This window comes from Petromyzon marinus, chromosome 12, assembly GCF_048934315.1.
Source record: "Petromyzon marinus isolate PM22_M1 ecotype Great Lakes invasive population chromosome 12, UKy_Petmar_22M1.pri1.0, whole genome shotgun sequence".
Lineage (NCBI taxonomy): Eukaryota > Metazoa > Chordata > Hyperoartia > Petromyzontiformes > Petromyzontidae > Petromyzon > Petromyzon marinus.
The window spans coordinates 5,656,845-5,945,202 of NC_133678.1; the positions used below are offsets into that span (position 1 = coordinate 5,656,845).

At 43.6% G+C, this 288,358-nt stretch overlaps 4 protein-coding genes and 3 non-coding genes across 14 annotated transcripts; 1 reads left to right on the plus strand and 6 right to left on the minus strand.

The window, feature by feature from the left end:
* Positions 1–254: 254 nt before the first annotated feature.
* LOC116941639 (syndecan-4-like) lies at positions 255–104,327 on the minus strand. Of its 2 annotated transcripts, none has more exons than XM_032952924.2 (5): positions 104,048–104,327; positions 10,532–10,649; positions 5,710–5,822; positions 1,153–1,339; positions 255–569 (listed from the first exon to the last, which is right to left on the minus strand). In XM_032952924.2, the coding sequence occupies exons 1-5, from the start codon at positions 104,117–104,119 to the stop codon at positions 400–402; spliced, it is 660 nt and encodes a 219-aa protein (XP_032808815.2). In that variant the 5' UTR covers positions 104,120–104,327; the 3' UTR covers positions 255–399. The 2 variants fall into 2 exon arrangements, with proteins under 2 accessions (XP_032808815.2, XP_032808816.2); XM_032952925.2 differs by lacking the exon at positions 104,048–104,327 and adding an exon at positions 58,250–58,400.
* A 5,702-nt stretch (positions 104,328–110,029) lies between these two features.
* Positions 110,030–130,815, minus strand: LOC116941638 (pumilio homolog 2-like). 6 transcript variants are annotated; one of them, XM_032952923.2, is made up of 22 exons: positions 130,655–130,815; positions 129,970–130,118; positions 125,861–125,929; positions 125,481–125,586; positions 124,842–125,026; positions 124,562–124,728; positions 124,112–124,391; positions 123,669–123,795; positions 123,226–123,342; positions 122,583–122,728; positions 122,330–122,468; positions 121,901–122,044; positions 121,401–121,682; positions 120,753–120,980; positions 120,082–120,355; positions 119,729–119,858; positions 118,254–118,382; positions 117,831–117,968; positions 115,266–115,391; positions 113,010–113,131; positions 112,585–112,777; positions 110,030–112,259 (listed from the first exon to the last, which is right to left on the minus strand). In XM_032952923.2, exons 1-22 carry the CDS (start codon positions 130,713–130,715, stop codon positions 112,128–112,130), a joined length of 3,444 nt encoding a protein of 1,147 aa, XP_032808814.2. In that variant the 5' UTR covers positions 130,716–130,815; the 3' UTR covers positions 110,030–112,127. The 6 variants fall into 6 exon arrangements, with proteins under 6 accessions (XP_032808814.2, XP_032808809.2, XP_032808808.2 ...); XM_032952918.2 differs by having other exon boundaries at positions 122,583–122,725; positions 129,853–130,118; XM_032952917.2 differs by having other exon boundaries at positions 129,853–130,118.
* On the minus strand, positions 118,517–118,610 carry LOC116941793 (small nucleolar RNA SNORD103/SNORD85). The gene has a single exon (XR_004402722.1). It is a non-coding gene; the product is annotated as a small nucleolar RNA SNORD103/SNORD85 (small nucleolar RNA).
* Positions 121,074–121,167, minus strand: LOC116941795 (small nucleolar RNA SNORD103/SNORD85). Its single transcript, XR_004402724.1, has one exon. It is a non-coding gene; the product is annotated as a small nucleolar RNA SNORD103/SNORD85 (small nucleolar RNA).
* On the minus strand, positions 122,912–123,006 carry LOC116941794 (small nucleolar RNA SNORD103/SNORD85). Its single transcript, XR_004402723.1, has one exon. It is a non-coding gene; the product is annotated as a small nucleolar RNA SNORD103/SNORD85 (small nucleolar RNA).
* Positions 130,816–213,568: 82,753 nt separating the features above from the next.
* On the plus strand, positions 213,569–217,767 carry LOC116941636 (neuropeptides B/W receptor type 1). The gene is made up of 2 exons (XM_032952916.2): positions 213,569–214,675; positions 215,462–217,767. Exon 2 carries the CDS (start codon positions 216,342–216,344, stop codon positions 217,335–217,337), a length of 996 nt encoding a protein of 331 aa, XP_032808807.1. The 5' UTR covers positions 213,569–214,675; positions 215,462–216,341; the 3' UTR covers positions 217,338–217,767.
* A 9,654-nt stretch (positions 217,768–227,421) lies between these two features.
* Positions 227,422–285,792, minus strand: LOC116941635 (delta-type opioid receptor). Of its 2 annotated transcripts, none has more exons than XM_076066543.1 (4): positions 285,207–285,792; positions 283,899–284,242; positions 231,082–231,434; positions 227,422–228,055 (listed from the first exon to the last, which is right to left on the minus strand). In XM_076066543.1, exons 2-4 carry the CDS (start codon positions 284,216–284,218, stop codon positions 227,523–227,525), a joined length of 1,206 nt encoding a protein of 401 aa, XP_075922658.1. In that variant the 5' UTR covers positions 284,219–284,242; positions 285,207–285,792; the 3' UTR covers positions 227,422–227,522. The 2 variants fall into 2 exon arrangements, with proteins under 2 accessions (XP_075922658.1, XP_075922657.1); XM_076066542.1 differs by lacking the exon at positions 285,207–285,792 and adding an exon at positions 284,950–285,200 and having other exon boundaries at positions 283,899–284,244.
* Positions 285,793–288,358: the final 2,566 nt, after the last annotated feature.

The following is a 288,358-nucleotide window of genomic DNA, read 5'->3' on the forward strand; positions in this document are numbered from 1 at the left end:
TAACTTTCGACGCACAGTATTTGTTTTTATTCCACCATATGTTTTTTTTTTATCTCTGTTCCCACTGCAGACGATCTTTAAGGTCGAGTGTCAGGTCAACTGCTCAAAAGCTGAGGGATCTAGCATAAGGAAGCGATGGTAATGGTGTGGTAGCATCACGAACAGTGGCCAAGATGTCTTCTTGACCAAGCCAAACGTATGTTTACACATACTGTAGATGCAAAGGGTAAATATCAAATCACTCACGTACGCTAAATTCCACTTTACCGCTGTTCAATTTAATTAAATAAGTTAATGGTTCCATGGCTGGGCTGGCCCTGCTGGGCAGGCGTTGGTGCATGTCGTGCATTGCTTGGGGTTGGGGAGGGGCTGGTGGCCCTCACTGCTGGGCCCAAGGAATTACATGGGGCCCTCATCGTTGGGGGCCTTTTGGTATGCCAGGTTGGTCTTGTAGGGCAGCGGTCCGGCCACCGAGAAGCTGCCGGCCTCCTTCTTCCGCATGCGGTACACCAGGAAGAGGATGAGGAAGACGGCGAAGAGGAGCCCCACTGCACCTCCAGCGATGATGGCTGCAAGGTACGCACGCGCACTCAGTTATTGTTATTCACAAGGTATTATCATATGATGCATTACGCGCGCACACACACGTACGTACGATGCTGCCATGGCAAAACAGTTAGCGCGCTGGGCTTGCAACGCAGAAGCCGTTGGTTCGATCTCCCGGTGCGGCAGTTGAAACAATGGCCATGTTTCAATTCTCCCGCCAACCCCACCGTCTCTCGTGGGTGCCACGGTGGCGAGACGTTAACGACCTCGCTTGATATGCAGGAGGTGGTGGGTTCAATCCCGACGCTGATGCATATATATTTGGAGTTTGTATATTCTCCCCGTGGTCACGTGGATTTTTCTCTGGTGCTCTGATTTTTCCCACCACATTTAGAAACGTGAGGTAATTTACATCTCACCACTAACAAGGCCCTTTGTCCAATTTTTTGTTAAAATATATTTTACCCGGAGAAAACACTGCAGCAATATGGAAGTATTTTAATAAGCGTAAGAAAGGAAGCATGTTGAAATTTAATCCGTTTAATGGGACGAGCAGATGGAGCTGGCGAGCAGAGCGAAGGCATGCGGCAGCAGCTGGCTCCTCACCAGCCAGGACTTCCGTGCGGTCCAGGAGGCTCGCGCCGTGAGTCTTGTGAGCAGAAACGTCGTAGGGGGAGCTGCCCTCTGGTGACAGGCCACGCTGGATCCAGGGGTCAGAGGGCGTGTCCGTCCCGGTCTCTCCAGCGGAGCCGCTCTCCTCAGGGTAGTCTTCGGCCGACTCCCCGACCAGCAGCTGCAAGGTGGCAGAGGGCGCGGAGAATGTGAAGAGCCACGGTCGCTTGGTGCACAGGAGGAGCTGGAGGGTGCACACTTGCCTCAAACGACTCAGAACCCTGTGAACTCCGGGGTGACATTTCTCACACTCAGATGGTGCCGTTTTCTATTTTTTTATGGGGACAAATACAGTGTTGCATTGACCTAATTACAGTCTGGTGAATTGAATTGGGTCAATGAGAGGGTGCCACGGTGGCGAGATGGTATACAAGAGGTCGTGGGTTCGATCCCGTTCATGATGATGCCTGTATACTTAAGAGTTTGCATGTTCTCCTTGTGGTCGTGTGGATTTTCCTCCGGGTCCTCCGGTTTTTCCCTCCACATTTAGAACCAACATGGGTTTAGAGTATTTGGCTGCTATACATTCCCACGTGATAAGCCACTTCGTTGAGCTATCAGTTGTGGCCAGGTCACTTCTGAAAAAGAGCTAGATAGCTCAGTGGGCCTTACCTGGTAAAATAAAAATAGTTCAGCTTAGAATTGATGAACCTATCTTAAGGTGAGATGATCTTTCCGTGAAATGTAGTCCATGTTTATTTATAATGACGCCAATAAAAATTCTGAGTGCGTTGCCTTCTTAGCCACTTATGCTTTGTGGCCTTTTTTGCAATTCGTACACTCTGCTGTAGGTGCATTTTTTTGTGGCAACGAAATAACCTTTCATAAACCCTGTTCAATAGTGTAATGGAAGAACATCTCTCATGGCTGACTGCAGGGAGATAATGATGGTCGTTGGCGTAAATCTATCAAGAGGCCAGTGTGCCACCGGGGAGAGCGAGAATCATTCCAGGAAGCGAGTGACAATTCATTCCCCCCAGCGAAGGGATTTTCTGAATTGTTACGATTCAGTTGCGATTCGATTACAGAATCTGATACGAATGTTTCAGGACGAGTTTTTATCGGCATAATACCGAATTAACTTTCATTCATCATTATACCCCATATGATATATATTACAGTTAGTCACAACATAAACAGTGGACTGTTGGAGTGAAATAAAATAACTAGCATAGGTTGAACACATAATTTACTTGTGTATGTGCTACAAATGCCGCACCTCAAATTAGCATGGTTGGCTATGTACGGTGCGAAAGAAGTTCAACATACATACATGAATACAGTATTATATCTCAGAAAAAAAGATGGAAAACATTGATTATTTTAGCAATGACTGTTTGTGATTGTCCAGAATATAAGATGCACTTTGTTTTTTTTTTGGAATTGACATAGGGAGGTGTGAATGCATGCCTAAGCAATTTTATATTAAACCATTTTCATAAAATCATGATGAAGGCCCATGCTCTGCTCGCTTCTCGGGGCCACAATATTGCAATATAATTCTGCGTTAAATGCATAATCCTGAAATGACTGGACACATATTAATGTTCGGCTGCTCATCAGCGATTTTAATATCCTCCACAGTCAATTAAGGGCAACAACAAAGCTGCCTGCCCTATGGAAATAGTGAGATTGATCGGAACACTTTCTGATGATATTATTGCCAAGCAACAGCTCCAGGCTTCTCAATGAATAATAAACAATGATTCATTTTCCGGAGGAGCCTCAAAGCGCAAGCGGTTTCTTTTACGTTCACAAAACAGCATGGCAAATATTGCAAAAACACAGCTTTGACTCGCACACACACTCACACACACAATCGCACTTCGCAAACCCAGAGGCCACAATCTTAAGATGGCCAACTTGGCTCCTGAGCACCAGTTACATCGCGTCGGCCATCATCCGTACAGGGTGCACGGAACATCTCGTGTGCTGGGAGTTAACTGGCCATTTGGGAAATGCTCTCTGGGTTCATGATAGTGCAATACTATTACAACCCCTTGCGAATTGCATCATGGCGTACCTAGGCGTTGTAAAGGCGAACCCCGCTGGCAGAAATTGCAACGTCTGGAGTGCTGATAAATTGCTTACAAGAACTGGCTACGAAGTAAAACTGCCGAGGGATTTATTGGTGTAGTTCCACAGCAGCGCGCTGTAAATCTACCCAAAATGCTTCACGCGTTGTTAAACAGTGCTTTTAAAAGATCCCGTCACTCAGCCAATGCATAATTTTATTATATTATTTCAATACATTGCATGCATTTTTTGGAGTAGCGCTGTATTAATAATTTGAATGTATAAAGCATTGAACGGCAATAATAGTGTCTCTTAAAAGTAGTCATGGTGCAATTTGGATATCTTCTAGAAGCATTAGAGGTACAGAGAGCAGACCCAATGATTTACAAACATTGATAGCGATCAAATTCAGCCTGACCTCACCGTTTCACACAATACGAATGCAGCCGTTGTTCATGCTCTCGTCAAATTAATGATTCATTGTTATTTTGACAAAAAAAAATACTTTTTTGGGGGGGCTCAATGTGATTTGAAAATGTTTAATATAATTTCACAGAAGTACTATAAATCTTAACAGTCTATCACGATGGACGGAATTATCAAGGGTTAAAACGCCTCTAATTTTATTTTCTCACGATTGTAATAAAACTAAAATTTATACCCTCATTTGAACCAAAATGTAATTTATTTACTTTTGCAGTACCCCCTCCTCCCCTTATATTTCAATTGCATTCATATTGCCATTTTCACTTGGCCTTCGTTTGTTTTCTTCATATGTTTACTTTTTGGAAGCAAATTAATAATCAGAATATAATAGGATTCATAAAACCTGTGCTATTGTACAATATTTTGGTATTTTATTGTACTTCACACTGGAATTTGGCCTCACTGTATCGAATCATTATTTTGACCCACATCTTCATTGAAAAAAGCCTCCCGTCTCTGTGGGTTTCTACATGCTTAAAAATAGACGCAGTAAATCCTGATCATTTGTGTAGGCCCAGATGTACAATTATTTTTCGTGGCAGTATGAGACTGGGTACATTCGAAGGATTATGTAAATTGCCATGTCAGTCTAATACCTACGGAATTTGTAGTTTCGCTTATTTGTCTGCTTTACGCCATACACCATGACTGGAAAAAGAGCCTCCACTATAGAGAGGTCAAGGAAACGGCTCTCGAGGGCATTTGGCCTACTCTTCCAATGCAGGCCAAATATCTTGGAAGAAGTGTGAGTACCCACACTTTACCCCACTGCATGTGACCCGCTAATCGACAAATGCCCATTGTTCCAATGCTAAACGGGGAGATATACATGCACCGGTGAGTTCTGGATTGCCAACCAGTCCAGTCGTCATTGCGCTAACCTTTGCACCAGGGCATAATCCTGACAATGATAGTGGATTAATTCTCAGCATACAGAGTGTATCGCAGAGCCAGTTAAAAGAAAAAAAAAGCGTCCTTGCAGGCAAGGGGCAGTAGAAACTGCACGGTGGACGTCGATTCAGTGGCACATTTACGAGAGTGGATAGAACCCTCTCTCTCTCTCTCGCACGCGCCTCGTAATCAGATGTGAAATGGGAAGTGGCCTGTGCGGTGTGGTGGAAGTCTGGGAGACTGTACCTCTGGTTTAAGGCTGGCATTATAATACATTAGGGACAATGCGATCACTACCAGAGCTCAACACTGCCTAAACGCACACGTAGTGGGTTGAGGACAACTTCCCCCTCGACAGTTGGAATCTGAATGGCCAGATTTTAAAATCAGTGATTCCGGGGGCTTAATTTTTGATTAAATATTCTCCGGGGGTCCCACAAACCCCAACCTTCTGGACTCCCCCTTGACCCTCCATCCTCCCACCCCCACGATACCCCCCCCCCCAAAACAGCTGGGTGGTAGGGGGGAAGTCCCTCCAGCTGAAATTAATCCCGTGTGGTTTCTTAACTCACAGCGAACAATATAACTGTTATATATATATTTTTTATAAACATGCGTTTATATATTACAACCGAAGCAACGAACTTAAAATTGTTTATTTGCCCGCTCATTTTCTGTCAAAAAGTAAACAAACATTCCAAATGTCTTGCCGGTTCTGAATAAATCAGACAAAACGATGATCCATAGGACTAAATAAATAACCCCTGCCTCACCCCAGTGCACAAACAACAGCCTCCCCCCCCCCACCCCCAAGTTCATAGCCCACGGCCACCCACAGGTTCAAAAGCACGGCACGTTTAATACAAGGACGATCGCATTTAACGGTCGGCGGTCAGTTTCCATAAACTTGGACACGAGGGAGACTCCAAGCAGTGCCACCACGCGGACACGTGCACATGGCATTGGTGGCTCAGAGAAGTTGAACATTAAAAATGGATAAACTAAAAGGAGGGGTGCATGTGCCCTTATCATTTTCCATTCTAAAATAAGCACAAGGGGGGGGGGGGGCAGAGATCAGACTGCTGTCACTCAAGGTACCTTTACTCTGTCCTGCGTCGTTGTTGGCAAAACCCTGGTCGGGTTGGTCACCATCTTCTCGCCCTTGTGAGGTGTGTGCACGTTCCAGCCCTGGTCTTGCTCAGATAAATCACCTGGGTAAGGGTCCGGCGTGTACAAAAGATGTATTCAACAGATGTATTCAGATAATTCAAGACACAGCTCATACAAGCGTCAACGTGGGCACGTACCACCCGCCCATCATCATCATCATCATAAGCCATGACCAGTCCACTGCTGGATGAAGGTCTCCCCAAGCCGGCACCACCTCGCAGGATTCTGCCCAGTGATTAGTCCTCGCGTGCACACAAGCTGAATTCATAAGTTGCACTCGACTGCAGTGCTAAATCGTATGTCCTACGTCACACATGAGCCCTGATCAATTGACCGCCGAGACCCAGTATGGTATTTGTGCATGGTGTAACTGTCATTTTCACATTTCCGACTTTTTCAAATGTACAGCTGTAACCAGTGGGACGCATATGCTATCATCAGGGCATTTGGTTTTACAGTGAGGGAAAAAAGTATTTGATCCCCTGCTGATTTTGTACGTTTTCCCACTGACAAAAAAATGATCAGTCTATAATTTTAATGGTGGGTTTATTTGAACAGTGAGAGACATAATAATAACAAAAAAATCGAGAAAAACGCATGTCAAAAATGTTATAAATTGATTTGCATTTTAATGAGGGCAATAAGTATTTGACCCCTCTGCAAAACATGACTTAGTACTTGGTGGCAAAAACCCTTGTTGGCAATCACAGAGGTCAGACGTTTCTTGTAGTTGGCCACCAGGTTTGCACACATCTCAGGAGGGATTTTGTCCCACTCCTCTTTGCAGATCTTCTCCAAGTCATTAAGGTTTTGAGGCTGACGTTTGGCAACTCGAACCTTCAGCTCCCTCCACAGATTTTCTATGGGATTAAGGTCTGGAGACTGGCTAGGCCACTCCAGGACCTTAATGTGCTTCTTCTTCAGCCACTCCTTTGTTCCCTTGGCCGTGTGTTTTTGGTCATTGTCATGCTGGAATACCTATCCATGACCCATTTTCAATACCCTGGCTGAGGGAAGGAGGTTCTCACCCAAGATTTGACGGTACATGGCCCCGTCCATCGTCCCTTTGATGTGCTGAAGTTGTCCTGTCCCCTTCGCAGAAAAACACCCCCAAAGCATAATGTTTCCACCTCCATGTTTGACGGTGGGGATAGTGTTCTTGGGGTCATAGGCAGCATTCCTCCTCCTCCAAACACGGCGAGTTGAGTTGATGCCAAAGAGCTCCATTTTGGTCTCATCTGACCACAACACTTTCACCCAGTTGTCCTCTGAATCATTCAGATGTTCATTGGCAAACTTCAGACGGGCATGTACATGTGCTTTCTTGAGCAGGGGGACCTTGCGGGCGCTGCAGGATTTCAGTCTTTCACGGCGTAGTGTGTTACCAATTGTTTTCTTGGTGACTATGGTCCCAGCTGCCTTGAGATCATTGACATGATCCTCCCGTGTAGTTCTGGGCTGATTCCTCACCGTTCTCATGATCATTGCAACTCCACAAGGTGAGATCTTGGAGAGTTTGGAATCTGATTGATTGCTTTTGTGGACAGGTGTCTTTTATACAGGTAACAAGCTGAGATTAGTAGCACTCCCTTTAAGAGTGTGCTCCTAATCTCAGCTCGTTAGCTGTATAATAGACACCTGGGAACCAGAAATCTTTCTGATTGAGAGGGGGTCAAATACTTATTTCCCTCATTAAAATGCAAATCAATTTATAACATTTTTGACGTGCGTTTTTCTGGATTTTTTTGTTGTTATTCTGTCTCTCACTGTTCAAACAAACCTACCATTAAAATTATAGACTGATCATTTCTTTGTCAGTGGGCAAACGTACAAAATCAGCAGGGGATCAAATACTTGTTTCCCTCACTGTACGCATGCCGTTGAAAAATAACATTTAACACTTTGAAAAGTAAATTCTTCCCTGTGTTCATTCACCTCTTTACAACATTGTCTTTTAATTTATTTGTCAAGTCTTCGTTAATCTAGGAGCATTTCTTCCGACTCATGAAATGTAACCAGAATTTAATCCGGCATGTACTCACCGATGCACGTTTATGTTCCAAAATACCTTACATGATACGTTAATATGTCAACATAGTAGTAAAAAAATAATAATCAATGCGATTATTTACGTAAATCTTTTATAGAGCGAGCAAGTGATTACTATTGTTATATTTGTGACCGTTTACACAGCAAAGGACCTCTGATTAGGACGGTTGACTACGTACAGTGCCGAAAGAAGTTCAAAATACATGCATACAATGCATCACCGAGTGTTCAAGACTTTTTTTAGGCGTGTCTTGACAAGTTGTCCCAGTAGGAGGCGATGTCACTACGTATATAATCCAAGTGAGTCACTGACAGGTAATGTTTCAGCATTGGGACGTTTAGTCAATAACATTTCGGGAATCTAACCCAAGCTCTTTTTACTGTGAGGCACAAGTAAACTAAACTATTTATAACAAAAAAAAACTATTTTTAATTTTACCAGGTGAGACCCACTACGCTATATAGCTCTTTTTCAGAAGCGACCTGGCCACAAATGATCACAGAATTAAGTGGCTCATCATGTGGAAATGCATAGAAGTAGCCAAATGCTCTAAACGTGCGATGTTGCTTCTAAATGCGGAGGCGAAAACCGGAGGACCCGGAGGAAAATCCACGTGACCACGGGCAGAACATGCAAACTCCAAATATGCAGGGATCAGGGTCGGAATCGAACCCAAGACGTCCTGTATACCCGGCGAGGTAGTTAACATCTCGACACCGTGGCGGCCAAGTGTTACCACTGTGTCAACATGATGCCTTAGGCCATAAATATTGAACCTTGAGTACTTCATTCTCGGTTTTACTTAATTATTTTTTCATCACAGAAATGGGCATGCCTTTGGGCTCTTAAAACCTTTAATTGTTTTTATTGCTAGCAAAAAAAGAAAAAACAACACTGCACGCTTTTAAATATAAATCACCAACCGCAAGGTCTGCCTAGTCAGCAAACAATAGTGTGCCGATGTAAAATGTAGAAATTCCAATCATTCATAATGGTCATTAGCAGTAAATCCTCAAGCTTGGTAAGCTTGCTCAGAATTAATGGAGATTCATAAATGTTATCGAAAAACCGCATCTGCCCGGATGCTTTTTTCGCCAAGCAAATCGACTGGCGTCTGCACATTCATGAGAAACTGCTACGAAACAACATTATTCTGAGTCATGACTTCTGCCTTATATTGCCCATTATCAATGCAATTTGGATCATCGTTACATAGATCTCCGTTGTGCCCTTTGGCGTAAACACTGGTCCAGGGTTGCGCATTGCATTCCTTTTGAGAAATGAGGCCAAAGGCTCCCGCGTCCGCGAAACACTGCGACACAAATTTCCAGTAAGAGGTTAGTCAGCGTTTCTGCATCTCCAAGCTATAATTGCTGCACGCAGACATATTTTGGGGGATTTTTTTGTTTGTTACTGTGCGTACTTATCTCGAGGGGAAAACTACGCAGTGGAAAAAAAATACTGCCGGCTTGCCTTTGTGCTGAGTTGAAATGTGCACTACTGCGTTTCGGTACCGAAAAAATATATATCTATAATAATGATGCGCTTGTTCTTTCATTTAAAGGCCCTTAAAAAGCTCTTGCACAGTGCATATTTATTGTTGTTAAACCACGTCTGGTTATGGATTGGTAAAGTAAACACTGGGAAATATACGAGTGTGTATATGAAGAAAAATACTATACACGCTGTCAGACAATACAATTTGAAGCGGACTCTACTGGATGATAATGGTTAAACTTTGCCCCTATTTAAAATGGCACTTCGCAATTTGCGTCCTGTTTGTTTACAATGTTTGCTCAAAAACTTTGTATGCAGAAAAATTATTTCTTTTAAATAATGGGGTTCCCCCCCCGCCCCCCCCCCCCCATATATGTATGTATTAGCCGTTAACAAATCATTTGAAGATTCATGTACCAGGCGTGGCAGTTCAGAATTTTCTGAAAGACAAATTTGGCTCTTTCCACGCAGGCATTCGTGGCAGGCAAGGTCACTCATGGCAACGTTCGCGACCCGTATACGGGAATTGCACCTCTGTTCGTGCTGAAACGGACATCGTTTTAACTCGGACACACGATGATATGTGGCCACGCGATCGGACAGACGGATAATCTCGGAGGCCCCACATTAGGATGCTGCCATGGTGTGATCGTTTAGGACACTGGAATTCGAATCTAGAGGTCGGCCGCATTGATCCAACCTCCCGGTGGGTCGGCCTTTGTTGAACCAGCGGGTTTTAGTGGGTTCACTGCAAGTAGTCCATCGGCAGGTCGTGTGCGTTGGGGTAAGGTGTGTGTTACTCCCAGCTCTTCCAAGACATCTGGTCAGCGTGGAAGAATGCGCCAAAATAACCGCTAGCGGGGACCCTTCCGCCAGCAGTAGGCAAGAGCAAGCGATTGCAAGCGCTGCCCCTTTACCTTTTATCAGTGCTCTTTAACTACTATTCAGAAGAGACTTTCACCGATAAGACATCATCAGAGTGAGGGCCGCCACACCGCCTGCAACGGGTGTTGTCACGTGTTGCGTACTGTCGGAGACCGCACGTCAGGGACCGCACTAAAGGCCACCAGGGGCTGCCAGTGGCCCGTGGGCCTTGCAATGAAGAACACCGTTTTACATGTATGCGTGTGTGCTGAACTTCTTTCGCACCGTACGTAGCCAACCGCGCTAACCGGAAGCACACCAGGGTGAGGCTCTCCTCACCTGAGCCGGAGTAGAGCTCGCCTTCGTCTCCTCCCTCGTCGTCCGTGCTGAAGCCCGAGCCGGAGAAATCGTATTCGTCCAACAGATCCTCGTAGAACTTCTCCGTCGAGGGCATCGCCTGCGGGAACAACGAGCGCGGTCAACGCGACGGGAAACGTGGGGGGGGGTCGCCACCAATCGCGCGGCTTTCCCCCCCCCCCCCAAACATCGGGCCACCTTGAAGCAGCTGCTGTCCTCGGAAATATTCTGTGACGCTTCCGGAACGTTGAAAAGGCACCGGTGTTTTTTGTCGGTTGCGTAATAATAATGCAGCACTCACGACGGCGCGTTTCAGATGTAGTTCTCACCCCTTCCGGCATTGTGACATATTCTGCTTTCCGTTATGTTTTTTTTTTAAACCTTAGAAAGTAGCGACCATATGTGGACATCACCTGTGTAAGTTACAGCTGGGATGATATAAGTCGTTTTTCAATCTATTAAATCAGTGTCATTTTTTATCGACTTGATTCCGTTGTGGTCGGTTACTCGGGACCCCTTTAAAAGTCGCAGCCTCCCCAACACACCCCCTGCTTCCTGAGGGCTGGAAACCTCCTACAAGCCACACCAAGCACCACACGGTGGACAATGCAAATTACGTCACCGACGCGTCCGTAACCTCCCGTCCAGTGGCACACGTGAAAAGCCGGGCAAGACAAATATCAACTGAATTCCAAAACAGTCATCGGTTACTTAAACGATCAGACATCCCAGCTCGAGTGTCATTTATCCCTGCTGCACCCCTCGGGGCCCAGGCTCCTTCACAGCGGCGATGCAATTCTGCCAAACAGCCATTACTCCAGCGTATAATGCGGCACACAATACAACGCATTGTATTCAATTGTATTCAATTACGAAGGCTCTCGCAGTTGCACCACACGGCTCTCCGATGCGTATCTGGGTCCTCCAGTTTCCGCTCGTACGCACGCACGGTCAGCTTTCTCCCAGCACCCCGGTTTCCTCCCAGACGAAGCAAAAACAACCAGAGCCACGCTACGTCGAGAGCGCCGGTGCCAATCCGTGTCAAGAATGGACAACAACCACTTAGCAGCGGGCAGAGGCTCCGCAACAACGTGGAACAAACCGTTTGGACATCAGGCCTAACATCGTGTGGCAGGACAAACCTAAAACACATCGGGAGAACCGTATCATAGTAAATCAACAATTTAAGTGTACGACGTTTTCAAAGAGTAGTAAGTCATAGTTATTTCCTGCTAAACCCTGTGACCAGCACTGAGTCAGTGTTGCAAATTGCACCCCATTTGCGTAGGTTAGGAGGGAGTCATCGCAGAGGACAATCGCTGTTAATTGCCACAGAGTGTGGCACTTATTTTAGCGACCCGTGGGGGAATTAATGACACGGCGAGATGATCCCCAACTGGGTTTCCCACTCACAGCCTTCTGAGTAACAGCCCGGGCATTCTGAACGTGGCGTCACCGAAAGCCCAAGATTCATAGTCACCGTTGGAGCGGAATTAAAAGCCATTCGAGTAATATGAATGTTAGAACGTTATGTAAAAAATATATATTGTACTGCAGAAATATGGACATGATTTAGAAGTACGAAAACGAGACATCAATTAACACGCACACCCCAAATGCCACCTTATAAAAAGTAAGCATTATGTACAACATATATTTATTAATTATGATTGCACACATCTCGTGAAAAATTTCATAACTCTTAGAAACAAAGCTTGCAACGAATGCTAGCTTTAAAAGCCCTCTCTGTTAAAACAACACACTGGAAACATTAGCAGCTACGTTATAAATACAGTGCCACATAGATATTCCACCCAAGGGTAACTTTTCAAAAGCTTAAGGAATACTTTGATGTTTCGTCGGCATGGAAATACAACAAAAAAACCCCATCTACAATGCATTAACACAGGCGCACACAAAGAAAGCGTAAACCACGTTTTTCTCCGTGAGAAGCACAATCGCTTATAGGCCATTAAATAATACATCTGAGATCCATTCACGTTTAAATTTAGAATCTAAATGAATGCGTGCGTCTGTAGGCATGCCAACACACACTTATTAATTTAAGCAAAAGCATCACTCATGGCGAACAGGGTGGAGACCTCCTGGCAATACCGATGGGTAACATATTGCATTGAACACGGTAGTCGGGGGGAGCTCTGTTGTCTTGGTGCGTTCTTGAATTGTTGTTTTTGTTGTTGTTTTGCTGCCTTGCCCCAGCATGCATTTGGTCTTCACAGATCTGCAGGAATGTAACTACTCGTGCAATTTGTACTTCCATGCGTTATTGTCAGCGAGTCACAATAACAAAAAACCATAAAATATTTGATTAAGATAGAGAAAAGTTAAGCAAGTCAAACAACAACTTTTCCCTATCTTAATCAAATATTTAATGGTTTTTGTTATTGTAACTCGCTGACCTGCCCCTACTGGACGTCTGTGAAAACGAACTTCATAGCTCATCAGATTCCTCCGGGATAAATAAAGATTATGAACCTGATGTAGACCAGCTGCTCGTGCGTGCCAAAAAATGTCCGCACACACACAGACAGTCCCAGATAGTGACATACGCAACGAACTGACGCTTGCACACACACACACACGACGATGTGTGCGGTGTTTATTAAAAGCTCCTCCACTAATTTCTAAGTTTGCTGTCGTAAGCGTAACAGTGAGCACCGTGGAACTGCGGTGCAGAGGTTGCTGGATCATTCTTCTGGGGGCAGAGGTTGAAAGGCCGCAACTACAATTGTGCTATCCGCGTTGTGTCACTATTCCAATGAATAATTAGAAAATCACACACACGGCAGTGCGCTCCGCGTGCCAGAGAATGGCTACGTAACGGCACCCTTCACGGACTTCTCCAAAACAATCTCCTGCCGACCTTTTCGTTCTTCACACGGAAGGGGTCACACGATTGCACGTCACAGTGGCGAGATGTTAAATACCTCGCCAGGTATACAGGTAGTCGTGGGTTCGATCCAAACCCTGATGCCTGCTGTATATTTGGGGTTTGGGTGTCTCTCTCTTCCCGTGGTCGCGTGGATTTTTATCCGAGTCCTCCAGTTTTGCCTCCACATTTAGAAACATCGTGCGTTTAGAGTACTCTACATTTACATGTGATAGGCCACTTCGTTGAGCTATCATTTGTGGCCAGGTCGCTTCTGATTAAGAATTATACAGCTCAGTGGGCCTTATTTTTTGGTTCTTTCGGTAAAGTCACATATACTGCCAGTACACTCACCCAGCTTAATAACCATTGCTACAGTCTACATTATAGACTGCCAGTACACTCACCAAACTTAATAACCAGGCTACAGTCTACATTATAGACTGCCAGTACACTCACCAAACTTAATAACCAGGCTACAGTCTACATTATAGACTGCCAGTACACTCACTCCGATTAAGAACCAGGCTACAGTCTACATGAGTGTTTTTTTTTGGGGGGGGGGGGGTTCACTTTATTTTTATATTTACGTGATTTTACCGAAAGAACCATAGAATATAAATTCCTGCAGTTACGAAAGTTTTAAGTCAGTGGACCTTAGCTGGTAAAATAAAAAATATAGTTAATAGTTAAATTTACATGCGCTCTGCTATGAGATTGTCGCATGACTATGAAACTGATATTTACAATTTTAAAGCGAAAAGTAGCTACATTATCGTGCCAAAATAATATTTATTGATGGGGGGGGGGGGCTCTTTTTCATGAAGTCGTTAACCAAGCCGAGGCCATCAACTCACCGCCCTTTAATCACAAGCGGCTGAAACCCGATTCGGACCCAGAATCCTCAGCTATACCGGTTCAGCGCCCTGACCTCTGAGCCACCCTTGCCTCCTCGAATGGGTCCTCCGCTCAATTTATACTTAAACGGCCAATGCTGCCTGCAAGAGCATCCAGTATTACATAGCTCCCTCCCGATGTGTTGTTGGGCTGTTCCGCACGCTGTTGTCCGGTATAACGTCCGACGTTCACGCTCCACGTGTTTGGGAGCTTTTTCAGTTACGGCGCGGGAAAAACCGAAACGTCGGACGCCACTCCAAAAAAATATATATAAAACCTCGGAGAGCCACACAGCGTGACCTCGAAAACACTACGCCGGTCGTCGTATCGTCTTGTAATTCTGGCGTCGGGCAAAATGTTCGACATCTCAGCGATCGATGTCACGATTAGTAAAAGCCCCTGCCCCCGCCACCCCTCCCCGACTGTCACGGTGCCAACCTGTGCCCTGGCACGAACTCCCGTAGGGTCTCTCGGCGTGGCGTTAACGCGGGCACTGATTGTGAGCGCACGCGAGACAGCTGGTGGCACCTGAAGCTATGCCACCGAGCCAACGAGGGGGTATTGTGTGGTGGGGCGGGTTGGTGGCAAGGTGGGTGATGGCACACATCCCTTTGTCCGCCTGCAGCAAAAGGGATGCAAGCACAAGCCGAGGCAGTGGCTGCGTACGTGCCATCCTATATATATTGCTTGCCACAGTCATGTCCTGTGAGATGTATTGGTGAGATGCTGGAAAATGAGACAAAGGCCTCTCAGGGACGTGGCGCTGAATTGCAAAAGCGCAAAACCGCCCCCACGTTGCAGACGTCCCGCGGAGTGGCTCTGCTTGATTGGATCATACCATGGGAGGCCTGAACAAAGAGGGCAATTTTCGACGTCGGAATGGTCAGGTCACTGTGCGAAGCGAGAAACACGCCGAGATGAGACGCAGTGTGACAAAGTCTTCGGTTGACATAAAATAATAGTAATAATGAGCTTAATGCAAATTATGCTAAAATTAGCTCTCTTTAAACGCTTTTCCACCAACTGGGCCTGACAAGTACGTATTCTCAACCCGAGGTGAATTGTGCCGCCAGTGAACTTTGAGCCTGTCATGATATGCCAAACATCACGATTATTTAATGAACCGTTGCGTTTTTGATTAATGTTTTTCGAGTTTGATTTGTGAAAAGTGCTTTGTGCACCACTGCCGCGCTCAGCAGCATCACCAAACACAGGAGTCATCCCTCGCTGTACGGCAACGCAACACAACGCGGACTTTTCACAATAACGAGTTCGACATAGTTTACTCGAAATTCGAACTCGCGGAATTTTTTATCGATGTAAATGAAACAGTTTTGTTGAAAAGCAAACAATGCACGGTTCTGTCGTTTGTCCTCGCGTGCAGTTTATGCTGCTACACGACAATCGGCACAGTCTCTCTGGTAAGTCCAGTAACGGTACTTTCATCTTCACGAATTATTTTGAGCACTGTTAATATTTTATTCTTAATTTATCTTAAATTATGGATTCGCACCATTAAACACGCGCTTCAAAAAGGTTTTACCGCATTCTCGAGCGTGACTGTTTTTATTCTACATCCTGTGGCCGAAATGATTTCCGTCGGAACGCAACTCCAATTACGCAATGGAAGTCGATGGGAAAATAGGGTTCGGTGTAAACGAAATTCCTCTTTCTGGACACATTTTCAGGAACGTATTTGTTCTGTATTTCGAGGGGGGTAGGAGGCAGGGTTGCTGCCTGTACCGTAATGTATATTTTTTTCGTACGTGTGGCTGGGCTCAAACCGTCTATCTCCGAACATAATAACCTGTCCCGATGACGGAAACATTCATTTCTCACTTGTCTGCCTTGGAGCTTGAACTAGGAACCCGAGGGAGCGGCTCGGTGACCCAGTAGTGAAACATTCGATGTCCAAGCCCGCATGAGCACAATTCAAAGCAGACAGACGCTGGTAAGCTGGTGGCAGCGCATCCAAAAATCGCTTACGTGCTGCAAATACAACACGCTTTTAGCCAGAATTCCCTCCACAATACCGCATGATGATTTTGTATGCAATATTGCTTTTTTTCACTTGACAGGGCCCCACCCTTTAGATGAAGCACTCTTACCAAGATCATTTGGTTGGCCCCAAATCTACTTTTTAAACAAGCCCGAGTCTACTGATGACATTTAGAAGGCCAAAACCGGTCCAGAATTGTATTGCTTTAACATATGCTGATGGATAAGATTGGTCTGGAAAGCAAAGAGGCTGATGTACTACATTTTTTTGGTTTATGTGCGATCTGCTTATATTTGCTTTTACCCATCATGTTGAACAGCCAGGCATAATCAGTTTGCTAGAGAGCCTATCTCGGAGATTAGTTGAGCCTCCTCTGTCATGCTGGCTAGATGTCTTTGGAAGAGGTTGGAGGAACCACACTTTATTCCACCACGCATGCCTTGCTGACGAACTCACAGTGGTGCATCCATTTATAATGCTGGGTGGACAGAAGCAAGGGGAAAAAAAACAAACACTTTCTCATACTATCAACTGCTGCACTGGGATTTCTAAGCCCACATCTCCAATTCGCATGCTTGGCTACGTACGGTGTGAAAGAAATTCAACATATGTACATCCGACCTGTAGATTGAAAGTCCAGCGTGCTCACCATCACACGAGGGGAGCATCATTGTTACATAATTACCCCCCGCCCCACCCCGAGGATAATATACATTTGTCATGCTAATTTTTGAGAGTATCTCAGATTAATGAACTCCGCTAAAATTAACTTCCCTCTGCACCAAAGCAGACGCCCTTATGGGGTTTTAAAGCCTCAACACAGCCACACCTCTATCTCGCCAGTTGACTAAAAAATACCACACCTCCAATTAGCACGGTTGGCTACGTACGGTGCAAAAACAAGTTCAACGTATATAAGCAAGCCTGTGGATTGAAAGTCCTGAATGCTCACAATTATTCAAAGGCAGCTAAATTGTTACGTAATTATCCCCCCCCCCCCCCCCCCAGGATAATATACATTTATCATGCTAATTTTCCATTATTCATCTGTAGTAAAAAAAAAAATAGTATTTCAGATTAATGAACTTCACTGAAAGGAACTCCTACCTGCCCAAAGCAAACACCCTTAGCGTTTTGAATGCTTCAACATAGCCACCTCTAGCCAGTTAACAAAAAAAATATTCCGTGAAATGCCACACCACATTTCCTTCCCGAGCACATGTTAAGCGCATTTATGGTTGGCTAAATTTAAACAAGTTCCCTTGATATTTTATAAAGCTGTTTTTTTTCACCAATGTTGGGTTTCTATGGCGTGTATGCAATAACAAAAAAAATCCCTCAAAACCTCATAACTAACGGAGTGCTTAAGTTGTTGTTTTCCATCAACAGATGAAAATTAATCATATACAGCATGCGGACTAAACATCTGGTTAAGCAGTGGTGCAGTGGTTAGCGTAATGCGATACGAAAGATCGACCATCCGAGTTCGATTCCTGGCAAGGGCTAACGTCGATGGCGAGTGACATTTGCCACGGTGCTGGGCTCACTCACCTCCCACCCAGTGCCGGATTATCCCAGTAGCAAAAGTTGCTACATATGTAGTAGTAGCTACTACATATGTCACTGAAGCGGAATTTATATCTTGAAAGCATTTAGCGCGGGGCCCTTGAAAGTGCATGGCCCGTAGCTACTACATAAGTAGTAGTAGCTACATATGTAATATGCTTTCAAGATATAAATTCCGCTTCAGTGATGCTGCACTTGCTCTATTACTATAGTACTATACTGACTTCAACTTTTACGAACGACTGGATGCTTAAGGTTGGCGATTTGTCGTATTATCTGGCTGTGTAGCAAATGAAATCATACAATTACTTTACTATGCAAGTTAAAAATTGTTTCACTATTTGTGTGTTTTTTAATTTTTAAGGTCCCTTAATAACATCATGCTACAGGCCCTGCACTAGCTTAATCCGGCATTGCTCCCACCATCCCCCTCGCTTAACCAACCCGCATTGAGCAGCATGGTGAAGTATGGTCATACAACCCCCGTGACCAACACAGCACGGATAAGAGTTCATCCGGCGGGTGGTATTTGCAAAGAAAAACGTCGAGATGATTTATTTTTCTTGTACTACTGTTGTTCGACAATTATGACGATTGTCCGCCTCCACGCGATGCGACGATGGCCAGATGGCGTAACATTAACCAGATTTCCAAATACGATACCTTTACAGGCTGCGGGCATGTCGCGTGATGGGCATGGCATCACCATGTGATCCCCCTGGCGAGGCAGCTTCACACACACGTGTGGGGGGTGGGGCCCCTCGCGGAATAAAAAACAAAATCTGCTTTCACTGCGTTAATTTTGTGGCGAGTCAGTGGTGTGGGAGGCGGGCGTCGAGGGACGACGAGGATTACAAAAAAACAAAACGACGTGCACCGGTACTTTTCACGCTGGAGGTCGCGTGGTGTACGAGAACACAAAAACGACACCACTATCACGAAACAAACACGTGCATTTGGTGGATACACTATTCCAATGTTCCAGTTTTTCAAGCTTTGCGACAGCAATTGCAAGCAGCTCCTTACAGACGACGTGGCAGTCATTACAGTCCTTTGTAATCCCACTGCTGCATGCAGGCCTTCCTCCCCTCCCCTCCCTCCTGTCCTCCCACCGTCTGCCATACTTCACCACGCTAGTCGATGCGGGTTTGGCAGATTTAGAGAAGCCACGTTGCCAGGAATGCGTCACTCGAAGGGATCGCACTGCAGATGGACAAGAGTGGTGACAGAGTGCCAGCTAAAGGAGGAAACAGGTTCGAGAGGTCAGCCACCTCAGCGGTGCAGCAACGAGATCGGCTCGTGTGCGGAAACGAGATCAATAACGGCGTCGCAGGCCCGATATGGGTGATGGCCACAAAAATGACGAAGCCTTCATCCAGCCGAGGATAGAGCATGTGTGTTGAAGCTGCGTCTTCTTCAGAACCTCAGGCTCATGAAGCCCTGAATGGAATCAAACGTTAAATACACGGTTGCCTCAACACACCGAGTTGCTTGTACAGTGAGGAAAAAAAGTATTTGATCCCCTGTTGATTTTGTACGTTTGCCCACTGACAAAGAAATGATCAGTCTATAATTTTAATGGTAGGTTTATTTGAACAGTGAGAGACCGAATAACAACAAAAAAATCCAGAAAAACGCACGTCAAAAATGTTATAAATTGATTTGCATTTTAATTAGGGAAATAAGTATTTGACCCCTCTGCAAAATATGACTTAGCACTTGGTGGCAAAACCCTTGTTGACAATCACAGAGGTCAGACGTTTCTTGTAGTTGGCCACTAGGTTTACACACATCTCAGGAGGGATTTTGTCCCACTCCTCTTTGCAGATCTTCTCCAAGTCATTAAGGTTTCGAGGCTGGCGATTGGCAACTCGAACCTTCAGCTCCCTCCACAGATTTTCTATGGGATTAAGGTCTGGAGACTGGCTAGGCCACTCCAGGACCTTAATGTGCTTCTTCTTGAGCCACTACTTTGTTGCCTTGGCCTGTGTGTTTGGGTCATTGTCATGCTGGAATACCCATCCAAGACCCATTTTCAATGCCCTGGCTGAGGGAAGGAGGTTCTCACCCAAGATTTGACGGTACATGGCCCCGTCCATCGTCCCTTTGATGTGGTGAAGTCCTGTCCCCTTCGCAGAAAAACACCCCCAAAGCATAATGTTTCCACCTCCATGTTTGACGGTGGGGATGGTGTTCTTGGGGTCATAGGCAGCATTCCTCCTCCTTCAAACATGGCGAGTTGAGTTGATGCCAAAGAGCTCCATTTTGGTCTCATCTGACCACAACACTTTCACCCAGTTGTCCTCTGAATCATTCAGATGTTCATTGGCAAACTTCAGACGGGCATGTATATGTGCTTTCTTGAGCAGGGGGACCTTGCGGGCGCTGCACGATTTCAGTCCTTCACGGCGTAGTGTGTTACCAATTGTTTTCTTGGGGACTATTGGTCCCAGCTGCCTTGAGATCATTGACAAGATCCTCCCGTGTAGTTCTGGGCTGATTACTCACCGTTCTCATGATCATTGCAACTCCACAAGGTAAGATCTTGCATGGAGCCCCAGGCCGAGGGAGATTGACAGTTCTTTCGTGTTTCTTCCATTTGCGAATAATCGCACCAACAGTTGTCACCTTCTCACCAAGCTGCTTGACAATGGACTTGTAGCCCATTCCAGCCTTGTGTAGGTCTACAATCTTGTCCCTGACATCCTTGGAGAGCTCTTTGGTCTTGGCCATGGTGGAGAGTTTGGAATCTGATTGATTGCTTCTGTGGACAGGTGCCTTTTACACAGGTAACAAGCTGAGATTAGGAGCACTCCCTTTAATAATGTGCTCGTAATCTCAGCTCGTTAGCTGTATAATAGACACCTGGGAACCAGAAATCTTTCTGATTGAGAGGGGGTCAAATACTTATTTCCCTCATTAAAATGCAAATCAATGTATAACATTTTTGACGTGCGTTTTTCTGGATTTTTTTGTTGTTATTCGGTCTCTCACTGTTCAAATAAACCTACCATTCAAATTATAGACTGATCATTTCTTTGTCAGTGGGCAAACGTACAAAATCAGCAGGGGATCAAATACTTGTTTCCCTCACTGTACCTGCTGTGCCTGTTAATAATATTTGTAGAAATGACGCAAACAGAACATCTCTGCTTCCACGGTAATGCCTCTTTTTTTGTGATGCAAAATGAAAAAGGGTTGTGGAAAATATCCACCTCTGCCTGTCTGACCTTGCTACGTCCTCTCAACAAGGGAATTTGCCCGAAACTTCGCCTTTATATATATTTTAAAGGCCACGACGATATTGATGAAAGTGTGAAGTATTCTTCTTTTTCAGCGATCTCCCAAGACAGAAACGAGTCCAATGTAATGAGCTTCACCCACGCATTTTCGGCGTACGACACGGAACGTTTAAGGGGAGTGGTTTATGTATTTACTGAAAATTAGTTCGACCATAGTGCGATAAAATAAATACATTCAGGAAAATGTGCAGTCTAGTGGCTGCAAGTACTGTCACGTAAAACTACGTGCAAACCAGAGCAGACGAGAATTAATAAAATAAACCCATCCTGCAACGAATTTATTCAGCCACATGGGTGAAACTAGCGATGCAGCACCGACACATCGAGGGAGGTCATTGTCTGTCGTTAATAATAATAATCCACTTTTAATTGACAAAGTAAAGAATGGCGGTGGGTGGTGGCAATAGTGGAAGACAAAAATACAGGGCACAGATTGTTCTTATTAACTCCGCCAGCTATAGTCAGTAGATGTACAAGAAACATGCTAAATGATATGTTAGACTTAAAAAAAATACATTTCAATCACGGATAAACAAACACATACAATTAAACTGTTTCCACTTTTCTGGCCTGCATGCTCTGCTCTCCAGGAGACACAAAGAGAAGCAATCCGTGGTCATTAAATACATTACATTAATGCTCCCCTAACTGCAGGAGAGAGTAATTTTCCCCAGGATTCAGGCAATCTTCAGTGGAGCCGACCCAAACATCTGTTCAGCATACAAACAGCACAAAGGCTTTAAGCTGAATACATATAAATGTATATAATAACTCTACCCTGTGGGAACTATTATGTTATTTTGAGGACAAATAAAAACAATACCATTCACACATTACTCCATTCGCTAAAGTCACAAAATTTAAAACGCGTTAATTCTGTTCTGTCCCTCTAGAAAGGATACGATTCACAGCGTCAAGAAAACATCGGAAATATATCTGCGCCGAATGCATTTTTTTGCCTTCCCAATAAAAGATTTCCTGAAATATGCCTACGCACCTTGGATTTGTGTTTTTTTTACTTAGTAGTAGTAGTTCACATAATTAGCGCTGCAACCAAATTTAAGCACGGGAGAGGAAGAAAAACAAGCAATTTGTTTCCGCGGAAAACTTCGCGGTGCCAAAAGCTGCGGCCGCTGCGGGAGCCGCTGAGGAGTTGCAAATGAACGAGGCCCGAGCGCTGACCTCAATTGGGGGGGGGGGGCTTGGGGGGCATGGAGACCACTTCACAAGCCACAACATCCATCACGGCACGCCACCACGGGGGTTCTAATACGAGGCCGGTACGGAGGGCCGCGACAGGAGCCGCGTCGCACAATCGGTCCGTCTCGTTGTGGAACGACAGAACAAAGGAAACCTGTCTGCCCTGCCACAGATGGCCACTTGTATTGTAAAAATAAGCATTTGCTGTGTGTGTGTACATACATAGGTAGAGCAGTGGTGCAGTGGTTAAATGGACTGCGCTGTGCCACGAAACCCGGCGACACGAGTTACATTTCTGGCCATGGCTAACATCGGTAGAAGCAGTCCTGCCATCCCTAAGAAAGCAAAGCAGGCCTGGGCCTGGATAGTGCTTGGATGGGTGACCACCGTGCAGAAAAGAATTAGGCGTTGTGGGCGTTCTTGGGCAGCAGAACATTGTGCAGGAAAATCCATTTCAGTTGCATTCTGGATTTTTTTTTATTCCTGGTCACTGTCAACATCAGAGGCAGGAGGTGATGTCTGACTTGTTCCCAACCACCTCTCTCCCCCCAATCAGCCCTAACTTGCATGGTGAAGTATGGTTAAACCCACTCCTCTCCTGCACCCCCCCCCCCAAGTCCCAACATAGTATGGAGAGGCCTTCGTTTATTTATGTTTCGAGAAAGGCTGGAATGTATTTTGTGTTAATTAAAAACATGGGGTATGGTGCATTTTAGACAGCAGAATGTAATCTGCGTATGAGGCTCGCTGGTTCATGAACCCGCTCCCTCCGCAATGGTTGTACTGCCTTGGTTACAGCTCCAATGCACCGATGTCAGTTGGGAAATTAATCATCCGAGTAGAAGTTCGCGTGCCCACGTTGTTCAATTTAACCACCAACTTCGTGGGCTTGTGCCCCCAACCACCCATCCCACCGCTCCAGTCCTCCTAAAGATAATATGTGCGGTAGAACAACAGGTGCTCTTAATTCGTCAGATTGAAGAAGACGCAAGGAGCTGCTATGCACAGAGATAACAGAGATAATTGTGCCTCCCGTTATTGCTCACCATGAGAATTCAACTAAATGCACCGCAGCTCGAAAAACAACTCCGCGCTCGCCAGACTCGAGGACGGACAACCGACGCCTCTGAAAAAAGACCCTCAAATAGCCGCGCAGTGCCACAAATGTATGCAAAGCATCTCGGCGCCAAAGACACCACCGTCAGGGAACATCTCTTCATCGCGAATGCGGCGAGCGATGTGCATATCAGCGCGCAGAAATGTACACGCAGCTGTTGAATGGCTGCCGATTGATTCCCAGACATGTTTTGCCCACCTTCTCTACCACACACAAAGGCCATCGGAATATAAAGGAAATTCTTACAACAGGGGCATGCAATTGATAACATCTGAGCCACGGTTGTATGCAGGCACTGCGCGAAATGATAACACATGTTTCAGCAAATACTCAATGAGGCAAAGGAGTTTTGTCCACGATGCTTATACTTTGACTTCTGTTTGACGTGTGAGCTATGAAAATACGGCAGCGTGTAAAACGGTGTGTTTTTGGTCCTGTTGTTTAAATAAGGGGCATTGGAATTGCAACTCCAAAAAATATCGGTGAGATTGGTTTAGCGTATAATTTTACACAGCTGGTTGACAAATGTATTTAAGGAGACTTTACAGCTCCGTGGTTATCCATTACTGAAGGCCTCCGGATGCCCTGGAGTCACGGGAGTTGTTTCTGCCATGCTTCAACCATGCTGGTCAGTGTGAGTTGGTGAAGGGGAGAAGTTAATTACCAGTTCGGATATCACTCTTAACTGACATTCGCCATGGCCGAAAAATGAACTCGGGCCGGCAAATACTTTAAACTCTGTCACTGCTCCCTTCATTATACCGTAGCAGACTTTATTCAAGGATAACAGCCAGACCAACGTTCGTCTCCTGAATTCCTTTACATTTATTAAATAATGCGAAGATTCATTTCACGTCGGTGACACTGACAGCATCTCTTCTCAAAGAGACCACAAACCAGTGGCCTCCATCATTACACACAAAGTGCTTGCCACTAATGAACCACGATACCTTGCTGATCTCGGCAAGGGGCATACACTATCATCACACAAACTGCGGTCATACTCGCAGCAGTGGCTTTTGGCTAAACATAAAAGAAAGACGGTAACCCATCTCGCGCTTTCACATGCACAGCTGCGGCCGTCTGGAACGCTCTTCCTTCCGATGTTAGGAAGCCACTGGAGCTACGCACTTTTAAATCGAAAATTGAAAACGCACTTCTTTAGAACTGATTTTTGTGTTGAGTTTGTTTTCCTTCTCCCTGGCATTGTACGGTGCGAAAGAAGTTCAACAACAACATACAAACAAGTTCTGACCTACTCCTTCACTAAGGTGTACCAAAGCAACGATTCAACAATTAACATCGATTCTCTATGCTCACGATACACGTGTTGAATCGCGTGGAAGAATTTACCTTTTTTTTTTACAATTCGCCTGTATGTGTATTGAACTTCTCTAACACCGTTCGTAGTCCAACCGTGTTAATCGGATGTGAGGGGGAAGGACAGCAATCGCCCCTCCGCGTTATTACTTATCATTATAATTTCCACGCATAAGCAAATGGTGCTTTTTCTGGAAGATTTTATTGTTTTTGCAGGGGATGTCTCAATTTGTGTACAGTAAATTATAAATGCATCTTGTAATGTTATCGTTTGTTGCGGTTGCACCCGAATCAAGAGCCGAATGGCTCACAGGGTTATTCCAAATAAATTAAACTGAAACTGAAATGTACCATAAAGTACTCGTGCACGCAATGTGTCCATTGACTCCCGTGCCTGATAGAGGCCGCCACATTTATCCTAATGTAACAAAAAAAAGTGATCCTCGAGCATAATAGCAATCCTGAACCGCAAAAAATTCATAAAATCATTGGTGGTGAATCATTACACATCCTTACGTTTTCCCTGAAGAAGGCCAGTCAAATCAGAATTTCAAAATATTCCTTCCTCTCCCCGGTCCGAGAGCCGCTGATTTATTTTTAACTCAGCCTGTGAACTTAAAAAAAATCCAGCTATTCTCAATTCTCCAACGAATGACAGCCTCGCTATGGCGATCATGGTGGGTAAATTGACCACCCCTGACGACGGTGGTCAGTGCGGGTTGGTGAAGGGGTTGGTGGGCGGTGGGGGGTCAGAGAGTTAGCCGTAGTTGGGAATCGAACTTGAGTCGTCGTGTTCACCGCGCGGAACGTTAACACCACTGCACCACCGCTCCACCCCTCTGTATGTGCAAACATGTTCACGTGTCGTGGTCCTGTGTTTCAATAATTTCTCCCCCGTTATCTATCGTTCTTTGCCATTTTTCAGCTCCTTGTGTCACTGCAATGCATCAAAGGGTCAACAACCTGCAAACATCTCGCAATGTGATACGCAATTTAGAAGTACAACCGGATTTATTCTCAGACAAAACGCAGCGTGCATCGGTGTGCGATGCACACTGCAATAAGCATGATTATGTTTTTTTTTTTACAAAATACTCACAGGGATGGTCATTGTCTCGCTCTGGCGCGCATCGCTTACTGACGGCACTGTTAGCCGTGTTGTACACAGCCGCAGAATGCAGCATTCGTCAATTCATTAACCAGGATTGCGGCCACAAAAGCTTTTTTTTGGACGCATGTTCCAGGCCAATGTGTGCAATAAAAAACGCAATAATAAAAAAAAGGTCATTAAAACTCGATGGTTCGTGCCAAGATACACAAGCAACCAGAAGAGCACGTAGAGGAGAAATGTGCCACTGTGTGCGAACGCACCCCTTGGGCCCGCGTGAAGCCAACGCAGTTGCGCATGCAGGTGTACGTGTGTACGTGGGTGTCGGGAATAATCTGCGCGCGTGTGCACAGCTGCGCTTGGGGGAGACATTTGTGTTGTGTGCGCGCACCGCTTTAGGTTCAAGATGATTGCAAAAAAAAAAATAATGAACTGCACGAAACCGGAAAAAGAAAAAAAATCCGCAAAACGAGCCTTCTTTGTTGCTCCGCCAATAACTTACAAAGTTCAACAAGAGCCAACAGGAGGAAAGGGAAAAAATCCATCCGTAAAATAGGCAACGGCTGTCTGTGTACAATGTCACTCTGTGAACGCTACGTGTTGGTGCAAGGAGGCCGTGGCTCTCATTGAAACACCTTTCGTAGTTTGCTAAGCCCGACGTGTAAATGGAGCCTCTGTTGCATAATTTTTGTTGATTGAGTGGCGCGTTTAAACGAATGCACGTTGCCAGAAAAACAAAAAATAAAATACGGTGGATTTCAATTCAGCATAAAAAAACACACGGAGATTATACAGAGGGACATTGTCTGATTTGCTTTGCGTAGTCATAAAATAATGATCAAGAATGTATTTTATCCCTCACGAAAAAAATAAAAGATCAAGAATGTATTTTATCCCTCACGATATTCTACTCGATCATTAAAATAAAATTATCCCGAGTACAATATTTGAATAATATCTAATTTCACAGCTGCATAATAACCATATGTGACTCACAATGACATTTTACAATGTGCCAACATACATATCAATTCAAGCAAAATGTCAATGATGAGAACAATTCCAATAATGCTAATGGTAATGGATACACACATTGCATGCAAGTGAACAGTTTCATTATTCCATGGCCCAGATGAATGTGTTATGAATGTGCAATATAAAATCAAAAATAATTAACAGCTCGAGGTTGACGATGATGATGATAGTGAACACACCACAAGATTTCAATTAAAATGTTCACACCACCACGTATAATCTATACACTGCTGGATGAAGGCCTTCATATACGATGTTGGTCGTAGGGGTTGTTTGATCGAACTTTGCAATGCCGGTCAGTGCGAGTTTGTGAAGGAGTGGTGCCTAAGACGAGTTTAGATACAGCTTGCCACTAATGTTTGCCCATTGCCTGGAATCAAACTGAGGTGACTGTGTTAATTTTGCAATGTGCTAATCTCTACGTAATTAATGTCACGTGTTTAAGTATACCAAATGCAAGCGAATGTATCGCCTCTTATTTCATGGTCACATTATTATAATATGGTTCTTTGACGAGACTTTTAAATAATCAAAACACAATTACAGAAATATTTCAATAAATGAACTGGCTGCTTTGCTTAATTCATGTAACAGATTCTTAAATTGAGAGCAAAGAAATGTATTTCGTGTTCGCTATGCAATTACAGGATACATAAACAGACAATTTAGCTCGAATGCTTTTCAAAAAGTCAGACTGTTCTGCCTACGGTGGAGCGATAAGTGGGACAAAAGTGAACCGAGAATCTTCATCTTATTACAGCAAACCTAATTCCAAGCAGCGATCTAATTTCCAAGCGGCAGTCTTTCGCTGAACCTTGCAGAAATGTGCGAGCGATGAGAAAGGCTTGGCGAATTAAAAAACTGAGCTCCTAATTTATCTTCCTCTATGGACCAGGGCACACAGATAACAGATGTGGCATCGTGTTAATACGCGTCGAGCGCTCCCCGACAAAATAACCACACGAGGCTGACGAGACACACATCCCTGCAAGGCACACGGAGCACAGCAGATGCATGCACTTCCACGGCCAACAGCCGTATGTTACCGTCAAGCCTGCGGTCAATTAATGAAGCCAAGTGATGAGCGCGATTTTAATTAGAGAGCTCGTTGCGACAATCTCACTGAAGTGGCGGTGCCATCATCTGAAGAGCATTTTGTTGCGAAATCTGCTACCGATGACACGATTGTATAACGCCCCTGACGGCGAGACTAGAGGGCCCGTGACACTGAATGAGAGGTTTGTCGGTCACGATGACAAACGACTGGCAAGTGTTACAATACCGTGAGTGGAACGGTGGGGGAAGTGGTTTAAGCATGCCGCGCTATAAAACCAGTGACCAGGATTCCATTCTTGGCCATGGCTAACATCAGCTGCAAGTGACATCAGAACAAGTCTCAGTTCCCCCTCATTTGCCGACGGGCAGTGCCATAATTCTTGATTTGAAGCTTTCGTGACTGCAGGAATCCATACTCTTTGGTTCTTTCGGTAAAGTCACATAGGTAGAAATCAAATAAAATAAATAAGTTATTTATAACCACGTGACTTTACCGAACGAACCAAAGAGTACAGTGCCATAATGTTACTTGTAATAATTTGGCACATTCGTAGTGACACATGACACAGTAGTCTTGAATATTAGGAGCCTTTATTTGTCCCAGCACGAGATTCCCTTCACTCCAAGCGTCCCGAACTCTCTCACTTCCCCTTTATGTTATCCGTCCTTCAAGCACCTTTCCCGAAGGTTCCTTGACCTACTTTCCCTCAAGCAAAATCACCTTGCACTTATCCTTACGGATTCCAACAGACCTCTCCCCGTCATTCATCCTCCGTTTTCCCGCTCTTTCCACGTTTGCATTTCTCCTCCAATCCCTTCAACTGTCCCTGCCTCTCAACCAATGCCCCCTTCCGAGCCCGTTAAGCGAACGAGGGGGATCCATCCTTGAGGTCGTGTTTTTACTTTCCTGATCATCCGTGTCACGCGTGGTGTGTCCGCAACTTCAGGTGAGTATCGCAGGTAAGTGATGACAATGTCTTTACACGCTTGCTAGGCGACCGTGGCAGACGCTCCGCTTCAAAGAACAATGTCTGCAGCGGTTTCGCAGTATGGGAGGTGATGATTGCCACGTGTAATCCCAATTGAGTAATTTAATTTGGACAAATTTGGACAACGACGCCAGCGCACAATGGCCTACTGTTGCGAACAACGTCAGGATATTTCTTTTTGAACGTCCACTGCAAATAAATGACGAGTGTGTTGCGGTTATTACCCTCGCAACAATAACCAGGGTGGCCTGCCAGAACCGAACCTCGACAACAAGCATCGAAACACGCTTCCGCTGGGCTACGTCACCGCCCCAAGCGAGGTGAAGTATGGTCAAACAACCACCCACGACTAACATCGTGTGGGCAGGCCTTAGTCCAGTGTATTGACAAGAGGCTGTAAATAATTGAGTATCATTTGATGCTAATACATCACGTGGATGGTGCGAGCTGGATTATTATTTGCGAAATGGCAGCGGCTTGGGAAGGACTTCATACAGCAGAGTGTTGAACATGGCTATTGAGGATGATGATGATGATGACGACAATGGTCACGATTCCTACATCACAAAAAGCAGAGTGTGGGTTGTAAAGATGTGTGGGTTCACATGAACGCAGCGTCAAATCCATCCGCATTTGGCACGGTCAGCGTAAGGCTCCAGTGGCGAACGCCAACCTCCGGCAAAGGTAGCAGTGGAGGAAAATGTGACCCATTATTGCAGTAGATGCCACTTCCAATACGGAGATCTTTAACGCAAACGTTATGAATACATTTATGAATTAAAACACTGCGACTGAAAAAAAAGTGAGTGCCATTTGAACGGCTGCAATTTACAGTAAATGTTCCAAGTTCGTTGTCTTTTTAAACTCACACTCACAGCTCGCTTAACAGGCGGGCAAGTATTTTTGTCCGACGAAATCTCGTTTTATCCTTCTGTCCAAGTGTAATGTCAGGAGAATCGTAAATTCTGAATTCACACAATGAGAACATAATGGTATGGACCTATTGTCATTTAATTGACGTACTGACAATGCAGGAGCTTCATCATCGTTCATTAGTCACGCTGAAAGCACGTGTCACGACTCACATCTCTTGCTCGTCATCGTCCTGTCAGTAAAAGGCTATCTGTAATTATATTCCTGGCTCGAGTATAAATCACAGCAGACTGTTAAAACATGACGCTATTTATTATTAACAAACCAAATAGTGCAGCGCAGTGCCGGGTGGAATTTGTCCTCAAAGTATAATTAAGTCACCTCAAAAGGCTATTGTGGTTTGGGTTTTTTTAACAACGGCCTTTATTTATTTTTTGTGTGTTCCCAAGGGACGACTTTCCGCCGACAGACTGAAATACAGGCACTGTGCACAATGCAGGGGGCAGCAGGAGGAGGCACAGGAATGTCCCCACAATCCGTTTGCAGGCTTCAGTGCAGTGAGGTACAATGAAACCCACAACTGTGTAGGTTTCTCGCAGTCGCTCCGTATATAACGCACCGATGTCTTTTTGGGGCTGCGCCGTGAGTTTTTTTTTTCCTGCGTGGTGTCCGACGTTTTAGGCTGAAGGCGCCCGCCAGCTTCCCCAAGAAATTAATGGAGCAGCTCACGTTGCCGTCTGCCGCTGATGTACTTTACTTGTAAATGCACGGTTATCGTTTTAAAAAAACAACACAATTATCAAACGCAGCAGCGGTGTTAATTCAGGGTGTGCTCATAAAAAAGTTGAGTCGACTTCAGCAGTGGTGGTGCTAGCCGATTGTGGTTAGATAAGATAAAATGTTGCCATCAACAGAGATGTCGTGAGATGGGAGATACAGAAAATATAAATGCAAGAAATATGAATTCTCCTTTTTTGTTATGTATGCATGTTGAACGTCTTTCGCACCATACGTATCCAACTGTGCTGATCGAAAGTGCGGGGGAAGGAGAACAAACTCAACACAAAAAGCAGTTTTAAAGAAATGAGTTTTCAATCTAGATTTAAAAGTGCATAGCTTCAGTGGCTTCCTCATATCGGAAGGAAGAGCGTTCCAGACGGCCGCAGAAGTGCATGTGAAAGCACGCGATGCGGTGACCGCAATTGCCGATGAACCTAAAATATTTATTAAGAATTGAATTTGAGCTGATATTTGAAACACTGCTTCCTTTAGCTCCTTGGAACCCAAAATATATTGTTATCGTGGTTTGTTTAATGCCTGCAACCAATCACCGCACTTCAGCATCCGAACACTGCTGGAGTGGTGGAAGGTCTCCGTTTCAACAAAGCGGCAGCGGGTAGATAGGGGGTAGGATTTTGTTCGCTCAAGCTGAACCCATCATCAACCCACATCGTGGAGACCAACATCCATACAAGAGAAGGCAGGTGTTTCAAAGGCAACGCGAGCACGCCGGCCATTATGCAAGACGCGAGCGCTCGCTCTTGGCGTGGCCGGGTGGTCGAGATTTAGTGCCGTCACCTCTCGGGTCCAAGGTTCAGTGCCCTTTGAGGCCCATCTGGGTCCCCCACCAAAAGGGTGACCCCGCTGGGGGTTTTGTTAACAGGTGTGCCGTCATCCCTCTGAGGGGGGGTGGGGGCGGGCAGGTTGGGAACCTTGCTAGGATTTCTTGCTGACATACAAGTGTACACGTTCGACGAGTTAACAACCAACTTAGTTAAACCATATATATGTGTGTAATTATTGATTCGTACGTCATGATTCACCTACCGTGGTAAATTAATGAATTGTCACAATTCACGACCGTGATTCGACTCAAGAACGGGATTGGTTTATTTTCGTCCCGTTGTTTACAGTCTTATTTTATCTTGCTTCTAGCTTTTGTTCCGTTGTGTGTGTGTGTACAGTTGTTCTTTGCTCGGTTAGCCTAAATAAAAAAAATCTGATAGCACTTGAACATTGTTTCGGCACGCATTGAAACTGTCGCGTGAAAAAAAAAGTAAAACTCCGAATATCGGCAGCCCTTTTTCTTCCAATCGTAACCGCAATTTTAATTCGCGGATAAGTTGAGCAAAAATCACGGATAAACCCCCTGGATAAAATGGCATCTGACATATGGAACCTCTGCGGATACCACCATGGACAAGAGGAGTTTCTCCTGTAGTAAACACAGCCTGCATGGCTGCAGTAAGTGGTGCCAGGTAGCAGTAGCCTGAACCGATTGGTATTGATGAATCTCACTCATGCCACACACACAGCGCTGGAACCCACTCGCTGGAAACCATTGCTCGTTGTAAAATGCCAAAACAGTTTTTTTGCGAACGTGAACTTGAAGCCAAATTTTCTAAAATTCATGTTTTATTTCGCTTTTTATTTTATTTTCACCCAGTGGGTTGTTAGTTGGAACAACCTGCACGACACGTTCCGAATGCATGTTACTGCGCTGGAATGCAAAACAGTGTTTGTGTTTTAGAGAAGTTGATGTTCTTTTTTTTATTTACATTGTGTTCAATGCACTCAAAATAGAGGTCACTCATCATAAATGAGCAATTACGTATTGTGCATTAACATTGATTGCTCCATTGATGAAGTGAATGATGAAATTAATGAATTATAAAAAAAAAATATACAAATTATAAAATCTACAGCGCTGGATATAGGGTACAATTATATGCTGCTGAGCAGCAAGAAATCAGTAAGGATAAACCCAGGGACAAAATTCTATCTATGCATGTGTTTTTCTAATCAATGAGCCAATGTAAAGAGATTAACTTTAATTTGACTAATGTACCGATGACAGTCCATTATTAGCTCGATAATGGTAAGGTCAAAGATCTGTGCTACGTGGAGTTCTTATTCTGCTGGAGACAGAGAACCTTTATTCAGTGGCACTGAATTCAGTGGCACTATCGCCTGTCGAACAAAAATTAAGAGGCGAGTGCTCATAATTTACACAACCGCAAGTGATAAGGGCGCCACAGTAGTGAGATGTTAACTACCTCGCCTGGTATACAGGAGGTTGTGGGTTCGATCCCGACCCTGACGAAGCCTGTATGTTCGGAGTTTGCATGTTCTCCCCGTGGTCGTGTGGATATTTCTTCTGATCCTCCGGTTTTCCCCTCCAGATTTAGAAACATGCGTTTAAGAGTTTTTTTTCGATTGCTAAACATTTCCACGCGATAAGCTACTTTGTTCAGCTATCATTTGTGATAGCCAGGTCACTTGTGAAAAATATCTATATAGCTCAGTGGGCCTTACCTGGCAAAATACAAATAATTTTGTTTAGATATTTGGTCATCTTAATACAATTCCCCCACATCCCAGCAATGTACACAGAGGCAATGTCAGTCAGATTATGCAACGTCAGCCAGATTATATCTGTGCATGGTGGTTCCAACGTGCTCTTCAGCTCCCTTCAGGTGAGGGTTGGCGAATCTCCCAAAATCTGTGAAATTTCCAGACCCACTTGGACAACAAAAACGTGGCCAGACGAAGGCAGTGCAGCAAGTGGATTGAATCCATCAGTGTGGGGGCTCTGAGGCTTACCCACACACGTGTGCATGGCTTTCTCCGGTGTATTCTGGTTTCCGCCTGCATGTCTAATACTTATGAACAGAATTGGCTCAACATCCCAATGCACTGATCCTCCTTAACAAAAAAAAGAGAGTCATAGGATTCAACAAGGACGTCCTCAATAAATAAGGAACATTATTCATATTTAGTTATCGCAGCTGGCCACAAATGAAAGCTGGTGCCTCTGGAATGAGGGCTCAAAGTACTGGCCTCTCTACAGGGTTACGTCTGTTCATTTTAGATTGCTTAATCATATTTACACGTTTCAGAGATTAGTGGGTAAATAACATGTGGCGATACTTGGAGGTGCAGGTTTACCAGTAATCATGATGCCAATGGCATCATGAGTAATAATTAAAATAGGAAAAAATTTAATATTCACACACTGTGTAAAACAAACCTAATATTGACTCCTAAAGGCCTGGATTACAAAACAATTGGCATCACAACAGTTAAATGTTAAATAAGTATTGACACATAAAATACAAATAAATTCCTGTCACTTTCAATACATCCTGTGCATGTCAGCCAAAGGTATATATTTTTTTAACGAAACTTCACAACACTGGTCAGTGTGTGTGAGTGAAAGGCAGGGGAGACGGCTGGACCAGTTCTGATATTGCTTGCCACTGACGTTAGCCGTGCCCACACAGACCCACAATACCGACCACTCAAACCACAAATACAAATTATATATACACACATGCGCTTAACCCCCCCCCCCCCCTGCTGTTATGGTTGTGTCTATTTCAGGGTGAAATCTTAATACGTTGGGCCTTTTGTAAAGATTTTGGCCAATCATGAAGAGGATATGAAACATCCATACAATGTCCCCGGGAGTCCCTGGCAGAGAGGGGCCCATTAACGCAAAGGTTGCCCATCCATGCTGCGTGACCTTCCTTGTGGGGCTGCGTTGAGATTTTCCACACGGGCAGGTTTCCAGCAGCAGGTGCACATGAATCGTAAAACACCCACAGGTCGAGTTACTGAGCAGGGAGGGTCCCCTATACTGAAAACATCCAACAATGCACACCTGTGGGACCAAAACAGAATTTTACCCCTTTCCCCACCCCTTCTTCGTGATCATCAGCCAATGGTCAATCCACTGCTGGACGAAGGCTTTCCGAAGCCGTTGCCACCTCGGACAATCCTGCGATGTAATAATCCACCTAGCAGCTCCGCACGAGCCAATTTTTATTCGCTCCATCTCCTCTGGTGGGCATCCTCTTGGACACGTTCCATCCCTTGGCCGCCGATCTTGAACATCAGCCATCATCTCTTCAAGCCGCATGTCCTGCCCAAGCCACTTAACCTTTTTCTTAATAGTTTGAATGATGTCATGAAACTGCGTACGTTCTCCAAATCGATTTGCTCCTCTTTCTGCCTCTCGATGCAATTCCAAGCATACATCTCTCCTTGCTTCTCGACATACTTCCCAGTATTAGTTGCAGTCTTTGACATGACCATGCTTCTGAACCAAATGTCTTAGCGTGTAGTGCACACTGACTAAACGCTTCCCTACAACTCCACAAAACCCCATAACGTCCTTTCATTTTTTCCCCTCCAAAGAAAACATAAATTTTGAAGGAAATAAATATTGGAAGTCTAAACGCATTCCTTCACGAAATAATCAACATTAGCATTGACATGCACCCCGCTGGTTAGTGCAGCTATAGACTAAACAGCTCACAATGCTGGTCACAAGTTGACCCGATCTATCATCCATCCAGGGTGAATAAAATCAGTAACCGCTTTGTGAGGGAAGTCAACAGTCATTGGCCTATGGAAATAATGACCCCTGCCCTAATGTAGTAGTTGAACTCCCACCACTGGTTCAGGGCTGTAGACATAAAATATTCATAGACAGATGCCTCAGCTTATGTCCATGCCAATCGTTACAATGACCTCACAGAATTCCCACATGTATTTCAGCAATGCGATCACGATTTCAATTGCGTTTCATTTGACATCAAATATGGTCTACAGCTCTGCAGAGGTATTACTGCGTGACACTTTTATTGCACCGTCCTTCGATCAAGAATGCAAGTTAATTTAAAAAACCGAGAGGCTTTCTGACAGTTTAACTTGCCTAGGTGTTGCAATACGGCCATTGTAAGGGTCACATGATCTTTGTTATAGCATCTCTTAAGTAATATTGATTTTGTTCAGAACTCTGTGAATGTTCACCGATAACAATATCTCAGCTGCAAATGAGATACGAGTAAGTGGACAATGAGGCAATGTTGACTTTTGCAAAATACAGCTTAACGGTGCATAATATATTAGGTGATGTCACCAATTGCAAGCCCTTGTGAATTATCCTGCAGTTTGAAAAGATTTGGAAATGAGCTGCATAGCAAAAGGGTAAAAAATAAACACCGTTCGCACCTCCGATTAGCACGGTTGGCTAGATACAGTGCGAAAGAGGTTCAACATATGTACATACAAACCTTAGTAAATTGGCTCGGAAGGAAACATAAGCACTCCTGAAAGGTCTAATATAATGGCTCTCAGGTGTATTTCCGGGTTCTACCACATGAGCTCGGAGCTTCTTCAGAAATGTATTTACAGTACTCTCTTATAACTTTTACATTCGGGAAGAAGCTCCCAGCACGGGGAGCGAAACGTCAGACATGATGGCAAATACGACAAGATACAACCCTAAAATACATTGGATAGCCCAACCATCGAAACCTGCAGACTAACATAACGGATATATCTCATATCCAATGTATTTCGTCTCATTGTAATGAACACCTGGCACTGTGTGGCTTGGCCATTCTGAGGTACAGATTTTAAGATAAACAAATGCCCGATTAGACATAGAAGTTCCAAAACGCCCAGTGGCCTTTAATCTGAAATTGAAACAACCTCATTGCACTCCTCCATCAAAAAACATTAACACGACTGCTGCGAACTGTGGTCTGCTAAAATAGGCCAACTTGAGGCTATTCCAAAAGGTTGTTTTCTACTTTTCACATGTCAAAAACTAAATCTATGTTTTATAACTGCAATAATGATTCCTACACAAAGTCTGAAGACTCTTTTTTTCAGAAGATTCCTCCATTGGGATGTTTGGCCAACACCCAATAACACTCTATGTGTGTTTTTTTTTTTATCAATGCTATATTCAAGCTTTCGTTTTAAAGGTGCCGTACAATAAGGCAACCATTGGCACAATTTCCATGGGAGTTATTTTATCCTTGGTATTTGTAGCTCCACCTCACAGCACCTGGCACATAAAGCCAGGGGCGTCGCGGCGGCGAGATGTTAACTACCGTGCCTGCTACACAGGAGGTCGTGGGTTTGATTCCAACCTTGACACCTGTATATTCGGAGCTTGCATGTTCTCCCTGTGGTCGCATGGATTTTTCTCCACGTCCTCCGGTTTTTACACACCACATTTAGAAACACGCATGTAGAATATCTGGCTGCTATACATTTCCACATTATAAGCCACTTCGGTCCACATTATAAGCCACTTCAGTGAGCTATTACTTGTAGCCAGGTCGCTTTTGAAAAAGAGCTAAATAGCTCAGTGGACCTTACCAGGCAAAATACAAAATAAAATGTTTACAGTTTAGTTTATAGGTGTGCACACTCCCAATGCCACTACTGTACGAGCTGCTCAAGGATCCCGACCACCCTGCCTCCCCATGACGCACAAGGCCCCATTGGATGCGCCCGATTTGCTGGGCAAAAATAATGGACAGCGACATACCAAAAACAATAATCCAGAGCACCATTCAAAGTGGCAGCCTCCTTGTGAAGCAAATAAAGAAACCACGGTTTAACACGGAGGCTTTGACGACAAATAATATTCATAATAGAGGATTTGTGGGTTGAGATTGCGTAAATATGTGTCGTTAATACTCTGTGGTTCTATTCGGTAAAGTCACGTAGGTAAAAAATTAAACAACAAAAATTACGACGTTTCGGCCACAACACAAGTGGCCTTCATCAGGTGAAGGGACCCTACTGTCCAGAGGACATCGTTGGAGTGAAGACAGTCAAGCCCAGGTCGCGTCCTTTAAGCTGTGTGGGAGGAAACAAAACGCTTTGACAAAGGAATTAGTATAAAATGACCGTAAAGCACGTAGAGGACCGGCACGAGAGGGGGAGGGGAGTTTACAAATGTTGGTGTGAAGTGAAATAAGCTGCTGTGAAAGTTTGGTATATCACTACTTGAATAAATATACTGTACCATTGAAAATTAGTTTAATGTTTAGTATGATTTAGAACAGCTTTCCAATGATTGCTTAGTTTGAAACCATCTTCTCGGTTGAAAATGTATCTGTGTTTGTAAATCTGAATTGCCTCCGGATAAATCTCTGATGAAAACCCGTGGGTTTGCAGAGGAACTTGGTATCGGAGAAAACTATATCGTGATCACCCACAGCATTGTAACAGTGGTCAGCTACGGCAGAAGAATTAGTTCTGCCATGTTTCAAATCTGATTTGTGCTCGCGAATTCGGTCAGAGACATGTCGTTTCGTCTCCCCGATATAGCAATCACCACAGGTGCAGCTCAATTTGTAAACCCCAGGGTACTGTAAGTACTGTAAGTTCTAAATCACACCAAACATTAAACCTGTAAGTACTGTAAGTACCCCGGGGTTTACAAATTGAGCTGCACCTGTGGTGATTGCTATATCGGGGAGACGAAACGACATGTCTCTGACCGAATTCGCGAGCACAAATCAGATTTGAAACATGACAGAACTAATTCTTCTGCCGTAGCTGATCACTGTTACAACGCTGTGAGTGATCACAATATAGTTTTCTCTGATACCAAGTTCCTCTGCAAACCCACGGGTTTTCATCAAAGATTTATCCACGAGGCAATTCAGATTTACAAACACAGACACAATTTCAACCGAGAAGATGGTTTCAAATTAAGCAATCATTGGAAAGATGTTCTAAATCATACCAAACATTAAACTAATTTTCAATGGTACAGCATATTTATTCAAGTAGTGATATACCAAACTTTCACAGCAGCTTATTTCCCTTCACACCAACATTTGAAAACTCCCCCCCCCCCACATGCCGGTCTTCTACGTGCTTTACGGTCATTTTATACTAATTCCTTTGTCAAAGCGTTTTGTTTCCTCCCACACAGCTTAAATGACGCGACCTGGGCTTGACTGTCTTCACTCCAACGCTATCCTCTGGACAGTACGGTCCCTTCACCTGATGAAGGCCACTTGTGTTGTGGCCGAAACGTCGTGATTTTTGTTGTTTTATTTTTTACCTAGGTGACTTTACTGAATAGAACCAAAGAGTATGGATCCTTGCAGTCACAAAAGCTTCAAATCTAGAATATGTGTCGTTCACCCACCACCACCCAAACACAGCCAATTAGTAAGGTTTGTCACGCAAAACAAACGTAATAATTAGTTACTACTTCAGCACACTGGTGTGTTTGAGAGTAAACCCACGACGTTTACAATTTTAGTACGATGTTTCGCTGGATCATTATAACCAGCTTCATCAGGTAATTTGCCAGAATTGTGAAGAAGTATTTCTGTTTCCATGTCGGGTGGTGGTGGGTTAACGACACATTTAACCCAAACAAAAACCTTAATTATGAAAGATACCACTGCAGTGTAGACACCGCCCCAGTAGGTATCGTGGGTGTCTAGACACCAAAATTATAATTAGATGTAGCTAAGACACCAAAACATTTTGGACAAAGCTCATGATATTTATTTTTTAGCCTCTCTTCAACAAGGTAGTACCAGCGTCCAGTACGAGGTACACCTATCCATACAAACCCTACGTTATTGCACCATATATTCCTGTAATCCTTTGGACAAGTTTTGAAAAAATTATACGCATGGGTAAACAAAATCAGACCAGATGGAGGTTTGCGTCCTAAGGTAAATTGGAGAACAGCGCTCCGGACCATTCCGGCTAAGATTAAGCACTGGAGATGCAGTTTGGGTAAAGTGGAGTAGTCTATGTTGGTCTTCTTCCGTGGGGAGAAGCTAAATGGCCCTCTACAGACAGAAACATGGTCGCAAAGCTTTTGCAACAAATTACCCATAAAACTGTACAAAGCTTCCTTGGGACATGGCCATCAATTTAATTCCAAGTTATTTTTAAGAATAAAGACTCGTTTGAACTTGTTTTGACACGATTGGTTTGCAGGCAGAAATTAAGCCTCATTGACATCTATCAAATGTATTTAAAATGGTATTCGCCTGAGCACAAAAAAACTTTCCTTTAAAGAAATCAGCATTCTTTAGAAATACAACATAAATTACTGTGCAGCATAAACCCACATGTTGCACGACTGCTGAATCACCATATAGAATAAAAAAACATTTTTGCCTTTAAAACTCACAGACGCAAAATATACTTTGGTAACAGAAGGAGCGAATATTTTCATGCGCCCGCTCGTGATATGTCAAAATCCATCGGAAAGCCTTGCTAAAAAAAAAAACTGTCCAGTTTACAACTAAGAAAGCTGCCAGAAATGGCCTAAAACAACAAAAGGAGGCTTTGTGTATGATGGAAGCCACGGAGTACATCTGTTCACACTTGGAGAACCAGCAGATTAATGACTGGATGTTTACCAGGAGTCACATATGGAATATCACAAGCCTTCAACATGATCTTTCCTGTTCTGTATTAAAAAAAAAACTTTTTTAAAGTTTTTTTAAACTGTTTTTTTTTACAGAACATTTTCTCTCACCAAAGCCTTCGGCTTCCTGTAATTAACGGATACATTACAGCCTGTCTTAATATTGTACCACGCTGAGAAAGAAGAGGTATTGCTTTCCAAATTCGGATCTGGTGACACGTATGAAAGTTTACTCCAGCCGTTAAAATGAATAACAGTAAATGTAACCGAAAAAAATCGACTTTAAAATGTAATTTGCAGAACATTTAATTAAAGACACGAGCGCAAGCTCAGCTGCACCAGAACTTTTAAATGAGACACTAATTGCAATCCTTTCTACCACTGTCAACTTCTCTTCTGCCATTGGCGGGGCCTTTCGATTCCAATCTTATCAGCTTCTATTGAAAAAGTGGCAAAGGACACTCATTCATTAGGCTGTAATCCACCTCTAAAATGGAAAGAGAGAGGAATGCACCGCCGTGCCATGAGATGACTCTGGTGGCTTTGAACTACGGTTATGTACACAAACCTCTCTTTGGGTCAGGCTGCTCCGTGTAAGAACATTCCACCGTTTGTAACAAGCAGAAACGTGTGATCAAAATGACAAATTGATTTTCACACATAGGCACACGCGAAACACATATCCTCACACCCATCAATTATTAATTGAGACCAAGGTTATTGGGAGATCTCTAACATTACATAAACGAGTTATTGCTCTGCTAGGGTGTACTGGTTACAACTTAGCACACTGTGAACTTGCGATCCAGAGACCACCGTCTAGATCCGATCTCCCGGAAATGGCAGGTGAAACAAAGGTACACGTTTCTTAAATCCATCGAAGCTTTCTCCACCCAGCCGTATAAATGTAGACGCCACAGTGAAGTCGATCAAACAGGTCGCACGTGGTTGAGCCAAGTGTGGGCAACTCCAACCACTTTGAAGATGACTGGTCGGTGGGGAAGAGTAGGCCAAATACCCGATAGAGGGGGCTTTCTTTACGAGTTCCCTCTGGTAGAGGCCCTGCTACCAGCATGGCATTAGTAAGTCGCTTTAGGTCTGCAACTTTACTTTTTTTTGTAATGAGAGGGCATTTGAGAAAACAGATTTAATTTTACCAACATGTGAGTTGGCTACCTACATAAATGTGAAGAACTCAGAAACAATTGCATTTAAGAACATGCTCCCGACTTTGTTACCTTACTTGTGCCGGTGATCAGCTATCATTTACGTAATAACATTCATAAAAAGGTTATTTGTATGCGGCACGCAGTGTTTGGCAATGAGATACATTTGTGCACTGGTAACCAAACACGGAACACTTGTACAAGTTCAGGACGAGTACAAAAATCATTGCAAGATTTTTTTTTCTACGCTGTAATTCGCAAATTGGCAATTTAAAGCCATCGCTACATAAAGTAAGCTATGCCTCTTCGTTCTCCTGTGTAGAATAGTCCAGCAAGGCTAGTTCTCCCTTTAGCATTGATCGGTTTTGAGTGACAATGACCCGTGTGGCCTTTGCTCGACCAAAATTTGTATCATGCATGGGCCAATTTGGTGAAAGGTCAGGAGTGCCGCCACTGCTGGTGTAAGGGCCTCTCGTGAAGTAAACCACAGAGAGCCCATCTAGAGACGATTTTGGACTTCTCCCGGAAGAACTGGGACTACACACACTTTATGCCACTACCCACGGCTTTGTCCAACGACTAACTCTGTTGCACTCATTTATGTATGTATGTGTGTGTATGTACGTTGAACTTTCTTTTGCATCGTACGTAGCCAACCGTGTTAATCGGAAGATGGGAGAGAGGCGGCGGGGAGATGCAAAGTGACTTTGCACCACCGTTTCAACTGCTGCAACCAGAAGATTGAATCAAACCGGCGACCTTCGGATTGCAAGTCCAGCGTGCTATCCGTGACATCACGGCAGAATCCCCGGGCCAATTTGGTATTTGAGCCGAATAGGATTTGGAAAGGTGCAAAAGGGAGGTGTGGGCTACAAAAAAACACACGTGTTAAAGCAACACTCCACCGGGCAACCGTTAAATTGCTTTTGGAAACGACGGAGGTTTGGCGATAAAACAGATTCTTTTGGCCTTGCTCAATATACTTTAATGTGCCTTGCAACATGACACACGTCACCGGTGCGCCCCACGCCCCCCCCCCCCACCGCCAACCCACCCCGCGTCAGGCAACCGTGCGCACGGGGGGGGGGGGGGGGGACCCTCACAAATCTTGCAGCGAACACGTACGCCCCTGGCCAGAGTCGTCGGCAGTCAAGTCGTCCAAACGTCCGCGAAATGTCATTGGCTCCGAGCGGCCGTCCAGTATACTGTTCGAGAGAGCTTAAATAAAAACGAGTCCACCCGTTTCACCGCCGGAGCTACACAACCAGCGCCTTGTCACTGCATATTGCTGCTGTGGAGTGAGCACAGACTCGAGCAAAAAATAATGACCTCATGTTATACTTGACAAAATGTGCGCGTGTATGAATGCATATACGATATTAATGTGGCAGTGCATGCACGCATGCTGAGAGAGTGGTGCAAGTCAGGGCGGTTTGTTGCATTCATGCAGTGGGGTAGGATTCTCCACTGTGGCTTAATTCTGGGAACTTTGCAAGATCTACGTGCGGTCTGGGCATCTCCGTGGTCAATTCAGTCTTAAATTAATACATTGGTGTGGATGCGTGCAGAGCGCTGCAACAGTTGGCAGACGGAGATTTAGCCGAGCCGTTGGCCACAATGAGGTAATTTACAAATTAAATTGATTCCTGCGCTCACGATACATGCTCAGAATTGTTGGAGAAAACATTTTACGCTTGTTTTTGTTGCATTGTAATTGATTCCCTGGACCCAGGCTTCTTTATACAGCCTGCAGTGGCTGAAAATTGTTACGGGCCTAGTGTTGGCCACGCCACTGACGTGTGTAATCCCGACCTCAATAGGTGCTGGCTGGCAATACCTTCCCTGAAGATGTGCAAGGCTGAGCGTGCTATATATGTGCGTGGTTTTGCACACCGAGTTGTTCACGTGGCGACCCGAGATTGATTCCTGGTCATGGCTAACATCAGGAGGTGAAAATGGTCTCACCCCCCACCCCCTCTCCGCCACCCAACGAACTCATATTAACCAGTGTGGTGAAGTATGGTCAAACAAGCTCCAGTGAATTGAGCGAGGGTGATACATTGTCTGCCATGTTCTATCCACTGTTTAATGAAGTCGCCATCCCCCATGGTCTTGCGATGGCACGCCCCGTCGCTCGAGCACAGGAACTAAACTTTTTTCTTTTATTTGACCAGGTAAGGCCCACTGAGCTACGTAGCTCTTTTTCAGAAGCTACCTGTCTATCACAAATTATAGCGCAACAAAGTGGCTTATCGGAGGCGCCGGAAAAAAATCCACGCGAGCACATGGGCAGAATATACAAACCCCGATTACACAAACGTCAGTGGTCGGGATCGAAGCCACGACCTCCTGAATACCAGGCGGGGTAGTTAACATCTCGCCACCGCAGAGCCGATCTCAATGGCCCATGATTGTGGCGGTCGTCCTCTTGTGCGCATTGCCACCTCTGGCTGCCATCACGTTGCCAGTGTTGTCCACCGGTTGTGATCATCCCTTTCCGGCCGTGTCCTGCCCATGCCCCCGTTTCGGTAACAGTCAATATGTACGTAAGTATGTATGTTGAACTTCTTTGGTAACCGACCGTGCTAATCGGAGGTGCGGGAAATACCATGCCTCGATTGTCTGTGTGTTCCCTAATGCAAACTCTTCTCTCGATCTCTCAGCTTAATTTCCAGCGTGCATCTCCGCGCTTCCTGCCATCCTTTTCCGAGTTCCGAGTTTTCAATCCCTTATTTTACAGCGTGTAATATACACCAGTGAAAACGTTATTCTACACGCACTTCGGTATATTGGTCTTCATTCAAACTTGATTTGAAGCTTTCGTGACTGCAGGAATTACTCTTTGGTTCTTTCGGTAAAGTCACGTGTGAAATAAAATAAAATCATTAATAGAATACGACGTTTCGATTGCAACACAAGCAACCGTCGTCAGTGGTGAATGAATGCAAGCTCGGAGAGAGACACAGAGAGAGAGAGACAAACACAGACACGGAGAGACACATACAGACACAGACAGACGTATACAGAGAGACAGACACAGAGAGACGTATACAGAGAGAGAGAGACAAACACAGACACAGAGAGACGTATACAGAGAGAGAGACAAACACAGACACGGAGAGAGACACAGAGAGAGAGAGAGAAAAACAGAGACACGGAGAGAAACACAGACACGGAGAGACACATACACAGAGAGAGACACACACAGACACAGAGAGACGTATACAGAGAGAGAGAGACAGACACAGAGAGACGTACACAGAGAGACGTATACAGAGAGAGAGACAAACACAGACACAGAGAGACGTATACAGAGAGAGAGACAAACACAGACACGGAGAGACACGTATACAGAGAGAGAGACAAACACAGACACGGAGAGACACGTACACAGAGAGAGAGAGACAAACACAGACACGGAGAGAGACACGTATACAGAGAGAGAGACAAACACAGACACGGAGAGACACGTACACAGAGAGAGAGAGACACAGAGAGACGTATACAGAGAGATAGAGACAAACACAGACACAGAGAGACGTATACAGAGAGAGAGAGACAAACACAGACACGGAGAGACGTATACAGAGAGAGACAAACACAGACACGGAGAGACACGTACACAGAGAGAGAGAGACACAGACACAGAGAGACGTATACAGAGAGAGAGAGACAAACACAGACACAGAGAGACGTATACAGAGAGAGAGAGACAAACACAGACACGGAGAGACACGTACAAAGAGAGAGACAAACACAGACACGGAGAGACGTATACAGAGAGAGAGACAAACACAGACACGGACAGACACGTACACAGAGAGAGAGAGACACAGACACAGAGAGACGTATACAGAGAGAGAGAGACAAACACAGACACAGAGAGACACGTATACAGAGAGAGAGAGACAAACACAGACACGGAGAGACACGTACACAGAGAGAGACAAACACAGACACGGAGAGAGACGCATACACAGAGAGAGACACACACAGAGAGAGACAAATACACAGAGACACAGAGAGAGAGAGAGAGACACACACACATGGAGGAGAGACACATAGAGAGACACACACGCAGAGAGAGACACACACAGAGAAACACAGAAAAACAACGCCTCTGTGACGAGGCATTTGTATATATATAGAGAGAGGGGGGGGGGGCAGAGAAATTAGCATGTCAATGAGAGCGGCAAGGAGGAGAGAAATTGGAAGTTTTGACAACCCTCACGCCTAACAACCCTCACACTTAACTTCAAATTTTATCAATCTTTGGAAGAACGTAATCAACCAGGTAAAGTGTTAACTGTTACGTTAGCCGACTCTCTGTGTTGCAAGTTTACTTGGTTTGTTTTCTCAAACTTCCAATTTATCTCGCCCTGCCACTCTCTAAAAATGTGTACTAGGGTTGTCAAAACTTCCAATTTCTCTCCTGTCGCTCTCATTGACATGCTAATTTCTCTACTACCCCCCCCCTCTCTCTATATAATGCCTCGTCACAGAAGGCGTAGTTTTGCGTGATGCTTGTACGGCAAGGCTTTCTTCAATCTTAGAAAATGCAACTAATTTTGGTAATCGAAGCGTTCCACTGAAAGAAAAAACCTGCGTGGGAATGTTAGAGCAGCTATCATTGACTTATTTTAAGGTAAGAGAGCCTTGAAGCATTGAAGTGTGTTGTCCATTGCACCACACTGCAGTCATTAATGGCACACGCAAACACGTGCAGTGTGCTCACGATTATGTAAACGATCTCCTGTGACTACTGCACGTACGGAATGGAGGTGCCGATTAACTAAAGCCACGGGGAAAAGGTTCATACATGAGGCAGTGCCCTTCACATTCCTCAATTAACAACAAATGCTCGCTTTAAAACAACACGTAAAAAAAACCCAAATCATTATGTTTTGTATCAACCTTCATGTTCGTAATCACACGCACACACAGCTTGTAGATGCATTACTTAGCAAAACTTTAATTCGCCATTTGCTGTGAAATTTTACTTTCTAAAGCGTAATAATTGGATAGTTCTGCACACCCCACGATATTGTAATGGATCACATTTTAAAAAATGTCATGGAAATAATGCTGTGCCTTAAGCTCTTTGGCATGAAAGACCGCAACAGTGGTTAAAGGCAGCTTCTCCTCAGGGTGTGTTTGGTTCCTCACACAGGAGGTCTTCGCAAGCCGGCAATGTCTTAAGAAAACACGTGACTCTCAAGGCAACTGGATTTGGCAAGCTTTCGACATCCCAATGTGATCCAGGAGACATGAGGTGGGTTTTGTTCACTTTACCACGACAGCAACAACAATGATAAAACATTCCAATTCTTAACCCGGGAATGCCGCAGTAGATTGTCATGGTGAGCACACTCCAACTTCTGGCGTGACGGTTTAAAAAAAAAAAGGGGCAAATTCTCTGAAATCCCCCGATCCCTGTCCACGCAAGAATATAAACGTGTACGCTACGGTTCGCCGATTGGCCAGTCACGTGTGGTGCGTGAAGAGGTTTGCCCAGTGTGGATGAGTGGGCCAAATATCCTCAAGGAAGGGGGCTCTCTAGAGCGTGAAGCGTGTCTTAAGATTAAGGTATTTTTTTTCAGGAACGGTCCCGATGTGGGTGGAAACTGAAGCACCTGGAAAAAAAAAACCATCGATGAAATAGGAACTCAATGATATTGCCTCCGAGCTAACTCCCAACCCCATGCCTGCAACATCTGGCAATCCCTGGTGGCACCCATCCAAGTACTAACCAGGCTCAACCCTTTCTAGCTTACGAGATTCAACGAAAACGGGCACATTGCAATGGTAACTTGAATGATCAGAATCAGGACCTATGCTGCAGAGTTATTTTAAAGTACATTTAAAGTACTCTACAGAAAAGAAAATGTTCTTTGGTCGCAACTATCGTCGTGGATACTTTTGAACGTGTTGGTCGGAAGTTAATTATGGTAAATGATATTTGGCGTCAAAGTCAAGATACACGCGACATTCATAAATGTCACGTGCAGTGCTTCACCAGACTATTGATAGCTTTAGCCTCTTCTAATATCTCATCCATCAACGATCCATTCTCTCTGTGAAACGAGGTTCGCTGGCAAACGGAATTCGTTGTTTTTCTCGCAACCTTAACTGACACCGCGCCTAAAACATTTGCAGGCCCTATCGACTTTGTCCAGGAGGCCCCATCGCATCTCCATTTCAGAATCAAAAGGTCAGAGTTGTCTGCCGATCGCAGGGCTCGTGACTCAGCGATCGTTAGCATGAGCCACAGCCTGCGGAAGTGTCCAGAGCTTCCTCCGTCGCACGTTCCACGTATACATTGCGTGAGCCCGGAGACAAGAGGACAGCCCCCTTTATCTTCCAGTACTGGCAACAAAACCGGCCGGAGGGGTTCAAGCGCTAACTTTTGTCACACTGCAGTAGAGCTTTGCGAAAATATTGAATCGCCCTCTTGAGAAAATGGATGATTCAGTGAACAAATCGGTCATTTTTTTGGGGGGACAGCTTTTTTTGTTGTTGCTAAAGGCATCTTTGAAATTGAAATAAATTAAACAAAAAGTGGTACTAGTCACGGTGAGTGCTGGCGGTGCCTTCAAAATGCTGACTCTCTAATTAAGCATTGTGCGTATGCAGTCAAGTGCAATAACATAATGTCCAGTACTGTGTCAGTCCACTGCTGGATGAAGGCCGCCCGACATCACGGCGACTGCCTCGGTGGTTTTGACCATACTTCACCACGCCATGCATTGTCAGCGCGCACAGCGCAGTGCGCTTACCATTGCGCCACCACTCAACCAAAAAAAAAGCAGCAGCGTAAAACCAAAAAGAGAAAAATGCATCGATGTATATGTGAAGGTGAAGGAGGGGCCTAGGACGGGTTCAGATATCGCTCTCCACTGATGTTAAGCTGTGGCTGGGAACTAAACCCGTGCAGCCGAGTTCATCGCCGCAGTGCACTAACCCCTGCACTCAAAACACAAAAAGCAAACAAGGAACGAACACACGTATGTTGAACTTATTTTGCACCGTACGTAGCCAACCCTGCTATGTATCTTTCTCCCAATAAGAGTGATTCAGTTGTCAAATGTAATGCAGGAGGTTTGTTCTGAAGTACCCCACCCTCCCCCCCTCCGTCATTATTCAGGCTGTTTGTTAGGTAACAATGTGTGTGGGTTTTATCAGGAACTGGATAATCTCATGGCAGGATCTGAATTATTTGGCTGATTAAACCAATTGTGCATTGGTTCCCAGGTACAAAACAGTCACCGTGTCACCTTTAATTTCCAATGCCATCTTTACTGACCTTGTGCGTAGTTCCAAAGTTCTGTCATTTTAATTATACATAAACCTGCATAGAGTACATACACATATATGTGCGTGCAGGTATAAGCTACAGTAATTGAATTGGGAAGTTATATATGCATACATTTTGAGATAAAGGAGATCATATGAATGGGTTTTGGTGTTATTGTACACTTGCAGCTCTTTTGTCGATGCACCGCTGGATAAGGGCACACCTTATTCTTTTTGGGTTGTGACAGTTATTTGACCATACTTCACCATACAGGTTGGTGCAGTTCGTTGAAGACATGGAGCATAGGTTTTGGAGCATTGATAGAGAACAAGAACGGCACTCACCCTCGACTGACATTGCAGCTCTTGAGCTAGTACACAACTGCCTAAGTTATGTGTGGTGGTCACTCGCCCAATCGCTATCCAGTCTCAAACCTGCTGAGCTTACGAGAGTTGATGAGATGGGCAACGTTGCAGATTTGAAGCTTTCATGACTGCAAGGATTCATACTCTTTGGTTTTTTCGGCAAAGTTACGTAGGTAAAAATTAAGTAAAATAAAATAAATGAAAACAATAAAAATTAAATCGCGACGTTTCGGGCACAACACAAGCATCCTTCTTCAGGTGGGGACAACGTAGCTTGTGTTGCGCCCGAAACGTCGTGATTTAATTTAATTGATTTCATTTATTTTATTTATTTTTTACCTACGTGACTTTACCGAAAAAAACAAAGAGTATGGCCCACGTTCTGGCTGATTTAGTTACACACCACTCTTGGTGGTCGTACGGTTTTCAAATAAAATTCATGAAGGTCCTATGAAATACATTTACTCGAGATAATTTGTAAAACTCTCGCCGCTTACTGACGTCATATAGTACCTGTATTGTAATTGTAAAGCCACGCTGTTCATGCCAAAATTTGGGACGTATTTGCTCATGTCAACAGCTGAATGTACACCGATTCAACGTATGGAATTGTTCCAAGAAAATATCACTGGACGGAGAAATTGCTTGGAGTATTTGGATTGATAAACATTCATAAAAACATCATATCAGAGGTGCCCGACTCCTATATATTTTATGAGGAAGCCACTGAGGCTTATGCGCTTTGAAATCTAGATTGAAAACTCATTTATTTCCTTGGTTCTTTTGGTAAAGTCACGTAGATAGAAAAAAAACATTTAAATAAAATATAACACATTGATAATAATATTTTCTTTTTATTTTCTATCTACGTGACTTTACCGAAAGAACCAAGAATATGAATGCCTGCAGTCACGAAAGTTTTAAGTCAAAATTGAAAACTCATTTCTTTAGAACCGCTTTTTGTGTTTAGCTTGTTGTCCTTCCCGCCACCGCACCTCCGATTGGCACGGTTGGCTACGTACGGTGCGAAAGAAGTTCAAAGTAACACACATATACAGTTTACAAATTACGGTGGGGTATGGGGGGGGGGAACCCTCACTTGCTGTTGCGTTAGAACGCGAGCAACCAGAAGTGGAGTGGGCTTCTCAGGAGAGAGCGAGCGAGCTCCGACCGCCTGCAAAGGGGTTGGGGCTGATTGGGCATCTCTGCCTATTCACACACAAAATGAAACTCATCAATCTGGCGGCTCGGGCCAAACAACATCAAGGGAAGCAGGTGGTGCGCTTTATATACAGACTTTAGCCAACAGCCAGCCCAGACAGCTGTACACAGCGGCCAAGAACAACAATTGACCTGCAGCAATGTTATCTTCTTAAAACACCAAACTTTTAAGTCCTCCCACAAACACACACACCCCACGTAAATTGACACAAATAATGTGTGCATGCACGCACACAGTATTGTACGTTATTTCATGCAATGCACCTCTATAATGCATTATGAGTACTGTACTGTGTTTGATTAGTATTTTTTTAAACCATATTTTGATTGTACTGTATTGCGGTGGTGATGTTAATTGTGTATGGCTAATGAAGGGCAACTGTTAGAGATTCAGTTTTAAGTGATTTAGCCTTTCAGTTGCTGTGCATGGGAGTTGGTAAATTGCCGATACACCACCACTAGCACATTTATGTTTGGGGCAGTGAGAAGTGACATGGTTTGTGGTAGAATTTTTTTAAACTATTAAACTAAAACTATATTTATTTCATTTTCCAGGTAAGGCCCACTGAGCTACTGTATACGGATCTTTTCCACAAGTTTATTTGGCCACAAATGGTAGCTCAACGAAGTGGCTTATAACGTGGAAATGTATCGCAGCCGAATACTCTAAACGCACGTTGACTCTAAATGTGGAGGGGGGAAAAACCCGGAGAACCTGGAGACAAATCCACGTGACGATGGGGGGTAAAGCAAGTATCAGGGTCGGGATCGAATTCGCGACCTCCCGTTGGCCAGGCGAGGTAGCTAACGTCTCGCCACCGTGGCGGAGTCCGTAGTCACATTCGCACAAAGGAGAGGTTGCTCCTTTTCCACACGTGCATTCTATCACCGAACTGTGCACGGTCACCATCGCAGCGCTTGACTACAATACTGTAGTTGTGACATGAATCAGCATTGGCAAAACATAACACCCATATTCCACGGCTTCTGTTTCGATCCTATCATAACAGCTCTCCCTCAATCTTTACACATGCATTTACAGAATACGTATTGTTTGAAAACATTGCACAACTGTGTGCATTTACTTAATTTGTTTCCAGATCTCGTGAAAATTTGACAACATTGCTACTGTTAATCTGTTAAGAGACACGACTTGGATCAACATCAGTGTGGCGACATCATTCTTGTCGTTATCTGCCCAAGCTTTTCATTCACCTAGAATGTAAAATAAAGTCCTCAGATGTTTTTCGCGTTGTACCGCATGATGTTTTGGCACGACGTCCTACGTTTCCCTTCTGAATAAGCTCCCGTCACATGGAGGAAAACGTCGGACATCGTGCCCAACAGCACGTGATACAACCCGCGAGATCTACAGGACGGTCGTGAAGGCCTGCGGCGTACTAAAATAAAGTTGTTGACAAAGCCACTTTAATGAAAGTTGCTGGGCTGTGCTAAATACTGTGCTGAGGTGATGACTGTCTCTCAAAGCAAATTAAACTTCTCACCGAGAGGACCTGCTTTGCACGGCTAATCCAGCTTCTGCCCTCTGGGCGTTAAGCACTAGACAGAAATATCTTTTAGCAGTTGAAAATCTAGCCGATTTTGCTTGACGGACTCCCCGAAATCCTAGTCATGCATTCAAACAACGACTTGCTGTGGTTTTTTTCTTTCCCTCCCGCCCGCATTGTACGCTACAATAACACCGGTGGCAGGCAGGTAGAGACGGAACTGCGAAATAGCGCCGAGGCCTCGTGACAAAGGATGGCACCGCAACACTAGGCAGAGCCAAGGCATTTTCTGTTTGTTTGAGATTGTCAAGCTTTCACGAGAATGAATGCGAGCGAATAAAGACCAGAATGATGGTAAGCAGGTGCCACCATAGATCACAGAAAGAGAGAGAAGCACTTTTGCATTGGCACACAGCGGCGTGGAGGTGATTTTTTTTGGGGGGGGGGCATTTAATGGTGGCAATTCTCTAACTCGTACGGTTGTGGTGAAGTGGGGCTCCGTGACCGGTGGGATGAGTGCGATCCAACCGGCGGGGGGCTGTTGTGCGTGTGGTCCTTAAGGTGCACGTAGCCTGGCACAAGCGCCGTGGTGATGTCACCGACACTTAGTGGCGAATGGCTGTTGTTGTTGTTGTTTTTGTCGTGCGTGTCCGGACACACACCGCTAACCCCCACCGCCCCCCCCCCCCCCCCCCCAATATATTTAGATTGTCACCAAGAGAGACGCCCACAACAACCGTGATGTTTTTTTGTGGCCGTGTTTTTTTTTCCTTTGAAAAAGTGGCACACATTTTTATTTCAATGCACAACGGTAAAGTATAACTCCTCTTATCCGTGACTACAGTAAGTAGGGGGGGGGGGATGGGCGAACTGCGCAGATTCTAACGGTGATGTAACCAATAACCACCGGTAACCATTCGCTAGCAGGACACCCAACACTTCCACAGCGTGGCTGGTCCCCCTGCTCCCCATTACAATGTTGTCTGGTTCCAAACCAACTTCCCCACCACTCCCCCCGCTGGCTTGTTTGGCAGGCAGGCATGTCAATACAACAAAGCATTCCTTCCTTCCGAAGGGACAATAGTGCCAGCTGTCACCGAAAGCGACTCATGGGTCGCCCGAATATCCCACCGCGCACCCTTTTGAAAGAGCAAGCCACACGCACCGCGTTTGAAATAAAATGGGAGCCCTTCGTGTTTCCTAAAATTGAGCTCGTCTTAAATGGCACTAGACAATAAATAATGCCTTTAGAAGCGCCACGATAAGGCCCTCTATTTTTGTAAGGGCAGGGTTGGGGGGGGGGGGAACTCGCAAGGTCTGCTTATTCAAAACAAGAAGTGCAGAAACAAGTGCTTCAGGCCCAGTGATCCTCTAAGACAAAAACATTGTATCCTCCTTCCCACACACTGATCCAGCTGTAGCATAAACACAGCTGCAGCACTGTAGGAATTGCAGAGCGCTGGCACACGCGAACATGCGCCCAACTTGAATCACTACCTATGAGATCTTCACTCAAAACTGCTCTAGAGGAGTTGTACAACCCTAGCTGCCACTGCTATTCAGTGGCCTAAAATATGGCTCTAGATTTTGGTGTTATAATTTATTTATGTAGTTTATTGTTAAAAATTCGGTCACAGTCCCTATGATCACTGTTACATTGGATTTATGGCTTTTATTTTGGTGATTTCGAAAAGTTTTTTTTGTTTTGGCCATGTTTTTGTTTATTGTAGTACGGAGTTAGACTGATGGCCTTAATCTTAGTTGTCTTGTGGTTGTTGTTGTTGTTATTTGACTTGCATCCCACTGGGATTTTTGCACACAGCGTTGGTGTACGGTGCTATTTCAGGAATATTTTGATATTTTTTTCCTGTATTTTCTGTTTGCACAGTCACATAATCACTTTAAGATGTTTTCTTGTTCATGTTTTTTGTTTGTTGCGGTTGCACCCGATTCAAGAGCCGAATGGCTCACAGGGCTATACCAAATAAATGAACTATGAACTATGAACATGCGCGTGAACACGCGAACACGCGCGCACACACAATGGATGTTGCATCTGCGAGACGACGACGAACAACGATTGTCGTTTCGTGAAAGCCCACGTGACGCGCGTCTCAGACTCGTCATGTGGCGTAACAGTCGACGAGTAGCCATTCAGAAATGCCATGAGTTGTCACGTTTCGAGGTCTTGTTCAATATCACGTGTTTTTACTGAAAACATTTTTTTTTTACCCTTCTATGCCTAGTTTGTGCAGTCTTGTCCGCTCGGTTAACCTGAACGCGACGTAAGAATTATCGTTTGCAGATGAAGGAAAAAGATGTTTTTGCCCCGAAATTGCTTGCTCCTGTTGCTGTGATGGGTTCTTCCCATCGTTTATGAACACCTAATCATAATAACGACTTTCTCGCGCCCACTGGTGGCATTAAGGGCCTCGATGAGAGAAATCTTTCGAGAGCCACTCTATAGGATGTTTTGGCCTACTCGTCCATGCTGTCCAGATACCTTGGAATATGTGGTAGTACCCACACATTAATCCACGACATACGACCCGTTGATTAACTGTGGTGTGCCCATTTTTCCTGTTGAGTGGACAGAGGCAGGAGGGATTAAGAACAAACTTGCCCATCGGTTTGATTCCATCGGAGAATTTACACACATCGGCGATGGAATCAAACCGGCGACCTCTGGATTTCAAGCCCATTGAGCTTAAAGCACCATTACACCGGAGGATAAATTGAAAAAAACATCAATCCTCAAATGTGTGATTGTGTGCATAAATCGCATGATGATTAATATTCATTTAATGTAACGATCCATCGTCAGATGCCTGCATGACAAAAATGCTCAGACTTGTCCGATTCAATAAGTGCTTTGCATGAAGGTGATGCGTATAAAAAATATATATACACAGTGACTTTGAAGTACAGTATCTGAAATAAACTCTCGCATGAAGAAGAAATATACAAAATACATTCCCCAGCATATTCTCTTGCGATTCCTAAGCATATTTCCGCATAGGGTTCAGTCACTGCCCTTTAAAATCGGCTATGACCAAAACACCTGGGATTCCCCTTGATCTCGTCAAATCTCGGTAGCTAAGCAGAATTGAGCCGGAGCAGTTGTTGTGGATGGGCACCCACTGGGTACAGTTGATTGTTACGTACAGTGGAATGGCTACGTATGGGTGCGAAAGAAATTAAACATACATACGGTATTACATACGCATGTGTGGCTAAGGTAGTGGGGAGGAGAAGGCAGTGTGCCTTGACAGCCATTGTATTTATAATTCGTTAATCTCCCCATCTTCACTCACTCACACTGACCAACGTGGTGAAATATGGTAAAATAACCCCCACGGCTCGATCACAAGAGGGAGGAGGCCTTAATCCAGCAGTGGATGAATAAAAGCGCTACACAGGTTACACAAACACACAACACGACAGTCATAAAACACTGCGCTTATTTATTTAATGCACCGTCAGAATTAACTTTTGACACAAAGTAGAAAGACAGGCACAAACAACCTCTTCACAATTCAGATAACTTGGAATATTAACAGGGGTCATATTATTAAACAATTGCATGTTCAGTGTTTAAACACATGCTAATGCGTTTACTTCAGGCAACCATGTGGAGAAAAAACCCCCCCCATAATTTTACTAGATTGCTATGTGTTAACTGTTTAACTGCCCTGAAGCAGAATGGCACTGTTTGGTTACACCACTGCTGTTCTGCCCTGATAAGCCATCCTATTTGGGAATTTAGCTTAAGAGCTGATGATTAAGACCACATTCGGGCAATACTGTCGTGGTTAATTTTAGGCTCAGATTAACACCCAGCGATGCGAACAAAAACAGTGAAACACACACGTGTGTATGAAGCTATGTACGTGCGAGTTAACCCATTTTATTTTTTTACACGCTTTCATTTAACTCACTGTCTGTTGTTGTTGTCGTTGTTGTCATTGTTGTTGTCGTTGTATCCTCAAATCTTGTAACTCAATGTTAACCCACTTCCCAATGTGGTATCGACTGCAAACTTGGTATACTTATGTCATACTGATGACAATACTATATTCTATCATACAAAATATATAATTTTAAACATTATTTTTAACATGTTATGTTTCGGCTTGGGTCTAATTGTCCACGCTCAACTGACGTTGGCTGTAAATCACCACGGTCCCCTTACGTTGTGGCAAGCTTCGGGCCACTTCCTGGAGTCGTGGAGTTCTGCCATTACTACTAGTACATTTCATAACAGCGTGTTTTTAAAAAAAAGTTTTTTTTTTAATATTACTAATTTTTTGGTCCCCAACACTCTCCGCAGCTGCACAAGATCAACTATGTTGTTATCTATGTACCCAAGGACCTGCGGTGCAGCGATGAGCATACTTGTGCCATGAACCCGCAAACCAGAGTTTGATTCCTGGCCACGGCTAACATCAGTGGTGAGTGATATCTGAACAGGTACCGGGTCCTAACCCCTCACCCACTTGCCTTGAACAGCATCGTGGTGAATTATGGTCGAGCAAACCACGAGCCAACACCGCATGGAGAGGCTCTCATCCAGCAGTGGAATGACAAACGGACTTTCACACGCACACGTATTCAATTAGTTCAAGTGACCTCTGCGGCCACTGGAGGTGACAATTCACAGCAGCGTTTGCAATAGGTATACAATCCTGCATAGATTCCCCAAATAATGACCATTCATTCATTGCCAGGTCGAAACATTCACAGCAATGCACTCCCAACACTCGAAACATTACAAGGTGCCAGTTTTACAAATTGCACAGCACTTATCATTCATGCATTCGTTTCACAAAACAGTTGTGTGGCATAATTCATAAAACAAAAAAAACCTATCAAAATGTTCCCCCTTATCCGACGGTGGAAATTCCAGATCCAAAATAAGATTTTTTTTATTGTAGACGCAAACCAGTGGTCGCAACCAGCACTCACCAAGACTAACAACTTACAACTGCTGAAACACCACCTGCTCTAAAATGTCACCTTTTAATATTATCTCAGGCCATCAATCACTGCATCGAAAATAACAACGAATTCTGATGAAAGCGGCAGTGTGATTTCCCATCATTGGGCCCGAAAGCCGCCGTCATTGAATGCAATTTAGCGTTGGCTCATTTTTTTATGCATTTACAGCAGACTGCTCAAAAAGGTCATGGATGCTGGGAGTCCAGAGATTAGTGAACGTGTCAGAGCATTAGGCCTCCCAGCAGGCAGACCACGTGGCTTCAACGTGGCAAATTATCAAAAGCGTGACAGCAGGGTGCAAGGCAAAAAAGCAAATTACAACCAGAAAGATTATGTAAACTATATGTGCACAAAACACACACTTCTTTTTGTTTAATACTTATATATCAGAAGAAAAAAAAAACGCAAACATATAACCGTGCTGATTCTTTGCCAGGCTTCGCACCGTAAAATGTACATATATGCACATTTTACATTGCCGTAAATCTTTCACGGTGCGATGGTTAGAACACTGGATTTTAAAAATCCAGAGGAGCTCCAGTTCGATCTCCCTGGCGCGGCAGGTGAAACACAACAGTGTACGTTTCTAATAAAACAAAAAAACTCTCCCCCCGCATCTGTCAACCGCAGCAGTACATATGTATTTCTAAAAACAAATGGGTACAGCGCAAGTAATTTGATTGGCAGGTCGCGTATGACGGGGGTGAACCGTGGGTGTTTCAACCTCTTCAAAATACACCCAGCCATGTGTGGCAGAGTAGAGTCTGAGATCGGCTCGAGAGGGGCAACTCTCGAGTCGCCGAGAGTGAGACGAGCAAGTAAATCGCACGCTTGCTTGCAGCTTTACATTGTATTACCATGCAAACGTTTTTTTTTTCCTAGTCACATACGAACCATCGTGCTGCTTTCTGGGCCGAGTTGGGTTTGCTTCACTATAATTGTGATGAAATGGACAAATGATGCGTGTTTATTTTACACCGGGTATGCGTTTCACGCCACTCAGTTTTATGCAACGTTCTTAAACCTGACTGCAGTAATTTTGTTTTTATGCTAATAAATACATCGGTTCGATGAAACAACAAGTAGTTGTTGCTTATGTGCACGCGCTTCATTTGCATTTCCGATTTACGTTCTAAAAACTCAGCGCGTCTCGCACCCCCATGGGGGTGCAAGCACCCCAGGTTAAGAACCACAGCTTAAGAACGTGGCCTGGGCAACTTCCAAAAAAGGGGACCACTGCTTACCGTGGCGCAATGACTTGTCACACTGGACTTGTGACAACAAGAGTCACCCCCGGGTCGTCAATCTCCTCGGTGCGGCAGTTGAAACAATGAGGACACATTTCTTAAACCCTTCAACGTCTCTGTCCACTCGGCAGTATAAATGTGTACTCCCCACGGTTAGCCAAATCGGCAAGGTATACGTGCGGTTGTGGTAGATTACGGGAACTCCTTTCTCTTCCGAAGACACCTGGCCAGCGTGGAAGAAGGGCCCCTCTTGTGCTCCCCCCTGAGTGGAGGCTTTCGCCACCAGCAGTGGCACGAATAAGAAAGTGCAAGGGTCGCGTCTCTACTTACCCACCACCAATGGCATCGCTGCTCTTCCTGATTGAACTCGTGGCCCATCGCGAACAAGCACAACGAGAACGGGGGAAAGAGCGCCGGTAACTCGGCCGTCGTCGAAGCGGACGGCCGAGGAGGCTGGAGCGTCTTTGGCAGGAAACTGCTTCCGAGACTGTCCGAACTCTGCTCACAGAGCGTCACCTCCCATTAGCGCGATTGGCTACGTACGGCGCGAAAGAAGTTCAACGTAATATTTTGTCATTAAAATAGCACTTAAACGTTCCGCCCCGCCCCCCCCCCCCTATGGGACGCAAGGTAAGCGTTTATTTTTCTTGGCCAATGACCAGTAACGTGGCGTGCGTTAATTATTCACTCTTGCAGTGGGATTGAGCCAGCCACGCAGGGCCGCCAGCATGGGTCTCCCAGGCCGGGTGGAGGTTGATAAAGAGAATGCGGATTTCCATGGATTACGGTCACATTCATTTAACTCGAATTAGTCACACCTGGCATTGAGCCTTTGCAAGTCCAAAGCTAGAGAGTGCCCTGCCTCCTCTGGCCTCCTTCACGTGGAGTCGATCTATGGCCTTGACAAGAACCCAAGCTGACATTACGCAACGCTGAGCCTTTCGCTCGGCTCTTAAACGTCACTGCCTCGGCTAATTACAAAAGGAACCCCACCCCCACACCCCTCGCCCCACCGTTACACACTTTACAATTGCACGAAACATTCGTTTTTTTTTTATTAAACTATTGTGAAACGTACTTATTGACACGCCGTCGCTTAAATGATCAGAACAATGGCACAATTAATTCACATCCAATTTGACAATCCACTGCTGGATGAAGGCCTCCCCATTGCAGGTTTTCCCCCCTTCTTTTTTGACCACACTGGTCAGTGTGAGATTGAAAGTGGGAAGCATAGACGTGGGAGCATAGAAGTGCAGTACAACTGTTGATTGTGCTTCACTGCCCTCCGCCATGCAAGCCTATAACAACCGGTTATGGGGGCCTCAAAACCCAGTTCAGATTACTTGTTACCGACATTAACCATGGCTGGGAATTGAACTCGGGTCACTGGGTGCTCAGCTCACAATGCTGTAACCATTGCGCCGCCACTTCGCGTGTCTACGCATGTACGCGGGACTTCTTTCGCACCGCACGTAACCAAACGTGCGAATCGGAGGTGCGGCCGACGGACAACAAATCAAAAGCAAAAGTTGGAAATAAATTAGTTTTTAATCTTCACCCGGCATTGTTTAATATCACAGTACTTAAACCCGCATTGGGATTGTTAATCGTGCATTTTAAAGTGCCATCAAATTGCATAGTGGTGGTAAAATACACAATTGTAAACGTAAAAAAAAAATTGTGTATGCATCAATTTTTAATTACAGCACCGTGACCTAGAATTATTTCAAAACAGTGCTTAGCCGTAACAGCTTAGGAAACATGATTGTGCCATTGTTATGAGGCAACATTTGTTTTGCAAACAGTCACACCCTATCTGCACCGCTCAGTGTGTTTATAATCGCACGTGGCCGTTCAATTCAAAGCAGCTCATCGAGATGGCCCAGGTGCGCGGTGCATTTGTAAGTGAGGCATTTTACCATCTGTAAAAACAGCCAAGAATCGCCATTGGTTAAAGGGCAGCGTAAATTAACTATTTCAAAATCATAATCAATTGCTTTTGTGACCAATTCCTTGGGCCCCTTTAAAAGTGGCAGCCGCCGCTACAAACCACAGATGAGGATGATGTCGTCATCAAGTCCCCCCCCCCCATTACTTCCCGTCCAGCGGCACACAAACTACAACATCAGCTAGTTGCTCTTAAACTAGTGCTGAATACCTCCAAAACCAAGGTGCTATGCTTCTCACCAGGACTAAAGCAGCAAGTTATTTTTCCCCAATTACATTCCTTAAATAATTATCAAATAGAGCAAGTCAAGATCTATAAGTATCTTGGGGTCATCCTGGATTCAAAACTGAATTTTGAAGATCACAATGATTATATTGGTAAAAAGACAAAAATAAAAATTGGTTTTCTGTATCGACACAAGCACTGCTTCTCCCCAATGTTCCGTTTGGAATTGATAAAAGCTACCATACTGCCTCTATTTCACTACTGTGACATCGTGTATAAATCAGCCCCAAGTACTGTACTGAAGAAGCTTGATTCCATCTATCACTCGGCCTTAAGATTTACATTGAACTGCCCATATAGGACTCACCACTGTGATCTCTACATTGGGCCAAACTTAACATCTCTTATTGTTCGACGGCTTGTGCACCAGATCTTATTTTCTTGGTTCTTTCGGTAAAGTCACGTAGAATGGAAATAAAAGAATAAAATTAAAACATATTAAAATAAAATTTTCACGACATTTCGGCCACAACACAAGTAGCCTTCTTCAGGTGAAGAAATAGGACTGTCCAGAAGACAGAGCTTGAATGAACACTGCCAAGCATGGACCGCGTCTTTTAAGCTGTGTGGGCGGAGTTAACATATTAATTAGCATGTTACCCAGCATCACCTCCGGAGCGGAGGAGGGTGGCGGCTGGGCACAGAAAAAAGCAGAACAGCTAAGGTGCGCTGCTGTGTCCTGTGTTGCATTATAACTATGCTATAAACTGGACTACTATACAATACAATATTATACCTTCCAATCTAAACTACATGGTATAATATCATATCCATAGACAAATTCCACCTTTGAATTATACAATGCGTTACTTTACACTACCCTATGCTTTAGAGTATAAAATATAAGACTTGTAACATTACACTGTCTTATTCTATGAACCCAACTATATACCACACTGCTGTATATTCACTATGCAATTACGATACTATATATTGCTTTATGAATTATGTTAAGCATTACAATGTAATACTATTTATTAGTATACCACATGTTATAAACCATACCATTAACCGTGGTGTGAGAGGTATTAAGAGGCAGTGCCAGCGAATGGACTGTGGTCTGAAGGTCACCGTAAAATACAATCAATTAAGAACCGAAATGGTTTATAACATCTTTCCAACGGTTACTAAGCCAGAATCCATCTTCTCGGTTGAAATTGTCTCTGTGTTTGTATATGTGGATGGCCTCATGAACGAATCTCTCATGGTAGCCGGATGGCTTGCAGAGAACCTCCGTCTTGGAGAAGTCAATGTCATGTGAGCCCACTGAATTATAACAGTGATCTGCCACGGCTGAGGAGTTCGTCCTACCGTGTTTCAAGTCTGCTTTATGTTCACGGATGCGGTCCGAGATGTTCGTTTGGTTACTACAATGTAGCTGCTACCACAGAGGCAACTTAGTTTGTAAACGCCCGGGTACTGTATGTATTCACCAAAGTTCCGGTACCTGACACCATCGCAATCATTGAAGACTTGGTTCATCAAGGACTGCATACTGATGTACCCCCCCTGGTGAGACTATATATCTGATTTTGTCGAGCAAACGAACCGATCGTCGGAAGAATAATGATCGATTACCTTTGTCAATTTGGACAAAGCAGCTTTAGACACAACCAACGTTTCCACCCATACGCCTGCACGACAGTAAATGTCCAAGCTCTGCGATTCCATCGTGCGAATGGAGGTTACGCAAGGAGATTTGTCCTCGTGGTGAGTAAATACAGTTTTCAAAAAAATCCACACATTGCATTGCCACCAAAGGTTAATGATTACACACGTGTACGAACAGATAGCACTTCTCACACACTCAAACAAAGCAATGACATCAAGGAGACACGAGGGTGAATGTGCACGTGAATTCTCAATGTTTATCGTCATTGTGTAGAATATAAGCAACATAGAATATAAGCAATATATAAATAAAATGAGGATCCATTAACGAAAACCAGAGCACTGGACTCTTTGTTTTAGAGTTGTTTTCAGGAGTAGTTTAAAAATATATATATATCAAGGTCATAAGAGTTGCGCAATGTTCACTACCATCAAGTACAAAGTGCTTTAAAAAAAAAAAGGCCGATGTTATGTTATGTCTTATCACGAGAATCGCGACTTGTATAATGAAACGGTAATGGCGAAAAACGTCCAGCCCTGCAATTCCTTGAAAAACAAGTTTCTTTTTTACCTTTACTGGAAATAAAACAGGTTTTTAAATGTTCAAACACCAAATAAATACCTTTTGCAAGGAAGAAAGTACTGCATTAACCGCAAGTACTTGTGGTGAACATGCAAACGAACGTGCTCTGATAATATATGGGCACTGTCTTTAAAACGGATTGGCCGACACCAGAGACAGCCTTCTTTAGGGCCCAGTCTCATCAGCTGCAATGATATCGCTGCCATTCCTTGCTGACACCACTGCTGTTGGAAGGGCCTCTAGAGAGCCCCTCTCGATGGTGTTTAGACAAATCTTTCTTACTGGCCAGACATCATGGAAGAGAAGGGAGTACCCACACTTTACCCCACCACGTGCAGACACCTAATGCACTTGTGACTGTGGGCCCGTGTAGCTTCGCACTGCCCCAAACGGAAATGTGAACACGGTGCTTCGGCAATTCACGCACTCTCAGACAAAGCAACTGAAAGGCCAAATCGCGTGGAACCGAATTCAGCAGTTGATTTTTATTGGCCATACAAAATCAACACCGCAAGCGACTAACTGTCGTGGAAATCGTTTATACTGCTGAGTGGACAGAGGCAGGGGCAGCAGTGAGGGAATTTAAGAATCTTGCACCGTTGTTTCAGCTACTACTCAAGAAGATCGAACCGGTGACCTCTGGATGGCCAGGTCTTTGTGTGCTCGCCATGACAGCACCCACTAACATTACACTATGTAACACGATTTTTGGTTCCTGGGTAGTAAGTGTTATTTTCTAATTGCTTATGCCTCAAAAGTACAGAAAATGGCTATTATTCCCCACAAACTTTGCTTTTGTGACCAGGACTTTACGTGAAGAAATTACACAAATGCACACCACGTTTTCTCATTGAAACATAGGTACATTTCAAAATATCACTGTCCTGGTCACAAAAGCACCTCCGATTAGCACCTCCGATTAGCACGGTTGGCTACGTACGGTGCGAAAGAAGTTCAACATACATACACACATTTCGCTCAAATTTTTTTCAAAACAGATGGCTTTACACATATATAACACCGCTCACTGCACAATGTGAGCGGGAAGTGCACTGGGAATTAATCCTTACAAAGTAGTTTTTTTTTATCGTTCCAGTCGACTTTCTCCCCTACCCAACCAAACGGACCTACCGTACGTAATGAAATGTTAATGGTCCGTGCTGCTTCACTGTGTCACTGCATTGCCAATTCCAGTGAATCTTTTCCCCACAGTACAGCGAGCAACGGACCGTGAGGCCCCCCCCCCTCCTCACCGACAACGAAACACTTTTAACGCTACCACCATGCCAGGTCGCAAAGAAGCGAGGCCACGCTCAACGACGCTCTTGAGATGTTGACAAGAGTCAACACCGCGCGCGTTACATTTGCGCGCTCTGCCCGCCGAAAGAATCTTGCATTGGCTCCCCCGTGCGTTTTGCACCGTGTGGCATTTCGTTCGACGTTTTTTGCTCGCGGCAGGCGAGGAGGCGAAACGTCAGACAGACAGCGCGACCGAAGCCAGACGCGGTGCGACCTGAAAACTCGACGGAGCGCAAAAGACAGCACGGCCGCTAAAATCCTACGCGGCATTAGCTTTCTTTCATGCCCTTTGCCACTGGAAGTTTAGTGGCTTTAGATAAATGCATTTTTTTTTGAGACTGCCATGTGGCCACACGCGGCTGTCTTTTGAATGCCATTACAGTCAGTGGCCACCAATGCTGGAGACTCCAATGCTTGAGGGCATGAAGTAAGACTTTTCATGTAAGACCACGCGTGCCGGGTCAGTTTCAACGACAGAGGTGTTGAACTTCTGGGGCTAGATGCAGTTTTGGAGCATGGCGAAGCAAGGTGCTCCAAAACAACCGATTATATAAAAAAAACACACTTAAAAATATAACAAAGGCAAAGTTAAGCCAACAAAAAGTAGCTTCCTCCCATGCACTATTAAATGGCACGAATATGAATAAATGATTATGATTTGTCGCATGCAGTAGTTATTTATGAATCCCTCCTTATTCTGAAAGTTTTAATGTTCATGATATATACCGTAGGTACAGAACATCATCATTGTTCAAACTTTGTCCTATGCAAGCAACATAATTGCTTCCCCCGAGATCACATATTCATCTGTAATGAACTCCAAAATTAAAACTGACAAAACTGCCTTTGAACAACCAACGTCAGCCAATAGGAGCAATTGGCGGCTTAACCCACTTGCAGACAAAGCATCTACATTTGGTTTGTTGTCTTCAGCGGAATGTGTGTCATATGACTTTTTTTTCCGAGCACAGAGTGAGCGCCTCCGATTTATCTCTCAGCTGACTGGCCTGTGGTAGCGGCTTTTTGCTCATCATGTGCCTTTCCTAGCGACCTGGGGGGTTAACTTTAAATCCCTGTAGGCAAAACATTAAAAAAACAGTTTCAAATTTTGCTTCTGCACTAAACACCGAGGGTCTTCCGAAGGTCGACTTGCTTTAAAGCGAGTCGCCAGTGGATTTGTGCTTCTGGCACTGAAGGGGTGATGAGTAAGTGACAAAAAGGCAGAAGTGGTGTTGACCTAACAACTTTAACAAGTATGGTGTGATAGATATACACACAGCTGAAACACATTTCTCACAAAAAGCAGCCGATTTATGTGTCCGTAATGCAATTTAAGTGAAAGTTATCGACTTTCGCACGCAGTGTGCATCCGCTATCATGCTCAATTCTCTCAGAAAATAATTGCACGGCAGAATGAACTTCGAAAATTTGGTATAGTAAGTAGATCAAATTAATGATATTTGCACGATTGCCATTCAAGCAACCCTGATTCAATTGGGAGATAAATATACTTAATTTTCATGTACGGTCAATGAGAAATATGGTTGAACACTTTATCCTAAAAACGAAGTATATTTCCACATTGGTTTAGAGCTGAAAAAATTAAACAGCAGTATAAAATACAATTAATTTCCCCATGAAATACATATCACCACAGATCATAAAGTTATTAGATTAACTTGGATTGCTCGTGAATAAACACATTGTTTCTGCACGAATTGTTGTGTTTTAACAAAAAAAATACTCGAAGTTAACACACCCATTTGTATTAACATCTCACTTTAAAAAAGTATATTAACATTTCGGAAGTCACATTTTGTACCAAAACATTATTGGCATGCACTTTATAAACAAAACAGTGGGTGGTCATTGCTCATAACATAACATTCATCTTTTTATTTATGCTAACAGTTCGCTTGGCGAGGTGGATATTCTATATCAATACTTGGTTTTTCTTGTGGTTTCATTTGCGGTATTTCTTTTTTAATACTTACCAACATGCATTCCTTTTCTCGTCACATTTATGCACTTGTGGTTGATTTGGCAAAGGCAACCATCAAACGCATAACCATAATGAAGTGGGAAGCAAAGTCAAACTGTGAGGAACCACTCCGAAACTGTTTTTGAATGTCATCTGACAAAGGCCTGAATTACTCATGAAATATTTGCCAGGTACCCCCAATCCCCCGACAAAAGATTGGGGGGGAAGGGCCGATATTTTCTGGAGCTCAGCCCTTGCTGAAATGAAGCAACTCACGTGATAGATTATCAACAAAAGTAAATAGAATGAAACAATAACAAAACTCAAACACACAGAATAATAATATCAACAACCGTATACGAATGCACTTGGCGCCATGTGGGCTTCTGTTCTGACCACAACCCATGATGGACTGTGGGAATTGAGTCGATCGGTTTTGCCCCCCTGCTCCTGGGCTGAAATAATCCCCAAAAAAATAAAGCAGAGCGAGGTGCACAGAAAATATTCCCACAGCTCCCGGGTGTCACCCAAGACCACCAATATTCAAACCCACAGCACTCCTCACGGAATATATTTAGCATGGACCCGTGGTCACAACAGTAACCACTAAGGTTTCCGGTAAAACCCACATAGCTTTCCAAGCAAGCTTCAGGCTTCCAAGGTCCCTCGATACAATTCATCAGTTGGTGTTCTATGCCTGCCATTGCATTCGTTTAATTTAAACGTATACGGCATGTGTGCATACAAGTATAACAAGTTAATAGTGCAGCAATGCAATTGCTTGCTCGCGTTCCTATAGAGCAGGGGTGGGGAACGTCCGGCCCACGGGCCGTATAAGGCCCGAAAAATAATTTGGTGTGATCCTGCCAAGGCAACCGCAGGCGGGACTCGAAATTCAATAAATCTAGGAGCAAACCTGGAAACGCAGTTGCGAGTAGCAACAACATCATCAATACCAGCTAACATCATCACCACGCCTCGCCAAAGAGAAGCAATTCCAGCCATCACATTAGGGGTGAGTTAACTAAATGTTTGACCAAATATAACAAACGTCGTGAGAATTGTATTGTTTCATTTGTATTATTTTATTATTTCCCTTCTACGTGACTTTACCGAATGCACCAAGAATATGAATCCTTGCAGTCACGAAAGCTTTAAATCGAAATTCAAATATAACAGGCTAAGTTGATAAGTTTGTATGGCCCGCGAATTATGTTATATATATCCAAATGGCCCTTGGCAGAAAAAAGGTGCCCCACCCCTGCTATAGCGGGTATCTTAGCCCACGCTTCTACACAGTCATGATAATCTAGCAAGAGGTGGAAATACAATTTTACCACACCACACGCACGAGCGACTAACTGTGGTGAACTCATTTAAACGTTTGCCTTGCCCGAGGGCCTCTTGATTGTAATTTTAATGCGCTAACCATTGCACCGAGGCGGCATCTCCAAGCATTAAAGGGTATTATAATATGAATAAAAACAGGTTCACTGCGTAAACAAGCCCAATATTTCTGAGGCTCCATTTGTTGCAGTGATTTTTTTCAGGAGACCTTCTTTGTTATCCAATTTGACCAACTGCCAAGCTGTAAAGAGGAAAATCACTCAGTTCAGCCAAGCTGGTTAGCCCAGAATGACTAAATGGCCCTCTCCTGACATTAAATGTCCAATATTCATGCTATATTCATGATACAATACACAACACAACATGTGTATAATGGGCGGAACAGTGGAGCTCATGCATTGCGGTATGAACCCAGTGAGCCGAGTTGTATTTCTAGCCATAGCAAACATGAGTGGCGAGTGATATCTGAACAGGTCCTGGACACCCCGCTCCCTTCACCAGTATCCACTGACGAGCGTGATGATGTATGGTCAGTACAATCCCCGTGATCAACGTGGCATTGAGTCCTTCATCGTCCAGTAGTTGACTGACGAAGCGCCGTACGTTATTTCTTCTCTACTATACATTGCAGGTGACGCACAGCACTTACTGGCGAGTCTGCGTTTTAAAGGCACGACCCAAAAGTAAGTCCCATCACAGCACGACCCAAAAGCCCCGTTACAGTTTTGTTTTGGAATCGTCCGTACAGGTTTTTTTTTTCCTACACATATATAGTACTGCCCTTCTTTGCTGTGACTGACTAGCGACGTTCACGATCTTCACATCTTATGAGACCACATCCTTCCAGCTCATCCTCAGTCGCCCTCCACTCCTCCTGCTCTGCACACCGCCATTACCGTAGCGCCTTTCCAAAATTCCATTTTCGATGTCCATTCTGAAAATTATGACCATAGCACACCCCAGTGCCACGAGCATACTCGATCATTTACAATAAGAGCACAGAATCGTATTGATTTAATTGACAAGGAAGGTGATTTTTTTTTTCAGCTAACTGAAGAGTAACCGACAGAAGTGGCGTGTACTATCTGTAAGGGGCCGTCCATAAATGACGTCACGCACCTGGGGGGGAGGGGGGGTCAGACATTTGTGACGATGTGTGACGAGGGGGGGGAAGGTTTGAGAAATGTGACGTCACATCAAAATGCGCGACTTTAAATAAATATAGACAACACGTTCTACTTAATTAAATATACTTTTTAATAAAACTTTCTCCTACAACATCAGAGTGCAGCGCCACATTAAATACGCACTACAATGACAATAGTTTAAAGCGATTTTAAGCATTTTTTTTTGGGGGGGGGGCAGAGATTTGTGACGTCATATTTGAGGGGGGGGGGTCTGACTTTTTGTGACGCCGCGTGACGAGGGGTGGGGGGGTAAAAAATCGTCCCAAATCGCGTGACGTCATTTATGGACGGCCCCTAAGCAGTAGGGCTGGCGCACACCTCGACTGACTCACTGCACATTAGGACTGCCCGTGGAAGAACCTGGTCCAGTCAAGTAGATGCGTGTACAGCCCGTTTGTCAATCCACTGCTGGATAAGCGACTCACCCAGGCCACGTGGCTAATGAGGCTCATTAAACAAACACGGCTACTGCATTGGGCGCTTTCGAATGCGCTTATTGAGGCCACCTGGAACGCTGGAGCTATGCACTTTTAAATCTAGATTTAAAAGTAATTTCTTTAGGACCGCTTTTTGTGTCGTCCGTCCCCGCACCTCCGATTAGCACAGTTGGCTACGTACGGCGCGAAAGAAGTTTAACATACCAGTAAAACCTTGGATTGCGAGCATAATTCGTTCTGGAAACGTGTTTGTAATCCAAAGCACTCGTATATCAAAGCACTCGTATATCAGTTGTGATCACGTGACGCTCGGCAGACAGAGCGTATACGTACTTACTCGTATTGCAAGACCTCGCTCGTTTATCAAATTAATATTTATTAAAAAATTTTGCTCGTCTTGCAAAACACTCGCAGACCAAGTTACCCGCAATCCAAGGTTTTACTCTACATACACGGTCAGTGCGAGTTGGTGGAGAGGGAATAATTATTATGGAACAAATTTTACCTATGACGCTCACAGCACACGCATTTACCCGTGACGGTCGCTCGTTCCAAGAACCAACCAGGCTCAAAAACCCCTGCTCGAGCTTTATCGAGATCTGAGATAACGGGGTGCATTCTGGGTAACTGAGTAGTGCCTGTTAAGATCTGCGTCTTCGCATCATGTTTCATCACTGCAACTCACCTCCCTTACACGTAGCATTTTGTTGGGGGGGGGGGGAGAAATAAAGATGTACATTTTATTTTTGTTGTTTACAAGTCGTGCTGGCTGTGAACTATTTAAAATAATAATTATTTTATTGTTTCCCTTCTACGTGACTTTACCGAAAGAACCAAGAATACGAATCCCTGCAGTCACGAAAGCTTTAAATCTAAATGTTAAGTGAATTAAAATGAAACGACAAAAATAACAAGACCGCAATTGACATGTTGGTGAATATTCAACACCTTCTGATTTTCGCGAACAAAATTCGCCAATGTTTCCTCTTCACGCTCTGAAGGGGCAGAGACGTATCATTATTCAAGTGCGACGTCTTAAAAAAACTGCATTCTCATCATTTGAGAGGTCAAGAATAACTACGGTGGCAAACCGAGCCACGGTGGCAAACCGAGGAACGGAACGCATACGAAAGTACATCCACTGATGAAATGGATCAACGGATTCAGCTCACGTGCAGGCGCTCGGTGTATTGCTCCGTCCCTTGTGCCTAGTGTGGGGAGTCGGCAAGTGGGCAGCACAGGTGGTGCATCTGCCACTCATCCCAGTCAGTCAACCCTCGAGACCCGAGCCTGTTCCACGACCTCCTGCCAGCGAGCTTTTGACACCTGACGTGGCCTCGAAATGCACCTAGCCTGGCACAAGCGCCGTGTGTTGACATCACCGCCGCTGAAGTGGCCAACAGCAGCTGTTGTTGTTGTTGCTGCTGCTACATCCCAGAACCAGGCGAGTTGGAAACAGCTTGTGGGGGGGGGGGGGGGGGTTGGTGAAGGTTTTGATTCAGTAGTGGATTGATCACAGCTGATGATGATGATGATCACTCCATTGCTAACCGTAGTACAAATAACCAAAGTAATGTGTATCAACCCCTGGGTTCTTTGAGAGAATGCTATCATGATATGCAACACTATAACGGTGAAATGGAATTGATTTACTTTTTCGCATTTAACAATTTAGTATGTATGATAGAATTTTAGCTAGACTTAAAATAAAAAATAAAGGTTCTGGGAAGCCTTGTTCAGAAAAGACATTAAACCAGGGTTTCTCAAATTCCAGTCCTAATGATCCATGTGGCACGCAGAGCAATTAACGCTGTTTGCATGAATGGAGTAAATTCAAATTTAAGAATGAGATCCCAGTGGGCGCGCGCGTGTGTGTGTACGTGTTACATGCCACGTGGGAGGTACGTGTTTCACAATCATCGGGCGCGTGCAGCAATGGGTGGAGTATATTGGTAAGTGCTGAAAGAACGTAGCGTGGTGCTCGGTGGCCAGGACTGGAGTCTGGCAAACCCTGCATTAAACCCAGCACATTGGTGACTGACAATTTAGCGACGGATTTTTTTTAAATGAAAAAACCACAGGGCATGAAAGACAACGGTAATACATAAAACAAACATTTGGGAGACACGCTCCCATAATCTGCCATCTACGTTTAAAAAGCAGGGTCAAGGTGTACGAGCGGGCTTGAACGCTTGACCCCTTCAACTCCTGAGCCCTCAGGGTCCCACACACTTTGTGTTCTTCTTTAAGACCGCAGCGCCCGTAAAGAAAATAACAACCGCAACACGAAAGTACTACGCACGACCGAGTGAGGCGAAGGTCAAAAGGAATAATCTTAGACATGCCTCAACGTAGCAAAATATCCATAACCTCCAGACCCCTGGTTCAATTTTATTTAATTTTGATGCTTTAATGCCTATTGTCCACAAAATTACAGCCTTACGCGATCGATTTTGGGCCGGCCTTCAAAGCTTTAAAAGCTAAAAAAAGTGCCTTAAAACTGCAATCAGATACACAAGGGGCCTAAATTACAGGTATTAGGGCTGTTTTGTGTCCAAATGCAGCTGGCTATGGGGGCGACGCACAAACTGCGGGATTAGTTTCACTTGTATGACGAATTTTAGGGGCCCTGGCTGGACCATGCGAGTACATGCGGTGGGTTGGAGGCGGGGGGGGCGGTGGTGGTACTTTCGTGCTCTCCCTTTCTACGGGAAAGAAAGTTGACCTCATGAGCGGATGGCAATCCATTGAATCGCATGTATTGTAACCGCTGTTTTATTATAATCGCGTACACTTGCACTACCGAATTTTCGCAGTTGCCCGGCGTTCCGCCGGCAGCGGTCGGAGCAAAGCGTCGCCCATTCGTGCAGAAGAACGCACGGTACAACCCCATAACACATCGGAGAGTTTTCTGAACGTCGTATCCACGTTTCTCACTCACGTAGCAGGGGGTAAAATATTGGCCAATTGGACAAAAATAAAATCTTCGTCAGACACATTGGCGTTTATTGCTTTTCATGATCATATTGAATTTTATAAAGTACTCTCACGCTGCGTTTGTTCACCTCTTTAAAAGATAAAAAAAGATGCAAAAACGTGCACAAAAGCATGAGAAAAAAGCGATTCATGCTGGGAATAACACCGAGACAGAGCACCCACGGATCAAGGACAAATGAAAATCATACACGTTGAATGCTAATGGAAGCACTACTGGGCTAAGTATGTATGTATGTTGAATGTGTTCCACACCGTTACGTAGCCAACCGTGCTAATCGGACTGCTTAAGCAGGACACATCGCTCTCAGGGATGATGGCCAATGGACAAGGCTAATGACGGAATGGCAGCCAAAGGACAGAACAAGCCAGATAAGATGACCACCCCTAGAAGATGGTGAATCATTTTCACCCCCGCGTAGATGGGCAATATTCCCATTAAATAAAAAATCAAGCAAAGGTAGCATTTTTGCTTTTCTCGTGCCATTTTATGCTTTCAATTAATTTGCTCCGCGGCATTCGTAAACTTATCCGGGCTTTAAATCACCGACTCAATTCGAAGGCAAATCAATGCGCCGCTCTTAAAAAAAAAACACATCAACCAAACGGAAGCTCGAGGCTGTGTTTGGTACGAAGCACGCGGCGAACCAACTCACAACGCACGGGAGGGCAGCAGAATCCCCACCTCTGGTGGGAATTCGATGCGGTCACACTCTCTCGGGCAGCGCACATTTCACGCACAATGGGGTACGCATCTGGATCGCATTGTAAACACTTGCGCGGGCGACGGGGCCAATAATTCCAGTGCGTTATGAGCAAAGTCGGGCCCCGTGATTGTGGCTAAAACAAACGTTGAGTTTGCTTTTGCACCCATCTGGTTGCTCGCATTTCACAGGCCACAGAGTCTATTGGAAGGGGATGCTTTGGCACAGCAGGGCACATTCAAACATTTCCACCAAGAGATAACACATTACTGGAACTTCATGCGGAGCAGATTGTTATTACAGTACTTGGCAGACCATTTTATCAGATGTTTTTTTTCTATTTTCCTGCAAGTATGTTTTGTGGGTTTAAATTAGTGCAATTTAATCAGTGTAATTCAAATATTCCTTTAAGCAAAGTAAAATTTTCATTGCATTTCAAATACACGAGTTTACCAATGATTATGGTTATCAGAGTTCACTCTGTTAAATCCGGCTGCATGATGAAGGCCCCATCACGCCGTGTTTGTCATTAGGTTTTTGACCTTACTTCACCACGCTGGTCAGTGAGGGTTGGTGAAGGTGACAGGCCAGGACCAGTTCACGTAACACTCACCACTGATTTTAGCCACAATCAGAAAGCGAACCGGGTTTGCGTGTTCATATCACAAACACGCTATTCCCGCTGTGGCACCGGTCTGCCCCACTGTTAAAAAAAAAAACCTTTTCTTTAAAGCAAAACACAAAAGTAGCATAATCATAATGAATGTGACATTTTTTTTTAGCGATTGTAATTTTTTTGCACCATGTTACACCGTGCAAAAATTATCTATTTTAACGGCTTAAGGTTGCAGTTCATTGACGATACAAATGCAAATGTAATGTTCTCTACCTGGTGGCTTTACAGCAGTGTGCAGGGCAGTTTTGATAATGCATTTTTAGACTTTGCTCATGGAGTTAGAATTACCGAGCACAGATGCTTATCTCGCCCAAGCCTTGAACCACGGACGATCTGATATTATCTGAAGCTACACCCAGAATTGCACTCAAGAGACTCGAGTTGCAAAAAAAACCCCCAACTCAGGTCACTGCCACAGCCATCACAAACTGCACTGTGTGCGTAAATTAGCAATGGGTTTTTGGCTGCACCTTATGCCAGGAGCTTCGGCTTCCAAAGAAGCTTCGAGCGAGTGCAGCCGCGAAACGTCAGACATCATGCCGAAGAAGCGTGCGGCGCAACAACCCTAAAACACATCGGACGGCCGAACAGCGCAGGCGTGTAAACCCGCGCGGTAGTGGCGGTAATGCTTTGATGCCCCTTTCCTTCAGCACAGCTCGTTTGGAAGCCCACTTGTCGAAGAGCTATCTTGTAAACAGCGCGATGGAAGAGAAACACACAACGGCTTTAGAATTGTACAACGTTAGCGTGTGTCCGTGGTCCCTCCGACAGCACGGGCCAAACGCAGTCGTAGTCCGGTCCGACACCCCACGACCTTCGGCAAACACAGCTGGCAAGGTGCGCTCTTGCTAAATGTACCGTTGGTACATTTCCAAACAAGTTCGCTCAATGTTTAAACCACTCAGGAATCGTTCTATTCTTAAAGTTGCTGCTGCTGCCCTCATTCATAGTGTAGTCCTATACCTGGCCCCTTGAAATGTCAAGACTTCTAGGCCGAGCCACTTAGCACACACACACACACCATGAGCTGTGCGACGAAGGTTTAATGTTTCAAATTGATGCGACAGAAGGCTTTGCGGACTCACGGAAACGGTGCAATGTGTCAAGAGAATTGGCTCGGGGCAAGAGAAGGCATGGGATGTTGCAACGTCTCGTCAAAATGTTTTCAACTACGAAGAGATACATTCCCCTTTCAAATCGCTTTTACTTATTCCTAAGGTGATCATGGATCGATGCCATTGCCCTGGTGTGAAACATAAACAGGCGTCTAAGCCTTATAGATGCATTGCCCACACAGTGTGGTTCAACCACAAATAATGGCTATTAATATATTTCACTCATAAATATCAATAACACATGGCTACAGGTTCATGCAGGGACCATTTAAAAATAGAGGGCAAACAAAAATTTGTAACGGGATGTGCCAGTATATCTGGCATGACCTCAATCCGTCGATAATATCCACCTGCTCCAAGACTTTAACTTACGATTGCACATGCTGTCCATAACATGTAGAGGTGCAGCCCTGCAATGTATTGCCCTTGACACTGCTGGCAGATCTCCACGAGAGAAAAGCTCGAGAGAGCCCCTCCAAGGACCTCAATGTTCGCTCCTTGTTCTATAAACGCAGCGGCGGTGGTGGTGGTGGTGGTGGCGGTGTTCCCCAAGAACACCGCGTTATGGACACATCGCGTTACAATAAATAATGTAGTGGGGGGAGATGCGCAGGCTGAACAAGAGACTCAGACGCGTGGGTAGCATCTAGAGGCATCTAGCAGCATCCCACTTTGTGTGAGGCTACGCCGAGGCAGCCGTACGACCGCTCATTCCCTACTCGCGCGACGTAGTCGTTCACTCAATCGCGGTGTATCCAATTCGCACCCGCGCTATATCAAAACAGGCGTTCCCTAATACGTTCATTGCGTTATATCCAATTCGCGTTGTGAAAACGCGCGTTATAGGAGAACAGACTGTAACATGCCTACCATACAAATATAGCACTGGGATTTTTTTTCTTCTTCTGCACGTGCTTCCATTGAGAAGCCTTTGTTTTCACGTGAAATATGAGAGCTGTCAATGTACACGCATGTAACATGTTCCGGCGTGTTCGTGGCGTGTAGCGAAAGCTTAAAAAATGGAGTTCACATCCCAGACAGAACGGAGACCCACGCACGTACGAAGAAGACACTTGTGAAGAACTACAGCATGTTTATGCGTGATGCTTGTGAAGAACTACAGCAGGTTTATGCGTGACACTTGTGAAGAACTACAGCATGTTTATGCGTGACACTTGTGAAGAACTACAGCGTGATGCTTGTGAAGGACTACAGCATGTTTATGCGTGACACTTGTGAAGAACTACAGCATGTTTATGCGTGATGCTTGTGAAGAACTACAGCATGTTTATGCGTGATGCTTGTGAAGAACTACAGCATGTTTATGCGTGACACTTGTGAAGAACTACAGCATGTTTATGCGTGATGCTGTCACACTCTAACCGCAGAGAATGGGGCAGAGTTCAGGGCACTTTTAGCTGCTCAAAAAAAAAGACACCCACAACCCTCTATCCCGTGCACTCACCGCGTCATCGGGCAGGCAACAAAAGCTGACAGCGGAATGCGCAGTGAATACTAACACGTAGCATGCACCGCTTAATAGCCGAGCCTATTTTAACATAAATTTCCACCCCAAATCCCCCCCCCCTCCGCGACACCCCCCCTCCCCCCCGGTTGCCCGTCCGATTCCCGCTTCTGACATCCACTTTTCTTAGCTCAAAGACATCCATTAAAAATGTTGGCTGAGCGAGGCTGTTGTTCACACAGACAGCATTGGGGGTTGTGGGGGGGGGTCCCGAACGCGAGCGAGCCAGACCATACTTCTCGTCTCCCCGACAAAACAGGAAGCTGGGGCTGAACGGCGAGGGGGAGAGAAGATGAAACAGGATGTACCAGCACAGGTGCAAGACCGCAGGACAATTAACTGCAATCTTGCGGAGTAATGAAGGTGGAAGTTGGGCTCGGTGGTGGGGGGAGTAAGGGTGGGTGGGTGGGGGGAGTAAGGGTGGGTGGGTGGGTGGGGGGAGTAAGGGTGGGTGGGTGGGGGGAGTAAGGGTGGGTGGGTGGGGGGAGTAAGGGTGGGTGGGTGGGTGGGGGGAGTAAGGGTGGGTGGGTGGGTGGGGGGGCTAAGGGTGGGTGGGTGGGGGGGCTAAGGGTGGGTGGGTGGGGGGGCTAAGGGTGGGTGGGTGGGGGGGCTAAGGGTGGGTGGGTGGGGGGGCTAAGGGTGGGTGGGTGGGGGGGCTAAGGGTGGGTGGGTGGGGGGGCTAAGGGTGGGTGGGTGGGGGTCAGGAACGCTGCACGAAATAACCACCTCGTGTCTAATTTGATTTCAAAGCTTTCCTTTGTGGACCTCCTCCATCAATCACCCTGTCAAAAGGAGCCATTTGATAGAGCTACGATTGAGGTCCGTTTGTACAATACACCCGTCCACTAAATTCCACGGAACATCTTACAGGGCCAACGTGTATTGATCGATGCCATCGATCACCATCGGAAGCTCCTTTCAGTAGCATATTTGGTTCCGTTTCTTCGAATGTGATGTACACTGGAAGGCCACCATCTACAGAAGTTTAGCCCTGTACAGAGGTACTTGTGCTGTTCAAATTAAAAGCGGAATAATGGGAAATGATGGGAAAACATCGGTTTCAAAAAATCGATGCGTTAGTATCTTTAAAATAAATGCGACGATGATACAGGCATCCATCAATAGGAGTCTATCAAGCAGTCACAACCAGCCAATAACGTCCATGAGACGTTTATATCTGCTCTTCAGTTCAGGTGACGTCCTCACAAAAAAATAGACTTGGCATTTTTGGAAATGGATTGTATTGTTCTTGTTTTTCATATTTAGTGTATGGCTCAATCTTCTCCTAGTTTTGGATCGAGCAAAAGCCAAACAACAAACAGACATCTGCGGCTACAACAAAGGCATTAGGAGTGTGATAATGTGTTGCAATCATGTGCACTGACTGCCACGCCGGGAGATAGAAACGGCGACCTCTGGATTCACGAGTCCAGTTTGCTAAACATTACACCGAGGCAGCATCCACTGAATATTTTACTCAAAACAGACGTAAGACAAATGACAATCAGATCACAGGGTGTGCAAAGATGCTTAAAGCTGTATGATGCATACAGTAACGTTCAGCGTGTTACTAATCACGTTATGTGCACTATATAAGCGTGAATAATTTTGCCAGATATAGGCCACATACTGCCATTTACATTGTCGGAAAATGCGCACAAAAATGACAGACGTGAACATTGGTTTGAACAAGGATATTATTGTTTTATATAAAAAAAAAATAGAATTCGTTTCTACTAGGCAGTGCATGCCAATATATGTTAGCAGCAAGCAGATAATAAAAAAAGCTGCTACCATTTGATGTATGTCCAATGCTAATATAATGCAGGTGGCTTGGTAGCTGGCATTGAGGTCAACACACCCACCACAAAGCCACACAGCAAATTGTTTTAATCCCACAATTTTGCCAGTGCACATCATCAGCTGGTCGTATTAGGATAGGAAGCTAGAGTCTAATTTCCAGCTCTACGATATCTCTAACTTGTAGCTAAGCCAACATCGTCCTGTCCTTACTACAACATTACTCATTCAGGTTTTTTATAACAACAACAAAAAACGCAAACCCATTGACGTGCTCAGATGATTAAGTAAAACACAATGAATTGAACTCAATGATTTATTTAATTTAAAAAGTCAGCATTTAGGTAGTGCTTATCTTCAAAGCCCTTGAGCTAGTGATGGAAATTCCACATTCCTATGTCAGAGGTGAGTGTATCCACAGGACAACCACTGTTGACTTTCCCACAAAATATAACTTATTTACATTAAAACTAAACAACTTTGTTTAATTTACCATGTAAGGGCCCACTGAGTTATATAGCTCTTTTGCAGAAGCTACCTGTCCACAAATGATTGCTCAACAAATTGGCTTATCACATGGAAATTGATAGCAGCCAAATACTCTAAACGCGTGTTCATTCTAAATGTGGAGGGAAAACCCAGAGGACCAGAAACAAAATCTATACTACCACGGGGAGAACATAGAAACTCCAAATATATAGGCATCAGGGTTGGGATCGACACCACGACCTCCTGCATACGAGCGAGGTAGTTAACATCTTGCCACTGCGGCGAGATTTTAACTGCTCTTACAGGGATTCTGGGCCAAGTCAACCACCAGCCAGGATTTGATCTCCAAATCCTCTGGCTGCAAGATCCCCTCACTCTTCCGCTGAGCCATTTCCTTGTTCATTGCTAATTAAATAATTTGCCAGGACAGTAATTATGACACGTTCAGCCCCAAGAGACATTGCGAAGATTGTAATTTTCCAGTTACTTTAATTTAAGATGCAGCGTTTCGTCCCAGGAGGATTAAGAAATGTAAATGGTTATATTTTTCACCCCAACTTAAGTAGTTTGGACTCTGTAGACTAGTCCGAGCAATTCGACCGTGGAGAATGTTGAAATGTACGCACGCCACAGGCAGTGCAACAGATCCCCCTCTTAAAATATGACAAGAACAGCTTTTCTTTTTACAGCAGAGACAAATGTGTGCATTGAGAGGAAAAGCCAAAGATAACATTTACATCAGCACTCGCTCCAAGGAAAACATGAAATTATCCCGACTCACAAAAGCTGCGGCTGCCATTCAACATTTATAGATAACAAGTCGAAACTGCTTTGATTTTAAATGGTGCTTTTTTAGCGCATGTTTGAACCTGCTTTACATCTACAATCACCTGCAACCATAAAAAGGCGGGACATGGAAACATATTCATACGGCACTTTCTTTACGTTATCTCCAAAAGTGGTTCTACGCTATGCGTAGCATGTAACCAAACCTGTCCTCATAGTACACTGTTCCCCCACCCCCCCTCTCATGCTGATACGCACACGTGCATTTGCAGTTGTCTTTCGCTTCCAATTATCCACCCTTGTTCTCCCTTGAAATGCACATCCAGCAAAACGATAATGATGAACACATGCAGTCGAGGTGCACGACAAACACGTGCTATTGCCACACACTTCGCAAACACAGACGACAAAAAGGTAACGTCGCCAGACAGCTTGTCGATGCTTCTCTCGCCTTCCGTTGTCTCTCACGTGACGAAAGGCAACGTGCAGCGGATCCGCCCTTCATCAATGCACTGGTTTGCGAAGGCATTTCCATACCTGTCAACCCCTTGTCAGTGCCCTACCTTATTACAGACCAATTCACACCTTATTGGTCACCCCGTGGCCCTTATAAATCTCAACGTTCATCCCACAAAGTCCCATCACAAGGGAGAAACACAACACAAATAGACAACAAAAATATTTTTTTGCCCGCATTGAAACGGCTGTACGCCGTATGGAGCTGAAAACTCAAATTCCCTGCACAAGAATACTGGGTAAACCCTATGGGTTTTAGAGGTATGCATTTCTTAACATGACGATTTAAACGAATTATTAGTGGTCCAGCAGAGCGTTTGGTCTATTGATCATGTTGCTTTTGTCTGTGTGCGCGCACCACGCATTGGTTCTTTCTGCTCGGCGCGTCTCGTTACAGTCCCCTTCTAAACGCCACCGCTACGTGTCAGCAAATTCGCCCGTTTGTTGCGAAACCGTAAAAAAGTGGATTTTTTTTTTAAATATCAAATAGCAAATTCGCAAAAACAACCACGCACACGTACGTATGTACGTGTGCGTGTGCGTGTGTTGGCCTTCCTTCGCACCGTACATAGCCGAGCGTGCTGATCGGAAGTGCGCCCCGTTATAACGCGGTTTCTAAGCGGTCGACGACGAACAACTTTCGTGAGCTGCGCGGTTGAGCGGCGTTATACGGCACGCGGAATGATACAGAAAACGCGGCGGCGTAACCTCGGTTATTTGTCCCCGCCACCTTACTGTGTGTGTGTACATCGTATCTCGCCACACTTTTTCGTCGTTACATTATTTATGGGGTTATTTTTTGTTCGCCTCGTGCATTTTCAATGAACGCGGAACTTTTTCGGAGTGCGTCTACCGCGTTAAACGAGGAATTCCTGTATATAAATGGCAGCTTACACCATGCACAAACAATTTACTGGACGAAAAATGAAGGGCAAATTGCTTTAAACATGGGAAAATGCTTTACTGAAGATTAGAAAAATGAAGACATGCATCACTAGGGGAGGGGGAGTTTTATTTGTGAGCTTTTATTCAAAGTAATCTTACCAGGTGGCTCAGCAGTAGAGCAAAAACTGGCCTTGCAATCAGAAGGTTGCGAGTTCAGATCCTTCAAGGACAGTGCATATTATTATCAGAGTTGTCTTTTTTGTTTGCATTTTGACTGCTTGTGTTGTGGTTATTGCAAACATGATGCCTTGAATAAAGGTGTCAGTTTTTGTGCCAGTTAAAAGGGTAAAACCTATTCCTAGTTCAGATCCTGTTTGGGGGTTGGTTCAGCCCATCAGCCTATCAGCCCTCCAGGCTCGATAAACTTTGTACCAGTTTGTGGGGAAGTCCAGAGTGGTTGTCCAATGGGAAACTTGCCCCTCACCATAGGAATGTGGAATTCTCACCACCGGCTCTCAGAGCTGTAAACTGGAGATAAGCACTGCCACGACACCCATTTGAGCAGATAAATCCCTTTTACTCTTTATACAAGGTGACAGTCGTACCCTGCCTTGAAAACTGCACTGGGAGTGGGCAGTTAAATGTGATGTTTTACAGACTATATACAAGATCCCTGACCGAATATTTAAGTGCAGGGTATTTTAAAACGATGGACCCGATTTGAAATCGCTATATCTCTGCAACCACGAACCGCCCATGAATGAAACTCTTACCACTTGAAAGGGCGGGGCATAGAGAGGGCGGGGCATAGAGAGGGCGGGGCATAGAGAGGGCGGGGCATAGAGAGGGCGGGGCATAAAGTTTCAAATGATTACCGCGAGATGCCTCTCCCAGTGCACAAACAGCCCCTAGCCTCAGTCACTCTCTAGATGGTGACCCCAGCGCACAAACATCCCCTAGCCTCAGTCATTCGCAAGACGGTGACCCCACCGCAACACAAGGGGCGTTTTGCGTTCTGCAGTTCAGCAAGACTCAATCCGTAATTGCGGTGCAGCGTGCGTTTCAACGGCGTTTTGGCATTGATCCTCCAATGTCAAAGAGCGTTCGTCGTTGGTACCGACAATTTGAGGAAACCGGCTGCTGTTGATGTATGGGGAAGAGCACAGGGCGACCACGCACCTCAGAGGGAAACGTGAGAAGAGAGGCGTTTGGGACGAATTCAACTATCGTCTCGATGTTGTCCGTACAGCAGGTGGAGGGCACATAGAGCATTCATAAAATGGTTAGTAAAACTTGATAACTCATTAAACCGTTTGTAACTTTTCGTGTAAATGTAACATGTTGCCATCGTGAAATATACTGCTTTGAAATTGGGCCCATCATTTTCAAAAACCCTGTATACCCCCCCCCCCCCCTAGAATAGAACAAAAAAACCCCATCTCATTAATTCATTCGAATCTTGTGACCATATAATAACATTGCCAATCACCCTGCCACACCAAATGGAGAAAACGTGTGTATCCAAGAGACTCTGGCGCTGGCTTCCAGATTCACGTAGGATTCAGTTTAAAATCGTATGGCGAACTTAGAAAGCTCTGAGCCACCTTGCTGCAGCCTACATCAGGGACACGCGACACCCATTCGTCCCCCTCAAGGTGTCTGTGCTCACAGGCCTTAGAGGCTTCGGTCGATGGGCGAGCAAAGCTTTTTCTCATGTGGCTGCCAGACTCTGGAACTCTTTTCCTCACGAGACATTGGGCTCGCCCTGAGTCTGTGGGCATTTAAAAAAAAAGAAATACACGTGTTAACATCATAAACTTATGTTTATTCAACTCAATGTTGATTCAGAAAATGGCTTTTTAAAATGTATTTTAAGATCATGTTTTTTGTTTAACGATTTATTTTTTTACACCGTGTGTTTGCTGCTGTTCCTTGTGCAGCGCTTTGAAATCCTCGATGAAAGGCGCTTAATACGTTGAATTGTGATTATTATTTACTTTGTTTCCATTGCTTTTGATGCCTCAAGTTTAACTACCGTCCGAAATTCATGAAAGAAAATATTTAATCAGAGAGCGGCATTGCATATCAAGGTCCGGTGCATGTAACGCTTAGTTCAAAACATACGACACGGTCATGGGTGTACTACAGCAGCAATGCATTGGTATGTTGCCAGCTAAACCTCAAGGAAAGCCAGCCCTGCCACAGCACATCGCCTTCAGCAAAAAAATGCGGTGCGGAAGCAGCCGCTTAAAGCAAAGCGTACAACTTAAGCGATAACATTGCCCTTGTTAAAGAAAATAAACGAATAAATGTTTAGTAAAGGGGTGTAGCTTCAGATGTGACAGTGACCTTGTTGTGCTTTCGAGAACATGAACAAGGGGCATTCTTTTGCTTTCTTCAGTTGAGGTGACAGTCCCTCAAAGGTCCCTGTGTGGTGGAGGAAGGTGTGGGTATAACTCCCACCTCTTTCAAGGTGTCTGGCTATCGTAGAAGAGTAGGCCAAATACCATACGAGAGGAGCTCTCTACTACTGCACCATTTGGTGGAGGCCCTGCTTGCGGAGCGGTACTGTGAGCAGGAAATTTCATGGCTGCGCCGTTACTTCCATGGAAATCATTATACTTATAAAGCACTTAAAAAAATCAATAATCTCAAATGACTATACAAGACATAGCAGACACTCAGAATAATAACAACTAATGAAACAAAAAATAAAGGAAAAGCAAAGAATACCCTCCAGTTTAGATGTTTTTTTTGTTACTATGTAATTGGAATTTGCGAACGCAAGGTTGTCCAGAGCACTGGCGAGTCCTCGTCATACAGGGAAACCACAATTTTTTGTTTTGTGCACAGATAATATCATAACTTAAGAAACAAATAAACTGCCTTGGCTGTCAATCTCATTCATGAACTAAGGGTCACAACGGCGAATTTGAAGGACCTTGATGCTGAAGTTATCTCCGTGTAGACGCCAATCGTCATTATAACCCAGCCTTAACCCTTACCCTGACCGCGCACGTCTAAAGGCTTAAAACAACAAATTATATTTGTGAATAAAAGACAACCTTTGCTTGGGGTAGAAGGATTAAAAAAAACGTTTACAGTGTTACATCTTCCACGTAGTTTATCTTGCGTCACCGTTTGGTCTTGCTTCATCCCAATTTAGGTACTGGAGAGCAATAGAATTACATGCAATATTAATAACGCAAGAGGACATATATATTGCTGAAGCACACTAAAACGCTGCCGGAAATTGCTTAAAAGTCATTGCCCTTGGTGCATAAATCTAATACAATTGAATTTGCTGTCCCCACATTTTTTTTTCTCCCCAACAAGGACAATCTGAAACAGGGCAATTTTATCTTTTAATTACAAGCTCCGTACGTATTAATTATGGATGAAGTCGATGGAATCACATATTCTATTGGAACCTCCCCCCCCCTTTTAAAAGTGTTGAGCAAAGCAGGTGAAAAAAGATAATGTGAATAAAATACATTTCCCAAAGCCCAGCTAAACTTTCCACCGGAAAATGTAGACAAGGCGCCATTGAAGCCCCCATAACCTGAATTACAACTACACCCGTATTTAACAAAAGGGAATTAAAACCTCGGATTTGGCCACAAAGCCCACAAAGCATGAGGCTTCATCTCTGGGAACATGGGTGTGGGCAACGGAGATCAGATGTACACGTGTGAAGGGTTTAACGTGGGAGTGTGTGGGCTTTGTGTGGGTTTGGCTCAGGGTCAAAATTGGACCCCTTTCCCTGACGCGCGAGAACCAGGCATGAAGAAAGACATGCCGTTAGTTTTATGACAGTCTAATTGTCGTGCTAATTTAAAGCGGTCATGCGAGTATCTTCCGAATTGTGCTCAGTGTTGCTTTTCCACCTACTACCGACTCAATGATCAAAACCAATCCGCTGAAAAGATGCACTGTATAGAGAGACAAAAATATCAAAGAGGCATTATTGTCTCCGTACGTATTTTATCCGTAAAGCATCAGTTGTTGCTGCCCATGTTGAGCGTGGCTGGCTTTTGGTCGACGTGTGTTCGTGGTGCAAACAAAAAAAACGCAAATAACTTTTACGCATACATACGTACATTGTCGTTGCTCATGTTAGTCTGGTCCTCCGGGGGTACCCAGTGCAGGAGGTGGCAGTGTTGTGGGAAAGAGCTTAATTCATATATCCCAGAAGCAAATCGTCTTTGTGTTACTTATGACTGGATGAAAAGGGTGAACCGTAACAGGAGCAAGTGGCAGTGGGGTGCCGGCACGGTGGACTGGGCTGGTGCTCCATCCCGCCGCAGTGACGAGATGTTAATTCCCTCGCCTGGTATGCAGGAGGGTCACGGGTTCGATCCCGACCCTGACGCCTGTATATTGGGAGTTTGAATGTTCTCCCCATGGTTTTTGTGGATTTTTCTCCAGGTCCTCCGGTGTTTCCCTCCATATTTAGAAACATGCGTTGAGAGTAATAGGCTGCTATACATTTCCACATGATAAGCCACTTCGTTGAGCTATCATTTGTTTCCAGGTCGCTTCTGAAATTAAGCTATATTGCTCAGTGGGCCTTACCTGGTAAAATAAACATTGTTTAGTTTTTGAATAGTTTTAGTTTGCTTTCCCCGGCACTCTCTTCCCAATGCTCGGATGTATGGGTTAGCCTTCGTATTCCCTGGCTAGGATTGCCACCTGTTCTGGGTATCCCCGGGATCGTCCTCGTTTTGTTCAGGGAAATCCAAGTTTTCCCGGGACATTAATAAAAGTCCCGTTTTATTCGTCAGTTGCGCAATAATACGCCACGCATTTGCACGTGTCTCTCCCATAACAGAGTATTTGTGGGACATTCTTATTCTCACGACACGTCCCGGAATTTTGCGACTCAGGTGGTGGAAAACCGAGTCCTGCTGCGCGTGAGACCTCTCTCATTCTTTGTACTTTGATGCAAATTCTTTCCCCCATATCTTTACCTTGTGTTTGTATTTTCATGGTTTTGTGAAGCGAATTTGTATGCCATGACTTTTAAACATCCGATGAATGAAAATCCCGAGCCATCAGAGCAAGCTGTAATTTTTTGTGCAAAATCAGGTGAAATAATTGTTAACCCCAAATATATTAATTAAACCCACCATCTTCAACACAAATTAAATGTACAAAATATCAATACACTTTCTAAATTGTAATACAATAGGAGTTAATATTTTTAATATTCAACAGGCATTTGTTAATTCACTGCTGGATGATTGCTTCCCATATAGTATCGATCATAAAGATTAATTGATCGTACTTGACCATTCTGATCAGTGCAAGTTGGAGAAGGCAGAAGCCAGGACCAGTTCAGATATGATTCAATACTGCTGTAAGCCGTGGCCGGGTATCAAACTCAGAGTGCCAGTGTGCTAACCATTGTGCCACCACTCCTCCCCATATTACTATGATTGACCCATACAAAAAGTACGTGCCCATTTTAAACCCTGTGTTGTGGTCATGGAAGTTAATATCAAACGTCACCTCAAGGAATGTTTCTGTTTAAAGACTTGTGTTAATTACAAGATTAAATTAACTACAGTGCTCACATTGAAGCCTAATAGCCAGCCTAATGTAGCCAGAATGCCCCGTCTAATTATATTGACATGGCTACATTTCCAAATCACGTATGCATTCAACCCACTTTTATGACTCATCACAGACACATACACGCAAATATACATAGACGTTTTACTCATTTAAAACTAAGCTACAACTGAACGATTTTTTTTATTTAATCTGCTAAGTCCCACTGAAACTGTGTAGCTCTTTTTTCAGAAGCGACCTGGCCACAAATGACAGCTCGACGGAGTGGAGTATCACCTCGTGGACATTTATTCCAAATACTCTAAACGCGCGTTTCTAATATTTGGTCAATATTATCTCGTGTTCATGAACATACCACGAGCCTTATGGCGGTTAGCACTTGGCATTACCGCAAAGGGTAATGTGAATCTATATTCATATCACTCTCATATTTCAAACGCTCTGTGCCAAGGAAAGAAAAATCCTGTTTGCTCATGCCTTTGGTCTCGCTCTCTATATACAGGGCATACAGTACGAGAGTTGACGGAGTGATTTTGTACAAAAGTAGTTTGCTAAACGAAATTCAACATGCCAATGTGCCCGAAGAGGAAGCTTTAAAACAATTCCTTAATACCCACGATAACATACGGATCAGAAGCATGGACAATTGACGAATGAGATGGAACAAGAGCTGAAAAGTATGCAAAGAAAGCATGCTTGGAGAACCGCAGCTTGGCAATACACTTGGGGGAAATTAAACATGAACTCATCCATCAGGGATCAAACGCAAATTAGGAGTCATTATATTGACTCTGAACAGTAATATAAAGAAGGGCCATTTGCTATAAACGTGGCCTATTATGTATTTTAATTTGAAGACAGTGTTCTCAATCAGAATATGTATTTATACTGGAGGAATCCGAGGGAGCTGTGAAGCTCTTTTTCACAGATGTCCAGTAGGTGTCCAGTGTTGCTGATTAACGCGTTTCGTTTATTGTTATTTGTGCTTGTGCCCCAATGCCACAAAATTATTTGTTTGATAAAAAAGTAGGTGAGCTTGGGCAAGAGACGCTATGGTGAGAAATGGGATTGGTGAAGGGATGTTGTTGTTATTACTGTTATTATTCCACTCGTTTACCCAGGAAAGCTTTACCAGAGTCTCAAATAATACTTTTCTGGAGGGTCCTGCTGGGCTTTTTGCAGTGGGAGGGGGGAGGCGATGTTGCTAAGCATAATCCAAACCGAATAATTTGCGGGCCATTTTTGGAGCATTGGGATGTTTGGCCAATATCACTGAAACAATATCGTATTTTTTTTTTTAGGAGTGACAACAAGGAGCACGCCTGAGAATTCGACCACCACGGAGATGGAGCGATCACGTCAGCTCGCGCGCAGAAGCACGATAGATTTGTTGCATTGCAGGACTGTGTGAGATAGCCACCACCTTGTGGAGGCTTTCGTCCAGCAGTTGATTGATCCTGACGATGGTGACATTACCAAACAGCAACGGCCAAAAATGTAGATTGCGCAGAAAATTATTTATAACTTTGCAATTTAAGCCGTGAAGTTAAAAGCCATACTCGGGGCTCACTCATTGAATGTGTTTATATCATCAGTAGGTAGGCACGAGTGTTGAAACTGTTGATGACTGCCGTGTCCGCCCCCCCCCCCCCTATCCTGCCCCGAGCATTCGACGCCGTTTGTCAGAGGAATACTATAAACCAGGCGTGTAGGTTTTGTGCAAGGTCAAAATTACCAGCGACACTCTTCTTTTAAAGCACCAAAGCTGTAGAAGTACCCGTTCATAACGCACTGCATTGCAATTAGGGATGCTGCCGTGCTGTTAAAGATAGCACGTTGGATTTGATAATCCAGAGGTCGCCGATTCGACTGGATTCGATCTGCTGGCTCGTGAGTTGAATCAACGATGTGAGTTTCTTAAATCCCCCCACACAACACCTCTCTCCACCCAGTGGTATAAATGGGCACGCTACGGTTTATCGATGCGGTGGGTGAAGTGTGTGGGATACTGCCAGCTCTTACGATCCATCTGGACCAGAATGAAAGAGTAGGCTAAATACACTCCAGATCCCCCCTCTAGTTGAAGAGTTTAAACGATACAAATTCGCAAACGCGCACGGTTTCCGTAGATTCAGAGGCACTGGAAAACCACGGACGGAGCGGGACGGCAGACAGATCTGGCAACAGGATATTTCCTGAGCTCCAAGGCCCTAAGTTGGGATGTTTGGCCAATTCCATTAATACGGGAGAAAACTGAAACACCCGGTGAAGACTCTCACATGTACGAGGGAACAGGTGGCGTCCAGGGTATGGCGTCTTGATGCCCGTAAGAAGGGAGAATTCACCACATTTTTGTGATCCGCCGGCCCTACCCTCCACAGTGCTGGTATGTGCGTATGTATTTTGAACTTCTTTCGCACCATATGTAGCCAAGCGTGCTAAATCGGAGGTGCCGTATATGACAGGCATGCTTCACCACCGCCAGGTTGCAACCCTGATTATAAGGTATTGGTTTATAAATAGGTACAGTATTTCCACAGCTTTGGTGAACGGGATAAGATGGGCAGATGGGCCAATGCTGGCCTCTCTGCCAGCATTGGCGTTGGCAAATAATTCCAGGAATTGTACGATTTGACCTTTTTACCTTCATAACGTGATGAGTTGCCGTGCTAACATATTTAGTACGAGTTGTTGTTTTATTTCAAACAATGGAGACATATGTTAAAAGTGTGAAATGAAAGCAAATTAATGCAAGGAGAATGCTTATTTTAACGTAGTAGCTAGCTGGGATTTGACCAATGATGGATTAAAGTTTACATTGTGCCCTGTGTGAGTGGCACTCCCTTACAGTTTAGCACCTTGGAGACAAGGGCTCGAGTGCGGGTGGATGATACAGATTCGTGAAACTCCAAAACCAGCTGGGTTGCGGGGTAGCCAGGAGGCGGTAGTACAGCAAATGGGATGGGTGTATGTAAGTTGACCTTCTTCCGTGCCGCACGTAGCCAAACCGTGCTAAAAATCGGAGCTGCGGGGGTAGTTAGACCCTTCTGTGTGGACCTTTGAATGGCATCGCCGGGCACTTGAGTTTCATCCCACTTGCAAAACAAATGAATGGGATTGACCAATGAAAGATCCACCTTGAGACGGTCATGTAACTCAGTGAGGCTTTCCTGGATAAAACAAATGACATGGCTAGTGGGCTCATATACGACTTCATTGAGCTTGCACATCTTATTTAATCCCCCAACCCTCGTACGCATGTATGTTGAACGTCTTCCGCACCATAAGTTGCCGACCGTGCTAAATCGGAGGTGCTGTTGCTTTTGATCCATGAAGTATCCCACGTGAAGTTTAGTTATTCTACACATGAGCCCACGGCATTGTTAATCTAGCTTCTGCTGCCTTATCTAAAACAGCTTCTACTTCTAATCGTTTTCTAATGTGTTCATTAGTTTGCCTTTTTCTCGCCAAAGTCACATCCCGATTCTTCAACTTATCATTCTAAGTGGCCCTATATCAGCAAAACTGCATTTCCATGAAAGCCAATCGGGGCAGATGGTAACGTTCGTAATGACTTGGCTTCTTGTTTCACTCAAAGTTAAACGTTATTATTACACTCACGCACCAGTTAGCTACACGTTAAATATAGTAACTGTGTGTGAGAGCAAAAACAAAAGAAAGCCCATTTATTATCAGTAATTACGTGAGTGACGAAATCAAAACTGATTCTACGTGTAGCCAGGTACCTGCGCAGACTAGAAACACGCTGTAGGGAATGAGGTAGGGGAGCAGCGTGTGCGATACTGGTTGGCAGACAACGAAAATTAGTCCCCAGATGGACGACACTACCACGACGATTGCCTATGCTAGAAAAAGAAAGCTATCATCGTCAGGGGCGGAGCCAGGATTTTGACTTTGGGGGGGGGGCTGACTTCAATATTCTGAGATATCTCAGTGTGTTTATGTTTTCCAACGGGCGCCACAAATGTATAAAACAAATTTTATTGGATTTGAACGCGGAGTTTATTCATAGGTCGGAGCCGCTGATGTGGCTAATAAGTTCGATAAGTTCGAAAGGCTGCCGCTCAAGCAGCCTGCAGGGCAGCACACGAGGTGGCAGCCTGCAGGGCAGCACAAGGTGGCAGCCTGCAGGGCAGCACGAGGTGACAGCCTGCAGGGCAGCACACAAGGTGGCAGCCTGCAGGGCAGCAGCACAAGGTGACAGCCTGCAGGGCAGCACGAGGTGACAGCCTGCAGGGCAGCACACAAGGTGGCAGCCTGCAGGGCAGCACGAGGTGGCAGCCTGCAGGGCAGCACACAAGGTGGCAGCCTGCAGGGCAGCACGAGGTGGCAGCCTGCAGGGCAGCACACAAGGTGGCAGCCTGCAGCATTTTACAGCAGCCGGATATCCAGTTATCCCGATTACCGACTTTCCCAAAATTTCAGGGGGGGCTGAGCCCCCCCCCCAGCCCCCCCCCCCCGTGGCTCCGCCCCTCATCGTCGTAAAACATAATTAAGGTGTGGAGTTGCAGTGATGAGGATCCCGCTTTGAACTCGGCGAATTCAGTTGGTTTCTCGGGCCAGGGCTAAAATCGGCGGCGGGTGATATCTGAAAGATGTCCCGGGCCTGCCTTGCCACTGGCACTAACCGGCGTGGTGATGTATGGTCAAACAACACCCGCGATTGACATGGCATGCCGTGGCCTTTCTCCATCGGTAGATTGACAATTAGCTGTACATGTTCACTATAATTAGATAAAATGTAAGTTACGTGGTAAAACATTTTTGCAACAAAACCATTAGGGTTCTTACTCTTTGGTTCTATTGGGTAAAGTCACGTAGGTGAAAATAAAATAACAAACATTTCTTATAAAATAACAAACATTTCTTATAGGAAATTTTAACTATGTACATGCACTTGCATGCCAAGTTTTAATTGATGTTTAATTTTGTAAATTTTCAAATGTTATTTTTATACGGTAAAACGTGATGAGACATTAATGCGCCAAAACTGATGACAACCCTAACTGTCAAATACAATTGGTGCAACTTAAATACAGCGACCACACACTGTCGATGAGACGAAAAAGAGTCCCGATGTAGGATCAGCTATCTTCGAGCGGTTTGTAGCATCCCAGCATGCAACGTTCCAGTAAACGTTACGATTCAAAGCAACAAGAGCTTAAGCTGTTTTTAGCAATGTGCCAAATAAAAAAAAAGCGTTTAAATATAAAACTCTTTTTTTTGGAGAGGGGCAGCGTTTGTTCAACTCGTTCCCAGAACAGCAGCGCGCCTGTGGAAACATATCCTGCGGGGCAAAATTTGAAGAGAAAATGGTCCCAACGTATTGCGTTGTATACTTAAAACATCAATACTATACTACTTAGCGTGCAATAAAGTTATGGAACAAACAGCTCATTGTAATACCACGAGCGTAGCATTTTGCGGTGCTGCTGCTGCTGCTATATTCCTGCGATGTGGTTTTCAGGTTACACACCACGTGCTGTTTCGACAATTTCTCTCACCACACAACGTGCCAAACAACGCTTTGGCAACAACACGGACACACACAAAAAAAAAACCACCACGCGTAGGGAGAGCCCCTTGTAATCGTACGTACTGACATTTTTTTTTCCTTTTTAAAACATTGGATTTGAAGGGGGCGCTTCAGAAGAACAACAAAAAGAAAGGGGGGTGGGTGGGGAGACATCGCAGGGAAGTCGGAAACACTGGTGGCCAAATAAACCTGGGAAGTTTAGACAAGTGTGTGTGAGTGAGTGTGTGAGTGAGTGTGTGTGTGAGCGCGCGCATCTTAGTGCGTGCAGGTGCGCGCGAGAGTGGCCGTTTGGCTTAAAACAAACACAGGTGTCGTCATACCAGCAGGGTCACGTGTGCACTCATCCCCAGTGTGCACCTGCCGCCGTAAAAATGCGGTCACTCGAGCCGCAATCAGCACAGCAGAACAAACTGTCCCCCCCCACCACCACCACCATCTGACCCACCCACCTGACCCCCTCAACCACCAACCCAAACCTCCCCCCAACCACCATGAAACTACCAGTCAGCATCACCATGGTAGGGCCCGAGTCTTTATGGTACGACAACAGCAGCTGAGATCACTTGTCTGATAAATTGGAAAGCAAAACCCCCCCCCCCACAGGATATGACCCAACAATTCCGAGCGCATGCTGGCTTTTGCCGTCGTACCTACACGCAAATAGCGTATCACTCATGCCACCATGCCACTTGGGGTTTTATCTTGTTGTCGGAAAGTATGTGCGTGTGTGTACGGCTAAAAAAGAAGAGAGACAAAGGGCTCCATTGACAAAATATTTTTTTGGAAAAACGAGGGCAAAACACGAATGCTTATCAGGCTTTCGCGAAGAGGAAAATGTGAAACTTTTTTGTTTCATAAGCAAAGCTTGTGAAAGTTAAAACATCATAATATTTCAGTCCCAAGGTTCATAAACATGTATTGCTTTCCACCTTCTTTCCTATCTTTTAGAGTTAAGCGGAATGTCTTTGCTTTGCTCTTTAAGCCTTGGGCATTGCTGCTAACTTTGAAGAATCGTAGCAATTCTGCTAATCCCAAGACACGGTTTAATACAGAGGGAAGCTGGGGAACTTTTAACACCCTTCAATTGCGCGTACAAAAGGTGTACAAACTGCTTTAGAAATTTTTTTTTTATCAGACTGTGTGAATGTGCCATTGTGAGAGACAGGCACGACCCATCACAACAATGAGCGGACAGTGATCAATCATTGACTTTTCAGTCAACATGAGTGCATTTCCACGAAGGAAGACTAAGTCAACGTTTTTTCGAGTCAAAAGCCTCCTACGTGCAGTTGTGTAGGGATAGGAAGCGCGTTAAAACATGTGTTTTTTTTTTAATTGCCGTTACGAGATGCAATCATGGTGTTAATGACGGTGAGGTTCGCAACACAGGACTTGCAATCCAGAGGCTGCGTATTAAATCCAGTCTCCCTCCAGGCGCAGAAGTTGAAACAATGGGTACCCTTTATTAAATCTCCCCCCCCCCTCCTCGTCTCTGTCCAGCTATCAGTAGAAACGAGCACGCCACAGTCAATCAGCAGGTGGCGTGTGCTAGGGTAAAGTGTGGGTACTCCTACCACTTCCAAGCGGTAGGCGTACTCACACTTTACGTACGGTGCGAAAGAAGTTCAACATACATACATCTGACCAGCGTGGAAGAGTAGGCCAAAATAGTCTCTGGCGAGACAACTATTTAACTATTGGAGGGCTATGCGTTTGGCCTTCATGGGTTGGTTGCATATTGTTTGGGTCTTTCGGTAAAGCCACGTAGATAGAAACAATAATAAAAATAATAACAATATCACGACGTTTCGATCGCAACACAAGCAATCGTCACCTCATTATTTTTTTTCTATCTACGTGACTTTACCGAAAGACCCAAAGAATATGAATTCCTGCAATCACGAAAGCTTTAAGTCAAGGTTTGGTTGCACTTTGCAGCATATCCATGTGTGTCAACTGCCAACTTGCACATCAGTAGGAGTCGCGGTTCCATAGTAATAACAACCAAGAATATAACATTAGCAGGCTTTACAACAGGGGATTGGTCAACCAAGATGCCTGTTACCCGATTGACGGGGGAGGGGGTCAGTGGAGGGTCAACTGGCATTCTTAGAGGGAGTCTGTCGTGGTCTGCTAACCAGCAGGAGGTGGCTGCAAGTATTCGTATGCAATTTGGCTCTTGAAATACTGATTTTATTTTTACCGAATTCAATTTTTTTTAGTTTGGTTGCCGATCCCTGGAATATAAATACGGCAGTCAGCCACGGGAAGCAGAAACATCGACTAAAAGTCAAGTAGATATAAACAAAAATAATGTATATTCTACTTAATTATATTAAGAAAATAAAGTAGCACAGTAAAATCTGCTGCAAGATGTTGTACGTTACATGAGACTTGGCAATTTCACTGCGATGATTCTAGTCAAGTTTTGAAGTGCATTTTGAGAAAGCAGATTGTTGAGGTAGTAGACAATTAATGTAATTTGCGTAAACATTTTCCAAGTGAATAATAAACAAGCGATTACTTAACAACCACCAATTAATTGCATTTCAAAGTACTTCAGAAAACGAAATACAGTACTGTACTGTATAAGCAAAATTCCATTCTGCATCTCCACATACAAACATATGTCCATCAACCTGTTGAATTTTTAAACGAATGTAAGCAGGGTTTATTTAAGAGAGCAACCTCTGAATCTGCTCAGACCTAGGTCTCATCAGCAGCATCAAGTCTTGTTCAACAGTTGCCACTGGATTACCAAATCTTTATTAGTGGCAAAAGCCCTCATCAATGTACAGTGAAATGTGACCCCCCCCCCCCCCCCCCCGTTCAATGTAAAATAGAATACATTTCATGGAGCATTTTGGGTAAAATGCTTTGCGTTTGCTCGTTACATTCACGCTTGATGCCACACGCAACGGGGATGTACCCAGATAATTAAGGCGCGTCCTATGAGTCACATCAAGGTTTAAATGGACACCGATGATGTCTACCCTCCAAATCTAAAAATATCTCAAAAATGTCAATGCAGAGATCCCCAAACACCGCTTTTGTCCATTCTCTACAACAAATGCAACATTTACAATTGACTAATAGAGAATGTCAAGAAAAAAAAGTCCCCAAGTACATCGCACCAAGCTTTTAAGGTCTGTGGAGAAAAATTTGCTCAAGGCAGCATGTGTATGTATGTGGGGAGCGGTGGTGTAGCGGTTAGCGCGCTGCGCTACGAACCCGGCAACCCGGGTGCGATTCCCGCTCACGGCCAACACCGGTGACGATTATCTGAACCGGTACTGGGCCTCCCCTAGGTCGACTCAGCATCAAATGAGTACCTTGCGTGGTGTGTAAACATCGCCACTGGGGAGACAAAGGCAGTCGGGCGTGGTGCTGGCCACCCACCTCCTCGTGTGCCGTGCCGGCTTTCATAGGTGCTCGCTAGCAGCACTTGCCCCTACAGTGTGGTAAGGCTAAACGGGGGACCTTTGTTGTGTGCAGGTGAGCAAAGATCCATCAGAGCTACACTCAAAGTTACGCGACACAATCCCCATCACAGACCCGTCCACAATATTTGTACGACACGATTTTAATAACCATCTTACTGTGCTCCTCACCTCACTGGAATGTTCGAGAATAGGGCTCCACACAATCAGGCCGACATACGTACAAATAAACAGAGGCATTCCCCAGGTGCAGAGACACATCAAACTAAACACACATAAGCAATGTTCACTGGGAATTCAATTATACCGTGTGTGTACATATAAGCTATCACCTTTTTTCACGGTGTAACACAAACACTAATATCGTTTCTATAAGCACATCTTCTTTCCTCGCCCGTGCCGCACACGAACGCGTTTTTGTCGAGAAGAACCCCGAGTCAAAGTCTGCGTGGTGGGTGGGGACACAAAAGGGCTTCTGTTTGGGTTAATTCCCTTCTGTGAACTTGACGGTCACCTCCCAGAACTCATTTCCTCCCATGCCCTCCTGCTGCTGTTGATGGGTGTGTGTGGCACACACACACACACCCCTGGTTAGCTGGCCCTGTGGGTTAGTCGTGTGCAGAAGAAGCGATGGGGGTGGTGCTGAATTAATGGCACGAGCGGCTGACAGCTTGCGTAACCCCCTGTCGCACCGCTCCACCCCCACCACCCTTGCAGAGCCGCGCACAAACCCTCCTCTCGCTCCATCACGCGTCAGCGGATGGAATGTTCTTCCGTAAATAAACAGCCCACACGCAGCACACAAAAAATACACTAAAACAGTTTTCCCTTCAAATAGCAGACGGGCCAGTTCTATGGATTCACGTGAGGGGTGGGGGTGGTGGTGGTGGGGTGGGGGTGGTGGTGGTGGGGTGGGGTAGTTTGACTCATGAATACCGAATTGTGCACAAACTGCAGTCCTGAAATGACAATGAGCCATGAGCGTCGCAGCATTGGACGCGGCTCGCCGGCGGAGTTGTCAGCACAAATTTGTACACAATCGAAAATGTTATTCTCACAGCTGCATAGTGTTACCGTGTAGACTTTGCAGTTGCGCCATATGAAGCTCTTTCCGATGTTTTTGTTGTTGTTGCACCGCGTGTTGTTCGTCACGATGTCCGACGCTTCGTTCCACGTTCTGCGAGCGTCTTTGAAATATTCCACCTGGATATTTCCCTAGCTCGTTTGCAAGAGCTGAAGCTCCCAGCACGTGGAGCACAACATTGACATCATGCCAAACAACACACGGCACAACCCGGAAACACAGAGGAGAGCTGCATGGTCATGTCTGCAGGTAATTACCAAAGTATGCCACCTGCGTTACCGTGGGGTTAAAGACCTTTGTGATTTTACCATTAACGAAGACAAACCATTGCGCAGAAGGTGGACTCCTTTTTAAAAGTGAATAAATAATTCCCCTTTGGGCCGGGTAGTGTGGCTCATTCAAATGGTGTCCACATTGCGGATAGACAATAATGAAGTGGATAAAATTCTCGTTCCACATTTTACCAAACAAGTCAACGGTTCGTGGACGTTTGCCAAACTCCCATACTCACTCGACGAATAGGTGGACGGCTGATGACAGCTAAACAAATGGATGTATGTGGTCCTTTGGAGTGTCACCCCACACATTTGAATTGAGTTCACGTGCACGAGTGAGATGGATTATGGCATTGGAGGTTCAAGATGGATGGCAATGTCAACCGGGAAAGCCTTCATCCAGCAGGGTGTAGATAATGGATAATAAATGACGATACAATTCTAGATTTGGCCACGATTTTAAGCAAAATTGTACAAATACATTTGCATCTTGCTGAAGATGTTTGATAAACATCTGTATTTGGTGGATTACTTAAGCGAAAACTATCAGAGGGCTGATGAAGTGGGCATGACATATGGGTCTATCAAATAAATCCATTACGGTACTTGCACTAGGCCTAGGCCGCATGTACACAATTGCATGCGAGATTTCAAATGTGAATAAGAGAGAGATTATTGAATACCTACAATATTGTATATAGATTTGTATTTTCAAGAGGACTTGGCTTTAGTGCCCTGTATAACTGGGTGAGATGGGGAAGCTAAATTTAAGGCAGAACAATGACAGTCAAATTATCACCCTTGAATCAACAGCATCTGCACAGCACGATCTCCTGGGTGACTCTTGAAAGTGAAATGGGACTGAAGAATCTGGGTCCACAAAAAAACAAGCCATGTTCATTGACCTCTGACCCACGTGCTTCACTCTTTTCATTGAGGATACTCAGAGCACACAATGAGAGAGAGAGAGAGGATGCAGAGAACAATTGTTTTCATGCTTTTCATCTTAAGTTTAAGAAACAAAAGGACTGAACCCAGCATACACACACAACAGCCTGTGTGAGTGCCTAAATGCGATCAGTCATTTTTGGATCTGTCACTACAATATTATTATTTGTTTCTCCAATGTTCGAGAGGTGCACATTTTTTGCAAGGCTTCCAATGGGCAACTCCTCAGGAGCACAATCACGCTGCATCAGTGCACAACCGAATGAAATTAACAGGCAGCAATTACCATATAATTCGATATAAAAAAATACTGACAGCAGTATTCTCGGGGTATTGGCGATTATCACACGAGGTTGAATAAGGGTCAGTGAAACATTGACATTGTACACGTAGGAGTGCTGCAGGTAAACACGAATACGACTACCTCGTTTAAAAAGAATACGCACGCGTACACAAACACGTCCAAGGGAACGCTGCAAATACTTATGTGTGCCGGAGCGTACTCGATGGTGCACGATGTTGCCCGGCCACGCGCTTGCGCGGGGGCGTGTGCCGAGCCGCATTTTCCCCAACGAAGCGGTGTTATTGTGTCGCCCGGCTATTCCTCCCGAGACGGCGTCGCCGAATTCGGAACGCTCCCTGTCGACCGGCGTGGCAGATTTAATCCCCGTCCTGTGCACCACCGCGTCACGCGGTTCATTGCCAAATTCCCATCACAATGATCGGGGTCAAATTGGTGTGCCGCACCTAACAGACAAAAAAAAAGCTATCAATTCATTCGCACATTCGGTATTGCGCACCATTTTTTTTTAAATAGCGTGCAACATTATCACCAAGCCGCTACGAGAGTGGTTGCAGACGTATTCTGCAGTCGTTTTGCAGTAGTGGGGGGGGGGGGTGGTGGGCGGATAATTGCTATGTATTCTTCCAATTAAGTAATTGCGGGTCATTTTCAAAACGTTGTCGCATTTTGACCATGACGCCAGTGCAATGGTGGTCTACTCTTTTTTCCCAAGTAATTGTGTGGGATATTTAATGTCTACTGCAAATCAGATGGCACATTTTAACGGGTAATAGAACCCCACGGCATTAACCAGGGTGGCCGTGGGTCTTGAACCGCACACCTCCGCAACAAATGCTGCAACTTGCTCAGCCATGTCACCACCCCCTTAGATATACACGTACAGTATTTACGTGTGTGTTTTGAACTTCTTTTGCACCGTACGTAGCCAACCGTGCTAATCAAAGGTGCGAATTTGAGTACGTATAAGTCATCCTTTTATATATGTGTGGCGTGAAAGAATGTTCTTTGTTTATTTCTGGTAGATAAAAAAAGAACTGGTAAAAATTTGTTGTAAAAAATATGCAGTGAATTGCTGATGCGTTACTAGTCATAATAAGTTTTGTCTCGACCAACAAGCAAATATCATGATCATAATTTGTTGCTGGATATTGTACCTCAATAATTAAACACGTCCCAGAGTGTCACGCAATTAAGAAGCACCTTTGAACGGAGCACACAGGAACTCGGAATGACACAAAGATCCTATTAAAAAAAAAAGTACACTCTCTGTTCTCATATCTCAAACAAAAACATATTTAAAAGGCTGCACTGTACTTATAGCATATACACCGCGACGGAGTAGGATTGTGAGGTAGGGCCGCTTCAGAGTGCCATGCCTGCCTCTGAGCTCAAGGTTCATTGGTTTGCACATCTATCGTGGCACGGTAGCGTGTGGCAAGCGAAGCATTGCACAACCGCACAAACCCCTCCAGAGTGTGTGCGGTAAGCTCACCGGCTCATCGGTAAACTTGTGACAGAAGGCGTCCCCTGGCACTCTCTTTTGCAAGAGCAAGAAAATAAGCGATTGTGGCTTGGTGAAATCGACTCTACCTACTCTATATTATGTACAGGATGCCCTTACACCCGTTGAATTGCATATTAATGGTGAAAATGCAGCCCTGGAATTTCTTGCTCACTGCCGGCAGAAAGGGATCTCTGGATAGTCCCCTGCGGAGAATACTTTGGCCTACTCTTCCACAAACGGATGGCTACGTACGGTGCGAAATAAGCTCCAACATATGTACATACATATATGCACGCTGGCCATATATACGTCTTGGAAGAGATGGGAATACCAATACTTTACCCCACCACACGTGACCTGCCAATCAAGTAACTGTGATGAACTAATTTATCCGATTGGGTGGACAGAGGTGGAGGGATTTAAGAAATGTGCCCATTGTTTTAACTGCTATGCTTGGAGGTCGAATGGTAACCTCCGGACCTCTGGATTACAAATCCCAATGTCATTAAACTCTTACGCCACAGTAGCATTATAAATTTCACATATTAAAAAAAAAACTATATATAATTACGTACGTAAAAAAACAGGCAACTGGATAAATTATGTTTTATACGTGTATTTCAGCTTTAATGCATTTTTATGACACGGAGTTTCAGTTCTATAACACAAAAGAACACGCCCAGACTTTCATACCATTTTGTTATTTTGTTGCAAGCTGCAACAATAATAGCTTGCAAGACAAGAAGGCTCCCGTGTATAACGCATTGAAAGTGGTGTCCAAATGATATATGTGCTCTTCGGTTTTCAATGAAGTGCACCCCAAATGTGTGAGACACTTTTAATCTTCTCCAGTGGGCATCATAGCCCGATCCTTCAAGCCAGAGTTCAAACTACCTTTCATGCCGCACTAATGGCATAAGGGAAAAAAATCAATTTAGATCTGTTGGGAAATAACAGTTAACCCTTTTATAGTAGTTATTTAACAAAATTATGGTACTCCGTTGGCAGACATGCATTGCATTAGCTATGGCTAAGAGAGTGGTGGCGCAGTGTTTGACACACTGTGCGATAAACCAGTCAAATCGAAGTTTGATGCCTTGCCATGGATGATAACTAGTCCAGGCCCCCCCCCCCACCCCTTTCACGAACCCACACTGACCACAATTTTGAAGGACTCTATGGTCAAACAAACCCCTACAACCCCCATGGCCAATAGCACAGCAATGAGAGGACTTCATCCAGCAGTGGATTCGCGAAGGGCAAAATATCACGATTAATTAATGCGTCTATATTGCACCCAATACATTCGTGTGATATGAAAAAAACATGTATTTAACAAATTCACTCCTAGAACAGTCAGTTGGCAACTGTGCACGGCAAATCCCATGCGCTCCAAAAGCACTGACTCTTGGCTCTCTCAGTCACCTTGGTAGAATAACTTGGGTTTTTTTCCCTTGGCACTTGATTCAAAATCTAGCTAGTGGAATTTCAGATATTGCCTCAGGGGTTAATGTCAAACGTATCTCCTGTGCTAGCCACGTGGATTTATTTTTGAATAGATTACCCGACTTGAGAATTAGTCTTAATGTGTAACGCATTTAAAAAAAAAACAGGAACTGCCTTATTATTGTTCATCCGTCAACTCCACAAAAAAACCCTTCAGAGAAAATAGAGCCACGTATTATAGCTCTCGTAACATTTGTAACCACGCTGTACTGCGGCCTTGAAAACAACGTTTTCAAAATAAAGGCATCGTGACGTAAAATAGATAGTAGACTGCATCAAAGATGTTTACGAGGCAAATTCAAGTGCCACAGGATTGGTTGGCACCAAAACACCTGATTGCCCCAAGTAAGAAAACCATCCAATCCCATTCGACTTGTGCAACGTCAGGGAGACACCTCCCCACAACCACTTTCCAGCCCTCCACAACGGCTGCAATCTCAAAAGCAAGAGTTAAAGGCAGAGGAGGTGGGGTGTGCAAAGGCACCACAACCCATGAAATATTACACCGACCCCTTGGTAGAACCCAGTGGACAGCAGTTAGAACATATGCTTTCAATGCCCGATCTGCTGTGAAATGTCAAATCACAAATCCACTGCAAATGGAACCTCCTCCAAGCCGCGGCCTTCAATCCATTCTGCAATTCATGCCCTTTGTGCTCACGGTGTGACCAAAAATATGCCCGACTTGTAACCCAATGTCTCACTATATTTTTTTTCTGTACCAAGGATCTTTAAAAAAAAATCAAATTCCTGGAATGTGTACACGGATAGCCTGTGGCTAGCACCAGAGTCAGAACACACAGCCGGTCTTCATGTGGCATTACAATCAAATGCAACTCAACCAGTAAAATGATACCGGTGGCTTTGTTGCAAGTGTTCTCGCTTATAGCTCCTGGGGCCATGGCTGAGGTGACGCCATTAGTTCTCTTGGGCTGCACGTTTGTTTCACGGCAAGTTGGTTAACAAGCGCCCGAGTTCCCAAAAGGGCAGCATTTGGAGCTCATCGCGCATGCATGAATGTAAGCAATAGACATTCCTACGTCTAGGATTAATGACTTCTTTTGTAATTGGAGTCAGCCAAACTATGGGCCACGTGTCGAGGTCCCTTCTGGGTGCTGTTAAGTTGCCACGTGCGCGAGTCGCGTTTCTCATCCTGTACTCACTCATGCCTCCCTACACCCCAGCACACTCGTCTAAAGAGTGTTTTTTTTTTAAATCTGATTCATTATTTTAAATTGCACGCCTAATTATGGAACGCTATCCTGCACCACTCGGAATTTGCAATGGAATGTTATCATGCGATTACTTTTCAAATTAAATGTGTTTTTTTTGAAGAGCATCAATTATCTTTCCATTTGAGCAGCAGTTAATTATTTATGTTGAACTATTAGTTCCTCAAACATGCAACACTAGATGCAATCCCTGACCATATTTCTGCACACTGTTTGCAAATGCATAAGACACAAGGGATTGGCGTGGTGGTTTGTGCCCTCCACTATGAACCTATGAACCTCATAATCTGAGTTCAATTCCAACCAGTAACTCACACCAGCGACGAATGACATCTGAACTGGTCCTGTGCACATCGCTTCACCCAACCCACATTATCCAAGATGGTGAAGTATGGTCAAACAACTCTCATGTTTGATATGTTATGTGCAATTGGGGGCTTCATCCAGCAGCTGGTTGAAAATACATAAATATATTTATTATTATGATTTAGAAACAAGGTGATGTATGAGTGTCTATGTGTGCCCACACATGAGTTTTATTTTCTTTGTAAATGCAGCCGTACCTCTCGGAGCATTTAATAATCTCAGCAATCGGATAGGTCAACCCCTCTATATCATCTCCTCGTTATGCGCCCCCTACCCCCTTTAAACAGAAACACCCCGTAGTCAAAGTGAGGCACTACTGTAGAATACAAAAATCTTTGAGCTTGAAGTTGTATCGAGAAATCGATAACCTGCCATGTTCTCTCTGCACAGCACATAGAATGGCATTTTAAATGTCCTCCTGAGCCAGTTCAGGGCCCGCGCTGTTGTAGGATCTCATTAGAGAGAATACGAGCTGTTGATGCCATCAATACTGGGCATCCAGTAGCGATTCCCACGGGTGCTGTTAATCCAGAGCGCGGTGTTGTTTAGAGTAATGTGGGTATAATATAGGGTGGCCCAAAAGTCAGGACACATAGGGCTATTTCAATTATTTTAATACTGGCATTTAAATATTTTAATTGTTTGTGCTTCATGCATACAATGTTTCTATTACCATTATTCACATCGATTTTTTCTTGCTTTTCAGATGACATTTAGAAATGTAGAAACATTGACTAAAGACCAGTTCAATTAGTTTTTTTATCAATGCTAAAAAAGGCAAATGCATATTTTTCAATCCGTCAAAAAATAAAAAAAACAATTCAGTCATGAATGAATGTTAATGGCAGTCATTTAAACAAATGTCAAAATAAATTAAATAACCCCATGTGATTTGTTAAAATAACATGATAACCCTGTGTACTGACTTTTGGGCCACCTATACATACTGTAGCAGCATAATGTGCTATACGTTCCCATTTCACAAAACAGTAAATTGTAATAAGACAATGTGACAATACGGTCTTACCTCTGCTATATAATATACGCAATCAGGGGCAAACACGAGTATAGTCCACATAAAAACGACAGTAAGGGTAATACAGTATATACATAATTACGTTACAGAAATAATTCACAGCCTATGCCAATCAATCCATTGCTGGATGAAAGCCTCCCAGAGCCATGCTGGCCATGAAGATTGTTTGATCATAATTCACCATACTGGTCAGTGGGGGTTAGTGAAGGAGATGGTGGGTGATAGAGGGTAGAATTCGGGCAGGGTCGCCGGCTGTGCTCCTGATTCGAACTCAGGTAGCCCAGCTCCGAGCGCGGTGCGCTAACCACTGCAACACCGCTCGAACCGCACACGCACGGTGGATATGCAGTGCGTATTATTTTTGTGCATTATCTTTAAAGCGCAGCACTTGGGTTTCCAGTTATTGTTTTAACGTAACTTTATACGTCCATATACAGGACATGTATTATATAGTCCAATATAATAACATTGAATAAAATTGTAAATGCTTCCCAAGCACAACGCGTGTGGTCACTAATTAATTGATTAATTCCGTGGCCGAGAATTTTGTAGAGTAGAGTTCAAAGAGTTTTACAGTAAGAATACACTCCAGCATGACATCTGATAGGCTTCCTATCGCCACTCCACATCAAAACGAAACAGTTTAATTCCATGAGCCCATCGGCTATGCAGTCCACCGACTATTAATATTATTATTATCCAGCAGCGAATGTTTAAGAAGGGAAACCTCTGGGTCATTTGCCGCTTTCTGTATCTCATCAGCGGAGTTTGACAAATACTGGTCGACTTAACGCGTCGGTTTTCTGATTGGATTGCCAGCACGGTATTTTGCAGGAACTCTCCCATCAACAAGTCCCTTCTTAATCGAGGCAAAAGAAACACGCCGAGTTACGATACCCGGTCCAATCTGGCCACATCAAATACATCGCGAGCGCAGGTAAATCAGGTGAGAGAGCAGCGACGTGAGTTTTGTTGACATTCAAACGCGGGCTTGGTCGACCCTTGTTTTTGACCGCCGTGGCGAATCAAATATTAAACAACGCAAAGACGCGCAAGTACACACACACACAGACAAGACCCACACGTCCAACATCGGGGTGCTTATCGAGGCAGCGCGTGGCCGCAACTTACCATTTCACTTTTGGCGAGCGCCACAAAGGACAGGAACAGAAGAAGCATCATCTTCTTCTTCTCCTCCTCCATGATCGCCGACTAATTCGATCCCTCGCAGTAAAGCGCCGCGAGTTGACCGGCTTGCTCAACCCTGCGCAGACGGCTACGGAGATGTATCTGGCAGCCGCGTCCCTCGGAGTGCAGCAGAGGCAGAGAGAGAGAGAGAGCGACAGGGATGACGATGTGCTCGGGGTGGGGGGGGGGTCTTGGATTTGGTTTTTGTGGGTCGCGTCCGATCGTTTGTCCGCACGATGTGAAGTCGCCTCTCACCCTGCCAGCGGTGCCTTAAGCTCAGCGCTAAGGCGGAGGAGGAGCGGCATACGGGAGCAGTTTTGTCGCACACCCCCCCCCCTACACACACAGAGACCCTCCTTGCTTAAAAAAAACAATCGCAGCTATCAAATCAAGCTTCTCTCTCTCGTGTGCGTGCGTGTGTGTAATGTATGTCCCGCTTTCCCCACACCGCTCACAAGAAGCCGGCTCTTGTTTTATTTTTCCGAGTCTCACCCCCTCCTACTTTGTGTGTGTGTGTTTAATACAGCACCCAGAGGAGGGACTTTGGTAGCACATGGGTTTAAAGTTATCCGAGGCGGGAGGGCGAACATATAACCAAACCCCTCCACCCACCCACCCACTTCTTTCAGATTTTCAGCAAAGCAAGTTAAAGCCTCTTCAACACAACAACAGTTCTTACGACTGAAAGGGTGTTTTGCACGTGGTTATATATGTATATACACACACTCTCACGCTCCCCACTCTCTCGCTTCGCTTCGTCGCGACATGGCCAATATATGTTATGACATTACGTAATTACATTCCAGAAATCACCACCACCACATGTGAATAACTCGCGTTGGAGGATGAAGATATGTGGTGGTGGGGGCGGGCGGGCGGGCGGGGGTGAAAGTTGTAACACTGTTCCAAATGATCGCTGTGTCTACCCCGATACTTACTTTAACACGCAGAACAATGGGTGGGTGGGTGAGTGGAAATCAAATGCGAGATTGATTTTACGAAGGCCGTCTAGGGCACTCTTCGACGCGTGGAATTAATGATGCGCAGCAGATCTTTGTCAATCCACCGCTGGATGAAGAACCAAGCCCATGTTTTGCGCTGGTTTATTTGAAGTGGGGTTTTGACTCTACTTCACCACGTGGAGTCAGTGCGGGTTTGTGAAGCGGCGGGGTTGAGGTGTCCGAATGATCACTCGTCGCTCCAGACAGCCGTGGCCTGGAATCGCAACTCAACGCGGTCGTGGTTTGCAGACCCAAACGCGTGCACGGCAGATTTTTCTTGAATTGAGCGAACGCGTGCAAATACGAGGGGTTATTGACGACGTTATGATGATATCCACCACGAACTTAGTCACGTCATTGTAATCTGCCACGGTCAATCCACTGCTGGATGAAGGCCTCCCAAAGCTACAGCTGTCGCTCGCGATCCTGCGATGTTTGAGTCCACGTAAAACTTGCACGCGAGCCGATTTCATTGCTCCATCTCCCGGACAAACGAAAACCTCCTCGGACGCGTTACATCCCTTGCATGTCATAGCCATTATTTCAGAACTTCGAAAATATTGTTTCTTTAAGACATATGTCCTGTCCAGACCCACGTACGATGTTTTTTTTAACAGGTTTGTTTGAATCTGTAGTGAAGTAAGATCACCGCTGTCACGTCGATGTGAGTGGTCGTTAACAATAATAACGGAATCAAACTTGAAAAGTGCGCAAATAAATGTTATGTAGAGATGCGTGCTTTGAAAGTACATTGAGAGAGACACAGAGGAACACAGGGTGGTCCAGATGTCTTATGACCCCCAATTTAATTCTCTCAAAGGTAATATATATTTTAATTTAAAGCTTTCGTGACTGCAGTGATTCATATTCTTGGTTCTTTCGGTGTTTCATATATATTATTATTTTATTGTTTCCCTTCAACGTGACTTTACCGAAAGAACCAAGAATATGTAATATATTTTTTAAAGTAAGGTTTATTTAAAACATAAATGAATATGCAAAGTGAAAAAAAGAATGTTACGGGTCAATTAATTTGAGATCACAAGACATCCGGACCACCCTGCATGTTTGAGAATACGCACTTGTTAAAGGGCATAATTAAAACGTAATAAAGGCAAACGTGATTGGACTGGATAATGACCGATGGTTAAAGGCAGTCCAAAGGTCGGAAACCCGTCCAAGTGGACGCTAACGCAGGAGATGGAGCGATTAAATCAGCTCGTGCGTGCATGTGCGGGGTCGAATATATGGCGACATGGCTTGGTCTCTCCATCCAGCAGTGGATTTATCATGGCGAATGATGATGATGATAATTATACATTAGACCCCAAAAATTATTGGCGACCTGCTATTATTAATATTGTCTTCCGTGGTAAGCAATCGGCGACAGGAGTTGTCGAAGGGCCTTTTCCTTGCTAAGGCTACGGCGGTCCACGTCACTCCCCAAAGAAAAACGAACGCCGATTAAATTTTGACTTAAAACTTTCGTGACCGCAAGGAATTCATATTCTTACGTTCTTTCGGTAAAGTCACGTAGATAGGAATTAAAAATAAAATTAAAAATTAATTAAAATTTAAAATAAAAGCAAAAAAAAATCACGACGTTTTGATCGCAACACAAGCGCACAAGCGATCTTCATCAGGCGCCTGATGAAGATCGCTTGTGTTGCGATCGAAACGTCGTGGGTTTTTTTTGCTTACATTTTTATGAAAAATTGTATTTATATTTAAATTTAAAATTGATTTCATTTAAATGTTCTATCTAGGCGACTGTACCGAAAGAACCAAGAATATGAATGCTGATTGTACGGCAGTAATTGCTTTCGTGTGTGCACGGGTAATCACAGACACACACAAGGGGCCGGATGTTTTTACTCGATGATGGTAGCAATTAGCTGGGTTGGTGCCCTGCGGTTACTAAAAAAAGGACAACAGTCACCCAGCCCACACCGGTAAATCAGGAATTGCTGTTTGCCAGGAACACGGGGAGGGGCTTTAAAGCGTTTCCTATTTGCTAAGTTGACCCGATGAAATATCCCAGTGGACCGCGACGAGGCACAGCTGCCTTTCGTAGTGCAGCAGCGCCATCTGTGGATGTGGCATTGGACGTCCGACGAAGGCGAAACGGCGCACGACGGACACGGTAGAGGAAATGTCAGCTCGCAAACGCGCCGCACGATATTTGCTCACTCGAGAAGAGAGAGAGGACGACTCAGAGGCGAGAGATGAAGACAGCAGCCACGCAGGTCAGCCGGTGCTAACATTTTAACAACTGCCCAAGTTGTGCGTTATAAAAAAAAAACATACAGTAAAAATGTGTTCATAAAATTAATGAGTATTAACCTGCGGGGCGGGGGAAACCGGAGCAACTTAGTGAAAATCCACGCGTGCGAGGGGGCAACGCTCGATCCCATTCCGGATGGTCGAGATGGAGATTCGGCCACGCTTGACTGTACCGCCATCTCACGGCGAGACAGGGTATGGCACCTCGACGCACGCGAGCAGGTGCGATTCACGCCAATTGTGATCCACCAAACTTCCAGTGCTTAATAACGGACGTGCGCCATCGCCATGAGACGCATGGTTAGCGGTTTAATTTCATCCAGAGGTGCGTTTGGTATTTTGGGCGGTTGGGCGGGGGGGGGGGGGACTCCGTAAAATACTCTACGAGAAACGAAGGCCGATTTAAAAGTGCAGTTTGCAGCACCCCTTCTCAATGCGCTGAAGGCCTCCCCCTTCACGGCATAGGAGTTATTTGACCATACTTAACCGTGCATGTTGTGATCTTTGCTCGATTGTGTGGTCTGTTAATTTTTTTGGTTGCTTGGCCACTAAATCATCCGTTGTGATCTTCGTGATGAAAACAATGGGTCCAATTCTTTAAATCAGTCGTCTCTTTAATGATTGCAGTATATAACTCTACGACTGACATTTAATCTCTGTGCAATTAGAACACATTCCTGCGGAGGGAGCTGGTCGGAACTTTGGGTTGCTCGGTCAATGGCCAGGGTCAACGGCGGCGTGGTGTATTCCGCAAATATGCCCGACTGTGAGGGCGGGCACAAGCCGGCGTAAATAGGTTAAACGTTGAGTTTTATAAGGGCACCACGGGGTGACCAGCCCCTCCCCACCCAGCCCCACCCTCCCTCCCCAGCCCCTCCCCACCCAGCCCCTCCCTACCCTCCCCTCTCCACCCAGCCCCACTCCTCCCACGTGGACAGACATACACAATGAATCCCCTGCCTCCTATGAATTAATCCCGGTTGGGCTTCCAGTCCACTACGTTTCCTAGCAGTATAATTATTCATTGATACAACAGCTGGTCTGCTTTAACGTCGTCACATCCGGAACACCCTCATCTTAAGAACAATGTTTCCTAGAGTGCAGTGTACAATGAGATCTGCATATTATTACCAGTATTTTATAATTAGTTACATTTTATGGTTACATCTTAAGGGCTAAGATTTGATTACCAACCAACTTCTTTTTTTGCCACTTTCAATGCTTAACATCCGAAGTTGTCATATTCTTAGTTCTTTCGGTAAAGTCACGTTGAAGGGAAACAATAAAATAATAATATATATAAAACAATAAAAAATATCACGTTTCGACCATAACACAAACGGTCGTCATGTGTTATGGTCGAAACGTCGTGAGAATTTTTATTGTTTTATATATATTTTATTATTTTATTGTTTCCCTTCAACGTGACTTTACCGAAAGAACTAAGAATATGAATTACTGCAGTCACGAAAGCTTTAAATCAAAATCCGAAGTTGTCTTTTACGTAATTTGATTTGTCTATGGTAGTTTTTTTTCCCCTCTAACTGCAATTAAATAACACCATCTAATTGACAAGACGAAAACTAGGGGCATTACAAATGAAGTGCGACTTACGAAGACCAAGTCCCAGATTGTCATATCTTTCACAGATAGTTCAGTTGATACATGCAATGTAACGCAAACGTTTTTTTGCAAAGTTATGCAACTTGTATGGTAAAATTAGTTGGAACAAAATTTGCAAAGCGAAATTCAAACAAGACCGTCAAAGGTGATATGTTGAATCTAATCATTGCCCTGAAGTGACCATTCAGGGACAGACGCTAATCGTTGAACCCAAAGTACCTTTTTAATCATGGTACTCCCTTGCCAGTATCAACATATAATAGGTTTTACCCATTCTGGCAACAGGTGATAAGATGGCAAGAGCGGTTCCCTTGATGTAGCAGCTCATCCCGAGCTCTCAATGTCCTGATAGTGCATTGTCTTTGTGCTGTTCGCCTTTTGGCGTGATCTGGTCTAACACGGTTTGAGATGAGGCTCAAAAGCTCTCTGCTGTGGACCAATCAGTTTCAAAGACAATGCACACTGTCAGAGCGTGAATTTTGTTTGCATGTTCACCAAAAGTATGTGGTTAATTCAGAAATGATTCCTTGCAAAAGGTTTCAGAGTTTGGTGTTTTATCTGAACACCTATGCTTGGTTCTTTCGGTAAAGTCACGTAGACTGGAAACAATAAAATAACAAAAATATAAAACAATAACATTATTGACGTTTCGACTGCAACATAAGCAAACCATCAGGTGTGAAAACCACAGCAAGCACATTTTTAAAAAGTGGCGGTGATGCAAATTTTCTTGCTGTGGTTTTCACACCTGATGATGATTGCTTGTGTTGCAGTCGAAACGTCGTGAGAATTTTATTGTTTTATATTTTTATTATTTTGTTTCCCTTCTACGTGACTTTACCGAAAGAACCAAGAATATTAATCCCTGCAGTCACGAAAGCTTTAAATCAAAATCTTAACACCTGTTTTATTGCCAGAAAGAGTAAAACCTATTCTTAGTCCCTTTAGTGTATAAAAGTAACATTTTGTGCACACAACCATGCTAACACCACACCAAACAGGAATCCATTATTCTACGGAAAGGAGCAGAAAGTTTATTTCATACAGTGATATTCACAATTGTTTGTTACAGCATATACAAACGACAAAATAGATTAATTGTTTATTTTGTGGCAATGGAGTCAGAAGGGGAAAACCTGATTTAAGTGAAAAAGTTTGACTAGGTACATATAAATATATATACACTGTATATATATTTCCTTACCCAGTAATATGTATTGGGAAAACTCCAAGCAAGCTGTACTGAACCCAAAAGCTGTATATTTTCCCCAAAAGACAATTTTGGTTCCACATGCCTTCAAAAATGCCAAAAGATAGTTCTTTAAATTCTGAACAGTTCTTACATCCATGTCTGAAATCTTGCATTGTATTGCTACACTACTGTATACCATACATCAGGATGTTGTGTTTATACTGACTGGAATTAGATAGCTCACCCTGTACATTCCATCATATTTGCATGCCTTAGCTGAATATACATAAAAACGCTTGAAAATATATGCATGTGAGGCAATGGTTATACAGTACTTAGTTACACTTGAGCCTCTGCTCTTCTTTATGGAACAAACCCTCCATTTCAATGGATGGGTCATATACAAGGCTTTCCACATAATATACATAATAGTATGTTAACAGGGTTATTTTCAAATGGGGGGGAAAAAATGGACACTATCATACACTGCTCACTTACAAGTAGACAAACTTGAAAAATACACCACTGTACAAAAAGGGCTCCCATCACGTTACATAGGCAGGAACACAAGATACTTGTATGGAAACGATGCTTTTAACATTTCTACAATGCACAATCTGCAATTACAGGTATAATTATAACAGTGCAGTAATAAAATCTAAAAAAAATAACTCAAAGGCAGAATAAAAATGTCACTTACAAATATAAACAGAGCTGCAATGCTTGCAACTCGCACGAGCTGTGTAAAAGTTTAAGGTAATGTTACCAGCTCTATCAAGACCAGTCACAAAGTACTGAGAATGTACACTGTGTATATATGCATTCTGTATCACAATGCATGGCGCTACTGCAGCTGGAAAACAAAAATCAGAATTTATAAATGTCAAAAGTTGTAAAATGGTTATCTTTTTCCATCACCTGGGATACAAATGTACAAATGTACAATCTAAACAGATATGCAGTTTCCTTTGTTAGCAGTGAAAAAAAAAAGTAGTTTTCATTGACGTCTTGTTTGCATGCATACATTTTACTGTATATATTATAATAAAACAGATTGTGTACATTTAATTTAAAAATAGTCTAAATAATTAGCACATATTTAAAGTACGAAAAGCTTACACATACGCTTCATGCAAGGGTTAACCAACCACCAGGAATGCTATTTAATCTCTCTTTACAGCAGTGACGGAACCTAGTTTCCCCAGTGCATGCCTCTTTGGTGTGAAGGCCCAAGAAAACCATTGAGTCAGTAGTACCAGGGACCATAAGGCTATTTTGCTGTGGCTGTCAAGTTATTATACACCTTATTTACATTATATCTACATTACGGTGGTGAAAAAAAAAGCGGTGGGCAGTGTAACGTGGACTCGAGGCAACTGGGGAAAGCAGGAGCACGATGGTTGTTGTCCCTATTAAGAAGCATGTTTAAGTTGAAACTGCATGGCGCAAATGCGATTATCAAGCCAGCCCAAAATGTGTTTAAGTCGACACTATATATTGCCTTGAGGTTTTTTTTTTATCTCCAATAAAAAAAATCTTATTGTTGCAATGTAGAACATTAGCCCATTGCCACGAGTAGTTTAACACTTCTTTGGTCAGCTTTATAAAACATTAGCACTGTGTAGTTTCAACCTAACACGACTTTTACACCTTATTATTCAAGCATAAGGTTTTACATTCTATTGCTGGAGAGATTTCATAATTTACTCCCTAAACCTCAGACAAATCAAAATTCTAGAAATACTACAATACATTAACACTACCAACTACATCAACACCTTATAGTAAAAACACACAAAAATGGATTATGATACTGGAAATAATTAAAGCATGCCTGGGATAAAATATTTTCTCCCTTAAATGTACACCTACAACAACAATTATTCTCTGGCTGCTTATATATAACTCTCACAAGCAAAGCTTGTTACAGGATTCCGTTGGGTGGAGCGCCAATAGGTCCAAGGTCGGTGCTGTTCTTCACAAAGTATTTCTCCAGCTTGGCGAGGATGTGCTTGCCATACGTGTACTTGCGCAGAGTTGGTATGTGCGGCCGAATCTGCAAAAAAAATATGTCTTAGGCAAAGGCAGTCACCAAATCTTCGGAAGCAAATGTTCAAATCTCATTTGTTAGTTTAGCTGCATACATCTAGCACATGGAGACTGCGAACAACCAAATAATATCCTTAAAATTACTCGACAGCAGCATGCCACACACCAAATACACAGCTCGTCTACATCGACGTTGCATGTTGAACGTCTTTCGCACCATTCTTAGCCAACTGTGCTCAACGGAGGTGCAATAGCGTTGCGCACCGCCATGTAATTTTGGAAACGCTTGCGATAGAAGTTACTCAGATGGCATAGGAACTCTCAGAACGTACCTTGTGCATGAGGATTTTCCGCTGGGTTGGCTCGGCCATGTCGATCATCTTCTGCACCACGTAGTTGGCATACTGGTCCTTCATCATACTGTAGAGAGCAGTGTGGGGGCCATCTGTCATGGTGCACACCTCTTCGATGAGGAGTGCACGCTCCGCTCGAGATGTGTGAGTAATGCACTTCTCAATAACATTGCTGCAGACGGCAAAGGGAGAAACACCCATTGGTGACAGATCACGCATGAGCAGTAGAATTCGATTGTTCGTGAAAGTCAAAACATTGAAGTTAACTTCAACATTCACAAAATGACCACTCAGAAAACACTTACCCCCAACCCTCCTCCCGAGTGGTCACGCTGGACATGACACTATTTGTACAACCCAGTTACTGTTTTAGCAGAAGCAAAGGAGCTGAAACAACAATGCACCTGGCAAACTTGTGTTGGCTCAGTATCAGGACTTTTCCACGCATCTCCGCAACAATCTTGCTTTTGTCCTCCGACCGTCCATGTTCAAGAACGTGCTGTATTACATAGTTTCCATATTGATCCTGAAAACAAGATTTATGGCAGTACATTAAGGGAGAGAGAACACTCATCTTTACACGTGTAATAATAAGGCTACTAAATAGAAAAAAAACATTTACCAATGTCAAATCAAATTCATATTTACCCTTGGTTCAAACTAGTAAATTATTTTCCTTAAATGAACAGTATTAACAATGATGGAGTAACATCGCTGGATGGCACCATGCTGTAAGTGCAGTGCCGGCCCTACAGGACACGGTGTGTGGGTGCCGACCTAAGGGGAAGGTCGATCGAGGCCATGACACTCTGGTTGACCCGGGAGGACACGTGACCAGTTAAGATGACAGGGGGCTAGGGGGGGGTCACGTGATTGAGACCCAGGTCCTTCCCGATGGTTCTGGAAGGGGGACGTGGCCGAAGGTCGGAGCGGCCACGCCGCAAAGAATATAAGCCGAGTCTCGAGAGGGATCGGGGGTTTTTAATCTTGGGAAATAAACCATTCATCTACGATCTCCGTCCTACGAATCATCCAGCACGTGGACCCGGGCAGATGCTGCTGGTCCCGGGTCCGTAGTAACAGTTACGTGGTAACTAGTGTAGTTAGCTAGGTGGTCACCACCGAAGGTTGTTATTGTGTTAAGGGGAAGTGTACCCCGTCTGTTGGAACTAAATAAATGCGCTGCCTCCAAAGTCTACGTCTGCAACTCAGCTGAACCCACTACAATAGTAAGGGAGAATTTGCAACGTAAACAAGGGAAGGCTACTGTATAACATGTATAATTATATTTTGATTTGAAGCTTTCGTGACTGCAGTGATTCTCATATTCTTGGTTCTTTCGGTAAAGTCACATATATAGAAAAATAATCAAAATTAAAGTGAATAAAACAAAATACCACTAACATAGACTGTAGCCTGGTTCTTAACCCGAGTGAGCGTACTGGCAGTCTATAGACTTATTATTGGTTCTTCCAGTAATTTAAATATAATAAAAATAAATAAAATATAAATGAAAACAAAAACCACGACGTTTCGATCGCAACACAAGCGGTCGTCATCAGGAAAAGGGGGATTAACCTCTAAAGGCAAACTGTTTATAAAGGTTTAGAGATGGGCGTAGCCCAAGTGTGTCAGCAGCATGGGCGGGGCAGCTAATGTTAATGTAAGATAAAGCAATGCCAACGCAGTGGGTCTATACCTATCAAAAGGGCCGCCAGGCAATCATTTGCACCTCGTTCATGACTTCACGAACAAATCTTTGTTGATAGCCAGTAGTGGATATCAACAGAGATTAATTCATGAAGCCATCCATATATACAGACAATCTCAACCGAGAGGATGGCTATAAACTCAGCAATCATTGGGAAGATGTCATCAACCACTTTGGGTCATGACTTGATTTGTTTTCTTGTTAATCTCAACCGTCAGCAGTGTGGGTATTTGGAGCGAGGTGCAAATGATTGTCTGGCGGCCCTTTCATTGGTGTAGACCCACTGCGTTGGCATTGCTTTCTCCTACATTAACATTAACTGCCCCACCCATGCTACTGACAATTGGGCTATGCCCATCTCTAAGCCTTCATAAACAGTTTGATTTTAGAGGCTAATCCCACTTTTCCTGATGACGACCGCTTGTGTTGCGATCGAAACGTCATGGCTTTTGTTTTTATTTATATTTTTTATATGTAAATTACTGAAAGAACAAGAATAAATCTACAGTATAGACTGCCAGTACACTCACTCAGGTTAAGAACCAGGTTACAGTCTATATTATAGACTGCCAGTACACTCACTCAGGTTAAGAACCAGGCTACAGTCTACATTATAGACTGCCAGTACACCCACTCAGGTTAAGAAACAGGCTACAGTCCACATTATAGACTGCCAGTACGCTCACTCAGGTTAAGAACCAGGTTACAGTCCACATTAGACTGCTAGTACACTCACCCAGCTTAATAACCATTGCAACATGCTACATTATAGACTGCCAGTACACTCACTCCGATTAAGAACCAGGCTACAGTCTACACGAGTGTTTTTTGTTGTTTATTTTTATTCACTTGATTTATTATTTTTATATCTACGTGACTTTACCGAAAGAACCAAAGAATATAATTATTTTACAGTTCTGAGCTTGGCGAATGTCTGGAGCAGACTGACCTGCACAAGCTGTTCAGTGTGTTGATGGAGCTCCTCCAAGATGGCCTGGGTCTGATCAGGAGTGCAGTGCTCCAAGATGCGCTGGATCACTCGACAGCCATATGGATGGGTAGACAAAGCAAATACCTGTAAAGAAATAAGGAACATGGTGGACATGTTATCCATTGTGTAAATGTTTGTTTTGTATGTGCTAGGGCAGGGGTCCAAACTACGGCCCGCGGTCCAGTTTTTATTGGCCCGCAGCAAATTCTGAAAATATAATTGAATATGGCCCCGCACAAGAAGCTTGAGCTCAACTCTGTTGCACTTCTCAGTTTCAACACTAGATGGAGCCAGCCACGGAAAGCCGTGCTTCTCCACTAAACAAAATTAAGCAAAGAAAAACTTTTACCGCGAGTCACCAGAAATGGCAGCACCGAAGAAACGCAAAAAAGCAAGTGAGTGTAGAAAATTTCAAACACGGTGGGAAAATTAATATTTTTTCAAAGAAATCAATGGAAAGTGTGTCTGTTTGATTTGCAATGAAGATGTTGCTGTGATGAAAGAGTATAATGTCCATCGGCACTGAGACCAAACATCAGAGCTACACATCGTACACCGGTGCCGAACGAACACAGAAAGTCAAGCAAATGGCGGCTAGCCTGCAAGCTCAACAACAATTTTTTTCGTGCTAACAAAATACAGGAAAACGCCACAACAGCAAGCTATGAAGTCACTAAACTTATTGCCCAGCACGGCAAACCGTTCTCAGACGGTGATTTCATAAAGCAGTGCCTCATCAAAGTCACAGAAATAATGTGTCTGGAAAAAGTGCAGGATTTCAACAGCGTGAGCTTATCCAGAAATACAGTGGTGCGGAGAATCGAGGACTTGGTCAGCTAACTTGAAACTTCAGCTGAGAGACAAAGCTTGTGCTTTTGATTTTTACTCGATAGCATGCGACGAGAGCACAGATGCCACAGAAACCGCGCAGCTGTTAATTTTTTTGCGGGGATTAGATGATAATTTTTGCTGTACGGAGGAACTGCTTGATATGATGAGCCTAAAAAGGCACAACGACGGGTAGAGATATTTTTGAAGCTGTGTCAAAGGCAGTTGAAAAGATGGGGCTTAAATGGGACAAGCTCTGTGGAGTAACAACGGATGGAGCTCCGGCCATGACGGGCGAGCGCAAAGGAATGGCATCGATGGTGTGCGCCAAGGAAAAAGATAGCGGAGATGAGGCTGTCAGGATGCACTGTATAATCCACCAAGAAGCACTGTGTGCCAAGACTGTCCAGCTGGGCAATGTGATGAACACTGTTGTAAAAACTGTCAACATAATTCGAGCTAGAGGACAACCACAGATAATTTCAAGCTTTCCTATCTGATGTGGATGCTGAATACGGGGGATGTACTCTACCACTCTGATGTGCACTGGCTCAGCCGCGGCTCTGTGCTGCAGCGGTTTTATTCTTTGAGATCAGAAATCTACCAGTTTTTGAAAGAGAAGGGCCGACCTCTTCATGAACTGAGTGACCCTCCGTGGCTGGCAGACCTGGCATTTTTAGTTGATCTTACTCATCATCTGAATACACTGAACAAGAACCTACAAGGCAAAGAGCAGCTGGTGCCACACCTGTATGCGCACATGAAAGCCATCTGTGTAAAGCTCCGCCTGTTTGAGACAACTACGAAGCTTTAATGCTGCACACTTCCCTGCGCTGTCTGAAATCAAGTCTGCTTTTCCAAAGGCCGACCTTTCTGCTAAAAAGGAGAAATGTGTCTGTGATTGTATCTCTCGTGACAGAATTCAACCAGCGTTTCCAAGATTTTTCTGTCATTGAAAAACAAATCAAGCTGTTCTCGACCCCCTTCCTGGTGGATGCAGAAGTGGAAGAGAGTCTGCAGTTAGAACCGATTGAATTGCAATGTGATGATTCTCTGAAGAGTCAACATCAGCTTCTCTCCCTCCCTGACTTCTATCAGAGTTTGGATAATGGCAAGTTTCCTCTGATGAGACGCCACGCAAAAAGAATGATGGGTCTGTTCGGCTCAACATACATATGTGAACAAACATTTTCTCTGTTAAATCGGAACAAAAGCAGACTGAGAACCAGAATGACTGATAGCCATCTCTGTGAAGTCCTTCGTGTCTCAACCACCAAACTTTCTCCTGACATGTCAGCCATACTTCAATCCAAAGGACAGCATCACTGCTCCCACTGAGTGCAATGTTCTTCACATTATAGGCTAGTTAGAAAAACACAGTATTCATGTGTCAATATGTCACCTCTAGTGTGTGGCCCAGCCTTTTGTTTATTTTTCTGTAATTGGCCCTCACTAAAAAAACTTTGGACACCCCTGTGCCAGGGCAACATGCCCTTTCTTTCTCTCCATGGCTTTGTGACTAAATGTTTTTTTTAACAGAATAAAATTGGCAACTTGTTTTTTAGTGAGAAATAATTTTAACACATTACAGTATTTTTCTCAATGGATATTTTTTTTTAACTAAAAACACCAAATGAAAAGTATGCAGCACTATGTATGCATATAACAAAAGTAGTTGTGAGGAATGCAATATACCTGTCCTTTGAACGCATCAATGATGAATTGCAAAGAATGGGGTGGAACACATTCAATGCATTTCTGCACCACATGATTTCCATTTTGATCCTTGACACACTTCAAGACATGGCCATCCAACTCCAGGACCATTTCGTTCTAGGAAAAAACAGGATTTAAAACAGTTTTTATTCGTCTAACGATACATTCAGTGAAATGGTGAACAGATATCCATTTATCCTTCAGGCAATTTGTTTTTGTTTGCTTTTCTATGGAAACAACCTGTTACACTTAACAATTAAGCTACTATTTATTCAGGTAAGTACATCACCACCTTTCAAATACAACATTGAAGACCTTTAGGGCATTTTTTTTTGTTGCCCAATCAGATTTTAATTACAATTATGTCCCCCTATTTCCTGTTGTATAATCCCAGGCAAGTACCTGCTGCTCAGGAGGGATCGATTCAAGAGCCTTTTGAATAACCCGACAACCGTACATCTGTAAGGCCAAAGGAAGCACGTGTCCTCTGATGCGCTGGGCGAGTGCTTGCTTCTGGTCAGGGCTGCCAAACTGTAAGGACATTGACGGACACGATTTTTCACACTGCAAGTTTTAAAGCAATAGTGCAAGTCATAAAAAACATTAAAATGTAATAAAATAGTTGTGTAAATTCTGCCATGTGGCCATTTATGATTTAAAAAAAATCTGGCTCAGAACATGAGTACAATTTAAAGGTATCTTTCACCAAACTGCTTAACAGCAATTCTCAGTGAGGGCAAGTGTGTCATCATTGCCAGATTGCCACAGCAGTAACTTACATAATGAATCTATCAAAGCAATACATTGCAACCTCAAAACTTTACTGGGATGTATAGCCAATTTGATTTTGAAGAGCGTTCCCCGCACGTGAGAAGAAAATGGGAGCACCATAAAGAAACAAATGCATGAGATAACTCAAGGTACACATAAATGGGTTCTTGTACAATACATTGAGAAATAACGCTTTAATAAAATTCTGCTTTGGTATGCATAATGTGAGGACGAGAGGAACGTTGTTATACAATCATAATTAATCACTGTTGCACGAATATCAGAATTAAATAATTTTCTTTGTTTTACTTTTACATGGTCACGTTTATGCCGTATTTAAAAATCCGTCGATTTTCACTAAAATTACAATTATTACTGCATGTAATCAATGGCTTTAAATGTTCCAAATACAATAACATTACCATGTTTCTATTAAAATGTCTAAGTTCAAAGCCCAATTACAATGTACAAATCAATAATATATGCCACTAAAATGCTATAATTGATTATACTTATGGCCTTGACAACAATATTGTAGTCTAGTCAGCATTGTTTCCTACTTATTTCCTGCCTATTAAGAGCTTTGGGATTCTCCTTGCAAGCAATTGGGTGAACACAAATATGTGAAGCAAAATTTTGAAATACCACAATAGGTAAAAGTATCTTATGGCCTTTCATCATTTTGTAGCTCTATCTTATGCCAACAATCAAACGTAATTTTTAATCATGTATTTTTTAAAATATATTAAAAACATTTGCAATATCTGATATTAAGCGCTTCAAAAATACTCCAAGTAATGTACTTATGTATAAGAGGTATGCTAAATGGTAGATTTAATATAGTATGTGAACATTCGTGGAAATGTGACAAAGGGTTTTTAAATGTCAACTATACAAGTATCATACGTGACCAGTGATATTGTACAATTTAAAGAATAATTCCTTTTTAGAAAGACTTGGGATAGGTAACTGATTAAATAATGCATCTTGCTTGGTATGATCTATTTGTTATCAACAATGCGTAAATGTTTTTGACATGTCAAAAATGTCAAATTTCTATTCATCAAACTTGTGAAACATTGTAAAAGAATTGCATCGATTCTTACCTCAAAAAACTTTTGTATCACATAGTTTCCAAAAACATCGGTCATGAGCTGGTAGGCCGACTGCAATATCTCAGCGAAAACCATCTGTCGCTCAGCTGGGATGGCTCTCTCCAACTTTTGCTGTATGAATCTGCAGGCCAACAATACAAATCAGTGCTTTCTTACAAAGGAGGCATTTCTTCTTACACAATTCCAAGTTAATGGGCAAAAAAATTACAACCCAAATGTTTAAAGAATTTCTTGGGACATTTTTTTAAAGGAACAAAAAAATTAGGAATGAATGTATCCACTGCACTGAGTCATCAGGAAAGAATTACCTTTACTGCACCCACATTGTGTGCGGGGGACCTTACCTAGAGCCGTGCTGGTCTTGGGAGAATTCAACAATGTGCCCTGCCAAGTCGCGGAGCTGCAGATTAGGGAAGCGGTTGTTGCGGAAGTCCTCAAGCAGGCGGCTGCGCCCAGTGGGCATCATCTCCGTCTTGTGGGTGTAGCGGGGCCGCAGTGTCGGGAACAGCTGGCTCCCGGAGCCGCCAAAGAGGCTCGACGTGGTCCCGCTCAGACTGCGATATTTGGCCTCGGCACCCGGTGCCGCAGAAATGAAGCGACCACTGCCATTAGGCAACCCTGCAGGTTGCCAATATATTGAAAAAATTGTTCTAAAATTAGCTACGTGCAAAAGAGTACACAGATTTATATGAAAGAAAACACGAACTTGTTAATTTATTTGAAGAGGTATTAACACTGAAATTTGTATTCAACTAATTTTTATAAACCTTTATCATGAGTCTCGTGGTTTTGGGTAAAATCCAAAGTCGTAAGCTATTATCAGTAGCATCATTTATCAGCTTCATAGTATGCAACATAAAGTCAAATAAGCTTAAAATCTAGTTATATGCAACAGATGTGGTACGATACAGAAAACACCATTTGTGCAAACATGGTTTAGGTACTGCATTCCCAAGTTAATGAAAAACGCCAGAATTGTACACCTCTGACCAACAGAAAAATGTAAGGTACATACCAATGTTAAGGCTGGATGAGGATCCATGAGAGGACAGGGAGGGTGGTGGCGTGAGGGAGCCTGGGTTATGATTAGGGGGGAGCATGCCAATGGGCCCCGGTGAGGAGGAGAATCCAAGCCCATTGTAAAATGACTGGCTGATGGGAGCCAGGCCGCTGCCTGAACGCTTGTAGTCGAGACTTCCAGACAACGAGTCCCTCCGAGATCCACTTGTCATTGCAGAGTTACCTGTGCACGGACCATAGTAATGCAATTTTATCAACGTGTGAACGTGTGTTCCATTAAGAATTGGAGATGGATTTACACTTGTCCTATTTAAAGTCTGGCTCAGGCAAAAAGAGTACAAAAAATGTTCTCAACATAAACACCCATATAGCAATGTCTCAGTGAGGGCAAGGGGATCATCATCGCCAGACTATAGGTCATTAGAATTAAAATCCATCCCATTTAGGTATGAACATGTCAAGCATGATTTTTTTTACAAAAACAGTTCTGATCTGATTGACAGTATACACTTTTACAATAGCCACCAGCAGCAGTTATGCTTCAATAAGGCAATCTTAAATTCATGGTGTAGTTAATTTCAAATGACAACTGCATGGTCTCAAAAACACTGCCAATTAAAAGTCCGGTGATTTTGCCGCTTACCAGTGGAAGCAAATGCGGAGAGACCTGATCCAATGCCTGCACCCACCAGGGAGCTGTTGTTGCCAAAGCCAAGAGAGCTGCTACTCTGGGAGAACAGGGAGCTAGCCTGAGAGGCAGCAGACAGTGAGGAGTTGCTGTAGAAGGGGCTCGACGCCATGTTTCCACCCCCTTGTTGTTGTTGCTGCTGCTGACTGTGTTGGCTGTGCTGTGCTCCAATTGGGCGGAACAGACTGTTTACAGAGTTGGCCATGCTGTTGGCAGGACCTTGGGCCGACTGGGCAGCTATAAAAAAAAGTTAGAATTAGCATTCGAATTTACAAACCGGTACAGGACCCAGATTTGGTACATTATGCTTGCAATTACAAACGTACATTAAAAATAACATTAACTAAGGTAACAGAAACAATAAATGACACTGATAAACGCCAGATGTTATTACAATTGTTGTCATTTTGTGCAAATAATTCGTCAAAGAGTACAGTGCAGAAAAATAAAAGTACCTTGTTGGGCAGCAGCTGCATTGATGAGGACAGGTGTTGGGGGTGCCAGACGGAGCTGAGCACCTAGCCCAGCACGCACATTTGGATTCATCACCAGAGTTCCATTCTGATCATAGTATGCAACCGGAGCAATCACCTGATAACCTAAACAAAAAAATAAACCATCAGCCCAAGATGTTGTTAAACTACCCGGTTAACTTACATTGAAGCTTAATATAATTAATATGGTCTTAATGTATTTTGCAAGTTGGCAATGGCCAAGTGCTATTACAGTCAGTACTGTGCAGCCAAAGTGTGGGTTTTTATTGAGTGTCTTCACATTTAATAATATAGCACACGTAGAGGTCAGCAAACACATCAAAACAAGGGAAAGCCAGTGCCTGGCACCTTACTCACACATTGCCATCAGGCTACATCGCAAGCGTTTACCTTGCATGCCTGCTGCCGCTGCCAATCCTTGGCTTAAAGCTAGCTGAGTGTTGGCTGCTGTCAAATTGTCTCCTGGCTGCTGGCCCTGCTGGGCTTGGTTTGGAGTAAGTGGTCTCTGGCCACTTGCTGCCCTCAATATCTGAAACAGGTAGAGAAAAGCTATGATTACAAATGAATAGAGAAAATGGTAAATCTATTTTTGGTAATAATTTTCAAATGACAACGAAGCTATCATTGTGAAGTGTTTTATTACCTGAAGCTGCCCTTGCTGTGCCTGGGAAGCGGCGGTTTGGTTTGGACCATTTGGTGCTCCATTTAGCGCCTGCTGCTGGAATAAGTTGGCAGGATAGACCCCCCATGGGAGGCCATAGTACTGGGGAGGTACCACTGCAGGTCCTGCTTTTCAAAAACAAAGTAATTTAACAAGTGACTTTATGAAAGGAAAAACAAAAACCCAAGCACAACCAAATTAAGTAAAATCTTTTGTGGTACCAAGTTCTTCCATGCAAACACACAATTGGTATTATAAAAGACGTAAGACGTAACAGAAATCGCATGTGGTTACGGGGCCTTAAAATCAGGTCTGGCTCAGTAGAAAATGAGTACATGTAAGACTCTCATAATTGAATGACCCAAAGGACATTCTCAGTGAGGGCAAGATGTTCATCATTGCCAGACCAGACTTTTATAGACCACTAAAGACATTCATATATGCAATTTTTACATAATTCAACATTAATATCAAAGAGGCTTTATACAAAATATATCAACCTCAACGTTTTATATTACTTACTACAATGAGAAAGGAGATGACCACATTAAACTACTAAATAACGACTACTCACAAGTAAAATTGAATTTTTGTACCCTTTAATTCCAAAATAATAAGTATTCACCTGCAAGAGTGGCAGCTGCAGCTAGCCCAGCAGAATATGGGTCACTTCCTGGTGGGCCCTGGCTTATGATGTAGGGATTGTGCATTATTGTTGGAGGAAGACCAGCTGAAAACATGCCTGTGGAATGCACATGCAGATTGCGTAGACAACAACTTTAATTTTTTTCTCCACAATCTATTCACAGTAACGAGCATAAATTATCACCACAGTTGACAGGTTAATGCATTAATTATCATACACTTTCTGTACGGTCAGGCTCAGTTTCAACTGAGTACAAATGGGAGTCTCATCAAAGAACCCAATGGGTTTCTCAGTGAGGGCAAGAGAGTCATCACAGCCTTGACCATGAATAATTAATTGAAAAGTACAAAAGGCAACTACAACGAATTAGTAAAAGCATGATAAAAAACATTTTAAACAATTCCAATTGCATGAAATCTTACCAACATGCTGCTGCTGTGCTGCTGCAAGGGCATATTGTTGTTGTTGCTGTTGTTGTTGTTGTTGCTGCTGCTGGCTGTTGGCCAGCTGTTGCTGCACAGCTTGCATATTTGACACACGTTGGAATAGCTGAAAAAGGACCACACAAATGTACCATTAATTTACAATGAACCATTGTATGTATTTAAATGTACATCACATTATCGTTACAGCATATACATATTTAACATTTTAAAATGCTTTAAATAGCTGTTGTATTCTAATCGACTTGATGTAACCCAGGTCACTCTTGCAAAATAGGTAATTATCATGCATCTTCTGAACTGGGCTGTATTTTCATTTGCTGGAATAAATAGACTAACGAACAACATATTTTACACAATTAAGGATGAAAATTTCACCCAGAAGCAAGTCGTACAAAAAAACTTTTTTTTCCACAAATCACCTGCTGCTGTGTCGGATAGTCAAATAGGCCGACATTGGCGGCAGGAGAGTCCATTGGCACCTGTCCGCTGGAATACTCAAACTGGAGCGACTCAAGGCTCACTGGCTCAAGCGGATCAATGGGCACGTTTTGCGTCTCAGGGGGCCCAAACTCTTCCACGCATTGCTTGGGGACAGCGTTTCCAGCGAGCGGCACCAGCACATCGCCACTTGACTGCATGACGACACCCAGACGCTCGGCCACCTCAGTCGGCGATTCCTGGCGGCTACCTGGCATGCGGCTGCCCCGTGTGTAGAAAGCATGCAGAGCAGTGGATTGGTGGGTACAAAAGATGCAGTACATCAGTCGATGAAGATAATTTTACAAAAAACATTTTATAAAAGTGCATGTTAAATTGTACAAATTTCTACAAATAATATTATGTTCATACATGCAAAACTTTAATATTACCTGAATTCCTTTAAATCTGTATCGATCCCATTTGAAATTGCCATTCCGACTTTCATAACGCTCTCGTCATCCTTTTTCAGTTCGCCACCCTTATCCTCCTCAAAGGGTGAAGATTTGCCCTTTTTGTCAACTTTTGAGACGTCATTGGACTCCTGATCCACAGCACCCTGAAAAGGCACGACACGAATGATCTCAAATGTAAAGCTCTCGACATATTTCTCATTTAAAAAATAAAAAAAATAATCAACGTTGCATAATGCTCTGTGCTGTTGTTACTTACAAATGCTTTTCTAGCTCTGGGATCAAGCTTGTCTCCAGGAGATGGGCTTAGAACATACTCCACCATGCTCACTCCGAGGCCATCTGCCTCTGAGCGTGGAGACAGCACCGAGCTCGTGTCACCGCTCCCATAACCACCCGGCACGGAGCGCCGCTGAACCATAATTGGCTGCGACACCGAGTGGTCTGAAAAAATAATCGAGCGACGTTTACGTGCGTGTCCTCATCAAGCCTAGCCATGAAACGTCAATGTAAAACGTTTTAGCCTACCCAAGTCAGTCATCGAACAACAACAAAAAACGTTCATTGGCGAATTTCTGTATTGCACAAAACTTTCAGAAATCATGATTAAAAGCTACAAAAACGAGATGCACCAGTCCATTCCTGTGTTAACGAAAACGGTTATACTGTACATGATCTTTAAATATTTCCTTCACAACCATGTTTTAAGAAACCAGAAAGTATGTGGAAACATTTATTTTTAAAAAAACCGCAATCAAATTTGTTGGCATATTTCTTTACAAACTTAAAAACTATGACAAGGAATTCAACTATTCATAGTAATTCAATTAAATATTTCTAACCATTAGTCAAACTGAAACTCCATCATTGGATAAATGGCGAAGTTGCCACAACGTACCTGATGCACCCCACGTGTTGTTTCTCCATTCATCACCAAGAAAAAGGCTCTTTGATCCATCCTTTGCAGAATCATCAGATTCCCAGAATTTCTTTGATGGCAAGAGCTGCATAACAAAAATATTATTTGCTAAAATAACTGCTAAAAGCACCACTGTACATTTTTCCTGAAAATAGTAGCCACAACCAGACTCACCAGTAACTTCCCCAAAACAGTACTTGAACAATAGGCCCAACTTGCACACATTTCCATACAAGCTGATATGGACCCTACAATTCAGTTTCCATTCTAACTGTATCACAAAGGAAACTTTAAAATGGAATTTTTTTTTTTACATGGCACATACCGCAATTGAGTTAGCAGTTTCTATAGGCACTCACCTCACCCATACCCCTTCCTTCCAAAGCTAAAGCTTGGAATCCATGATTGAGATCTTCCACGGAGCGACCCTGCCAAAACAGACACAACAGTCAAAGACCGCATTTGTGCAATTTTCCGGAAAACTATAATTGGCAGCATATGCGTCAATGACGAATTTTCCTGCAGAAGTTATTTTCAACGGAAGGCTATTTTTTTTTACTTCACAAAACACTAACAATTATAAAAAACAATAAAATAATAAAAATATAAAACAATAAAATTATCACGACGTTTCGACTGCAACACAAGCAGTCATCATCAGGTGTGAAAACCACAGCAAGAAAATTTGATGATTGCTTGTGTTGCAGTCGAAACGTCGTGAGAATTGTATTGTTTTACATTTTTATTATTTTATTGTTTCCCTTCTATGTGACTTTACCGAAAGAACCAAGAATATGAATCCCTGCAGTCACGAAAGCTTTAAATCAAAAATTATAAAGGCAACTGTTTCCACTGTACTGACTTTTGGAAACCTATACATAATTAAATACATTCGGCTCAATAATACAAATTTATTTAACCCAGTTTGTAATACAATGTAATTGAAATTAAGTTTGGGTTGTATTTTATCACACGAAGTAGTTTCAACAATATCATGCATTGTGAACAACATAATGCATATACAGTACTTAAATCAGTGGGAAAATACTCAATATGACCCAATATCCACAATGTAAGCAATACATCATTTTAAAAGTTAGTGTCCTGAAAATAAACTCAGTAACCCATAAAGATCCATTGAATGAAGCTAGATAAACTTAGGTTTAGAACAATTCAGGACCTTGTTGATTTGATTAATCGTATCCATTCAGGAATTGAAATTATATCATTGTCTTATTTTCAAAATACTGCAGTAACTCTGTGTTAATCCATTACAGTTTGGATTCACACATGAATAAAAAACAGACATGATTTGATGGATCTAAATAAAAGCGAATTTATTAATTCACTGGATGCGTGCCTCAATTATTAAATTATACTTAACCTATTCAACAAACCCATTGCTTATGCAGCATCCAAGACTGACCATTAAAATGCATCGGTTGCAATTAATGTTTGTTGTACTAACCACATCACCCTGTTAAATGCGTGTGGGCTGATGTGGAATTCTCTACAAAAGTTATTTTACATGTACAAGCTCTCACTACAGGCACAGCCACTTACATATTTCACAAATATATATCGTACAGGTTTGTAGCAATATCCAAAAGGCAAACCTTTAGTGTCTAAAATTGCTGCAGAAAAAAAATCCAGTGGTAGAATAACACTTAAATTTAACGCCTGTCTTACGGAAACAATGGCTTGGCAACACCCCACCATTCTTTGGGAATTACATCGTATTAAATGTCATAATAGTGCCTGGGTGAAGCGTCTTAATTTTTTGGACCGAAGTTGAAGATACTATAATTGAAACCAAAATAATTTTACAATTCTGCATTAAAATGTGCACAGTTCATGGGTAGATAAACTAACATATTTACAGCATACCTACCCCGATTTATAATCTATACATGTTTCTGTAACACGTGACTTGCTCTTCAAAAGACATTAAAAGACAGACCACTTGTGAATTTATATAGCGTTTAAAGAGAATAATGCAGAGTATATCAATGCAGCAATATTTACTTAGTAACAACTTAATTTATTGGCACCGAACAACACAGGCATTCTTTCATGTTTCATAGAAATCCCAGCAGCTTAAGCTTGAACAAGTGACAAAGAACACTGCTCTCAGTGCCCTTTTAATTTCATTTCTCAGTATAATGCCAAATTCTCTAAGGGCACTAATACTCCAGAAAACAATATTTAAAAATACATGCATTCCAGATACGTTTAACCACACAATCGCTTCTTGAAATAACAAGAAAGAGTTACCCTAGTCAAAGTGTTTGGAAATGTTCATTTACACGTTGCAGCATCGACTTTCATTCAGTCCACAGCGCTTCCAGGTTTGCAAACGAGCAGTAGCAGGTCATCACCGCCGCTGTGTACGCCGTACCAACCATTTGTAATCTATCGAGTAGACGAATCAATTCCATAGGAACGCAAATGTTCATCCAACATTGAGCGCTATGGGCTGAATCAGTCGATGCTGTAAACGTCCTTATTTAGGACGAGCAACAAGCAAGCCGTTTTTACAAGAAATGAAGGTTGACATTGTTTATGCATTTGCAGCGTTTAAATTATGCATCTGCTACTACTACTATATCAACTGAGATGAGCAGTTGATTCACAAACACAAAACTTTCAAACATTACAGTCTGGATTTCCTCACAGCTGACACGCAACACTTAAAACCATAACCATTGCAGAAGGGAAATCCCACCGTTCAACAACGTAAAGTAACATTGGGTGGCATTCCAAATAAATGCATTCACATGTATAAAACACCAATATCACCCAACCTGGATTATGAACGATCTAGACCAAAGCACAAAGCCTACATCATTTGTGGAACATTTTATACCGAACTTAACAGAAAAATCTCAAGACCAACACGACAGGTGCAGTTGCAACCACTTTTATAGCCCAGTAGATTAATAAAAAAAAAACTGGGGAAACGTAACTTCATGGTAAATGGAATCTCCCCCCCCCACCCCATGAAAAAAAACTAAAATAAAGAGAAACTTCCCCTAAAACTGGAGGCGAACCTTCTCAGGTCTGACAAAACATTGCACAAACGAAACGGCAAACGTGTCGACGTAAAATGTGAACTTAATCTCAAAACGCGATACCGCGACGTGCCGATCCCGGTCACAAGAAAGTTTGGACGATATAAAAAGTAACGCGACCAAAGAGCGACCAAGGCCCTCACTCCCAACAAAAGTCGGAACGAAAGCCTCCAAGCACTAGGCCTCTATGGGTTACAGTGCGCGCTCATGTGGTCGAAAGCAGGAAGTTATTAACATTTTAAACAATTATATACAAACGGGATACAAAAAATGTTTTTTGCAACGGAATATTATGACGCAACCACTAAAACGTGATCATTGGAATTAATTGAGGGCATTTTTCAAAAGCCACAATAGAAAGTGTTCACGAATCAATTACAAAAGTGGGACAATGATATCAGCACGTGTGTTTGGCCGGCCTTACTGTACATTAGGCACTGTACTAATGGCACGAAGGGCTGGGTCCATTTTTAAACGAATAGTTACATTTTTAAAAATTAATCATTCTAAATGTACACCGACAAAAAACGAGAACGTGGAGCGCGAGCCCCACATTCAAATTGTCTAACGAGGCCTTTCACAACTGTAAAAACGCCAAAAGGAAACACGTGCACGCGAGGAAAGGGCAACATCAGGAAGTCGACAATCTTTTGTTATAAACACGAAACTTATAACATACAAACGTCGATCTAAAATATAAAAAAAAATTGACGTTTGATGCAATAACTGTTATTCAGCGAATAGACAGACTTAATCACTTTGCATTGCGACGCTGTAAAGTGATTAAACCACGTTACCATACAACACAGTACAATCTTTTAACCCTACATTCGTAATACATACGAACCGTTGCTATATTAATGATTTATTATGAAATAAATCGCCACACCAGCTCAAAAATTAAAAGCATTGCATACAGTAACTTCAATGACAACCGAACGCCCATTGTGAGAGAAAGTACGCTTTGTAAGGGTATTAAAACACCAAACCATCTCGAAACGACACACCAACCCAACCCACACCACCCCCAAAATCGTGAGACCACTTAACCACGCCACCTCCAATGAAACATCACCTCCAAATAATGAGATACTAACCACACCATGTCCAGACAATGAGACGTTACCGTCCACATCTTGCAAAACAGGCCGCGTTAACCGCACCATCTCCAGACAATGAGACATCGCGGCCACATCTTGTAAAGTGACACGCACTAAAACCACAGCACCACCATCTCTCCAGACAATGGCAGACACCGCTAACCCAGCCATGTGCCCCACCTGGTCAGGTTGTTGGTGTTGCTGCTTGGAGCCAGGCCCGGCCACCTGCTCTCCATGCTGTCTCTCAAACAAGTATCCAACCATCGCGTCGTCCTGCGAGCGGCCAGCCTGCACTACCTGATGTTGCTGCTGATGATGATGATGCTGCTGCTGCTGTTGAGAATGTTGATGTTGCGGAGGGCCCGGTGGGGCCATCACGGGCATGGCGCCTCCTCCTCCTCCTCGGCCGTCCTGGCCACTTGCATGCATCATCGGCCGCCGCTCACCTTCATGCCTCGAAAGCAAACAAAACAAATACTTGTTTCATTAAAGTGAAGAACCTGTCGGCGACGATGACGACGGCGGCGGCGGCACAGGAGTCGACTTCGATGTATTCGCGCGAGGGTAATAATTAGCGGCGTGAAGGAGCAGAACAATGAAACCCACAATTGAAAGCGAGCACGCGTTGCGGCCTACGCGCCACCCGCGCTACCGGCTCAAGCCTCGCGCCTCGCCTAGAACGGCAGCAGGAAAACGTGCGCCAGTCTCCGGCAGGAATGGTAGGGTTGGTGCGGGGTGGTTCGGCTGACAAAAACGTTACGGACTAAGAATGACCCCTCCAACCCACCCACCCACCCCCTCTCTCTCCCCCCCCCTCAAAAAAAATCAGCAATGCAAATAACTATCCAATCTCCTTCACCATCGGGTGGCTTTGCGAATTTAATATAACGCGCAAAAAAACCCAAAACCCCTATATAGCCACGCCGACGCGTAGCTGCGGTTATCGGAAACTCGCCGAGGCAATCGGCGAGGCGAAACTCACAGCGAAGGGCGGCCGATGCTGGCGGATGGCGGCGGCGGCCCCCGCCCGTACGCTCCAGCATCACAATATGGCGCGGACCGGCCCCGCGGTAATGGATGCCATGAGCGAGCGGGCGGGACCCTGAGCCACCGGCTTCCTGCCGCCCTCCCCTCTGCCAAACCACCCAACCACCACCACCAGCACCACCCACCCCTCTCACGCAAAGCCCTCACACGCCGACCAACTTAGTTTCGCTCGCCGTGTGCGTGCAAGGAAAAGGGCGTTGTGTGTGTGTGGGGGGGTGGGGAGGGTTCGAACCCCGACCCTGGGCCATGCCCGCCTGAATATTTGAAGTTTGCACGTGGATTTTTTTCTCCGGTTCCTCCGTGTTTTCATTCCATATTCAGAATCAACGTGCGATGAGAGTGTTTGGCTGCACTTAAAATGTGTCCACATCATAAGCCACTTCGTTGAGCTGTCATTTGTGGATAGATCGCTTCTGCAAAAGAGTATATCTCAGTGGGCCTTACCAGGTAAAATAATAAATATTAGTTTGATATTCGGAGTTTGCATGTCTCTCTCTCTTCCTTTGGTTGCGTGGATTTTTCTCCGGGTCCTCCGGTTTTTCCCACCACATTTAGAATCAAAGTGCACTCAGAGTATTTGGCTGCATTAAAATGTCCATATCCTAAGCCACTTCGTTGAGCTATCATTTATGGATAGGTCGCTTCTGCAAAAGAATATATCTCAGTGGGCCTTACCTGGTGAAACAAATATTTCATTTGATATTTGGAGTTTGCATGTCTCTCTTCCTTTGGTCCCTTAGTCCGGCAAAAACAACACCTTACCTCCTCGTGGTGCCGGACGGGCAACGCTATCGTGTGCTGTGTTGGGAGGGGCAAATCCGATTGGCCTTTTCCCTCATGGTGTTTGTGACCACCACAGCGGCCAAATGGGGGCTCTGGACGGGTGCGAGGGGCTGGTAACCCCTCCACCTTAAATTAATTACCACTAAACCACGACGGAAAAATTTACAGTAATAAGCTTGCGCCGGAGGCCCCGGGGGGACAGGCATCTATGATGTCTCCTGGCCAAACCCCATTTGGCGGAGACAGGAGACTGAATCCTTACCCTCGGGGCTCCTCCAGAAACAACAAAAAACCACTACGTGTGGTCACGTTTAATGTTCGAATGCTCACTGCGGAGGAGAGGCTGCCACTCCTCTTTTGGGAGCTAGACTGGTACCGCCGAGATCTCTGTGGTATTCAGGAGATCCGGTGGATCGGCTCTGGCTCCTGCAACCATGAGGGGTGGACAGTCCTCTTCTCGGGGCAGGAGACTGCCAAACAACAGGGAGTGGCTCTTCTTCTGAAAAAAAGAATGAAGGGGGCGTGGAAGCGTCGCGGTGAGATGTGGGAAGCTGTAAGCCCCAGCCTACTTTGGGCTCACCTTCCCATCAACCAGAGGCGAGGAGTTGTGGTCGTGGTTACTTATGCCCCCACTGAAGACGAACATCCATGGAGGGATGCAGGCAAGGCCGATGAGTCAGATGCCTTCTATAACCTCCTGTCACAGGTGCTAGATCAAGTGGCCCCTCGGGATAGAGTCATCTTGATGGGTGGCTTCAATGCCCGTGTTGGTCATGATGCTGGCACCTGGTCTGGAGTGATTGGAAGGCATGGGCCAGATCAGCTCAATAACCACGGCAGGAGGCTGCTAGATTTTTGTGCAGCCCATGGCCCTGTAATTACCAACACGCTGTTCCAGCATCGGCGCATCCACACAACATCATGGATGCATGCCGGGTCCAAGCTAGAACACCTGCTGGACTACAGTGAGGGAAAAAAGTATTTGATCCCCAGCTGATTTTGTACGTTTTCCCACTGACAAAGAAATGATCTAATTCCTGCAGTCACGAAAGCACCAAATCGAGTTTAAAGAAATTTTCAGTCTATAATTTTAATGGTAGGTTTATTTGAACAGTGAGAGACAGAATAACAACAAAAAAATCCAGAAAAACGCATGTCAAAAATGTTATAAATTGATTTGCATTTTAATGAGGGAAAAAAGTATTTGACCCCTAATCTCAGCTTGTTACCTGTATAAAAGACACCTGTCCACAGAAGCAATCAATCAATCAGATTCCAAACTCTCCACCATGGCCAAGACCAAAGAGCTCTCCAAGGATGTCAGGGACAAGATTGTAGACCTACACAAAGCTGGAATGGGCTACAAGACCATTGCCAAGCAGCTTGGTGAGAAGGTGACAACAGTTGGTGCGATTATGCGCAAATGGAAGAAACACAAAAGAACTGTCAATATCCCTCGGCCTGGGGCTCCATGCAAGATCTCATCTCGTGGAGTTGCAATGATCATGAGAACGGTGAGGAATCAGCCCAGAACTACACGGGAGGATCTTGTCAATGATCTCAAGGCAGCTGGGACCATAGTCACCAAGAAAACAATTGGTAACACACCACGCCGTGAAGGACTGAAATCCTGCAGCGCCCGCAAGGTCCCCCTGCTCAAGAAAGCACATATACATGCCCGTCTGAAGTTTGCCAATGAACATCTGAATGATTCAGAGGACAACTGAGTGAAAGTGTTGTGGTCAGATGAGGCCAAAATTGAGCTCTTTTGCATCAACTGAACTCGCCGTGTTTGGATGAGGAGGAATGCTGCCTATGACCCCAAGAACACCATCCCCACCGTCAAACATGGAGGTGGAAACATTATGCTTTGGGGGTGTTTTTTCTGCTAAGGGGACAGGACAACTTCACCGCATCAAAGGGACGATGGACGGGGCCATGTACCGTCAAATCTTGGGTCAGAACCTCCTTCCCTCAGCCAGGGCATTGAAAATGGGTAATGGATGGGTATTCCAGCATGACAATGACCAAAAACACACGGCCAAGGCAACAAAGGAGTGGCTCAAGAAGAAGCACATTAAGGTCTTGGAGTGGCCTAGCCACTCTCCAGACCTTAATCCCATAGAAAATCTGTGGAGGGAGCTGAAGGTTCAAGTTGCCAAACGTCAGTCTCGAAATCTTACTGACTTGGAGAAGATCTGCAAAGAGGAGTGGGACAAAATCTCTCCTGAGATGTGTGCAAACCTGGTGGCCAACTACAAGAAACGTCTGACCTCTGTGATTGCCAACAAGGGTTTTGCCACCAAGTACTAAGTCATGCTTTGCAGAGGGGTCAAATACTTATTGCCCTCATTAAAATGCAAATCAATTTATAACATTTTTGACATGCGTTTTTCTGGATTGTTTTGTTATTATTCTGTCTCTCACTGTTCAAATAAACCTACCATTAAAATTATAGACTGATCATTTCTTTGTCAGTGGGCAAACATACAACATCAGCAGGAAATCAAATACTTTTTCCCTCACTCTACACAGTGATGGAACAGCGGATGCGGGCCAATGTCCTTAACACCAGGACCTACTGTGGAGCTGATCTGCCCACTGACCATCGACTTGTCATCTGTAAGATGCGCCTGCCATTCTTCCACTCCAGTAGTGGGTGTACACCCAGGACCCAATTCAAACCCTTAGTGACATGGTCTCAGCTAGCTGATGAAAGTTGCAAGCAAGAATCTAATCATCGCTTGCGGCTGGGGTTGGCATCGTCCCCCACCCCTCCTGATGTCGAGGGGAAATGGGCGAGGTTTAGGACTGTGGCTCATGCAGCTGCAATGGTTGCTTTGGGTACGCGGTCCAGACCTCCCCAGAGACCCTGGCTGACAGAGGAGGTGTTCAAGCTGGCTGAGAAAAAGCGACAGGCCCACTCTCATCGGCTACTGCATCCCATGTCGGAGAATGAGGAGGCTTACCAGAGCCTTCGCTCAGAGGTTCGGAGAGCCGTGAGGCGCCACAAGGATGGTGGTGGTCACGGGTTGCTGAAGAGATGGAGTGTGCCTCAATGGCCCGCGTTCACAAATCGCTCTTTAATTCCATCAAAAAAGTAACCTGCAGCACCACACCTATTAACATCATTAGGGGAAATAATGGTGATCCAATCTACGACCCCCAGGAACAGGTTTTCAGATTTGCTGAGGATTTCTGTGAGGTCCTGGGGGAGCGGACATCCCTCATCCTGGATAACAACGTGGGACAAAGAGGGGATGACCCTGCCGAGGCTGCGGTGCCTCAAATATTGGAAGAAGTCACCCCCTGTGAGTAGCTGGCTGAGGTGCCGTCTGTTGAGGAAGTACTGAAGGCGATCCAGAGTCTGAGACCAGGGAAGGCATCGGGCAGAGATGATCTCCCAAGCGAAATGCTGAGGGAGGGTGGCGTTTGTGCACAGACTGCACTACATGACATCATAACAACAGTCTGGACCACTGGACAGGTTCTGCAGGATTGGAAGGATACCCTGGTGGTCTTCCTCTTTAAGAAGGGGGACTGCACAGACTGTAACAACTCCAGGGGCATCTCACTCCTCAGTGTGCCGGGAAAGGTCCTGGCAAGGATTATTCAACACTGCCTTGCTGGCACGCTGAGGAGAGGCTTGCGGAGCCCCAATGTGGTTTCAGGAAAGGGCGGTCCTGCACAGATGCCATATTTTCTGTTCGTCTGCTACAGCAGAGGTGTAGGGAATTCCAACAAGACCTACATCTCTGCTTTATTGACCTAGTCAAGGCCTATGATACCATCAGTAGGCCTGGGCTCTGGGTTGTTCTTCGTGCTTTCGGAGTCCCTGACCCTCTGCTCACGATCATTAAGGACCTTCATGATGGTGAGCGGGCCTGGGTAGAACTACGTGGCCGGGAGTCGGAGCCATTCCCTGGACACCTTGGGGTGCGACAGGGATGTCCTCTAGCTCCCACATTATTTAACATCTATTTCGACCACGTCGTTCGTGAAGCCTTCAATAGCTGTACCGGAGGAATTTCCATCTGGTACAGACACAGTGGGAGGATGATCGATGCCCGGGTGCGGTCAAGGGATGGCTCCCTATTGCTCAACCATGTTATATATGCCGATGATCTGGTAATTGCTTTTGGAGGCGCTGCTGCTCAACCTGGAGCTTGCCACTAAGAGGTGGGGCCTTACCATCAGCCCCACCAAAACTAAGCACCTGCCTGGGTATTTTATACCATCGGACACTGCACCCCCACAACTCCCAATTGGTGAAAGGGCAGTTGTGGAGAGTGTGGAGAGTTTCTCATACCTGGGCAGTGTGCTCATGGCCGGCTCCGGTTTAACAGCAGAGGTCTCACTCCGAATCAGTCAAGCGGCATTATATTTTCATTGGTTGTGTAACGCCGTGTGGAATCTACCTGGTCTGTCGCTCCGCTCGAAGCTTCAGGTCTTCTCGGCCAAAGTCATTCCCTCCCTTCTCTACGCTTGCGAAACATGGACCCCCCTAATGGAACATCTTCTCCGGTTAGAAACATTTAGGCTAGCCTGCCTACGATCCATCCTGGGTTTAACTAGGCTGGATTGTGTGAGGAGCTCACAAATCCTTGAAAGATCTGGACAAAGTCCCATCGGTGAGCTCCTCTGGCAGGCAAGGCTGCGTTGGCTGGGTCATGTAGCCCGCATGCCCAGCCACCGCATGCCTAAACAGCTTTTGTTCGGCCGGATCAAGGGGGGCTAAACAGGCGTGGCCCGGGCTAGAGAAGAGATGGAGTGATGTGGTACAGGAGGACGTGGAGCTGAGTGAACTTGCCGATGACTGGCACCAGCGGTGTCAAGATCGTCCTCTGTGGAGGAGGCTCGTGAAAGGACGCTCCTGGGCAGTTGGAGGTAGTCATCCTCCAACAACATCGGAGGGCGGAGGAGCGACGCTCACAACAACGAGCGGAGCACCGGGTGGCTAAAGCACAGCAAGTTCGCACATTAGGGGGCACAGGTGGTGTATCAGCCAGTCGTCTCAGTCACTCGACCCGTGGCACCTGGGTCTGCCCTGTGACCTCCTGCCAGCGGGCGTTTGACACTTCACGTGGCCTCAAGGTGCACATAGCCTGGCACAGCGTCGTGGTGACATCACCGCGACTTAGTGGAGAATGGCGGTTGTTGTTGTTGGTCCCTTGGATTTTTCTCCGGGTCCTCTGATTTTTCCCTCCACATTTAGGATCAACGTGCGATTAGAGGATTTGGCTGCATTAAGATGTCCACATCATAAGCCTCTGCGTTGAGCTATCATTTGTGATAGGTCACTTCTGCAAAAGATCTATACACCCTTATAGCTCAGTGGGCCTTACCTGGTAAAATAAGAAATATATATTTATTTTAGTATTCGGAGTTTGCGTGCCTCTTTCTCTCTCCCTTTGGTCGCGTGGAATTTTCTCCGGGTCCTTCAGTGTTTCCCTCCACATTTAGAATCAACGTGCGTTTAGAGTATTTGGCTATTGCTATACATTTCTACATAAGCCACTTCGTTGAGCTATCATTTGTGGCCAGGTCGCGTCTCAAAAAGAGCTACATAGCTAGGTGGGCCTTACCTGGTAAAATAAAAAAATAGTTTAGTTTTCTTTCGTATGGCCGCTCAAGCGTCGGCAACCTTTCAAAGAAGAAGCGCCGTTTGTGTTATATTTTGTCTTTAACCAAAATACTTTTTGTACACGTACAACAAACACGGCAGGTATACAACAGATGACAACATTCTGTCAATCCCTTATCAGTGCCTACCTTATTACAGACCAATTCAGACCTTATTGGCACCCTGTGCCCTTATAAATCTCAACGTTTATCCTACAAAGTCCCATCACAATGGAGAAATACGAACAAAAATAAAAAAAAATATTCCCGTATTGAAACGGCTGTACGCCGTACGGACCTGAAAACTCAATTTCATGTACACGAATAGGGGTTACACCGTATGGGTTGACAGCTATGTGACAAACACATTCTGACATAAAACTAAATAGGTGATGGAATAAACTGCGTATATTTGGGGTTTTTCCCCCTCTTAGTTATTCTTTAACAATACAGTTTGTAAATGTTGCCACCAAGACATTCCATAATGACCCAATTTTAGTTAAATATAACATTTGGAAATTTGACATATGTTATAAATTGGTTATCTTTTTTTATGTTTAAGTTTTAAGCAACAACAAAAATCAGCTGCCCGCAAGGGGGCAGCCAAAGAGCTGCATGGGGGCAGCCAAAGAGCCACAAGTTGCCGACCCCTGGTATGCATGACGTCGATGTAGAGCAACAACTAAAATGTAACATTCAGGTGGTCAAGCCAGATAATCGCGTCAGGAGCAGCGGAGTGTATCGCTGTGATGTCTCCTTTCGTATTTGTGGATCGGGGCACTGCGTCGTTACATGGTGTATGGTATGTTCTGGATGACAACAGTTGCACACTACTGGAAAGTTTTACATTTACATTTGTGCATCAGGTATCCGCATCTGCCATGGTTTGCACGGATGTGGTTTAGGATGGACTATGAGTTTCGTGGAAGATCGAACTCAGTGATCTGCGTTGGGTCTTTCACAAAGTGTTTATGAGTTCTTTTGAATGCCATTCAACTATCCAAGTTTTATCGGAGTTAAACTCGCAAATTCACAACTATACCCCCCCAACCAACCTACCTGCCCACACCAACAATTACAGCAATTGTTAATGTGGGCAATTACTGTTTGTATTATTCAACAAAATCGATAACATTTTGCAAAAGATGTAAAAGTAGAGCTGGGGTATCCGATTATTAAGTAAATCACTTTTTATACCGATACAACCTCTTAAATCTGGACCCATCAAACTATTTCCATCTTCTTCATAGCCCCTCGCATAATGTAATGAAATTATCACAACAGACCCATCAATTATTGCAAAATCCTCTTCCCACCTGATCTTTGACTCACTCTGGTTCCAGAGTTTTTTCTTTTCTCTAAAGATAATCCTGCATAGCTCACTAGTTCTGCAATTGTGATCAATATAAATATGTGGTTGTATATAGCTGGCTTTTCTAGCCATGTGTTTACATATCCTCAAGCTATTAACTAATGGCCATAGCATTCTAATCAATAATGGCCATTCCATTAACTTTCTCGTATCTGTAGGATGTTTGCACAAGTGGCACCCCTGTGAGTGGATGGCATCTGCCATTTACTTACCCCAACTACTGCTGAGACCCACACAAGCCTTCATCGTATCCAACATTGACTACTGCAACTCTCCTTTATGGCCTCCCTAAATCCCTAATCTTCAAACTCTGGATGATCCAAAATACAGCTGCTACACTACTTGCTTGCTCCCATAAATAAGATCACATCATTCCAATCCTCTCCACCTGGTTGGCAAATCCAACCCAGCAATACTTGTCAAGGACCCAATGTCATCAAGATCTTCCACGAACGTGCCCCTTGCTTACTTCTCCCCTCTTATGTACTCCTATCGACACTCTCTCCGCTCCAGAAACCACAAAATTCTGTCAAAGCCCTTGGACGAACCTTAACTCAGTGGAAGGTCACTCATTCTCTTCCGCTGTCCCTGTCATCTGGAATTACATTCCCCCCAGGGATCCAAGCTAAGAACTCCCTTCCCCCCGTTGAAGTCCAAGCTCATGATCTTTCATCTGCCTATGGCTGCCTGTCTCTATATATATGAATATATATGGTCACAGTTTGTGTGCAGCATATTGAGATGAGGTAGCATTAAGATGTTATGTAAACCCAAACTTTATTCATTGCATTATATGACCATGATCGTGGCATATCTGGCCTGCAATCAGTGACAGGCGTACCACTACTCTATCTGCCTGCTGATCCAAACCTTCGGCAAAAAGTGGCCTATGTCATATATATACATCAGGCTTGCCATGCACGTTGTATGTATGTATGTGGAACTTCTTTCGCACCGTATGTAGCCAACCGTGCTAATTGGAGGTGCGTAAGCCAATGAAGGGCACCAGCGTTAAGATGTGTTCTGATGGACTGCAGCATCGGGTCGTGGCATTGGCGTCTCACCCGGTCAATGGAAGTAAGTATGAGGTCCTGATGTACCGTCATTGTTGGATCGATTATGGAATCAGAGCGTGTATTTGTGTTTGCACAGGTAGTAGGCTGGAGGGCAAATTGAGTGAAGGGAGGTGTTACATGAGCAGGACCGAGGGAAACCCAGTGTCCGCATATGCAATTCTTAACAGAGAATCAGCATTATGATGTACACTGCGGGTGCATGCCACTTTGTTATATCGTTATTCATGCAGCTGCTCTGTCCAAATTTCCTATTGCCTGGATTGTCCCTTCAAGCACTCTAGATCAGTGTCCTTCACAAATTTCCAGAGGGGGTCGGTCAACTTTCGCTGATAAGACATATCTTGAAAGTGTTAGGTGGTGATGGTTATGCTCTCCTTTTGGTAGGCCACTTGACCTGGTAATATAGTCTGCCACATGTTGAAACCGAATCAATGTAATGACACAGTAACCACAGAATAACCAGAGAGTCACTGGGGCCAGCAGTTATCTGATGTCATGTCATGTTCTAACTCCTGGTCGTGTGCTTTACGATTTCCAGGCAATCTTGCGTAACATATCAGAGGATTTGACTCGCCCCCTGCTCTGGTTGTCACAATAATTATGTTGAATTATGTTGAGGCTGCTACACATTGGAAACCATTGGGGTTTCACAGCATGATTGGCAGTGTTTTAACATTTGTCTATTGTCAGGGGCCGCACATCAGGGGCTGCACTAACGGCCACCAGGGGCCACTAATGGCCGGCGGGCCTTGCAATGAAGAACGCTGCTCTAGATATTGCAGGGAAGCATTCTCTGTTGATATTATGAATTTATTTACAATCATCTTTTCTTCCCTTTATGCATAGTTATTTGGCCAGCAACCATCTAATGAAGCTGCTCTGCCCATCTAGATATCTTTAAAGTGTTAGATGGTGATGGTATGCTCTCCTTTTGGTGGGCCACTTGGCCTGGTAACAGAGTCTGCCAAATGTTGAAATCGATTCAATGGCCAAGAGCATGTTCCGGATGATGACACGGTAACCACAGAATAACCACAGGGTCACTGGGGCCAGCGGTTATCTGGTATTCTGTCATGTTCTAATTCCCAGTAGTATGCATCACTATTTCCAGGCATTGTGCGTAACATATTGGAGGATTTGACTCGCCCCCTGCTCTGGTTGTCACGAGAATTATGTTGAATTATGTTGAGGTGCTTTTAGTGGCAGACTATAATGAAAAATGAGGATTGTAATGTAAAAGATAGAAAGTATTGTAATAATGGTTTGGAAAGTTGGAGGTACGTCTCAGTTTGATTGCTGTTCCCTGTCAGTGACCACACATCATTCTTAAGAGAATGAGAAATAAAATGTGAATTTCTCTGTCCCCACGTGCATTTTATTATAAAGATAATAAAGACCGGTGGCCACATATTTACTATCCAGTGGTCAGATTTGACAGGAAGAATACTGCCCAATGTCCACACATCTCCTCAGAAGGAAAATCTCTAAAGTGACTACATATTAGGACTGCAGAAGTGCGATTCTGCATGCATTGTTAGAGATTATGTTCTACATATATATTTTAGGACAATTCAAAGTAATGTTTTTTTGGGTTAGATAGTGTAAATATAAATGTGTTGTAAACCCACCTTGACCCAACACAATCAATTAGTAAGGTTTGTCACGTGAACAAAACGTGGCAATTAGTTACTACTTCAGCACATAATATTTACAATTTGAGTACTCTACGACGTTTGGCTGGTGATTACAGCCAGCTTCATCAGGCCATTTGCCCGAATTGCAAAGAAGTCTTTCTGTTTCCGGTCTTAAAATGATTAAGGTGATGTCATCGCGATGTGCCTACACGTGCAAATATCCCAGGGGTTATTAATGTAATCATCTTTATAATAAGGGATTATGTTAATCTGAAAATAAGCAGTACATATGACCGGTTGGGTGAAGACAATGATTTGGTACAATGTTTATGTATCCTTAGAAGGACATTTGACTCCATAATTCCCACTGTAAAATATTTTGCAGTACACGACCTTCGCTTCACTCATTTATCTAGAGCCAAACTTTCGAGCCATCTTTTCCGAGAAATGCAATAATTTCCTGTAATACATTTCCATAGGTTATTATAATGACAATATCATAAGTAAATCTGATATACTGAAGTTAATATCTTCACCGTGTATGTTTATGAATTTATTTCTCCAATCCAATAAACCCCCCCCCATCTTATAATGTTATTGTGAATAACTTTGGTGAGATGGATGGCATCGAATAGTGTAGGCCATTATCCATCAAATAACATGGCTAATGATACAGGATGGCCAATAAGTCAGGACACATAGGGTTATATTTATTTTTTAAAAAGTGACATACGGTTATTTAATTTATTTTAACAAATGTTCAAATTGAAGTCTATTAATCTTAATATTAATGCATGCATGAATTATCTTGTTAAATTAATTTAAGACTTTTTTTTAAAGATTACAAGTGTAATCTTTGAACATTTTTCAATTATGTCAGGGTTCTTGGTCGAGTTTTGTAAACGACAGATTGGAGGTGATCCCACAGGAATAAGAAACTCGATATTAATAATGATAATATATAAAATAGAATACATTATGAAATGATCTAATTGCCAGTGTTAATAACTTCAAATAGATTAAATGAATCTGTTTGCTCACATTTGGGCTACCCTCTATGCGAGATTGCGCTATAAATATGCTGAGAGGGCAGTGGTGATGCAGTGGTGAGCACACTATGCAATGAATCCGGTGACCTAAATTCTATTCCAAGCAAACCGTGGGGAATGATATCTGAACTGCCGTTAACCCCCACCCTCCGCCAACCCACACTGACCAGCACGGTGAAGTATGGTGACACAACCTGCATGACCAACATATGACATTCATCCAGCAGTTTGTTGACGAAAGAGCCAGCATTATTATGACTTGTTTAAATTTACCTGCAATCTTGATTTGAAAATTTCGTGACTGCAGGAATCCATACTCTTTGGTTCTTTGGAACCAGAGAGAGTCGTGATTTATTTTATTTTATACCTACGTGACTTTACCGAAAGAACCAGAGTAGAAATTGACCTTATTACACGTTATTTCGTGTATCGAGGCGATCCATGTATAGCTGGTAGGCTGCTGATTTATGGTGACCCTTCTTAGCGGGTGATTTTACACCGTACAAGTATTGTGAAAGCAATGGGTCCATATATTACTGAGGAAGGTTGTTTGAAGGTTCTTTAAGTGTAATTGAGATTAGTGGGAGACATAGAAAAGCTTTGTTATGAATCGTTTTTTTTATTTAAGTGGGGTATCTATACATTGATCACCCTAAAATGTAATGAGTCACAACCTTTTAATTTGACTGTTGTTTGCCAGGAGATGGGCAACCGATTAAAGGTTTACCGGGTTTAACAGCGTGGCCACTGGTGTAACAAAAATAACAAGGGCATAGTATTTACAATACAGTGTACTATAATTCAATAATAAATCGGTCTGGACGTGCTCAAAGCACACACACTGTATACACCTATACTGTACATGTATCTTTTTTACATAGTTATCTTACATTTTAGGTGCAAAAGCCGAATGTTTGATTCCAAAGTTTAATATTGTATTGGACTTCATCGATGATAGTGGGGCTCTTCAATTCTGCACATAAGTACTGTATATTAAAATGCATAAATCAAAGTGCAATCTTGAATGTGGATTTTTGCCTTCCTTTCAAGTTCTGGGAGGCTGTTTAATATGAGGCATGGGGCTCAGGCAAGGGATAATTGTTGGCATAATTGAGATAATGGATAGGAGGTGGAAGAGAAGAGCTTTTATGTTTGGGAGGAGAGTTGAGAAAATCGGGACCTTGGGTTTTGATCACACATTACGTCAACTGCATTATGGGTAAGTGAAAACATTGTTTTACATTCCCAGCACATTCTTTCACAGTTTAAGTTTATTTATCAGTTTATTTATTTGGTATAGCCCTGTGAGCCATTCGGCTCTTGAATCGGATGCAACCGCAACAAACAAAAAGCAAAAACACGAACAAGAAAAACATCTTAAAGTGACTATGTGTGACTGTGCAAACAGAAAATCCAAGAAAAAACAGCAAAATATTCCTGAAAAAGCACCGTACACCAAACGCTGTGTGCAAAAATCCCAGTGGGATGCAAGTCAAAACAACAACCACAAGAAAACTGAGATTAAGGCCATCAGTTTAACTCCGTACTACAACAAACAAACATGGCTAAACCAAAAAACGTTTCAAAATCAATAAAAATGAAGCCATAATTGCAATGTAACAGTGATCATAGGGACTGTGTTAAGAGCAAGACTCATACAGTGAGGGAAAAAAGTATTTGATCCCCTGCTGATTTTGTACGTTTCCCCACTGACATAAGTCTATAATTTTAATGGTAGGTTTATTTGAACAGTGAGAGACAGAATAACAACAAAAAAATCCGGAAAAACGCATGTCAAAAATGTTATGAATTGATTTGCATTTTAATGAGGGAAATAAGTATTTGACCCCTCTGCAAAACATGACTTAGTATTTGGTGGCAAAACCCTTGTTGGCCATCACGGAGGTCAGACGTTTCTTGTAGTTGGCCACCAGGTTTGCACACATCTCAGGAGGGATTTGTCCCACTCCTCTTTGCAGATCTTCTCCAAGTCATTAAGCTTTCGAGGCTGACGTTTGGCAACTCGAACCTTTAGCTCCCTCCACAGATTTTCTATGGGATTAAGGTCTGGAGACTGGCTAGGCTACTCCAGGACCTTAATGTGCTTGTTCTTGAGCCACTCCTTTGTTGCCTTGGCCGTGTGTTTTGGGTCATTGTCATGCTAGAATACCCATCCACGACCCATTTTCAATGCCCTGGCTGAGGGAAGGAGGTTCTCACCCAAGATTTGACGGTATATGGCCCCGTCCATCGTCCCTTTGATGCGGTGAAGTTGTCCTGTTCCCTTAGCAGAAAAACACCCACAAAGCATAATGTTTCCACCTCCATGTTTGACGGTGGGGAAGGTGTTCTTGGGGTCATAGGCATCATTCCTCCTCCTCCAAACACGGCGAGTTGAGTTGATGCCAAAGAGCTCCATTTTGGTCTCATCTGACCACAACACTTTCACCCAGTTGTCCTCTGAATCATTCAGATGTTCATTGGCAAACTTCAGACGGGCATGTATGTGTGCTTTCTTGAGCAGGGGGACCTTGCAGGCGTTGCAGGATTTCAGCCCTTCACGGCATAGTGTGTTACCAATTGTTTTCTTGGTGACTATGGTCCCAGCTGCCTTGAGATCATTGACAAGATCCTCCCGTGTAGTTCTGGGTTGATTCCTCGCCGTTCTCATGATCATTGCAACTCCACGGGGTGAGATCTTGCATGGAGCCCCAGGCCGAGGGAGATTGACATTTCTTTTGTGTTTCTTCCATTTGCGCATAATCGCACCAACTGTTGTCACCTTATCACCAAGCTGCTTGGCAATGGTCTTGTAGCCCATTCCAGCCTTGTGTAGGTCTACAATCTTGTCCCTGACATCCTTGGAGAGCTCTTTGGTCTTGGCCATGGTGGAGAGTTTGTAATCTGATTGATTGATTGCTTCTGTGGACAGGTGCCTTTTATACAGGTAACAAGCTGAGATTAGGAGCACTCCCTTTTAGAGTGTGCTCCTAATCTCAGCTCGTTACCTGTATAAAAGACACCAATCTCAGCTCGTTACCTGTATAAAAGACACCTGGGAGCCAGAACGCTTTCTGATTGAGAGGGGGTCAAATACTTATTTCCCTTATTAAAATGCAAATCAATTTATAACATTTTTGACATGCGTTTTTCTGGATTTGTTTGTTGTTATTCTGTCTCTCACTGTTCAAATAAACCTACCATTAAAATTATAGACTGATCATGTCTTTGACAGTGGGCAAACGTACAAAATCAGCAGGGGATCAAATACTTTTTTCCCTCACTGTACATATACATCCAAATTTCCATAGGGCTTTTTTTTTTCTTCCAAACTTCCAAATTTATATCTGAAACCAAAATTTAAAAGGCATTTCCATTTAATCATTTATAATGTGGTTTACACTCATCAATGTGCAGGTGGTTGGTGGATAATTACATTGCAGAATCGTGAGGCATGGCGACATTGGGGAGGCTTTCATTCAGATCATGGCTGATGACGATTCCAAATTCTGCCGTGTTTGTTGAAGCTTTTATAATATTCTAGACTTCCTATTTCATCATTTAAACGTAAAAAAACTACTTCATATTTTTTATAACGTGGTTTATATGCAATCATTGCTGGCAGTGTTTTGAACAATAACCTGGGACAATAACTCTGGATCTTGGTTCAGTATTCTACAAAAAGTGCAAGCAATCTTAGCCACTCAACCACTTCCATTCACATTTCTTGAATAAAATAATTCAATTTGAAATACATTCAAAAAAAACATTTGTTTCATAAAAGCAAGCTTTTGACATGAGTAGAATTTCCAGACCTGTCATTACAAACAAGATGTGCTCAAATGTATATAAATAACTAATTGACAAATTAAATTGTCTGCACCCGTAAAAAAATATATTGACACTTTTATTGGATTGCAAAAACACGTTGCATATGCATACACTACTGATTTCCACTTGTGCCTCTGGATTAAAATATGTTTAGGTATGATGTGCGGAGTCGGTTCATTGCACATTGGCTCACGTGGTGTTGCTAATATTACAGGTGACAACTAAAGTGTGGGTGGCATGTATATATATAGTAAGCAACTAACTGAAATAATATACTGTACTCTATTGATATTGGATTAACAATGCAGTGAATTAATGTGTGGCCCTTGGCGGTCACTCATCACCTGTAGGTTTATATACCTTGTCAATAAAGCTTAGCATAATGTTTATCATCCTGCATTGCTCGCCACTCCCCATTGCCAAACATTCCAGAGTAATCACAAAACATGAACTGAAATGCACCTTTTCGTGATCATGTTTCAGCACGTAACTGTTGACTGTTGAACATTGACATTTGGACCATGAAAAGGCAGAAGCAGTATTTTATTTCAGCCGGAACAATGTGAAATGCTGTTGCGGGAAAGAGTTTAGCATGTTAATTAAAAACACGGTGACAACAATGGTGAGTACGTGAATACAATTATTTATAAACTTGTATAAAGGAATATAAGCATATAGGAGACAATAATGTTGAATTTTTATAATGTAGGATTATGATTGTACTCAAATTGTCGTGCTTAATGTCGAGCTGGAATAGCAGCATTCTGAAAAACATCAAGTGAGAAATTAAGTCCTGGGCATAAGGGCTGGTGTTTGAGGACCTTTTGCTCTGAGAAGTGTCTTCAATTGAAAACACTTAGAAAATAATTGTAATGGTACAATGTATTTTCCCCCATATACATTTTTTTGTATATACAGTGAGGGAAAAAAGTATTTGATCCCCTGCTGATTTTGTACGTTTGCCCACTGACAAATAAATTAACAGTCTATAATTATAATGGTAGGTTTATTTGAACAGTGAGAGACAGAATAACAACAAAAAAGATCCAGAAAAACGCATGTCAAAAATGTTATAAATTGATTTGCATTTTAATGAGGGAAATAAGCATTTGACCCCCTCTCAATCAGAAAGATTTCTGGCTCCCAGGTGTCTTTTATACAGGTAACGAGCTGAGATTAGGAGCACACTCTTAAAGGGAAAGTGTTGTGGTCAGATGAGACCAAAATGGAGCTCTTTGGCATCAACTCAACTCGCCGTGTTTGGAGAAGGAGGAATGCTGCCTATGACCCCAAGAACACCATCCCCACCGTTAAACATGGAGGTGGAAACATTATGCTTTGGGGCTGTTTTTCTGCTAAGGGGACAGGACAACTTCACCGCATCAAAGGGACGATGGACGGGGCCATGTACCGTCAAATCTTGGGTGAGAACCTCCTTCCCTCAGCCAGGGTATTGAAAATGGGTCGTGGATGGGTATTCCAGCATGACAATGACCCAAAACACACGGCCAAGGCAACAAAGGAGTGACTCAAGAAGAAACACATTAAGGTCCTGCAGTGGCCTAGCCAGTCTCCAGACCTTAAGCCCATAGAAAATCTGTGGAGGGAGCTGAAGGTTCGAGTTGCCAAACGTCAGCCTCGAAACATTAATGACTTGGAGAAGATCTGCAAAGAGGAGTGGGACAAAATCCCTCCTGAGATGTGTGCCAACCTGGTGGCCAACTACAAGAAACGTCTGACCTCTGTGATTGCCAACAAGGGTTTTGCCACCAAGTACTAAGTCATGTTTTGCAGAGGGGTCAAATACTTATTTCCCTCATTAAAATGCAAATCAATTTACAACATTTTTGACATGCGTTTTTTCTGGATTTTGTTGTTATTCTGTCTCTCGCTGTTCAAATAAACATACCATTAAAATTATAGACTGATCATTTCTTTGTCAGTGGGCAAACGTACAAAATCAGCAGAGGATCAAATACTTTTTTCCCTCGCTGTACATGTTCCAGTATGCAAATTAATACAAATTAATACAAGCTACAAATTGACAATAAAAAAATGCCTTTTGTAAGAATGCACTGACATGCCCACAGACCAATTTACAGATTGAATATAACTTTAGTTGAACCGGTTGGGTAAGCTGCAGCTTGCACTGTACGGTACGTTTAATGCAGCTACACACCTCTGCTGAGGTGTAGTGTAGAATGAGGCACAGTGCCTACAAAAATTTCAATAGATTTTATGCCAAAAGCAAAATTATAATGATATGTAGTAGGTTGTCAGGTTCAGATCCAAAGTAATGTACGTAATCCCACTCTCAGTTGTGCTTTAAAGCAGGGCTTCTCAAACTGAAGTGCTTAATGCCTTTCTTTCCATGTTCACAAATCTCCATGACGGTTGCCACCTCTAAGGTACACGAATAAAACTGGGACATGTCTTGGGAAGAAGCGTATCTCATAGTATCAGAAAATGGGAGACTTACATATATACATTGCCTTGACTTTGAGTGCCGTATCATTATACAACTGACAAAACAACCGGGACTTTTAATATCCTGGGAAGACTTAAGATTTTCCAGGAGAATTACCTAAAGATGAGGAGTCTCCAGGTAACATTAGGTGAGGTGGGAACCCTAATCCCCATACAAATATAAATAAAGCCATTGCACACTGCATACATCTGATGATGGGTAAATTTGAAAACCTGTATTGTGTTGTGAAAACTGGAGATAGAGAAGCCCTGTTCTGATGCAATGAGTCACCTCATTGTATTTCACCACGGGTGCTGCAGATGCCATCTCAACCAGATTAATTAAAATGTTAACGGCGAAGTACATTTTAAGGCAACTGCCTACCCGTACACAAACGCAACAAAAAAGCCAATTGCACAGCCATAAAATAAATGTATGTGACTTTTTGGCAATGGCATTTCTTCATAGCACGTAAAAAGATCAAGTATCCATTCACATATCAGTTATATTTAAGACTCAAATTTTTTGCCAGAGCTGCCCGGGACTGTGCTCTGGGTTGGCGGGGGTGGGGGCATAATCCATGAGAAATTAAGCCTTGGGTTTGTGTGGTTTTTTTCATCAATTCGTGCATACTTGCTCAACCGCCTGCTCATGGCAAGCCAGGGTATGGCACTTCGTCGCTCACGAAAAGAGAGTTTCTGAACATACAGTATTTGTGATTCACCAACTCACACCTCCACAGTGGTGGATATCAGGCACGCACAATAATTTTTTTCATATTATAGAGTTTTTAGAAATGAACAACTAGCAAACTCGCAGTTCCTTTGGACGTCACCGTCCGTCTGTCCGTCCCTCCCTCCAGTCAGCCAAACATAAAAAAAATAATTAAGTATGAAGCAATATCAACAGAACTGTAATTATGTCTCCTGTGCAACCATTGTATTGTACCTGCACTATGTAACTTTGTTCCATTTTTAGAAGCACTTATCGGTGTCTTTACAATATATTTTCTGTGAAATAGCTCTTGGAACTATTTATTCTGAAGATTGTCATAAAAATGTGACACATTCCATTTAACTGTATATTTTTAATACGTGGGCTTGACTTAAAGCTTTCGTGACTGCAGGAATTCATATTCTTGGGTCTTTCGGTAAAATCACGTAGATAGGTTATATTTGTTATTTTCTTTGAACCTTTCTACGTGACCTTACCGAAAGACCCAATAATATAATGTGGGCTGATAGACTTAATGCGTGGATCGAGCCCATCTGTGTTTTTAATACTGTGTTGTTTACACTTGAGGTGTAAATGTTGGTGAATTGTCTCATACTGCCCTCTTATGGTTGTTTACGGGCAACAAGGAGAATTGCTAAGCAGAGATTTTAAATGAAGCGCTCAAGGGTACAAACATATCTTGCCCTACAGAATTCCCATCCCCCCATGGGCGGAGTTTTGGGGAGGGCCAACGACTGGGCACATTTGTTGATTTTCAGTATTTCATCTTCATGGTGGTACCCCGGGGTACCAAATAAAACAGAATGACCGAGGCAATTATTTTTTTTTTGGGACACAATTTTTTCCAGCGGTGTTACTTAACTCCGCGACTGGGGTTACCAATCAATCCGAAATCGGTGGTGCTACTCCGCGATGTCGAAACGCAGCGAGGACGATCGCGCCGAAACCCCGAACGCTCGTGTACGCACCGTGGTGGTGGTGCATCGTGAGTACGGCTCGTCGAGATGAGTCGATTGCCGTATCGCCGACCATCAACGGACTAAAAACGACTGCATCACGGACATTATGCGAGAGACGGGGTACTATGGTACACTGGGGGCACCGCCATGAGGTTCAGTTTTTTTCTTTCTGGAAGATTTGCTGGTTTATCCCAGGAGGTTTCTGTTGCACGTCGTCGCTTTACGATGTTCTCGGTCAATGTTTTGTTTGTTGCGGTTGCACCCGACTCAAGAGCCGCATGGCTCACAGGGCTATACCTAATAAATTAAACTTGAAACTCCGCTTCTCCCCGACCTGCTTCGCTCCAGTCCCAGCGACAACTGAACTCGCTCTTCCCGTCTCCCGAATGTATCCCCGTTCTCATTACCAACCAATTAATTAGGCCGCGTGCCACCGACGCCCCGCGTCCCCCCCCCGTACCTGTTACTTGCCCCCTCTATTCCAAGACATAGGAGACAGAACAGGCTAGCAGTAGAGCAGAGACAAGCAGAGAGAGACGGAGAGAGATGGAGATACAGCGGGAGACAGAGACAGCGAGCGACGGAGAGAGACAGAGACAGCGAGTGATGGAGAGAGACAGAGACAGCGAGCGACGGAGAGAGACAGAGACAGCGAGCGACGGAGAGAGACAGAGACAGCGAGTGACGGAGAGAGACAGAGACAGCGAGCAACGGAGAGAGAGACAGAGACAGCGAGTGACGGAGAGAGACAGACAGCGAGCGACGGAGAGAGACAGGGACAGCGAGCGACGGAGAGAGACAGAGAAAGCGAGTGACGGAGAGATAGACAGACAGCGAGTGACGGAGAGAGACAGAGACAGCGAGTGACGGAGAGAGAGACAGAGACAGCGAGCGACAGAGAGAGACAGAGACAGCGAGTGACGGAGAGAGAGACAGCGAGCGACGGAGAGAGACAGAGACAGCGAGAGACGGAGAGAGACAAAGACAGCGAGAGACGGAGAGAGAGACAAAGACAGCGAGTGATGGAGAGAGAGACAGACAGCGAGTGACGGAGAAAGACAGAGACAGCGAGTGACGGAGAGAGAGACAGCGAGCGACGGAGAGAGACAGAGACAGCGAGAGACGGAGAGAGACAGCGAGTGACGGAGAGAGACAGAGACAGCGAGTGACGGAGAGAGACAGAGACATCGAGCGACGGAGAGGGACAGAGACAGCGAGCGACGGAGAGAGAGACAGACATCGAGCGACGGAGAGAGACAGAGACAGCGAGCGACGGAGAGAGACAGAGACAGTGAGAGACGGAGAGAGAGACAGACAGCGAGTGACGAGAAAGACAGAGACAGCGAGTGACGGAGAGAGAGACAGCGAGCGACGGAGAGAGACAGAGACAGAGAGAGACGGAGAGAGACAAAGACAGCGAGAGACGGAGAGAGACAGAGACAGCGAGCGACGGAGAGAGACAGAGACAGCGAGAGACGGAGAGAGACAAAGACAGCGAGAGACGGAGAGAGACAGACAGCGAGTGACGGAGAGAGACAGAGACATCGAGCGACGGAGAGAGACAGAGACAGCGAGTGACGGAGAGAGACAGAGACAGCGAGTGACGGAGAGAGACAGAGACAGCGAGTGACGGAGAGAGACAGAGACATCGAGCGACGGAGAGAGACAGAGACAGCGAGTGACGGAGAGAGACAGGGACAGCGAGCGACGGAGAGAGGGACAGAGACAGCGAGTGACGGAGAGAGACAGGGACAGCGAGCGACGGAGAGAGACAGAGACAGCGAGCGACGGAGAGAGACAGGGACAGCGAGCGACGGAGAGAGACAGAGACAGCGAGCGACGGAGAGAGACAGGGACAGCGAGTGACGGAGAGAGACAGAGACAGCGAGTGACAGAGAGAGAGACAGACAGCGAGAGACGGAGACAGCGAGCGACGGAGAGAGACAGAGACAGCGAGCGACGGAGAGAGAGACAGAGACAGCGAGTGACGGAGAAAGACAGAGACAGCGAGAGACGGAGAGAGACAAAGACAGCGAGAGACGGAGAGAGACAGAGACAGCGAGAGACGGAGAGAGACAAAGACAGCGAGAGACGGAGAGAGACAGAGACATCGAGCGACAGAGAGAGACAGAGACAGCGAGAGACGGAGAGAGACAGGGACAGTGAGCGACGGAGAGAGACAGAGACAGCGAGCGACGGAGAGAGACAGGGACAGTGAGCGACGGAGAGAGACAGAGACAGCGAGCGACGGAGAGAGACAGGGACAGCGAGTGACGGAGAGAGACAGAGACAGCGAGTGACAGAGAGAGACAGGGACAGCGAGTGACGGAGAGAGACAGAGACAGCGAGTGACAGAGAGAGACAGGGACAGCGAGTGACGGAGAGAGACAGAGACAGCGAGCGACGGAGAGAGACAGAGACAGCGAGCGACGGAGAGAGACAGGGACAGCGAGTGACAGAGAAAGACAGGGACAGCGAGTGACGGAGAGAGGGACAGAGACAGCGAGTGACGGAGAGAGACAAAGACAGCGAGCGACGGAGAGAGACAGAGACAGCGAGCGACGGAGAGAGACAGGGACAGCGAGCGACGGAGAGAGACAGAGACAGCGAGCGACGGAGAGAGACAGGGACAGCGAGCGACGGAGAGAGACAAAGACAGCGAGCGACGGAGAGAGACAGAGACAGCGAGTGACGGAGAGAGACAGGGACAGCGAGTGACGGAGAGAGACAGGGACAGCGAGTGACGGAGAGAGAGACAGACAGCGAGAGACGAGAAATACAGAGACAGCGAGTGACGGAGAGAGAGACAGCGAGCGACGGAGAGAGACAGAGACAGCGAGAGACGGAGAGAGACAAAGACAGCGAGAGACGGAGAGAGACAGAGACATCGAGCGACGGAGAGAGACAGAGACAGCGAGAGACGGAGAGAGACAAAGACAGCGAGAGACGGAGAGAGACAGACAGCGAGTGACGGAGAGAGACAGAGACATCGAGCGACGGAGAGAGACAAAGACAGCGAGTGACGGAGAGAGAGACAGACAGCGAGAGACGAGAAAGACAGAGACAGCGAGTGACGGAGAGAGAGACAGCGAGCGACGGAGAGAGACAGAGACAGCGAGAGACGGAGAGAGACAAAGACAGCGAGAGACGGAGAGAGACAGACAGCGAGTGACGGAGAGAGACAGAGACATCGAGCGACGGAGAGAGACAAAGACAGCGAGAGACGGAGAGAGACAGAGACAGCGAGCGACGGAGAGAGACAGAGACAGCGAGAGACGGAGAGAGACAAAGACAGCGAGAGACGGAGAGAGACAGACAGCGAGTGACGGAGAGAGACAGAGACATCGAGTGACGGAGAGAGACAGAGACAGCGAGTGACGGAGAGTGACAGGGACAGCGAGCGACGGAGAGAGGGACAGAGACAGCGAGTGACGGAGAGAGACAAAGACAGCGAGCGACGGAGAGAGACAGAGACAGCGAGCGACGGAGAGAGACAGGGACAGCGAGTGACGGAGAGAGACAGAGAGAGCGAGCGAAGGAGAGAGACAGAGACAGCGAGCGACGGAGAGAGACAGAGACAGCGAGTGACGGAGAGAGAGACAGCGAGCGACGGAGAGAGACAGAGACAGCGAGAGACGGAGAGAGACAAAGACAGCGAGAGACGGAGAGAGACAGAGACAGCGAGCGACGGAGAGAGACAGAGACAGCGAGAGACGGAGAGAGACAAAGACAGCGAGAGACGGAGAGAGACAGACAGCGAGTGACGGAGAGAGACAGAGACATCGAGCGACGGAGAGAGACAGAGACAGCGAGTGACGGAGAGAGACAGGGACAGCGAGCGACGGAGAGAGGGACAGAGACAGCGAGTGACGGAGAGAGACAAAGACAGCGAGCGACGGAGAGAGACAGAGACAGCGAGCGACGGAGAGAGACAGGGACAGCGAGTGACGGAGAGAGACAGAGACAGCGAGCGAAGGAGAGAGACAGAGACAGCGAGCGACGGAGAGAGAGACAGAGACAGCGAGTGACGGAGAAAGACAGAGACAGCGAGTGACGGAGAGAGAGACAGCGAGCGACAGAGAGAGACAGAGACAGCGAGAGACGGAGAGAGACAAAGACAGCGAGAGACGGAGAGAGACAAAGACAGCGAGAGACGGAGAGAGACAAAGACAGCGAGAGACGGAGAGAGACAGAGACAGCGAGCGACGGAGAGAGACAGAGACAGCGAGTGACGGAGAGAGACAAAGACAGCGAGAGACGGAGAGAGACAGAGACATCGAGCGACAGAGAGAGACAGAGACAGCGAGAGACGGAGAGAGACAGGGACAGTGAGCGACGGAGAGAGACAGAGACAGCGAGCGACGGAGAGAGACAGGGACAGTGAGCGACGGAGAGAGACAGAGACAGCGAGCGACGGAGAGAGATAGGGACAGCGAGTGACGGAGAGAGACAGAGACAGCGAGTGACAGAGAGAGACAGGGACAGCGAGTGACGGAGAGAGACAGAGACAGCGAGTGACAGAGAGAGACAGGAACAGCGAGCGACGGAGAGAGACAGAGACAGCGAGTGACGGAGAGAGACAGAGACAGCGAGCGACGGAGAGAGACAGAGACAGCGAGTGACGGAGAGAGACAGAGACAGCGAGTGACGGAGAGAGACAGGGACAGCGAGTGACGGAGAGAGACAGGGACAGCGAGTGACAGAGAGAGACAGGGACAGCGAGTGACGGAGAGAGGGACAGAGACAGCGAGTGACAGAGAGAGACAGAGACAGCGAGTGACGGGGAGAGACAGAGACAGCGAGTGACGGAGAGAGACGGGGACGACGCAGAGGGACAGTGAGGGATAGGGGAGGAAGCGGAATGACGGAGTCACAGACGTAATGTGAAGAGTTGTAATTAAAGTGGTTTCGGAGAAAACAAGAAAGTTGTCCGCGTCAAGTCGACCACTCCACAAGCACACCACTTGGGGCAAGGCCAGCTGTGGTGGTATCTGAAGTGTGATCTATGAATGTTTTTGCCTTTCTCCCAATATTGTAATGTAAGAATGTGTTGCGTATACCAGAACTGCGTTTATATTAGAAGTCCTTACATCCAGTTTATGCTCTAACCTTAAGTAATTTGAGTTATAGCATACATTATTTCCCCCCGTATTTTGAGTGGCCCAGAAATGAATGTCAATCTTAGTCCAATGCAAAAGTATTGAACATTAAAAAGAGCCAAACTACTGCTGACACTCGAACTAAGCTCGTGTGGCTTGGGGGGGTCTAAACATTTCAATGTCGCTTCTATGTCCATATTTTTTCAGCAGAGGGCTCTCAAGATCTGTCGGAAAACAGTAAAGTGCATTGGTGTTATGAAATAAAATTGTCACAGACTGAGGTATGCACAATGTTAAATTACTGAAATCTCATATTTCCACATTGGAAATGGGTAGCTTATAAGCATTTATGGCTCTGTATATTACAATTTTGAGTTTATTTTGGCAATGCAATTGAAGGAAAACACCAAGGTGCACTGTCTTTCCTCCGTGTATTCTGATGGATTTGATTGATGCAGTTTATTTAACGCTAAATAACATCAAACAGCTTAGAATCTGTTTGATGTTATAGTGTTTGTTCTATCATTAGCCGTGATCTATCTACTGCTGGGTGAAGGCTTTTTCCAAGTTCTAACAATTTCTTAGTCTTGTGATACAAGAATCTATCTCGCTCCTTGCACGCGAGCTGCTTTCATTGCTACATTTCTGTGGTTGACATCCTCTCGGGCGAGTCCCCTCAAAACCTTTCTTTAGACTGGAGGAGGAGGGATCCCATCATCTATGAAGCTCTTTTTTTTCTTTACAGATGTCCAGCAAGTTACAACAAATTATCGTTAAAGGTAAGCACGTCATGAAATATATACATATATGATAAATACGCTGATTATAGAAGTCCAATGTATTAAGCTTGGGCCCAGAAGACAGCAAAAACAACAACAGAACAATGCCAGACCACACCAAGATAACCCCACACAGTAATAGAAGTCCTTCTATTAAAATGTTACATTAATACGATCAATTCACTTATTTTCTTGATCATCGGCCACCATCCATCCCTTCCAGCGACATTTCCTCACCAAGCCCACTTACTTTTGCAAACGGTTGACACGATGCCTTTAACCAGTGTGTTCTTTAATCCACTTTCCCTTCTTGTTTCTCGGTATAAATGAAAGCGTCCACTTTTCCACTTTTTTTAATTAACTTGTGATCCATTTTCATTGTCAAATGTCCAGGTTTCTGCTATATCATGGCAGGTCATGTATTATTTAAAAAAAATATCTTGTTTAGGCACATCGGTATGTTACTTTTAGTTTATCAAAAGCACCTCTCTATTTTACATGTATATCTTAAATTGTATGTAACTTTTGTACCTTGACTCCCAATTGCAGCCTTTATTAAGCTATTTTATATTCTCTGTAGTTCATATCCATTTCAAACGTATAATGACTGTTTCCATGTAATAAGAGATGGTTAATATTTTATCCATATTTTTTCCACAATCAGATGTTCAGAAAAATTACGTCGCTGTGATTAACTTTCGTGAAAGTGCGTCTCTTTGTCAGACTCCCCTCCTGATATATTGTCACTTTAGTGTACTCTCTGTGTAGTTGTTCATTCTAGTACATGATTATACTTATCTAGGAAATAATCTTTTAATTAAGTTTGTGAGAACTTGGATGCCTGCTTCCTTTTCCACGGAGTCAAATGCCTCTTCATAGTCTATACAGGACAGACATAACAATACAGTATTTGATATTAATTTAACGGAATGTGTTTGCATGTGGTTGGTGGTAGAGAAACCTTTCTAAAAACAATCTTGATCCTGCAGTTGGTTCGCCCTCAACATTGTGATTCTGTGGATTGACACGGGGACATTTTCATGTTAATGTTTAGTTATGTATATTATTTTTTCTGTTATGATATTTACTTCTTCTAATATTTTACATTGCATGTTAATTTGTTACTCTGGAACGTGTTTGCTGCTGCTATTTATTGAAAATAAGACTTCAAGTCTCAATGGACTCTGTGGTCTGAAATAATTTAAATTGCCTATAATGTTTAAGGAGGAGAATGATATTTATACAGTCGATGATTAATATCAGCTTTACATAACGCGAACAAATTTAGCAACATATATGCTTCATTAATGTCATGTTACACAATGCTGAGGGAATATGTTTTCGTAAATTAATGGCGTGCTTGGCTTTTCAGTGAAATCACACGGTGACTCAACACCATTTTTTGTTCCTCTCAATACAAACGCACCTTTTTAGTCACCACCACTTTAAAACGAGCTGCTCGAATACCGGAGCCAGCAGCTACGCAGGCCAAGAGTTGGCATCTAAAGTAAACTCCGCACAAATTTCCCCTCGAACCTTCCATTTTTTTGGCACGACAACTGCACTTTGAATAAGCCATCTCCACGTGTCGCAGTGGTGGCAGCAGTGGTGGCGGCAACAGCAGCAAACATAAAAAGGCCAGCACAAATGCCCACAGAGTCGCCCTTTCGCTTATTATACACCATGGGTCCAATGAATCACCGTAATGAGGTAGTTTGTTTTAAACCCCATCTATATATGTCTCCCCGGCCCATGGATATTGACAATTTGATGGATGGCATTTCCATCCGTTGATATGCACATCTTCAAGGATTTCTTGCACTGCTAGTGTAGAAGGAGCAACTGAGTGTGGTGAGTAATGCAGGTGTATTCTGAGCAAGCTTCTTTCATGTTGTCGGTTTAGTCGGTGTGTTGTTAGCATTGCTATGAAGTGATCATTTCAGTGCAATTTTATTTCATTATTGCGTATGGCAATATGTTCGGGAAATAAATTCCGATGTCGAGGTATGTGCGATCATGTTGTCAGTCAAATAAGGCCAACAGACTTTATTAAAAAATATAGATATTTTCGTTATTTTCGATTTAAAGCTTTCGTGACTGCAGGGATTCATCTTCTTGGTTCTTTCGGTAAAGTCACGTAGAATGGAAATAAAATACTAAAAATAAAATTAAAAATAAAACATAATAAAATATTATATTTTATTTTTATTATTTTATTTCCATTCTACGTGACTTTACCGAAAGAACCAAGAGGATATTTTCGTAATGTCTGAGATGTGTTTTTTTTTACATGTAAGTATATCTTCTGAGGAAAATATACATGTAGAATGTGCTGAGACCTATTGGGGTTTTTTCGAGTAAAACATTTGAAATGCATTTTGAGTAAAAACATTTTTTTTAAATATATATAATAATAATGATGTTGGCTTTTGTATGGCATCGTTCGTGCAAATTGGCACCTCACAATGATGTGGAACCACGGACCAAGCTGGAAGGCAGCCAGGCTGGAAGGCAGCCAGGCGGCAAGGGCGCAGAGTGGCCATCGCTACCCCGTAGAGACGGAGCAGACGATCACGGTACACCATTTGCTGAGCCGCTTTCTCTTTGCCAGCCTGGCTCTGGCAACCTCAATGCCCACGGGGGAGTGCACACCATTTGTGTGATACGCCAACCCTCGCCTCCCCCGTGGCGTTTGATTAGAAGCGTGCGCCTTTAAAAACGCACACGCCATTGTTCGCACAGACCCAATTGCCACCCTGAGTATTGCAAGCACGCAAGCTTGTACACTTTCTGTTACGTTCATAAAATAGTACGCGGGCACACATGTACTATGTTTAACAATGGTAAGCACGGCAGGCTGCAGCTATTGATGTTGTCAAGGCAATTTTCTTGTCTATTGGTTAGTGATATCACCAAGGGTTTAAATGTAAAAGTTCCACATTGCACATTAATATTATTTTTTGTCAAGCGCATGCCTTGTCTGGCTGTTCGTGCGAGATGGCAGCAGAGCTAAAATGTCAACCTTTATCCTTCCCCACCATACCTTGTCCATCACAAAGCATACAAATCTTTTGACTCGTATATATTTTATACTCATGCCAGACCTCTCGTGGAGGTCTTATGTGTTTTCCGTGGTCATTGTGTTTTTCGTCGTCCTGAGTCACCGTGGTAAATGTGTGTTCTTCAGTGTGTTCTTCAGTATTTTGAGTTTCCTTCAGTATTTTTCATAGATTTTCATCGATGCATAGCTTTGTATTGACGACATTTTTAAAAAGACATGCGACGTGTTGTACACTAAAATGTATTTGATTAAGGTTGCACACAGAGCAATGGTTCTTATTTAAAAAAAAAAATTGCTGTGGAAAAGGGAAATAAACGATACACGATCTGCCTAAGACTGCTCTTTATAAAAGCTAGCAATATGCATTGTCTCGTTAAAATTGTAATCATTTTGAAAGTAGAATTTCTTGTTGTCTAGTAACAAAACTTTTGTTTTATTTCCTGCATTTAACCACAGCTTTAGCGCATTTCTGTATATTTGTCATTAACCACTTTGTCAGAACTATTCGTTACGTTTGACTTCTGCAACATTTGCAATAGAAGCCATAGAAGCATCATCTTAATACATGTTTAAATCGATGGTAATTTTATAATACAGTCAATATATTGGTGGTACATTGCGATTGAAATAATGCCCATTATTACACAGTGATGATTTTGGTATAAGCCTGTTTGTAAATGCACCGATCATATGGTCATTTAAAGAAAATTACGTTTTATTACTTAAAAGAAAATGTAATTGTTAAGTAGAATATTTTTGTAATACATGGAAACGTTTACTAAATACAAATATCTGTCATTGAGTGCCGAAAGAACAGGCGATGCCTTTGATTAGTGTCATTCTTACAATTGAGAGGGGCAGATATGCACATAAATAATACGTTTCCCACAAGCCAGATTCATCAATAAAGATTGCAGAGATGCAGGTAATTTTACCCACCTACCAATTAAAACATAATTTACTGCTAAATCCAATTATAGACAACAAGTTTGATTCTTGAAAGATGATAGGCATTTCAAGCATGCCCCATGATAATTGTCCTCAACCTGACACCAATCAATAAGGCCATCTTATCCTGTTGGTAAAAGATTCACGTAGCTTTCCAGATACCTTTCTTGCTTGCCTGCAGGGGAATTTAGATTTATAGAGGTGTACGAGATCTTGGGTTTGAATTCTGGCAGCTGCCTGGAATTAAACCGGGTCCTCAGTTGGAGTGAGCTGATGGTCTCATACTGGTCAATGATCACTGCACCCAAAGAAATAAAACCATTATGAGACCTCTTTTGCCAGTAACAAGATATAGTAATAGGTTTTACCCTTTTAACTGGCACAAAAACTGACACCTTTATTCAAGGCATCATGTTTTAAATAACCACAACACAAGCAGTCAAAATGCAAACAAAAGAGACAACTCTGATAATAATATGCACTGTCCTTGAATTTGATTGGCTCACACCCGAGACGGCTTTTCTCGGACAGTGCATATTATTATCAGTTGTCTCTTTTGTTTGCATTTTGACTGCTTGTGTTGTGGTAATTGCAAACATGATGCCTTGAATAAAGGTGTCAGTTTTTGTGCCAGTTAAAAGGGTAAAACCTATTACTATGAAATAAAACCAATCATTGAATTTGCTGAAAAATTTGAAAGCACGAAACTTTTTGGAGAATTGGACTTTTAAGTGACTACAGTATATGCACTGTAGTAGAATTTTACAGAGAAGGGAAATTAATGTGCATATCGAAACTTGCATTGCAGGTCCACGAGAGATGGCAACAGCTTGGGGAGACCTCCATTCAGTTGTGGATTGATCATGGCCGATAATGATGATGTGGATACAATACTTGACAAATTGGTGGCCGATGATCAAGACACTGTCTTCCAGGTATCACTGTTTTGATCATTAAACCATGAATATATATTCTACAGTGTAATCACTCATATTTAAATTGAATATGCGAAATATGCTTTAAAAAAGTTCAGATTTTATCAGCGTTGTTTCTCAAAAACATGTTTTTATCAACACTCACAGACAAAAAAAAAACGTTTACCAACAAAGGCCAGTCAATTGTTTTAAATTACCAAATATTCAATAAAAAATTATCCCATAATATATTTCATTTTGAGAAATATTTATAAAAAAATTACCATGTTGAATGTATTATTCTGCCAGCTGGCTTGGCTCATGTCAATAAAATCAATACATATTAATCGGTCACAGTAACATGAAGTGTGGAGCATGTTGGGTTTCTTGTTTAATGTCAGGAAGCTGTAGCTCAGATCGAGTTTTCATCGTGCATTCATCCTGAAATTAAACAGCCTTTGTGATGCCGACATATTTTGCCCCAGTACACGTGAACAACACTTCAAATGCTACCAGTTGTGACATTTAATCATTTTTATTTCATTTTTTTAAGTATTATATTTTCTTTTATATTTACGTGACTTTACCGAAAGAACAAAGAATATACATTTCATACACCTCGATGGTCAAAATAACTACTGTCGCTACAATTCATGCCAGGAGGTCAAAGCAAATTAAACCACAATGATCGAGAGGCGTATTATTTCTGTGCGAGCCATTCACTGAAGGGTTTTAGTTATTAGAGCTAGGGTAGTTTCAGAACTTCGTAAAGCGACTTTGGAATTATTTGAAATGAACACCACTTTTTTTTGTAAATAATTGTTATTGATCCAACCACGGGGGAGGGAGGGGGGGGTACAACTTCCGCGACAGGCGAGTGGTGCTTAGCGGGAATGGACGGCTCAGACAGACAACCGACGCGGACGTGTAGAACCGTAGCATTACGTGGTAAGTGCGTCAAATCCCTTTTCTTTGGAGAAGGAAGGGGGGAAGAGCGGGGCGGGGGGGGGGCAGTCTCATTTCAAGTTGAGTCAAGTAAACTCAGGGTCTCTGGACTGGCATTCACGAGGGGGTCCCTGATCTGGGTGAACTCCCCTTCCCTAATTTTATTTTTTTATTTTCTATCTACGTGGCTTTGCCGAAAGAACCAAGAATATGACTCCCGCTTCCATATTTCTCAGTTTCAGACTCAGGTGTTCTAAAGCTGCAAGGGCGATGAACATCACTTTTAAAATGCATTCGTGGATACATCCCGTGTCTGTGGCCACGTGTAGCCTACGACTTTGGAACGGGCCGCTAAACATTACGTATCAGTCATTGCCAGCGCCGTAGCCTCACTGCATTTTTTATTTAAGCAGTTAAGTCATCTCTTTCCCTACAAGTTAATTTTGAGCACGGTTAATGCATACAGTCTCATCGTGATGCAAGTTTAGTATCGACGAATGTGTGGCCCACCATTGGTATTTGAAAGTCACATTTGGTTCTCATTCAGGAAATGTTTCTCCTGGTGTTAGATACAAATATCATTGGAGGTCTCTTGTAGACTGCTCCATATTTGCAGACCACAGAACGTGGAGCATAGGGAAGGTGCTCTACCAGTTGTTGTTATCTCTCCTTGGATGCAGATAGGCCTTGTGTAAAAAAAACAAAAGGCAATTGTGTCATTATAATCAATTTGATAAATAACAACTAAACACGTTATTATCCAGATTATAAGCTGCTCTGGAAAGTAAAACGCACCCCAAATGTGTGCCTGGTGTCAATAATGTCATGCAAATCAGGTGGTACACACACAAACACACATACACACACAAACATACACACACACGCGCACACACACACAAACAACACTTACCTACCGGGCTCATCAGATGGACCCCAACGGTGACTCAAAATAGACATGGGGGAAAAAACCTCTTATAATCTGGAGAATGAAAATGGTATAAAATGTTAGTTTTTAAATTCTATAAAAAGTTCATATTTGATTCTATGTGATAACGCATGGAGAATTGTGAGCTTCACCACAATCATGGAAAGTTTTAGACTGTTATCTGGTATTTCCAGTTGACATACTGACACCCAGCCGAGAAGATGTCCAAGTTGGACAATTTGTCTGACAGCTACAAATGCCTGAAAGAACAACACTGTCATAACTGAGAAGAGGTTTTCCCCTTTTTTATGGTAACAAAACAGGTGTTAAGATGCTTAAACACCAAATTGAAACCTTTTACAAGGAATCATGTCTGCATTAACCACAATACTTGTGGTCAGAATGCAAACAAAAAACGTACTCTGATAATATATGCATTGTCTTTGTAACTGATTGGTCCACACCAGAGACAGCTTTCTTTTGAGCCTCGTCTCAAAATGGTGTTTAAAAAACGGTGTTAAAGAAACATTCTCGGGTCTAACGGCCTTTTGGCGTCCTCTGGTCTAACACCGTTTGGGACTAGGCTCAAAAGAAAGCTGTCTCTGGTGTGGACCAATCAGTTTCAAAGACAATGGCAATATATTATCAGAGTACGATTTTGTTTGCATTATGACCACAAGTATTGTGGTTAATGCAAACATGATTCTTTGTAAAAGGTTTCAGTTTGGTGTTTTAACATCTTAACACAGCTGTTTTGTTGCCAGAAATAAGGGGAAAACCTATTCTCATATTTTGGTACTGGCAAAGGAGGTCCCATGATGTACACCGTCATAACTGTCTAATGCACGTAATGCATGCCTTTCAATTGGACGTTTTCGCAATGGAAACATATCCCAAATCGAAAGATAGGAGCAAGCCGATAGCATACTTCAGAGCGTATTTTGCGATTACCAAATGCACATTACTGGGCAATGTTTATATTTAAAACAAAGTTGCGAGTTAGGTATAAATTGATATAACTTTGGTATGTTTCTGCTGTTGAAATCGTGCGCGTCCTTAGGTGACGCGCATACACAGGGCACTCCGGCAAAATCTCTGGGCGATGGTGACTTTCGCCTCCTTCTCATCTCACGAGATGACAGGGTCCGTAGACCCGAGGTCAGATGCTAGCATTAAGCCCCTGTTTTCGGGCTTCTCAAAATGCCAGAGGAACAAGTTTGGGTTGGTTTCCAGTGTCATAGCCAGTCCTGAGAGGCTGCAATACAAGCATTTGAGAGACCAAAGGGTGATGATTGCATCTCAACTGAAATTGCAGTGTGTGTTAAAGCATCACTGGCGCTGCACGTGCAGGATGTGACTCAGCATTTAGTTTGCAGAGGCACGCGTCAAAGGCACAGAAAAGGGCATTACATACAATTGAACATTTATCCCACCATGAGCTGACGACGACAGTGGGCGCTGGAACCATCCATATTATTATAATCAGCAAGTAGCATGAACACAATTTGTATAACCACAGTGTATCAATATCGAAACAGAAGCCGTCATGAATGCCAAGATGACAGTTGCATCGCGAACACACAATTACAAGTAAGCCCGTGTAGGTCGGCTTGGTTGACTTTGCAGTGATGAATACACCACCTGGCATGATTTCTATAAGGCCTTAATGGTTACAGCATGTGTAGTAATAATATTTTTACCTTGACAAATTTTATAACATGCCACTGGGATTTATATAAAATTGCTCCTCATAGAATCACAATCGGTATCACAGTTCTCAGAATTCAAGATGGCTGGGGGAGTTGCATTTTTGGGCTGTCAGTGCTGAAAACATAAGCTTTTAATAATTTAACTATATTCTCGTGGACTTTTGTTGGAGGAGCCCAGAGGAGTATTTTACCATTTCACTTGTTTGATTCAATCAGATTTGCAATATTATATAAGGAAACAATGTCCAACTTATTGACTGATGTCGCAGCATGCATAACGTTTAGAATGGAGGAAGTGTAATGTTGCCATGGTGTAAAGGTTACCACTGGACACTGGTTTACCTGTTCAATTTCCTGAAATGCCAGTTGAAACAATACGACCTCTGGCACTGACCGAGCAGTGGTGCCACAGCTCTGGGTTTGAGGGCCCTTGGCAGAGACCGAGCAAAGTTGCAGAGTTAAGAAAGGTTGCGTTGCCGAGGTGCACTGGAGCTTAGCTACTGTTACTGGCACTCTCTTAACACTGTATTCTGATCAATTCTTAGGCACCTCCAGTCACTGGCACTGTTAACCCAAAACTGACGGCAATTTTCCCAGCATCTCCAGTAGCACTGTGCTCATCACTGGCACTATACAGTACTGAGATCTATTGTTAGGCATTTGTAGTCACCGTTCTAATAAACGGTAGACTAAATCACTATATCACAAAGTAAACACTGAGCCAAACATTGTATCACGAAATGCTATATTACGAAGTAAACGTACTATATCAGTCTATCACTAACCAACAACACTGTTTTGATCCTTTAGAACCCAGGGCTACTGCATTATATTAAACGAGGTGGTTGGTGTCCATATTTTGTAGGTTGACAAAATATCACTCAGTGGTTGAAAGAGCTGGAGCACTCAAGTGTAGCCAAAGTGATTCTCGGTCGAGGCCGCCCATGAAGTTCCGGGCTTGTGCCAGGCTGACCAGGAGTCCTCTCAAAATGTCCATCCACATTTCCAAAGCTGTCGGATTTACCAGGCAGGTCCCCTTGGGTTACACCAACAATTTGCCGGGTTGTTTTCAGGCATTATTTGACCCTCATGGTGGGCACCCCGGGGTACCAAATAATACACAATGGCCGAGGCAATTAAATATTTTATTTCCGGAACACTCCGCGATTGGGGTACCAATCAATCCGAAATCGGTGCAGTGAGGACGATTGCGCCGAAACCCTGAACGCTCGTCTGCACCATACTGCATCGTGTACAGCTCGTCGAGACGAGTCGATAGCCGCATCGCCGACTTATCAACAGACTAAAAATGACTGTATCACGGACATTATGCGAGAGCCGGGGTACTATGGTACCCTGGGGTACCGCCACAAAGTTCATTTTATGGGGCTGAGAGCAACCCACTTGCTCGCATCATCTTGAAACATCTCAACCTCAGCCTGCCCGAGATGCTCCCCACACCCTCTAAGATTGTGTCTCCTCTCCTCAGAAGGCGGACACCTCACGGTCTCTTCCACAAGATGTAGCCTGCCACCAGAAGAATCATCCACGCGAAATCTACTTCTGGCTTGCTAGTTGACACTGCTATTGACTTCAGGGCTACAGGATGCAGTGACTGTGGCAGGCATGGCACCACAATATCATCATTACCATCAGCAGCAGCCACGAAAGCCTCCCCACGCCACCGCCACCCCCAAATGGTCTAGTGCTGCTCCTGTAGCACCGTTACGCTGCCATCCATCTCACCCATGCACATGAGCTGACCTCATCACTCCATCTCCACGGCGGACATCCTCTTGAATACATTCTCTTCTTTGGCTGCCGAGCGTTGACCAGTCTCGTTCGTCTATCGATGTATACTGTCCAAGCCCGTTCATTAATAATTTAAATATTACGTCTCTGATTTGCATTCTCTCCCCCCGCCGCCGCCTCTCGGTTTAATTCCAGGGGGTTCATCTCTCCACGCTTCTTTGTACAATTTAATATGTTGCACTTGTTTTTCAGTGTCCATGCTTCAGGTCCACATTGCAGTACGACGAACTCTTAGTAAGGGGCTATGTTGATAGCCCACAACCAACGTTTTCCATTCTTAATAATGGTAGATGTACCGTATGCATGTGCGCATAGACACATTGTTCACGACACCCTTGATATTTTTAGTAGACATTGCGCTTTTAAAATTACGTCCATTTCTTTATCCAATTTTAAAGCGCAATATATTTAAATAGATTTAAAATCCGGTGAGATTTTCTGCGTGATGTTTCAAATAAAAAAAGCAAGCTGCGGGGGAAGAAGATGTTGGGGATATACAGACATGGAAGGCGACAGCACGCATCAATGCAACTCAAAGCAATATATCTGGAAAGTCTGAAGTTTCTTACCAGAGCTTCAAGGTGCAATGACACATGTTTTAGTGAAATATGAAATATGCTCTTACGTTTTTTGAAAAGCAGCCACGTGCAAAATATGATTGCTTCTGCTAAAAATCGGTGTACGCTTTCATAAGAGCAGCTTGAAAAGATACGAGTCAACAGCACCAAGGAATTAATGTTTTCAATATGTCTGATCATATCCTATTAGAATGCAATGTTCGTACAAGACATATTTGATTGGATTTATATAAGATTCCTATGGGATTCATGTCAATTTACTGCAGGGTCCTGTAGGGACATATGCGTTGTCTAAAAGGCCATTTTTAAAAGGTCGAACATATAAAAAAACGGCCATAATCGTTTAACTGCAAATGATTTAATTTACCTATAAATATTGGCTTAATTTTAGTACAACTATCTGACTGATTTACCGGCATATAGGAATCACCAGTGCCATCACTAATCATCCAATATTGCTCTATTGCTGCGCAGTGCATTCACGATCTCATGCAGCTGTAACCCATTTCACAAGAGTTTTAATTACGCATTTCTATTTGCTCTTTGGTATTCCCTATGTGCACATTCCCCTTTTACCATACAGCCACTTGTGCTACCCATCCATATTCGTTCCTCCGAGTGATGTGTTCCGTAGAAAGCCACTTATTTTTCTTGAGAATCACAGCACTCTGTTTGATCCTTTGCACTGTGCAATACGTGTGCGCTTCTGGGGCATACAGTGATACAAAATGAAGCTGTGAAACGGCTCAATGAAAAAAGTATTTTTTTCCTCCTGATGACGATCGCTTGTGTTGCGATCGAAACGTCGTAGTTTTTGGTTTATTTATTTTTATGTATTTTAACCTATCTACGTGACTTTACCGAAAGACCCAAAGAATATTCATTCCTGCAGTCACGAAAGCTTTAAGTCAACATTTACTTATTGCAGGGGTTTTTTCCTCTCCGGTAGGGAAAGCAGGGATTTTAAGATTTTTGCATTTCAGATTTTGAGGCCACGTTTTAGATTTGATTGCATAGCTACATACTTTTGGAATGAAAGCCGTGACAAAAATATAACTTTCTTTGTTTATACAAGAAGAGTAGTCATTTTAATAAAGCTAAATATTTGTGCATTTAAATTTTTTACATGAAGTTAAATAAACGAAGCAATGCATTAAATGTATTTTTTGAACATTGTAATACTACATAGTGAATTTAGTCACACGGACGCCACTTTTGGCAGGAGAGATATGGACGTGAGGTCATGGAAGTTATCTAATTCCCTATAGCATCGCTATTGTAGACCTGATTTTGGATTTTTGTTAGATTTATTCGAAAATGAGGAACTCATCCCTACTGTGGAAAATGGAAAAATAACCCATAATAACAAACTAAAATACAACCATGATACATTTTCCCAGCAGTGCATTACACATTTGTATAGTTTTTTCTTTGCAAACAGCACCATAAATTATGTATAGATAAACATCTTTATTTCCCAGTGAGCCAGATCTTTCGGTGGTAAATCTTCATGTGACTATTGAGCTTGTAGTATTCTATTTAGATCATGAAACATCACAATTATTGGTCGTCGCTATTTAGTGAATGTGTTGACCAAACGCCATCTTTAAAACATTAATTTTCACTGACATCATTGCATCGAAACTCCTCTGAACAACTCCATGTGTTCACGTTCCTGAATAAATGTACCGAAAAATTATTTCCATGAAATCCAACTCATACGTAGGTGCTGGGGAAATTGTTGCATCACTGGATCATAATGAACCTCAGATGACAGTGGCTTAGGATGGCCTTAATTGATTGACTACGACTGATGACAACGATTCAATCAGTTAGAAGTTGGCCTGTTCTGGGTTAAAAGTGATGGTACCTCCATCTCTCACAAACCAGTCTGGAAAATGTGAAAAAAACCTCTATCCAATTCCCTTGGAAAGTGCTTCTGAATGCAACGGCAAAAGCACTGTGCAGGGCATGACCTTTCCGAGAGCAAAGCACTCCATTAAAACAAGGGATTGGTGCATTTGGATGAGTTATCTCGGGATGAGTTGGCGGTATACTAACAACAACGAAGTTCTCATCGGGGGTCAAATAAAAAAAAGATACCCTCAACCCCATGAAGCAAGATGACTGAGTGAGCTGAAAACACCTCGATGTGTGCACAAGCGTTCTGACATTTCCACTGGTTCTAGTGTCGCTTAGGGGAAACACGAGAAATTAAATCTGCGCCCATGGCTGTCGCGTCCCATATGCTCTGAGTTTATTGGGTTATTAGTCACTCTTTAGTAGGAATTAACCCGTGCGCGAACATAGCGACGCGCATACAGTGAGGGAAAAAAAGTATTTGATCCCCTGATGATTTTGTACGTTTGCCCACTGACAAATAAATGATCAGTCTATAATTTTAATGGTAGGTTTAATTGAACAGTGAGAGACAGAATAACAACAACAAAATCCAGAAAAACGCATGTCAAAAATGTTATGAATTGATTTGCATTTTAATGAGGGAAATAAGTATTTGACCCCTCTGCAAAACATGACTTAGTACTTGGTGGCAAAACCCTTGTTGGCAATCACAGAGGTCAGACGTTTCTTGTAGTTGGTCACCAGGTTTGCACACATCTCAGGAGAGATTTTGTCCCACTCCTCTATGCAGATCTTCTCCAAGTCATCAAGGTTTCGAGGCTGACATTTGGCAACTCGAACCTTCAGCTCCCTCAATAGATTTTATATGGGATTAAGGTCTGGAGACTGGCTAGGCCACTCCAGGACCTTAATGTGCTTCTTCTTGAGCCACTCCTTTGTTGCCTTGGCCGTGTGTTTTGGGTCATTGTCATGCTGGAAAACCCATCCACGACCCATTTTCAATGCCCTGGCTGAGGGAAGGAGGTTCTCACCCAAGATTTGACGGTACATGGCCCCATCCATCGTCCCTTTGATGCGGTGAAGTTGTCCTGTCCCCTTAGCAGAAAAACACCCCCAAAGCATAATGTTTCCACCTCCATGTTTGACGGTGGGGATGGTGTTCTTGGGGTCATAGGCAGCATTCCTCCTCCTCCAAATACGGCGAGTTTAGTTCAGACGGGCATGTATATGTGCTTTCTTGAGCAGGGGGACCTTGCGGGCGCTGCAGGATGTCAGTCCTTCATGGCGTAGTGTGTTTTCAATTGTTTTCTTGGTGACTATGGTCCCATCTGCCTTGAGGTCATTGACAAGATCCTCCCGTGTAGTTCTGGGCTGATTCCTCACCGTTCTCATGATCATTGCAACTCCACGAGGTGAGATCTTGCATGGAGCCCCAGGCCGAGGGAGATTGACAGTTCTTTTGTGTTTTTTCCATTTTGCTAATAATCGCACCAACTGTTGTCACCTTCTCACCAAGCTGCTTGGCAATGGTCTTGTAGCCCAATCCATCCTTGTGTAGGTCTACAATCTTGTCCCTGACATCCTTGGAGAGCTCTTTGGTCTTGGCCACGGTGGAGAGTTTGGAATCTGATTGATTGCTTTTGTGGCCAGGTGTCTTTTATATAGGTAACAAGCTGAGATTAGGAGCACTCCCTTTAAGAGTGCGCTCCTAATCTCAGCTTGTTACCTATATACAAGACACCTGGGAGCCAGAAATCTTTCTGATTGAGAGGGGGTCAAATACTTATTTCTCTCATTAAAATGCAAATCAATTTATAACATTTTTGACATGCGTTTTTCTGGATTTTGTTGTTGTTATTCTGTCTCGCACTGTTCAAATAAACCTACCATTAAAATTATAGACTGATCATTTCTTTGTCAGTGGGCAAACGTACAAAATCAGCAGGGGATCAAATACTTTTTTCCCTCACTGTACGTGAGTCAGTCAGCACTGTCAACTGAGAGAGCCACATTCTAAGGAGTATAATACACGATATTATCGATCTTTTCTCGCATAGTTTTCTCAACATTTTATCTCCTTATTTCGTGTGGGTACTCCGGCCACGTGCAATACATCTGGCCAGAGTTGGGCTACGTTGTGATGTATGCAGTTGAGGCTCACCTGCCAGCGGTATTGTGAGCAAGCAATTTCAGAGTTGCACATTTACATTACAAAACAATCGAATTAAGAGCAGGTAATGTGTCCCTTTTAAACATATTTGAATGGTGAGAATTGTGCTTCAAATGCTGATATATGCTGATATATTTAAATATGTCTTTTATTATGTATATTATGTTGTTGATGATTGCAACTACTATACTATGAACAACCACAGCGTGCGGTGGCCCCCAACAGACTGGTCAAGTAAATCCTTACTATCCACTCGCACAGCGTGCGGTGGGCCTTCATCCAGCAGTGGATTTAAGCACCAAAAGAACTCGAGTACTAATGTAATGGACAGAGCACGGCTTTCCCTCAAGCCAGAAGTGGAGAGCACGGGGGTCCAATAGGGCAGCAGTGGACGGAGCACGGCTCTAACTCACTCTCACTCACCCGTCTCTTCTGAGCTGCATGCGATTGTGTGTGAGTGAGCTGTGTGTATGAGTGAGCTGTGTGTATGAGTGAGCTGTGTGTATGAGTGAGCTGTGAGAGTTAGTGAGCTGTGAGTGTGAGCTGTGTGTATAAGTGAGCTGTGTGTATGAGTGAGCTGTGAGTGAGTGAGCTGTGTGAGTGAGCTGTGTGTGAGTGAGCTGTGTGAGTGAGCTGTGAGTGTGAGTGAGCTGTGTGTATGTGTGAGCTGTGAGTGTGTATTAGTGAGCTGTGAGTGTGAGTGAGCTGTGAGTTAGTGAGCTGTGTGTATGAGTCAGCTGTGAGTGTGAGTGAGCTGTGTGTATGAGTGAGCTGTGAGTGTGAGTGAGCTGTGAGTGTGTGTGAGCTGTGAGTGAGTGAGCTGTGTGTATTAGTGAGCTGTGTGTATGAGTGAGCTGTGAGTGTGAGTGAGCTGTGAGTGTGAGTGAGTGTGAGTGAGTGAGCTGTGTGTATTAGTGAGCTGTGTGTATTAGTGAACTGTGTGTATGAGTGAGCTGTGAGTGTGAGTGAGCTGTGAGTGTGAATGAGCTGTGAGTGTGAGTGAGCTGTGTGTATGAGTGAGCTGTGTGTGAGTGAGTTGTGTGTGAGTGAGTTGTGAGTGAGTGAGCTGTGTGTATGAGTGAGCTGTGAGTGTGAGTGAGCTGTGAGTGTGAGTGAGTGTGAGTGAGTGAGCTGTGTGTATGAGTGAGTGAGCTGTGTGTAATAGTGAGCTGTGTGTATGAGTGAGCTGTGAGTGTGAGTGAGCTGTGAGTGTGAGTGAGTTGTGTGTATGAATGAGTGTGAGTGAGTGAGCTGTGTGTATGAATGAGTGTGAGTGAGTGAGCTGTATGAGTGAGCTGTGTGTATGAGTGAGCTGTGAGTGAGCTGTGTGTATGAGTGGGCTGTGAGTGAGCTGTGAGTGTGAGTGAGCTGTGAGTGTGAGTGAGTTGTGTGTATGAGTGAGCTGTGAGTGAGGGAGCTGTGTGTATGAGTGAGCTGTGAGTGTGAGTGAGCTGTGTGTATGAGTGAGCTGTGAGTGAGCTGTGTGTATGAGTGAGCTGTGAGTGTGAGTGAGCTGTGAGTGTGAGTGAGTTGTGTGTATGAGTGAGCTGTGAGTGAGTGAGCTGTGTGTATGAGTGAACTGTGAGTGTGAGTGAGCTGTGTGTATGAGTGAGCTGTGAGTGAGCTGTGTGTATGAGTGAGCTGTGAGTGAGCTGTGAGTGTGAGTGAGCTGTGAGTGTGAGTGAGTTGTGTGTATGAGTGAGCTGTGAGTGAGTGAGCTGTGTGTATGAGTGAGCTGTGAGTGAGTGAGCTGTGTGTATGAGTGAGCTGTGAGTATGAGTGAGCTGTGAGTGAGTGAGCTGTGTGTATGAGTGAGCTGTGAGTGAGTGAGCTGTGTGTATGAGTGAGCTGTGAGTGAGCTGTGAGTGTGAGTGAGCTGTGAGTGTGAGTGAGCTGTGAGTGTGACTGAGTTGTGTGTATGAGTGAGCTGTGAGTGAGTGAGCTGTGTGTATGAGTGAGCTGTGAGTGAGTGAGCTGTGTGTATGAGTGAGCTGTGTGTATGAGTGAGCTGTGAGTGAGCTGTGTGTATGAGTGAGCTGTGAGTGTGACTGAGTTGTGTGTATGAGTGAGCTGTGAGTGAGTGGGCTGTGTGTATGAGTGAGCTGTGTGTATGATTGAGCTGTGTGTATGAGTGAGTGTGAGTGAGTGGATCGACCGTCAGCTTTCCGTGGCTGCGTCTCCGGCACTATGGCCGTGATATTGCTGCTTCTCGGGCAGTTCGCGGTCACGTGACACACTTCAACCAATCCGTGCCGCGTTAATCACAGTCACAGAATGACAGAACAGATCTGGGCTATTATATATGTGTATTTTTTCAGCTTCCAATTTGATTTCATTCATAAAGCTTGGATTTATAATATGTGCCTCCGCAAATTTTAGCAACATAGACTCACATATATGCAAAATCAACCTTTTTTTCTGAAACATTCATAATCACGTTACACGTTATCTCCAGGTGCACGGTGTGCATCGTGTCTTCAATGTACCCAAGGCACCGTTGTATGCAAATTGTCTTGTTAAAACCATGAGCACTGGTGGAAAAAAATATATTATGATGATACGTACTCCTATTGCGGTTGTAAATATTTGTACTCAAAATGAAATAGCTGCATTTGTGCTGAATCTGTATTGAACTGAATCTCGGTGTATGGTTATCAACTACAAATACTGTTCATACCACACCTCACATGGCAGTAGACCTCGATGTGCCCCAAAAAATGGGCTACAGTAACACCCCGATTTAGGTCACCCCCTTTAATGTCATTTTGCAAATGCGTCGTTGCTCCACCTCCTGATTAGCACCGTTGGCTACGTGAGTGCGAAAAAAGTTCAACACACATACGTACTTCAGATTATAATGATTAATACTGCTACCAGATTTGTGTCGCCTCAAGCCACACCGACGTCGCTGACAGCTTTATCCGTTCTTTCTCATGTCCCGTCACTTCAGCCTTCGCCTCCACCTCACCTGCGAAATTGCTTTGATTTACGTCGTTATGATATTCGTCGTCATACATATCGGGGTATTACTGATAATTGCTGAATAACGAAGTGATTGCGGAACAAATACACAGTTAAACATAATACATGATACACTATATATGCAACAAAGGAGGAAAAAAACCTACCGTACGGTAGATACTGCAGTTTTATCCCAGTTCATTTAATTGATTAATCGTATGCTATCACTAATATAGTGGTAATTTAATAAATGATCGGTGCATTAATGGTGTATTATGGTAATCATATTTTTGGGTAAGCTGTTCCATAACTTTGATGCCAATTTTAAAACTGACATTTCTTTTGCAGAATTTTTTTAAAGTAATGAAATATGTTGCTTATCATTACAATGCCAGAGCAATACAAATTAAAATCAGAACAAACAGTGGTAATTAAATGCAGCCTATGCCAAAGTTTATAATTACACTTCTTTGTGATTAAATATATACATAAGGCATTGGAAATCATTGAATAATCAAGATCTAGCTGTGCAAGCATTCCGGTTCCTGAACTTCAATTACAATTTTAAAAAATGCCTATTGTTGAGTTGCATATGGAAATACCGAATTAAAAAAAAAACCCAATAACCTATGAATCTGTATTTTTAATTAACAAACTGCAGTCACTGTTTAAAACACAAATGAAACTGGAAAGTATTTAATACATTTTTCCTTATCATATATTGACAATGCAACAGGGGTGCAAAAATAGCAGCGTATAGTTACACTATACATGTCTGTTGAACTTATTTTGCACCTTGCGTAGCCAGCCGTGCTAATTGGAAGTGTGGGGGAAGGACAACAAACTGAACACAATTTTTTTTTTATGAAACGAGCTGTCAATCTAGATTTAAAAGTGCATAATTCCAGTGGCTTCCTAATATCAGAAGGAAGAGCATTCCAGACAGCCGCAGAAGCACATCTGAAACCGCGTGATGCAGCTCGCGTCTTTGTTCGATGGTTAGCCAAAGGCCACTACGAGGATGACCGGAATTTGCATGATGGTTTATAACGATATCAGCAACGTATTGTGGTTCATGACATGAAGGTTAGGACTCTGTCCACCGAGCAGATATGGGTAGACCAAGGTTAGTCCATCAGCAGTTCACGTGTAGTGGGGTCAAGTGTGGGTACTCCCACCACTTCTAAGGCGTCTTTCATGGATGGAAGAGGAGACCAAAATACAATCGAGAGGAGCTCTCTAGAGCTTTCTCGTGCTCCATTAAGCGGAGCCCCCTCCGCCAGCAGTTGCACCCGTCTATTTTTAATAAACGTATATTATATTTTTTATTATGCCAAAAGTCAAAGCAATTTTCCACTTAAATGGCCATAGGCCATTGCTCATCTTCTGCCTATAACCCCAAGCCAGTAGTGGACATTCCACATTCCTAATGTACATGTATTCGAACTATAATAGCCAACTGTCGCATATCCGCCCTGACAATTTAACCGCCCAGAACCAGTGCAGCGATTGTGCATGGTGTAACCGTAATATTGTACAGATGCTCAACAGTTCAAATTATTGTGTACATTCACTTACTTCTAAAGCACAATACAACAAATATCCATTATGAAAGTAGCTTGCTCTTTATTTTCGTCCAGTAACATATTTGCCACGGTGGTTTAACGCTGATTTTCTATAGATGTTTACATATCCAATCTCATCACACATCCGTCTATACATCAGTCCCAGTTGGTCGGATATAGGACATTGTACTGTATAGGCATCAATTTAAAAAGAGAAAGTGGTAATTTAAAATGCACTTCATTTAATAACTCAAAGCTATCACCACGATCAGTCACGATCAATCCACGGCCAGATGCCACCGCCGTCTCTAACGATCCTGCGATGTCAATAGCCCACCCAGTACCTTGCACACGAGCTGACGTCAAAGCATAGTCTCCTTCGTGAACTCAAAACGATGAGATGTAAAAGTAAAAAAAAGATGTCTGCGTAACAGCCACTCAAGCAAATGTATGCCCAGAGCTGCACATCACTGAAATGCCAAGAACAACCTTTGAACTCTATATTTGTAGAGAGAGAAAAAAACATTCGGATCTGGAGTTTATTGCTCACGCCACTGACGGTGGAAGGGGCCCCACTAGAGGAGAACGAGAGAGGCTCCGTAGAGGGCATTTGGCCTACTCTTCTACATTTTCCAGATGTGTGAGTACCGACACTTAACTGCACTGCATGTGACTTTTCAGAACGACTGTCATGTACCTTTTTATATTGCTGGGCGGACAGTGGTGGAGGGGGTGGGTGGCGATTTCAGCAACTCGCCCAGTGTTTTAACTGCTGCGCTGGTAGCTGTAGATCGCATCAAACTGATGACCTCTTAGATTGACCTCTAGATTGAAAGTCCTGTGTTGCTAATCATGAAGGCACAGCAGCATCCCAATATATGTGTGTGTGTGTAACTGTAATTGCAGTTACACACACACACAATCAATAAACTTCATGCACAGAGAGCTCAGATATGGGAAGGGGAGACATCGAATGTTATATTTGTCCTCCTTGGGGCTCATACCAATAATTTGGAACTTCTTTGCTCAATATGCTCGAATGGTGCATTGGTCCAATTTGCCCTCTAGTCAATGTTTGGTGTTCCTTTCTTATTATGTTGTGTATGCACCCATAATGAACCTCAAGATACATTTAAACCCACCAGTATGCGATGAGATTACAGTGAATTCGTATTTTAAATTAACAATGTTTGCACAGAAAAAAAATATTTTAAAAACTTCTGAATCTGACCGAAAGCAACTTGTCAACATAACTTGCATTCAGAGTATTTACCATATGTATTTTTTTTGGTCTACAAATATTTTCCATGCTGATTAGCAGTCAATGCGTCGTCGTCAAAGTGGCTTATTTATAGATCACAATGGTTTATATTGCTCAGATGTGCAAAACCAAGGTTCTTGGGTTCCGAAACACACAGCCAATAGTGCCATAAATAATGATGCATGATCGCGTTCATTTGTTATTCTTCTCCAAAAAGCTTGGAGCAACATTAGCGATATTACACCTATTGCTTTCTTCAGGCATCAGTATAATTGCGACTTAATTGAAACTGGCAGACTGACCTTTGGGGTACACTGTGCCGGTCAATGATGACTTGAATCTAATGAGACCAAAAGCTACCTGTGCTCTGCTGAGACTTTTCTGCATTCTCTGGCTCGAACTGTTACAAAATGCCTAAGTGCCTCCATCAACTTAATCACTTTCTTGGTATTATATTCCATAATTGGGAAATGTCAAAAAGATTATGCACACGATTTATGGATTTAATTTATATATATGGCCCGGGGTATGTAATACTTAAACAAATATCTCATTATTTGCATACAATAATTTGAATTGCGTGACATACAGTGAGGGAAATAAGTATTTGATCCCCTGCTGATTTTGTACGTTTGCCCACTGACAAAGAAATGATCAGTCTATAATTTTAATGGTAGATTTATTTGAACAGTGAGAGACAGGATAACACCAACAAAATCCAGAAAAACGCATGTCAAAAATGCTATAAATTGATTTGCATTTTAATGAGGCAAATAAGTATTTGACCCCCTCTCAATCAGAAAGATTTCTGGCTCCCAGGTGTCTTTGATACAGGTAACGAGCTGAGATTAGGAGCACACTCTTAAAGGGAGTGCTCCTAATCTCAGCTTGTTACCTGTATAAAAGGCACCTGTCCACAGAAGCAATCAATCAATCAGATTCCAAACTCTCCACCATGACCAAGACCAAAGAGCTCTCCAAGGATGTCAGGGACAAGATTATAGACCTACACAAAGCTGAAATGGGCTATAAGACCATTGCCAAGCAGCTTGGTGAGAAGGTGACAACAGTTGGTGCGATTATTCGCAAATGGAAGAAACACAAAAGAAATGTCAATCTCCCTCGGCCTGGGGCTCCATGCAAGATCTCACCTCGTGGAGTTGCAATGATCATGAGAACGGTGAGGAATCAGCCCAGAACTACACGGGAGGATCTTGGCAATGATCTCAAGGCAGCTTGGATCATAGTCACCAAGAAAACAATTGGTAACACACTACGCTGTGAAGGACTGAAATCTGCAGTGCCCGCAAGGTCCCCCCCGCTCAAGAAAGCACATATACATACTCGTCTGAAGTTTGCCAATGAACATCTGAATGATTCAGAGGACAACTGGGTGAAAGTGTTGTGGTCAAATGAGACCAAAATGGAGCTCTTTGGCATCAACTCAACTCGCCGTGTTTGGAGGAGGAGGAATGCTGCCTATGACCCCAAGAACACCATCCCCACCGTCAAACATGGAGGTGGAAACATTATGCTTTGGGGGTGTTTTTCTGCTAAGAGGACAGGACAACTTCACCGCATCAAAGGGACGATGGACGGGGCCATGTACCGTCAAATCTTGAGTGAAAACCTCCTTCCCTCAGCCAGGGCATTGAAAATGGGCCGTGGATGGGTATTCCAGCATGCAAGTGACCCAAAACACACGGTCAAGGCAACAAAGGAGTGGCTCAAGAAGAAGCACATTAAGGTCCTGGAGTGGCCTAGCCAGTCTCCAGACCTTAATCCCATAGAAAATCTGTGGAGGGAGCTGAAGGTTCGAGTTGCCAAACGTCAGCCTCGAAACCTTAATGACTTGGAGAAGATCTGCAAAGAGGAGTGGGACAAAATCCCTCCTGAGATGTGTGCAAACCTGGTGGCCAACTACAAGAAACGTCTTACCTCTGTGATTGCCAACAAGGGGTTTGCCACCAAGTACTAAGTCATGTTTTGCAGAGGGGTCAAATACTTATTTCCCTCATTAAAATGCAAATCAATTTATAACATTTTTGACATGCGTTTTTCTGGATTTTTTTGTTGTTATTCTGTCTCTCACTGTTCAAATAAACCTACCATTAAAATTATAGACTGATCATTTATTTGTCAGTGGGCAAACGTACAAAATCAGCAGGGGATCAAATACTTTTTTCTCTCACTGTACAATAAATATTTGGGTTATATTTGTGATTGATAACTACAAGACATGATTAAATGTTACAAATGCTACAAGCTTCCTGTATGGCTTGTCCAGCGAAACATAATTTATCTCCTTTCACAGAGATGATCCAAACTATATATTCTACATTGTGAGTCATATTGTACTGAATACACCACACAATTTAAGTACAGTTGTCTTTAAACAAACACACTCTCCAAGATGTACTGACATATCCTTTTCGGTCCTCTTAAGAATTTTAAACAAAGCATATGTAATAATAACAAATGCTCACTATGACTGGACATTATAAACTATCTGTATAAATGTATGAATTAGATGTTTGCGAACTATGAATCAGCTATATATACTTCTTGTAGTTTGGGTCAGTTGTTACATTTTTAGAACATGAATGAGTCTGACACGTGTTTTTTTATTTAAATGTTATTCTCATATGTTATTGTGTCTTCAGTCCACTGCTACCTCTTGAAAGGGACACATTTTAATAACTCTTCGAGCCGTGGTCTAAACCAGCGGTCCCCAACCTTTTTGTCACCAGGGACCGGTTTCGTGGAAGACAATTTTTTCACGGACTGGGGGGGGGGGGGTTCATCATTGGGTCTTTCCCCCTTTTCAAAGAAGCTCTCCAGTGACGTTTGTTTTTTACTCATTTCGGCTACCAGGGTTATCTTGGGGGCTTACCAAAACCGTGACTGAGACAAGTGCGCGGTGCGGGAAAGAGGATCGGACGGAAGTGGTAAATAATAAAATAATGGGGGCAGGCCACGCGCGGACTCACCGCTCACCTCCTGATGTGCGGCCCGGTACCTAACAGGCCACGGACCGGTACCAGTCCGTGGCCCGGGGGCCCCTGCTCTAAACGACAAAATGGCCATACATTGAGTCAATGGCGGAGGCAGGATTTTCAGGTAGGGAGGGCAACCCCTCCAGCAATGAAAAATGATAGAGGAGTTGTTTGTAAGTAAGGACTCGTCCCTTGCTTTTTATTCGACGCGTTTGCGGCGATGGCACAGCCATCGATCGAGGGTCAAATTCGAACCGCGTTGTGTGATCGGCATCGCGCTCGCTGAAGGTGTTGATGCCTTCAGGGAAGTCGTGCACTCTATACGCAACTGCGCACAATTCTGAGTCACTTATAACTGCTTTGCCATTACTTATTGCCAATTGTGGACTCAGACTATTGTCCTATCATCTCATAGAGTCACTGGTACGTAATAATATGCTACACAGTGGCAGTGGGGGTCTCAAAATGCCGATTTATTACTAATAAACCCAAATGATCCAAACGAAATTAGGGATTTAGATCGGATCATTGGGGGGGGGGGGGGGAGGCACGTGCCACCCCACCCCCCGTACATTAAGTTCTATTGAGCAATGGTCTAGATAAGACTGAAAGCTTTTGTACATGCAATGTCTCGTTAAATATACCAGGGAGTCGTATGCATTTCCTGTTTACATAACAGTGAGCGTTGGTGAAGTAATCCCTCTGATTAGGATGTGCAAGTGCGGCCTGAGATGGAGTGACTGGTGCACTCAAGGGATTTCTTCTCGGAATTGGGTACCATGGTTCCTTTTGAGACAAAGACACATTTCAAATACCCAGATAAAGAAAAATTTCAAACACAAATTAGCAGCGCTTGTAAGGACTTGAAAGGATCTCCAGGTTTCTGTTCAAAGGTCTCTAACCCTTTGTCTCCTCCAACAGTCTCGGATGTTTAGATAATTACGGCAACCACTATACAAAATAAAGAGAGGACAGGAAAGTTCGGTTGCGGAAAGACTCTACACTGTCTCTCCTGGAAGAGGGAGACTGGTACTGGATTCGGGATTCCACGTTCAACTTTTTAAAAAATGTTATATGATTTATCCACGCCAACATGTGTCGGTTTCACTGTATCGCGGTTCATATCACGCACATGTCCACTGCACAGAGCGAGATACATCTCACGACAGAGCCCTCACTACCTGAACCGGGTTATAAAGATGGACCTCTTGTCCTACCTTTTGTCAGCGCCCAAAGGTTACCCACAACCTCAATACTTGTTAGGGACATCCGTGCCCTCTATTAACACGTGTCCGAACGGATATTTGTCCACCAACGATTTTGAATTCCCAGGGTACTTTGCCAATGTAAATTTGTCTTTAAAACCTTTAGCCACTTACAAATGAGATCCTGGAAAACTCACGGTCTACCCACTTTCATAACATTGGCTTGGATCCGATGGACGAGGCATCAGCACACTCACATCGCTTGGGGGCTCTCTCGTTGGACTTGCTGGCTGTCCATAGGGAGGTATGCTCCTCTTTTGGCGAGATGTTGACTACCTCGCCTGGTATGTAAGGAGGTCGTGGGTTCGATCTCGACACTGACACCTGAATATTTGGAGTTTGCGTGCTCTCCCCATGGTCGCGTGGATTTTACTCCGGGTGCACCGTGCCGCCCTGGATCCTCTGGCGTTTTACATCAACATTTAGAATCAACACGCGTTCAGAGTATGTGGCTGCTGTAAATTTCCACATGATGAGCCACTTCGTTGAACTATCACTTGTGGCCGTGTCGCTTCCAAAAGAGAGCTAGATAGCTCAGTGGGCATTACCCTTAGTTCATTACTAAGGGCATTACCCTTAGTTTAGTTTGTTGGTCTGCTGATAACTTGATGACCTTATCCCATCGTATACTTGCTGCCCATCACGGTCTCTTGAATTCCCCCCACTATCTCTTTTTTTATTTTCTCTCTTCCTTATCCGTTTCTTTTTTTCTGCCTTGACGCACAGATTCTTCTCCAGATCCATATGTCTGTGCCAAGCACGGCGACCATTTGAATAATGATTCTGGTTTTAAATGTTTGCTTAATTGAAAATATTATGTTTAAAAACTATAATATTGGCTCTCACTGAAGCTCGTGAAGTTTTAATGAAGCCTCCCATGTTTACTTATCTGCAGCAAGCAACACGATGGTGTAGGGTGGCCTTTCAGGAAATGCCACGCTCATTTACACATGAATAACATTTGCAGCAGCCTTTACACAGGCTTTGATTCCAGAGGAACAGTGGGGTCAAAAAGAACATTCTACAATTGAGAACTAATAATTGTTGCCAAGAAGGTACCTTGACTGACAAATTGCTTAAGTACCATGCACCATGACAGCCCATGGGACAGCAACAGGAGCTGTAGGAAAACTACTATCATCATTCTCTGCGATAAAATATATTCCAATGCTTACAGCTGTTGTTGAGTCATCTGGCGTTTATCTGCGTGTGAAGGTTTATTGATATAATAACGTTTTCCTGAGATGGAAACATTTTTTGTGCTGGGAATTAAACACTGCTTCCAGTCTCTAATGTTGACATGAGCAAGTCAACGAATATTTACACTGCACATGTACATCCTGCTTTAGTGTCAATCCACTGTGGGATGAAGACCTTCCCAAGCCTTTTGGGCCAGAAGGGATATTTCGAATATATTTCACTATGCTAGTCAGTGCATGTTAGTGAAAGGCAGGAGTGCAGAACAGCAATACATTTTGCTGCAATGTTCACAACATATATATGTTGAACTTATTTCGCACCGTACATAGCCAACCATGCTAATCGGAGGCATGTGGGAAGGACAACAAACACTAAAACAACTTATATTCTTGGTTCTTTCGGTAAAGTCACGTAGAAGGGAAACAATAAAATAATACAAATATAAAACAATAAAATTCTCACGACGTTTCGACTGCAACACAAGCAATCATCATCAGGTGTGACAACCACAGCAATTTTTTTAAAAGTGGCGTTTTTTTAAGGTTAGCACCACGGAGAGCGATTTGTCAGTTATTCAGATGGACGAGTCCATCTATGTTCGGAAAAGAGGAGGGGGGAGACGAAAATAATGGATGCGGTCTGAAAGTCACCGTAAGCGTGAACAATCAATTAAGACCCGAAATGGTTTATCAAATCCTTCCAATGATTGCTAAGCCAGAATCCATCTTCTCGGTTGAAATTGTCTCTGTGTTTGTATATGTGGATAGCCTCATGAACGAATCTCTCAAGGTAGCCAGATGGCTTGCAAAGAACCTATGTCTTGGAGAAGTTAATGTCATGTGAGCCTACTGAATTATAACAGTGATCTGCCACGGCCGAGGTGTTGGTCCTACCGTGTTTTAGGTCTGCTTTGTGTTAACGAATGCGGTCCGAGACATGGCGTTTGGTTTCTCCAATGTAACTGCTACCACAGAGGCCACTTTTTTTATTTTCTTGGTGTGATTTTCACACCTGATGATGATTGCTTGTGTTGCAGTCGAAACGTCGTGAGAATTTTATTTTTTTATTATTTTATTGTTTCCCTTCTACGTGACTTTACCAAAAGAACCAAGAATATTAATCCCTGCAGTCACGAATGCTTTAAATAAAAACAAAAACAACTTCTAAAGAAATTGGTTTTCAACCTAGATTTAAAAGGGAATATCTCCCTGTCGCTTCCTAATAATGGAAGGGAGAGTTTTCTAGACGGCCGCATAAGTGCATCTGAAAGCGCACAATGCGGTGGCCGTCTTTGTTTAATGGCTAGCCAAAAGCCGCTGCTACGAGGATAACAAGAGTTCGTGTGATGGTTTATGCTGCTTGACGAGATCAGCATGGTATTGTGGTTCAGTTCTGGCAAGCACTTTGTGTTTAACGAATGCGACCTCATAATACATTCGTTCGGCAAACGGAAGAAACGCCAGTCTTGTAAGCACGGTGGTCACCTACCCAAGCACTGTCAAGCCACAGCTTGACAGTGCTTGGGTATATGATATTTAGATACACTAAGTGCCTGTAATGGGTTGGTGAGAATGCAAAATGTTAATTGATATTTTTAAGTTTTGTTGTTGCAAAAGCAATGTTGGGCTTTACTTGTCAACATTATTAAACGTGACGCGTTTACAATGCAGCACATTTGCACTTTAATTCGAAATTCGCGACTAACGACTATGACCTGAACCAGATGCATGCACCAAACATTCATGGGGGCAATTGCTTAAAGATTTACTGCAAAACAAAGCGGATGATAAATCCGTGCAGGTGACGCCGGGATGCAGCGGCACATTAATGCTCGCAAGCAGAGAGCCTGGCGGTGATACGTCGTCACATTGCCTATGGGCATTCTTGTGAATTAATGTATCGCACCCGCTGAACACCTATGCAAATGCATGAGCAGAGGCGTTAAGAGGGTGTTACACGTGCAATCTAACGTGGCAACGCTCTCAGCATGTGGCAACGGTGTTATAGAATGACATTTACCAGACAGACAATATGCACTGTGTAAATGTTATCCTTGTATGCGTGCAGTTTTCAATTCGGATTGCTTCTCTTTGAAACATGGCACTAAATTACAAGTGTCAGTGAAGAACACTAAATGTTGCATTGAAATTGAATTTATTGTTTAATTCGCTTGTACATGCATTTATGATGTACCTACACTTTCCCAACTCAAAGCACATACCATTTTATCTATATATTTATTATGCTATACATGTGTAGTGAGCGACTTCCAAGACACGTCGAGTAGAAGGCTTCTTATTTATTCAGAGCACATTGGGCGATACATTGTGTAACACAGCTACACATAGGCGATCCTAACACGTAGCCCCATCTCGGGCTTCGCTACACAAGCTGTTCGACCAGCGCAGCGATGGCGACGGAGAGAGTTTTCCAGAAGATCAGCCACGTGGTCGGAGACGAAGAAATGACAACGAGCAGCAACGCAGCCAGGACCCAGGACTCGTAACAGCCACGAACCTCTGGTTCGGTCCCCCTTATATCTGTCCCGGCGTGGCCAATCCTTACCTCTGGCCACGCCCCCTTTCCAGAACATTCGAGCTGGTTCCCGGAGCTTATCGAATGACTCCGCCTTTCACCTTAACCCCAGATACGCCCCCCGTTATAATAAGGCAATATGTAATGCAGCTATGACCGTAATTACCACTCCCGGCCGACAGGTGTCACCCTCTCATTATATCAGCATAACGAGTACATGGGTGACAGTTTCTGCTTTTGCTACGTTTGGCCTATATTATTTATATGATGGCATTTTCATGGGCAGTAAACAATTCCAGTTTAGAGATAATTCTGATTAACTAAATGATCGTATCACCTTGAACTTCACTAATACTCGTATATTTCACTATTATAGGCAGACATCACTTCATGTGTGATTCCTTTTCAAAAATCCTTAAGGGCAGTAGCTGATAATGTCACAAGTACATGAATGGCATTTTACAGTTTTAGAATTTTAGAGGACCATAACACTTTTTATTTAAGCGGGTCTATAAAAAATATATCTCCGAGTGACTGGTAATTCAAGTCTGGCACAGAGGCAGGTTGATGTAATGTATATTCCATGAAAAAAAAAACATATTTCCTTATTGAAAAATGCACATACTTGTTGAGATACTGACTCCCAAGAGTAGATGGCATATTACAATCAGCCTTAGTAGCCATCGGGGTATTTCATGTTGACGTGGCATTCAGTTATCAGAACTTGATCCAATAAACCATCCTTAAATACCACTACAGTATGATATACCTAAACTCAAGCAGCTGAGTGTTGTAGCAGTTAGCACATTGCGCTATGAACCCAACGACCCGAGTTTCATTCCTGGTCCTGTATGACTGACAAAGGAGGTATTCATGCAGCAGTCAGTTGACTGCTGCATGAAGCAGTCAATTGGCTTTAAATGATCGTATTTTATTGTTTTAGATTCCATTGAGACCAGAAGTCTCATTTTCAATGGAGACCTTGAGTTTAATTCCCAGCAATGATTGACTCAGCTTCATCCTCTCTACGGTTAACACATAATAATTACTACTTTGTGGGAATTTGTCTTATAGACAGACTTGCCCCAGGGGCGGCAATGCACTGGAACAGGAGCTGAGCACCACCCCATGTGAACAGGCGCACACTTTGACTTGCTTCATGGGACCTCTCTTACACGTGTAAAGATATAAGAATTGGTTTTTACCTCTGGTCTGACACTGTTTGAGACTGGGCTCTAAAGAAAGCTGTCTCTGGTGTAGACCAATCAGTTTCAGGAACAATGCACGTACTACCAGAGCATGTATTTTCTTCTATTTGCATGTTCATCACAAGTATTTGTGGTTAATGCAGACATGATTCCTTGCAAAAGGTTTCAGTTTGGTGTTTTAACGTCTTAACACAACTGTTTTATTGCCAGAAACGGTAAAACCTATTCTTATAACTTTGACTTGCTATACAAAGTAAGCATAATGATGAAATACATATTCTCCAACTCCAGTCGTGAATGGTTGGCTAAAGAGATTTTCTGACTTTAAAACATTTATTATGTAGTTGTGAGAAAGATGCAGTTTATTGGTCCATAAGGTGGGGCTGGGGGGAAATTAGTGGAGGTTGGGAAGAGCAAATGATCAGAGTGAGGATTATGTAATTGCTATGATTCAATTACATTTGGAGCTATGCTTTATACCAAAGCAAATACATTCTAGATTTAAAGCTTTCGTGACTGCAAGGATCCATACTCTTTGGTTCTATTCGGTAAAGTCACTCACTCCACTCACTCCACTCACTCCACCCACTCACTCCACTCACTCACTCCACTCACTCCACTCACTCACTCACTCCACTCACTCACTCACTCCACTCACTCACTCCACTCACTCACTCCACTCACTCACTCCACTCACTCCACTCACTCCACTCACTCACTCTACTCACTCACTCCACTCACTCACTCCACTCACTCACTCCACTCACTCACTCACTCCACTCACTCCACTCACGCCACTCCACTCACTCACTCACTCCACTCACTCCACTCACTCACTCTACTCCCCCCCCCCCCCCCCACTGCTGGTCCGTCAAGGTCCCCACCCGCTCCTGGCCCATCATGGCCCATCCACCTCCTACGTACATCATGCTCATTTTTACGCTAATTCCTTTGTCAAAGCGTTTTGCTTCCTCCCACACAGCTTAGAGGACGCGACCTGGGCTTGGCTGTTTTCACTCCAACGCTGTCCTCATGACAGCACGGTCCCTTCACCTGATGAAGGCCACTTGTGTTGTGGCCGAAACGTCGTGAATTTTTGTTGTTGTTTTTTACGTGACTTTACCGAATAGAACCAAAGAGTACAAAGCAAATCAAGTTCACATTTTATTTGGAAAAATGTGAACACCATGTTATTGTTTTTAACACAGCCATCTGCTTAGCGCAGACAAGTTGCTATGTAATAAAAAACAAACTAGTAAAAAAAACGCACGCAACTTTATATACAAGTGACCTAATTCGAGTTACATTTGTGTAGTTCATGAACAGTTACATTTGTGTAGAAATGAAAACGTAACAGTGCTTCAGGACACACTGATTCAACTCGGATACACTTAGTGTCTCTACACGTAAACTGCACGGCTTGCATGATAAATATAGTGCACTTAAAACATTTTCTGTTTAAAATTGTCTGAAAACAATTATATTTTTTAATGACAAAAATTGTCAGATGTTAATGGGTGTTATATTGGTATCAAGCGATTTGAATACTTAATTGAGTGCCAGTAAAAGAGGAGGCATAAGAGATAACTTGAGGTTATCTGAAGGTCTCAGCTAAAGTCGTTGCCGCTAATGTAAAAACACTTTCAACGTCGATTTCTTTAAAGGATGAAAATGCACAGGGGAAAACATATGCAAGGGGGTTTGAACAGCGTGATATGGAGTACAGCTTACATTCAACTGAACAGCTAAGCAGCTGAACACATTAGGCACCATAGCTTATGTGACTGGAAGAAAATGTGATTGATCTGAAATCATCTAAACGATATTCCCTCGTTATTCGCGAACTTTCTCTCCGCGATTTTGGCTATCCGCGAATCGCATCTGGAACTCGACACTACTGCATCGAGGGAGAGAATGAGAGGGAAAGTGATGAGATACAGTGATGAGACATAAAGTGACGAGACTAGGCGATGAGATAATTGCATATATTTAATAGCTGATGTATTTATTTCAGGTTTTATGGGTTAGATTGCATAAATATTCATGTGTCGTCATTAACCCGCAACCACCACCACCTGACACAGCCAATCGGTAAGGTTTGTCATGTAAACATAATTTTGCCAATTAGTGACTACTTCAGCACATCGGTGTGTTGGAGAGTAAACCCACAACAATTACAATTTGAGCCCGACGTTTCGCTGGTAATTACAACTCTCCAACACACACAAAGACAAAGATCCCCCACATCGCCTTAACAGACTGTTAGGGCAAGTGCTGTGAGCGAGTACCTATGAAGGCCGGTACGGCACACGAGGGGGTGGGTGACCAACACGACAACCTTTGTATCCCCAGTAGCGATGTTTACACACTCAATTGAGGCTGAGTCGACCTAGGGGAGGCCCAGCACCGGCTCAGATAATCGTCACTGGTGTTGGCCATGAGCGGAAATCGAACTCGGGTCGCTGGGTTCGTAGCGCAGCACGCTAACCGCTACACTACCGCTCCAACACACACACATACCACCACACGTATGCACACATATCACCGCAGGTATACACACACACGGACCACCACACCCACGCACCACCGCAGAATCATGAGGACAAAACAAGGCGAGATGGATGTGGTGTGCCAAAATAATTTCTGCAACAGCGTTCCAGACTGTTTTCGGTCGAAAACAATCAATCTATAAGTTACAAAACAGTAAAAATATCAGCTCTTATAACAATCCATGCAGATACATCTTGACTTAAAGCTTTCGTGGCTGCAGGAATTCATATTCTTTGGGTCTTTCGGTAAAGTCACGTACATAGGTTCAAAATTAATAAAACAAATAAACAAAGAACCACGACGTTTAGATCACAACACAAGCGAATCGTCTTCAGGTGGAATAAAAGGGGGGGGGGGAGCTCCCAAAGGCAAGATGTTTTTAAAGGTTTAAGGTGGGCGTAGCCCAAGGGCTCTGGGGCCCAGCACAAGTGGAGATGACTATGTTAATGTGGGAAATTAACAACTTTTTTGTAACTTTTTGTACTGCCAATGCAGTAGTGGGGCGCCTGATGACGGACGCTTGTTGTTGCGTCCGAAACGTCGTGATCTATTATTATTTTTCTACCCACGTGACTTTACCGAAATACCCAAAGGGTATGGATTCCTGCAGTCACGAAAGCTTCAAATCAAGATTAGTTACTACCGGCCAAGACTAACGAGATTATAATCTATCGAAATTGAGAGAAATTGAAATAAATTTTAACCGTTCGGATAGCTACAGACTTCGTGCTGTTTGTAAGCGAGCTATCAAGTAATAGTACACTGTTTAACTGCATGCCTATACAGGTCACCATTCGTCGATGCCAATTAACTGCGTGAGTTGACAAGAACAGGTATTGCGATTAACGTGCACACAAACGACAGGATGTCAAAGAAACAATGTGCATGCATAATGTACGTTGAACACCATATGAATAACCCAACCGGTCATGGATACCCATTGTTATTTATATTCATTAACCCCCCCCCCCCCCCCCCCCCTGCACGTGAGGGGTTCACAAGCGACGATTTCACATTTATCCCTTTATTTAAGAATGAAACAGGAGGACATCTCCACAAATCCGGCTGTTGCCTGATGATGCTGGTTGCAATCAGGGGCAGAGCCAGGATTTTCAGCCCGGGGTGACATTCAACAAATGTTAATTTCAAGAATGATTAGAGAGTCAGGCTGTTGAACTAGACGCCATCGGTTGGCGACACGCTCTGACAATGCAGTTGCACGGAGTCCGCCAGACCGAGTGTCGTACACTTATACGCAGAATGTTTCAGATTTTCGATTTTTTTTATATTTTTTCGGGGGTGATAATTGTCTACCCTGTCACCCCCCTGGCTCCGCCCCTGGTTGCAATTAATTACTGGCGAAAGCTCGTACTCAAATTGTAAACGTTGTGGAGTTACTCTCCAACACACCGGTGCGCTGCACTAGTAACGAATTAGCACCTTGTGTGTGCGCGCGAGAAATCTTACTAATTGGCTGTGTTGGGTGGTGGCGGGCTTAACGACACATTTATACTCACACGATCTAACCCAAAAAAAAACCAATTATGGATAATATTGGTCGCGAAAGCCTACCTGTTAAACATTAATAAAGAGATCAATATGAAATATAAACAAACGACTTTTCACGTTTAACAAATCTGCCCAGTTACCACCGATTGTATAACAAATGTTTGCTTGTGCACTGAAACTGGCAAGAAAAAATGCCTGCACTGAGAATTAAAAAAATGAGTTTTACTTTCACGTGCAAAAAAATATTACTCTCATATGCAGGACCGATGAGATGGTTCTTCCATCCACTGTGTTGACCGGAGGTCATGTGAAAGGATCGTTCGTAGGAGCTCTGTGATATGTTTCTACCATTGGGCCATTCTTTACCGCGAAGGGTCTCCCTGCTCTGGGAAAGGTCTAGATGGAAAACTTAATCTCAAAGATACATCAAGCAAAAGCACAATTGAGACACAATTTGGGAAAACGACTATATATACAACCCTTCTTCAATCTCAAAACAAGACCCACGTTTAAAAGGATGTTGAGACGCAGCAAGGTGTCCCTTGATCAATAGTTTATATAAACAACAAATACACTGTATCGTATATGCAATCCCAACTGTGCAAGTAAATTTGCTTGACGGTAAATCTCCGGCGTTTATTTATTTATTTATGCTTCGAGATTGCCTCCATCAAATGAAGACAGGCAGTTGCTTTAGCAAAAATAGATGGATTTTTATTTTACATGTGCAGTCAATAATGGGTGCAGAAAACAGAGCATCATAAAATGTGAAATGCTGCAGGTAACATGCCCACTTTGAAAGGAAAGTCATGAACCTTTGGCAGTCTGAGTGCACTTGTGTAAATTGAGTGACTTCCTCTGGATAATATCGACCACAGGCGAGATCACTCAGCTATTAACATGTTGAAAAGCCCATACTCTTTCATCCCTTCGAAATTATTTGTTGTTTTGCAACTGAGCGAATGCATGATAAGTAATTTATTTTAAGGTTTTCCAAAACTGGCATTGCAAACTTGAAACAAATGGTAAAAATGCATGCCAGTTAGTTGAGGACCATATTATCCTATCAAAATTATCTCGAAAATACACTTTTTATTCACATATATATTTTGTTTATCTCACAATTATCACCTTAACTACAAATGACACGACAGTATTTTTTCATTCCTTAAATACTTTTATATTTTTGTACCATATTCCAGTTTACATTTTAGAAAGCAGAAATACGTATTTTTGTCTTCCTAATGCATGAACGGTACAATGAACTTGAACATTTTCCAGTATTCATTCCCATCTATTCAGCTTGATATGATTTAGTAGCCTATTCTGCTTTGTGCTGTACATACAAATTGCGAGGTAAGATAAAGATCTCCCAGGAAATAAAGTGTTATTGTCAAGGGCGTGCTGCTGCAAATGAGATCTGGATACTGAAGTGGACAGTGATGTGGGTGAGATAAAATGGACTATATATTCAGCAAGGAAGTCACAGATGGGTGGCCAGGAATATACCATTTAAAATTCCATCTCTGTCTGGCATGTGTGGGCATCATTGCTGAAGTATTACATCGGTTAATACACAGGTACCCTTAGGAATCAGTTGAGGTACAGGTTGCTAATTGAAGAGTGTGACCCCATTAAAGGTGTGGCATTCTAATTAATCCACAGTCCTCCAGTGATCCCCTTTCTCTGACCTTTGCTCGTGGCTAATGGATACGCATAACGTAGCACCTATGTAAACACGAAGTGAACAGCGTATAATTACGCCGTCTGATAACATTAACATCTTAATTGCACTACTTACGTTGGTGTAGCAGTGCGCCCCGAACCTGCGGGCACAAAACGTGTATATATATTTGACGTCATAGGTTAAACAACGACGTGACATTGATTCATCCTGCTGCGCTTCTCTACAGGACAACATGCATTTCCGGGGAAGCAAGTCTCCTCTTATGCGCAGCAAAGTAAACGTTGTCACGTGTCGTCAAGCTGTTCATTGTTTTCTTCACAGCGTCATGTAATCGATTGTCGCAGCTGGTGGGTATTTGCCACCCCCCCCCCCCCCCAAAAAAAAAATGTTACAGCCTGGAAATGCCGGCATGTTTTTTCGGTTATTCATGTATGAAAATGTACGGCCCATTTTTAATACAATGCAGCGTGAGGTCCTTCCACATTGTGTTGTTCGTGGGGTTTGTTTGACCACACTTCGCCATTGCTGGCACAGTTCTATTTTATGAAGTGCAGATCCGCAAATTGTTCCGATATCATTGAGAAACAAAACTAAGACTATTTTGTTTTTACCAGGTAAGGCCCACTGAGCTAAATAGCTCTTTTTTTTCAGAAGCGACCTGGCCACAATTGATAGCTCAGCGAAGCGGTTTATCTTGTGGAAATTGATTGCGGAAAAATACTCTGAACACGTTTCGAAATGTGGAGGGAAAATCGGGAGCGCCCGGAGAAAAATCCACGCGATCAGGGGAACAACATGCAAACTCCGAATATACAGCAGGCGTCAGAGTCGGAATTCAACCCACGACCTGCTGCATACCAGGCGAGGTAGTTAACATTTCGCCACCGCGATGCCTCATAAATCATCTTTAGCCAGGAAGCCAACTCAGGTTGCCAGGTTCGTAGCGCAGTGTGCCATACAACCGCACCACTGTTCCACTTCTCTAATATATACTGTATATTAAGATATAATTCAGCAATGCATTAATTATCCTCAACAAATATTGTTTTATAATAATAATGATGAGTTGATATTCATCTTTGATGATAACATGATAATAACACGAATAACAAGTATACCAAAACCCATCACTATGGCTTTGAATAAAACAAATTGGCTCAGTATGAATGAAAATATTAGGTTTATTCCAGCTTCCGACAGATAATGTGCTAATAGGAGTGTAGCAGTGTGCCACCATTATAAAATTCCCTGCATTAGCCGCATGATAATAATTTAACTGCCACAAGACCGAACTCGTAACACCTTCCTGAAAGTGCACACGTGTTATTTTTTGTTACACTCACAGATAATTATATTTGATTACTCTTCGCCAAAAACTGGCCAGACGCTCCAGACAGGGAGATTTGCTGTGCTAAAAAAAGGAAATGCCACAACTCACACAGCCTAATTTTCCGTGTTCAGGGCTTTCATAAAAGAAAAATTGACCCTTGGCAATTTTGCCCTGATAAGGGGGTTTATATATTCTCTTCTGTCAAAGCTGCCGCTATTTGGTTCGATCGATTTTTTGCCAAGAGACCATAGCAGGAACAATACCAATTGAGATCCATGAAATTAAAAGACTGTGTAGCAAACATTTTTTATATATATAAAAATAACAAATGACACTGCTTGTAATAACTTAGCAAAAAAAATTGTCCAGTGCCCTGTGGGGAAACATAAGTTGGGAGCCGCTTGGTGGCGTCTCTGTTTGTTAAATGTCGTTGCAGGTTGTTAAGTGTTCAACTATGTGGAACCAATGGAGCTGGCACCACACCAACCACATTCTCACTTAATACAGCAGTCGGCATTCTGCAGTCAGCCACCGATCAGGGTCGCGGGTATTTGTGATTATGTGTGACCTTAACACAGCTCCCCTCAATTTCATTTTACTCCTCTCCCTCCATTCCACCTTCACTCTGCTTCTCCGCATGTGAACACAAAGTGCAGCTACAGCGATATTCTGTAACATCGGGATGCTTCCGTGGTCTAACGGGTGCCACATTAGACTTGAAATCCAGAGGTCACCTTGATTCTCCTGGTTCGAATGTTGAAACATTGGTCAGGTTCATTGAATTCCCTCTACCTCTGGGCCAACCAGCGGTATCAGAACATCCATTTATGTATTTATTTAGCCATTTATTTACTTATTTATTGTATCGGAATCTTTATTCAGACTAGGAATCCGATGAGCTAAGAAGCTCTTTTTCACAGATGTCCAAGCATGTGCGGGTCAGCGAGTTACAACAGCAAACGATAAACAAAACAACAATGCAAAATTGTGAAAATGCTAAGCAAATCACTCAATATAAATAATAAATGAATCCATTAAATAATTCTGATTTATCAAGATTGGACAAGGCAACAAAAACAACTAAACAGTCCCAGACCACACCAAGATAACGCCACACAGTAGTAGCCCCTGAAAAACCGGCACATCAACATCAGGCTATGGATGCTACACGAGAAATGATAAAAGCTACGAATCGCATTTTGCAAACGCGCGACTGAAAATGGGCACACCGCGTTGAGTCGATTCGCAGGTCGTCTGCGTGTTGGGGATGAAAGAGGAGACCGATGTCATCTGCAGAGGTGTTTTCTAGAACTCACTGTTGTGAAGGCCCTTCCAACGGCAATAGCAGGGTGCCAACTGTTACCACTTAAACGTCTGAATTTGACTTGGACAAAGACGCATTCCTTGGAGGGACGGCAACAAATGGACAAAGCTATTGACGGAAAAGCAACTGAGGAAGGAGAAACTGTTTAAAGGGGATGGAATAAAAGGAGCTGGAGTTTTAAAAAAAATGAAAGGCCCGTGGAGAAAAAATGCGAGATGAATGGCAGCTGTGAGCGTGGTTGTCAAGGGTGGATTAACACGGAGGCTTAAAGGGTTGCAGTCCGGGGCCTCAGATTTTGAGGGCCTGTCGAAAATATGTTCAGCGTTAAATGTAATAGTATAGCTCTGTGGTAAATCCTATAGGTCGTGTGGTAATTACTGCCGATGCATATTATTACTGGTTATGTCCCAAAATTCAAGTATTTTGTCTGTTTTTCAACTTTGATTTAGCTATATCATTAGGTACGAGTGGCGGTGATAGAATCAATAGAAGGAAAATTAATATTCAAAGAAGGGCACCCCAAAACTCTAATAGCCCATCAAACGTAATCCAGCCCTGACTGTCATATGTATTATAAGCACAGAGAGAGGTCTGCTTTCAGTATCAGTCTCATTATAATTATCATCACAGATGATGACAATAGAATACCTATTATATTAACTTACAATGTATGTTGAAACTTATTTTGCACCGTACATAGCCAACCGTGATAATCGGAGTTGCGGGAAATGATTGCGATTAGATAAAAAAAACAGCTTATTCCAGACTTAATTTAAGCTCAGGTTACACTCTCAACAGACAAAATAAGGTTGGACTACTTATATACAGTACATGCAAACCCTTATTCAAGAATAAAAGCCACAAGGCCAAGGCTGAAGTAAAAGACCGGGGGTCTTTTTGGTTGGGGCCAGTGTCAAGGTCAGTGAAGGTCAGGTCCTCGAGGCTTTGGTCAAGGTCAATGCCTCTAAGGCAGTGTTCTTCACTAATGTTCAGAGTGGAGGGAGGGGGGAGGCACTTTATAACCTATAAGACATTAGTGTGCGGGCCACTACACATTTGAAACCAGTTGGGTTTGACAGCGCAACGGTGGTGTTTTCACATTTGTGTATTGCCAGAGTGTCGCATAGTAGGGACTGCCAGTGGCCTATGGGTCTTGCAATGAAGAACACTGTTCTAAGGCAAGACTTCTTATTGAAGCCTTACTCCTGAGACCTAGGTCAAGGGCGAGACCTGAGGAGATGTTCTGGATCCTACCTCGAGGCTGTGGGCAGGTCTCAAGCACCCAAGACTGATTATACATTCTTTCCCGGCAAACTCCTGTGAGGTAAAGGGAAAATATATGACGAAGTCCTTCATGTAGTATTCATATTTTAATGAAAAACTGATTATTGCATTCTGCAATAGAGTATGCACAAACATAATTAATCTTGTGTGCTGGGTAGAACACACAGCAACACTTGGGGATCTGATTAATAGAGCTGGGAAATTAGAAATTATACTGAATACTTAAATCTGTGTATGCGTTTATTTGTTCCTGGGTTGGGCCTTCATACTTGCATTACCATACATACATGTATCGAGTTATGTACAGGTCACGTATAAGCGTGACGATATTTTATGTCTTCATATTGTAATGATCACTATTCTTTGTCCATCAGGCTTTCCAGACCAATATTATCCAGCAGCAGTTTTTTTTAAGCAAACAATATCTGGTCTGTATTCTTAGCTCTTTCGGTAAAGTCACGTTGAAGGGAAACAATAAAATTATAAAATATATATAAAACGTGACTTTACCGAAAGAACTAAGAATATGAATTACTGCAGTCACGAAAGCTTTAAATCAAAATATCTGGTCTGGTTTGACTGTCTGAGTCTCAAAAGTGAGGCCAGTTAAAGAAACGTTGCTGGGTTACCAGATGACACTAAGCGAGATCACTTCATCTCAACTATGGGGATCTGTTCAAAACAGAAAATCAATATTGTATCACAAAGTCATGCATTCTGTTAATAATAATGGCTAAACGCATTCATTAGCAGGACTCCCTTATGCGTCTCTACATACAGCTGGAGAGCATTCTATATATTAAATGGTGCTGTAGACCACTTATGTGTGCGATGTGATGGCGGTGAGATATTCATGTGCACAGCCCTGGATGCCCTGCTCCTCTCCCTGACAATCACTGTAAATATAATCGACTTGGTGTAAGCACATGCTGTATATGCCATAAATTAAAATGTGTTTATATGAGTGTCATTACGTGTTTGCTGTTGCGTGCCACTTGACACTCTGGACGCCCTTACAAACGAGATGCTCCATCTCAAAAGGGAATATCCAGGTAGATATATTAAAGCGTATACATTACATTCGAAATCTGCATTAATACATCGTTCCCTTGGCTTGTAATCATGCACTCGTCTGGTGAAAGATGAAGAGCTGCTATATATATAACATGAAAACAATAAATTAATGTAACGCAACATTACGTGCAGGATAAATTTAAGTTAATAAGCTTCATAACCTTTCATTATGACAAAGCGATGAAGGTCCTTTCAACCAAAACACCGGCTAACTCTCTCCCTGACATTATAATTCTCAGGCGTTTTTTTGCCACATTTTTAAAAATGTCAACTTAGCAACAAAGAATATTTTGTCAGGTGCAACGAATCATCTGCTGCGATGATTACACAGTGAGATGTCAGCCCTGTCTATCATACGATGTCCCCTTTGAAATGAAATGATCGTTATTGTCTGGTCCATTGCCTGCTTACATTAGCAACTAAAAGGGAAATAAATTTATGCCACAAATGGCATATCATACAATTTCGAAAATGTTTCGCTTCAAATGGCCATCAAAATCGGCCCTCTCCTTTGTAGCACCCCGCACTATTAACGTGTCTGTGTCAAAAACCTGATGGGACGAAATAACATTAATCTTAATCGAGCTCTAGTGAATTCTATTAATTTTACATGGACATAATACATATGTACTTTTTGTAATTCAAACATTAACTTTAATTAAAGACGTAATTTAAAGAACTTAAGAAGCTGCTTGTTTCGTTTAGAAAACGCCAATACATCGTACAAGCCCCATGAATTAACATTTAAGCCGTGGTCATCATACGCTGGGTGTTACAATACGAGTTAAAAAGTGCTTATAAAAGTCGTTAGGATTACTTTGGTATTTGTGTGAAGCAGCAGTTTTTCACCTTCACTGCAGTCTGCATTAGTACAGAAAGGGCAGTGCGTACACCCCATATTAAGAAGCACTCGTGTAAAGGAATCAATCTCCACTTTAATGTGTTTTTCTTGCGTATACTTGTAAGATCTGAAGTGCGGTATATACATATTTTGAAATGATATACAAACGATGGTATTCTGTATATCACTTGCGAACAAACGCGTAACATGCAGATGCACACACACACATTTAAGTCAATAAAACATGTTCTGTCAATAGCTGCAGCATAAGTATAGTCCCAACAAATTAAACCAGGGAGACAAATGACTCCTGAATTCCATAGATAGGAATGGTAGCAGCACAGCTTTTACAAAGATAAGGCAGGATCGAGGTTTATCAAAGGATCTCAAGGAGAAGACACAATTCACGTAAAGTAGTGGGCAAGTAAGATGCATTTTTAGTGATATCACCTCCGCGCATTGATATTTCACTGGTGATTAAACATGTGCACATTTTAATGAAATTGAGTGATTTTATCCACAATATCCTTTTTTTGGGTTAGATCGCGTTAATGTACAAATGTGTCGTTAAACCCGCGACCACCCGACACAGCCAATTAGTAAGGTTTGTCACGTAAACAGAACACGCCAAATCGTTACTAGAACAGCACACCGGTGTGTTGGGGAGACATTTCACAACATTGACAATCTGAGTACGACGTTTTGGCAGTAATTACAATTAGCTTCATCAGGCGGAAAAGACAGATTTGGCTGTGTCGGGTGGTGGCGGGTTTAACGATATTTATATTAACGCGATCTAACCCGCAAAAAACACAATATTATGGATGATATTGGTCGCGAAAGCCGGCGTGTTAAACTTATTGATTTTGTTCTATGATGTTCTCGATCAACGTGATTAAAAATGTAAATGTTCCTTTGAACTTGTAACGTTTTAAAAAATATATATACTTCTGGATGTGGGCCTACCCACACCATTCAGGTCATGGAGGTCACGTGACAAAACTACAACACCCTGGTCAGCGCACATTGGTGAAGGCGGGCAGCATATATACTCTAGAGCATAGTACTGTACAACAGTAGATGTTGTTCTAACTGCCGCTTCTGCTGACAATTTAGCCCTGTAGATCTCACATGTTAAGCATGCTTCAGCCTGGATAGTGCTCAGATTGATGACCACCATGCATAAAAACAGGTGGTGTATGGCTGCTATGGGACACTTTTTATTTATTTTTGGACTCATGAGGTCATCCAGAGGTGGAGTGGTGGCACAGTTTGTTAGCACCAGACTCTGGATAACCGACGACTCGAATTCAATTCCCGGCTACATTTTTCTTAAGCGACAGGTGATATCTAAACCAGTCCTCCCCCCACCTTCTGCCCCCACCACCATAATCACTTAATCAAGTCACCCCGACTAGCATAATAATAGTATGGTCCCAAAAAAACCCATCACCGACACGGCATGGGGAGGCCTTCATCTACTGGTGGGTTGAGAATGGCTGAATGCAGTTATTTAAATATATAAGGTTATCCAATCTCCGACGTGGTTCTTCTATTGCTCATTTTTACAGAATAACATGACTTTGGAAACTCCTCATTTACGTTTTTTTGTGAGGCTTCACAAAGCCAAGGTTGTTATAACGATACTTTATTAATATGTGGACATATTTACTTTTATCTGAAAAATATGTTCTTGATGGTAGTACAATGTTGCTCAAACAATACTCTGTATAGGAACGTATTTGAAAAAAATTGCTATTTTATTTGTATGTATGCAAAATGTCCACATTATTGACATGTGGACATATTTACTTGCATCTGTCAAAAAGAAATCATCATTGCAGTACAATGTTGCTCAAACAATACTTTGTATAGCACTGTACTTCGTAAATTGGCTATGTATTTTATTTGTACGTATGTATGTATGCAAGCATTCGTGTTTCTCATCGGCTCAGGGTCACAATGTCCTGATGTATTATGTTGGTGGCACAAAGAGGTCACGATTTAAAATATGGTTCAGAACTGTTATCACAGGATACTGAAATTTATTTCAAAGCACTACATGTAAATGTGGCTTTTCAACCATATTTTTTTTATCTATATAGATATACATGAGTGAATAATTAAAGTACTAAATTTGATATCGAAATTAAAACTTTCCTTTATTGATATGTGTGTGTGTAGTGGTAGTGTAGCGGTTAGCACGCTGCGCTACGAACCCGGTAGCCCGAGTTTGTATGTATGTACATGTCATAGGTTATGTTTCATCGAACAAATATATGAGGTGAAAAAAATCGTAGAACACTGCATATGAGCTGCTGAATAAAGCATTCGGTTGACATATTAAAACCAAAAATCATATAGACTATAGAGTTTTTGCATTTGGGATTGTCATTGTTATAGTGGCTGGTTATTGTTCGTAGTTATCAAACAAGGAAGCAAAGTCATGCACAGACATGGATACTGCAACACTTTCCAATGTGCATTGTCCTTGGAAGTATCAAACACGTGTTTACTGGATGCGTATTGCCAGGATCAGAAACACGGACATTAATGATGACAATGGAACGAAAACTCAAGAGGAGCACACAAAGACGCGTGGAGTGACAGAAGCTCAGAATTACAGCAAAGGAGCAACGCTTGCACCGGAGACCAAACGCGAGTTGGAAGAAATTCTCACAATGTGAGAATTTTATTGTCTTATTTTATTTTATTATTTTATTCTCATTCTACGTGACTTTACCGAAAGAACCAAGAAGATTAACCCTTGCAGTCACGAAAGCTTTAAATCGAAATTTAAGACATTCACCGCAGATATACTGTAACATTATCCTGCTTGCAGGTGCTAGGTGGATTGTTACATCATAAGACCGTGGGGGTATGGAAGACCGTCATCTAGCAGTGGATTGATGTTGGTTGATAATGATGAATACCGCTATCTTCCCAGCGACTACATTTTGAAACTACGTTCTACATTTGGAAACTAAATAGTTGGTACACACGGCCCTCCGTTCTCGGAATAACGCAGTGGGTTAAGCATGGCCTATTGGGGATGGCGTTTGCGAGGGCAAGGAGAGCCACTGAAGCCCCACACGATTCCCATTATATTGTACAAACCGGTGAGTGATGAGGGTCAGGTGAGTGGTGAATGTCTGTCGCGGGTCATGTGAGTTTCTCGCGTCATTTTATACGAAGGTCCGACTGCCCACTAACACTTTATACGTGTAGAAAAAAACCCTTAGAATAGTCATTGAACAAGTGAAAACAAAATCTGATCATAAATGTTGTGCACCACAGGATTCGTATCATATTATACGTTAACATATCATACATTAACACAATCATGCATAATGAAACAATGATTAGCATCATTCTGAATAAAAGTATTTTGTTATAATACTGAAATTGCCAGAGTTAACGCAATCTAAGGCTATGCTTCAGATGTTCCAATTACTCTTAACATTTGTGACTAATAGCTTATTATACGGATGTGATTTTTTCTTTCAACCCTTACATCAAAGGTAATCTTGACATTCACAAAGAGCCGTTCACGATATAAGGAAGCCACTTAAATACTTGTGGAGGTGGCTGGGTAACATGGAATTATCGTAAGGAGGCTGCAGGATAGTTTCCAAGAAGGAGAGATCGATTTTGAAAATAATAATTTTTGCAGACAAATGCATGGACATGACAGTCGCTAATGAACCAATATGTCTCAAGAAATGTACGAAATCGCAATTAGTAAGTAAACACGGGGATTGATGTACAGTTACGGATCTAGCTGTAAAAAAAATCATCAGGCGCCGCATTTACCAAATGTCATAGAATTTGACTTTCCTGGGTCGTCATCATCATCATCATCCGCTTGTCTAATCCTGCACAAACGGCGAGCTGGTACAGATCAGGTGAGAGCACACAGCCTCAGGAGGACCGACGTTCTTTGCATTTCATTGGCTACCCTCTTTTTTGGTGTTGTCGCTCGTCAAAATTGTCAGAGCAGGTTCCTGCTCAGTTGCACCCGCGATGCGGTGGCACTCGCCTCCTTTGTACAGCCGCGCACAAGTGGTGGCAATTCCGCATTCCCGTGGCACAAAAAAAATAAACTGAAGCAAGAGTAAAATTGTCCTGAGAAATTCGGTGGCGACTGTGTCAGCAGTGTTTAGCTGATAGAGCAGCCGTCCACAATGTGTGTAGCAATCTCCTCCACATCACCGAGACCCATAGACTCACACAGAAACACATGTACTCATACAGACTGTAGTCTCACACAGAAACCCATACTGACACAGAGATCCATAGACTCACACAAAGACCCATAAGGTAGACTCATACAGAGACCCATAGACTCACACAGAGACCCATAGACTCACACAGAGACCCATAGACTCACACAGAAACCCATCGGACTCATATATAAACCCAGTACAGATAGAGCAGCCATTCAGAATGTGTGCAGCATCGTCCTCCACGTGTGACTGTGGGCTGTCACCGATGCCCCAGGAAAGGTGGATTTTGGCACAGTCGACCACATCATACCTGAGCTTGTATTTCTTCTCTCGTGTTTCATGTTGCCCTCGTCCCATTTCGATATCGATGTCTAGGTCCTGTAGCAATTAAACAGCGTCGGTTCCAAGTTGATTAATTGCTTGCTGCTCAGTGACCTTGATGGGCAACAGTTGAACTTGCTTTTATGATACCTCCTTTGCCAGTAACAAGATATAGAAATAGGTTTTTACTCTTTTAACTGGCACAAAAACTGACACCTTTATTCAAGGCATCATGTTTGCAATAACCACAACACAAGCAGTCAAAATGCAAACAAAAGAGACAACTCTGATAATAATATGCACTGTCCTTGAATTTGATTGGTCCACACCCGAGACGGCTTTTCTTAGAGCCTAGTCTCCACTGGTGAGTTGTACGCCTTTTGGCGTCTTCTGGTCCAACACCAGTGGAGACTAGGCTCTAAGAAAAGCCGTCTCGGGTGTGGACCAATCAAATTCAAGGACAGTGCATATTATTATCCCAACAATGTTTAGCAAGAAACAAGGGATGGGGGGGGGGGGCGTAACTGGGACAGTGGGCGAGAAAGTTGACAGGGTCTTCTTTAGGGCACCAGGGCGCAATGACCAAGCGAGCGGTGACAGCGACCCGCTGGAAAACGTCAGAATTGGAGTAGCCCATCAGTGCTGACGCGCACTGCTCAGGGCTGGAAACTCCGACTGCTCACGTGGCTTCAGGCACAGTGGGGGGGGGGGGGGAGGGGGTTCTCCAGTGTTGTTACGTTTGTTTACTCATCACAGATTTCCAGCTTCCACACATAGTGGACTTGGGGCGAATATCTCCGGCGAAGGGCACGGGGATCTTCGCATGGTTGGCTGAGTTTGCAATGAGGTGCACTTGAGACAGTGTCACAGTAGTCCACGTGGATTATTAATACATGATTGTTTTAATACATTTTTTGTTACACTGTGCTTGTATTGCTGTTACTTTGTTAGATTTTTTTTAATCATTCTTGTTATTATTATTCAATGCATTTCACTTCCATCTGAAGAATGGAACAGTGGTAGACACTAACAACATCAATTGTAATGGGCACGTAGTTTTGCACTTAGTAGCTGCTCAGTGAAGGCATATTTTCTGGCGAACATTGTTTCCTTGGCTTTTGAATTGCGTTACATTGAATGGCTTGGTTTGAAATAAAGCAGTGATATTATTTGGGACCACTCACATTTTTGCCATTACCTTTTTGTGATTACAGTCACAGTGTTAGAACAAACATCACAAGCTCATTGACGTTCAAAGCTGAGTGCAGGCACAGCATTTGTTGAACTCATAGACTTTTCTTTTTTTAAATAGCAAGCACATTTACGAAACACCTTCTTTTGTATGCATCTACAGTGAGGGAAAACAGTATTTGATCCCCTGATGATTTTGTACGTTTGCCCACTGACAAAGAAATGATCAGTCTATAATTTTAATGGTAGGTTTATTTGGACAGTGAGAGACAGAATAACAACAACAAAATCCAGAAAAACGCATGTCAAAAATGTTATACATTGATTTGCATTTTAATAAGGGAAATAAGTATTTGACCCCCGCTCAATCAGAAAGATTTCTGGCTCCCAGGTGTCTTTTATACAGGTAACAAGCTGAGATTAGGAGCACTCTCTTTAAGAGTATACAGGTATACAGGTAACAAGCTGAGATTAGGAGCACTTTCTTTAAGAGTGTGCTCCTAATCTCAGCTCGTTACCTGTATAAAAGACACCTGTCCACAGAAGCAATCAATCAATCAGATTCCAATCGCTCCACCTTGGCCAAGACCAAAGATCTCTCCAAGGATGTCAGGGACAAGATTGTAGATCTACACAAGGCTGGAATGGGCTACAAGACCATTGCCAAGCAGCTTGGTGAGAAGGTGACAACAGTTGGTGCGATTATTCGCAAATGGAAGAAACACAAAAGAACTGTCAATCTCCCTCGGCCTGGGGCTCCATGCAAGATCTCACCTCGTGGAGTTGCAATGATCATGAGAACGGTGAGGAATCAGCCCAGAACTACACGGGAGGATCTTGGCAATGGCCTCAAGGCAGCTGGGACCATAGTCACCAAGAAACCAATTGGCAACACACTACGCCGTGAAGGACTGAAATCCTGCAGTGCCCGCAAGGTCCCCCTGCTCAAGAAATCACATATACATGCCCGTCTGAAGTTTGCCAATGAATATCTGAATGATTCAGAGGACAACTGGGTGAAAGTGTTGTGGTCAGATGAGACCAAAATTGAGCTCTTTGGCATCAACTCAACTGGCCGTGTTTGGAGGAGGAGGAATGCTGCCTATGACCCCAAGAACACCATCCCCACCGTCAAACATGGAGGTGGAAACATTATGCTTTGGGGGTGTTTTTCTGCTAAGGGGACAGGACAACTTCACCGCATCAAAGGGACGATGGACGGAGCCATATACCGTCAAATCTTGGGTGAGAACCTCCTTCCCTCATCCAGGGCATTGAAAATGGGTCGTGGATGGGTATTCTAGCATGACAATGACCCAAAGCACACTTCCAAGACAACAAAGGAGTGGCTCAAGAAGAAGCACATTAAGGTCCTGGAGTGGCCTAGCCAGTCTCCAGACCTTAATCCCATAGAAAATCTGTGGAGGGAGCTGAAGGTCGAGTTGCCAAACGTCAGCCTCGAAACCTTAATGACTTGGAGAAGATCTGCAAAGAGGAGTGGGACAAAATCCCTCCTGAGATGTGTGCAAACCTGGTGGCGAACTACAAGAAACGTCTGACCTCTGTAATTGCCAACAAGGGTTTTGCCACCAAGTACTAAGTCATGTTTTGCAGAGGGGTCAAATACTTATTTCCCTCATTAAAATGCAAATCAATTTATTACATTTTTGACATGCGTTTTTCTAGATTTTGTTGTTGTTAGTCTGTCTCTCACTGTTCAAATAAACCTACCATTAAAATTATAGACTGATAATTTCTTTGTCAGTGGGCAAACGTACAAAATCAGCAGGGGATCAAATACGTTTTTCCCTCACTGTATTATTCCCTGTGATGTTATGAAACTAGAAACAGACGTTGTTTTCCCTTGTGATTCATTAGGTTATATGTTGTTCAAGGTCCTCTTGAATTATTTCCCGCGAAAATTTCTTTTTTTGTATTAAAGTGCACCGCAACTGATATTCTGATTCACAGAGTATGAAGCATACAGCGGTGATGTTCATGAATGCCCACGCCAGTACTCTATGAATTAATCAATTGGGTTTAATTAATTTCCTCGCCTTAAAATATGGTGAGAGCCCTCTGAGGTCAGAAGCCAGTTTTTTCGTCTTCAAATGAGATCTTGGGTAAAAAATAAATGCATTGTAACAGCGAAGATTCTACTGTGGAACGGCTTACCCATAATGAATACATTTAAGACAAAATTACAGCTTATGAACAACTCAAATTAAGTGAATTAAGAAAGCGGAGTCTCAAGCACAATATAACGTTCCAATTTTGTTTATTCTCAATTGTCCCACTGTATTTTGTCTATAATTCATTGTTACATCCACATTGCATATGGCTATGCGATCACTCCCTTACCAAGAGTTGTCCTTGTTATTAATTGTGTACTGCACGGGAGGTGAGCTATCAATGATGATGATGATGGTGGTGCAACAAAAGACACAAACTACATAACCAGCAAACAGCAAAGAGGTTATAGTGCGACACATTGCAATAGAGTTCACATCTTAACACCAAATTTGATGACTGCAAAAATGTTTTTAGAGTGGAACTAATTGAAACTTGTTTACTAAAAAAAGTTATCCATGATCATTTAAAGTGCAGACTAGAACGTCTTTGCAGTTGCCATGGACAAAGCATGGCACAGAATTGTATCTCATTTTTGTTCACGTAATTAATCTGAGGTTTATAGGGTGTCTCCCCAGTTTAAGAAATGCACGTTTTATATATTTGTTTTATTTTGCAGAGAATAAAATGTTAATGGATGTCCCCTCTATTCAAATATTTCTATAAATATTCAATGTTTGTTCCCAGTTAAAATAAACCACAATTTTAATTTGCGGCATGGGACACAATCTCGGAGACAGCATGACAATTCCCACTATACCACACATTTTGAAGTAAACCCCATTAGGGATCCCACAAAAAACCCATTAAAAATAGACTAAAAGATGTTATATAATCTTATTTTTTTCGGTAAAGTCACGTTGAAGGGAAACAACAAAATAATAAAATATATATAAAACAATAAAAAATTCTCACGACGTTTCGACCATAACTCAAACGGTCGTCTTCAGGTGTGTTGGTTTTCATAAATGTATTTTTAAACGGCGCATTTATTTATTTATATATGAAAAAGTTACCGCCACGCGCAACGATTTGGCAGTTTATTTAGGACTAGTCCATTTATATTCTGAAAAGAGGAGGGGGGAGACGAATTTTTTTTATAATGTATGCTGTCTGAAAGCCACTGTAAGCGTGAACAATCAATTAAGACCTGAAATGGTTTATCAAATCTTTCCAATGATTGCTAAGATAGAATCCATCTTCTCGGTTGAAATTGTCTCTGTGCTTGTATATGTGGATAGCCTCATGAACGAATCTCTCATGGAAGCCAGATGGCTTTTTTAAAAAAATAAATAAATAGATGCGCCGTTTAAAAATAAATTTATGCAAACCAACACACCTGAAGACGACCGTTTGAGTTATGGTCGAAACGTCGTGAGAATTTTTTATTGTTTTATATATATTTTATTATTTTGTTGTTTCCCTTCAACGTGACTTTACCGAAAAAACTAAGAATATGAATTACTGCAGTCACGAAAGCTTGAAATCAAGATGTTATATACTTAATAAATGTGAGTTTTGCAATCGACGTGTAGCTATTATGTATATTTTTTTAAATCGATGTTCAGGTTGTATGTATCAGTTAGCATTACATGTATACAAAGAGGCAAAGTGAAGTGTTTAAAACAAATCAATCATTCATTGGACAATTGTGTAATGACTTTGTTTTGACAGATATGACTTTATTAAAAGAACGCATTACGACCCAAACATCGAATGCAATTTAAAACACTTCGAAGCACGAAACTAAAACCACAAATACTCTCACAGACGTGGTAATAAGGCTACATTACGTAGAAACAAGAAAGCAATTTGCTTTCATATAATATAATCATTATTTTTTGCAAGACATGATATTGATGTGAAAATGCTGTTCTGTAATACACTGAAACAAACACAGTGCTAAATCTAACAGGGTGAAATGGGAAGATACACGCTTATGTAATATTTTAAGGTAATTTCATTATTTTATTGGGACAATATGAAGCGAGGCAATTTAATATAATAGCTCTCTAATGTGGTTTCTGGTTAGGCAATGCAGTGTTTGGCACGTGAGATGAAATGTCACGCCAGGAGGACACGCGACACGACCCCAAAAGCGCACAGAACTCGACTGCAAAACCTCAAACCACCTTACGCAAAATTGAATTTCATACCAAATGCAGACATTTTCAATGTGAGATGTCTCTTACTGGGGAACGCTCGCATTTTATATAGTGATCAAATATACATTTAGCTTTGAATTTAGAGTCTAAATGTCGCTGCATTTGAGGATGCTATGTGGAGCAGCTTCTGAACTGTCGAGCGCATGTCCAGTTTGGTGGCTACATGTTAATTTTGATTTAATGCTTTCGTTACTGCAGGAATTCATATTCTGGTTCTTTCGGTAAAGTCACGTAGTAGGGAAACAATAAAATAATAAAATATAAAACAATAAAATTCTCATGACGTTTCGACTGCAACACAAGCAATCATCATCAGGTGTGAAAACCACGGCAAGAAATTTTGAAAAAAGTGGCAGTTTTTTTTTACTTTAGCACCACGGAGAGAGATTTGGCAGTTTGTTCAGATGGACGAGTCCATCTATGTTCGGAAAAGAGGAGGGGGGAGACGAAAATAATGGATGCGGTCTGAAAGCCACCGTAAGCGTGAACAATCAATGAAGACCCGAAATGGTTTATCAAATCCTTCCAATGATTGCTAAGCCAGAATCCATCTTCTCGGTTGAAATTGTCTCTGTGTTTGTATATGTGGATAGCCTCATGAACGAATCTCTCATGGTAGCCAGATGGCTTGCAAAGAACCTCTGTCTTGGAAAAGTTAATGTCATGTGAACCTACTGAATTATAACAGTGATCTGCCACGGCCGAGGTGTTGGTCCTACGGTGTTTTAGGTCTGCTTTGTGTTCACAAATGCGGTCCGAGACATGTCGTTTGGTTTCTCCAATGTGACTACTACCACAGAGGCAACTTAGTTTGTAGATGCCAGGGTACTGTATGTCCGGAATCACATCTTTTACAGAGTGAACCAGATCACGGATTTTATGTAATGTGTTGAATCGGACCTGGATCTTGTGTTTATTCAAGATTTTGGAGATCTTTTTTGTGATCCCTGCAATGTAGGGTAAAGTGATGGTTTTGAAAGGCTCCTCAAGAGGGTCCTTCTTCATGGTTGGAGTGATAGCTTTGCGGATTGTGTAGTCGGAGTAACCATTAGCCTTAAGAGCTTGGTGTACGTGCTTGAGTTCACTGGCTATGTGTTCCTGGTCAGATATGCATTGGGCTCTATGATACAGAGTCTTGATGAGAGAATTCTTCTGTGATGGATGGTGGTGGGAATCCGGTTTCAGATAAGCATCCGTATGGGTAGCTTTCCTGTAGACAGAGTGGCTCATTGAACCATCAGGTCTCTTTTTTATTAGGACATCCAAAAAAGGTAGCTTGCCATCTTTTTCGACTTCCATGGTAAATCTGATGGCTGGGTGTATGGAATTGATGTGGTCGAGGAATTGGTCTAGAGCAGGCCGGCCATGTGGCCAGATAACAAAAGTGTCATCCACGTACCTCTTCCATAAGGTTGGGCGCAGAGTGGCAGTCTGGATGGCGTCAGTTTCAAATTTCACCCGTGAAAATGTTGGCTACGACCGGAGATAGGGGGGAGCCCATTGGTGACACACTGCTTAACTTCACTTGGAATGGAACTTTCTGCAAACAAACTGAGGTCACCCCAATGGGCTCTCCCCTATCTCCGGTCGTAGCCAACATTTTCATGGAGAAATTTGAGACTGACACCATCCAGACTGCCACTCTGCGCCCAACCTTATGGAAGAGGTACGTGGATGACACTTTTCTCATCTGGCCACATGGCCGGCCTGCTCTAGACCAATTCCTCGACCACATAAATTCCATACACCCAGCCATCAGATTTACCATGGAAGTCGAAAAAGATGGCAAGCTACCTTTATTGGATGTCCTAATAAAAAAGAGACCTGATGGTTCAATGAGCCACTCTGTCTACAGGAAAGCTACCCATACGGATGCTTACCTGAAACCGGATTCCCACCACCATCCATCACAGAAGAATTCCCTCATCAAGACTCTGCATCATAGAGCCCAATGCATATCCGACCAGGAACACATAGCCAATGAACTCAAGCACGTACACCAAGCTCTTAAGGCTAATGGTTACTCCGACTACACAATCCGCAAAGCTATCACTCCAACCATGAAGAAGGACCCTCTTGAGGAGCCTTTCAAAACCATCACTTTACCCTACATTGCGGGGATCACAAAAAAGATCTCCAAAATCTTGAATAAACACAAGATCCAGACCCGATTCAACACATTACATAAAATCCGTGATCTGGTTCCGTCTGTAAAAGATGTGATTCCGGACATACAGTACCCTGGCGTCTACAAACGAAGTTGCCTCTGTGGTAGTAGTTACATTGGAGAAACCAAACGACATGTCTCGGACCGCATTCGTGAACACAAAGCAGACCTAAAACACGGTAGGACCAACACCTCGGCCGTAGCAGATCACTGTTATAATTCAGTAGGCTCGCATGACATTAACTTTTCCAAGACAGAGGTTCTTTGCAAGTCATCTGGCTACCATGAGAGATTCTTTCATGAGGCTATCCACATATACAAACACAGAGACAATTTCAACCGAGAAGATGGATTATGGCTTAGCAACCATTGGAAGGATTTGATAAACCATTCAGGGTCTTAATTGATTGTTCACGCTTATGGTGGCTTTCAGACCGCATCCATTATTTTCGTCTCCCCCCTCCTCTTTTCCGAACATAGATGGACTCGTCCATCTGAATAACTGCCAAATCGCTCTCCGTGGTGCTAACGTTAAAAAAACGCCACTTTTAAAAAAATATTTCTTGCTGTGGTTTTCACACCTGATGATGATTGCTTGTGTTGCAGTCGAAACGTCGTGAGAATTTATTGTTTTATATTTTTATTATTTTTTTGTTTCCCTTCTCCGTGACTTTACCGAAATAACCAAGAATACATATTTATTGTTTAAAAATACAGACAAATCAGTCAATTCAGGTGCCAACGGGCGCACAACAATGGACGTGGAGACTTCTTGGAGTTGGCGTTTGTTTTTTGAATCTGAGACTCCAGCTCGAACCTCCACGCCTGAACGTAAAAAAATGCAACGCTTTTTATTTCAGCCCGCTTCTCACTCTCTCGCGGATTGGCAACTTCACCGTTGCGAATACGATGTTGGTTTTCCGGCCAAAATCAGGGGTGAAAGGGCATGGGGGCAGACGGCGGGGGCTCTGTGTTCACCTGCTTGGGTAGGCATTGAGCTCTCTTCATCAGCTACCTTGGCTGCTGATGCAGTTTATAGCATCCTGAAGACTATTTAATAGAGGTGGGGGGAGGGTGGGGCGGGTACTTTTTGCCGACTCTAACTGACACCATGTGCCACATGTGCATAACAAAAATTGCGCATATTTATTTTTTAACAGAGAGAAAAGTTCAACTGTTAACAATGATTTATCGCTCACACACGTGGTGATTGCTTGCCAGACGTACCAAGGAGGTTGTACAATACTGTAGGTGTCAGACTTCAGAGGCGTGAGCTCATTCGCTTGCAGTAGACAACGGGGTATTGCAGTTCTCGGTGGAAGGATTTGGGGGGAGAGGGCTAAGCAAATCATGGATCGAGTGACAGAACGCAGGAGTAGAGACGTGAAGCAGACAGCTGTCTGGTGGGCGGAATGAGATTTGGGACCTGGAAGGAGGTGGCCAAGGGAAGTGAAAGGAGAAGTTCTTGAGGTGGTTATCGTTAAAAGTGACAGGCGAAATGGTGGTGGTGACAGAGATAGATTTGATGCTGGTGATGACGGAGATTGATAGTGTGGCTATAGGATTATGAGACAGATTAGGTGAGAGAGTTCTATGGATTCCAAAACAGACTGGATGGTGGTCGAAATGGTTTTAGATAAATAATTATGAAAATGGATGTTCAAATCATGAGTAATGAGTAGAGTGTAGAAGACACCTGGTTTTCAATTACGATCAAATTCAGACGTGAAGTTTGGGTTTAGCTTTGACGGACGGTAAACAACAGAGCGAAGCCGTTAAATAAACTAAACGATTTGCAGAATTCAAGAGACAGTGATGGGCAGCAAGTATACGATAGGATAATATAATCAAGTCAGCAGTACTAGATTTTGAAGCTTTCGTGACTGCAAGGATCCATACTCTTTGGTTCTATTCGGTAAAGTCACGTAGGTAAAAAATAAAACAACAAAAATCACGACGTTTCGGCCACAACACAAGCGGCCTTCATCTGGTGAAGGGACCAGATTGTCTCGAAGACTGCGCTGGAGTGAAACAGAGCCAAGCTCAGACCACGGCCTTTAAGCTGTGTGAGAGGGATTAAGGTGCCTTGACAAAGGAATTAGAATAAAAAATTGCATTTAATTGGCGGACTTAGCATGATGAAAGGTGTAGAGAGGGTGAACATGTGGGTGCACATGCCGCATGTGCTGCGAAAGGTTGGGGTACCACTACTTGAAAAATATATATATACTGTTCCATTGAAAATTAGTTTAATGTTTGGTTCGATTTAGAACATCTTTCCAATGGTTGCTTAATTTGAAACCATCTTCTCGGTTGAAATTGTGTCAGTGTTTGTAGATCTGAATTGCCTCGTGAACAAATCTCTGATAAAAACCCGTGGGTTTGCAAAGAACCTTGGTATCGGAGAAAATTATATCGTGATCACCCACAGCATTGTAACAGTGATCAGCTACGGCAGAAGAATTCGTTCTGCCGTGTTTCAAATCTGATTTGTGCTCGCGAATTCGGTCAGAGACATGTCGTTTCGTCTCCCCGATATAGCAATCACCGCAGGTACAACTCAATTTGTAACCCCGGGGTACTGTAAGTCAGGAATGACATCCTTCACGGATGGGATCAGATCACGAATTTTGTGTACTGTATTGAACCGGACCTGGATCTTGTGTTTGTTTAGAATTTTGGAAATCTTTTTAGTAACACCTGCTATATATGGTAGTGTGATGGTTTTGACCGGAGTATCAAGTGGTTGTTTCTGCATGGAGGGAGAAACAGCTTGGCGGATGGTACGGTCAGAGTATCCATTCCTTTTGAGGGCCAGGTGTACATGTTTTAATTCACTGGTCAGGTGGTGTTGGTCCGAAATGCAATGAGCCCTATGGTATAAAGTTTTGATGAGAGAATTATTTTGGGCTGGGCGGTGGTGGGAATCAGGTTTAAAGTAGGAATCTGTGTGGGTGGGTTTCCTGTAGACAGAATGCCCCAATGAGCCATCAGGTCTCCTCTCAAACAGAACATCTAAGAATGGTAGCTTGCCATCTTTCTCCACTTCCATGGTGAATTTGATGGCGGGATGTCTGGAATTGATGTGGTGTAGGAAAAAGTTCAGAGCTGGGAGACCATGTGGCCAAATGACGAAAGTGTCATCCACATATCTCTTCCACAGGGAAGGTCTGAGGGTGGAAGTCTGGATGGCGTCCGATTCAAATTTCTCCATGAAAACATTGGCTATCACTGGTGACAAGGGGGAACCCATGGGAGTACCCTCATTTTGCTTGTAGAAGGAACCATTCCAGGTAAAGTAGGTGTTGGTGAGGCAGTGTCTGACCAGCGTAGGTACCTCGGGGTTTAGTCCATGTTGTACCAAATTTTCAATTATATCAATGGTATCAGGTACCGTAGTAGTCAGCAGTAGCCCAATAAACTAAACTGATTCAACGATTTTTTTTGTTACCAGCTAAGGCCCACTGAGCTCTTTTTCAGAAGCGACCTGGCCACAAATGATAGCTCAACGAAGTGGCTTATCATTTGGAAATGTATAGCAACCAAATACTCTAAGCGCACGTTTCTAAATGTGGAGGGAAAACCGGAGTACCCGGAGAAAAGTCCACGCGATCATGGGGAGAGAGAAACACGCAAACTCAAGGTCGGCATCGAACCCACGACCTCCTGCATACCAGACGAGATAGTCAACATCTCGTCACTGCGAAATGCTCCGGATCAACCTCGGGTTTCTCTTCAGCAGATGCTACAACAACCAGCCACTCACAGGGGGTGATTGGTTACTTCCTCCAACCTTTGAGGCTCAGCCTCCATCACTGGGTCAGATCCCTTCTGCCCCATAATGTTGTTGGGGCTGATGATTTCTCCCTTCTCCAATACCTCACAGCAATGGTCAGCAAATCTGCAGACCCGATTTGCGGATCGGATATTAATTTGCTATTCTTCTCTTAAGGATGGTAATTAATATGGGTGGTGTTGCAAGTGTTTTTATGGTATTAAAGGGTAATGCCATTAAAAATAACCTCTGATTAGCACGTTTGGCTACCTATGGTGCAAATGAAGTTCAACATACATACATGCATGGACAGCTGAAGCAGTTTCTATAGCATCATGAACATGTGGCTACCACTCATCCTTGCAGCAGCGAACATTAAATATATAATATATACATACATATTTAACCAGTTTTAGTTATTTAGCGTATTTTTGAACATTTGTGAACATAATTCGAGGAATATTCAACCGTATTCGTACAATTTGGATGAGTGATCTCGTTCGACTTTATGCTCGCAGAAACGTACAGATATATAATTGTGCAGATTTTTTTTCCCTTCTTAAATTTGTACAGATTGTACTTGCAACTCGAAAGAGAGGGCACGGCAGTTTAATGCCACGAGCATAGTGCGGTTCCGCTATGGGAGGGCTGTAACATAATTGCTCCTTGTTATATTTTTTTGGGGGGAGGGAAATGCCTACCATTCCACTCACTCACTCACCACTCTTTCCCAGCACGTCAAAGAAAATCAATGGACGGTCATCTATACATTTGAAAAAAAAAATGACATTCTAATTCTATGGATTGTTCTCTTTGCAACAACAACAAAAACACATGGGCGCTGCGGTGCTTTTTTTCACAGGTTTGAGGTCGGCAGTTGGTAACATTGGAGACGGTGTCACATGTAACATCGCCCCACACTGGATGATAATAAAGCAACCTGCAAAGCGCTGCGCTGCGCTGTGCCACTTGTGCGTTGGGGGGTTCTGGCTACACGGTGATACCAAGAGCCACAAGCTGTGTGGACTTGCAGCTCAGCGCACACGCGTGACCAGCTCAGGTACGGCCGCTTACACGGGCTGTTATACCCAGCACACGCAATCACGCATATATCACACACACAGCACGCAAGCACACTTACATACACGTGCATGCGCATACATACTTATATATACAGATGCAACGTATTTTGTAGAGGCAATAGGCAATTTGTAGAGACAATAGCTGTTTGATCTTACGAATTAGGCAAAGCAATGACAAAAGGACTTCATCCAATTACTGAACAGAAAATGCATTAAAAGGCTTAATGATCATACCGCAAAAAGTAGCTTCACATTTATACAATATCTTATTGGTCGGGTAGCGGGTGATCGAGGACAGTCATGTTATTGCAGTAATTAACGGGTAAAAAGAAAAATAAAACATTCGTTTGTTTGCATGAGTTGTATTGGACGCTAGGGGAGCTTCGTACTTTGACAGAGAACACTATTAAAAGTGATGTGTGCTCTCATTGTCGGTACGTGACGTGTGTGTGTGTGTGGCGTAACGGTTCGCGCGCTGCACTACGAACCCGGCGACCATAAGTTCGATTCCCGCTTACGGCCAACGCCAGTGACGAATATCTGAACCGGTCCTGGACCTTCCCTCGGATCGACTAAGCCTCAAATGACCACCTGGCGCGGTGTGTAAACATCGCGACTGGGGAGACAAAGGCGGTCGGGCGTGGTGCTGGCCACCCCACCCCCTCGTGCACCGTTCCGGCCTTCATAGGTGCTCGCTGACAACACTTGCCCCTAACAGTCTGTCGAAGGCTACGCGGTGGCATCTTTGTCTTTTTGTGCTACAGCGCAGAGAGGTTCTATCGCCTCTCCGGATGGAAGAAGCCACCACCCATGCCCTGCTCGCAGCCGCGCTGGTGCTGAAAGGGACAGCGCAATTCCCTCCGGCTGGATGACAATCGCCGCCTTCGCACACACGCGGCTCTCCCTCTCTCTCTCATCCCGCATCATCAACAACAATGCCAGCCACCCTGCGGTCCCCCCCCCGCCACTCCACCCAACCCCAACAAATGGAAGAAACCCCCCCCCCCCCTTCAGCAAACGCTTCTGTTGGCGTTAATTCGGCGTAACAAGAGCCCGAGTCGTCGTCACTCTCAAACGGACGCCGCAGCCGCTGCGACGCAACGAGACGAGCAAGGAACACGCAGGCGTCCTTCTAAGTTCCGTTGATCACTCTTCCTACCGCCGCGTTGTTTTCTGCTCTCCGCGTTGGGATTTAAGCTGTGAATTCGGGAGGCATTTGGAGGGGTCGGAAAGGATCGTCTCAATCGGTACGCGACAATTAAACTTCTGCCTCGGAAGGAGCCAACTCGCTACTCTCATTTAAAACCCATTTCTTTCGAACTGCTTTCTGTGTTTCGTTTTGTTGTCCTTCTCCCCCCCCCCCCCCCCGTACCTCCGATTATCACGGTTGGTTAGGCACGCTGCGAAAGAGGTTCGACGTATATACACATACTGGATGGCGTTTTAGGATAGCGTGTTCGCATTAACGGCACAGGACGGATTGAACTGGAAGAAAAAAGAAACAGGAGCCTGCTGGCGTGCGCAGCGAGTGGTGCTCGCTTTGTGGTTTCATCCACGCGGGGTAGAAACTTCGTTCATTTATAAATCACAGAGGGAGGCAGGAAGGACGGAACACGGAGAGAGAGAGAGAGGCCCCGCCTGGACATGGAGGCCCCGGGGTCAGGTTGGACCCAGTCGAACGCGACTTCGTTTCTCAACGAGACAGCGGTGAGCGCGAACGGAACGAACAGGACGCAGGTCGACTACAGCAGTGACTTCTACATCACCTTGCCCATCATCTACTCCGTCATCTGCGCCATCGGCTTGACGGGCAACACGGCTGTGATCTACGTCATCCTGCGCGCCCCTAAAATGAAGACGGTGACCAACATGTTCATTCTCAACCTGGCCATCGCGGACGAGCTCTTCACCCTGGTGCTGCCCATCAACATCGCCAACCACCTGCTGCAGGACTGGCCCTTCGGAAAGACCATGTGCAAGGTCATCCTCTCGATCGACCAGTACAACATGTTCACGAGCATCTACTTCCTCACGGTCATGAGCGCCGATCGCTTCTTCGTGGTGACGGCGACGGTCAAATCGGAGAACTTGCCCCGCAGGACCTACAGGAACGCCAAGCTGGTGAGCCGGGGCGTGTGGCTGCTCGTGTCCGTCGTCATCCTCCCGTTCACCATCTTCGCCAGCACGTACGTGGACGAGTTCGACAGGAATCACTGCAGCCTCGACTTCCCCAAGCCGGAGTTCAACTGGCTCAAGGGCAGCCGCATCTACACCCTCGTCTTCGGCTTCGCCATCCCCGTCTCCACCATCTGCATCCTCTACACCACCATGCTGTACAAGCTGAGAAACATGAGGCTCAACACGAACGGCAAGGCGCTGGACAAAGCCAAGAGGAAGGTCACGATCATGGTGTTCATCGTGCTGGCCGTGTGCCTCTTCTGCTGGACACCCTACCACCTGAGCACGGTCATAGCCCTCACTGGGAACCTTCAGGAGACCCCTGTGGTGGTTGGCGTCTCCTACTTCATCACGAGCCTCAGCTACGCCAACAGCTGCCTCAACCCGTTCCTGTACGCGTTCCTCGATGTAAACTTTAGGAATAACTTCCAGAAACTCCTGGAGTGTAAGGTAGCCTCCTGAATCTATACTTCGTAAACTCAAACGTGATATATTTGCATGCAGATTATATTATAATATATTATTTTAAACACATGTATTATCAGCCTGTGAAATTGTGATTCTGGGCTCGATAGAATGCCATGCTAAAATAGGTTGACGCTTAAAGTTACGTTATTTTATTACAGTACTGATAACGATTTTAAATATAGATCTCGCTTATGTCGGATTGTGTAATGTGCGTTCAATCCATACAGCTGAAAAAGTACGGGCACAGTTACCAAGTCACCACGGATAAAACATAAATAGTGTGCACTTGAAAAATGCTCATTTTGTTTCATCGTGCACTGTATTCTCATATAATGTTGAGAAATGTAAAGTTTTTGTTTCAATAAATACCAATGGCTCCATCACATCCCGATTCATATTCATTAAAACTGGAATGGAAAAACACCATGTTGCGTCATTCTATGCATTCAAATCCTGAGTAAAAATGTGACAAACGTGGCAGGCAACATATATTGAGTTGCTTACCCATCCCTCAACGTTTCCCATGTATTGTGATAAAATATGAAAACAGCATAGGCAGAGGGCATTGTCGACAGCACATGGGCACACGGCCATTGCACCAATGTCATCCGGTTGAAGTCAAACACTTCGTAGCTTCAAAGTTATTTGAAAAAATACATAGCATTGGCATATCAACATGATTTTGGGCAAATACACGGAATTTTTTTCACGTGTATTCATTATTGTTGGACAGCCATAGCAATCTCGTTGTGAGTTTGCTTTAAGAAATTTGGCCACGACCTTCTTACATCAAAGCTAATTTTCAGAAGCACATCGTGCCATTGACATGAACCAGTTCTGATGTACAGTATATGTACACTATTTATCAACAAAGAAACGAAAGAAAACCACCTAATTTAAAACATATTATAAAAAAAACATGTTATAACCGAATGGTATTCATATCTGGGAAAGTAGAGAAAAATATAAAACAGTAAAATTTTGACATTTATGTAAGTCGATGTTTTGACCAACTTATATACTATAATTATTATATTCAGCCCTTTGTCAATCAACTGCTGGTACCTTGTAATTATTATAACTCTTCTCATGAAGCGTTATAATGAAGAGTTATAATAAGTCTGGTACTTTTTAAGTTATTAAATTCTCAAAAATTTAGTTTACAGTTTAATCTTTGGCAGTAAAAAAAAACCTATAAATAATATATAAATTGCCGATCATATATTTTCACTAAAATGACTTGCCTTCATTATTGCAATTTTTTGTTTACATATATAGACTTGATAAACATTTAAATTTGATGCCAGATTTCAATATTCATACGAAATTAGAATGTTGTCTGAGATAAACAATAGTACAGGAATACAATAATTCTAACATCCGATTTTCCATTCACAGTTACATTTCTGCAATCATAACAGGATAAAGACACACCTTCGTGATTATCATGTTCGGACCGATAGATCATTACTAAATTATAAACTTGTGTAAACTTTGATATAATCGAGAGCATATTTACATTACTTCCCAACCCCCCCCCCACCCATTAAAACATATGGATTGCAAAAATGGTACTGAAATGACTGCTTTGACATTTCTGTGATAGAATGACAATGAAGACTCAGTTTTCACACACATTTATTCATATATTTTAACATTAACCTTCTCATATATTATATAAGCTAAGGCGAAAAGTGACAAGAGATCAAACTGTAGCCTACACGTGACCATGTGCTGTAGTTGTTATAATCATAGACGACCAAGTATTCCGGACGTGAGGAAAACAATTGTACTGCACTGCACAAGTTCACTCTCTTAACTGGATCCCACCACAATTAACCACATGCAATTTTTTGCAGAACAAAAAAAATCCAATAACTGCTCGTTTGTTCAATTTTAAATACCACGCATTATATATGCGCAGCACGCACGCAGACGGTTGGCAGTCAAAGAAGATTTGAATAAACGTACACACAAAGTGTCCGTGGCTGAATATCAGGCTTAATTAACATACTTTTGTCACATTCACCATAGAGCGAGAGCATCGGTGTTAGAAGTTGACTATAACTCGTAAATGCTTTTGATTAGTTCTCCGTATGTTCGTATTACATTTCTTGTACGCGTTCATAATAATGTATTTACAATCTAGATTAGTTTACAGCGGTTGCAGAAAGCATTTAAAACTCAAGATTATCAAAATACGTCTCTACATTCGAAATATAACTACTTCGTTTAGAAGACAATTTCTGTTTATGCGTGAATTTTATTTTTTGTTATTTTCTTTGACACTATCTACGTGACTTTACCGAAAGACCCAAGAATATGAACGTAGTAATTAATGAGTTCATTATTTCTCATTCCTAATTCATTTGTAATAAGTGTCCCCCAAAATATGGTCTCCAATTTAAAATGAGCAGTCTTTCGCGGTGAGGAAAGTTGAATTTGCTCACAGTTTATTTAACTCCAACTGTCTACATTAATAATAATACAAAAATTGACCTGCTTAAGAAACGTTTTGCAAAAATGACTCCATGCCAGTGGCGATAAAATAATCCAGCCCAGGTTTCTTTGAACTGTGCTCCAGAATATATGAGCTTATGCAAATAAGACTTCTCATTAGAATACAATTATAATAACGCCCTTTGCACCGATCTGAATATAATTACTGAGACTCTCACACAGATCATAAGGTAAGCAGTACTTGCAAAAAAAAACGTTGACTGTACTATTGTGTTTCACTGAAAGGCAATCATGTTGGTACAATATATACACGTCAAGATAATACAGCACACAGATGTATCACGATCACTAGCTATAACGTATTCCAAAAAAATAACCTGTATTTTTATAATATCGATAATACACCATGCATTCCCACGATAGCTTTAAACGATGCGATTCACTGCATGTTACACATTTTTACAGAACAAAACATGAGTACAGAAAAGCCATGCCACGCTTTTAAAATACATCATTTGTGTTGTTCAAGAGTTACAGTTCTGAAATGTCTACATATTCATAGTTGATCGCTAAAGCAGCGATACGGTATTGTACGAAATAAAATAAAAACCTTCCACTTAAGACAATCTTAAGTGCAGTTTAACGCATCGGTCCAAATCTTGGTTTTGTTATTCGCATCACACAACAATTGTACACGGCTCACAAACCGCCCTTTTTAAGAGCCATAAACACACACGCGGCTCGAGTTTAATCAAGCGCACTGGGAACGCAAGTGAGCAGGTAAACTTTTTCACAGCTGCACAGTTATTATAATAATAATAAAGCTCCACATTGTGAACGAGTGATATTTTTTGCGCAATCCAAACTTGTCCTCTCGTAAGCAACGTGCACACTGACCACACACGTAATTGGGTATTAGTGTGTGTGGAGTGTGGGAGGAGATTGGAGTAATGTGAAAGTGGCCACAGAAACCTCTGGGAGAAGGGCACCAGAGGTGATCCTGTCGGTCTCATCTTTGGTAGAGTTTTTTTTTAAACAACCACCACCACGTCGCTTTGCTCCTTTGCGACTTGCTGCAGGTAACATTGGCCTCGGTACTCACTCGACGACGCTTTAATTGCGCTACGCAATTAACATTCACAACATCGGAAAACAATCACGGCAATGTATGGTTCATAGCAAGGAGACTACTTTTTTATCGTGATTTTTTTCACAGAAATATGCATGATCAACAGAGGAATTGTCTGTCCCAGTGACTTATTCATCTGGCCGAGGAATTACTTGACTTATTTATCTGGGTTATGGACGCATTCATTCCATTCTATTCCTGCTCATGGCAATATGTTAAGGAGATAAATGGCAATGTCGAGGTCTGCTAGCGATCAGAGGGCTTCAGGAGAGAGTTGTTGTCGTTTTTGCTATTCCTCATCAATTGAAGGATCGCAGGCAACCGTGGTTTACGAGGTGGCCCATAGCTTGGGTTGCATGGCCACAATCGCACTACTGTGGCTGGTCTTGAATTTTCCATTCATGAAGGAGATGCGTCCCGTTGATGGTACATCAGTGATATATTAATGAGACGATTGGGAAAAAAAACTGCAGCACTACAGCTATGCTGAAAGAGTGTGTTTTCTGTAGAGCAGGTACTCGTGGGTTCTGCAAAGAGCCAATTGAATGTATATATGTGTTTATATATCGAGTTTTCGGCACAGCATGGGAGACATTATGTTTTGGCTACTACTGTGAGAATGTCTTATGTGTTATGCTCTTTCTATAGAGCCGCATGCGGCTTGGGAGACGCCGGCTGGCCACGGCTGCTCTTCAGTAACGTACCGACCTGTACACAAATACTGTCCTGGCAGCGTACACTCAAGTTCCCTTTGTCGTGAGCGAGGTGTAAAGATGATCATATCGGCAAATTAACGTTGTGAAATTTGCACAACACGTACATCTTATTTAAACTGTTAAATTTTAACACATTTTTATTTTATCTTAGCGGGTAAGGACCACTGAGCTATACAGCACTTTTTCAGAAACGACCAGGAAACAAATGATAGCCCAATTAAGTGGCTTATCGTGTGGAAATGTATTGCAGCCAAATACTCGAAACGCATGTTTTTAAATGTGAAGTGAAAAACCAGAGTACTCGGGTAAAAATCCACACGACCACAGGGAGAACAAGCAAACTTATTTCAAATTAGAACCCTTTCAGATTCAGCAAGGTTGATACGTGTGACCCAATTTGGTGTTATATTGTACAAAGATCTGGGTTGGGCTGTTCCAATACATTTAAATAATGTTCAAGGCAAAAACCTTCATTTAACTTACATAGCTGAGCTGAATGTCAATAAAAAAACCCTATAGTTGTGGAATAGTGCTGGTATTGCAATCGTAACTTTCACCATGTTACGAACCTTGTCAATGACTGTTTAAAGAGCTTCTTTGCATTTGACAGAGGCATTTTTATTGTCTGAATAAGACCCAGGGTAGATTAAAAATTAATATTTTTTTGTAAAGCAGAAACTTCCAGAGAAATGTGTTTGAATCTTTGAGGTTGCCATTATTTAAAAGGTGAAATAACATTGTATACATAGCTATGGTGTACAAAATATATATGCACCCCGATATATATATATAAACATGGTACAGTACTGTTCCATAAAATATATCCAGTGTACATCGTAAGTATGTTAACAACATATTGTGAAATGTCACTCGGAAGTTAATACTTTACGTTAAGAAACATAGCCGCTTGCGAGAAACATTGTAAATCACAGTAACAGATAGCCGAATAACCAACTCGCATATCCATACGTAAAGCAAGCCATCTGAAAATGTCAGCAATGAGAGTTCATCTGCAGGTACAGAACAACGCATGCTTCGCCAAAGTAAATGTGAAGCCATGCCATCATTGTTATTGTCAATATTTTATCAAGGCATCTTCCCCAGGGGGAAAGGGAGTGGGCATCATCATCTTCCTCGGCAGTCTCTGCTTTGCTGTTGTTGTTGTTGCAACACAGATTGGAACTCGGGAAGGGTGCCATCGCATGCAGTTGTATCAAAGCGTCGTGGTGTTTCCCCGTAAGCCAATAGGTTGCACAGCATCACAGAATGAGCGTCAATTGTCTGCTGCTCCTGCTGCTGCTGCTGTGATTCACGCCTCAGGGCCCTGGAAGGGGACACGGCATCCTCCCGCACAGGAGAGGTGGGTCAGTTGTGCAACGTCATGGACAACAAGCACCGAGGGCTTCGTCAAACGGATCGCGAAATGAACAGCGTGAGCATCGCTCGCTCCGACTCATAGTTGCCATTTGGAGAACATAACACAGCCTACTCAGGCCACTCTCCAACATGAGAGAAATTATCAATCCAGCGTGTGCACAAGGCTTCAACAAAGATGCAAACTGACAGCTCATTGCAACGCTGGACGAGCCGCACGTGTCATGGTCCTGACGGTTCATGTTTGTCGATATTCTCCCAATTCCCTCTGATGTGTTTTTTTTTTGGGGGGGGGGGGGGTTGTGCCGCACGTTGTTTGCTGCCTCAATATTTCGCATACCGAAGAAGCTCCCAACGCATGGCGCGAAACGTCGGGCATCGCATCGAACAACACACAAGGTACAATTGCTTATATTGTGGGGTGCCGCAACATGAATGAAATTAGTTGTCCAGCGTGTGCACAAGGCTTCAATCGAGATGCAGACTGAACAACGTGCGGTATAACAACCCGAAAACGCACCTGAGAGATGCACAGCACAACCCCGAGCAACCTACGCAGTAGGATCTACTCCATTCACTTTACATTTTTTGGTGCCAAGCGTTTCATATGCGTGCTGGGCCGATCAACGTGCAAATAAAGACTGCTGTGTGCTGCTCAGGAGGTTTGTGGATGGGTTCACCCCTGGCTTAGCCCTGGGCAGGCAAGTCAAGCTGCAGAGTAGCTATGTGCTACGGCACGCTGTGAAAACATGGTCGTGCAGTGATCTGTCCTTTGCGCACATTGAATGGCTCTAAAAAAACACAACGCCTTCAGACAGAACAAGTAACCTGGATCTCCAGAATCCTTTCATGCTTAAACAATTCAATTTGGTCGATGACAAAAAGGAAAGATGCAAATCAGAGACACGTAGACATTATTTTTCAAACATTTTAAATACTGATTTAAAGCTTTCGTGACTGCAGGGATTAATATTCTTGGTTCTTTCGGTAAAGTCACGTAGAAGGGAAGCAATACAATAATAAATAATATATAAAACAATAAAATTCTCACGGCGTTTAGGTGTGAAAACCACAGCAAGAATTTTTTTTAAAAAAGTGGCGGTTTTTTAACGTTAGCACCACGGAGAGCGATTTGAAACGTCGTGAGAATGTAATTGTTTAATATATTACTTATTTATTCTTTTATTGTTTCCCTTCTACGTGACTTTACCGAAAGAACCAAGAACATTTTAAATACTCTTTAGGAGCCACTGGCATCGCTTTTAGACTATCTCAGGGTGATTAGGTGTCTGCTCAGATGAAATTTGTAATATTCAATGTGCCCTCTGGCATTGTCTGCTCGAGCCTCAATGCTCGAGAAACGACTTAAAATCGATATCGTGCTGTTGTCACTGTAAACAAAGGGCCGGTGTTAAAGGTTGAGAGAGTCCACCGAATATAATCTTTTTGTTTAAATGTCAAATAAGATAAGTTCTCTCCAACCTAGAGCAGAGCAACAGATGCACCGGGATGTGCATGTACGATGCAATTAAGAATGATCATGTATATATATGTTATACATGTACACAGTGTATTATACCGTCCACGACAATGTCAATGTGTTATTACGTATGTATGCATGTATGTCCAACTTCTTTCGCAACGTACGTAGCCAACCGTGCCAATCGGAGGTGTGGGGGAAGGACAACAAACTAAACACCTCTGATCTTGATTTGAAGCTTTCGTGATTGCAGAAATCCATACTCTTTGGTTCTTTCGGTAAAGTCACGTAGGTAGAAAAATAAAATAAAAAGTAATATGCATTATTTTTTTATTTTATTTATTAACAAAAATGTAATAATATATTATTTTTCATTATATCTATTAATAAAAATAAAAAATATATTATTATATTTTTCTAAACACCTCTGATTAGCACGGCGGGCCACGTACGGCACAAAAGAAGTTCAACATACTGTACATACAAGCACAAAAAGCAGTTCTAAAGAAATGAGTTTTCAATCGACACAATTACGAGACAGGTTTGCGGCATGGCGTTATATCGCTTCAAAATATTTAGTGAATACCTGATGAGAGATGCAGTGGAGGGTGTACAGCATGGGTTAAACGCTAAGGGGTATGTAATCAATAATCTCTGCCTTTTGCCAGTTGACATGGTAGCTATTGTGGACTCAAAGGCCAGCCACCAGGAATGAATGCTGGTAGGTAGTGTGTTATGAATGTCAACATTACAAAGACAAAGATCATGGCAATTCGCACAGGTGGAGTACCAACTCGTATTGTGTGGGTGCGAGAAGATCTGATGGAACGGGTGAGAAATGTGATTGCCTTTTTGTTGGTGTGGATAAGACTTGAGGATACGAACCATAAAAACCAAGACAGCTTTTGAAAATGTGCACAGAACAGTCACATTGGAGGTGCTAAACAGAAAAAAAAGCAAGAAGGGAGATATTGAAAGCCTCGGTGTGGAACGTAATGGAATGTGCAAGCGAAACAAGAATACTCTGGAAGGATGGGATGAGAAGGATAAATGTGTTGGAGATGTGGCGATGTGGCAGGCGGGCCAGTCAGAGTAAGCTCGTGCAACAGGAATCAGAATGGGGAGGTTGCTGATAGAGAATGGCTGTAAGCAGGAAATGCCAAAATGATTATAAAAAAGGGAGGCGGGTTATGCGGGGCATATCCTAAGAGGGTCAAGATGGAGAAATGAAGACGATTCTTCTGCAAAGGGGAAAGAGGAAGGGAGAGAGGAGGTAACCTAAGAATGCGGCAGAGTTGACGAGACTCTGTGAAATGCACTGAGATTCTATCTATCGTTACGTTTGCTGTCCTTCCCCGGCACCTCCGATTAGCACGGTTGGCTACGTACGGTGCGAAAGAAGTTCAACGTACATTACCGTCAGAAAAATGGCTAACGAAGATTAAAGCATTATATATTCTATATTCACTGTTTTATGTCCATTGTCTCGTGAATAACTAGTGGAATTCAGCAAGAACAAAGATAAGAACATTCTGCATTGCAGCAATATACATGACCTGGAACGCCGTATATTACAACACGAGCTTATGCAGCACATTATGCGAGTAGATTGTAGAATCTCCACCCTTCTTGGTGATACTTTATACGAGACAAATATTTGATATGCAATAAACAACACACCAATGATTTAAATGACATATTTTCCCCCCCACATAAATGGCTTGTGTTAAAGGTATTTTCAAGAGGAATTTTAAGTGTGGTATTAGCCACGTTGAAAATGATTCACCTATTCGAAAATTGCTAATTTAAATATATTTATTTTAAATCCGCCGGTGGTTACAATGTTCGTGGTTAAAGGAAGGTCTGCTTGAAATAAACAAAATAGACTGCTGTGAATACTCTAGATGTTTGCTGCAATCATAATTTGGGGTTGGTACTGTAATTGTAAAACGGGCACAGATGCCAAATGACGAGATTGTTCAAGCCTTGTGGAGGTAACATCATATATATTACATCAATCTATTAAATATTCATACACGTTTATCTTTCCATCATTGTTAAACTAATTATACTTCTGAAATATGGCCTGGGTTAAAGATAGAGGCGCAGCCCTGCAATAACTTGCTTCACGCCACCGCTGGCTGTGGCCTTGGAGAGGCAAGGTAGCTTACCTGCTGGCGTTACACGCGCACGAGATCAGACACGCTTTTGATTTCAACGTCATCCTGTGACTCAACAACAACAACAACAAAAACGACCCCCAAGATCTAATGTAGATCATAAAGCTGAGCCCCACTCGTAGTGAGCGTCACACAAATCACCGCCCTGCCAGTGTGACTTTAGTTAAGAGTTGTTTATTTAGTCCCGGGGGGGGGGTCACACCCTTGGTCTGATCGCCGGCGACAAACCTGTGAAATATTCGTCACTTTTTTAATCTCCGGACTTCGTGTACTAATTCTCTACGCGTGGTCGACTCGAAAAGCCAATTATTTTCACAATTGTTAAATATTGGTGTGAAGGGGCATGCAATTAGTACCCCCCCCCCCCCCACTCCAATACTATCAGATCAGCCAATCAGTGAGATACAGCCAATTACCATTTTCGGTCTTCCTCAGAGCATCGCAATCTCTGTGTTATAGTTGGTCAATGATCCGAGTCTCCGAGTTCATTCAGCGCTGGATAATTTACTCTCGCTAGAGTCGGTGACGCGGTGGTCTTTGACGGGTTAGTCGCTGGCCGTCGACGCAACGCCATCGTCGATTAAAATATAAAAAACAAAAACACACACGCCAAAAAAAACCTTTGCCGAATATTATTTCGTCGCGAAATTAACTCCCCGCCCCCAGCCCCCCTCCCCCCTTCCCCCCCCCCCCGCTTAACTAAACTCAACACCGGTCAGCAGGGCCCGTCCCCCCCCCCCCCCCCCCCTTTCACAGGCCCATGGTGATTTGCGTCAGCTCCGAGTTCGGGTCCTCGCGTGGCCGAGCCTGGGACGCCAGACTCGACATTTCCACGCCTAGTCACGCCGGCTGCCGAGTCCGCTCCGTGTGGCTGAACGCGGCCGAAGTCTGCCCACGGTTGGGCCGGCCGCCCACACGGCTGGAGCCCTGCAGGTCGCGGCGGAACGCGGCCGGGAAGCAGAACTCCTTGAAGCAGCGCTTGAAGTTCTCGTCGAGGAAGGCGTACAGCACGGGGTTGAGGCAGCTGTTGGTGTAGCCGAGCGCGACGCAGATGTACCACGCGGCCGAGACGGTCGGCGTGTCGCTGATGCTCACGCGCGACTTGATGATCACGAACAGGTGGATGGGCGTCCAGCAGATGACGAAGATGGCCACGACGATGAGCACCATGCGCGTGATGCGCCGCAGGTTGCGGTCCTTCTCCTTGGAGCCCGAGAGCAGGCGCACGGTGCGCAGGCGCAGCACCATGAGGCTGTAGCAGACGACGATGATGAGCACCGGGAGGATGAAGGCGAAGATGAAGACGCAGATCTTGAGCAGGTTCTCCCACTTCACCGCGGGATGTGGGAAGTCGAGGATGCACTCGATGATGCCTGCGCATCGAAAGTGACGGTGGACGTTTGTTATCGATTCCCGACGTTTCTGTGTACATTGAACAAAGTGTTCACCTTGTTTTTTGACACGATGAAGTGCAGCACATTGATTAAGGATGCGCGAACAGTTTGTATGACAAGATATATATATTTTTTTACGTACAAATTGTACATTTGGTTAAATGTTCGATTCCCCTTCGCAAAGAAAGTAAGAAAAAGGTGCAGCCCTGCAATTGCTTACTCACATCGCCGCTGATGCAAGCGCGCCTCCACTCGACGGAGCTATAGAGAGGCCCTCTCGAAAGTACTTTGCCTACTCTTCTACAGTGGCCAGCAGAGCCCATCCCTAGGATACGGCGAATCTGGATGGTTGCTCCGGGACCCCTGCGCTTTGGGGATCTCCGTGCATTGTGGGGGCCCCGTGCTTCCACATCACGGTGCCAGATGTGATACTTCCGGTTTAGTTTGAAGGCTTCGGTTGTGATTTGTCCCGGGCCCTGCATGCCCCTCGGGACGGCAATGCTGACCAGACACCTTAGAAGGGGTGGGAGGCTCCAAACTTTACCCCTTCACACACGACCTGCCGATTGACTAACTGCAGTGCATCCGTATATGCTGCTGGGTGGACAGAGGCGAGTGAATTAAATCAACTTGCGCCATCATTTTAATTGCCGTGTCAGGAGCTTAAACAGGTAACCCAAAGTCCAGCGTGCTAACCATTGTGCCAAGGCAGCCTCTTGATTGTGCACGGGACATTCAAAAAGTGTACAAAGAAAAAAGTCTTATCTCTTGCTTGTTGGAGTTCTTGGTTAATGTATTTACTTATTTTGCTATGTTTTGCTAATTGCAATTGTTCCATCGGCATCATGTGATAATATCACAGAATCAATTTGGAAACATTTAAGTGCAGTGTATCCCGATTGTCAGCGAATGCATGGCTGCAGAAGAGAAATTTGACAGGGCTTCTCCAGGAAGAAAAAAAAACCCTTCAAGTGGCATTTTTTTAATTTCCTACAAGTAAAAAAACTAAATTTAATCTGATGTAAATTTTTTGTTGTAATACTCTCTCATTGCTGGGCTGAGACCCCCTAACACTCGAGAAGCCAGTTTAAATCACGGTTGGCTGGAACTTGGATTCGATCACCGGATCTTTGGAGTGCCAGCTCAATGATATGACCTCTGAGCCACCCGCTCACCTCCAGTGTAGAGCATTTACTTGACTATTGTCAGGCATTGTTCACCACGCGTGTGGCATATGCCAACTGGGCATACCACCTTATATAACACACCACATCACCGAGGATTTAAAATGCTCTCTTGTAGTCATTGTGATCATACAGGGCTTTAATACTTCAACCCGTCTTTATTGACTGCCTGGGTGAGTCATGCATCTAAAGCACTCCTTTTCAACATTTACCCGATCTACTCAGTTATAATTATTTACAGTATCTCCAATAGCTTTGATTCATTCGCATGGGCTGCATTTTAACCACAAATCATTCCGGTGATTAGTGTGCAATATTTTATGACATCTGTAATCCATGCAATGATGTGGGTCAATAAACAACAGGATATTTATGAGGCGTGTTGTGTTCCATCCTGCTGTGCTTAAATCGTGCAATTAACATGGGAACATGTGAACTAATTAATGGGTGGAGTGGTGGAAAAGTGGTTAGCGCAATAATGCTTTACGATGATGAAAAAAAAAAGGAATAGGTTTCACCTTTTCTGGCAATAAAATAGGTGTTAAGTTGTTCAAACACCAAAATAGATACCTTTTGCAAGGCATCACGTCTGCATTGAGCACCCGTACTTGTGGCAACACATGCAAACATGCTTCAATAATATATCCATTGTCCTTGAAACCGATTGGCCAACACCAGAGACAGCCTTCTTCATGGCCTTGTCTCACCAGTGTTAGATCAGAGAATGCCAAAGGGCGAACACTACAAAGGCAATGCAAGTATGAGTGCATTTATACCTCGAGATGTGCAGTTATATCTATGGGACCCAAAGGGTGAAACCCATTATTAGTTTTTCATCATTCTGGCAAAAAAATATCCCGTAAATAAATGCTGTATGAATCCGGCCATCGTAAGTTCGAACAACGGCTAACATCAGTGGTGAGGAATTTTAAACTGGACCTTGTCCCCCCCCCATCACCAACTCTCACTGACCAGCATGGTGAAGTATGGTCAAACAACCCCCAGGACCAAAATGGATTGAAAGAGGCCTTCACCCAGCAGTGGATTGGCAAAGGGCTGTACATTTTAATAAGAAATGGCACTACCATTGAAGATTATAAATTAGTCAATAGCTTTTCCAGTACCTTTTATATCTTGAATTGTGCTAAAACAGAATTTGGTAACGAGGAATAAAAAATATATATAAATCAATGCAAACACAATTTCTCCAGCATTCTGTACCAAATAAACTGATTGGATGGCATAACATAAATATAATTGGAGAGTGCCATTTAAATGCAAATTCTGGGTCCGATTTATGAATAACGATGACGTGGCAGCCCACGCAGGGAACCCACCCACGAGTACCGTAGGTGCCCTGCGGAGATGGAGGAATGAAATCGGCACGTTACAGTTGCGAGGTGGATTATTACATCCAGGGCTCTGAGCGATGGTGATGGCCTGGTGGAGGCATTCCTCTGGCAGTGGATTGACCGAAGCATATTTTGATGACTTTACTGAATACATAGATATGGGGGGGGGGGGGAGTGGTGTCTCACATTAATCTCAACCGAGAGTGATACTGAAATGTAAATGCTGGGTTGTAGTATGTAAATGGTTCGTAGAAATATGTTCATGGACAGCTTGGTTAAAAAAGAAGGAAGCTGCATTAAGTTGAGGCTTAATAGACATTTAAACATACATTTTCACAGTTATCGTTAGCATATTGCCTATACTTCTCCTACGACTGGTAACTTGTGATAAGAAATTCCACCCAAAGCCAGGACACTGAAAATGAAATGGAACTAAGAAAAAAATTCCAAACGCTAAAGCCACCCTTACCCTCCTCTTTCTTGGCCGTGCCCATGACGATGACGGGAATGCCAATGGCTGACGACAGGATCCAGATGCAGATGTTGATCAACTTGGCCTTGGAGGGTGTCCGAAAGTCCAGAGCCTTCACCGGGTGGCACACAGCGATGTAGCGATCGACGCTCATGATCGTGAGCGTGAAAATGCTGGTGAACATGTTGTAGTAGTCGATGGACATCACCACCTTGCAGATCACCTCTCCGAAAGGCCACGAGCCCATGAGGTAATCGGCACTCTGGAAGGGCAAGGTGGTGGTGACCAATGTGTCTGCCAGGGCAAGGTTGAAGATGTACGTGTTGGTAGCCGTCTTCATTTTTGTGTACCTGGTTTGAAAGGAAATCCCAAAAAGGAGAGCAAGTGTTAATGTCACAATTTCCGGTACATTGCACGATCCATTTCTCAAAATAATAGCAACTTTTTTTCGTCCCTTCTCCAGCTAAAGCCTGTTGTATTAAACATTTTTTTTTTTACAAATGTGCACATATGGTTTGCTTGCACATTGTGGATGTGTAAAGGTCATCTCTGCAAACAATGACCTCACTACAGCAGAGATCGCCTTGCTCACTCCAGGGGCATTCATCTTTCTCGTTTTGTCATTCACACTTTCTAGATGGGTTGCAACAGATAAGCACTGGATTTCTGCTCATCCCCAGCACATATGAGAATAAAATCGCTGCAATGTACAAATGTTATATTTTGCTACTATGTTTTTTGCGGTTATGCTGTATAGCTCGCCAATGTTTTTGGGTTATATAATGCGTGTTGTTACTTGGCATAATCTCCGCTGTTAAATGTTCCACGTGTTGGGAGCTTCTTCAGGAACTGATTCAGAATGAAACGTCACACATCATGCCAAACGTTACGCGGTAAAACCCGAAAACACACATAGGCGAGCAATGTTATATTTTGGTAGGCAGGGGCAACTATGAGCGATTTTTTCAACTGTTATTTTGGATTCTAGGTCTGTGGGTCGTGAGACGTTCCTGCATGCCGTGTGCTCGATCAAGAAGTGGATGCTACGGAAATATTAACGTGGTAACGAACTTGAAAATATTCTATATTTAGGACGGAAGATTAACCTGATTAGGACTAGTGTGTATTGATAGACACAAATGTCAATGATGGCATCAGCCAATGTAAGAGGATGAGCATTTCGCGACTGGCCTCGTCCTGGGGAAATATTTAGGCTGAACTCGTCAATGTTAAGCTGCAATGCCCACTTTGGCACATACTAGTAGTAATAATAAAGAAATGTGTACCCACTACTAAATGTCGTCTCACTATAATGTGCACTTTCATAAGCACCAGGAAATATGCTGTGGAATGGATTATACAGGGTGCTTCAAAACAATGTTAACACTTATATGGGACTATCGTTTTTAATGGAAGAACGGATAATACTACACTGTAACATGAAAACAAGAGCTTCAAAAAGTCAAAGAGTCTCTTCCACTTGTTCGCCATCGTTGTCAACACGTGGCCTGGAATCTTCTCCAGGTGGTCTCCTGAGCCCAAAGGCAGAAGCACATGTCACGTGGTGTTGTTCCAAATTCTTGTAAGTGTTAACATTTTTATTAAACACCCTGTATTTGCACTCTCAACATGCGCTTTAAACCATCAGGTGTGGTTGCACTATTTAATGCTTAATGCTGGCCCTTTTCACACACACACACACGATTACAGCGGTGTCTTTGAAAAACGTATTTCTTTCTTTATTTTTAATTAATATTCATTCATCTCATCTTTGCCCTATTTTATTCCCAATATTGCTGTCGGCAGCATCATCCAATTGGAACTCATTGAAAAATGTTGATACTCCTACTGATCCTCCTGCTGTTATTGAGTGACTCATGCTGCCAGCTATGGCTGCAAAGTTTGGTCGTGCATGTTATGTATATCGTTTATTGTTAAATTTGAATCACAGCTCCTATGATCACTGTTACATTGTTTTTATAGCTTTATTTTGGTGATTTCGAAAACGTTTTGGTTTAGCCATGTTTGTTTGTTGTAGCACAAGGTTAGACTGATAACTTTAATCCAAATTGTCTTATGGTTGTTATTCTTTGACCTGCATCCCACTGGGATTTTTGCATGCAGCGTTGATATACGGTGCTTTTATCTGGAAGACTTTTGCTGTTTTTTCCTGGATGTTTCTGTTGCGCGTAGCCACTTTAAGATGTTCTTTGTTCATGTTTTTGTTTGTTGCGGTTGCACCCGAGTCAAGAAGGCTATACCTAATAAATGAAACTGAACTTTCAGAGCGGTGTGTTACATTGTGGACTCTAGCTGCCTGTAGGGGGGAGGTATCACAACACTACAGTACTTAGATTTCTTTAAATTGTCCTATAAAACAAATACATATTAGGGGCTGCTGCTGCTGTTGAGTTCAGTGAAATAATTTTGTTTAAATCCAAAGAGCTATTCCCGGCACAATTATGTGAAATTCAAATGTAACTTTAACGTTTAAAAAAAGAAATTAGGATTGTGCACTCTTTAATGAGCAGCCAGAGAGTAAGATAGCACTAAACTGGACAACATGGCGTAATCACAGTTGGCCGAAACCTAAATTAAAACTCTGGATCTCAGCCGTATGGCACAAGGACAATTTCCTGAGTCACCTGGCCACATATAAATATGTATTTGAGCAGAAAAAAATTCAGGATTGTCTGGACATTTTATTACTTTCTCCTCAACTATTCTTTCTCTCTCCAAGTAACGTTCTTACTCGTGTGGGCCGTCCATAAATGACGTCACGCGATTTTGGACGATTTTTGACCCCCCCCCCTCGTCACACGGCGTCAAAAAGTCAGACCCCCCCTCAAATATGACGTCACAAAGCTCTGCGCCCCCCCCCAAACCATATTTCCATTTTGAAAATAAAACATGCTTCACATCGCTTTAAACTATTGTCATTGTAGTGCGTATTTAATGTGGCGCTGCACTCTGATGTTGTAGGAGAAAACATTTATTAAAAAGTCTATTTAATTAAGTCACATTTCTCAACCCCCCCCCCCTCGTCACACATCGTCACAAATGTCTGACCTCCCCTACCCCCCTTAGGTGCGTGACGTCATTTATGGACGGACCCATAGAAGAACGTATTAAATATGTTGAGATACATTTCAACATGCGAGTATAAATAATTGAGTGAGTTGAATATACTGTCAAACAAAAATACAAAGATACCCCATATAGCCTTAAAAGACTATCGGGGCAAGTGCTGTTAGCGGGTGATAGCCAGGCAGATTTGATGTCACAGCTCACTGGCTGTGCAAAAAATAAATGCATTATTGAGCTACCCCCCCTTCAAAAAAATAAGAATGTATTTTAATAATTTTTGCATGCTGTACAGTCTGGAAAGTACCCACATGGCAAATTTGAAGTCTGTTGCATGTCGGGAAGTACGCTAAACATTTTGAACAGACACACATATTCACAACTTTGCCTTGTATATATGGAGATCACAATATATACGGAACAGTTAAACCTATTTCTTGTGGTATCTACAAATAGCTGCAATTACATTAAAAGACCTCACCAATAACACAAACGTGGATTTTAAAATCTGCAATGCATTGATAAATCAATAACATTTGTACCAAAGTCCCGTGCTTCACGATGTTAAACCATTCTGGAACAATACACTGAATCGGTAAACGAAACGAGCACTTCAGGCGGATTTTTTTTTATTAAAGCTGCAATGCTACCACCTTGTGGTTGAAGGCGTTCGCTTATTTTAGCTTCGTATTTTGGCACTCATCCCAATGGTGTTGGATCACTGCCGAGGCCACTTGTTCACACTACCCAGCTATAAAGAAAACAATCGTGTCTTGTGGGTCACTCATGCATTGACGATTGAACGTGCCATGTGTATAATTGCAGCAAAATATAATTTTGTGTTCTTTAAATTAGGTCACCTCACCGAGATTAAATTGACTCAGCAGAGCAGTTTTTTTGCGTGGTGTAATCGGCAATTTCATGCAACATAAAATTTCCATAAACGAAACACAGGTGTGTGTGTGTGCTGGGTGAATTCTAAATGTGGATTTTTCCTTGTTCAGTTGTTAAATAATTCTGTACTGTGGCCGATTTTCACAAAATGTTTCGTGACTTTTAAATTATTATTGGTGGTGCCATTCAACGTTTCATAAAGACACAATATTGCCTTCCTTTGCAATATATATGAATATTTTTCATTGAAAAAAGTTACGTGGACTATCTGCAAATTATTATCCGGTATACTACATTCAAATGTCCATCTGCTAACGAACCGCAGGGCTGTGATCAAAAGTGGCAGCAGCGACCGTTGAAACGATTGCAGTGAAAAACGCGAGGAGAATTCGTGACATTTATTTTTTTGCTGGCATTCTGCACGACCGCCTCACTCGGCGTCGCGTCAATATGCACACGCGGGCAGACACCTTCGCTAACGCGTCCCAATCTCTCGCCGGTTCCCAAGAGTACTGGCGGGGTTGCCATGGAAATAACAAAAATCATCTCCACAGAAAGGCTCGGATATAGTGCGCGCATTGTGGGCGCAACTACAGGCAGCTAATGCGCACCCGGTGCCCCCCCCCACACCGCCCCCCCCCCCCCCGCCAGCTGACAACTTCACTCGCTATGACCATTCCCACCACAAATTGGCCACGGCAGTCAATGCAGTTTGGAAACACACAGACGGTCTCGACTGCTGAGTCTCCGCGGTTGTGGTGGTGGGGGGGAGGAGGTTGGTTGTGGTGGTGGGGGGGAGGAGGTTGGTTGTGGTGGTGGGGGGGAGGAGGTTGGTTGTGGTGGTGGGGGGGGAGGAGGTTGGTTGTGGTGGTGGGGGGTAGGAGGTTGGTTGTGGTGGTGGGGGGGGGAGGAGGTTGGTTGTGGTGGTGGGGGGGAGGAGGTTGGTTGTGGTGGTGGGGGTAGGAGGTTGGTTGTGGTGGTGGGGGGAGGAGGTTGGTTGTGGTGGTGGGGGGAGGAGGTTGGTTGTGGTGGTGGGGGGAGGAGGTTGGTTGTGGTGGGTGTGAGGAACGGAATTTCGCGTGAGAAATTATTTAGGTCCAAAAGAAAATCTGTTAAATGAACCTCATGGCGGTACCCCGGGGTACCATGGTTACCCCAGGGTCCCATAGTTACCCCGGGGTCCCATAGTTACCCCGGCTCTCACATAACGTCCGTGATGCAGTCACTTTTAGTCTGTTGATGGCCGGCGATGCTGCAGCCGACTTATCTCGACGAGCCGTACTCACGATGCACCACCACCACGGTGCGTGCGAGTGTTCAGGGTTTCGGCACAATCGTCCTCGCTGAGTTTCGACATCGCGGAGTAGCACTGATTGCGGAGTGATTGGTACCCCAGTCGCGGAGTTAAGTAACACCCCTGGAGAAAATAGTGTCCCAGAAATTAAATAGTTAATTGCCTCGGCCATTCTCTTTTATCTGGTACCCCGGGGTACCACCATAAGGTTAAAATTACAGAATTATGTGCAGCCTGCACAGCCCCATTTATCAACCCACTTCTGGATGAGGGCCTCTCCAAGCCATTGCGGGTGGATATGATGTTTTCATTTTAAAATACTTCGCCCCGCAGGTCAATGCGTGTTGCTGAGGATTGTAAATTACAAAATGAATGTTGTTGCACTGCCCATAGCTGTTTATTTTGTTTAACTTAAGTTTTTTGTATTTCCCAGAGAAGCCCCGCCACTGAGTCTGAGGGCTCAGTTTCAGGAGGACCATGCATTGTGTATGCTTGGTATGATGTCCGATGTTTTTTCAGTTGTACCACGGAGTTGTTTGGTATGATGTCCGATGTGTTTTCCGGTTGTACCACGGAGTTGTTTGGTATGATGTCCGATGTTTCTCTAAAGCTCCCAGCATGCGAAACGATACATGGGACAACTCCAAAACCACGTCAAGTTTATTTCACGTAATCAGTTGAGAACTCAAGAGACCAAGATAGTCTTGTTCGCGATATTGGCCCGGGGGCATTCGTCTGCCAGGAGGGAGCCGACCATCGCGGTGTATAATCCCAAACTGATTGATATGCGGGCCATTTTCTTCCTTGGCAAATCTGGACCCTGACACGGGAACGCGGTGCCCTACTCTTACTGACACCAGGGTCTCTTGAACGTCAACCGTGAAGTCGGTGGTGGCTGTTGGACTCCGAAACGCGATTCGGAACCGTGAACCTGTACGCCGAGCGGCGACCGGTGCTACACCGCATAGGCCGTGTCACCGCCGGCGTACATCTATCGATAGAATAATGAAAAGAGCAGGAGGATTGCCCCCCCCCCCACCCCACCCCAATTCGGTTACGGTCATAATCTTTGACGGAGGCAGCCAGCCTGTGATGTCGCACGCCACAGCTGTTTCCCACCACTTTGCCCGGGGCAGATTTGGTTATCAAACTCCACTGAATGCGATGGGCATTCACACGGGAGTACTGTCACAATAATTAGCATGGGAAATACATGACGGGATTTCATTTGGCTTTTAACTGTCTTCTAATATTCAATCCCCCCCCCCACACACACCTGCGATTAGCATGATGGGCTAAGTACTGTGTGAAAGAAGTTCAACATGCATACATGTACAAAATACACCCTTTTGAGTAGTCACTGTTCAGTTATTTTTACACGCGATTTGGGGAATAGCGTTAGGGCTAAAGTAAGGTTGAAGGGTTAGGAATAGGATACTTGGTTGTGCGGGAATAATATAGGACAGGGTTAAGGTCAGTAGTAGAGGATTACATCTTAGAGTTGTTTTGTACAAACACGTGTTAGCCTCTGGCAGTGCTCTTAGAAGGAAACAAAATACGTGGACGTGACCTGGTGCTGGACCCATGTCGCGACTCGATTCTGACCAGCCACCAATGTATTATCCTGCTTTGCGTTCAAACCAGAATTGTTTAAGAAACTGTACATTAATTTGAACACTTTTGCATTGCAGTTGATATCCTAGTGCATTGATGTTTTTGTTTTGTTTTAAATCGAGCTTCCAGAACACGTGGTAAATTGTTTACCCTTGAGCACAGGTGCAGATGTAATATATATCATACATGCACACACATTTTAAACACATTTGACACAATCGTATGATCGCATCTAGTTTTTATATATAATACTTTTAGCTTGACCAGCTCTGTAATAATTCATCGCAAAACTTTATACCCGATTAATATTCGCAGCGATGTTGCATTTACATTTTACCGTGCACATGAAGTGTGAATCCAATTACGTATCAGCAGGTGGCAGCATATTGCCATGCTCTTCGTAAGATATTAAGGATAGAGCCGTATGCAACGTTATTTCATCCCCAGTAATACGATAGTAAGTGTACTACTGTCGAGTCAGGGTTTGAGCTTAGAACGTGCCTGATTGGGCGATATCCAGGCACACACAGGTTATGACAGTGCTGGGGTGGTTTGCAGTAGATGGTGGTGCGGCGAAATCCATTGTTGTTCTCTACTTCTATGCTTCCACATCCATGCTCCCCTGCCTTTACCAACCCCCTGTTAGCCGTTAGGTGTGGTGACACAACCCTCGGGATTGGCATGTTGCGGAAAGGCCCTCATCTAGCAGTGGACTGGAAAAAAAGTGCTGTTCACGTACTGTCAAAGGGTGTCAAACGCCACTGGTACGAAAAATGTATACAAAGAGTAAACATTCAAGGAGGATATGGATTTTTTTTAAAACAGGCACAAAAATACATACATGCAACGTTTTTCTTTCTTATTTCAGCACAACTGCATGAAGGTAAAAAGGCAAAGGTGCAGCCCAGCAATTGCTTGTTCTTGTCACTGCTGGTGGAAGGGCCTTCGCGAGGGGGGTGGGGGGGGGGGGCTCTCGAGGGTATTGGCCTATTCTTGCAGATGCCTCGGAAAAAGTGGAAGTGTCCTAACTTTAGCTCATCACATTCTCCCGGATAGATACATATTTTTTATAACGCCACCACACATGACCGTTCTATTCGACTCACTGCCGTACCAATGGGTGGGATCGAGGTGCGGGGATTTAAGAAGCGTTCCCATCGCTTCAGCTGTCACGCAGGGAGATCAAACTGGCAGCCTCTGGAGTGCATTTCCAGTGTGATAACCAGCATGCAATTGAGTAAAATCTAAAAGAAAAATTGACACCACGTAAATATTCAAAGCATTCACGTGATAACTGCAAGCCATCTAAATTCACCGGGTCAAATGTTGAGTTTAAAGATTGAGTAAAACGTAACTTTTCATGGCAGGATGATGAAACAGGAAAGTGGCACACCTGTGATACTTTCTGGCAAAAGTGCTGTGATATGCAGTGAAGAAAAGGACATACTTTTTTTTTTTACCCAGACAGTGCAGTTGAATGGTTTTGTAATTTCTGATGACAATGAAGGTAAGGTCATGAATTGAAGATTGAAGCTGCACAACTCAATCTCGGGCTCCACTATGAAGTGCTGAACATTTCTGACTCCAGCATTCCCAATGGAGGGAGGCGCACAGGCATAGGGTGACATCAGCAATGTCAATGTGCAGCGTACATTGGGAATTCATCCGAATAAGTTGTGCACAGTGTGGCTTCTCGATGGGGATTCGCAACACTGGTTACGTGAATTGTGATGGTGTTGATTGATGCTGGAAATTCAAACCCAGTCGTGTATTTCAGAATAGTTTTTTCCTGGTTTTCAAGAGCGGTTTGAAATCACGACAGGTTCATGAATTTTGCAGGGGATTTCATGTCCAAACACTCGGTAGCATCGCAAATTCTGAGCTCATGACATGATTGTTATGTGCACTGAATACTTTGCTTTAAAGAGCAAACTTTTGAATAAGGAACCATTCAAAACAAAGTATGTTAAATTACAATGGATGAATTACACTATGAGCTAGCCTTAAAGGTCACGATGATAAGCACCGATTGGTTTCTGTAGTAAATAGAGTACGTGGGAAAATGATTTGTAGGCTTGTTAAAAAACGATAGCAATTTCCTTCTTAACAGCGATGTATTCATCACAGATGTCAGCATGCCTGAAGCATAACGAATAATGCATTACAACAGGCAGTGGCACTTAATGTGTCCCACTATCTGGGTTACACTGCAAATCATAAATTTGTGACATGTTGCAAAATACACCGCTGTTTATGGTAACGCGCACCATCCAATGAAAGCAGTTTTTTTGAGGGCATACGGCCAGCTGCAAGATTTGCCGAGCGGGACGTATGTCAGGAGAGAAGCTTGCGGTTCGGGGTAGCATTGACCACAATACAAGACCTTAAATTTGAGCCACACAAAATTCTTCTCGGACCCTGGGCCACTTGTGGCGAAATGATGATTGAATTGAGACGAGCTGCAACGGCCGTCCCATATTGGCAGAAGGGATTTCAAACAGAACATGTGACAACCATAGCTTTGAGTAATTCGTCAGGAATATGATTTCAAAGGGCCAACCGGTCCAAGCGTTCTCGCTTCCACAAAGCGCACAACTTTTTCACCTTGGCTTTGCCAGTGTACCAACGCCACTATACTAAACTATAAGCTCAACTATTTATTTATTATTATTACCAGGTAAGGCCCACTGAACTATATATCAAATTTTCAGAAGCGACGTGAACATAAACGATAGCTCAATGAAGTGTGTACTTGGAGTTTGCATGTTCTCACGGTGGGAGAGACATGGAAACTCCAAATATACAGGCACCACGGAGTATTCTGGCCACATTTATATTTCGGTGACTCCATATAAATACCTACTTGTGCACTTCTCCAATATCCAAAGCACGGATGTTTAAAAGCATGCAAGCTACTTCATCGCGTGTCATTTTATCGAACGGTAATACGTTGATGCAATTTAAATTTAATATCAACTGGACATCTCTAAATTTGAACCCTACTAATAAAGATGAACATAGGTTAATATGAATGTGTCAACAAATATGCATAAAAAATAAAATATCGAATTAAATGAGCTACCGTTCATAATTAGGCCGTGGCTAACCAAGCCGTATTTCTTAATCTCATTAAGATATCCATCCTTCCTAAACTCATTTTGTAAACTGATTTAAAGCCACGTTTACACAGCACATTACTTTGAAAGACTGCCAAAAAAATCCAATTCCACAAACAGATTACGTGGTCAGTTGAACACGGATGCTTTCGCAAAAACCTGTATTATGGAGATTGCGTGGTGCAAGTGTTTTCATAAACACGGAATTAAAACAACCGAACGCTTGGACAATATTCCATCGCTGATTAGGCACTGTGAATCACGGCACAATAACAAATCAAACACAAAACTGTGATGCAGGCGTCAGGTGGTTTATCGCACTGCGGTATCATCAGAGGTGGGCGGCAGCTTGGGAAAGCCTTCGTCCAGCTGTGGATTGACCGTGACCCATGACGATGATGACGAACACAAACAATAATTGGGAAGCGTGCACAATCGTTATGGCTGTGCGTGACAACTCAACTGGATGCGTGTGTTTGTCTCACAAACATAAGCACGGCAGTTGCTTTTGTCCGTAGCATTACATTCCTGCCCCGTGACTTCGTCTCCAGGAGGCAACCGATAAATGACAGACTCAATTACGCATGCCTGACACACACACACGTGTATAGGGGTTTTTAGCTCTCCAGGGAGCTATGGGCATCCTATTACGCCTGGCCTTGAGATGATCAATAACTGGAGGTGGAAGAAGGTACCGGACATGCTGCTTTTAAAGCTACGATTTAGCTGCGCGCTAATGAGCCCATCCTCATGAGCTTGGCCCACATAAACAGGAATGCAAGGAAGTTGAAACTTAGATGAAATGTCGACCTCTACGCATATTTCTCAACGGTCGCCTTGCAAACAGAACGACGGTGGGACAGGCACTTCAGTCGATTGCCATTGACTGCAGCTATGCGTTCGAAATCCATTACGCTAATCTGTGACTAATCGCAGATGTAATAAAGTGACTTCACGTTGAATGCATTCGTATATTTTGACAAAATAGGGATTTAGATACTTAACCTGGCCAAATTCCGACTGAAAATAGTACTCCGGCATTCACAGTGCACTATGTTGCATGGTGAGAAGAGTTGTATTCCTGAAATATGCCTGTTGTGTAGCTCTGTGCATTGGTCGGATCGAGGGGGCTAAACGGGCGCGGCACGGGCTAGAGAAGAGATGGAGTGATGTGGTACAGGAGGACGTGGAGCTGAGTGGACTTGCCGATGACCGGTACCAGCGGTGCCAAGATCGGCCTCTGTGGAGGAGGAGGCTCGTGAAGGACGCTGCTACTGGGCAGCGTCCTTCAAGGAGGGCAGAGGAGCGACGCTCACAACAACGAGCGGAGCGCCGCGTGAATAAAACACAGCAGGTTGGCACAGTGAGGGGCACAGGTGGTGAATTGGCCAGTCATCGTAGTCAGTCGACCCATAGTACCTGGGTCTGTCCCGTGACCTGCCGGCGGGCGTTCGACACACTTCACGTGGCCTTAGGGGCCGTCCATAAATGACGTCACGCGATTGTGGACGATTTTTAACCCCCCCCCCCCCATAGTTAACACGGCGTCACAAAAAGTCAGACCCCCCTCAAATATGACGTCACAAAGCTCTGCCCCCCCCCCCCCAAATCGCTTTCAATTATTGTCATTGTAGTCCGTATTTAATGTGCCGCTGCACTCTGATGTTGTAGGAGAAAACATTTATTAAAAAGTCTATTTAATTAAGTAGAACGTGTTGTCTATATTTATTTAAAGTTGCGCATTTTGATGTGACGTTACATTTCTCAAACTCCCCCCCCTCGTCACACATCGTCACAAATGTCTGACCCCCCCCCCCCAGGTGCGTGACGTCATTTATGGACGGCCCCTTAACGTGGACAAAGCCTGGCACAAGCGCTGCAGGAACATGACACTTAGTGGCGAATGGCGGTTGTTGTTGTTGTTGTGTATTGGGACTGCCTGTCTGTCTCCATCATTTCTGATGCAAAAGCAGGGGAAGAGAGCGGTGGCTCACAGAATTTTTACTGTCACGAACTCAGCCACAGCTGATATTAGTGGAGAATTCTTGATATTTTAAAATGGGTCCTGCACTCCCCCATAACCAATCCACACTCGAACAGCATGGTGAAGTATGGTCAAACAATCCCCATGACCATGACAGCATGGGGAAGGGCCTTCATACAGCGGTGCATTGGCAATGAGCTGTAAATTACTGTTGTTATTAAACTATTCATACATATTTGTAAGACTTAAATGGTGATTTGACAATGTTCAAATGCATATTTCATCCACAGAACCTAGCCATCGATTTATATTTCCTGAAAATGATAGGAAAATATGAACCCCCTAAATATAACTTGCTGAGACCGCATTTCAGCACACAGCACGTCGCATATCCGATGTTACATGTCCATTCTGGTCAATTAACCACCCACACCCATCGCAAGATTTGTGCACGGCGGATCTATCATTTCCACAGATGTTCACATGTCGCTCATTTGCACGTATCCGGGTAGATCTCAGTGCCTGGCGAGTTCTTTCCGATGCCTCTTTGTGAGTGAATTTGGAGGTTACACGTGTGCAACGCTGCACATGTTAAAACACTGCTTTGGAGCATCCCCTGCTGGCATCGAGCAATTAGGATGTTGTGGATAATTGGGCAAAAAATAAAATACATAGCAATTTTATACTTTAAATTAAATACAGTATGCAAATAAGGCAGGTGAATAATCTGAGTACTGGAAGCAGACCATGCCATGGGGGGGGGGGGGGGTGCACAGCAAGTTAAATGCATTAATTAATCTTCATAGTTAATTGCTATTGCTATTGCGCGTGTTTCAATAACGTGGACACTCAAGGTAAAATGATATAACCGCAATTGTGTTGGCGGTTGTTCCACCGAAATTATTACATTAATTAAATGCAATAACTCCTATTGCTTGCATTCTGTCTGATGCAATTGCTATTTAGATTACTGCGTAGTTGTTTGTGAAATTACGTAATCCAAACATAAACCCAAATTATCTTTTAAACAACCTCATTTACATTTCACTTTCACTCACACAAAAAATGCTGCATATAATATACCAAAACTTGGCTTATAACGCATTTATTTATTTATTTCTCCGTCAGCCCACCACAATCATACACGTTTTAAATGTTTAAAAAGCGTCCCGCGAGATCACTAACATGGCGAATGGTTGCCTTTAAGATGCGCCCGCCAGCCTTGCCTGCTTTACAATTCACTCGGTGCACCGCGACATCCAGAGGGAAAACTTTGCCAGAGCATTAATAAGGGGGGGGGGGGGGGGGCAAAGCCAGCTTACATCTACCCACAGTGAGGCGGGCCGTGCTCAATATTAAACGCCACAAGTGCTGCCCTGCAAATGCGCGTTCATCCGACTGCTGGTGGAAGGGTCTCCAATAGATTGGAGTTCTACAGAGCCCCTTTTAGAGGGATATTTGACGTCCCTTCGCTAGTGTAGCCAGTCCACCCTTTCCCCTCTCCTCCCGTCGTGAATCCATTTAATGGGTAGGCGGCGGGGTGGCGATATGGTCGGCTAAATAGACAACAACAATAACAACAACAATAAATAATAAAGTTCGGAGACGATGAGTACACTCTGCGTTGTGTTCTGTCCTCCGGAGAAGTTGACGACTCGACAACAGCTGAACACCGGGGGGGGGGGGGGGGTGAAACTGGTTGTGAAACGGCAAAACTTTATTCCAAATGTCCTATTCGGAAGGGCAATTGCGTATCTGCAATAGCGATCAGAGATACCCTCCACCTCACAACACGACGGCTGAATTCCTCGGTCCAAATTTCGCCCAAATCTAAAGTTGGGGCGTGCTTCGTGCCTCTCCTGTGCACGTGGGAGCTTGGGAGTTCAATCTCCAATCACCATTCGCCTGATGTTGAATGAAAATTAGATGAATAAAAACGCACCTGGCTACCCCGTAGATTATATGCAAAAAGGTGTCTTAGGTTCCCATATGCTACGGAGCGCACAATTTTAGGTGCGATTAATCGCAGGTGAGCTCACACTGGCAACACATGTCACCTTGGAAGGGGTGGCAGTACCCACACTTTACCCCACCACACGTGACCTTGCGACTGACTAACTGCAGTGCGTCTGTTTATTCCTCTTGGGTGAACAATGATTGGGGATTTAAAAAAAAACGTGCTCATACTGTAGCATGTTCATACCTGTCAACCCACATGATTTACCCCGTATTATTGTATAGGGAAATTGAGTTTTCGGGTCCATACGGGATACAGCCGTTTCAATACGGGCACAAAAAAAAATGTCTACAGTATTTGTTTGTGTTTCTCCCTTGTGATGGGACTTAGTAGGATTAACGTTGAGATTTATAAGGCCACGGGGTGACCAACAGAATCTGAATTTGGCTGTAGTAAGGTAGGCACTAATAAGGGGTTGACTGGTATGCATGTTGTATACACAGCATATTATTAGAATCTGTAAATATATATAACGAAAATTGCCATGTGATTACCTAGTGAATGCAAAAAAAGAGCATGCAAATTTAATCACTGACATACTAGAAGTCTAAGGAGTTTTTTGGCTGTGTTGGGTGGTGGCGGGTTTTAACGACACGTTTATACACTTACGCGCTCTAACTAAAAAGCAAAACTGTATTGTGTAATGTGGTGCACCCGCATTGCCTACGTTCGTTCTATCTGGCAAGGTACCAGCGCCCTTTCTGCTGCTGTAAAAAAAAAGGTGTTTTCAATAAGGAATGTGCAGCTCTCGACTGCGGGTTTGGTTTGTCGGGGTCATTTGGCCATACTTCACCATGCTGGTCAGTGCGGGTTAGTGAAGGCGGGTGGGTGCAGCAGAACCAGTTTAGATTTCACCTGCCACTGACGGTTAGCTGTGGCTGGGAATCAAACGTAGGTTGCTGTATTCATGGTGCAGTGTGCAAAATACGAACGCCAAATATAGGGTGCTTCAAAACTATTTTTTCTGAGAATTTGCAACAATACCACGAGAAATGTGCTGCTGCCTCCGGACTCTGGAGACCACCTGGAGTAGATTCCAGGCAATGTGGTGACAATGATGGCGAACAAGTGGAGAGGCTCTTTATCTTTTTGAAGCTATTAACATACATTTGTTATCATTTTTTTTATTTAAAGCTTTCGTGACTGCAGGGATTCATATTATTGGTTATTTCGGTAAAGTCACGTAGAAGGGAAACAATAAAATAATACAAATATAAAACAATAAAATTCTCACGACGTTTCGACTGCAACACAAGCAATCATCATCAGGTGTGAAAACCACAGCAAGAAATTTTGAAAAAAGTGGTGTTTTTTATATATTTTTTTTACGTTAGCACACGGAGAGCGATTTGGCAGTTATTCAGATGGACGAGTCCATCTATGTTCGGAAAAGAGGAGGGGGGAGATGAAAATAATGGATGCGGTCTGAAAGTCACCGTAAGCGTGAACAATCAATTAAGACCCGAAATGGTTGATTAAATCCTTCCAAAGATTGCTAAGCCAGAATCCATCTTCTCGGTTGAAATTGTCTCTGTGTTTGTATATGTGGATAGCCTCATGAACGAATCTCTCATGGTAGCCAGATAGCTTGCAGAGAACCTCTGTCTTGGAGAAGTCAATGTCATGTGAGCCTACTGAATTATAACAGTGATCTGCCACGGCCGAGGTGTTGGTCCTACCATGTTTTAGGTCTGCTTTGTGTTCACGAATTCGGTCCGAGACATGTCGTTTGGTTTCTCCAATGTAACTACTACCACAGAGGCAACTTAGTTTGTAGACGCCAGGGTACTGTATGTCCGGAATCACATCTTTTACAGACGGAACCAGATCACGGATTTTATGTAATGTGTTGAATCGGACCTGGATCTTGTGTTTATTCAAGATTTTTTAGATCTTTATTGTGATCCCCGCAATGTAGGGTAAAGTGATGGTTTTGAATGGCTCCTCAAAAGGGTCCTTCTTCATGGTTGGAGTGATAGCTTTGCGGATTGTGTAGTCAGAGTAACCATCAGCTTTAAGAGCTTGGTGTACGTGATTGAGTTCATTGGCTATGTGTTCCTGGTCGGATATGCATTGGGCTCTATGGTGCAGAGTCTTGATGAGGGAATTCTTCTGGGATGGATGGTGTTTGGAATCCGGTTTCAGGTAAGCATCCATATGGGTAGCTTTCCTGTAGACAGAGTGGCTCATTGAACCATCAGGTCTCTTTTTTATTTGGACATCCTTTTCGACTTCCATGGTAAATATATATTTTTAAAAACGCCACTTTTTCAAATTTTCTTGCCGTGGTTTTCACACCTGATGATAAATGCTTGTGTTGCAGTCGAAACGTCGTGAGAATTTTATTGTTTGATATTCTTATTATTTTATTGTTTTCCTTCTACGTGACTTTACTGAAAGAACCAAGAATATTTGTTATCATGTTACAGTGTATTATCCGTTCTTTTTCATTAAAAACGATAGTCCCATATAAGTATTGACATTTTTTTTAAGCACCCTGTATAATATGTAGGGTGAGTCAAAGATTAGTTGACCTATATATGTTGTATAATAAGTAAAATTTTCTTGACCATTTAACTTTTGGGCTACCTTGTAATTAGATAACATAATACAATATATTATACGTTACAAAAACACGATGTTGTGTATTTAATGACAACTGATAAAGTTGTGTCATACATAATTAACATTGTTTTTACACTACGTTTAAATATTTGTTCAACAAGATGTGGTTGGCCGTAAATGTTGCATTTTTATTTATTGTGCAATCTGTCTTTAAAACGTACATTTGCTGTAGCTTTAATTAAGAACTGAGTATAATTTTATTGGACTTGGCATGCATTGCCGTGGAGAATTATGGGTAAAGGCATACATAGTATAAGCCAATTGGCTGATTTATACGTGGAGACAGTTCTGCTGAGTTAAACGTTCTATTTCAGACCACTTACTGCCTACAACCAGACACAAATGATTATATATCATATTCGTTCCTTAAATTACCAACAACACTCTTCAGCATTGGCTTAATCCTTTATCAAATTATGCTAATGCTCATGGCAGTGACCAAGTTTCTCCTGTAAGACACGGTGATTGAGTACACCATTACAAACCAGCTTTTCTAATTGTCACTGGGGGCCATCTGTCTTGCTGGCTGTTCGCACTTTTCTCCTGCCAATTTAATAAACTTTCACTTCCTCTCTTAGAACATTTGAGATTGCATTGCAAGCACAGATTAAAATTTTAAATTGGACTGCCACCCCAATTTTCAGGCTTGTTTATCCCAAGTTCACAACCGGGCAGCTGCAAGATACAGCAATCAGACATATCTGCAGATTAAGTTAACAACCATGGAATGGATTTACCAAATATATTTCCTGCATTCGGCAGGATATCACATTGAATTTAGAAAGATGTTAATGACTCACGGCATCTGACATACGTTTAAAAAAATATATATTATTTAACTTCATATTGGTACAAAATTTTTAGTTTAAATTCAGTACAACAGTTTGAGTGTATTCTCCCTTTGTTTAGTTTTTATCGTTGTGCTGCGAGTGTCACACTGTCAGTTGCAGATCCACTACCGATTATACGAGCAACCAATTGCATTACCGAACACAATTCCTGGAAAAAAGTGCAGCCCAGAATCAACACGCTGCTCCCAAATATCTGATCGATAGACCTTTTCACGGCCGATTAGGATCGCCATGGCTATATTCTCAACAGCACCCGAATTGTCTGATGCCGATCCTGATCCATGTATTTAGACTTTGAAAATTGGCCCAGGCTGTGTTCGATCCGAGCTGGAGGTGATCGGGTGCAGAAGCTGGATTGAGATAGTCGACAGGCATCGACCTTCGCTCACTCATTGATATGGAGCCCAGCTCTCTGAACGACATTCCGGATGATGACCAACATAATATAAACACTTTGACAGCCATAAAGAAATAAAGAACAATTATTTAGAATTAACATCATAATTTAAAAATGCGTTTCGATTGTATGCTTGTAACTGTACATTTCTATAGATGTTCACAAATTTGGCCTTTTCACACACCCACCAATATCCACCGCTACCTCAATTCCGCAGCTATTTGAATATGCAACACTGTACGGTATAAAACAAATGTGCATGCCTAAAAGTTAATATTGAACATAAGTCATCCACTCTTACCATAAGTGTGTTTTTGTTGCTGTTGTTCACACACACCTTAATGCCTTGGGATAAAAAAAAAATATCTCACTGTGCATTGTCACTGCTGCACTTTTGTAAGATCCATTTACAAAGCGATGTGTAGATATTCAATTTGTGTCGTTCTTCAGGTACCCAATGGCAAAATGTTCAACATTTCAAGTGATCGTAAAGCCAAGTACACAATCATATAAAAGTATGACCCCACGATGCAATGAATTTTAGTCGTAGGTGACTGTGCTGAAATGAGACCATAAACCTTTTTTTTAAGTGGGAATTCTTCCAGAATCCTTACAGAATTACTGTTCTGCCTCATACACACCGCAGATGCAAAACGCTACCCTTTCTGCTTCTTCCCTCACACTGCTCGACATTGTAAGTGTCGTCTCTTTTCCCAAGCTCGTATGTCCTCGCTAAATTCAAGAAACGTGCTAAATCTTTATCTATTGCAACTTTGATCATGCTGTGTTAATGCTGGGCCGTTTGACGTTTTCGAGCCTTTGGGCCTATGCCCAGCAAACTGTGCAAAAAAAAGTATGGAAGATTAAATTGTTCTGTCTTCATCTGCCTAGAAGCTTAAATGCTGGCGATGTTTAGCAATGCTGCAGCAGAATTACAACTTGAGTGTTATCTCGTTAAGCCTCCCATCAAAGTATCCCAACGCCAGAAATGTATCTTTCATATTGACACTAAGCCCTAACAACAACGCTCACGCATCTTCGGAAATTCTCCTTCGCCACTCGTCCAACTGCGTGAGCCATAATTTCATGATAATAGGGTTTTCCCCTTTTTTCTGGCAACAAACAGGTGTTGAGATGTTAAAACACCAAATTGAAACCTTTTACAAGGAATCATGTCTGCATTAACCACAATGCTTGTGGTCAGAATGCAAACAAAAAACGTACTCTGATAATATATTGGCATTGTCTTTGAAACTGATTGGTCCACACCAGAGACAGCTTTCTTTTGAGCCTCGTCTCAAAACGGCGTTAGACCAGAGGACGCCAAAAGGCCGTTAGACCAGAGTATGGGGGGGGGGGGGGGTGTGGTGACATCGTGGTTATCGCACTGCATTATGATACAAACAGCAGTGGAAAGTTATAGCAAGGTTCGGTGTGGTCAAGCAGTCTCCATGACTACCATGAAGCAGGGTTTTCCTTATCCCACACACGACGAAGAAAAAAAAATCTGTGAATCATTGTTAAGTCTGTAAGTACACCATTTTTACAAGTCATCACACTGTCACATCAGAAGGCATTAAATGACAATGACATGTAAATTAAGTGCTGCGAAATAATTGACGAAGGGAATTACTTCTTGAAATTGAGTACGTGTTATAAATAAATAGCACTTCACAAAACAGAAAAAAGTGCACAGTAAGAATGGCCACTGGTGCCCTATCATATAGATGAGAATTCCATTTTCATGCTAATTCAATCTTATGTCAACCAAACCTGACCTTGGATTTTCATATAAAGTTATCATCACAGATGGCAAAAAAAAATGGCATAAATTCTTTAGTAATGCCTCGGCTGCGAGGTGCCCATGTGACCAGGGATATGTGTTGGCAGAGAGCTAAGCTAATCGTTTCCCAGCTGCGAGCAAAAAAAACCCCATTACGATTCATATAAGACTTCATCTGAGTGACAATTCTCATTTAAACTTTTGTCAAAAAATAATAATTATTAACTGCCACTACGCCACCAGGGAAAAACCTCGCCTTGACCACCATCCATTTGCCCCAAAGCACTTACTGCACTGCGCAGAAAAGCTTTTCTTAAAATTTTGGAAGTTTTTTTAATTAATTCCACCCACATACGGGAGCTCGGTGTTTGTTGTTTTTCACGAATCCGCATTTAAGGATCGCGAGCTACAATGTGAAGGCGTCAAGTGAAAAATGAGCACGATTGTAACAAAAACGTTTTCCAAGTTGTTATACGGTTATACAATTAACAGCTGTAAATCCATTAGGTTTTAACATTTGTAGGACACATTTCTGAAATGTCCCATTAATATTGGCTTCTGGTTGCCCAGATGTGTGTCATTCTGCAACTAAGTAATGCCTTTAGCTTTCCGTACAAGATCTAATCACAATTACATAATGGTAGGGATTAATCAAAACGTTTGATAACATTGCCTCTTTTTATTTTCCATATCCGTGCAGGATATTTTTTTACAACGACCAAATTAATTATTGCGCTCATTAAAGTCTCATATTTGGTCAAGTTTAAAATTGTATTCAAGCACTTTAACCAACCAATGCTATGACCTAGTGGGGTATTGATTGTACAAAAAATTTCATGATAGATCGCAAATGATGTCATTTATATTGTTATGTAAAACAAAATTATATTACGTATCACAAATACAATGTAAATATGAAAGTATTTTTTTTAATAAATGGGTAAACATTCAGATAAGACAATTGTCATTTATCATAAAGAGTGCAGAATGTATATACAATAATGGTAATGCATACAACCATATTCACCACTATATTTTATCAGATACGTTTAACATGTTCATTAAAACAGCATTTATCTCACTTCAATGAACTTCAAGGTACATTATTCCCAAGTGTTTTGTAATTTTGTGGGAAAGAAACTATACTCTTTGGGTCTTTCGGTAAAGTCACGTAGATAGAAAAATCATTTAAAAAATCACGACGTTTCGATCGCGACACAAGCAATCGTCTTCAGGTGAGAAAATACTGCAGGAGAACTGCTGAGGCATGATAAATATAGCGGGAGAGCTGCTGCAGCAAGAGGTTATATAGGTTTGAGATGGGTTCAACCCAAGGGTAAGTGCGCGGGGCTAGAGATGGAATTAGCATGTGAATGTAAGATCGGAGAGCTAGGTACACCTGTCAATCTGTTAATGTAACCCCACGGCTACGGTGTTGAAGAGGCGGCCATTGTGTTGCTAGAGATTAGCATGTCAATGTGAGACGGCTCCCGCAGCAGCGGCTGTGTTAATGAGAAGATTGGCATGTCAGTGTCAGAGAACCGGGCACAACGCCACCTCGTGGGCAACACCTCGTGGGCTGCACTGTGACAGACCAGCATGTCAACGCAAGAGAACCACCGCAAACGGTGGCCGTGCCAGTGAGACATTCAGCCTGTTAAACAACGAGAGCCACCGCCACATCGAGGAAAAAGGGAGCAGCGGCTATGTTAGTGAGACATTTAGCTTGTTGATGTAAAGACATTTAACAAGGTAATGTTACTCAAAAAGTCCGAAATAACTGCTAACATCGGCAGGTAGGATGGAAGCATCACAGCCAGTTATGACTTTACCTGGTTAACAACGTCCTTCCAATGATTGCTCAGTTTGTACCCATCTTCTCGGTTAAAATTGTGTCCGTGTTTATATATCTGGATGGCTTCATGAACAAATCTTTGTTGATAGCCAGTGGGTTTGCAGAGTACCTTCGTCTTGGAGAAATACATTTAATGTGTGCCCACAGCGTTAAAACAAAGATCAGCCACGGCCGAGGTATTGGTCCTACCGTGTTTCAGATCCGCCTTGTGTTCACGAACACGGTCTGAGACATGTCGCTTAGTTTCCCCAATGTAACTACTGCCGCAGGCACAACTTAGTTTGTAAACACCGGGGTATTGCATGTCAGGGATCACATCCTTCACAGATGGGATCAGATCACGAATTTTATGTACTGTGTTGAATCGAACTTGGATCTTGTGTTTGCTCATGATTTGGGAAATCTTTTGAGTGACCCCTGCATGTATGGCAAGGTGATGGTTTTGTTTGGGTCCTCAGGTTGTTCTCTCCCAACGGTTGGGGTGACAGCTTTATGGATTGCGCAATCCGAATATCCATTCATCTTGAGTGTGCCAGTTCACTGACTGGGTGGTGATGGTCAGAAATGCAACAGGCCCTATGGTGTAGAGTTTTGATGAGGGAATTATTCTGGGCTGGATGGTGGTGGGAGTTAGGTTTTAGATAGGCATCCATGTAGGTGGCTTTCCTGTAGACATTGTCCCAATGAGCCCTCTGTCTGTGACTTTACCGAAAGACCCAAAGCTTTAAGTCAAGGAAAGAAACTAATTTACCATTTTGGAAAAAAATAATTGGTTTATGATAAAATGATTAAGAAATGCAATATTGGTGTAATTTGGCATTTTGTTAAATTGTAATTCGTTGCTATACAATGGCATTCATTTCCTGCCAATATTTATTTACTTACAAAAGGACCCAATTTCATTCCATTATGTTATGTAGCCATCCTCAAGATTAGATTACATGTCAATTTGTTTATACCTTCTTAATTGTCAAGTGTAATCAGTTTGTAAGAAGACTACGTAACATTAAAGCACATACTTAGAAATTCCTAAAACCTATTATCTTGGGATATCTAACGTGTGAAGAATTTAAAGGAAGGTAAAACCAGTCGCGTCATTAACGTAAATGCATTAAATTAGGTAATGTTGATAAGATTTTCCACACATGTTGGCATTTATGTGAGCATCTTGGATGTATTTGATGTTGAGGTGAATGCCATGTTTTACCTTAAGCTCTCCGATGTGTTTTTGGGTTGTACTGAATCTTGTTTCACATGATGTCCGACATTCCACTCATTACACACAAAGTGCTTGCCACAGATGAACTACAATACCTTGCCGATCTCATCAAGAAGCATAAACCATCACGCTAACTCCCATCATCCTCGTAGTGGCTTTTGGCTGGCTATCGAACAAAGATGGTTACCGCATCGCGCGCATTCAGATGCGCTTCTGCAGCCATCTGGAACGCTCTTCCTCCCAATATTAGCAAGCCCCTAGAGTTATGCACTTTTAAACCTAGATTGAAAACTTATTTCTTTACAACTGCTTTTTGTGTTTAGTTTGTTATCCTTCCCCACACCTTCGTTTAGCACGGTTGTCTATGTATGGTGTGAGAAACGTTCAACATACATACATATATACAACCGCTTCAGAAGTTCCCAGCACATCGAGTGAAACTTTGGACATCACTCCCAACAATACGAGGTACAACCCAAAAACCTCTGCAGCAGAATTAATATTTGCAGCCATTTCGGTCGAGTGATTTAATAAACAGCCACAATGTAGACCCGTGATCTGATTTTTAAAATGTATTTTTTTTGGTCAATGTGGCTGCCACTATTAGCTTCATAGGAGGTCACAAGGACCCATCACAAATAAGATTTAAGAATCTAAAAAAATAACTTAAATATGGATGAATAGGTGCATGCTTCTTGCTTTATTTTCGAATACAGCATAAAAAATAGGCACAGACATCTACCGTTTTTACAAGATACAAGGTGATCAATTTTTCTATACCTCATTAATAGGACTATTTTACAATGAAAATACATTATTTCATTTCATAACCTCCACGTCTCTCCTGCACATTTCAATACACTGATGCAATATTTTTATATTCTTCTCTAATATATGGAGCCATCAACTGTACAATACATGCAGTATTCACAATACTCAATCACCCACTCAGAAGTAAAACGTGTCATTCGAAATCAGTGAAGTATATAAAAGAATGACCCGCATATTATACGAAAAAATGTGATACCGAATAGGCATTGGTGCACAAAAAAAACCGCTACACATTACCAATAACACTGCCCTAAAATGTAATATATATGTAAAGAAAACTATATATTAGTGAAATATTAATATATGATGGGTGACGCTTTTGGCAATGACCCTTTCTTCTTAGCAGAGCGATCATTATAATTAGTTCAGGGTGGAGCAGGGGTAGAGTGGTTCGTACACCGTGCTGTGAACCCAGCCACCTGACCATGGCTGACATCTTTGGCGAGCGAAATCTAAACCAGTGGCGAGAGTTCCCTCTGATATAATGATAATAATTTATCAGCGTTGACGAACTCGTTTTATTTTAATCGGGTCAAACAACCTCAGCGACTAAAAGGTCTGGCGAGGCCTTAACACGGCAGTGGATTGACAAAAGCCCCCAAGTATCCTTTGAATAACTATTTAATGAGTTTGTCCCATTGCATTCGTGAGCTACAGCAAACACGCAACTGTTTTATGCTTTTAAAATGATGGCAAATTGGGCATTGTACCCGCAGAGGAGAAAATAATTACAACTGTGTTGAATTCAGCGGGATAACAATGTCACATTTGAGTTTAATTCAGCAGCGGCCCGAATAGCAGACGCGATTTGAATTTTTTTTTTGTAAATCCGCAAAATTGCAGAACTGCATACTATGAGTGAGATAGTTTTATCCTTGGATCTGCACACGAAGGAGCAGCAAGTCAGCAGTGTCCTCTTCACTTGTAGCAGCGGGGTACACAAGCCAGTGTAGAGGTTATCTTACTCCATGGCCAAAATCGCCTTGTGGCAAACCCACACTGCCTGTCATTGTTACCCGAGTTGTAACAGGAGAAATGGTTAGCACACTGCGCTTGCAATCCAGAGGTCACCGCTTATTTTTGATCTTTTGGCGTGGCAGTTCAAATAATGGGGGACAAATCCGCCTGCCTCTATACACCCCGCTGTATAAATAGGTATACCACAGCTGGTCGACTGACAGGATTGCGTGTGATGGGATAAAGTATGTGTACTCCCACCTCTTCCCATGGCCCTGGCCGGAATGGAGATTAAAATAGCATCTCGATGGGCGCTCCAGAGCTCCCTCTAATGAAGCCTTCGTATCAAACGAGGCAAGAGCCAGACATTTTGTGGGCTGCACTTTCATATGGGGAAGTAAACAGAGCATTGTGAACGCTACACCAAGGCCGTTGCTTTGATGCATTTTGTTGTTGTTGTTGTTATTGTTGTTGTACGATAACACACTGCGTACATTTTACTCTACGGGCAAAACCGGCATTTTTTGGAGAAATGTTTTTTTGAACCAGCATTTAAGAGGCCCAGTGCTATTTTCGAGATGCTGTGACGATGGGCCGGGGTTTGGGTTCTGTTTAAAGTGAGGAGGTTCTGTACAGAAGGAACCGTTGTCATTTCCAAAAGCAACCCCTCCGTCTGGATTACGTGCTCTCCACGCAACGCTGATAAAAAAAAATTAGACATAAATGTACGGCAGTGCTTTTTGCATAAAGCTGTCTGGCAGATGTCTGGCTGCTCTGATGGTTGAACTTTCGGTGTATAACAAAATTACGGCTGGAATGGATGAACAGCTAATATTCTTGAAATGTCAGGTAAATACTTGAAATATAAGTGTGTGGTTCATGGAGTGTCAATGAGCAATCGTTGAAGAAATGTACAAAATAAAAAAATCACAAATATCACCCACAAATACAATCGCCATTTATTTAGGTTATATCACACCTAATAGCAGCTACTGCATCATTCATGGGATGGACGCATCAGTGTCGTAAATCATGGCCACCTAAAAATGTTACACTTTGCTGTAAATAATTGGCAAAGAATAAAAGCGAAAAACACCGGTGGATGTGCAACTGTAAACAAGACCGTTTGCTTTTCAAGACTTGTATGTATACGATGCATTTGCAATGCAGTGCGTTTTATGAGTAAAACAGGTTGTGTGGAGCGATGGTGTCGTGGCTAAATGCACAATGCTATAAACCTGGAATCCTGGGTTAAATTCCGGGCCATCAAGCTCAAGTTAATTTGTATAACCATGTGAGATAATCAAGATACCAGTATTGTATTGTTTCCAAGAGTGACCCTGGGAATGTATGGCATTGGTGGGGTGATATCCGAACCATTCCTCATTGACCTTAAGCAACCTGCAATGACCAGGTTGGTGAAAAATTATCAAAACACCCCATGATCAACATGGCAAGGGGATGCCTTCATCTACCCGTCGATTGACACGATGGGATGTAAATCTCATTAATTATTAAAAGTGTGAAAATAGGTTTCACTCATATAAGTTTGCCATGCTTTAGTTTGATTTAGTTGGCTCTGAACTTGCACGATATATTTGTTAAAAAAATATATGCCTGTGATTGAATCAACACTGCATGGGCCCAACGGAGCAGCTAGGCTGTGGGGGCTATATTACAATCTCGATTATAAATTTTGAAGTGATGTCCTTTCGCAAAATTGCAACTAATCAGAGTAATTCATTATCCCCAAAGGGGTAAGCACCCTACAGGTCTAGGTGATGTATGGTTGGTGAGTTACAATGCAGCTGAAACCAAAGTATTGATCATCTTACAGATGCCTGCATTGGCCAGCATTCCTTGGCATACGACTGAAATCCAAAGGGTTGAGGAATAAATAATCCCTACTTGCACCACACACATTATGTATTCACTTAACCAGGGACATCACTGTCGTATCGTGCACGATATAATCCATGTAAACAATCAGCACCATTACATTTTCCGATGTGCTTATGCCTACGACCAGGTCTTGCTGAATGCACCTGATATGATCAGTTCTCGTAAGTCAAGCATAGTCGAGAAAATATAGGCAGACAGTACATCGCCTGCATATATCGGTGCCTCCGCATAAAAAAAATATAAATCACATGTTTACACATCGCATCAGCCACACGGCCTTCTTTAAGTGCCTACTTTCAGCACATTGGTCCAATACAAGCAAACACTGGAATGGTTTGACATAAACCAATGCTAGTCAACTGCCAGATGCAAAAGGCAAGAACCCACTCTTTAACAAATGGGTCCAAGTTCTACACTAAATTATATGACACAATCATTAGCGTCTTCATCTTCTTGTACCGCTGTACTTACTTATTTACTCATTCTCTACAATTACGGTAATGCTTATTCTAAATCGATGATGATTGGTATTGTACTTGCGTTGGTCACCTCAGCTGGTACCAGATGTTGTAGGCATGGGGCTGTAAGGGGGCCAAGAGATAGCAGTGCTGAGTCTCGCAACCTCGTGTGCATGGTGGGGGGGGTTTTATCTTTCTCCAAGTAATCTGGTTTTGACAAACCTGGCACACACCTCATCAATAGTCTTGGCCAAACATCTAATGAGGAACCCTCCTCAAAAAAGAGCCTGGAGCCTGTGAAGCTTTCCTGAGTTAATAATTGGCATTTTTCACCATCGTCAGCTCGCCTGGTATACAGGAGGTTGTGGTTTCGATGCGGACCCTGATGCCTGCTGCTGTATATTTGGAGTTTGCATGCTCTTCTCGTGGTCGTGTGTTTTTTTTTTCTCTCTGGGTTCTCCGATTCTTTTCATCCACATTTAGAAACGTGCGTTTGAGGATTTGGCTGCTATAAATTTCCACGCGATAAGCCACTTTGTTGAGCCATCATTTATGGCCAGGTCACTTCTAAAAAATAAGCTACATAGCTCACCTGGTAAAATACCAAAAATTGTTTACTAGTTAAGTTTTATCTATGGCAGTTGAAGGCCTGCCCCACACAATCCCCATTCTTTGTGGTCTTGGAATGCCAGATAAAGCTGACCTAATCACGCCATTCCCATGGTGATCATCCTCTTGGCTGTGTTTTCACCTTTGGCTGCTGAACCCTTCACCAGTCCTGTCAATGGACTCCCATCTCTACCCAAATCCCGCACGGTTTTGTTGACAATCAACGTGATGCCTCCTAAGTTCTGTTTTGTTTTCTCATCTGTGCTATCCTCTCTCTGTCTCTTAGTGTCACGGCAGATGCGGATACCTGATGCACAAATGGAAAATTAAAAACTCCCCAGTAGTGTGGGACCGTGGCCATCCAGAACAGACCATACACATAACGATGCAATGCCGCGATGCACAACAAGGAAGGATACATCGCAGCAATGCACTCAGCTGCTCCTGACGCGGTTGTCTGGGCTTGACCACCTGGATGTGAAACTGCTGTTGTTGCTCTGCGTCTACATCAGCCGTACAAAAGAAGGAGTCTAATGACAAGCATGCATCTCTCCATGGTCCTTTGTTGCACTTTTTGGATTTTGTTCCATTTTCTTTGTCAGTGCCCATGTGTCATGGCAGGCAACATGCAATATTTAAAACAAAACATTCAATAGGCACATTAAGAACACCACGTAGCATCAGGCCGCAACAAGCCCACACCATGCCGGATGGTCTTTTGAGGCTTTCTCTGCTTCACCCCAAGACAGCCCCCCAGGATCATGAGTTGGTCTTGAATGGTGCTTCGCCGGGTAGTCTTCGGCCTGCCCGTGGTCTTTTCCCTTGTGTTGTCCACCGTAGGCAATAGGCACATTAGTATCTTGCTTTCTGTTATCAAATTCGGTTAGCCAAAAGCCATCCGTATTGCTCTTCTGCACCTATTAATGTGATCCATTTTCAAAAATGTCTCACGATATACATATTTTGTTGTATTTTTAAATAATGTATCTGCAACAATTATTACCTTTTGTTGAGTTTAACTGTTGTTTCGTTATCATTTATTTTAGCCTAATTTTGCAGCCGTCTCTTTTACGTGTTTCAGTCATTTACCATAGTTAATTTGCAATGGCTTGTAAAATAACCATGCCGTCAAATTATCGGAGATATTCATGCCTTTATTTCTCCAATCCAATTTAATTTCTCAAATCCAATTTTTTTTCTGCGAATAGCATTGGTGAGAACATACCTTCTCGCTTGACTTCTCTTACGATTTGCATTTTGTAACTATTTGATTTCACATAGTTGCCACTTGACCAATGGAATTTTATAAGGTATTTATTTTGCAATTTAATCCTTGTTAAAATTATCCTTTTGTTCATGGTCTTTGTAGATTCAGAAAGCATGTTCTTTGTATTTTTATTTTGCCTCGATTTATATGCACTGGTCAGTACAATGTTAGTTTGTTCCAGCATATATGGCATCCACTTTGACATTTTGCTACTCTAGTAATATTAATTTTGCTTGAAATCAGTATAAAATTTACCATCTCCTGACCGAGATGTTTGATGCAAATCGTCTTGTTTTTGGCTGTAATTATTTGTGTTTACCTGTTAACAATGTTGAAGTGTAACCTGTTATCAACTTAGCCTGTGTTGAATCCTCCGAGAACAGAGACATCTGAAACAACCTGGGGTTCACTTAGATTATTTTGGTGCTATAAATGGCCATATGATGGGCCACTTTGTTGTTGAGCTATCATTTGTGGAGAGGTTGCTCCTGAAAAATAAGTTAATACCTCAGTGGGTTTTGCCTGGTAGGATGGGCACGGTTTAGTTGTTGTATTTGTTTGTGTTTGGGTGCTTTGTTTACCTTTCTTGTACTTTGCACTCCTATCGTGTTTTAGTTTTGTTTGTTCATGTAACGGTCTTACCCCGTGCCCCTACTGGACATCTGTGAAAAAAAGCTTTATAGCTCATCGGATCTCTCCAGTATAAATACATATTCTCATTCTGTTTGTCTGTCGATGAGTCAATTGTATTTGTAATTTCCCCATTTGGGCTCTTTCTAAAATCCTTCTATTGGGATAAAAGGCCTCTTCGTTATTTTCAAGTTCCTGCTGGCTGAATTCTAAAAAAAGGTTCCCCTTTCTTGTACCTCACATCAATGACAAATTCACTAATCGTCCTCTCATCTCTGCTGCTTGCTCTACCTTTGTATTTGAGTGACCCATTATGGCACTGCGATGTGTTTTTCCCTCGTTTATAAATTGGTTAATTTCTGAATACAATTTGTACATTTCTACATATTCATGGTTTGTTGTATGGGGTGATATTTGAATTACCCTTAACTTGTAGTGGTGTAGGAGTCTATCATTACCGAGGCAACTATCTGAGGCACTTTTATATTTTCCAACATTTTCTTGCTATAAAAAGTAAGAATTATACTCCTACATAATTACTGTAAATTCTCCTTCTGTGATAAAAAAGCTTACTAAATTCTGTACGGAATACATTTATTTAATTTCCACTTCACCAAGTCCTACTTTGTTTCCATTTAATTTATTTAGTTCTACCTTCAGTTTAACAAGGTTTGAATCACCAGACAAGGTTTTAATGACCAGATTAATCACCAGATTCAAACCTTGAGTCAATGGTGAGATGGTAACTCCCTTGTCTGGCATGCAGGAGGTCGTGGGTTCGATCCAGACCATGACGTCTGTATATTTGGAGTTTGCGTGTTCTCCTCGTGGTCACGTGGATATTTCTCCAGGTCCACTGGTTTTTCCTTCCACATTTAGAATCAACGTGCATTTAAAGTATTTGGTTGCGACACATTTCCATGTGATAAGCCACTTCGTTGAGCTATCATTTGGGGCCAGGTCGCTTCTGAAAAAGAGCAATATAACTCAGTGGGCCTTACCTGGCAAAATACAAATAGTTTTATAATTAAGTTGAGTCCTTGAGTTGTATATATTGATCATTACATCCAGAAAGTGTCCTGTTCACACCCAGTGACTCTGAGAACCCCCTGCTCCTTCACCTATTCAGCCAATGCTATGGGCGTTGGGGACTTGGGGCCATTGTTTAATCTTGTCGGCCAGGGCCTATTTACCACACTTTACCGTGCAGGTAGATGACACCTAAAAAGATGGGCATTGTCTTACATTTCTCCCCAACGTTGTCCACCCAGAAGTATATATGGTTACATGACAGTTAAACGGAAGGTCGCGGAGTGCGTGGTGAGATCAAGTGTGGGTACTCTCACCTCTTCAAATATGTCTGGCCAGTGGAGAAGAGTAGGCCAAATAGCCTCACAAGAGGAGCTCTATTGAGGAATCCGGTTTGGATTAACCACACGTATTTGTGGTGAACATGCAAACAGAACATGCTTTGATAATATATGAAGCATTGTCTTTGAAACCGATTGGCCTACGCCAGAGACAGCCTTCTTCATGGCCTTGTCTCACCAGTGTTAGATCAGAGAACATCAAAAGGCGAACAGTCAAAAGGCAAATAAGTCAGAGCATGTTTATTTGTATGTTCACCACAAGTACGTGTGGTTAATGCAAACTTGATTCCTTGCAAAATGTTTCAGTTTGGTGTTTGAACAACTTAGCACCTGTTTTATTTCCAGAAAGGGTAAAACCAAGCCTTATTTTTAAAACTTTGATACTGGAAAAAAAAAGATTCCATGATAAGCAAAAGTAACATGTTACTAGTTTACTACACTGAGGCACAAGTGCGTTGACTAAAACTATGCACTTTTCCATGAATACTCTTATTACAGCTCCTTGCAGGACTAATACTGAAATCACAACTATTATACCTAATATAATCACCCAGGAATGTCTGTCCTTAACGCTCGTGACGTCATTCCACATCGACCAGCCCCCCTCATTAATATTAATGAGCAGGTGACATCCTCCAAATGGACACCACCCCACCCCTCCTCAATCATGAGCGGGTGACGTCAATCAATATGGAGTACTCCCCCTCCCCCCCCTAATAATTATGAGCAAGTGACGTCACTCCACATCGAACAGCCCCCATCATTAATAATGATGAGCATGTGACGTCACTCCACATGGAGCACCCTACCCCCTCATGAATAAGCATGAGCAGGTGACGTAACTCCACATCGAACAGCCCCCTTCATTAATAATCATAAGGTGATGTCCTCCAAAAGGACACCCCCCCCCACATTAATAATAATTAGCGGCTGACGTCAATCCACAAGGGGGGGGGGGGGGGCGAGGCGCCTCCTCCCCCCTCCTCGGCGTCAACTGACAACCCTCACTACAAAGGCAGAACCCTCACGTCACGTGATCTCCGTAAGGCTGTTGTTGAGACATCAAAGTAAAAAGGACGTCGTGATGAACAAGGGGTTATGACCTTAAAATGAAATAGGTCTGTGTCACCGCGCCCTTACAAATTGCACACGCATTAATGCAATTAATATCACGTCGCGGTCTGATTTTCGCTTGCAAGTTTCAGATTTACTGCAATACACCCGTATCTTGGACGGGCAAAAGGCTCGTTATAATACAAATGAAATAATCTAAATATAAAATAAATTGTGTGCAAAACATGTTTTTAAGGTCACATGATGAAATAATAAAAAATAAACATTTTGTTGCTTTGGAAGATAATGCATGCCCTGGAATGTCTCTGGTAAAGGTGCAACACTAATGAATCACATGTCGTATAAAAAATGTGGCAAGATGTGTGATAAGAAAATAATGAATCACGCACCATAGAACGTCCCCCGGTAATTATTATGAGGTAGGGTCGAGGCGCAGCCTAACAAATACTCGCTCACAGCAATGTTGACAGACGGGCCTCCACTCGAACGTATTTTTGCTTACTCTTCCACACTCGCCACACTTTACCCCCCACCGCATGCGATTTGCTGCTGGATGGACCAGAGGCGCACGGGGAATGCAATACACTTGCAACCATCGTTTCAAATTACGTGCCGTGAAGTCGAACTGGCGACTTTTGTCATGCAAATCCAGCGTGCTAAATATTACACTCCATGGCATTGTCATGATTCGAAGATCGGTATTTAGAGGGAACGCAATGATCTGATACGTGCATTGTCTTTGTACTGTTCGCCTTTTCGCGCTCTCTGGTCTGACGCTGGTTGGTGAGACTGGGCCATAATGAAGTCTGTCTCTGGTGTAGGTCAATCACTTTCAAAGACGATGCCAATATATTATCAGAGCGTGTTTGTTTGCATGTTCACCACAAGTAAGTGTGGTTAATAGCAGACGTGATTCCTTGCAAAAAAGTTTCTATTTTGTGTTTGAATATCTTAACACTTCCTGTTTTATTGCCAGAAAGGGTAAAACCTATTTTTATTTTGCATGCATTAACGGTGTTTACACGTATGTTTGCACGCCCCTGAAACGACTCGCTGTTACTTGCACTTGCAAAAGTGCTGACTGCTCATGTTCTGCACAATCCCTGAGCGAATATCTCTCTGCCAAGGAAAAAAAGACACAAGGTTATGCCCTTGTGGCAAAATAAAGCCTTCCTTCAAGATCCTTCGGAATGCAAGATGAAATTCACGTTTGCAAGGCTGCTTCAAATGAATTATAACAAATACACGATATATAAACGCATGCCGTTCGTTCTGGTTATTCAAACATTTGCAAGCATTTTTCGGCTATCCGTTTATGTTCAGCAGTGTGAAAGTGATGGTGGTGCAGAGCACGTGGAAAGCTCCAAAATAATGTTGTGGAAACGGAGCTAAAAAAGATGACATGCATATAATTTTGTTTACATCTATCGAGGTTGCAGATTTAAACAAGAAAACAAGGCATAAACGAAGGATGGTGAATCAATCCTACAAGATTTGGCATCGGACAAGGTGGAATTTACTCCCTATATATTGTTTCCAACTATAAAGCGAAAAATGTAAAGGTGCAGCCCTGCAATATCTTACTCATGCCACTGCTGGCAAGCACCTCCACTAGTAAGGAGCTCAAGAGGGTGATTGACCTTCCTCTTTCACTTGACTCCACCACATTTGAACTGCAAATCAACTCTGGTGCACCGATTTGTACTGCTGGGTGACTGGCTGAAAGGACATTGCTCATTCTTTCGACTACCATGATGGAAGATCAAACTGGCAACCTCTGGATGTCCAGTGAGCTAATCAATATGCCACAGCAGCATCCCCTCCATAAAAAATACGATGCGTATATATCTATAATTTAGACATTACAGTATTGTTTATATTTTTTTCTGCAATGAAGACCAGCTACGTGTTTAGAACAACTCTCCCATAAAATCATGTTATTACAGAATAGTAACAAGAATACAAATGCTAATGATTGCCTACAAAAGCTCTACTGAGTTTCAAATAATAATTTTCAGGATACTGCATTGGGATAAACAGCCAATTATATTAGTTTTTTTACACAATTGCTGAGCACAGACACGAAAAACACATCACAGAGCTATTTATTCAATCTGGCCCTTGAGCCTTTGAAGCCTGCCACTTCTAAACGGCTCGCAAACAATCTTCATCCATCATTGCAAACATCTTAGCTGCACTAATCGGGTATTAGAGGGGAATATTCTTGACCTGGCAACATCATGATCCTAATTTTAGCACTCATTCACTTCTATGACTCTAATAGCCTCTCATAATCCTGCCTGATGGGATGGCCAAAAATGAACTCTTTGAGGTGTTGGTCTGAACAATATTGGTGCTACATGTTCAGTTCCTTTGAGGATGGTGGAGCAGAACAGGACCGAAAACATTGTACGTTGCACTGTGGTAACCACGTGGCATTCAAGGCCTGATCGGAGTCAATGCCTTCCTACACACCTTTGAATGTTGCTATTTCTCATTTCAAAAAGGGATGGAGCACATCTGAGAGGGCATCAACCAAATGTCCAGGCGCTAGATGGATTGTTACATCACAGGATCGTGTGATGATCATTTATTTGCTGGATGGGATCTGACCTGACTGGCCGTTCCAGCTTCGTAAAACATGGACCAGGTATATCCAGCATTGTCCCGTCTCTGCCCGGAGCCCCACTTCTCGTTGCAGCTTACAGGTAATACAGTAGCCAGGCTCACACAGCTCTAACAACCCATTGAAAATCTTTGGTCCTGATAAAATACATCAGCTCTAACAACACTGGCTGATGCTCAGCAACCCTACGACAAATTGTTTCAACGTTCCAGTTCCCATCGCCACGGCGAGATGATTCCACGAACACGTGTGCGGTATGACATTTGAAAAACGTCTCGCCTTTGAATCACGCTATCAGCGAGCTGATCCGGTAGTGCATTCGCCACACCCGCGCTCCACGCCCCATCAGAAATTGCACAGAGGGATGTCGTTTGCTTACACACCTTGACGATGGCAACTTTCTGCTGTACAATATTAGGAAGCCACTGGAGCATTGCACACTTTTTTGCATCCAGATCGACAACTAATTTCTTTAGAACTGCGTTTCGTGTTGAGTTTGTCGTTCTTCCCCCACACCTCCAAACACATTCTCCTGCGGAGGGAGCTGGTTGGAACGTCGGGTTGCTCGGTCAATGGCCAGGGTCAACAACAACGGCACCACGTGGTGTATTCCGCACAATATGCCCGACTGTGAGGGCGGGCACAAGCCGGCTTATAATGTAGAGATTGAGAGCAGCCGGATACTCCAAACGCATGGTGCTGATTCTCCACGTGGAGGGGAAAATGTCGAGAAAATGGCCGGACGTGGTTAGTGGCCACCCACCCCCTCTTGTGTGCCGTGGCCGCCTTCACCACCCAGCCCCTCCCCACCCACCCAGCCCCTCCCCACCCACCCAGCCCCTCCCCACCCACCCAGCCCCTCCCCACCCAGCTCTCCCTCCCCACCCTCCCCTCCCTCCCCACTCAGCCCCTTCCCACCCTCCATCCCCACCCTCCCCTCCCATTTTTGGATGCACGACAGACGGACACAATAATCCCCTGTGGGCTGGTGGAACCAGGGGGTCCCTACCAGTACTATGTGTTCTGTGTGTATATATGTATGTATGTTGAACTTATTTCACAATGTACTTAGTCAACCGTGCTACATACAGGGAGGGGGCAGGGAGAGAACAAACTAAACACGAAAAGTACTTCCGAAGAAATGAGTTGTCAATCTAGATTTAAAAGTGCATAGCACCAGTGGCATCCTAATATCAGAAGGAAGAGTGTTCCAGACGGGCACAGAAGTGCATCTCAAAGCACACAATGCAGTGACTGCCTTTCGTCAATGGCTAGCCGAAAGCCACTGCGAGCATGACTGGAGTTTGCCTGATGGTTTATGCTCTTTGATTGGTAGATTTGCAGCCTTTCATTTAGAATTATATTTACATTTAATTTCCATCTCTAAAATTTTGCCGTACCCGTGTTCTGAATGGAACTTTCACAACATATCATCACTCATAAGCTCTCTACATTGAATTATATTATCAAGTTGGTGGTAACAGCTGTCCAGTTCTGGTCTTCTTTTTCTTCCACGTGTTTGTCCTACTCATGTGGGGTCCGCTGTCCTTGCCAACCTTCTCCATGCCGCCCTGTCCTGCGCCATCTCTCTTTCCACTCCTCGGGCCACCGTGTCCGATCGCACCACGTCGCCCCTCCCCCCATCTCTTCTTCTCCTGCCTTACTCTTGATCTCTTTCCTTCCACTTGCATCGCTTGCACCTTCTGACCCATATTATGTTCCTGTTGTCTCAACATAACCCAACCACACCAGAGCCTTTCCTTTCTCATCTCCTCTGCGATTTTTACCACCTTGAGTCTTCCTCTCATTTCTTCATTTCTCACCCTGTCCTTCCTTGTTAAACCCAACATCCACCGCAACATCAACACCTCTGTGACTGCCACAGCTTGGTCCTCCCTCTTTCTTGTGCACCAGCACTCGGCCCCACACAACAGCCCCGGCCTCACCACCACCGTCTTGTCCCTTCAACCGAACTGGGACCCTCTTATCGCACACCACACCAGTAATCTCTAGCCATTTCAGCTATCTAGCCCTTGTTCTCATCTCTCCTTCTAGTGGTCCATCAGCACCACATCGTTGCACACAGGTACTTAAACTCGTTCATCTTCATTAACTGGTCACTTACAATTTGCAATCCTCCTTCTGAATTATTTCCGCTGTTATTTGCTACCATGTACTTTGTCTTTGTCCGACTGATCCTCAACCCATTCACTTCAAGCTTTTACATCAGATCTTCAAATAATCTTCCACTACCCCTCTGCTTTCACCGCATAGCACAATATCGTGTCCAGCTCTGGTGTAAAGAACAATTACCAGATGTAGCTGTTCCTGGTGAGTCGCCGAGTTGCAGTCATTGAGATAACCAGCAAATTGAACTATATTTCACGAGAAATTCTGCAACGGCCAGTCGGTAAGCTGAGCGTATGTATGTGTAGTGATGTATATTGAGTCACTATGGAGACTAGCGCCATCTATTGGAAGAATAGTGGTACTGTGGTACCAGAGTATAGAAGCAGGCCCTCGGGGGCATGCTTCTGGTGACAGCCAGAGAGAGGGCACTTCAGGACATGATATTCTGGGTGAACACGAGAGGGCACGTGACCAGGAGAGGGTAGCGAGGGGGGCCAAGGGGTGGCGAGAGGGACATGTGACATAAGGCCCAGAACCTTCTAGTAGAATCTAGGGTGGGGTCAGGCCATGCTCAGGGGCATAAAAGGGAAATCCTGACCACCGATCCGAGCCGTCTTCTGGAATCAACCCACCATGCTGCTTCTCCTCGATCTTCGGTCTTCGGTCGTCATGTTCAGTATCGTGGGTCAGGCAGTATAATACTGACCTGACCCGATTATGTAGTTGCCCGTTGTGGTTTAGTCGCTAGTGAAAGTTAGCTACCACCTATGTCGTTATCCCGTACGTTTATGTAGTTACCCAGTTGGGGTGTTGTAATAAACGTGTTGCCTCCAAGTTCTAGTGTGTGTCTCCATGGATGCCACTACATATGTATTGACAGTGGCAGAAGACTTGCATACAGAGCTCACCACAATCTTGAAACACTGATAAACTATTTTATATCATTTAAATTGCAGCAGATACCTTTGGTTCCACTATTCGACAAGAAATCTGTCCCTCATGTAAGAGAAGCATGAGAGTGTCATCCAGGTCAAGGTTTCATTGTGCCCATTTTGTGGTTTCAAAGGCTCATTGCCGTGAAACTGAAGGGCCTCCTTTTATGATTACAAAAGGTTCCTATTATGCACTCAATGGACGCTTATTGTGGCTTCAATGTCCCGCCTTGCAATTTGCATAACTTAGTCAGGTGTGGTAATACATTTTTATGACCCTTGCTATTTTCTTTGAAGATGGTGCTACTAAGGCTGGCTGCCACTCTGCTCCTCCGTCCATGCTAACTCTGGCCTTTCACCTACTCTTTTCACCTCCATTTAGCTCTTCCCACTCTTTAGTCTTCTTTTTATTGTCTTCCTTAGTCTATCTTTCCACTTTTAAATTGGTTTTATTTATTTTACCAGGTAAGGCCCACCGAGCTATATTACTCTTTTTCAGAAGCGCCTTGGCCACAAATGATAGCTCAACAAAGTGGCTTGTCGCATGGAAATTAGCAGCCAAATACTATATATGTGTGTTTAGAAATGTGGACGTAAAAACCGGAGGACCTGGGAAAAAATCCACACGACCACGAAGAGAAACATGCAAACTCCAAATATACAGCAGGCGTCAGGGTCGGGATCGAATCCACGACCCCCTACATACCAGGCGAGAGAGTCAACATCTCACCACTGTGGCACCTCTGTCTAAAGAATGTGTAGTTGCATTGATGTTCCTGTGCTCCAAAAGTTTTTACCATAACCCATTCCTTTTCCTCTGTCTTCTGACCCCTCAGCTTGTGATATTCAAGTCTATCCTGATCTAACAGGCATGATGATGAACAAACTGGCACATCTAAAAGTTTAACCGGTCGCTTGACCTCACCCAATACTAGGTGGCTCTCTGCGGCTGCAGTCGAAGCCAAATGTACTATACGACACATTGAAGTCACAAACTCACGCTTCAGCCGTGACACAAACCAGTCCCCTTTACCGTAAGGCATGCAGGCCCACAAACAAGCTACGGCCTCGCGAGTGTCATTTGTAAGTGGCAATATCATCTCCACCGCTGATCACCCCCTCCAGCATTGGTCTATACTCAACGTGCTTCTCCATCCTGGTTCAGAGATGGCCCTGAGTGTTCACCACATCTCATCACAAACCTCTTGTTTACAAACAAAATCGTCAACATTTTGATCACCATCCATATCTGCCAATCAAGATCAACCACTGGTGATTCCATCTTTCCGAATGCCTTGTTCACCATCCTCTCTCCCACCTGTCACACCCCTCGGGGAACTGAGCTTTGATACTGGAGTCACCAAATAAAGCATCCCCTCTTGACATCTTACCTGCTATTACCTTTAAGCAATGTGCAGCTGAACTTGCAATAATGTTTTACTCGTATTGCAAGTACTTCTTTAAAGTCTGGTCCATTGCCTTCTTCTCTGAAGCTTGGTCAGGTGACCCCCTTAATTAAAGAGCTAGGCTTGAATTGCTAACCATCCCACTAATTACCACCCCCATCACAAATTTGTCAAAAGTCTCAAACACTAAATTTCGATTAAAAGCTTTCGTGACTGCAAGGATTCATCTTCTTTGGTTCTTTCGGTAAAGTCACATAGAATGAGAATAAAATAATAAAATAAAACAATAAAATTCTCACGACGTTTCGGCCACAACACAAGTGGCCTTCTTCAGGTGAAAGGAACAAACCTGTTGGGATGACAGAGCTACAATGAACGCTGCTAAGATTCGCAGTGTCTTTTAAGCTGGTTGAGAGAAGTGAGGCACCTTGACAAAGGGGTTTACATATCAAACAGGAGAATTTAGCATTGAAACAGTTGAGGGACTGGCCACAGAAATAGCTATGTTAAAATCAAAACCTACACATCCACAGAGGCACCTCGTACATGGACGCCAAAGGGGCTGCAACAACTCAACTATCATAAAGTAAACCGATGTGAAAAAAACCTAAGTATAAATTACATCAATATAATAAATGTACTCAATATATTCTTCAATAAGCAGAGCTATTAACAGCAACTGGGTATACACTACACTATATAATGAATACCATATAGTAAACAGATAAAAAAACTAAAATATAAACTACCTCAATGTTATCAATAAACTCTATATATTCTCCAATCAGCTGAGCTACCAACAATAAGTCGTTATATATCACGATGCTATATGGCGAAAAAATGGGTGGATTCTTACCCTCCACATCAGCACCACGGACCGCTACGAGCCCCGTTCAGACGGACGAGTCCATCATGGTCGGAACAGAGGAGAGAAACAGCTGCGAGCCGCTGTTATAATCATGTTATAAACCATACCATTAACCGTGGTGTGAGAAGTATTAAGAGTCAATGCCAGCGAAAGAGCTGCGGTCTGAAGGTCACCATAAAATAATTAATTAAGAACCGAAATGGTTTAAAACATCTTTCCAATGGTTACTAAGCCAGAACCCATCTTCTCGGTTGAAATTGTCTCTGTGCTTGTATATGCGGATAGCCCCATGAACGAATCTCTCATGGTAGCCGGTTGGCTTGCAAAGAACCTCCGTCTTGGAGAAGTCAATGTCATGTGAACCCACTGAATTATAACAGTGATCTGCCACGGCGGAGGAGTTTATTCTACCGTGTTTCAAGTCTGCTTTATGTTCGCGGATGCGGTCCGAGATATGTCGTTTGGTTTCTCCAATGTAGCTACTACCACAGAGGCGCTTTAGTTTGTAAATGCCCGGGTACTGTATGTCTGGAACAGCATCTTTTACAGATGGAACCAGATCACGGATTTTATGTACTGTGTTGAATCGCACCTGGATCTTGTGTTTATTCAGGATTTTGGAGATCTTTTTAATGACCCCTGCAATGTAGGGTAAGGTGATGGTTTTTAGTGGCTCCACAAGAGGATCCTTTTTCATGACTGGAGTGATGGCTTTGCGGATTGTGTAGTCGGAGTAACCATTAGCCCTGAGAGCCTGGTGTACGTGTTTGAGTTCACTGGTAATGTGTTCCTGGTCAGAAATGCATTGGGCTCTATGGTATAGAGTCTTGATGAGGGAGTTCTTCTGGGATGGATGGTGGTGGGAATCCGGTTTCAAGTAAGCATCTGTATGGGTAGCTTTCCTGTAGACAGAGTGGCTCATTGAGCCACCAGGTCTCCTTTTAATTAAGACATCCAAAAAGGGTAGCTTGCCATCTTTTTCCACCTCCATGGTAAATCTGATGGCTGGGTGTATGGAATTGATGTGGTCCCGGAATTGGTCTAGAGCAGGCTAGCCATGTGGCCAGATGACAAAAGTGTAATCCACGTACCTCTTCCATAAGGTCGGGTGTAGAGTGGCAGTCTGGATGGCGTCAGTTTCAAATTTTTCCACGAATACTATTGGAGTGCTGTGGCAATAATTAAGAACCACTCCATCTCACCCCGAAGTTCCTGTCCTTTTTAATCATCTCATTGTTCAGGTCACTCCATGGAGACTTCTTTGTTCCAGATCTTCGATGACATTGTATCCCTCGTTGATTGCAGATCCATCGTCGCATTAGCTTGGCTCGGCATGTCCACTGCTTTTGATAACATCAACTACACCAAACACTTCTAGCGCCTGGTGACTTCGCCATCATTGGCCTTGCGCTTCTGTGGATTAAATCCTATCAGAGAAGACGCTCCATCATCACAGTTGGCAACTCTGTATCCACAGTCTCCATATTAACTGCTGAGGTCCCACTAGGATCTGTACTCAGTGCTTTGCTTTTCTCAACTTACATCTCACCTACAACAACCATAATTGACAGCTAATATCACATCTAACCCACATGGCACACGCCTTAGTTCTGGTTCATGGGCGACTGAACAACTTACAATGCTGGTTTTAGTCTCAACATCTCTTTCTAAATGCATCTAAGTCCATAGTTCTGTTTCTGGTTATAAGACGGCATCTCATCAGTGCCCCGGACTCTCCAAGTTTACTCATCGCTGGTTTTTTGACCCTTCCATCAGACCACCTCAATATTTTTGGCGTCACCGTCGACTCCACCTCATCAATGAACAATAATATAGTCGGCTTAATCAAATTGTGTAACTACCATCTTAGGACCTTCTGGAATATCTGTCCATTACTGACTCCTACCTCAACAAACACCATGGCTGCAGTACAGTAGTGTTGCATACTGTAATGCCACTCACATCATGCGGGCATCAGCCAACAACATAGACTTTGAAGACTATGAAACAATCTCTGTCACTTGCTGTCCTGGGTATTGGCCAAGGTCGCACAAAACCCTCCTGCTGCGCTCGAACATTTGCACTGGATGCCCATCAATCTTGGGATTGAAGTTCAAGATTGTCGCCCTTTGTCATCATGCTCCAATCCAAGGTCTTCCACATCATCTGGCTGTCCTCAAAAAACACGGGCCTCAGTCAAACCCCCGTGTAGGTAAGGACCTCGTCCCTCAACTCGCTTGCTGTGCCTCTAACCACGACTGTTTTGGCCAAAAGCGCCTTTTCTCCTTGGCTGCTCCCTTGATCGTTTGGAATTGCATCCCACTATGTGTACACATAATCATATCCACCGCTGCTTTCGAGAGACGGTTGAAGGCTCACCTATTCCGTCGGCCAAATGAGGAGGCCCTGAGCTGGGCTCGGGAATTCCTAGTCACGACTGGGAAACTGTCTTGCCTCCTCAGGAAAATGTTCACGTTGTGAATCGCTTCATTATCTCTTCCTTTAAAGCTTTCGTGACTGCAGAAATTCATACTCTTGGGTCTGTCGGTCAAGTCACGCAAATAAAAATGATAGGTCACGACGTTTCGATCGCAACAGAAGCAATCGTCTTCAGTTGAAGACGATTGCTTGTGTTGCGATCGAAATGTCGCGATCTATTATTTGTATTTACGTACGTTTCATTATCATTTCATACTTTGTAAAAATAATGTTCTCCAGATATTGCCTTTGGGGTTCATTTAGTACATTGCTTTTCAATAAATGTCTTCTTTGTGGTTAAAAACTTCAGTGGCGATATTACGAGACAATTTTCACAAATTCTCTGATTATGGTTCTGACTCATAGCTTCCTCAGATAAATAAGAAAAATAACTCGGGTAATAAGACCATGCCCAGCGAATGGAACATCAATCAGAGCAATATTATACAAAAAGGCAGCTCCATGTCATGCAAAGTAATGGGGAGTAAATCTCTCCCACCCACGCAAAGTGTGTGTGTTGTTTTTTTTGTGGCAAGGAAAATGATTGGGACAAAATCTCCTAAAATTGGATGCCCTAACATTGTCGAGGTCTAAGCATCATGATGGATACACACCTCGACGTATCCACCTGGCTTCCTAGTCTTCTTTAGACCTGGCAATTCATGTCAGTCTTGACACATTCCTCCTTCTGGGGTCTAAGGAAGTTCAAAGTTGTACGTATTTATAATATGCATGTAGTTATTTATTTATTTGCTGGGGAAGACTTCTGGCTATTGATTTGACCCAACTTGAGGCCGACCACTGTGACTTGGGGGGTTTATTGCCACGTTTCCACTGCACAGAAAGTCTGTAAATTAACTTTCAAACAATAACTATGCTTTTTTATTTTACCAGGTTTGGCACACTGTGCTACATAGCTCTTTTTTTTACAAGCGACCTGGCCACAAATCATAGCCCAATGGCTGTCTATGTAAATTTATACCAGCCAAATGCTCTAAAGGCACGTGTCTAGATGTAGGGGAGGAAAAACAGATCTCGGGAGCAAAATCCACACAGCCATGGGGAAAACATGAAAACTACAAACATACAGGCGTCAGGGTTGGGTTCGAACCCGCGGTCTCTTGGATGCCAGGTGAGGTAGTTAACATCTCGCCACCATGGCGCTCCAAGCAATTGACCAACTGAAGTTTAATTCAAGTCGACCTCTGACATTGTCTAGCCATGCTGTAATGGTTCGCACATTGGACTAGAAGTCACTGGTTCAATATCCTGCCATGGTAGTTGAAATATTAAATCCCACTCTGTCCACCCAGCAGCATACATGGGTAGACCACAGTTTGATCGGCAGGTTGCGTGTGGTGGGTGGGGTGATGTGCAGTTACTGCCACCTCTTCCAACTCGGCTGGCCAGTGTGAAAGAGTAGGCAAAATACCATTCATAGGAGCTCTCCAAAGCTCCCTCTAATGGTGGCAATTCTGCCGGCAGTGGTGTAAGTGAGACATTCCAGGGCTGCACCTTTACATGCATCTTACATGGGGACTTGCTCTTTATACATTGCTCGAGGAAGTTCGTCCCTGTGGTGTACGTGACTGAACGGGATTTCGGCATTTTTACTGCACACGCGTGATGGGAAAAATTACGCTTTGAAAGAGTGACACCATTTTGATCGGCATGCGTGAATTCAAGAATATGCATTTAAAAAAATCCCAGCAAACATGTTTTTCATGTCGTGTGCTAGTTACATTATCATATTCAGTACGCATACAATACAGTTGCAGCAATGTTATGAACAATTGCCCATCTTTCTAGAATAGTTAAGTCAAAGAGCCTCTCCTGTTCATATGAGCGGATGGGGTAGTGCTCATCTCTTTTGGTGGTTCTCGAGTGAGAAATGTCCATCCAAAAGGACATCTTCCCAAGTGCTCGTAAGGTTTTCTTTGGCAAATTTAATCCCGCACGTGACACACATAAGTTCCCTAGCGGTTGAACACAACACAATAAAAACTACTGACAATTTTACGAGACAAAAAAGTTACCCAGTTTGTAAATGTCGGCTGTTGAAAGAGAAGATTATAAACATTTGAAACATGATGAACAAGAGAAGTAATGTAAAAGATAATTTCAACATGCAGGGAAGAACATTTTAATAGACACAGTTCCTCCAGCGCCCCTGCAATGAAATATTGCACAAGTGTAAGTTTGCATGAGCTAACGTCACCAGATCATCTCCCACTTATTGAAATGACAGACCTTTCAAGGCATAGTGAGATGTGGCTGTAAAAGCAAGGACCAATAAATATAGTTTTCTAAAGTCCACATGTTGCCCAGGCATCAGGGACTGTTCTTTTTGATACACAAACCCCATGTCTGGCTAAAGGTCAGTTACGTAACATAGTGGGATCCTGGCACACATAGAGTGGGGGAAAAAAGTATTTGATCCCCTGCTGATTTTGTACGTTTTTCACACTGACAAAGAAATGATCAGTCTATAATTTTAATGGTAAGTTTATTTGAACAGTGAGAGACAGAATAACAACAAAAAAGAGGGAACTCTCGCTACTGGTTTAGATTTAGCTCGCCAAAGATGTCAGCCATGGTCACGTGGCTGGGTTCACAGCACGGTGTACGAACCACTCTACCCCTGCTCCACCCTGAACAAATTATAATGATCGCTCTGCTAAGAAGAAAGGATCATTGCCAAAAGCGTCACCCATCATATATTGATATTTCACTAATATATAGTTTTCTTTACATATATATTACATTTTAGGGCAGTGTTATTGGTAATACTGTACGTCTCAGAGAACCGTGCATTCATTTACCCTCAGTGCTGTCAATTCGTTTCCTCATCATGTTTTACAGAACATTTTAGAATGCAGACCATGGGTATTTATGTTGTATGCTACATTTTTTTTATATTTAGTTGGATGTTAATAATTTGTTGTTGTAAAAAAAAATATATAATACAGATTTCCTAAGTGCAGTATATTTCAAAATGTTGTAATGAATAGATTACATTATTTAGTGTCAATATGTAAGAATTCAACATATTTCCTTACTTGTTATAACTTGTCACATTCAGCACATGCAAGGATATATGTTGAACTTCTTTGCAACGTCTATAGCCAACCGTTCTAATTGGAGGTGCAATGATGCATCTATATTATTATGAAGGTCAGCATTTACATTTTATAATTCTTTATTAGTATAGATTATCAATCGACAGTCATTTTACACGTGTAAAATTAATAGCTAAACACAATTTGGAACATTTCAATGGGTTCCAATCCATTTATATTCCCTTGTATAAATTGTGGACAAATTTACAGATTTGATCCACCCCATTTTGACCTAAGTTATGGGGTCACCGCTTCCATTGCGTTAAATTGCCATTACAAAAGCATTAAATCTTAAATACCACGGTGGTGGTCTATAATCTGCAGATCAGTGCCAAAGCCGGTGGCATTGGTTGAGAGTGGCTCCCTGTGGGAAGTAAAATGCTCCATGGCTCATTGCGAGCAGCTGTTCCCATTTTTAAAAGCTGTCAATGCATATGCAGGCGACACCGAGGCGTGCAAAAGATAAGTTCGGCTTGCTGTCGACAGCCGTTGAGCTTCACAAGAAGTCACCGCGCCAAACACCTGGCGCAGGTTGCACGTCATCAGCACGCTGTCAGGTTGATAGCACGCATCATGGCCACGACAGCTGCGGGGTACTTAGTGGAAATGAGTCAAAAGGTCAAAGTGATTTCCTGATCAAATGTGCATTGAGGCAGTGCTCATATCTTGTTAAAGCCGCGAGAGGCAGCAGTGGAAAACAAAACATGTCCCCGTTTCTATGGCGGGGGCGAGTGTATACATACGGCAAACAGTGCTGCTTTCCACACACAAAAGTGCCACTCGTTTTAATGACCCAGGAGGGACAATGGGCCGAGTTAACCCACAAGGAGTGAAGCGCTCGCTCTGTCGTTGAACTCTACCTGGCTGGATAAAGGAGGTTTATGCAATGCAAAGGTAACACGGGCGTAAACCATGGCTGTGGACAAAACTAACGAGATGCACATTTCGTGTTGTTCACTTCACAGTCATCGCCCCGGTTTTAGTAGCGACAACCCGTGGTGATAACGTTTCGCTTAAAAAAGTTGAGGTAAGGGTGCAGCCTTGCAATCGCTTGCTCACACCACTGCTGTTGGAAGGGATTTCCACTAGAGGAAGCTCTAGGGAGGCCCTCTAGAGGGTATTTAGCCTACTCTTCCACAACGGTCAGATATCTTGATAGAGGTGAGAGTGTCCACACTTCACCTCACCACGCACAATCTGCCGATGGAGTGACTTTGGTGTAACCATTTATAGGCGCTGGGTGGACGGAGGTGGGGAGATTTGAGAAACTTGCCAATGGTGGCAACTGCCGCGGCCAGAAATTGAACCGGCGACCTCTGGATTACAAAGTCCAGTGTGATAAACCATTCGACCACAGCAGAATCCACTTACAACGTACATGCTTGAGAAGTCACTTTTGATTTTAAGTGGGATTCCCCCGTTTCTATGCAAGGGAGATGAGAAAATGTGACCGACAGGTGATGTGCGAGTGAGTGACTGGTCAAGTATTTAGAAATGTAACTGAAATTGCGAATATGTTTGAGCTCCACTTGACCGTCTCACCAACATTTAAGAACACGTTAATTTGAAAAATAACACCGTACAGAGAAGCTGTGTACAAGAAATGTGCTCCTGATTTTTAGATCAATCTGAAAACGTAGATTTCGGATGATCCAAAATAAATGTAGTTGCGGATTGATCCAAAGATGTGACACCACAGGAAGTGACATCACCTCGATAGTATAATGTGTCTGCTTTTCCTCATGTAAGTGCTGTTGCCGGACATGAGTTTTTATAATCTGTCAAATAACTTTCGCGTAATATATTAAAATATAAAAAGCTTCACGTAAAAACGTATGTTTTACGAATGAGACATTACGTCAAATATTGCAATGAATGCATTAACGTCTAAAACGACAACATCCGTAATTCACATAAAAACCATACTAATAAAATCCAAAACTGGGCATAGAAATATATATTTTTGTTTAAATCCTAAATGTATTCCTCATCTGTTTTCTTCCATTGTTTGTCGGGAACGTGCACGTGCTTAAATTAATGCATTCAGCTGCGTGAGCAAGCAGCCTACCTGCCTTGTGCCACAACAGTGTGCAAAATTAATATGCATCATGTGATCTGCTCGCTGCCTTTCCCACCAACCCCATTGATCAACAACTCGTCCACAACAAGTACACCTGCATTCTCATGCAAGGCCGTTTACACGTTCCACGCGCCTGATGGTTGCTAAAAGGCGTCCCACGCGAATGTGCAGAGCGTTGATGAAATTGCATCGTGCTCCCTGCGTCATATTGGGCAAAGACAAAGATCCCCCAGATCGACTTTAAACGCACTGTTTCAGGCACGTGCTTATGAAAGACGGCACACGGCACCCACGCATGTTATGACCCATGGGGAAGATGCAGTTTTGTGGGTACCGAGTGCAGTGATGGAGAGAGCGAAGGGAGAGTGAAGGAAGAAGGGAGAGAGAGAAGGAAGGTCGGGATAGCTGGGATTAAAAAAGGAGATGCACGGCACAGAAGGAGAGAGGCAGGCCGTGGAGAGAGTTAACGTCATGCCGTAGAGACAAGGAGAGAAAGGCACAGAGACACGGGAGACAATGAGACAGAGACAAGGAGAGACAGACACAATGGTTGCGAGAGAGAGCGAGACAAAGGGAGAGATAGAGACAGTTTAAGTTTATGATTTGTTACACGTGTAATGAGTGACTTCCACAACACATCGTATACAGTGAGGGAAAAAAGTATTTGATCCTCTGCTGATTTTGTACGTTTGCCCACTGACAAATAAATGATCAGTGTATAATTTTAATGGTAACTTTATTTGAACAGTGAGAGACAGACTAACAACAAAAAATCCAGAAAAACGCATCAAAATTGTTATAAATTTATTTGCATTTTAATGAGGGAAATAAGTATTTGACCCCTCTGCAAAATATAACTTAGTACTTGGTGGCAAAACCCTTGTTGGCAATCACAGAGATCAGACGTTTCTTGTAGTTGGCCACCAGGTTTGCACACATCTCAGGAGGGATTTTGTCCTACTCCTCTTTGCAGATCTTCTCCAAGTCATTAAGGTTTCGAGGCTGACGTTTAGCAACTCGAACCTTCAGCTCCCTCCACAGATTTTCTATGGGATTAAGGTCTGGAGACTGGCTAGGCCACTCCAGGACCTTAATGTGCTTCTTCTTGAGCCACTCCTTTGTTGACTTAGCCGTGTGTTTTGGGTCATTGTCATGCTGGAATACCCATCCACGACCCATTTTCAATGCCCTGTCTGAGGGAAGGAGGTTCTCACCCAAGATTTGACGGCACATGGCCCCGTCCATCGTCCCTTTGATGTGGTGAAGTTGTCCTGTCCCCTTAGCAGAAAAACACCCCCAAAGCATAATGTTTCCACCTCCATGTTTGACGGTGGGGATGGTGTTCTTGGGGTCATAGGCAGCATTCCTCCTCCTCCTTCTCCTCCTCCTCCTCCTCCAAACACGGCGAGTTCAGTTAATGCCAAAGAGCTCCATTTTGGTCTCATCTGACCACAACACTTTCACCCAGTTGTCCTCTGAATCATTCAGATGTTCATTGGCAAACTTCAGACGGGCATGTATATGTGCTTTCTTGAGCAGGGGGACCTTGTGGGCGCTGCAGGATTTCAGTCCTTCACAGCGTAGTGTGTTACCAATTGTTTTCTTGGTGACTATGGTCCCAGCTGCCTTGAGATCATTGACAAGATCCTCCCGTGTAGTTCTGGGCTGATTTTTCACCGTTCTTATGATCATTGCAACTCCACGAGGTGTGATCTTGCATGGAGCCCCAGGGCGAGGGAGATTGACAGTTCTTTTGTGTTTCTTCCATTTGCGAATAATCGCACCAACTGTTCTCACCTTCTCACCAAGCTGCTTGGCAATGGTCTTGTAGCCCATTCCAGCCTTGTGTAGGTCTACAATCTTGTCCCTGACATCCTTGGAGAGCTCTTTGGTCTTGGCCATGGTGGAGAGTTTGGAATCTGATTGATTGATTGCTTCTGTGGACAGGTGTCTTTTATACAGGTAACACGCTGAGATTAGGAGCACTCCCTTTAAGAGTGTGCTCCTAATCTCAGCTCGTTACCTGTATAAAAGACACCTGGGAGCCAGAAATCTTTCTGATTGAGAGGGGGTCAAATACTTATTTCCCTCATTGAAATGCAAATCAATTTATAACATTTTTGACATGCTTTTTTCTGGATTTTGTTGTTATTCTGTCTCTCACTGTTCAAATAAACCTACCATTAAAATTATAGACTGATAATTTCTTTGTCAGTGGGCAAACGTACAAAATCAGCAGGGGATCAAATACTTTTTTTCCCTCACTGTAGAGGGTACTTCTTCTTTATTCTCACACTGGGCACAACACAGGCCAACACTGGTTCTTCCTCTCACTGAGTATAACTCTAGGCAATAACACCTCTACTGGCTACACGCACAGCCGAGCACTCGGGGTGGTCCCACCGCCCTCGCTCGGCCACGCCGCTTGCTGGCGGCGTTACGACGACGGCGATGGAAACCCGCAGGAGGTCTTCCACGTGGCCGCACGACGGAGAGAGATGTCGGCGAGCAGCGACGCAGCCAGCACCCAGGACCCCGCACGCGAGCCCCGAGCCCCGGGTCCGCTCCCCGTTATATCCCCCCAGGGCGTGGCTAAGCCCCGCCTCCGGCCACGCCCTCTCGTGGAACCTTCGAGCAGGTCCCCTGGATCATCTCGGCTAACCCCACCTGTTACCTTTGCCCCAGATACCTCTCCTTCTCTGATTGGCTGTTACCTCTGTGCCCTGTACCCGTGAATCCCTTCCCAGGCCAGCAGGTGTCACTTTGTAATGTCAGCAGGTGTAGCCCTGTCATTACACACGGATGGTCTGGTGTAGCCAGTCACCCGGCTATGTTACGAGTGAGATCCGTGGTGCGTGAGCACAACAAGGACAACAACCGACAACGACGTCGATATTGCAGTGAACGGGTACAGGGTACATTAGGAATACTGCACAACTACCAAACGAAGTCTTTAACGGTCATAAACGAAACACACGCAAATAATAAAAAAAACAGTGCAAGTGAAAGATGAAGTGTTAGGTGCAGGTGCACATAGGCTCGTAGTCCGAGTCTAACAGTGACATAAACTCACGCAAATCGAAAAAGACGTTGCAAACGTGTGGGAACAAGAGGCGCCAGAAGACATTAGGTACAGGTGCGAGCATGCTCCGTGCTTTGGTTTAATATCGAAGTAAAGAGTGTGAGTGAAGGGAGGGTGGGAGATATAGATACAGACAAGGAGACATAGCCAAGGATACAGGGTCAATGATACAGACACAAGGGGGACAGAGACCAGTAGAGACAAAGAGGCAGGTAATAAACACACAGAGTGTGGGTGAGTGCAACGTCGGAATACGGGCACGAGTGAGATTGGGATGGTGAGTTAGTGGGTGCGTGTGGGTGGGGAGAATGGATGGAGGCATAGGGAGAGTGGGAATCGAGGCACCTGGTGAAAGGGAGAGTTTTGGCAGGAGACGGAGGTGGTCTTCATTTTGTGAAGTAAAGTGGGGATTCTTGGTGTTGGTGAAATGGAGGTGGTGTTACTGACTTTGAGCCAAGTGGCGATTTTTGATATCGGAAAATCTGAAGCAATATTGAATCGTTGCAGAATCCAGGATTATATATTATCGAATCATTGCAGGGTTTGGGTTTGCTGTGACGAAGCTGTCTATATTACTGGATCGTTGAGGAATTTGGAGTTTGTCGCTGTGCTGTATACTGCATATTATCCGAGTGTGGCAGAACTCAGTGTTATAGTATTGTGGGACCTTACATATCTGAGAATTGTATGGCTACTGATCGCATCTCATTCACGCGTGTCGGGGAATACGTTTTTCTTTTACATATAAAAGGGGGAAAAGGGAAGGATCGACTCGTACTGAATACGAATAAGCAGTGGAAGCATATGTAATCCGCAAGGGAGCAACACAGATAGACACAATAAAGCGAAAGATATACCACACACATAATCTTTTTGCATTTTAATGAGTGCCCCAACGTCACGTGCGACGCACATACACAATAGATATATGAACGTGCCCATGCATAGCATGTGACGAAGAAAAACATAGCCGTGACATACTGTTGGGGCAAGTGCTGTTATGCGAACACCTATGAAGGCCGGAACGCCACACGAGGGGGTTTATGGCCAGCACCACGCCTGGCCGCCGTTGTCTCCCCAGTGGCGATGATGTTTACACACCGTACCAGGTACTCATTTGAGGCTGAGTGGACCTAGGGGAGGCCCAGGACCCGCTCAAATAATCGTCACTGTTCTTGGCCCAGAATGGGAATCGAACTCTGGTCATTGAATTCGTAGGGCAGTGCGCCAACCGCTGAGCCACCACTTCCCTATAATATATATGCACCGTATGTTGAACTTACTGTTTCACCGTACGCAGCCAACCTTGCTAATCGAAGGTACGGGGGCAGGACAGATAATGTGACATGCACACACACACACGCACACAAGGTACCTATCATGTTATGGTGGGACACGTACGTGTAAGCACACACCCACACACGAGACGCCTGGGCAGTTTAATCAGCGCTGTCTATACATCACGTGGGACGCGTTTCGCAATCACCGGGCGAAAACAACGACTCAATGTCTAACGTACAAACGAAAGGAGGTTTCAAATTGGTAAACTCGGGGAGGACTCAACCGTGGTTGGGCGCGAGAATTGCAGTTTAGAAAGCCCCTTGCTGCCGTCGATAAAACTAGAAAAAACATGTGCATGTGCGGGGCTGGAATTCACCTCGAGTTATCCGGGGCTGAGCTCTGGAAAATGTCCCTGCCCCACCTACCCCTCTTCCCCAGCCCCCCCCCCCAAGTTTTGTGGGAATGCTGGAGGTGGGAAGGGGTGGCTGGGGGTGAGCAGAATCTATTCCATGACAAATGTATCCCTGGGTGTGTGTGAGAGCCGCGTGCGCGCGCTGTGTGTGTGTGTTGTGTATGTGTTGTGTGTGTGCGTTGTGTATGCTGTGTGTGCTGCGTTGTGTATGTGGTGTGTGCGTTGTGTGTGCGTTGTGTGTGTTGTGTGTGCGTTGTGTATGTGTTGTGTGTGTTGTGTGTGTGCGTTGTGTATGTGTTGTGTGTGTTGTGTGTGCGTTGTGTGTGCGTTGTATGTGTTGTGTGTGTGCGTTGTGTGTGCGTTGTATGTGTTGTGTGTGTGCGTTGTGTGTGCGTTGTGTGTGTTGCGCGTTGTGTGTGCGTTGTGTATGTGTTGTGTGCGTTGTGTGTGCGTTGTGTGTGTGCGTTATGTATGTGTTGCGTGCGTTGTGTGTGCGTTTTATGTGTTGTGTGTGCGTTGTGTGTGCGTTGTATGTGTTGTGTGTGCGCGCGTTGTGTGTGGCATCTCACCTGACAATCACGTACATGACCAGGATGTTCCCGACCAAGCCCACCACGCACACGATGGAGTAGAGGGCGGTGATGACCACAGCCACGACCAGCGAGGTCACGTGGGGGTCGTCTTCGTAGTCGTCGTCGTCGTCCAGCATGTCGTCGCTCTTGTTGCACAAGAAGGCCAGCTGCTGGTGGCGTGTGCCGTTGTCAGCCGCCGACGACGAGAGGTGATGGCTTTGGTTGCACTCCCACGCGTAGCCCGGGCCGCTGTGGGGCATGTGGATGCCGCCGTGAGAGAGCGCCGAGCGCCCCACGAGATCCGTGAGGTTGGACATCTCTGTCTGTCTGTGTGTCTCTCTCTCTGTGTGTGTGTGGAGACACAAACGAGTAAAACATGAATTAACATGAAACAACCTGCACACGAACAACCCCCCCCACTCACCGATTGTCGCAAAGGGGAATGAAATGAAGGAACGCGTGCCTGCGAATGATTGCACGATGCAGCGAGCGGGCACCGCAGGCGAACGGGCAAGATGTCATGGAGTGATAAGGAGGCACTCTGTTTGGGAGCGCAATTCCTTAAGGGTATTTTCAGGGATTCCATTTGCATGTTGGGGTTTTTTTTCTAGTACGTTAATTGCACGATTACGCAGTGAATTTAGATTTACGAATTATAACAATATACTGTATATACTGCATACTATAGTATTCCTAACACCACCCCTCCCCTCCTACCAAAAAGCAAACAGCCCCCCTATTCCCCCATTAACTCCCTATTCCCTCATTTACCCCCCCCCCCTCACTCTTGTAACAGCCCCCCTTCTTTGAATATCCCCCTGAATAACGAAAGCTATTTGGGGAATAAGTCACGACAACGACCATCCACAATCCACACTCAGCGCAGGGTCTGGCATTTTTGCTCGCTCTACAACAATGTTCCAGCATCGTACGCCGGACGAGACTCAATTGATCGGCACCGCAATCCGAACGGGGAAATACAACATTGCGCGAAATGAGATAATAAGATCATGTGCTTTAGGAGACAACAGAGAGGGAAAGAAACCACCTTTGATGCAACCGAGAGCAAAGAGGATCCGGAGCAGTTGCGGCTGCATTTGGAACCCGCTCGTCAAAAAAGAATGTGTGCATCACACGCAACGCCGGCAAGCACACGGAAGCTACACACAGCCGGCAGCGGTCCTATGTATACACCTTTAATAAGCACTTCAAAGAGTCACCCATTTACTAGATCTAGCATTGCGGCGCGCATTGCTTCGGTGTTATGTGTGTGCGTGCGCGCGTTAGGTGCGTGCGGTTCCTTACTTGGCGAAACACTGAGCGAGCAGCCGACCCGGCGGACGCAGGATGAAGACGAGGAGGGGGGGGGGGGAGCTGAACTGCTGGCGACAAAATTTTCACACTTTTGAGAATTATGCGCAGGAGACACGCACATACGTAGACGAGTAGCAATCAAATAAACAAATGCCGCAACGCCGCTCGATGGAAGAATGTTAGCAGTAGGCTGGGCGTTGGGGGTGGACGTCCTCGTGGGCCCGCGAAGAAGGAAATAGGTGGAGGAAGACAGCTTCTCTTTACACAAACAATACGATACAACACCCCCCTCCCTCACCCACCCAACAAAATAATGCGGCTACTTGTTTTTGCGCCTTCTATTTATTTTGAGAATGACTGCGTTTTCTTCCCGAATGTTATTTTGCTGTGAGGGTGGCCCAACGCCGGGTGGAAGCCAGCCAGCGTGTGAGCGAGGGATCCTTTTTATTTTGTTGGCGGATGGAGCTGCGAAGCCTTGGACGGAGGAGGAGGAGGGAGGCGCTCCGGCACGGGTCCACACTTTATAGGGCGCGGCAGCTAGGGGGCCCCGTGACGCGACGCGTTAGATGCCCTCTCCGCAACTCTCTCTACAATTCATCATCGGCAGCAGCAGCAGCAGCGGCGGCGGCGGCAGGCATCATCATCATCATCTGCCAAGATCAATCCACTGCTTGGCATGCAGGTTTCCCCAAGCCGTCGCCATCTCTCACGATCCTGCTGTGTTCATCATCATCATTGTGATAATTCACCGAACACCGTTTATCTCATCACGTCGTCTCCTCCGTTTGACGTCCTCTCGATCTCGTTTTATGACTTGGAATGGGTGCAGCTGCGTTATTATTATTATTGGATCATCGGCTATTATCCCTTCATAATACTCAGCCACGGTCAATCCACTGCTAGATGCAGGCCGTGACCATCTTTAACGATCCTTAGATGTACTAATCAACATACTAGTCCACTTAGCGCCTGCTGATATCATAATTTCGAACGCATTCCGTTTCATTCCACGGCTGCTACTGCGTCATTATTTTTGACTACCAACCATCATGTCGAAATATGCATGCTCAACTTCTTCCACACCGTACGTAACCAACCGTGATAATAATCGGAGGTGCGGGGAAGGACAACAAATAAACACCCTTAACAGTTTGAAGGATGTAATTAACCTTTGTTTTCTAATCAATGGGTTCCTCTTTTTATTCCATTCTTGTCAATGACCACGTTTCTGAACGACGTCGTAAAGAAACAGGGGTTCAATACGGGTGGAATTTTGACCTCTTATCCGCGACGGGTGTGTGTGTGTGTGGGGCGAGATCCCATTGTGGATAAGCAAGTGAATTCGAGGCGTTACATCGTCTTGCCATTTACGACTATAGCCACAACATCGCGGATAACAATGTAGATATGTGGATAAAAGGGTTAAACCATCAACCACACCCTCAAGACATTTGCGAGTTGTTAACAGGGCTGCGATTCTGGGGGGGTGTATCAGTTTTTATTCACACTATATAGTAATACCCTGCTTCTCTCCGATTAGCATTTGCTATGTTAACCCCATATTGTCTGACTGATCTGCTAATTTTATTACATAATCTATGGACCGGCCTTCCGATTACATCCACGATGTTGCAGATAGATGTAAGGAGCCAAACTATGGCCACTAAATGATTCCTATAGTTTTCACAGACTGGTCAATAATTGAATATAACATTACCCAGACATTTCAGGAAAACAACTCCTTTCACCTTCCCCCCCCCCGTTAATTAATTTTGTTGATAGGTGATGGGATTCCCCGACATTGTCGTGCAAAATAGGAGCTCCATTAAATATATATTCATGTACATCCATTTCAATGGCTCAGTGCTCAGTGTGCATGCATCATTGAATCCCTTATCCCACTAAGGTGGATAAAATCAGTACTACTTTGGCGAGTCAAGGCTTATGGATAGAGCCCTCTTTTATTTTCCACCATGATCCTCCCCCATCACAGGAATGTGGAATTACCCATCACTGTATGTAAATAAGAGATGACCTCCTTCGAGCAGAAGATCTTAAACTACGTTATTACTAGCCTGTATTAATACGTACATACATCCAACCTCCCTCCATGATACATCTATAAACAATCCAATTACACAGTTGATGTATTAAGCATGTAAATGCAACGGTATCGCGATAAATCCATAAGCCATTCAATAAATCCACCTCCCAATATAGCCATCAGTTCATTCATCCAAGCATCTATATACTGTAGTACGTACATCTGGGGCAATGACATGGCCCATTAGTAGCATGTTTGCCGCATGTCGCAGAGGTTCGTAGTTCGAATTTGACAGGTGGCCCTGGTTATTACTGCGTGTGTAATAACCATAATATACGCGCCGTCTGCTTCACAGTGGGCCCTTCTGGTGTCATTACAAAAGTTGTAGGCCATTGTGTGCTGGCACCATGGTCAAAATGTGTCAACTTTGAAAAATTACCTGCAAATCACTCACTTGGGTTGCAACGTAATTACATAATCCTTGACTGCGACAACTACTGCAGACTATGGACGTGAAACATAGCACATTTCGTGGTGGTAGCCTTACGCTATGAGATATGCGGGTATATGAAATGTACTACATTTAACATTTTCAGCAATTGTGGCATATGAACACGATCGAACTCAACATAGAAACCATGAATCATAGAGTGGCAACGTTTGGGGCTGAATATGTACGCATGGAAACGATTGCCATCCCAAAAAGTATTCGCAGGAATTTGTATTGATTAATTAATTGATATGCGTGTATACAGTCGAGAATTTGTTGATATGTGATGGGATTCCCCAGCATTGTTTTTTTGGGATCGATCGCGTAAATATAAATGTGTAATTAAACCCGCAGCCACCCAACACAGCCAATTAGTAAGGTTTGTCAAGTAAACGGAACATGCCAATTCGTTACTAGTACAGCACACCGGTGTGTTTGGAGAGCAAGTAATTGTAACTAGCATCATCAGGCCGACAGTCAGACAGCCACCAATCTGGCGAAACGTCGTACTCCGATTGTAAATGTTGTGGATTTGCTCTCCAACACACCGGTGTGCTGTACTAGTAGCGAATTGGCACGTTCTGTTTACGTGACACCCCTTACTAATTG

Coding starts and splice junctions, on each gene's coding strand:
- LOC116941639 (XM_032952924.2), bottom strand. CDS start 104,119: ATGGAGGAGGAGAAGAAGAAGATGATGCTTCTTCTGTTCCTGTCCTTT. Junction 10,650..104,047: donor CGCTCGCCAAAAGTGAAATG/GTAAGTTGCGGC, acceptor TTGTTCCCGCAG/GCGATGCCCTCGACGGAGAA. Junction 5,823..10,531: donor CGAGCTCTACTCCGGCTCAG/GTGAGGAGAGCC, acceptor ACCCTTACCCAG/GTGATTTATCTGAGCAAGAC.
- LOC116941638 (XM_032952917.2), bottom strand. CDS start 130,715: ATGCTGGAGCGTACGGGCGGGGGCCGCCGCCGCCATCCGCCAGCATCG. Junction 124,729..124,841: donor CCAGAGCTAGAAAAGCATTT/GTAAGTAACAAC, acceptor GTGCCTTTTCAG/GGTGCTGTGGATCAGGAGTC. Junction 123,796..124,111: donor ACTATCCGACACAGCAGCAG/GTGATTTGTGGA, acceptor GTCCTTTTTCAG/CTATTCCAACGTGTGTCAAA.
- LOC116941636 (XM_032952916.2), top strand. CDS start 216,342: ATGGAGGCCCCGGGGTCAGGTTGGACCCAGTCGAACGCGACTTCGTTT.
- LOC116941635 (XM_076066542.1), bottom strand. CDS start 284,998: ATGCAGCCGCAACTGCTCCGGATCCTCTTTGCTCTCGGTTGCATCAAA. Junction 231,435..283,898: donor GTCATGTACGTGATTGTCAG/GTGAGATGCCAC, acceptor CTTTCAAACCAG/GTACACAAAAATGAAGACGG. Junction 228,056..231,081: donor CACGGCCAAGAAAGAGGAGG/GTAAGGGTGGCT, acceptor TTCGATGCGCAG/GCATCATCGAGTGCATCCTC.